The following is a 239,743-nucleotide window of genomic DNA, read 5'->3' as shown; positions in this document are numbered from 1 at the left end:
TATGGAAAAAAATGAGCATCTGGTTCTATTTCACATTAAAAATAAATGAGCCATAGTGTGGAGCATAAAGCCAGTAGAAAACAGAAAAGTAGATCTATAACAAGATAGGTCAAGGCTTTGTTGGACAGAAAACTAATAAGGACATGATTAGAAGAAAATTCAAATCTAGAAGATCATGCCATTCATATATAAGGCTATGAAGATGTACAAAAAAAAGACCCAGGAAGACTAAAGTTGTCATTACCTATCCCAAAATTACCTTGAAATCTTTCTGCCTCGGCCTCCTGAGTGCTGGCATTACGGGTATGCGGCACGGTGCTCAGCTAAGTAAATTTTACTATATTCCCATATTTAAAGATAAAAAGAAAAGCTCACACCAAAGCAGTTTATTCCCACTAACCAATTGAAAAATCATGTAGTGTGTCATTTAAGTACATAGGATTATATCACCAAATAAGGTTGTAAATGGTCTTCATATATCCGAATTAGATCAGGAAGAAAAATCATTTTGACCAGACTGAAGAATAATATTACAAGTTGACAAATAGGAATAACTACACTGTGGTCTTTATTGAGTTGTTTGTACCAAAGTACCAAGTATACTTTTATGAAGTATAAATAAATGTGTCAAAACAAGTGAAAGACCACAGAGAAAAAGTCTAAGTCAAGGTACTGAGACCACATTTTCCAAATCAGAGGGAAAAATTGATGTTTAGATTCTGAAAGATCAGAAAGTCTCCATTCGGATTCAAATCAAACATGACTATTAATATAATCGAGTTGGGTGCCGATGGCTCACACCTGAGGCTGAGATCTGAGGATTATGGTTCAGAGCTAGCCCAGGCATAAAAGTCTGTGAGACTCTTATCTCTAATTAACCACCAGAAAACCAGAAGTATTGCTGTGGCTCCAGGTAGTAGAGTACTAGCCTTGAGCAATAAAAGCTCAGGGACAGCACCCAGGCCCTGAGTTCAAGGCCCACAACCACCAAAAACAAAAATTATATTTATAGATAGATAGATCCAAACTTTCAAACATCAGTGACAGAGAAGATCCTGAAAGCACCAAAAGAAAGCAAATCACATAGACGGTAATGTCAATAAGGCTAGCATTGCATTTCTCAGCAGAAATCTTACAAACCTTGAAAGAATGAGTTGAAGCAGTCAACATAAAAAAAAAAAAAAACCTCAACCAAAACAGTGTATCCACCATGGTGTCCTGAAATGAAAGAGGAAACACCAAAATTAAGGAAGGTCACCAACACCTGGCCTGAAATGCTGAAGACAGTTCTTTGTGCTTAAAGGAAAGGTCACTAATTTATAGCACACACACACACACACACACACACACACACACACACACACACACACGTATAAAAATCACAGCAGCTGTAAGTAAATTGTAAAAGTCAAAATGTAATGGTTATATGTAAATTACATACTTTCAGTATTAGACTAAAGTAGTTTGTTAGGGGAGTCACAATATAAAAAGATGAAATTGTAACAGCAAAAATAGGAGATGGGCCAGCTGCCCGTGATTCTGTACCTGTAAACCTACATTCTCAACAGGCTGAGACCTGAGGATCAAGATTCCAAATCAATCTGGACAAAAAAGTCCTTGACACTCCGTCTCCAGTTAACCAGCAAAATGACAAACCGGGGGTATAGCTCAAGTGGTAGGATGCTCACTATGAACAAGGAAGAAGACAGTGTGAGATGATGAGTTAAAGCAGCAGTGCTGGCACAGACAGACAGACACACACATACACACACACACACACACACACACACACACACACACACCATGGGACATAGAGCAAAAGCATTGTGTATTTATTTAATTGAAGTTAATTTAGTCCTGAAAATAGTCCTAAAAGCATATATTTATGGACAATTAATTTTCAACAAAGGTGCCAAGGACACACACTAGGGAAAGGATAGTTCAATAAATGACATTGGAAAATTGGACATCTACCTGTGCAAGAATGAAATGAGGTGTGTATCTTGCATGAAATAGAAATCTGAACCAAAAAAAATGAAGTTTTAAATGAATCACCTGAAACTGTAAAGCTACTAAAGGAAACATAGAGCAACATCATTGCTCATGACATTGATCTGAGCAAAGACTTTTTTTGACATGACCTTAAAGGCACAAGGCCATCAAAGTGCAAGCAGACAAATGGGATTATACAAAATGAAACCGCTTCTGGGAAGAAGCAACAGAAACATTCACCAGAGTGATGGACCAGCTAATGGTCTGAATGATGTCAGCAAGGTGATGATATGAAGAGATAATGCCTTTGAGAGGTAATTGGTCATGAGGGTTTTAAGTCCTATTAGAAATGGGATTAGTGCCCTTGTCAAGGGGTTTGGGCAGCCCATTTGCCACTTATTCCATGTGAAGACACAGTAATGAGGTGCTGGCTTTGAGGTAGACAGCCCTCCCCAGATACTGATATATGCTGGTACCTCAAAAATTGTGAGCAGTGCATTTCTCGTGTATGAATTTCCCAGCCTGTGTAGTTTTGGAGCAGTTGAAATGGACTAAGACAATATATATGCAAACCATGCGTCTGAGAAGGGATTCTTATCCAAAATATATAAGGAATTCCAAAACTCAAGAGCAAGAAATCAAATAATCAAAATTGAGCAAAGAACCTGAATACATATTTCTCAAAGACATACAAAGAGCCAAAATGTTTAATATCAATAATTATCCAGGTCAATACAAATTAAAACCACAAACAAACTTTCAAACTTTGTTAATAGCTAGAATAGCTATAAACAAATAAATGTTGGTGAGGGGATTGTAGGTGTTGGTCAGGTAATAGAGCACCAGCCAATGCGTAAAAGCATCAGATACCAAGTCTGAGTCCCAGTCTAGGAAATAATAATAACATGTTGGTAAGAATGTGTACAAAAGGGGACACAGTAAAATATCCCCCCCAATAAAAAATAGAGCCATTATATGATCTATCAAACTTACTCTGGTATGTAGTTAAAGGAAATGAACTAGGTATGTTTGAGAAGCATCTTCACTCTCATTATGCATGCCAATATTTATTATTAATAGCAAAGCTACTGAATCAATCTACTTAAGTGGATGAAAGTATGATTATATACACATACCTGCGCACACATACATGTGTGTCACTCAGCCTTTAGAAGAAAGTAGGAGTTGGGCGCTGGTGGCTCCTAGCTACTCAGAAGTCTGAGATCTGAGGATCTCAGTTCAAAGCCAGCCCAGATAGAAAAGTTTAGGACATTATATCTCTAATTAATCAGCAAAAAGCCAGATGTGGAGGTGTGGCTTAAGTGGTAGAGCATTAGTGTTGAATGCGAAAGCCAAGTGGCAGCACAAAGCCTGGAGTTCAAGCCCCAATTTCAACACACACACACACACATACACTCTCTCTCTCTCTCACACACACACACACACACACACACACACACACACACAGAGGAAATACTTCACTAGAAATAACTATAAATTTGGAAGACTTTAAGAGAAATAAGCCAGGCACAAAAAGACAAATGCCACATGACCTTCCCTTAGACGTGGAATCCAAAATCTTGAAGAAACAAACTGGTTATCAGAGCTGGAATAGGGATGGGGGCAGAATTTGGGAAATATTTTAAGGAGGAATAAGTTAGAAAGATGGATTTTACAACATGAAGGCTATAATTCAGAGCAATGTATTATGTTGCTGAAGATTGGTGAACGTGGCTTTTAGTTCTTTCTATAGAAAGAGTTCAATCTGTTTGGTGAGGCATATTCTAAACAGCTGTCTTTAGCCATTTCATAATGTGCACAACCCTCCATATCTAGGAGTTGGACTCAGTCACTGGGGATTGAAAATTTAGAAAAAAAATTGCTCCTGTAAAGAACAGATACAGATTGTTTTGCCACTATGCCCTTAGCAATGCAGCCCTACGTATTCTTTACATTGACTGGGAATTAAAAGTCAGGATAAAGCTGGGTGTTGGTGGCCCACACCTGTAATCCTAGCTACTCCGGGGGCTGAGATCTGAGAAATACAGTTCAAAGCCAGTCTGAGCAGAAAAGTTCATGAGACTGAGACTTATCTCCAATAAGTCATCAGAAAACTGGCTCAAAGTGGAGCTATGGCTCAAAGTGATAGAGCCTTAAAGAAAAATGTTCACATGCGCGCGTGCGCACACACACACATACACACACACACACACATACACAAGGAGGAGGAGGAGGAGGAGGAGGAGGAGGAGGAGAAATGCTTATATACATAATTAAATTACATAGGAGGGTACACATAGGTTACTTGCAAATACTGTTCATTTTGTATAAAGGAGCACCCTTGGATTTGGACATCGGCAAGAAGTCCTGGAACTAGTCTTTCATGGATATATATTTCACAGTATCATTGCCAGGCATGGATGGCCCATGCCTGCAATCCCAGCTACTCAAGAGATTGAGTTCTGAGAACTGTGGTTTGAAGCCAGTCTGGACAGGAAAGTCTGTGCAACGTTTAGTTTGAATTCATTATCAAAAAGCCAGAGGTGGAGCTGTGGTTCAAGTGGTAGAGCACCACCTTGAGCAAAAAGTGTAGGGACAGCATCCTGGCCCTGAATTCAAGCCCCAGTTAGTTGTACATGGTAAGTACATATAATTTTTGTCAATTAAAAATAAATTAATTTCAGCCAAGTGTTGGTGGTTCACACCTGTAATCCTAACAACGAAGAAGGCTGAGATCTGAGGATTGTGGTTCAAAGCCAGCTTGAGCAAGAAAGTTCATGAGACTCTTATCTCCAATTAAGCACCAAAAAATCTGAATATGGAGCTGTGGCTCAAATGGAAGAGCTCTATCCTTGTACAAAGAAGCTCAATTAACTAATTAATTAATTATTTTAAAGAAATACATGGGTTGGTAACAAAGCAACCAACTGCTTCTCTGAATTCACAAAGAAAGCCTGCAGCTGCCAATTCGCAACTTAACCCCTGGCTAAGTGTGTGATAAGTTCCTTGATGACAGATTATAGAAAGATCAATGAACAAATATTGACATGTGGTGTATTACTTTTAATCAATAGTTGATAGGTGTAGGTAGATGTGATTGTGTAGTAGACTGAAATTTTTATATCAAATGTGAAATTTTATCTTTCCTGAATAAAGTTGAAATTGGCAACATTGACAAATGAGTCACAAGTATTTTCATGTGACTTTTTTATTTGGTTTATTTGACCACATTGTCTTAATTTGAATTAGACTGGACATATAGGTAATATAGAAAGATACAGACATCTTATTTTATCTGGAGTGCTTATTGTTTTACATTAAATCAAGTGTGATATCTAATTTTGTTTGATTCTAGAAATAATACAATATTTAGAACTTTTTAAAAATATTTAGAACTTTTAAAAACAAAAGTAAAAATCAGGTGAGCTACTATAATCCTAAAACTATTGTCATTTTTGAATACTGGCATTCTTTTTAAGCTTGTCTAAATAGCTGGGTGCCCTTAGCTCATGCCTGTAATCCTTGCTATTCAGAAGGCTGAGATCTGAGGATCATAGTTTGAAGCCAGCCCAGGCAGGAAAGTCCCTGAGACTCTTATCTCCAAGAAATCACAGAAAAAGCTGTACCTCGGGTAATAGAGAGCTAGCCTTGAGCAAAAGTTGCTTAGGGACAGCGCCCAGTCTCAGAGTTGAAGATCTAGGGTTTGTTTTTTTTTAAAAAAAGATTGACTAAATAAAAATACATTATACAAAATACAAATAAGAACAAAATCTTGGATACTCTCAATTACTATTACATTACATGAATTGTTCATCTACTGTAATCTTCATAAATAGTAGCAATGTTGGATTTCAAAGACAGGCTGTGGAATACTGAAAAATCAATCAAAAATCAAGTTTTTTAATTCTTTTTCAAAATTTTAAATTCCTTTCAGATTAACTAAGTGAATTTTTCATGTGGAAGTGAGATAAGGATGTTTTCTGACCTTTCAAAAATTTTTTCTTTGCTAATACACTTGGCAAAGTGTCACATAATGGGTCAGAAAAATCAGAGAGAATGCATTTATTTCACTAGAGTTGATGTTTAAATTTACTTATCAAACCTAACCAGCTTTGCACATATTTTAAATCTGGCAGACAGTTGCGGAGATCAAAATGGTATATTTCTTTCTTTCAGGAGATATCCTTCAAAACTGTAAATCTGGCTTTCTCGGGCAGAGATTGATAGTCTTCATAAGTAGCAGATAGCTCAGGGATGACTATTGTACCAGGAATCTCCATTTCGCTGCTCACTGCTAGAAGGAGAATTCTCAGGAGATGTCACTGGGCGGTGAAGCTGATTTCTGTCGCTGGGTTATGATTGTGCAGATGGAATCATTCCGGGCCACAACCTGCACACGGCCCATCTCCACTGAAGAACCTCCCCTCTGCTTGCCTCCACCCAAACAGCCAAACATGGAAGATGACAGATAGCTGCTGCTACTGCTGCTTTTCTTAAACAACTAAGAAAGGACGGCTTTTAGCCGGCTTGGAAATGAGTCTGCCACCTAAGGATAGCTGAATGTAAAAGAGAACATTTTTAAGACCTTTTTTTTTTAGTGGCTTTCTTGGGGTTTGAATCTCCTGGTCTGAGGCTTGCTAAGCAGGCATGTTGCCAATTTGTGGTCATCCCCACCAAAAATTCAAGGTATCAGAGTTACTATTCACTGGCAGGAAGTTCCCCCTGTTGTCTGGCCTCAGTTCCTCCTGCTGTGGGAAATTTACTCTCTCCCCTGAGCCCCTTTCCCTTGGAAAAGAAGGATATCTATGAGAACAAAAATGTGAAATCAGAAAACAGAACAAAATGATTGATAAAGGACAAAAACTTTGGGTAAAGAAAAACTCCAGACTGAGGCTGACCAGCAAACAGCTGGCTTTGAACTTTGATCCTCAGAGTTTAGGCTTCAAGAGTAGCTAGGATTAGAGTCATGAGCCAAGGAACCCGGCTGAAAGTCATTCTTTTATGTACAGATGCCATCATTTTGTTGTCTCAAACCCTAAAGGTTTTAAAAACAACTGATCCTGCTCCCTGATTATTGAGACAACAGATGAGTTATTCCAGCCCAAATAAGAATAACGAAACAGAGATAACAATGCTTGATAGGAAATGTACTCATTACCTTACTTATGTAACTGTAACCCCTCTGTGAGGTATCTTTACAACAAGAAATATATTTTTAAAATAATTATGAAACACTTTCTTGATACTTATAAACATTTTAAATGATACCATAAAATTAACTGAATGCTGTACAACATTAGACAAATGCTTTACCTTGCACAGCACTCCCAGGATTACGATGCAGAGCTTAAAGTTGGTTGTGGTCTCTGTTTCCTTCCCTCCCTCCCTCCCTCCCTCCCTCCCTCCTTCCCTCCCTATCTTCTTTGTTGCTTCCTTCCTTCTTTCTTTCCTTCTTCCTTCCTTCCTTTCTTGCCTCCCTTTCTCCTTCTCTCCTTCTCTCTTTCTTTTTGTGCTGGTAAATATAAAAGTAAATTCTAACACTTAAAATAAAGATTATGACCACAAGCAACCTTTCCAAGAAATGCCACTGATGAAAAATGATCATTTACTTTATATTCTACTTCTGATTCTTCTGGAATTTTTACTTTTTTTCAAAATTTTAAATTTTGAAAAGGAAAGAAAAGTAGTTAACAGACATGGAAGAAAATCGCTGGAGCAAAGGAGTATGAATTAAAAACAAGACTTCAGTTTACAGCTCTCAAATTAGCAAAAGTTTATGGTTTTGTTCTTACTGATAATAGCGAGCTGAGAGCCTTTCTTATTTACTGATAATAGTGTAAATTACAATAAGAAAATCAGCTATCTGTATCAAGGGTTTTGTCATCTTTGAATAGTAATTCCTTTTTTAGGAACCACGCAAAGGGGAAACTAAACACAAAACAAAAAAGCTTTATGCGCCAAAATGTTAACTAAACATTGTTATATTAATGACAATATTGAAACAAATACTGAGCTCTACTGAAGGTTATTAAAGTAGACATTAAAATGTTGTTTACAGAGAAGTTAATACAATAATGTGGGAAAATATGCTAAACGAATAAAGCAAGATGTTAATTGTTTGAGTGGCAGAACTAAGTGTAATTTTCTCCTTTCCCCCCTTTTGTGCTTACCAAGTTTTCTATAAGAAGAGTTACTACTAGACTACATATTTTATAATTTTATACGGTCACCATATATTGTAATTCTTTTCTCATTGGAGATGAAGACAGAGGGACCCTGAGCAGTAGCAGGTTTATTGATATAAAGCAAAAGCAAAGAGAGAAGGCAAACACCAGAGAGTCCCAAAACCTCAAGCTTTGGCGGGGGGGGGGGGGGGGGGGGGGGGGGGGGGGGGGGGGGGCCGCGCGGTTATGAACATGAAGGTGTTCAGTCCTGGAAAACTGGATTTATGTCTCAATAACTTCCAGAGACTGGGTTCAGCAGCGTCGACTTCTTACACATGTCCACTGGTCAGACGAGGACTCTCAAGTCCACCCTGCTCCATGTCCCAAGTCATTCCATTAAGGTCTGCAGACCCAGAGTATGATTCTTACCAACATCCAAGCCATAGTTCTCAGCCATTAGGTTTCCTGACTCCCTGCCTGTCTCCTATATGAAGATGACTCATTAGCAATTGCAACTGTGCGCAGAGCAGCAGAAAAATCGAATGATATTTGGCATGTAGAAATCTAATAGAATTTGCTCATCACAGTTTCTGACTCCAGTTAAGGAACTCCATATGAATGTTTTAAGGCAGGGGTGCTCGGTTTCCCTGCAGGGAGAAAGGTTACATAGACGAAGGAGTCCAGAGCTCAGATTCTCTTACCAGGTGCTCAGCACAGGAAAAAAATGCAACGCTTGGTTGGGCCTGAGGAACAAAAGCCATCTTTTTGGAAAAATAGGATTACACTGAAATTGTTTAATGGGAACTCTTGGGTTTTCTATTTCAATGACTTTTCTTAAATCTAAGAAGAATAAATGTTTGTCATGAAAGTTTCCGTTGTTACAGGTATTTAAAAGGGTAGTTTGGTATTTATTACTCCCAGTTTAGGAGTTGTGTGTAAATAACATTATTATAAAAATCATAGGATCAGTCTCAATAGTCTGTTTGGGAACTTGAGTTTTCAATTAACAGTATTTTATTGGTAACTTTCCTTCAGAGTACATGAGACTGCATCTGCTTTAATGAGTTATAATATTCTATTGTTGGCATCCTATAGTTTAACTATTGATAGTCATTTTGGTGCTCAGCTCATTGTCAACTAAGGCTACATTGAATATTTGCTTATGTCTTTGAGTACGTGTGCAACAGAAATGCCTAAAATGTTTCTCTCTATATATTTTGTTGTATGTTTGTTTGGTCGCTCATGGGGCCTGAACTCTGGGCCTGGGCGCTGTCCCTCAGCTCTTTAGCTCAAGGCGAGCACTCTACCACTTGAGCCACAGCGCCACTTCCCGGTTTTCTAGTGATTTATTGAAGAGTCTCACAAACTTTCCTGCCTGGGCTGGCTTTGAACCATGATCCTCAGATCTCAGCCTCCTGAGTAGCTAGGATTACAGGCATGAGTCACCAGTGCCAACTGGTGCTGGGCTAAAATTTTTCAATATTTTTGCAACAAACTTGCATCTCTCTTTCTTATCCTTGTATGACAGTTCCTAGAAATGGAATTATCATATTGTTTAAGCAGATACTGACAACTACCTTAAAATGAGAGTTCCTATTTCCTGCCCATCTCAGCAGTGTGCTATGTTATCAGATTTGGTTTGGTTTGGGACCAATCTAAGAGGTAAACAAAATACCTTTTAATATTTGTTTGGTGTGTGTATTTCTTTTTTTTTTAATTGTGAAAATACTGTACAGAGGGGTTACACTTACATGGGCATGGTATGTGTATTTCTTTAGTGGTCAGGTAGAACATCTTTTCTTCCATTGGTTGACTTTTTTATTTGTTCCTCTTTTTTTTTTTTTTTTTTGTCTTTTCAGAGAATTGGCTTTTGTTGCTCTCTGCCTGTATTCCTTTATGCTCCTCCCACTCCTTGGTTGATTAAAAACAAAAACAAAAAAAATTATATAGAAAAAGTATCCTTCTTAATATATCCTTTTTTGCTTTCAGAAAACATTTATTCATTGTTTTCTATTTTATTGTCAAGTGATATACAGAGGGATTGCAGTTACATAGGTAAGGTCATGAGCACATTTCTTTTTGAATGATGTTATTTCCATCCTCCCCCTTCCTTCCCCTACACATTGTAAAGTTCATTTCCAACATTGCTTCGCCCTTTATCCCACCGATTCCCTTTCCCTTCCCCAAATCACATAAACTTATATACAAGACAAAGAATACAGAAATAAAAAACAATAACAACAGAGAATAAACCAAAGGAACAAGAAAAAAGAAATCGCTGCAAATAGTACACAAAAAAAGAAAAGAAAAAAAACTCTTGTTTTCATTTCTAGGAGTTCATTTTGATAAGCATCATTTTATATGGTTATAGCTATTGAGCTATTGGGATCTTCTGTTAAGAATATACTATACATATTCTAGTCAAATGAGGGAACTCATTTGTATATTCTATACAAATGAGGGAAAATTTGTATGTTCTATACAAATGAGGGAAAACATGCAGTCTGTGTTTCTTTGGGTCTGGCTTGCTTCACGTAATATGATTTTTTCCAAGTCTTTCCATTTCCTTATGAATAGGATGATGTCATTCTTTCCAATGGAAGCATAGAATTCTAATATAGATAGATAGATAGATAGATAGATAGATAGATAGATAGATAGATAGATAGATAGATAGATAGATAGAAAGATAGATAGATAGATAGATAGATAGATAGATAGATAGATAGATAGATAGATAGATAGATAGATAGATAGATAGATAGATAGATGTATACACCACATTTTCTTGATCCATTCATCTACTGAGGGACATCTGGATTGATTCCATATCTTAGCTGCAATGACCATGGTTGAGCTGGTAGCTTTAGTGTGGCCTTGTTTGTGATCTTTTGGGTAAATATCCAGGAGTGGGATTGCTGGGTCATAGGGGAACTCTTCTGAGGAACCTCCATACTGCTTTCCAGAGTTTAGTGCATCGTGTATGAGTAAATTTCTAAGGTTTTTCTTTTGACCATTTGTATTTTTCATGAAAAATTCTTTCATTTCAATATCGTTTTGTTTATCCTGTATTTTCTTTATCTGGATTTGTGTGATGCTAAGAAAGGCTTCTTTCTACTCCAAGACTGTAAATAGTAATTATGGGTTTTTTTCAAACATATTTATGATTTCCTTATTTTCTCTCTCTATTTTGGGAGGCAAGGTCCAGGCTGGCTTGTATAACACAGGCTGGCCTTCAGCCCTTGCCTCTTCCTCTCAGGTGCTGAGGCTACCGGCATCCACCGCCAGAGCTAGCTTAGACGTTGATGTTTTAAAGTCCAGGGAACTTCCTTTTTGTGGAAGGAGTGATATGGAAAGCCAGCTAGCCTTTTCACACATGGCTAGTCTGGGCTTAACGCCACTTGGCAAACAACCCATCAGTTCCCAACGAAGTTGAAACGCTATGTTTATGACGCACTAAATTCTGGTGCCTATCTGATCTGTCTCTGGGACTTATTTACCTCTGTTCCTGAAGCAGAGAGCAGGAGTTTCTTTTTGAGTAATCGTACTCTCGTTAGAGAGGCAAAATACTCCTCTTCTGGAGTGCGATGTCCCTGGAGTATGTACACACTTCCTTTTTGTGACTTTGTTTATTGAGATCAATTATTCATCTCTGAAAAGTCCTTCACTTCATTTACAGCTAAAGGGCCTTGTCCAAGTCAGGTTGGGCATTACTTCTAGTTCTTTCCTCCACCTTTATTTGTCCAAGCAAATGAACAATAGGGTTAATCATGCTCCTGTCTCAATCTCCAGTGAGTTCACTTGAACAGAATACCAGAACAATGATCTAAAGAAGGCCTCTTGTATAACCCAGATTGGTGATATGGTTGTAAGCTATGGCACTCTTCTTTTTGGAGATGCTCTGAATATGAAGAGATGTTCAGATTCATGCTTAGAAGGGAGCAGCCAGTATGCTTAACCCTGTACAGATTTACATTGAAAAGTCTTGTGATTTAAAGCAAAATTCTGAATGGCTTAAGTTCATAGAAGAATCACCACAGAGACAGTCTTGTGCACAGTCTACTTTCTTTAGTCGCTTTGACATGAAGGAAAAGAAGGACTCAGGATCTCTGGTGTGCCTGTATTGTGCTCCAGTTATTAACTCCTTTTTATGGGTTTCTGTAAGTGGCTGATTTTGCACATTTTGGGCACAGGACTGACTAAGCTATTAGAATTAAGTTCAAAGCTGAGGATCCACAATACTTTTAGGAATTCAGAAAAAAAATTGATTGCTTTTAAAATCTGAAGCAGAAGCTGAGTGCTGATGGTTCGCACCTGTAATCCTAGCTACTCAGAAGGCTGAGCTCTGAGGATCATGATTCCAAGCCAGCTCAGGCAGAAGAGTCTAAGAGACTCTTATCTCCAGTAAACTACTCAGAAAAACCTGGAAGTAGTACTCACATGGTAGAGCACTAGCTTTGAGCACAAAGATACTCAGGGACAGCACCCAGGCCCTGAGTTCAAACACCAGGACTGTCAAAAAAAATGAAACAGAAAGAAGACAAACTTTGATTCCATTTATATTAAGGTATTTATGCCAGTGCCTTATAATGTGACGTTAATATATTCAGTATGACACTAACACAAGTACACAATATAATCTTTAATATTTGTTCATAGAGGAAGGAGTCCACGAGAGTCGTAACACAGCCTTGTCTGTCCCTCAAAACACTTGTTGCCTGGAGTTGGGTAGATCAAAGCAGATGCTGGTGCTTTGTACCTATACTATTAGCCACCTGGGAAGCTGAGAACAGGAGGAATTCAGTTCAAGGTTAGCCCAGGCAGATTAAAAACCCCTTCCCCATCCATAGCTGGGCAGGGTGATCCATGCCTGTCACCCTAGCTTTGCGAGCTGAGATTGGGAGTATTGGAGTATTGGAAGTATTTGCAGTCAGCCCTGGGCAGAAAAACCTATGCGATTCTCCTTCAGTAAAAAGCACTTAGCATGATAATGCCCAACTATCATCCCAGTGATGAGAGAAAGCAGCAGAAGCATCTAGCCACCTTACCTGTGCTGAAAGTGAGACCCTAATTCAAACATACCAAGTGTGAAAAGGGGCTGGAGGTATGCTCTTTGTGGTAGAACGCCTGCCTAGCAAATAAGAGGCCTTGGGTTCAAACTCATACCACACACACACACACAAAGACTCAACCCAGGAGCTTCTCAGAGTCTTTCATAGATGAAATCTCTTAAGAGCTTTTTCTTAAAGCTCATTATACTGATGTGTAAGGGATTATTCTTGGTTCTGTGCACATAGAATTAAAATGCATACTTGAAGTTCTTTGAGAAGCCTGCTAACGACACAACCCCACCTATCTACCTGGCAAGAAAATGTCATTGTTGCACAAGCCTCAGATTGAGACTGCACAACTCAGCCAGACCCATTTCAATTCTATTTTCTTGATACATTTATGGCAGGATGAGGATGAGAATAATTCCCACATGGCACGAGAAGGTGGAAAACTGCATTCTCAAATCCCACAACGTGTTATTCCTTGACTTATCAGACCTTATTAAGAGTGGCTTAAACTCTGTCAGTGCTCAAAAGCTTTCTCCAGTAACAGATTTCTTGGTTCCAACTCAGTTACTGCTGCTCCCATAACCATAGCCTGTTCAATTTAGCTGCAGTCAGCTGCATGAATGCTGCAATTAAAATGCGCTTCCAAAATTCAACCCATACCCAAACTGACCTAACTCAGGGGCATCTCCACAATCAGATTTAATAATAATAGAAAAAGATATGACTTTGAGGTAGGAGGCAAAAGGAAGGTACATTTCTCTGAGGAATAAAATAAGAGTGAAAAGTTTAAAAAGTCCCTAAGTCCTTTCTTTCAACTTTTAGAAGGCTCATCCATTAGGAAAACCATCTTTATTCCTTTTCTGAAAACAGACACATTTATTTGCCCATTAGTGTTTTCAAAATACATAGATTTCTCACCTGGGAGAAATTCACATGCCTTCTGGTTAAATGGAAAGTATCAAATCTAGCTGATCATAATATTTTTTTTTACAATTAGGAAACAAAATTCCCTTTAAAGTGGGGGGCCCACACCTGCTCATTTAACTAGGCACTTGACTTCTAGAAGATAATTTAATTCCCAGAACACATGCATTGAGCAAAACAAACAAATGACAACAATGAAGACACCATGTGGCTAGTCTCTCCTTTGCATATCTCTTGTATTGCAGCCAGTACACATCGCTTCAGTTGTTTACAGATCTGTCTGGCTTTCTTAGAGGGTAGGATCTGTGATATTTGGCTCTCAACTACCTACCACAGCAGCTAGCATCCTGTAGGGATGAACGACGATTGTGCAATGGAGATCTCAACCTTTGGTGGATTGTTTCTAGTATAACCTACTGGGAATATTCAGTATGGTCCAGATTGTTAATTCAATTGTTATGGAATATCTGGAGTATTGACACCATGCAAATGGATCACAGGAACTGCCAAGAAGTAGCTTATAAAATAAAATTCCATGGGATCTCAATGAGAGAGAAATGGGAGGAAGGAGGGAGAGAGAGAGGAAGGGGGGGGGAGAAACTCAAAACAGTGTAATTCCTTAGAAAGGGTAAGTCAAAGTTCAACAAAATAAACACCAGGTACTTAACAAGGGTCAGGTTTCAAGGGGAGTGGGTGGGTTAGATGAATGAAGAGAAGTGGGGAGAAGGCGGTCAAATTTAATATATATTCTACAGGTGGGTGGGGTGGGGTGGGTGAGAAGCTTGAAAGGGGTGACATTGATCAAGGTGCAACTGTTTTGCTGAATGGTAACTCCTTTGTACAACTACCTAAAGATAATAATATATCTTAACATGTAAAGGGAAAAATGCTAACTTTTGTTAGCTATCAAAGCATAACCTGAGCTCCTTATTTTTCTTGTTTTGGTTGTTCTAGGGTTTGAACTTAGGGCCTCATACTTTCTAAGCAGTTGCTCTATTGCTAAACAACACCTACAACTCAGAACTTTTTTTTTCTGTTTTTTTTTTCTTATGTGGTGCTGAGGAATCGAACTCAGGGCCTCATGCATGCAAGGCAAGCACTCTACCACTGAGCCACCTTCCCAGCCCCTCAGAACTCTTTGTGTTTGGATGAATGGGATAGATCTGCAATGTGTTGCAGGTACTACTAACTCCTAATAAAATAGTATAAAATGAAAGGAAATAATTTTTAAAGGCAAACACTTTTGGTAAGTCTAATGACCTAAATCGATAATTGGAAAGGTTATAAATGTATAAATCAATGTCTGATGAGAGCTTCCTGGATGTTCCTTCACATGCTGGACATCTGGTAGAGTGAACACTTAGGCTACAGACTAGGCCTTGGGTCATTTATCTCTCAGGGCTCTAGAACTGCTTGGGGGAATGATATCAATATGTCTGAAACAAATACTTAGTAGAAAATAGGAATCAAAGCATGATTTTAAATCTTGCTTCCATATACTTGTGCTATTCTACAAAGAAACTAAAGTGGTCTTCAGCCAAAAATGAATAATAGTGTCCTTTTTGGTGTATTTTTGATTAAAGGAAAAAAGATTATCTGAGTTTATACATTATAAATATATTTTTATATTATATATTATATAAAAATTATGTATTATAAAGATTATCTGAATTTTCTCAACTTGTCTTTTTATCCTAGACATCTTCCTTGTTTACTATTGACAAGATAGCACATATATATATATATATACTATGCTATGAAATTAAGTATATATAGTGTATCTATATAGTATCTCTATAGTATATCTATATACTATAATAGATAATACTTTATATTTATACTATATACTATAGTATATAGATATACTATAATATATAATACCTTATATATTATAGTAAAACTATAATATATAATACTTTATTATATATAATACTTTATTATATATTATAGCATATATAATAAAGTATATATTATAGTTTTACATATAGTATATATAGATACACTATATATAGAATATACATACACTATATATACTTAATTTCATAGCTTTGTATTTTGAAGAAAGTACATTTCAGATTGTAATGTTATTACACACACACACACACAAAGCCATATTTTCTCCAGGTAAAGTTGTGCTGGTTTCTAAGACAAATTAAATATCCCAGTATTTTTGTGTTCCAACTAGAAGTTAATAATATTTGGGTACTTTATTAATGAAAAACGTTTGGAAACAACTGACTATGTAAGCAACTGTTAAGCAGAGTGAGCAACTGATTTAATTAATTTTTATTTTATTTTTCTATTTGTAGCATAATATCGCACAGAGGCTGCGAGGCTACTAAAGCTACAAACTAACACTTGGCAATGAAGTGTGCCATGTCTCCGCACTAGTGTTATGCTGATATGTTTTCTTGAAGTATGTGGCTTTTGAAATAAGCCTTGAGAGACCAATCAAATTTTTGGAGCTGCTTTAGAACTGCAGAGTCCCAATAGTTTATTTTTATGGCTTCTGGTGATAATGTCATTAATTTTTACAGCCACTTTTCAAATAAATTTTTTCAATTTAAAGTCGCTCTCTCTCACACACACTGTTAAGACATTTTAAAATTACTAAGATATACAAAGAGGAAAATAACCCTACTACTTTGGTGAATTACTACTATATTAACATTTTGATATGTTCTGTGCATTTATTAAAAGTTGTGCTAGGAATGTAGCTTAATGGTAGAGTGCTTGCTGAGCATCATGAAGCCCTGGGTTCGAATAAGACCAAAAGTAGGGAAAGTCATAGGTACCAATACCATATGGGTCCTCTCCTTTCCTACATTAGGGTTCAAGCTTTGTGCTGGTCACACACAAAGAGAAACAGGTACACCTAAGATATTAACCAGAACGAATGAGGATATCTGCATTTTTGTTGGGAGGGAGGAGATTTTTCATATAAATACAAATATTTGATAGCTAATTGTCAATATAGTACTATTATCAAAGTGAATTTGCACTTCTTTTAATCAGCAAAAAGCCAAAAATCTCTATGATAGTAGATCTGAGAATAAAGCAATAATATATCTCCCACCCATGTAGTCTAGTAAGCCAGAGTTCCTGGCTTTGGGGGAATACAACACAGCAATCAGGAAGTGGGCAAAGCAGATATCAAATAAAACAGGACAAGTCTATGTAGAGATGTGAGCTTCTCACCCAGGACCTATATCCTCTTTTAATCTATACTGAGAATATATATATATGTGTATATATATGTATATATATATGTGTGTGTGTGTGTGTATATATATATATATATATATATATATATATATATATATATATATTCCCAAACCTAAGATAGTGGCCACAGACATGCAAGGAGGATTAAGGCTCAGAGTGTTCTCATCCTGAATTCTGACCCTCAATTAAACCCCTGTCACACACTTGGCAGGGACATAAAAGTGATCTTGCTAGGCCACTTCCAACTCTCCAATCCTTGCAGTGCTTTAGCCTCTTGAGATTTTTTTTTTTTAATCCATATTGAAATGACACACAAGGGTTCCAGCCGGACCCTGCTTAGAGGCTTCCTCTCCCTTCCCCCCCCTCCCCCAGCTGCTTGGGCTCACTCACTAGTGCCTTCTGAGCAACCAGAAATTCATGTCCTTAGGAAGCCACGCTTCGTCTTGGAGTGCAATTAGATCTCCGCGTGGACATTACATTTGGAACGTGTGACTCTTAGTCTGATTGCTTAATGATATTTCCTCCCGCGTGCTGTTGAGGTCGAGTAGAACAAGGACCTTATCTGTCTCCTTTTATGTGATGAATATTTACTGGAGGAAAAAATGAATAAGTAATGTCACAGGGAAACGAATGGCACGTCTTTCTGGTATGAAATATTGCTATTTTACCAAAAGATGCTTTGGGTAGGAAGACGCTGTCGACTTCTTTATTAAAGCAACGAAAATTCAGCTGGCGTAAGATGCAAAAATTCATATGAGTTTGTTTTTCTTAACTAAACAAGACCTGCTACACCCCCAGATTTATGCTTAAAATAATATGGAAACAGGGTGGCAAAGGATCCACTGGCCGAGCGATTGGGATAACCAAGGCTTCCGTTCATTTTACCAGAGGAGAATACGTGGGGACAGAGAGGCTTTGCAAATCAGCAGGCTCCGAGGGAAACACTGTCCTTGTCATTGTTCGCTTAGGGTCTGCGTCGCCAATGACAGCTGACTGGTGCCAGAAGCCAGGCGAGGGTCCCCAGCTCACGAGCTAGAACAGGTGTCAAAGACACCCGCAGCTCCGATCAACCGGCGCCCAGAAGCAGGGCGGCCCAGCCAAGCTGGACGCTTCCAGGGCTCCACCGGGCAGAGGCGCCCGCTGTCCCCGGCGAGCCGCGGCGGGCAGTGGCCGGGAGGGCTGCGCGCGGGCCGGCGCTCCCGGGGCCGGCGCTCCCGGGGCCCGCGTTCCCCGGGGCCTCAGCCCGCGCGCGCGCGCTCCCCCTGGCGGCGCAAACGCGGCACTGCAGCGCGTTGGCGAGCCGGGGATCTTCTTTGGGAAGCGCAGGGAGATTTCCTAAGCGGGAAAGCTGTGGTCGTTCCGGGGGACGCGCCGAGCTCGGCCACGGGTTAGAAACGTGGGGCGGGGGGACCCCTCGGGCTGCCGCCGAGGTGGGTGGAGGTCCCCGTCGGACCTGTCGGCGATTGCCACCGTGGTTCCCCACGCCCCGAGCGCAGGCGCGGGCTGCCGCGGTGCTTCCCTGAGCTCCGGCGCCGCGACACCGTCCCGCAGGGCCATCCCCCGCCCGGGCCGCCGCGCCAGGCCCCCGGGACCGCGCGTTACGCACGCGCACGCGCGGGGGACGGGCGTGGGAAGCCCGGGCGCTGCTAGTATTGGGGGCGTGCACGCGCGCGCGTGCGCACACCCCCACCCCGCCCCGCGCGCTCCCGCCCTCACTCGCAGGCGCGCGTCACGAGGGGCGGGAGGAGGAGAGGAGGGCGGGGAGAAGGGGGTGGGGCCGCAGCACCGGAGGGGCCGGAGCGGGCGGCTGCGGAGCCGGAGCTGGGCGAGGGCGGCTGCGGTCCCGGCGGCGGCGGCGGCGGCGGGAGAAGATGGTGGCGCTGGCGGTGGGAGCGGCCGCGGCGGAGCGATCCTCCCGGGCCGGGCGCCGCGGCTGTCATTAGCGCCGCCCGCTCCCGCGGGCCCCGCGGACCCAGCTGTCAGGCAGAGGTACCCGGCGGGCGGGGCGGGCCGGGCGCGGGGTCGGGGTGCGGGGGCGCCCGGGCGCGGATGCCAACCCCGCGCGGGGCGCGCGCGTCCCGGGCCAGGGGCGTCCGGGGCGCCGCGTGGAACAATAGTGTGGGCGCCCGCGGGGGCGCGGCGGGCGGCGTCCGGGACCGGGCGCGGTGCGGGGGGCGCCCTGCCCTTCGTCGGCGGGGCGGGGAAGGACGGATGCCCGGTGCCGGTGCGCGCGCGGAGATGCCGGGCGCGGGGGAGAGGGGGGGCGCGATGACAGGCATGGCAGGAGTGTGTGTGTGAGTGCGTGTGTGACCGCGCGTGTAAGCGGCGCGGCCGAGGGCTGGGGGTGGCGTCGGGGGCGGCCGAGGGGGGGTGACACATCCCCCGGAACCCCCGCGCCACGATCCGTCCCGCCCGGGCCGATGGGCTCTCCGGGAGGAGCACGGTGGCGGAGGGGAGGCCGAGGTGGGCAGGGTGCCCCGCCGTGGTGCGCGTGAGTGTGTGCGCGCGTGTGCGTGCGTGTGTGTGTGTGTGTGTGTGTGTGTGTGTGTGTGCAAAGTGGGGACCGACAGAGGCAACGGCGTGGCGGAGCCGCGTGTGTAAAAATCACCAACAAAATTAGCCAACAGCCACCCGGTCCGAGGGTGCGCACGGGGCGGGGGGGGTGGCATCCCCGCTCCCCAAACTGCGCCCCCCATCCCCAGCCCCAGCCCCGGCCGCGGCGGGACCCTGCAACTCTCCGAGGACCGGCTCTGTTCCGGCTCCTGCGTGCGGGTGGGCCGGGGACAAGGGGGTGTGTGTATGGGGAGGGGGGATCCTCGCTGCCCTGTTCTCGGGGTTCGGGACTGGGGTGGCGGGGCGGGGTACAGGGAGGGGGGCAGGGACAAGGGAACGTGTCGCCTCCAGACACATGGCAGGGAGAGAGGAGAAGAGTTACACCTTCCCGCAGCTTCCCACCCTGACACTTGCGTGAGGAGCCCCCGGACCCCCGTCCGTCCGTCGGTCCGTCTGACGCTGCAGTTTCTATTGTGTATCTGCGGAGAAGGATCCTTCGCGCTCCCCGTCCTCTCCCCTTCCCCACAACTTTGCACCCTTGATCCCCTCTAGACACACCGAAACCCTCCGGCTGAAGGGTGAGCAGTCGTTGTGCTGGCTCTTTGAGAATGAACTCTGGAGGGTGTGTATGTTGATAGGGTGATGATGGATGAGGAGGAGGGAAGGGGCCCACAAAAGAAAAAACAACCCAAAAACAAACAACAAAAAAGATCGCATGGGGAAAGGTTTGTCACGGATCCCCAGTGCTTTCCGGAGGGAACGGGAGACTTGGTTTCTACAGCTAGTGGCAGCCGCGCTCCCAGTTTCACAATGGCTGTAGGGGGTACCCCCCGCCCCCCCCATCATCATCGGAGAACTGAAGCCTCCCATGACAGTGGAGAAGAGCCCTGGGGCCAGGGCAGTCCCTGGGTGCCCACCTCCTGTAGCCCACCGGTAGGAAATGTCACACATGTCCGCTCCCCAGGCCGGGTCTGGGAATCAGGACACAGGAAAGCATCCACAGGCTCGAGCTGCTTAATTGTCTCTGCGTGCTAAAGATAGGCGTGCATCGGGGTGGGTAGAGAGAGCTAGGAAGTGAGATGGTGTATTCTACGGGTGTTCGCTGCAGTTTGACTCCCTTTGGTGTCGGCATTTCTCCTGCAGTATTGGTTAGGAATGAGCATGCCTTTACCCTTCATATCATCCTGCTTCTCTGGGTAAAAGGTTGTGCGACTAGATAAACCTGCTGAGGACACATTTTCATCATAACACCTTATATTCTGCTGCATTGCTGTCAGAACCCGAACTGGCTGCTCCAGTCCTCTTAGAAAAGCCTACAGCAGTCATGTTGTACAAGTTAAATGGGCAACGTATTGGCATCAACGGTTTGTTCCCTTTTTCTTTAAAATTTCTTTTTTTTTTTTTTTGCAAAGATGATATGATGTCATTGTTATACTGAAAAATAACACGACTGGAAAGATTCACACATGCTCTTTTTTTCTTCCCATTTATCTTCCCTTAATTAATGACGAAATATAGACCAGGGTCTCTAGGAGCCGCCAACATATAGTAAATTGCCTCGTGTCCTTCAAGTCAAGCCTGCTAAAATCTTCATGTGAGGTTGCTGGATCTCATCCAAGACTTAAGAATAGATTTAGGGAAATGAATTTCAAATCTTAGTTCTTTTCTTCCTTATTGGTTCTGCCAAAATTCTTTCTGAGAAAAGTAATTAGGGAATTTAAAAGCCATTCTAAAAGGATTTTTTTTAATATATAAAAGGAAGTCATCTTCTTTGTGTTTGCAAGTTTAAAGTGGAGATACAAATTTCTTACCAGAAAGTTTAATAAGAGTATTAAGAATTAACCAAGGTAAATACACCAGTATTTACCAAGGTAAATACATACTGAAAGCAGTATGATACAGCAGCACAGCTAATGACTGGGACTAGTAATTTCCTTTGTAAAGTAAATGGAATAATTTTTAATATGCCTTTCTAACCATGGCTCTGGTAAGGTGAATGATACAACTGGAATCTGCACTTCAGTCTGGTAATTGGTTGTATCTTTTACTTCTCCCTCCAGGAGCTGTTCATTTTGCTTCACTTAAAGTAACATTAATGCTTATTGTTTTCCATTACTGGGCCTCTTAAAACAAAAGGTTTTTTTTTGTTTATCTGTTTGTTTCAGAAGACTTGAAAGGACATTGGAAAAAATGATGTGAGGGGTCAAAAAGAATAAACTATGGCACCATAGGGAAGCAGGGCTTTTAATCCTACAAGGAATGCATAAAGGAGAAAATAGCAAGCAGGGCGAGAAGACTGCTTTTTCCATAAGTTGGGTGGTTCAGGAGCAGAGAGTGATCTATCAAAAGCATAGCTCATTGGAGGAGAAGCAATGAGCAATGTGTTCGGAATAGGAAGGCTAGAGCCTACTTTATAATAAGCTGAGGATAGAAACCCATGGAGAAGGCTGGAGATTGAAAACGTAAGGGGGAGGCTGAATTCCTGAAGCCTTCTGGAAGATGGGAAGATACAAAACTACTGGGTGGAGGCAGAACTCTCTTGGGACCCAAGCATAGGACTTTAGAGGTAGAAAGAAAGGAATTTGTCACTGTCTTTTTAAGTAAAGTTAGGGAAGGTGTGGGCAAGTTGAGACTAATGGTAGAATGACCAAAGCTTGTGTGAATTGTGGAACGAAGCAGGGAGTCCACTGGCCAAGTAAAAGATTATCACCTAACATGAGGTCCTCTTGTGTTGGAAAGACACCAGTTTGTAGCAGACCAATGAGACCTAGCTACTCGGGGTATGGCAGCTATAGAGATAGGTTTGTAATACAGAGCTTTGAATGCTACCAGGTTTAGTGTTTCATTCGCCTCTTAAACTTAAAAAAACAAACAGCAATATTTATCTTTAAAAGAGCCAGAAGAAAAGACTCCACCTGAAGGTTCTCTTATGAGTAATCTCTCCCAGGGATTTCTGAGTTAATAAGTCTTAGAGACAAAAATAATGTGAAATAACATAAAGGTTTTCAAGACATGAGTTTATCTATAATAGAGAAATATGTCTTACAGTAAAGTCAAGTCAGGCACCAGTGGCTCACACCTATAATCTTAGCTACTTAGGAGGCTAAGATCTGAGGATTGCTGTAAAAAGCCATCCCAGGCAGGAAACCCTGTGAGACTTTTATCTCCAATTAACTGCAAAAAAGCCAGAAGTATAGCTGTGGCACAAATGGTAGAGTGCCAGCCTTGAGCAAAGAAGCTCAGGGACAGCACCCCGACCCTGAGTTCAAGCCACACACACACACACACACACATGAATCAAGTCAAATTTTCAAAAGTAAAGTCAAATATAGCACTTCAGCAAATACCACACCTATCATAAGTACTTTATATTTGCAACATGAATATATGAATACATTATTTTAGCAAGCTCAAGGTATAGTACCTGAGCTTTAAAATTTCAGGATTTCTTATTTATAGAACGGACATTTGCATTCTGTGTGCCTGTACAGTGTTATAATATCAAAGCTATTTTATATATTGCTGTTTGAACAATAGCCACAGCAACAGTTCAAAGCACTTTTTCTTTCTCCACAATAATTATGTGTCCATTAGATTCCTGAGTTATGAGATTGTGTCATGATTCTAAGTTTATGGAACTTCAACTGTGATGAGATGATTTTGAGGAAAATATATCAATAAGAAAAAGACATGACATATCTAGAGGTAAGTGCTGTGAAGAACAAAATGGCCAGGTGGGCATAGCCCTGGGCTATAATCCTAGCTACTCAGGAGGGTGAGATCTTAGGGTATTGGTTCAAAGCCAATCCTGGTAACAAATCCAAGAGACTGTTATCCCCAGTCAACTAAGCAGAACTGGAGGTGTGGCTCAAGTAGAAGAATGACAGCTATAAGGGAAAAAGCAGATCAGGAGCTTGGGTCTTCCTGAGTTTAAGCCCCCAATATCCGCATGCACCTGTGCATGCTCACACACACACACACACACACACACACACACACACACACACACACACACACACACACAGAATAAACTGGAAGGCAAAAGAGCAGAGCCATGTGAGGGAGTGTTATTATTTTGTATGGAGTTGTCAGGGAAGACCTTGAGCAGTGAGTGCTTAAGGCTGTAAAGGAGTGCACTGTGCAGATATCGAGGGAAGGGTTTTGTAGACCGAGGTGGGAACATGCTTGATATAGTGAAGGTACATCAGGGAAGCATTCTTGGGCTGCTTGGCTCACTTGGATATGTACATGTTATTTACTTTTACATTACCATGACCCAAATACTTATGAAAAACAACTGCAAGGTGAGAACTATTTATTTTAGTCAGAGGTTTCAGTCTATGGTTGTTTGACTCCCTGCCTCCACCCCCCCAAGCTTGATCAACACACCACAGTGGAAGGATCAGGTAGAGGAGGAGGTAGTTGACCTCATGGCAGACAGGAAACAGAAGGAATACAGGAAGGGGCCAGGGCATACAGCCTCCATAGACACAGCCCAATGAATGGCTTCCTCCAGCTAAGCCCCCATCTCCCATTTTCACCATTTCCCAGTGGTACCCTTGTGTAACGAACATATCGACGAGCTAATGTATTCATTAGGCCAGAGCCCTCTTGATCCAATTGTCTCCGAAAATGTCTTCAGCAACACCCTCAGAGACACGCTTTATGGATATCTCGAATGCTTCCCAATCCAGTCAAGCTGACGAGATAAACGATCACAATGTGACATCACCCTGGTAGTTGGAGCAGTCACTTAGGCAGTCTGGTACAATGCTTTGCCTTTCAGTATTGAGTCTGAATCACCACACACTGATTCACTGCATGTCATTTGGGCCAACCTGTGAAGCAATGTTGACTTTAGGAAAAGGTCGATGTTCTCACTAAGCCTATTACAGTGAGAAAACTTGAAGAGTGGCTCTGATGGAAGTCTTCTCCTTGGACGTGTCACATCATTCTGTGGTCTGGATTATCTTTAAATATAGGTTCCTTTTCTTTCTTCATGTTTCATATCCTGTTCTCCAGAATAAGATCCATGAGTCCATAACTCTGTTTTGTTCTTCTGGATATACCTTAGAACACACGGGCATTAGTAAGAGATCATTGAGTACTGAAAGGAATACATGATATATTTCCAAAGACCTTGAACCTTGAACCTCTGCAAGCAGCTAGCTGTGTCCCAAAGAGGAACAAAATCAGCATGTGACACCAAGGTGGTTTTTGCATGCAGACACTGTAGCAGGAACTTGGGTTCAGTTAGTTTACTGGGGAAGCAAGGCTAAGAAGTGCAAATAAAGAAAGTGAGACAGGGAGAGGAAGCAAGCCAGGAAGTGGTGGCTCACAACAAGCAGGTCTCCACTGTGACAAATTGCAGCTTGGCTCTGCTTCTGTTCTGTACACCTTAGAATTGTCCATCAAGCCACGGGTAAACTAAGGTATTTTCCCACCATTTATCCTGGGGAATGTTAAATCCTCAGCTTTTTTGAGCTGAAGTGTTAGCTTAAGCAAGCTCTAGAAGTACCAGAGAAAGCCCACAGCAGAAAGGGAGGGCTGGAAATGTGGGAAGCTCTCAGCATGTGTGGGGAAACTGTCCATCAAAGCTGTAGGTGAATGCAGAAGTGGGCTGGGCACCTGGGACCTCTGTGCTACATGGCAGAGAGGCATCAAAAGAAGTTTTTGACAGATATGAGTTGACTTGACAGCCATTATTGGTATGTTAATCTAGGAATTTTAATGTACTACGACAGCCTGCAGTCCCGTTTCACTCACAAGCTAGCTACTGACAATGCTCGCTTATCTGAGGTGCAGCTGAACCTGTGTGCTCGTGAATAAGGTATCCCTGAAAATATAAAAATGTCTATGTGAATAGGCACGTTCTAGGAATACAGGGAAAGTGTGAAATGCCTACTTACTTCTAATTGATCGATTCGCTGGATTATAATAAAAAGGCATTCATCCTGTGTGTTACTGAAATGTTCCCCATGCTTCTCTCACTCCAGAGTTCATCATCCTAGCCACTCTTGGTATAGCCATTTCCTTCTGGCCTTTGAGATAGAATGCTGCTTGCATTTGTGTAAGATGCAGCCTCTGGGAACTTTATTTCTAACCCTGTGTGCCTATTCACAAAGCAGAGAAAGAACATTTGTTTTTGTTTGTTTATCTTTTTTCCTATTGGGTGTGTATTCATGGTATATTCATGATATCCCTGTCTGTTTTAAATATAGATGTTCTCTGAGGACATCCATTATAACCATTTACAAAGCTGGTCCCTTAGCCTTCTCTACTCATTCATTTGATCATCGGAGGTATTTCAGTCACATGACCTCCATCGGTATCTCTGTTTTATGGTTGAGATTGTTCCAAACAGTTCTTAAGCACCCTCTGCAACACATACCCTTTTTATGTAATCTGCGGTCTTCCCAGCTAATCTGTTTCCGACATGGATTCTCTCTTTAAGATCAGTCACTATCACACCAGCATTCATGAATGGCTTGATTTTCAATTCCAGTTATCTTGCAGGTAATAGGCTTTTTGCTCTTTGCTTTGAGAAGAAAGTAATTAAGGGAATGCCTTATGAAATGGGAAACGGTAAGCATTCAAACATGAAGCAGCTTTCTGTTTCTGAAATGTACTGCTTTGGGCTGGGGGTGGGGTGGGGAGGAGAACAGCAATCTCATCTTTGTTTTGAATATGTGATTGAGGGAAGGTGTCCAGTTGGCAAAACTATCCCTGCCTCTCCTCCTCTTCCCCTGGTGAGTGAATTAGCATACAGTTTGGGTGAAAAATAGCAACAGGTATTTTTTCATGTAGGAATTGAGTGGCCATCCTTCCAAATACGGTAATGATGTATTTATGTTTCTGTCTTTTTATAACGTTTGTATCTCAAGATCAGTTCTGTGTTTACTACGGAGTGCATGTTATACATGAGAAGGTATGTTTAAATCTCTTTCTTCTTCAAGACAGGGTCTCACGAAGCTGCCCAGGCTGATCTTGAAGGAATAATCCTCCTGCCTCAGCTTCCCCAGTAGCTGGGATTAACTGGCACACCAGGCAAGCCTTATTGTAACATATTTAAATTCAACAGCACCGCTTGTCACTTAAAAGAAATTCTGCGTAACAGGAATAATTACCTCTTCACTATTGAATGAATTAGAATTTTTATCCCAGACTTTTACTAAAATGGATTATACTCTATTGCAATGGATCTTGCACATTTTTTGACCATGATGCTTAGAATATAATTTATATCACAGCCTGGCACTATAGAGGAGTAGATGTAAGTGAACACGCATGCGCCCACACACACACATCACTGAAATAAGTTTCATGCAACAGTATTTGCTCTTTATTATGTGTAGTATACTCTGATAGTTCCTGTCTTGTTCTAGACTTTTTTCCATGTGTGCCAACCCCCTAAACTGATTTATTTCAGCACTAATGGGTTCTGACATGCAGTGTGAAGCGTGAGGAACACTGCTCCTTTGTACAGCAGCTATCAGAAGGGGGGTTATTTCTTACAGTATGAAATAATTCCATGTCAGAGGAGGGGGTTTTCCTCCATTTGTTTAAAATCAGCAGCATATTTAGAGATGTGATGGCATGAATATATGGTGTCACACTATTCATAAAAGCAAACTTTATTTTTGAGTTCGCATTTTATTTCTAAAAAGAAGCACATCTAAGTGTGGGAAATGGCCAGTGATGTGATATGAATGGACTGGTTCCTTTGATTTATTGACTTATTTATTGGTTGATGGTGGGGCTTGAACTCCTGGCCTGGACTCTATCCCTGAGCTCCTTTGTTCAAGGCTAGTGTTCTACCACTCTGAGCCACAGCACCCCTTGTGGTTTTCTGGAGGTTAATTGGAGATATGAGTCTTACACACTTTCCTGCCTGAGCTGGCTTTGAACGGAGATCCACAGATCTCAGCCTCCTGAGTAGCTAGGATTACAGGCGTGAGCCACCGGTGCCTGGCTGGCACTGGTTCTTTAATCTGATAGTGTTCCTGGGCTGTATGAATCCTGTGAATGTGGCCCCGTCCTCCTTGATGGCTGCTTTCTCTCAGGCTCATCTTTTCTCTCCAGGTTGTTTCCTATCCTCCTCTCTTTTGGTCAGTCTTCCCTAGCTACATTGTGTGTGTGTGTGTGTGTGTGTGTGTGTGTGTGTGTGTGTGTGTCTGTGTGTGTGTGTGTGTGTGTGTGTGTCTGTGTGTGTGTGTCTGTGTGTGTGTGTGTGTGTTGGACTTGGGGCTTGAACTCAGAGTCTGGGAGCTGTCCCTGAGCTTTTGTGCTCAAGGCTAGTACTCTATCACTTGAGCCAGAGCTCCACTTCTGGCTTTTAGGTGGTTAATTGGAGATGACTCTAACAGACTTTCCTATTTGGGATGGTTTTGAACCATAATCTTCAGATCTCTGCCTCCTGAGTTTTAGATAGGATTATAAGTATGAGAGCCACTGATTTACCCCTGGCTACATCCTTGTTGCACCGGAGGTCTGGATGCTTGGTTAAGTTACTTAATGATAAATTCCAACCTAATGTATTTTTCCCAGATGTGGAAATTGCTTTTATACCCACTTTTCTTCCAAATAACTTGGAAATAGGAGAATAACTTTTCCCTGAGCTAACACTTGGGAGAGTTTTGTCCTGAAGAAACTACAAGTTTTTCCATAGCATTGGGCTGCATGAAAGCAATGGAATCTTGTGCTCAGATATATCTGTACCCTTCATAGTTCTAATACAAGAAGGAATCAATTCCTTCTAAAAGCTCAGCAGGTTCCCTATCCAGGGACCCCCTCCCAAATATCAAATTGCCATTACAAAATACCAGGCATGCAGTTAAGTCTTATGTACTATCCATGGGACTAACTCATACACTTCTCATGGTGATCTTAGTCTTCATAACTACCTCAAGAGGAAACTTGTGTCTCATACAAAACTTAGGGGACCATCAGAGGGTCTCTAAGTGGCTAAAGGACAAAGCAAAAGGAATTGCTTGTGTCCGGTCCAGGGAAGGGAATCGGTGCACCCATCTACCCACCATAAAGTCTATCTTGGAGCAGCCTTACTTGTCCCAGGTGAATTCTTATTGTTGATGCCCTCATCCATATAGGGGTGTGTGTGTGTGTGTGTGTGTGTGTGTGTGTGTGTGTGTGTGTGTGTGTGTGTGTGTGTGTGTGTGTGTGTGTGTGTGTGATTGCATAAACATCCTTCCTGTCTGGGAATCATAAATTGGACAGGATTAAGAGGTCTGGAATATGGTACCTCTGTAAGCTGCCAACATGCATCCAGATGGTACTAGGCTTGGTTTTCCCAACCTGTTAAAGGGCAATGGTGAAATTTGGCCTTCACATCTTTCTCCAAGGGCCAATGGAGAGTTAAATGAGATATACAGGGTTAATGAGGTAGATATGCTACCTTTGCCATGATGACATTCAGCATCAATGACTTCCCTGATCCCAGACCCTAGCTTTGCCTTCCTCTACACCAGGACTCAGCAACCTTTTTCTGTATAGCCCCAGATAGCAAATAGATTTTTGTGTGTTTGTTTGTTTATACCAGGGATTAAATTCAGGGCCTTCCCCTCTTGCTTGATATTTTTGCTCAAGTCTAGTGCTCTACCACCTGAGCCATACCTCTACTTCTGGCTTTTTCCCCCAATTAATTGGAGATAAGAGTCTCAAGGATTTTTCTGCCCAATCTGGCTTTGAACCATAATCCTCAGATTTCAGGCTAACATTATAAGCAAGAGCCACAGGCTCCTGGCAGGAAGTAGGTTTCATGGCCCAGGTGGTCCATATACAACTTCTCAATTCTGTGGCTGCAGTATAAAAGTAACCCTAGACAATGTGGAAGCCCATAAATATGGCTATATCCCAGGAAATGTTTATCTGTGGACATTGGGATTCTAAGTTCATACATTTTCACAAATCAGAAACCTTTGACTACTCTTACTTTTTTTCCAAACCAGCTAAACACCATAAACCCAATCATGGTGGCAATAGCAGAGAGTAGGTTGGGTTTGTCCCACAGGCCCTTGATCTAAATTCTCCTAGTGCTTTGCTCCACTCTGGTGCCCCAAACTCGTGTTTGCCTTCCCAACCACATCTATATCTTCAGTAGCAACCCCACACACAGATCCCGTGTACCAAATAGGTCAATATCAAATCATTGAACCGCTGGGAATTAAGGTAATCTGTTGTTGTTTTTATATATCAGGCTTCTTCACCTATTTTCTAGCAACTCTTTGAGAGTGATGGAGTTAACCTATTGTGATTAAATGTAAAGGTTTTGAGATTCTGACCAGTAAATTTCCTCTCCCTCTCCTCCCTGCTCTTCACTATAAAAAGATAATAAGGTCCAGGAAGAAATAAAGGAAAATAAGTGGATAAAACAAAACCAACATTTCAGTCCAAAGGCTTGGGCTGTGGTCCTTTGGGCCTCTGCCTCTGTAGGATGCTCTGCCACAGACAGCTTCCACCAGCCCTGCCTTTGGGTGTGCCTTCCTCAGAATGTAGTAGATGTGACTATACTCTGTGTACATGGCTTTCAATAATGCAGACGAGTAGGCTGAAGGGGTCCTTTGATCCATATTTCCATGATGTGTCAACAAGGCACACGTGTCTCTGAAGAGCAAGGACTGGACCACAGCTCACGTCTTCACTGTTAATAAATCGATAAGAAATATATACGTTAATGTGATTGTAACCCCTCTGTACCGTATTTTCACAACAAAAACTTATTAAAAATAATAAATAATCATAAAAAGAAATATATACATTAAATTTTTCAGAAAGAGTAGATAAAAAGTGGTGGAGGTATTATAACAGGGTATATGTGTGTGAGGGGTTTCAAATATCTTAAGGTGAAATCAAATACTCTTCAGATTATGATTAATTATATCCTAATAAACCCAGTATAAATGGAAAATTCTGTTTAGCTTGAAATGCATTCAATCAGCATACCCTACTGAACACCAGGCACAGCACAGAATAGAGTGTCCATTGTTTCTCCTCTGTATTTTGTGTCTGACTTCAGCTTCTTGATGCCTCTGCCCAGCATCCTGAGAGAGGGCTATACCCAGATATTGCTGAATTCCCCCTGAAAGACCAAAATCCGCAGGGTGGAAAGTAGAGTTTCTACTGAATGCATAATACTTTTGTACCATTGTAAAACTGGAAATTGTAAATCTAACACTGCAATTCAGAGACCATCTGTATTTTACTCTATAATAAGAAAAATGCACATGGTGTGTGTGTGTGTGTGTGTGTGTGTGTGTGTGTTACACTTAAGGAGCTTGAAAAGAAGAACTCTACTAGATATCAGCACCAAAATCATCAATAGTATACATTCCTCATTAAAAATTATTCAGGAAGTGAACAATTACATCAGCTTTCAAGTAAGTTCTTAAGTATGTCAGCCTGTGCCAGGTGTCAGTGGCTCATGCTTGCAATCTTAGCTACTCAGAAAACGTCCTGGGCAAGAAAGTCATGAGACTCTTATGTCCAATTAACCACACACACAAAAAAACAGAAGTGTGGCTCAAGTGTTAGAGCACCAGCCTTGAGCACAAAAGCTAAGGGACAGTACCTAGGCACCAGTACTGGGACACATAAATACACACATGCACACACACACTCAAAAACACACAAAATAGTATTTTAGCCTGTTAAAATATATATGAATTTACTACAAGGTGGAACAAAAGATCCAGGGTGTATGCCAATTGTAAAGTGTACTTCTGACCTGACATAGATTGGTTTTATTATTCTACAGGATGTCTTGAAGTCACAATGTTAAGCCAGTGTTTTTTAAACAACAACAACAACAACAACACATGTTCATTTATCAGGAGAGGTATTTGGAGCCTGTGTGGGGAAGAGCCCGGGATGAGAGACATGGGGTTTGTTACCTATTATGTCTAAGCTGCTGCATGGGAGACCACATCGTGCTGACGGGTGATGCAAAGACAGCGCATAGTGAGTGGATGCAGCTGGGCGGGCCAATGGGGAGAAGGCCTACTTTGAACTCACTGTGTGGTGACAGGTAGGTGATTATCCATCTGTCTCCAGTGGCTTCTGTGGCATGAGGCTTCCCTTGTAGAAATACAGAGAGCTTGCTTACAAAGGTAGAGGTTCAGGTTTCATGGACAATGTTACCTGCACATACTATTCACATAAGCAAATCTTCCCTTGTCTTCTCTCTGAGTCTTATTTCCTCCTATCATTTTTACCTCCCTCCCCCCTTCTCTTCCTTCCTTCCACTTGGCTTGTTTCCATCTCATTGTTTCTTTTGATGGCTCCCTTTTAGGCTGGAGGCCTTCAGCAAATGTCTGGTCATCACTGATTATCCAGTCACAGGGCTGTGACACTGAAGCTGGCCAGCAGGTCTGAATCAATTGCTGAGGTTGTAGGTGTCTTAGGTCACACTCTGCAGAAGCAGGCACAGAGAAAAGAGTTCATGCACGTAGGAGCTGCTTTATTAAGCAGATGCTCTCAGGGGAAACTGGGAAGGGAAAGGGAAGAAGTCAAGACAGGGTGTGATCTCAGTCAAAATGCCCCAGAGGGTGACTTCTGCCTGATCTCAGGGGAGCACTGCAGTGTAAGTCAGCTTCAGCGTGTATCTGCCTGGTTCACTGCAGATTGATCCTTCCATACCAGTTAGCCATTTGTTAAGAGCTCCTAGGAATGGGGGAGGCTATAGGAGTTCTCTGGTATTTCCAGCTCTTCACATGAAAGAGTAAAGCTAGTGCCAGGCATGGCGGTGCATAATTATAATCCCAGTGAATCAGAAGTAGAGATCTGGAGGATTATGCTTTGAGATTAGCCAGGGCAAATAAATAAATAAATTGGATCCCATCTCAACAAAATAGCTGGGCATCATGGTTACAGGAAGAGGCTAAGTAGGAAGATTACAGTCTAGGTTGGCCTGGGCAAAAACATGAGCTCCTGTCTCATAAATGACCAAAATGAAAAGGACTAGAGGTCTGGTTCAAGTGGTAGAGTGCCTTCTTAGCAAGCACTGAGGACCTGAGGTCAATTCTCAGTGTCTGAACCCCTCCACACAAAAGGATTAGGTATGTAGCTCAGTGGTAGTGTGCTTATCTAGCATGTTCAAGTCTTCCTTTCACACTCACCCAATTTCCTTAGAGAGAGAGATAGAGAGAGAGACACAGAGACAGAGACAGAGAGACAAACAAAGCTAGTGTTGGATGGGAAAATGAATTGAAAATGAGGACCTAAGGGTGACTCCAACATTTCTACCAGCAGACCCTTGCTTCTTGTTATAAGATGATCCATCAGGCAGGGAGCCATTGAGTTGCTTCCTTGGAAATTTCCAAATTCGAATCTATTTCCTGAGAAAACTATATTGTAATGCCTGGAGCAGAAGGCTAGAGATCCAACAGATCTGGGCCAGTGAATCTTTTCTTTCCAGAGTTTTCTCCATGCCATTCTTGGTGAGGCGTAAGCCACTGGGGCTTTAACATAGTTTAATCATTTCAAAGAAATGAATCAGAATCTCTTGTCTGTGAATATCTCTCTTCCATTCTCTTTGTGTATCTCATTAAAGTGGAATTTGGAGAGGAAAGGGGTGCGCGTGCGCGCGCACACACACACACACACACATTTGTGTGTCTATTTGCTACCTGTAATCAGGAGTCACCCAAAACAAAAGCTAAAGGAGACTCTAAGATAAAACTGAGTTAGAAAGTCAAAGCAGTAATACTTGTGTGTTTTAGCACACATGTACATGTGTGCTGAAGCTTTTATATTCCTGCTGTTTCATGGGAAAGACCAATGATTGGTAATTAAAAAATTTAAGTGCTACCTAGCAAAGTACTGTACTAGTTTAAAAAAAAACAATTATAATGTGCTGTCACTGCCAGCTGGAGAATGTAGGGCAAGGGCAACTGTCAGTATCTTTGGATCAAGCCAAGCTGCTCCGTCTTCCCCCACATTTTCAGATGGTAACACCAGACAAAGGTCAGTAAGCTGCTGGTGAAAGCTGGCACCGTACTGTGGCACCACTTAATCGGGGGAATTAAAACAAAAGCCCAAGCAATAACTGGCAGCTTGGGAAAGTACTCTCTCATTCAGGGATCCCATGTGTGAGCAATTGTCCTCTCTCTAGAACAGGTTATCAAATGGACTAGACTTGCTAGGATGCTGCTTCTTTTCTCACAGCCTCTTTCTACCCATTTCATTGGCTTGCCTTCTGACCTCCATTGGAGTGAAATCTTGGCACAGGTCCCTCAGAGTTCCCAGTTATTCTCAGTACAAAAGATCATCCAGCTAGTGGCTCATGCCTGTAATCCTAGCTACTCAGGAGGCTGAGATCTAAGGATCGAGGTTCAAAGCCAGCCTGGGCAGGAAACTCCCTGAGACTCTATAATCTCCAATAAACCACTCAGAAAACTACAAGTGGTGCTGTGGCTCAAGTGGTAGAGTGCTCACCTTGAGCTGCAGAGCTGAGGGACAACGCCCAGGCCCAGAGTTCAAGCCCCACAACCAAAAAAAAAAAAAAAAAAATCATCCAGTTTATAATCACATCATGCTATCTAGTGTGATAGTTAAAATCCTAAGCAGCCATCTACCTTTTTACTTTTTAAATTTTCCACATAATTTAACTACAGTGGGAAATGTGTCACATGTCTGAAAACCTATATAACTAACACTTGGATCAAATAGAGTTCATGTCCCTTCTAGTCAACCAGCACCCCGCCTCCATCACCGTCAGGCAGATTCTTGCTTGCTTTTCACTTCCTATAAATGTAATCATGATTTATCACACTTGAGTCTGATCACTTTGCTTAATATTATTGCAGAGATTTACCACATTTTGTATGTATCCATAGGTCATTCCTTTTCATTGCTCTCCAGTAACTCCTGCGTGAATATTCTGAGTTTACTCTTCTTTAAAGGACATTTGTGTTATTGCACTATGCACAGTCTCATACATTTACTTCTTGCACAAACACACTGATTTTCGTAGAGCATATGCTGAGGAGTGGAATTTCTGGGTCATGGAAAAGGTGTATGTTTAGCTTTAGAAATGTTGCCAACCAGAGTTCCAAACTGGTTGCCCCAGCTGACATCCCCAGGTACTCCTGGGAAGGAGCGATGCCTTCATCAGAGTTCATGAGAGATGCTATCATCCCACATCTGCAGTAGCTCCCAGTAGCCTACCGGTTGCTTAACCGTTCTGTAAAGTGTGGAGAAGCGCCATGGTTTAAACAACCAGTTTACTTTCTCCCAGTTCTGGTGACTAGAAATCCAAGCTCAAAGATGTCAACAGGTCTGTTTTCTCCCAAAGCCTTTCCCCAGGGCTTGTAGATGGCCACATTTTTGCTCTGTCCTCACATTGTTTTTCCTTTGTGAGTTTATGGTTTCTCTTCTTTTTTTTCCTTTTGTGTGGGTGGCTGGGGGGTCGTGGGGCTTGAACTCTGGGCCTGGGCGCTGTCCCTTTAGCTCTGCAGCTCAAGGTGAGCACTCTACCACCTGAGCCACACCTCAAGTTTTCTGGTGGTTTATTGGAGATAAGAGTTTCAAGGACTTTCCTGCCCGGGTGGCTTTGAACCGCCATCCTCAGATCTCAGCCTCCTAAGTAGCTAGGATTACAGGCGTGAGCCACCAGCACCTGACCTCTCTTCTTTTAAGGACATTAGTCTATTACTTTATTTAACCTTAATTTCCTCTTGTAGACCCTGTCTTTAAATATGATCACACTAGGAGTTCCTGCTTCAGCATATGAATTCTGTGGGTGACACAGTTTCACCCCATGAACATGGCTTCAAGTGTTCATGGGTTGAATCATGCTGCTATCTCCCCAATAATATGATATAAGCAAAGGCAGTCAATTTTGTTAAATCAAAGTACAATTAGTAATGATTTCAATGACTACTTGGGAAGATTTTTATCATATAAGTAAAGTATGTTATAAAATATATAAAGCTATCTTAAATATTCATGACTAGTGTATTTTATGTATATATAACCCCATATAACCACTGTTCAAAGATAAATAAAATATAGAATATTATCAGCACCCAAGAAGATTTTCCTTTACTACTTCCAGTCCTTCTCTTCCTTCTCTACTTCTCCTTCTCCTCCTCTTCTTACTTCACCTTCTCCTTTTCCTTTTTTTCCTCAAAGCTAGAGCTTTACCACTTGAGCCACAGCCCATTTCTGGATTTTTGGTGGTTAATTTGAGATACAAGTCTCACATACTTTCCTGTAGGGGCTGGCTTTGAACTGCCATCTATCCACAGATCTCAGCCTCCTGAGTAGCAAAGATTACAGATTAAGCCAGACACCTGGTTCAGCATTGGTGATTCTTCTTTTGTTTGTTTGTGTTTTTGTTGTTAGTGGTTGTTGTTGTTGAACTCAGGGCCTGGGCACTGTCCCTGAGTTTCTTTTGATCAAGACTAGCACTCTACCACTTGAGCCACAGCACTACTTCTGGCCTTTTCTGTGTATGTGGTAGTGAGGAATCAAAACCAGGTCTTCTTGCGTGCTAGGCAAGCACTCTACCACTAAGCCACCTTCCCAGCCCTGCACTGGTGATTCTTAAATGTAATATAAAAACAACCAATGGATCAATCAATCTTCTACTTTATAAAAATACCTGAGATTATCAACTCAAAAGGAACAAAGGCTTATTCTGGCTGATGGCTTTACAGGCTTCAGTCTGTGGTCAGTGAGTTCTTTTGCTTGGGCCTGTGGCTCTACTGTGGTGGTGTGGAACACGTGGTGGAGGAAAACTATTCATTTTACGGTCAGAAGTAAAACGGAGCAAGGAGTGGGATGGGCTCCCACAATCCCCTTTGAGAGTACACCGCAAATGCCCTGAAGACCTCATGCTGGGCTCAACCTCCTCCACTGCCTCCCACCACCTCCACCTGGGAGCCAGACCTTTAACTGATGGGCCTTTGGGAGTGCAACATATTCATGCTTTTACTTGACAGATTTCTTATGCAATGTGGCTATCTTATTACACGTGTAAGTAGTTCCTTCTCATTGACGTGTGACATTCAATTGTACAAACACACAATAATGTGTTTCTTCATTTTTCAATCGATAGATATCTGTGTCTTTTTTTATTTTGGTTATCAAGAACAAAACTAAAGTGAACACACATACACACTTAATATGCATTTACATTTCTTTTCACATTCTTGTTTCTTGGATGTATACTTTGGAGTGTAATTCCATCTCCCACCACCACCCTGGGGAGCAACCCAGGGTCTCATGGTAGGCAAGTTTTCTACCTCTGAGCTCCACCCCCTGCCCTTTACTATGTATTCTGTATACTCAAGGATAGATGCAGGTTGTAGTGCAGTGATTAATTTTTGTTGATTTGTTGATTTTATCATCTGTCTCAGTTAACTGGATGTGATTTTGTTGCCTTATATATCAAAAGTAAATGAGGCAGAGGCTTGTGGATGCACTGGACACTGTCAGGTTATTAATGCATGTTGAAGGAATGGTTTCATCACAATCTGTTAAGAATCCAGCAACCGTCCAGTAACATTTTATTTGTTTCATCTGAATCAACAAGTTCCTGCATTCAGGATGCTTTCATTAAAAATAGTTTTCATGTATAGCAAATGGGCCACGGAATATCTTAATTTCAACATTATAGTTTGAAACATTGAGTTCTATTATAACCAGAACAGAACACTTTTAACTGAAATCCCATAAAGAATCTTTTGAAAGCACACCTAATAACAATGAAATGGCCAATGTTGCTGCATTGTTTACTTGAAGCAGCTTTTGACAGTCCACACCTGTAATCCTAGTTACTCAGAAGATCTGACGATCACAGTTCGAAGGCAGCCTGGGAAGCAAAGTCTGTGAGATTCTAATATCCAGTTAACCCTCAAAAAGCCAGAAGTAGGACCTGGGAATGTGGCTTAGTGGTAGCGTGCTTGACTAGCATGCATAAAACTCTGGGTTCGAGTCCTCAGTACCACATAAACAGAAAAAAGCTGGAAGTTTGCTGTGGCTCAAATAGTAGAGTGCTGGCCTTGAACACAGAGAGGCTCAGGGACAGTACCCAGGCCCTGAGTTCAACCCCAGGACTGGCAAAAAAAATAAGCCAGAGGTAGAGCTATGGTTCATTTGGCAGTGTTATCCTTGATTTAAAAAGTTCAGGGATAATGCCCAGGCCTTGCGTTCAAGCCCTAGAACTGTCATTGAAAAGAATAGAACAGAACAAAACAAAAGAACAATACTGCCATGCCCTTAAAAAAAAAAGCTGGAGTTAATTCTGGAGAAATCTGTTAGGAAGAGAGAGAGTGTTCCTCCTAGCCCTTCACCTGACCTAAACATTTGCCCCCAGTAGATTTCTTCCATCCCATTTGATTTGCAGTCACAGAGTGCCAACCCCAGGCAAGGTCCTGGAGTGGCAGAGGAGAAGCAGCGAAGAACCTTTCCTTGGGAGCTTTAGAACTGAGCACTTTCCATGTCTCCAGATGAGCCTGGACAGGCTCAGCCAGGAAGAGCCTCTCACAAATGGCATCACTCAGAAAGGGGGATCTTTGGAGGGCCCAGCGGGGTCACCTCGCTGCAGATGAGGACCTGGTCAGGCTGAAACTGTAGCTGCGATGTAAGGATTTTGCTTTTTAGTCTGAAAGCAATAGGAAGTCATTTTAGCATTTCAGATAAAGCAAAGACATGATCAGGTTTGTATGTCTTTATTATGCTCCTAGACTGGAAAGGGGTAAAAGTGAAAACACATTTAAGACCCATTTTACTAAATGGAAGTGGTTCTCATTAAGAAGCCATTACAACGCTCCACAGGGGAGGTGGTGTAGAGGGCTCCTAGCAGAAGTGCTGGAGAGAGGGCGCGGACAAGAGGGCACAGCTCAGGTTGTGGTAGTGGAGTAGGTGCTGGAGGTCAGGGAGGATGCCCAGGTTCTGATCTGAGCTGCTCAAGGGTGCGGATGCCAGACATTGCAGGGTGGGAAGGAGCTAGAAGATGCCCAGTTAGTACAGTGGACAGCAAGCCAAGAAGATGTTGAGTCTAAGATTAATGAGACTCAGAAGAGTGGTAGGTGGGTCTGTGGTCGTAGGATCTAAAACCCTAAGGGGTGTTTTGGACCAGAGGTTATGCCAATTAAGCATCACAGATTTAAAAATTGGTGTTGCTAACCCATATAGCTGCTTTGGGCTTTGGTAGGCAAGTGCTTTCGAAGAGATGCATGGAAGCAGGTGTGTTGGTGCATTCTATAATCTCAGTACTAAGGAGGTCGAGGTAGGATCTCCAGTTCAAGGCCATCCAGGGCTACAAAAAAAGGAAAGAAAGAAATAGAAAAGAAAAAAGCGGTGTGAATGAGAACTAAAGCAGACAACCGAGAGAGCAAGTAACTGGAGTCAGCCTTGTTCAAGCTCCAGACTCTCTACATCAAGGTTAAAAGCTATAGAACTCCACAATAGCTAGGTGGTCTGTGCCCTTAACTTGAAAACCACTTTAGGTTTTAAAAATAGCTTTTGCCCATTGTGAAAGGTACGGATAGGTTACAAAGAGAACTGGCTGAGCAGATATGGTCTGCTAATTTGGAAAGTATTCAGTCCATTTTTATCTTTAACACAGGTGAGTGTCATAGGTAAAATGTTTATAACTGTGTTTCCATGGAAACATGGTTACTAGGAAAGGAAGGCATCAAGTGCTAACTCTGCATTGCAGGACTTCTGCTGTGCCAGGGCAGCTTGCTCAAGAGTTCCTCATCGCTTTGGGTATAAAGTAAAACCCATTCGTGTATTTTAACCTGGCCTTGGGGTACTTTCATGCCTAACCCATTTCTCAACTCCCTTTTGATTTCCACCAAGGCTGATGCTCTTGATGAGAACCAGGGAAGCCAAAACTCCAGTGGCTGGTGACTGAGAGCCAGAATAGGGGGCTGAGCTCTGTGGCTCAGCTCCTCAGGGGACAGCCCTTCAGCTGTCTAAACACTATGAATAGAATACCTCAAAGTCTTGCTACTCTGGGCTGCCATGGCCAAAATTCTCCAGCCACATAATTCTGCCCTTAGAGACCTGCCTGTATCAATTTCATGTCCCTACCCCCCAACAATTCACGCATCTGATTAAGGAAGACTAATTACAGCTTCCTTCAGCATCTTTTGCTTGGTTCCCTGGAAAATGATGCTGTCAGAAACATGTTAAATGAAGGTTTTTAGAGACTTCATCATATGATTCCATTGTTGTGTGCTTGGATCTTTACATTCCTATAGCATACACTTTGGGGCATTATAGAAGCAACTTTTAAATGTCAGCTTTGCTCTTCTGTTTAATGGTGTGTACATCTTAAACTATTGCTTCTATGACCTTGAATAAATTTGAGGAAACTGTAGTCAGGAAAACCGAGAAAGAAGTAATTGACTTCAGTTATAGTCTGTCCTGAAAGCTGCCAGATAAAGATTATGTACAATATCTGGAATCTGGCTGGCTATTGTAGTGTGGTTTTTAAAGCAGATACTTGCAAAATTCTGGATAAACTCTTGGAAAGATGGGTCTGTTTTATGGCTTAATTTTAAGAGAACTGATTTATAACACTTACTTTGAGGGAGACAGGGAATAATAGCAGAGGTAGAGCTGCAGGTTTGAAATCCAAGGGTTTGCTTTCTTCTCATATTCTTTGTGAAGAAGTTTAAGATCAATAGATAAGCTTTCTAGGCTTGAGCACAGTCTGCTCTCTGAAATCCAGGAAAAGAGCTATAATCCCATTAAAATATCTTGCTGCTAATGAAACCTCAGGGTTGGGCTTCAGATATTTTATTTGATGACTGAGACTTCATACTGCTGTTATAAGACACTGAATCCTATTAGGTGCTTCTGAATGTTAATTCACGGATGCAGTGAAAAGCGAGACTGAAGGCAGAGTTGGCGTCACAATAGTGACATGTATGTCTTTTTCCCAGAGTTATAGACTCTGCCAGTCTGGGTTCCTGTGTCCCAGAGGGCACTGAGAAGCTGCCAGGGTGTCTGGAGTCAGAAAATTACCACCTGCTGTACCTTTCCTGCCCCTCCAAAACTCATCTTGGAACAATCCTCATATCATTCGAGGAAGGATTTTGAGAGACTATTGGGATTAGATAGAGTCATTAAGGAAGTGTGTGAATCATGGGACTGATGGCTTTATAAGGAAAGCTTGTTCAGGGGAACAGCCTTCACCAGATACTGACACCATGCTCGTGAATCTCCTAGCATCCAGAACCACAACCTACACAAACCTTTGTAAATCACCCCACCTCAGGTGTTTTGTTCTAGCAACTAAATACAGATTAAGAAACCTCTCAGCTCTGGAACCAGATAAGAAGGAACTTTCAGGACGAATATGGAGCTCTGCTAATGTAGTTAATATCGCCCATTTTCCCTTCAGCCCTGGCCACCACGGGTTTGTTTCCTGTCCTTACAGAATTGCTGTTTTGGGAATATTATATAGGTAAAATCATACAGTATATATAGTCTTTTGCACCTTACTTCTTTTTCTTTAACTCAGCATAATACTTAGAGATTGAATCCCTGATACCGCATGGATCCATTGTTGGTTCATTTTTATCGCTGTAGATGTTCCATGACCAATATATTGAACCATTCACCACTTGATGTGCAGTTTGATTGTTTCCCAATTATACTACTGTGAATTAAGCCCCTTAGGATATTGATAGAAAGTCGTTGTGTAATACATTTCAGTTTTGGGTAATAAGAAAAATGAATGAGCATGAGACATGAGGGAAAACGAAATCAGAGCAATCTAAATCTTTAGGAATAGGATTGCTGGATCATGTGTTAAATCCCTGTATCATTTGATAAGAATCTGCCTGTATGAGTGGAAACCACAACAAACAGAATGTGCAGTGTATACATGTGAGTGAAAGTGCCTTTAGTTTAAGGAATTGGCTAACATGGTAGGAGAGACTTGGTAAATACAAAACTCTGAGAATTGGTTGTCAGTCTGGAGATCCAGGGAAGAGTTCAAGCATGGCCTTAGTGGCATTCTACTGATAATATTATTTCTTGTTCATGAGAGGCCAGTCTTTGTTTTATGAAGGCCTTCAACTGATTGAGTGAAGGCCACCTATGCTTTAAAGGGTAATCTACTTCATTCAGCATCTACCATTTCATATTAATTGCATTCAAAAATCCCTTCTCAGATATGTTCAGAATAAAGTTTTAACAAATGTCCAGGGAAGTTAAGCCTACAAATTTGATACATAACATTAATGACCACATTCTTTTTCACCAATATAGTAGAGTCCTGGTTCCTTTGCATGGTTGCCAACGCTTGGAATTTTGAGTGTTTTAGATTTTACTCAGTCTAGTTAGGTTGTAGACCTAGTATATTGCATTTCCTAATAATGTAGACAATCTTTTTATGTGCTGATTAGCCAATCATATGTTTTTAATAACGTGTTTATTAAGATACTGTGCTTACATTTTAGTAGCGTGTCTTGCCTCCTCCTAGTAGCTGTTTAAATACTAGGGGTACCTGTTACCCATAGTATTGAGTTTGTAAGTATTATTTCAAGTTTTGCAAATATTATTTCCCAGTGTTTAACTCATATTTTTCTTAATGGTCTTTAGAAGGATAGAAGTTTTTAAGTTTTGATAAAGTTCAAGTGATCATTATTATAGTTTGTACATTTTTGTAGTATTTAAGCAAAGCCCAAATTAAAAAAGATTTTCTCCTATGTTTTAAGATGTTTATAACTGTAGTTCTTATGAACATGTCTCTATCACTTTTCAATTTAATTTTTACTGAGAAAGAAGGGTCCAGAGTCCTTTTTCCCATATATAAATATCTAGTTGTTCCAAGACCATTTTTTAAAACATTCCATTTCCCCATGGAATTTCCTAAGTATTTTTTATGTAAATCAATGTACATTATTGGTGGATCTGTTTTTAAGCCCTTTTTATTCTGTCCTCTCTCTCTCTGTCTCTGTCTCTGTCTCTGTCTCTGTCTCTGTCTCTGTCTCTGTCTCTGTCTGTCTCTGTCTCTGTCTCTGTCTCTGTCTCTGTCTCTCTGTCTCTCTCTCTCTCTCTCTCTCTCTCTCTACCTACCTACCTGCCTGCCTGCCTGTCTACCTATCTATCTGTCTATCATGTGTCAATAGGACCCTATCTTGATTCTGTATATTTTTTCCTAAGCCCTGAATTTGAGGAGTATCCATCCTCAAACTATGGGTTTCCATATATGCTTTAAAATGGGTCTTTGGCATTTTCATATAACTTTTAGAATCGAGTTATTTATTTCTATATAAAAGTCTGCTGAGATTTGAATGGTATTGTAGTCAATCTATAAATTGTTACAGTCAATCTATAATTAACTGACATGAAATACTATTGAGTCTTCCAATCCACAAGCATGGGGGTATGTTCCCATTTATTTAGTTTACTTTTGGTTTTTCTTATCAATATCTTAAATAGTTTTATTTATGTTTATTTTTTTTTGGGGGGGGTCCGGTCATGAGACCTGAACTCTGGGCCTGGGCGCTTTCTCTCAGCTCTTCAGCTCAAGGCTAGCACTCTACCACTGGAGCCACAGCACCACTTCCAGCTTTTTTCTTTTTGCTTATGTGGTGCTGAGGAATCAAACCCAGGGCCTCATGCATGCAAGGCAAGCACTCTACCACTGAGCCACCTTCCCAGCCTTTAAATAGTTTTAAGTAGGCATATCTTAAACTTATCTATAAATATGTCATTCTTAACACACACATACACACACACACACACACACACACACACACACACACACACACACACACACACACACACAGAGTAATTTTTTTTTTGCCGTTCCTGGGGTTTGAACTCAGAATTGAGGTGCTGTTCCTGAGCTGCTTTGTGCTCAAGGTTAATGCTCTACCACTTGAGCCAGAGCACCACTAATGGCTTTTTCTGAGTAGTTTATTGGAGATAAGATTCTCACAGGCTTTCCTGTCCAGGCTGGCTTTGAACTGTGATCCTCAGATCTCTGCCTCCTGAGTTAGCTGCTCAGGAGAATTATAAGCATGAGCCATCAGTGCCTGGCTCATTCTTTCATATTTTTGTTTTGATTTCCACTTCAAGTTGTTCATTCACTGCTGCATAAAATGCAATTAACATCTATTTATCGGCCGTATATGTTGGGGCATTGCTAAACTCAATTATTAGTTTTATAAATGTGGCATATTTGGGGGATTTTCTACACAGATGATTAAGTGGCAGCAAACACAAAAATTTTGCTTCCTTTTTTCTTGTCTTTTTGCACTGGCTAAGACCATCAGTATTGAAGTAGTGGAAAAAGTGTTCATTCACTATTAAGTATGATGTTTGTTCATTTTTTTGGTAGCTGCCTTTATCAAGACCATTCGATTTCTAGTTTACTGAGAGTTTTTATTGTGAATAAGACCTGAATTTTTTAAATGCTTTTTCTGCATGTATTGAGATGGTTATGTATGGCTTTCCTTTTACTTGCTCATAGCCTTAGGCAAATTACTTCCTATCCCCCATGAAAAGGGTAATAATACTTCTATGGTTAGGTAATAGAGATAATATTCAGCAGAGAACCTGATATTTGGTTAGAAAATTTTTAAATGTTAGCTCTTCATAATAGTATTGTATACATTCAATACTTGTTAAAGTTTTTTAAAATATAAACTGTATCACTGATCATTCTTTATAAAAATTAAATGACTCAACAACTCAAAATTTCTCCCAAGAAGTCTCAGGGTCCCAGGTCGGATTTACAGCCCTAAATTTTCCAGATTTGCTTCATTGTCCAAATATAAGAGCTCATATTGCTTTATGATTTCTCAATCAAAACCTCTGTATTATAAAATTGTACTTACTTCCTAGTAGATTTTAAAGCAAGCTTTTTGTTTATACATGCACATAAAATGTTCACAAGTATACATGCAATCCTTTTAGGATATATTAGATTAGCCTTAAATTTGGTTAAAGTTTCTTTTCTTAAATATGGGCTTGAACTAAGGGCCTCCAGCTTTTTCTTGGCTTTTTCACTCACAGATGAAGCTTTACCACTTGAGCCATGCCTCCAATTCCTCATATTTTCTCTGATCTCTCTTTTCCCCTCAAATTTAATTCTTAGAAAAAAAGATTGATTTTCCTTTGATGTCCCATAGTCTGAACTTTATTGATTTGCTCCTATGGTGTCATTTAATACACCTTGTTTCTCTGCACTGTATATAAATAGGTAGATACGTCGAGATGCTTCATCTGTTTCTATTTTTATTATTTTTGATGAGATAATTTTGGAAATAATTTCTAAATCTATTAATTTGTTGGGGACTTTAAGATGATGACATTCTAATTTTTCTATTCTCTCACTTACTAGACTACTTCCATTTTAAAAAATTGCTTCTTGTCAACTAGTTACTCCAAAGTATCATTCATACTGGCAAAGCAGAACAAATACCTGATCTCTCTTTCTCTTTGTTTACTAGCTTTCAAAACAAGGAGTGAGTTTGTTCACATACTCCAGAGATAACCAGTGATGAGGGGAAGTTTCTGTCATGATCATTGACTTCAGTGCCTAGAGTTTAAACTTGATGTGCTTTTAGTCCATTTCAGCTTGGTCAGCAGGAGCCTATTAAAGTGGGTGCCTAAGTCTTTTCGACATACTCATAGCCCCCTGCCTAGATAAGACATCCAGGTTCATCTTTTATATTTCCAAATTCAGATCTAGAATCAGCCACTTCCCCTGACTACTCTGATATCTTCAGTCAGAATGAGTATTTAAAACCCATTTCATATTTAAGCATATTTAAGAAATATGTATTTTTTAAGATAAAATACATCACCAGGTCATTCTGAACTTTCCCATTCAAATCCAATGTGACAGTTACAACTCTTTGAAAAGTTTACAACCTCCATGAGTTTCAGACCTCAGTTGAGGATAGATAGATTAAAATAGGGCTATAAAAATGTCTTTCAATTCCAAACTCTCCCTGTAAAATAAGAAGTTTTCTATTTAGAACCAATAAAAAAATTGAGAGTCAGTAATGGCAACTAAGAATTGTATTATCCTAGCAACTCGAATCTCAACATGTTTCCTTCAGTTCTAAGGGCTCTAGAGGGTCACGGCCTGCCTCAGTCCATAGCGCCATGTTATGACTTCATTAAACTTCTTGTTGTTTTTTGTTTTTGTCAGTTGTGGGGTTTGAACTCTGGGCCTGGGTACTGTCCCTGAGGTCTTCAGCTCAAGGCAAGCACTCTACCACTTGAGCCATAGCACCACTTATGGTTAATTAGAGATAAGAGTCTCACAAACTTTCTTGCCCAGGCTGGCTTTGAGCAGTGATCCTCAGATCTCAGCCTCCTGAGTAGCTAGGATTACAGGTGTGAGCCACTGGCGCTGGCTTCTTCTTGTATTTTTTTTCCCATTAACCTTCTGAATGGGCACCCAGATATGTGAAATTAAGATTTTTTTTCATAGCTTTGCTTAGAAAGACACCAAATTTACCTTTCTTAGTAATTATTTTATTTGGCTTTTAATCTTTTCTGAGTCCATTACTGAGTCCATTGATGCTCTAAATAATGTATGCACACACATACATGTGCATACACACCAACTAACTGATCATCTCATATACATGAAAAAAAGGGCCAGTCAAAGTAGCAGGGTATAAAATTAACCCTCAAAAATCAATGGCTTTTCTGTATGCCAACAATGAGAAGAGCATGGCTGAAATCAGGAAAGCAACTCCATTCCTAATAGCTCCACAAAAAAATAAAATACCTAGGAATTAACTTAACCAAAGAAGTGAAGAACTTCTATGATGAAAACTTTAAAAACCTGAAAAAGGAAATCAAAACAGAACTTAGAAAGTGGAAAAACCTCCCATGCTCCTGGATTGGAAAGATCAACATCATGAAAATGGCAATACTTCCCAAGGCTATCTACAAATTCAATGCAATATTTATCAATATTCCAGCCTCATTCTTCAAGGAAATAGAAGAGGGAGTCCAAAAATTCATATGGAACAATAAAAGACCCCGAATAGCAAAAACAATCCTCAACAGAAGGAACAGTGCTGGAGGAATATTAATACCAAATTTCAAACTCTACTACAAAGCCATAGTAATCAAAACAGCTTGGTAATGGCATAAGAACAGACCTCAGGACCAATGGAATAGACTTGAAAACCCAGAAATGAACCCACAGACCTATAACCACCTAATCTTCAATAAGGGAGCTAAAAAAATAGAATGGAAGAAAGACAGCCTCTTCAGTAAATGGTGCTGGAAAAAATGATTAATCACTTGCAGAAAACTAAAGCTAGATCCTTATATATCACCCTGTACCAGAATCAACTCCAAATGGATCAAAGACCTCAGAGTCAAAGCAGACACTCTGAAAACATTACAGGACAGAATAGAAGAAACCCTAGGTCTCCTTGGCACAGGCCAAAATCTTCTTAATAGAGACCTAGAAACACAACAAATCAAAGAAAGGTTGGACAAATGGGATTGTATGAAATTGCAGAGCTTCTGCATGGCAAAGGACATAGCTAGCAAAATCAATAGAAAGCCCACTGATAGAAAGCCCACTGATTAGGAGAAGGTCTTCACTAGCCATACAACAGACAAGGGTCTCATATCTAAAATATACCTGGAACTCAAAAAATTAAATCCCCCAACAACAAATCCTCAAAGAAACAACTGCCCAATAAGTAAGTGGGCTAAAGACTTACAGAGAAACTTCTCTGAAGAGGAAAGAAGGATGGCCAATAGACACATGAAGAAATGCTCAACCTCCCTAGCCATAAAAGAAATGCAAATCAAAACAACATTGAGATTCCACCTCACCCCAGTTAGAATGGCTATAATCAAGAACTCTAATAACAACAGATGCTGGAGGGGAGGTGGACAGAAGGGAACGTTACTGCATTGTTGGTGGGAGTGTAAACTTGTTCAACCACTTTGGAAAGTAGTATGGAGGTTCCTCAAAAGACTCCACATAGAGCTCCTATGACCCAGCAATCCCACTTCTGGGCATTTATCCAAACGATCACAAACAAGACCACACTAAAGCTCCCAGCACAACTATGTTTATCACAGCATTATTTACCATAGCTAAGATATGGAACCAATCTAGATGCCCCTCAGTAGATGAATGGATCAAGAAAATGTGGTATATATACACAATGGAATTCTATGCCTCCATCAGAAAGAATGACATTGCCCCATTTGTTAGGAAATGGAAAGACTTGGAAAAAATTATATTAAGTGAAGTAAGCCAGGCCAAAGAAACATAGGTCCCATGGTTTCCCTTATTTGCAATAACTAGTATATGCCTGCAACAAGCAGAAACGGTCAGATAAGTTGAAGTTAGGTGAAATGAACCCCAAGATAAAGACTCAAATGTTTTTTTCTTTCTTGCTATTGTTTCTAACTTATATTTATAAGATATTTCTTTGTTGCTTTTTATGTCCCTCCCCAACGGTATAACTCCTGTTCTCACTGTATTTGATGTGGGTATAATTTGTGGAGGGGAAGGTGGACCCATTGCAACAATGAGATGTACAAGACATTATGTCAAAAAATGAACTTTACAACTCTGGTGTGGGGGTGGGGGGGAGGGAGGAGGAGGTGGGAAGGGATGGGAATGGGAAACAATGGAGGAGGCAACAATGCTTGATAAGAAATGTATTCATTACCTTGCCCATGTAATTGTAACCCCTCTGTATGGTATTTTCACAAATATATATATATATATATACATATATATATGTATATGTACAATTAAAAAAGAGAGAGAGAGAGCGCCAGTGGCCAAGCCTTCATTATTCATGCTATGAAGTATTCACTGATAGGGCTCATCCACCAAGCAAGGTCCCCTAGTGTATTTGAAATGTGATTGTACCAAAACCTGATTTGTATATAGCAATTCAGCAACCTATCTCTTGAGTAAACAAAATTAGGGCTCATCAGTTGTGTTTTGGAAGAAGCACTACCATTTTGAAGGCTGCTAGCACTGCTCAGTACAGACTCTGCAGGAAGGCATGTGTGGCAATGGTAGCAGCCATGCATTATGTACCCCAGTTGGAACAAAGTTGCATGGTTTTGCTGATTTTTCTTCTTTTCTCTAACTCATATGTCCTGCTTCTTTTTCTTTTGTTGAATCTCCACTGTCTAGCCCTATGTTTAGACATTACCTATTTTTACTAGAATGTAGCTTCAGCACTTATTCTTCTTTTCTGTGATGTTTTGAAACTGTCATCATCGGTCTGAAGGTCTTATGTTTAATACTCTGCCATTATGTGTTTTGAATCCATATGACATTGACAGAAAGAAATTTACCAGACAGTTTCTGTTTGCTGGAACTTACTAGAATGGCTTCTTAGCCTGGGTTTGTTGTGCCTGGGTATTAAACATGCGTTGCTCATTTTATTTACTTGGGCTGATGACTTGTCTCTAAAGCATCCCATGAACATTTCTTGAATAATTGTCTCATATAGATTATGACCTACAGATGTAATTAATGATTAATTCATGTTGTGAAGCCAAAAGCTGATGCTGTCACCTTCTAAAATTAAGCTTCTGGTTATAATTAAGAGCTGCAGCCACAGGGCATTCAGTATTACTGAGGGCTTGCTCTCTAACGGGATGTACTTTTTAACTCCAATTTCACTAGGCCTGCTTGGGAAAGGGGAGGTAACACTAAGGAAAATTGGGGGGAAATTCACCCTTTCTTAGACCTAACAGGTGCAGGAGCAGGAGCAGTCCCTAAACCCTGCAGAGAGTAACTATTGCTGTAAAGAGGCAGCCTGGCAGGAGCAATGGCCTCTGGGAGAAGTCAGCCAACCATGGTGTCCCAGTGGGGGAGGAGGGAGACTCAATTTCCTTCCCCTCTCCTCTCTCCTGACAATATCTCCATTGGCTGAGGATAAGGTAATCTATTGATACAGAAGGTCAGCCTCTGGAACACAGGACAGTGGGATAGCAGTTGATGCAAACAGGCCAAGGGGAATATCCAACTGCATCTGCTTCCGGCAATGTATATACAAGAAGAGTCTTTCTACACAGGACAAAGGCAAGTCTGAGCATGTAATTCCCATATGTGATTTGAATCACCACAAGGGTTTGGAGGGGGAACTCGAGTGATCGTTGGACTCATGATTGCAGTAGTGGTTATCATTGGTGTCATCTTCATGTTTATTGAGAGATGGCTTTTTGCCAGGTGCTGTTCTAAATATTTCATCTGTATTTACTCTTTTAATTTTCAAAGCAATCTCAGGAGAGGAATTATAATTAGCTCTGTATTCTAGCTGAGGATGCTGAGACACTGGGATCTGAAGTCATCTACATGAACACCCAGGTGCCAGGCTGGGAAGGAAGCCTTGAAATCTAGGCTCCTCCCCTTCCTGTGCCTCTCCAGGAAGAGGGGAAATGCATTTAAGGGGCAATGTTGGGGAAGTTCAGGAATGTATTGTCTACTTTCAGTTGATAATTAGAAAAGGTTAATGTATTTGAAATCTTTTATCCTACTCAAGAATTGGAGGTCTAGAAGGCAAAGGAAGTTAATTTTATTGTGGGTCATTAACAATGACTCCACCAAGAACAGTTTTAAAATAGCTTTTCCTCTCCCTCCCCATTCATGTTATTTTTTTCACCTCTGTTATTCAGACATAGGAACTTTGTTCACAGATGTATTTCAGGGCCCAGAACACTCACTCAAAATGTTCTTTTCAATTGGCATAACTCAGCTTTTTGAAATTACCACCATCACTTGTTTGAATCCTTGGTAATTAATTATCTGCTCCCCGCCCCCCAGTACACCAACTTTACTTCTAACCTAGAACTAGATCTGCACTAGTATATAGCTGTGTTCCATGACTCTACATTGTATGATTGATCATTCTGTCTTCTTACCAAACTCCCAAGCTTTGGACCTTTGGTTTAACTTAAGCATAGATTATTCAAATTTTAGGACCTGAACTATCAATTTTCAGTACTCTGCTATGGCTTGTTCCTCTAGAAATATCTAAAACATTAATATCTACCATAATATAAAATGCAGGTTCTGTCTCTGTTTCATGCAATTTGTTACTGTTATTATACATATGACATTATGACTGGTTTAATTTCATACAAACTTTGTTATTTTATTTGTTTGTCTGGAGACAGGGTCTCCATATATAGCCAGGCATGCCTTGAGCTGTGATCCTCCAGCCTGTACCTCCAGAGTGTTAAGATTATAGGTATGTGACACCATGGGAACTCTTAATACTTCTACGTGCTTAATATTGTTTTAATATTGCTTTAACAATATTGTTTTAATAAATTAAGCGTAATCAGGAACAATCATCAATAGGAAGAAATCCACAGGCTATTTACGTATAGTATGTTTTAGGAGCAGGCTAACAAACATCTCAGGTGTTAAGCATTGTAAAAAATGAAGCTTCCGCTATGAACCTGCTGCTCTACCTATTAGCTAGGTAATCTAGTTACTGAGCATACTTGATCACTGGATGAGTAACAAGTAGGTTGATGGAATTTTGATCATACTTTGAATGTATTTAAAAGTTATAATTGGCTATGTTGAATTGACCCTTTTCGTACAACTACATAAAGATAATTTTTTAAAAGTTATAACTTGAGCGCTTGCTCATGCATAAACCCTTGAGTTGAATCTTTGTACTGTCAAAAAAAAAAAAAAGCAAAACAGGCTTTAATTAAGAGTTAAGCGTCCCTTATGTAGCGGTCACATGTTCCAAAGTTATCTTTTCTATAATTAATTTGTGAGATTGTCATCCTACTTAAAAAAGCAGTGAAAAAAGTATCCAAGTCTAAGAAGCATAATTAAGAATTAACAGAGGCTGGGCGCCAGTGGATCATGCCATAATAGTAGCTACTCAGGAGGCTGAGATCTGAGGATCGTGGTTCAAAACCAGCCTGGACAGGAAAGTCCATGAGACTCTTATCTCCAGTTAACCACCAGAAAACCAGAAGTGGTGCTGTGGCTCAAGTGGTAGAGTGCTTGCCATGAACTGAAGAGCTCAGGGACAGCTCCCAGGCCCAGAGTTGAAGTCCTGCAACCAACCCAAAAAAAAAAAAAAAATTAACAGAGAAGCTGAATGCTGGTGGCTCACACCTGTAATCCTAGCTACTCAGGAGGCTGAGATCTGAGGAACACAATTTGAAGCCAGCCCAGACAGAAGAGTCCATGTGAGACTCTTTTTTAAAAAAATTATTATAAAGATGCTGTACAGAAGGGTTACAGTTACAAGAGTAAAGTAATGAGTACATTTCTTGTCAAGCATTGTTACCCTTTGTTTTTTTTCTACTATCCCTTCCCTCCCTTCTTCCCCCCAACACCCCCCCCCTCGCCCCTTGCCTGATGTTGTAAAGTTCGTTTCCAACATAGTGTCTTGTGGATATGATTGCTGCAGTGGGTCATCCTGTGACTTTGTTTCAGCATTTTGTTATTCCCCTTCCCCTCCCCAAATTAGATAAATGTATATACAAGATGCAGGGTACCAAAATCAAATACAGTGACAACAGGGGATATACCATAGGGGGAAGAACATACAAAAGAAACAAAAAAATCACATAGGACATTAAAAACAACAAGAACAAAGTAAAACCTCTTGTGTTTATCAGCTGAGCAGAAAGGCTCAAAAGCTATGTACATATGACAATGTAAGTCCATGCTTAGCAAAATGAACCCCATGAGACTCTTATCTCCAATTAACCACTCAAACACCAGAATTCGAGCTGTGGTTCAAAATGGTAGAGTGCTAGACTTGAACAAAAGAGCTAAGGGACAGTGCTCAGGCCCTGGGTTTAAGTCCCACAACTGACAAAAAAAAAAAAAAAAGAACAAAGCAGTAGATTGGCACACACACAGCATCACAGACCTTCTAGAAGGTCACAGGCAATCTTTTTTCTTTTTCTTCACTTCATTCAATAACTGTGATATGGGCTCACAGAGATCTAATGAGACATTATTTGGAGGGAAAAGAAATCATCAGCTAGAGACAGATGAAGGCAAATTGGCTCTCACTATTCTTCATTTCCAGTCATTTAAAGTAAAGCTACTTAGATACTTCCTGTATACTGTAATAAGATTTTGAACATGTCACTATGACTATTATTTTTCATTATCCACTTAATAACTTTCTCTGGTTAATAAGCTTTCCATCATTGAAGTCAGAACATCCAAAGAGCAAACCTTAAAAAAGCACTCAGCAAGTTCTGTCCATTGCTCTATGTTTGTCCCCGTAACTAATTACAGAAAAGAGGGTTTAGGACTAGCAAAAGAATTCTCCAGCCAGGCTGAAGATGACTCTGACTCACTTTAAGGATGTGCAGCGAAGGACCTTCATTTCTTCTCTCGGTATCATAGTTTCCTGTCTCTGCACAGCAAGTTAGTGCAATTTGTTTTTGTTTTGTTGTTCATGGGGCCTGAACTCTGGGCCTGGGCACTGTCGCTCAGCTCTTCAGCTCAAGGCTAGGGCTCTACCAATTGAGCCACAGCACTACTTCCAGCTTCTTCTGCTTATGTGGTGCTGAGGAGTCGAACCCAGAGCCTCATGCATGCAAGGCAAGCACTCTACCACTGAGCCACTTCCCAGCCCCAAGTTAGCACAAATTGGAACAATGCACATTGCTTATTGCACAGTGGCTGTGCAGCAGAAGTCTGGGCATGGAGCAGGGTTTCACAAGGCTACAGCCAAGGCACCCATCAGACTGCATTCTGATTTTCAGGCTTGAACTGGGGGAAAAAAATCTGCTTCCATGTTCATTCAGATGGTTGGGAGAATTTATTTTCCCCTGACCGAGGATTCAGCTTTTTGTTAGTTGTAGATTATGTTCCACCTGCAGCTCTCCTCAACATGACTGCTTATATTACTGAGCCAGCCAGAAGACTCTCACTCCAACCCATCAAAACAGAGTCTGATATAATGGTTATGAGAATGATGTCTAAACACATTTGCCTTATTCTGTTGATGAGAAACGAGTTACGGGTCTCACTCAAAGGGCAGGGATTATACAACAGCATAAGGCTGAGGAGAATGTGGATTCTGGAGTTACCTCGGGGGCCTTTCCCTTTGCTTAGGTATGCTCTCCCCCAGTGCTTTTGCTAATTTTAGACATCACACCCTATCTTTTGCCTAAAGTAAGTGATGACAAAAGATGGGGGATAGTGGGCCTCATTTTTTTCTACATTATGGGACTGATTTGAGTTCCATTCTCAAGCTTCTTTCTGTGTTCTGGGATCCCTCGCAGTTACTCTGGGTGTGGGAAAGAAGCCCTGCAGATAATGGGAGGGAAACTGACTTTGCTCTTGAGGAAGGGGAAATCTGGTTCCAGATTTGAGGATAGCGGCCGTCTCTGCTTCCTGGGGCATTAACAACATTCGTGCTTGGCTTCTCATTATGTCACCCTGGCAAGTCATTTGGTTTCTAACAACAAAGTGATACACAGACAATATACACACTGCTGACAGAATCCTACGGGTCAGGATGGGAGCTGATCCAGATGAACTCTGTGAGCGTGTCCCACCCACAAATGATCTGCTATTGCTAGAAAATGAGAGCAGCTGCCCTCCACTGCAGGCTGGTTAAAGAAGCACTTACCCCTAGAGATCTAGTTAATGGGAAGAACTGTTTTTCAGAGTCTGACTGGGAGAGAGAGAGAAGGAAAAATACAAACCCTAGGGTGAATCTAACTGTCTTGAACTATAATTAACCTAACCGCAATGTTATTTGATCATCTCAATGAAAAGAAGAAAAGAAAGATGGCAATTCTTCACGGTTTTGAAGAGTGATAATTTTTGAGATATTTAAATTTTTTCTTGCTCCGTTCAGACTACTTATAATTTTTTTTATAATTACTGTGTAGTGTGTTTCTGTTTAGGTTCTTACTAATCACTCGCTTTCAAAGTGCCTTAGGACAGGCCCACAGAGTGCATTCATTTTATTCAGAATAAAGAGTAGGTCAGCAATTTGTGGCTTTGTGTACAGGGTTTTGAATAGTGTCTGGAAGGCAGTTTTAAGCATTGACAACCAGAATTACTGAGGTAGAAATTTACAAAAGTGGAGGCATTATTTAGAATAATCATTCTGAGTTTATCCAAGTTTTTTCCCCCCATAAGTGCTGTTTTTCTCCCATTGGCCTCAGGATTATAAGTTTTTGGAACATACTGGCTGGCATTAGTAGGTAAATAAATGTGAAGAGGGAAGCCATCAGCTTTTATGGATGTTCATGTGCCTTAGGACATGAGCATAAAAATCACTCTATTTCTTTCTTTTCTGAGATTTGGAAAGCTCATGTTCCATTCTCTCCAGGAGTTTGCCCAAGTCTTAATGAGTGGGTAATAAAATAAACAGGCAGAAAGGCAGGTGCTCCACAGAAATCGGCTGTTGGATAAGTGACACTTCATTTCTCCAAATCTGTATTTTTTCTGGAGATGTTTATGCACTTTAGTGCACTTAGTTTATGTGAGTTTTTACTCCCTTGTCTGTTAAAAATTAAAATTTGTGACTCCTCATCCTAAATTGGATGCATATAAAAATGGAGACACATGCTGGGTGTCGGTGGCTCACGCCTGTAATCCTAGCTACTCAGGAGGCTGAGATCTGAGGATCATGGTTCGAAGCCAGCCCACTCAGAAAAGTTCCTGTGAGACTCTGATCTCCAAGTAACCACACACACGTAAAAAAGCAGAAGTGGCACTGTGACTCAAGTAATAGAGTTCAAGCCTTGAGCACAAACAGGCCCTGAGTTCAAGCTGACAAAAAAATAAAATAAAATGGGGAAACACTGGTTTAACTTTATTTACTGTTTCCCCATTGTTAGCTTTTCTGTCATTGTCTACTAGCACTAAATACTTCCATTGTAATTTTCCCAGAAAGCTATTTATTCCTATGCAATATAAAAAAAAAAAACAACCTTCATGACCTGAGCCAGTGCAGTTGCTCTTACCTTTTGGTGAATGCTTATGATTGAATCTTCATTTGTCTCTAACACAGCTATATACACCACCAACATTCATGCTATAGACACCACCAACATGCATGATATATACACCTCCAACATGCATGCTATATACAACACCAACATGCATGCTACCCTTTGTTGACCTTATTAGCTTGTGAACTCTACATAGTTAGAATGTCCTGATTATTCTAGAAAAATATTCACCTCCTATGAATGTTTAAATAAAATTTTCATGTGACCTGTACTTGACAAAATGACTTTCCCTAGACCTAGACTAACATCTAAATGGATAATGTTTGAGTGTCTTTCAGGATCCAAATTAAACTCTTTATTACAACCTACATAAAATCTTTTCAGATGACCAGGGGAGCCGTGATAAGCTATCTCCATAATGGTACTCAAGAATTCATCCACCTAGAGGGTAATTTAGGTTACAATCTTGCATATTTAAATTAACAATATACCTTAAGTCAAAACCACTCATCATTATTGGGATCGATTTTTAGACTTCCATAGCCCTTCTCTAATAACAGGGTCAATATTAAATTTTTACCAAAAACAAATGAAAAGTTTGAGTTCCATTTTAAGTGAGACCCAGCACAGGAAAATGATTTAAAGCAACTGGGTCTGTGAGTAGTACATCTGTGAGGCCAATTAATGCTTGAGCCCTACGATTTCACTTATTGTACAACATCAGTGTGTCTCACAGTCAGGGGTCCTACAAATACCTGTGGGCAATCTATTTGTAATTACCTGCAGTGGTCAGCAAAGACAAGATCCCTGCTCTTGTGGAACTCACATTCCATCTGAAGAAGAAGGTAATAAACCAAAACCTGCTGTCAGCTGGAGCTCAATTGTATGGATGGTCTCACAGAAAAATACAGGCTTTGAACAGAGATTCCAGAGTCAGAAAGGAATAGGCCTGGGAAAACTTGAGAGGAAAAGATATCCAAAAATCACCAGGAGTGCACACCTGGTGTGTTAAAGGATAGTTGAAAGGCCTTTGTAGCCAAGATATAGTAGGAAAGCGAAAGTGGTCTAAGGTGAAGCAGATTATGCACAATCTTACATGCCAGCGGTAAGAATTTGAGTTTATTTGAAGCACAGATAGAATGATCCCTAGAATGTTGACTCCTGCTGAAGGCAGTGTAGAAGCCAGAACACGGAAGAGGACATGCTCATGGTGGTGAATGTGTGTGGCTGTGGGTGTGTTTGCAGATCCTCTCCTTTAACAAAGGCTAGCATGACCTATTTTCTCCCTTTCCAAGAGGAAGAAAAACCTGGAAAAGTCTGTTCTAATATGACACAAGAGATGGAAAACTGGATGGACTTTGGCTTCATTGCCGATGTCTCTCTAAACTCAGCTTTGCCACTGCATCTCCACTTCAACTCTAAATCATGCTTCGCTTTTTAAAACCTTTGTTCAAGAGTCAAGTTGTGGTCAGGCTATTGTCCCTCTGCGTTGGAGACGGATGTAATTTCTTGGAACTTTGACTTCAGTGGATTGCTTCGTTCAGAATAGATTTAGTCTTCAGATGGGACAGGTCTTCCTCAGGTCAGAGCATGAGTCTCGTCCTTCTGACCTGCCGGGTGTCTCAGAGGGACAGCAGTAGGACGGAGCAGAAAAATGTTCTTTGTGGCCACTTTGAAAATGATTTCCAAGAGTTGAAGTCAGTATCGAATTATAAAATCTTTCAAGAAGCTGGATGAATTTTTCCACTTGGGATCTTGGTTTGGCCTGAGCGAATTGTTTGGCAAGTTGGACAAGTGAAGACGTTCTTTGTAAGGGTGCAGTGTATGGACATCTTAAATATATCCCAGCCCACTCTTTTGGCGATCTGATGACCCACTGGCCACTCACTCAAAATCCTCAATATTATGAGTTCGTGCTATTCTTATTAAGTTTAGAGAATGTTGACTGTCTCTGAAAACTAGATTATTCTTTAATTTGGGCCTCTGGGAACTTTTTATTTTATATCCAGAATTCCTCATAAGCAGTTTTCCGACATCTCCTAAATATAGGTGATAAAGGAATGAAAATTTTTTAAATGGATTTCAGATTATTTATGTTTTACATTTTCTGTTGTTTAACATTTCTAAAAATGTATTCATCTATATTCTTATACATATCCATCTGCAAAAAATATTACAAGAGATTTGAAGATAATGCATGCAAGGGTTGGAGGCAAGGGTCAAGTAGTAAACACCAATCCAGGGAGCAAGCTTGAGGCTTGGAGTTCAAATTCCAGTCCCTGAAAAAAACTCCCATATTAGAGATATTTACAGGTACAGTGGCCAGGTTTAGTGTGTGTTAAAGCAATCTCTCCCCAGCTGAATTATTTTGTGTGCGTGTGTGCCAGTCCTGGGGCTTGAACTCAGGGCCTGAGTTGCTCAAGACTAATACTCTACCACTTGAGTCACACCACCACTTCTGGCTTTTTTCTGTGTATGTGTTACTGAGGAATCGAACGTAGGTCTTCATGCACGCTAGGCAAACACTCTACCACTAAGCCACATTCCCAGCCCAGCCAGCCAATTTTAATATGGATTTCAATCGAGAACATGTGGTATAAAGAATAACTCAATCTAGACAAAAAAATCAGCTCTTGGCAAAGCTATGAGGTCAGGGAAGATTTCTGTGATGCTTCTTACTGCCTGATCTGAACTGCATTCCTCCCCTTATGACTTCATGTTTGTTCCCTGCTGTCATTTCTCAAACCTCTTCTGAGAAGCGGGTATCCAAAAACCAAAGCACCTCTCTCCCCCATAGGACTTGGCTTTTCAAGAGATAGATACTTAAGGAAAGCAAGAAAATAGAAAGAAGCATCTGCAGAAGTGGAGGAGGCATTTGGGAATAAGGGAGGTGAAGTCCTCCATGAGGCCCGCAGTCTCCCTCTACATCATGTATCTATAGCAGCCGCAGGGCAGTTCGTGGTATAGAAAACCAGAGCAAATGGAAGCCCAGCAGAGGCCAAGCAGTCCTTTACACACGGCTCAATTGAAAACAACTGTAGCTTGGTAACACCAGGGCTTTTTGTTTTTGTTTTGGGGGTGGGGGGCGGTTGGAGTCCCTGGGAGCTATTCTTTCTTGAGCTTGCTATTTTCCAGACTTTTCAAGTACAATTTGGTCATTTGAGCCAAAGATCAGGTCATTCACTGGCCTATACTGATAAAGCTAAGGCCTTATCTTTCCTAGTGGGACCTATGGCTGTGCCAAGGGAGTGGACATTTGAGTCATGAGGTCATTGTTGCAGATCCTGTTGCTGCCTGCACTAATCACAAAGACCACACATGCCGTTTCTATGGGATGTGATTGCCAAAACCACAGCTGACAGTGAGCCGTTTTCCAAACACTAGAAGGTTTGGAAATTGAGGAATCAAACTTTTTATTCCTACTGAAATTTCTATGGAGAAATCTCCTGCTTGGCAGGAATTTAAGATAGCTTGTCCTTGTACATATAGGAAAACAAGAAGAAGCCTGCTCAGATTAAAAAGGAAAAGATACAAAACTAGGCTTTGGTTTGTTTTTTTTTATTTACACAGACCTTAGATGCTCTTGCTACTGAATGACCTCACAGGTCAGTAACATCTTTCAGTAGCATTTATCTCTGCAAATGGAAGAATCCATGAACTTTATCTGCTTTTGGAAAGAACTAGGTAAGAGACGTGCTCACATTTCATCACCCTGAGACCTTAAACCCTTGGAGAAAGATTTGTTCCTTCATTTCATTTTCTGAAGATGATTTTGGTTTTGGAAACATATGTAACACATATGGGCTTTGCTCTGTCTCTCCTGCTGCCACGTGGGACAAGGGGGCTAATCCTGCCGGGTCTTATATTCATCATCTTTGACAGGAAAGGAATGGGTTGAGTCAGTGGCTTCAAAACACACATGTCATCCCAGATTCTTGGGACTCAACCCAGACCTACTAAGACACAGTCTTTTGAGCATGAGCCCTGGAGATATGTGTTGATTTATTAAGCCTCCTGGATGATTCAGATGCTACTCAGGATTAGTGCCACACCATCAAGTGACCTTTAAGACCTCCCCCGCCATCTGATGCTGATGGACTAGAAGGCAGTATCTTTCTCTAGTATTTAGCAAGTTGCCCTGTGGGACAGTAGAGCATAGCTAGTTGCTAATCATAGCCCAACATCCAATTAAGTACTTTACTTCTGCCAAATACCATGGTTTATTCACTAGTTAGAGAGCAGATTAATGATCATAAAACATTTGCCCAGGAAGCCTGCTGAGTCTGATTCACTGACATTTTTCCTATTCGATTCATGAAGAAAAGCGGTCATGGCATTTAATGCCATGAGCCAGGTATTTGATCTTATATATCAACTCATCTAATCTCCACAAGCGCAGCTTTGTTTTGAGTTTGTCCTCCAGAGTTCTAGGCTGGTTGACCAAAAGAATGATTGGAATTGCTCCAGATAGGTGTGTTGAAGAATAATATATTTTGTAAATGGAGTTGGAGATCGATTATGAGTAGGGAGTGGGGTACCAGGTGCCAAGAAATTCAATGGGAAAAGCCGAGGGAGTCACCTCGATCCTAGACCATCTCCTTTCTAGAGCCAGGTAAGGTAAAGGGAGAGAAAGGAAAGAGGGGAGCCAGGAGGGTACAGTTTCAGGAATCTAAGAAAACCTAGGGATTTCTTCCATTTAATGAGCAAGGGTCAGTATCAAATAGGTGGACAGCTGGAGAGAGAATCTGAACAACTATGACGTTGTCTGTAGCTTTCAGAAAGGAAAATTTCAATCAACAGTGTTGAGGAGGGCAAGATAATAAGATGAGGCGAATGCTCACCGTTTGATTTTATTCATGAAATTTTACATGGGGTGGTACCTGTGGTTTTAACATTTTCATAAAACCCTTTCTGGCTTCAACTCACTTTTTTGGTGATGGTAATACATACCAGTTGCAAAAAAAAATGTTTGGTTCCACTCAGTAACCTTGATTTACCACATCTCCTATCCGTCTCCATTGTACAGATCAAGAAACTGAAACACTGAGTTTCTATGTAACTCACCAAACACCCCAGGGTTGAGGACAGAGCCTTTGGATTCTGTCCCTGCACAGCACGGTCTGGCATGGCCACTGCTACCTGCAGTAGGTTCACGCTTGTTTCTAACGCTAGGTCACTACCATTCTCCTACGCCATGCCTCTGTGTGGCCAGATTGCCCGAATCTGGACATGCCAATTCCCTTCCTCTAGCATTTCCATACAGGGATGGAGTGGACTTAAATGAGTGGGGGTGGGACCCTGCAGCTGCTTTCAGATCCAGATGTTGCCAGCTGCAGGGAGAAGAGGCATGCTAGCTAGCTTACATTCCCTAGGGACCAGCTCCTAGCTGATAGCCATGCTGGGTACCACCCACTTTCTAATCATGTACCTTCCATCCTCTCATTATCTGGTGGAAGACTGCTAATGCCGATCTGCAGGGGAATGGGGGCAGCGCTCAAGTCAGACTTTGCCCTGGATCAGAAAGTTATTTTCAGAAAACTTACTAGATCCTTAAGAGAAATTGGAAGCCCCAACCCTGGCTGCCGATCCTAATTTGGGGAGAGAAGAAGAGTCAATGCTGGTAACTAGGACCTAGTTTTCCAGAAAACAGACAGGGCTTTGAGACCAAGATGTCAAGGGAAGACTGTTTCTATTTCCACTTCAACATTTAATTGCTTGTTTTGGAGTGTGGGGAATCATTGTTTCTTAATGTTCTGGGAGACTTCAAGTAACTTTTCACACAGAAATGCAGATTTTTTTTTTTTTTTTTACTTTTCACAAGGAAATTTTGCAGCCAGCACGAGCATGCAGGGCAAAATTTTCTGTTAATGTCATTGAGTACAACATCGTACATGTGTGTCTATGTGTTCTGTGTGTCTATGCACCTGTGTGCTACTGCCAAATGAGTAGGTCTGGCACATCCATTAATATCCAGAATTTAAGAGATTACTATGGAACTGGTGTGTAAGAGGCAAAATTTATTGTGTAAGAGACAAAATTTTGTCTTGACTCTTCTGTTTTTCCCAATCTATATACCCAAGTATGGGGGAAGGAGCCTGTGTTTGAATAACTCAGATTTCTCTTGTGTCTTTGAGGTAATCGTTGCCTTTGAATGGCTCCTGGTAGTTGGCAAAGCCCATCCACATATTTGTGTCCTAACAGCCATGTGAAAAAAGCAGAGAAATAAGGGAGATTAGCCTGCTTTTTGTGTCTGAGAGGACAGAGCTTCAGACAGTTTAAACAATGTTCAGAAGGTTACACAGCAAGTAAAGAAAGATTAGCATTGATTTATTAAATGGATTTATCAATCTCATATTTTCTAATATAGAGATCTGCAATAATTCTCTCTACCACTGTATAATCCCTCAAAGAATGTATGTGTCTAAGTAATGTGCATGCTCTGGACCTTTTCATGAATGTAATTTATTTTTATAGCATATGTATGTATGTATGTATGTGTGTTTGTGTGTATATATGTGTGTGTATTTGTGCATGCCTATGATCCTAGCTACTCAGGAAGCTGATATTTGGATTCTGGTTTGAAGCCAGACAAGGCAGGAAAGTCCATGAGGCTCTTATCTACAATAAACTACCAAAAAACAAAACCCCCAAAACAAAACCAGCCAGGAGTAGAGCTGTGGCTCTAGTGGTAGAGTGCTAGTCTTGAGCAAAAAGAATCTCCGAGACAATTCCCAGGCCCTGAGTTCGGGCCTCAGGACCAGCACAAATGTATAAATACACATACATACATACACATCTATGTATATGTGTATATATGCATATGTGTGCATATGTACATATGCATATGTCCATATGTATATGTGTATTGTATATATATATATATATATATATATATATGTATACATTTCCCTCTCTTCAATCAATGAATTCCTTGAGAGTGGGAACTAAGGTTTAAATTTCCTTTGAATTCCCTCAAAATAGCTAATACTGTGTTTAGTATGAGTTGGCTGGTATAGGGTAGTAGCCCATTATCTCATTTCAAACCTCCTTAGATACAAGAACCAAGAGCTCTTAGGTACCTGCCAAATTCTGCATATTGTATTAGCTGCACTGTAAGGGCATCTTTGGCTTTCCTGCAGCCCATGAGTGAACACTGGCATCTCCATGGTGGAGAGAGGAAGTGTCGAGAGATTGAGACTTACTTCAGGTACTGTGTTCATTGTTCCCAGAGTTAAGATGAGAACCTAGTTCTTCTGACTCCAATACACTGATGCATTATTTTTTCTATCTGATATCTCTTAAAGGCTGAAAATATTTCACTGAGAGATTTTTGCAGCAGATCATGTGCCTCAGCCTCCCTATGTCAGAAAACCTGCTGTGCGTCAAGGGCTTGTGACCTAAGCCATAACTCCCGCGTCTCCCCTACCTGCCCTGCCCTGATCCCATGGCCTGATTCTATCAGGTTGTTACCACCCTCTTGTTTCTGCATAGCCCAAATGAGCTTCGGTTGCATAAACTGGTGATCTTGGCTTCCATTTCATGTATCATTTTCCACAGAGGAGCCCCTCCCAGGGAAGCCCTGCTGCAGTTTTGAATACCTTAACTTCCACTGGGCAGGTAGCATTTAGTCACTACAGCACCTAGCCCAGGTTCCGGCACACACTAAATGAAAAAGGAGCTGGTAGTGCATGGTTCCAAGCCAGATAGTGAGTGCCAACCTGGCAACTAGCATCATCAGCTCTTGAAGTGTCCGCGAAGTCTCAGGATGCGTCACAAAGCCAGCATCTTTGGCTGTGTGCTTGTTGAAGAGACGGAAATTCCATTTCTATGACCCTATGTCCATTTCTAGGACTAGGCCAAGGATGTATGGCAGCATGTGTGCGCTATCACCCTAACTCACACCCGAGGTTCTTCAGTCATGGTACGTCCTGTTTCCACATAGCATTCCAGATGGATAGCACAATCACTGCTGGCCTTTGTGAAGATGTGTTTGCTCGTCCTGTGATGCTCTATGTATGTGATGTGTGTGCGCACGCATGTGCTTGTCACAGTGCTAGCCATAAGTATATTAGCAAACACTCAGACTTGATCTTTTTGATTTTTTATTTATTGTATTTATGATCTTTAGTTGTACAGAAGGGTTTCAATTCGACATGCCACTTTATGACTGTACTGCATCTAGACCAATCTGATGGACAAAAAAAGCAAGGTTTTAGTGGAAGCCTAGTGATGCCATTATGAATATTCTCAATGCCAGTGAATTTTGTAGCTAAAAATGGCTGTGATGGTAAGTTTTCTATTTTGTGAGTTTTACGCTTTTGTTTTTAAAGGGGGTTCTAAATCTTAACTATTTGCTGCTACAGTTGCATGACCAAGAAACGGGTGTGGTGAAGGTTCAGAGGAGAGTAGAAATATAAGCCAGTTCCCACATGGAGGTAATAAGAATATCTCAGCATTTTCCCATGATTCCAGAAAATATGTATCATTATCTGGGTGGGTTTACTTATTATTTATTGGGTTTACTTATTATTTATCCCTTGCTGTGCAGGGAACAGTCTATCCTTATTTGTTTATGATGGCAAGGACCAAAACTAGACTGGATTCATGCATACTCAATTAGCCACTGTCCTAGTCGGTTTAGTGAAACTATAGCAAGCATACTTCTGACTTGAAACCTTATAAAGACAATTTCTTCTTCTCAGTCCTGGAGTCAAAGGTCAGAGTGCTGGCGTCTGCTGGGCGGCGGGGAGGCAGCAAAGGGGGAGACTCCTTCCTGAACCCCTTTTATAAGGGCAGCGAATCCTGATCACGAGGGAGGAGTTTTCATGGCCCAACGATCTCCTAAAGCGTCTACCTTTGAGTACTGCCACACTGGAAACATTTGAATTCAGGAGGAGACATGTTATTAATTTTCCAGAATAGATATAATTGACAGATTCTACCTCATTGTACAGCCATGCCATCTCAAAGGTGTGTGAATCTTCTCTTTCATTCTTTTTGCTTATCTAACTCAACGAGTTAGACTATAAAACTTTTCATTTTTTTGGCAGTGCTGGAAATTGCACCCAGGACTTCATGTATGCTAAACCAATACCCTACAGCTGAACTACATTCATGACCCTTTTTAAAAAGTTTTTATTTTGAGGCTGGAGGCATGGCTCAAGTAATAGAGAGCCTGCCTGGAAAGCATAAGAACTTAACATCAAACCTCAGCACTATCAAAAAGGAATTATTTTGAGACAGGGTCTTGCTAAATTGCCTGGAACTCATAAAACTCCATCTCAACTTTATTGGTATCTGAGATCGGAGGACTGCATCACTATGCGCAGTTGTAAGTGGTATTACAGACGTGTACCACCATAGCCAGCTGAATTATGATTCTTAGGCTTCTTTTTATTTTACTTTATTTTATTCCTTGTTTTCAGTGCTGGAGATTGAACTCAGGGCCTGGTGCACACTAAGGAGGTGCTGTACCACTGAGCTACATTCCTGGTCCCTATGCTTCTTTTATTCAGAATCATCTTCACACCCTACTCCCTAGTATAATGGACATCAGGAATAATTTTTTAAATTGTTGAATGAACAAATAAAGTTGACATGTGATTTATTTTCATATTCATCACAGCACTTACGCAGTCTCTCACATAGCCAGCACATGGCTAAGGTGCCTTAGATTAAGAGTAAATCTAGGAACTAGAGCTATTGCTCAAGTGGTAGAGCCAAGCCAAGTGAGCGTGCAAGACCCTGAGATCAAGGCTCTGTACTGGCACACAAAAAAATAAAAAGCAAGTCTATACCATGTAAAACATTACCCACCTTCCCACTTACACAAGGTAAGGGATCATTAAATGCTAGTAATCATTGTATCTAGAGAAAAATAAAGGTAAAAAGATGATTTTTAAAAGCCACATCTATGGAAGAGTAGCAGGAAGAGAAGGAAACCTCATAAAATTGGGACTCAAAGTTGAGAAAGTGTACATGATGGGACTTTGACCAAAGCTTAAATTCTTGTTCTGGGTGCTCTTTAATTCAGTTTGCTTTTGGTAATTGCACATAATTACTTTCTATGTCTTTATGGGCACTCCTAAGGAGGACAAGAGGACCCAACGGGGGTCTGCGTAAGGTAACAGCGTTTATAAATGTTCCTTTGTGTCTCTTTTTCTGCACATGTAGAAGCTGCATGTCAGAATACTGTCTTTAAAGGGGCCAGTATCTTAAATATATGACTTGTCCAAGAAGCAGTCCCTTCCCCAATCTGTCGTCATCCTTCATCTCTCCATTGTCATTTTTAACTCTCTTGGGACCTGCGTCATCGTAGCAAGTACTGGTTATAATTCTGCTCTGCTCTCTTTCCTTGTCCCCCTCCCTTTTGAGTAACTTAATGTTGGCACAGATTAAAAATTGTCCTTGCAAAAAATAAAAGTATGCCAGATGGGTTGAGATGTGTCTAATCTGGTGTGGGCATATTAATTTATCACTGTAGCAGTTTCCACCTTGGTAAACACTTCTATTTTTTACTACTGAGTTTGCAGCCAACAGTGTTCATTATTTTAATTAAAAAGGTTCTGTGATTTCTTTTCCAAATATGGTACTAAGTATCCTTGGGGGAATACTGCTGCTTATAAAAAAAGGATGAGTTGTAGGGTAGTTTATAATATTATGCACTTCCAATTAAGTAAACATGATAATCAGTTATGATCAAAGTGATCTAAAAATAGGAGACATGCCCTGTTTCTACCGGATGCCACTTTGTTAGCTCTAATATTTTCTCAGCACAATCTAATAAGAATCACTAATGTTAATTTAATTTATTATACAACAAATGATAAGTGTTTTATAGGCACAACTTCACAAAGACCCTATCTGTGAGACAGTGGTTGATAATACTCCCATTTTATAGATAAGCAAACCTAAGGCTTCCCATGTTAAGAAACTGGTGCAGTTAAACAGCCAGTAAGAGACAACCCCAAGACTGCAGTCAACAGTGGCTTTGAAGCCCCAGCTGGCTCCGATCCTGGTTACTCTACCTTCCCATGAGCCATTGGTTGGCACAGACCAGTCTTTGTCCCATTAACGTTCTACTGGGAATGTCAAAACTTGGCACAAAGCTCTTAGCAATAAGAAGGAAGTCTGATGGTTTATTTAGGGCTAGGTACTACATAGTGTGTAATTCGGTACGCAGGGTAAAACTGAGCTTTGAAAAACAGGAGCTTGAATCAGGAGATATGTATATATAAGTCCTTAGAGTAACTATGAAAGTTTCTGCCTCTGGAAAGATCAACTTCTCTTGTGTATAAAGCAAACTACTGGCTGGGAATTTGGAGGTTTCTGTAAAATTCTGCTGTGTTTCTTAGGAATATGTGGGATGGTATAATTTTCATCCTTTTACCTCTGAGACCAGAAATCACTTCATCCTCTGCTTACTAGCACTTGCTTTCCTGTCCTCTTCATTTCCATGTGTCACTTCTTTTAGGGAGCAGCAGTTGATGCAATAAAGCTCACATCCTAGGGATTTGGGGAAATTCAGTCTGAGTAGCAGATGTCAAGTTCATACACCAATGGCACTGGTCTGTGGCACGTGTTAAGATAATACATTCTATTTCCTTCCTCTCTCCTTGTCTCTTGAACCAGCTTGACCATGTTAGGATTAGCTACTCAAATGCAATCCTTTGCTGATGGACAAGAAGCCCGCTTTGTTGATGCTGATGTCCTTGAGGATGACCAATGCATGTGCTTGTACACCAATGCTTGTTTTCAGGGTGATGTGCATATAAAATTAGTGAGTAGAAAAGTAAATTCCTTTGTATATCCATAGGTACAGTTTTCAGACCTATTGGCAGCGCTGTTGGCCTGTGGTCTTGCTTTAAATTTCAGGAGACTGTGTATATATTTCTTGTGGTCACTAGAATCCTCTTTGAGAACTTTTCATCTGTTCCCTCAACCTTTGATTCACTGAGTATGTGAGTGACTGGCAGGGGGAGGGGTATGGGCATCAGCCTTACAGATTTACTATGTACCGGGTACTCTGCTAATTACTGAGGACACCAGTCAGCACCATAAGCCCACATCCCTGACCTCATGGAGCTTACAATTCTAGTGACATTCAGCTTGATGATGAATTGAAAAACAAATTGAAAGTGATCACTAAAAGTTGAAGCTCCATGTTGCTGAGAGAGTTTACAACAATGACATGTGGCGATTAGTGCTGTGGAATCAAAGAGCTTTTCTATCACAGTTAGCAGCTCCAAGGACAGAAATGAACATAATTGTAAATGATGTCCTCCAGTCAAAGCAAGGCCAAATGACCATATGGGACTGGTGTTTGTGATGGTAAATGCTGTATATAGAACCTGAGCAGGCAAGAGCAATTGGAGAATTGAGTCATCATTATGACATTCAATAGAATAGGGAGGCCATGCTACAGTACTGGAATTTAATTTCAACAATGTATGTGCCTAACACATTAATTAATATGGTGATTCATTTGGATTTTAGTGGCTTTGTGAGTTTGTTTATATTATCAGTTGTAAATTTCCACTGATTTTATAGCTGTGTAAGAGCTTGAAACCTAAAGTATTTATAGCCCTATAATAATAATTTTTTTAGCTAGCCCTGGGGAAGCTGGGATACATTTTTCACAGGAAAGGAGGTCAGTAGCATTGTTCACGTACAGAAGCCTACTTTCAGAGAAATGCTCCCTGTGGCTCAAATTCTTTTTGCACATGTGAACAGTGTCACAGAAACGAGTAATATCTTTGATTTATCAGAAAAGAAATGTTTTTGATCTATCAGGGGAAAGGATAGTTATTGTTTTCTCCTCCAAAAATCAGTCGGTGTTATGTTCTTTACTTATGAGCTAGGCATTTTTTCTTTACTTGTGTCTGAATTATTGTGTGTCTGAGCATTTCTTACTCATTCTCTGAAGGAAAGAAGCTCTGCCAGCCCCTTTCTTCTTGACCATAACTGCCCACTTACTCAGGTGTGTGTACATACCCTACACCCTGCGGCCTTTCCTAACGCTTTTGGAGCCATCCTCACTTTGTGCTACTCTGTATCATGTTGGGACTGGTTTTACAAAAGCTTTTGATTTAGATAACTAAGTACTTTCCATAGAATACTAAGAAGCAATTCTAAAGCTTCTGTTGGCATTGGTGGTGGTCATTGTGGGGCTTGAATTTAGGGCCTGGGCATTGTCCCTGAGCTTTTTACTCATGGCTAGCACTCTACCACTTTGAGCCACGGCTCCTCTTTTGGTTTTCTGGTGGTTACTTGGAGATAAGAGTCTCATGAACTTTCCTGCCCAAGCTGACTTCAAACCACTATCCTTAAACCTCCTGAGTAGCTAGGATTACAGGTGTGAGCCACCAGCATCTAGCTCCAAGACTTAAAAAAATATAGTAACTATAATTCTGCAATGTAATTTAGCAATATCTCATCTTTACTTGAGTCTCTAGGCTCTGGGGCCACTCTGAAGACTGAATCTCTGCAAGAAGCCAGCTTCCTGCCACTCATAGATGACCACACATCTTGTCTATCACTATCAAGACCATGTCTTCTGTCACACCTAAATTGTAAATGAAGTCCCCTTCCCTCTCATTGTGGTGACAAACTATAAAGGTGCTTTAATTATATGAAACACATAGCCTTATGACCCTTACTGATCAAAACAAGGCTATTTTGTGGAGTTTACTTCCATCACTAATTCTATTTATGGAGGCCTATGTTCAAATGTATACAAGGAGAAAAGTAGATGTCTAAAGAGACAGTGACATTTGTATAGTGTGTGTAATGTCTCTCTTGAGATCACAGGGAGCTTGAAAGAGAAGTAATTGACCCAACTTCAGTGAAACTTTTTGCAATGTGAGCTGCTCACATCCAGCTTGCAAATCCTGCTACAGTAACACCTAGGATTGGCACATTTTCATTCTTCAAAAAATAATTAAGGGCAAAATTCCATTATTGCATTCTGCCTGAAACAATACATTGTTGATCAACTGGGGCTCAGAAAGTTTGGGTGTAACCTGATATGTTGAATAATAACTTCACTTTTGTCAGCCACCCGTGATCAGGCTCAGATGGTGTTCTGTGGAGGGAGGAATGTAGGGAAGGTGAGATGTGTTCTGAAACCAATTGTCCAGCTTGCCCATAGGCCAGGCCTTGCTTCCCCTCTGACCTCTTGTCCTTAGCTACTTTGCTTTGATTTTTACAACTTCCCCTGAGAACTAGGAAGAGAGAAGAGGAAAATGAGAGCACATTATCTGTTACTGGTGATTGAATCTGTTTTGCACATTTGCATGGATCTTGTGTGTTTGCCTGACTAAACGTACTCAATCCTTCTTTATCTACAGGAATATGTCTTGAGAACCCCAGTGGATCTCTGCAACCACTAGCACTGTATAGTCTGCATGGGTTTTTCCCCTATAGATGCATATCTATGATCAAGTTTAATTTATAGATTCGGTACAATCAAAGTTTAACAGCGAAGATTAATCATAAAATGGAATCGTTGTAACAATACACTGTGACCAAGGTTTTACAGCTGTTGTATGGCACTTTCTGCAGGCAAAAACTGTAACCATTCCTCCAGCTGTGGTGTGGGACACACAAGGTCTGCATTCCCAGGTGCTGAGACCTATAACTACTGGGGTTTACAAAATACCAGCCAAACGAGTACTAATTCCTTTCTCCTTCTTTACAATTTTCCAGGGAGACTATTCATTCTCACATAGGTCTCAGCAACCTCTGCATACAACTTTTGACTTTCCTTATGTGCACATTTCACCTTTCCACTTCAAAGAAGCCTTTTACAAGTCTCCTTGGCTCATCTGAGTTGCCAGCATCACTGCCCTTACACGTTGGCACCATTATTTTAGTGAAATTCAGGGTTATTTGAACAGAAGCACTGTGATGTTTGATCTGATTGTTGACTGACCAGGGTGAGGGCAGCATATATATTGTGGATATACAGGGCCAAAGAGTGATTCGTGCCCTGAGCAAGACAGTGTGAGATTTTCATATTGCACACAATAGCAGGGTATGTAAATCTTTGGAGCTGTGTATTCCTGGAAACTTGAGTTTCATATTTTCAGACTTCCATTGGCCATGAGTAACGGTAACCATTGAAAGCAAAACCACATATAAGGGGTCTCGTACTCTGTTCTGGGGTTTTGTATGTATCACTGTACCACTAAAAATGTGATACTTTTACATTTTGTGAGATGCATGCAAACACTAGAATGCAAACTCTGCTAAGGGAAACTTAAAGCCTGTTTTGTCCATCAGTCCGTCCCTACGTGCCTTATGCAATGCTCGGTGCCAAGCAGGTGCTCAAAAAATCATGAAGTTGTAGGCTAATTTCTTCTGAGAGCAAGAAGAAGGAGGATGGCTGCTAGTGCGTACCTTTGTTTGTGCTGGTGATTAGAATGGCTGGAAAGCGATAGTGGCGACGGTGGCATAACTTTGATCATATTCTCCTTCCTTACGCCTGCCTACTTCTCCTTGTCTCTACCCTTCCCTCCGGACTCCTTCTTCTGACCCAAGCAGTGCATATTTGACCTTTAGTCCGTTGAAAAGGTTAATTTTATGGGGCATTAATTATCTTCATCTCCCAACTGCAGAGAGGAAGAAGGAATCTTCACCGTCATGGTCGGTGCCTGATAAATAAATGATTGAATTAATGAACACTTGTCCCTCTACGCCATAATTGCTTAAGCACGTGTTCCTTTCAAAGCATGGTGTTATATGACTTGCCTGTCATGTGAGGCAAAGCACTTGAGTGTAGGACAGCAGAGATTGGGTAGAGATAGCTGGAACAGAATCTCGAAGATGTATTCCATTCTCTCGCTGCAAGAGTAGTGTTGTCTGTGAGTGAGAGAGTAGTCACTGCTTGTCTGTTTGGACTGTTTGATTCCTGTATTGCCAAAGGATAGTGATGCCTTTTGAATCTGTTAGTATTGGAGACAAGAGACCCCCATCAGAGGTTGTCTCCGCTCACATCTTCCCAACCCCTTTATTCTTCTGCGCTCTGGTTAAATCAGTTCAAAGTCCGTATGAATCTGTTACTCTTCAGAGACCACATCTGTCAAAAGAGATGAATGCCATCACCCGGAACATTTAACTATTCTTTGACAACTAATCCAGAAGGATTTATCCAAATTCATGTAATTTAGCCGCTTAATAACTGCCAACCGGTGGTTATATGTAGGCTTCAAGTCAGCAGCGGAAGGCTGTAGGGTGTTTTCCACATTCCTCGGGTACAAGGTCAAATAGAATTCCTCTATTGCTGTTGATTTTCTTGTCTGATCTTTTCTTACAAGTGATAGACACAAAATCAGTTTGAAAAGAGTGCTTACTCTTATGTGAATATGAAGTGTCATCCTTATTGAATCTGAAGAACTGTGTTGATAGGAATAAGAAAACTGAATTTTGATCAGAAAAGGAGTTTGGGAGTCTTTGGGGGTTTGTGAGTGTGCAAACTTTCTGTGTTTGAAACTTTTTGTTCTGGAAGATGAATATTACATCTTGCTCACATTACATGAATAGCTCAATAACTAGTAACCTTTTTTGCTGTTCTTAAAATATATGACTCTTCTCTACATACTATCAAATTACCAAGTCTTCTTTTTGTCTCTAAGATTATCATAAGGTTATCTGGTATACACACAGCCATAAGCTTTAGAATACTGTTTGTATTAAACATTTGGGATTTTTTTCTACCACATATTAGGAAGTATACTGATCATATTATTTAATCTCCTTTGTCGCAACAACTCTCTAAGAGAGATAGGGGTGATAGTCCTCTTTTAAAGTTGCACAAACTTGTCCCGAAGGGACATATCCTGATAGTGGTTCCATCACACTCTGACCACTAGGACACGTTCTTTTGCATCTTCCCACAAGAACCCCTCTGTCCCCATCTTACAGAAGAAGAAGTAAAGGTTAAGGATCACATGCTTAGTAGGAGGCAGCAGCAGGATTTGAACTGGGGGTTTTCTGCCTGTAGCACCGAGTTTATTTCTGCAGAGTTATGTTAATTAGTTGGGAAGGAAATGCTGGTGGTCAAGGCTTGTACTCTTCCTGCTCTTGTTTGTGCTTCCCTTGAAGGTAGAAGAGGGGGAGCTGACCAGAGTCCTGACTTTTTTAGTAATCACAGTTGTGCCTGATCACTCCCAGGGAGACAACAAATCACACAAGTAGGGACAGGAGAGCAGCTGCTGGCTAGATTCTCTGGTCAATGGGGGAAATTAGGCTTGTTTTCTGGGAGGTAACATAAGTCTGTAATCAGTCGAGACGTTTTCAGGAAGCTACCAGGCTAGGTAAGCCTTTGGCCATCTGGGTTTAGTCACACACACACACACACACACACACACACACACACACACACACACACACACACACACACACACACACACACACACACACACACACACACCACACACACACACACGAAGCCCCAGAAAGGAAATTCACATTGGACTTTTTTTTCCAGTCCTGGGGCTTGAACTCAGGGCCTGAGCACTGTATTTGAGCTTCTTTTTGCTCAAGGCTAGCACTCTACTGTTTATGTGGTACTGAGGAATCGAACCCTGGGCTTCATGCATGCTAGACAAGCACTCTACCACTGAGCCACATTCCCAGCCCCACATTCACCTTTTGACTGTCCTTCATCTAGGGACTGTGCTGGTGTTGGGCCCCTGAGAGTGGTGGTCTTTACCCTTGCATTCATGAGAACCTCCTGAAGTGCTGGGTCCTCTGAGACTGTGGTTCACAGGACAGTTGAGCACTTGAGAATCTTTTTCTAAAACACTCCTGGTTGATGCTGGCCCTGGGAACATACCTGGAGAAACACTTTTTGTAAGGGAATTTTATTGAAAGTTCCTTACCATTTCCTTGGGTGGACACCAGCGTGAGAGTACAAATTCTCAAATTACCAAACTCTGGTGAGTGGGTTTGAGAGCCCTGGTGAGTGGTTTTGCTTTGGAGAGCATCAGTGAGAGGTAGGTCACTGAGCAATTTGAAGCTGATTTGTTGAATAAGATAGGAACAGCACCTGGAGGCTGGGAAGACCTCTAAGAACCCAGGGCATGACAGGGGACACTGGCTATTATGAGTCAGCTGTAAGAAAAGCCTTAAAGCTGTGGTTAGTGCTGGGCGCCAGTGGCTCATGCCTATATTCCTAGCTACTCAGGAGGCTGAAATCTGAGGATTGCAGTTTAAAGGCCCTTAAAGCAGGAAAGTCTGTGAGACTCTTCTCTCTAAGGAGCTACCATTAAAAAGTATGAAGTAGAGCTCTGCCTCAAGTGGTAGAGTGCTATCCTTCAAGTAAGAAAAGCTCAGGGATTGTTCCCAGGACCTGAGTTTAAGCCCCAGGACTGGCATGTATGTACATGCATTTACACACACACACACACACACACACACACACACACACACACACACACACAGTTGCTCATACTTGTAAAGTTGTGATGAGCTATGGTTAACACTTTAGAAAATATTGACAGTTGTAATGAGATGCAGTTTTCTAATATGTACTAAATATATACAAGTATGTAATACATATATAACACAGGCTCTTTTTTATTCTAAAATAGATAACAAAAGCCAATTGCCAGTGACTCACACTTATACTTCTAGCTATTTAGGAAGCTGTGGTCTGGAGGACTGTGGTTTCAGGGAAACACAAGTGGAAAAGGCTGACAGATTCCCGTTCCAAAATAACCAGCGAAAGGCAAGGCTGGAGGGATATAGCTACAGTGGTAGCAAGCAGGACAAGTGTGAAGTCCTGAGTTCAAATCTCAGAGTTAGCAAGAAGGAAAAAGTATATAACATAAAGCTTATCATTTTAGGTCCGTAACTTATTGGAATTAAGTGTATTTCCACATTGTTGTGCAGCTCTCCTAACCTTTGAGCTTCATAGCTCTTTCATTTTGCTGAATTGAATGACTTAACCAATGCCCCCTTCTCTCCCTCTCTCCTTCTCTCTCCTCTGAGCCTCTGGCAGCCACTCTGGTAGAAGAACTTTCTGTCTGTGAGTTTGATTTCTCTCAGGACCTCACATACAGACTAGTTTAGACTAATTATTTGACTAGACTTTGATACAGATCTGAAATGCAGAAAATGCACTAGTAATAACCTTATGGAGTACAAACTAAAACAGAGCTTGAAAAAAGTCAAGTTAGCTTGTTTCTGAGCTTTAGAGTCTTCTGTTGTTCACTCTGGGCTCAAGGCTCCTCTGGGCATATGGACTTCCTTTGTCTCTCCCAACAGGAAAACTATGTTCCCAATTCTTCCAAAATCTCTGTTCTTGTGAAGCCTCAAGGCAGAGATACATCTCCAACCACTGGTTCCATCCACTCAAGTCTTCATTGGCCCATACGCATTCAACACACACCAGGTGCAAGCTCGTTCAAGACACAGAGACTCAGAGTATCTCCTCAGAAGCCATATTACCTCTGCTTCCCAAAGCCTCCCTTCATTCAGATCATCCGTCAAAGGTCCAGAAGAACTGGGCCAGGAGTCACATCTCTAACGTACCTGCACATGCAAAGGGAGACGTGCCGCGTCAAGTACAGTTTCCTGATGGCAAAACTTATTACCTTAAATATCTTTTAACTAAGTCAGTGGGAATCGTTCTGCAATGTGTCTGTCCCCTCATGCCTTCAGCAGAATGTGCTAAATGCATTCACTCTTTTCTCTATAGCCAGGATCCAAGTTACACTGTAAATACTTATTTGTTCTCCCACCAAATGGCTTGCAACCGCTGTGAGTAATTTGGAAGCCACTATTATCCCTTCTCCAGGTGTCCCCACATCCCTTCCACATCTACTAGCTCTAGGAAGATAGAAAGAGAAAACCAGATGTTCCAAACTTTGGGCTAGCTCACTGAAGATAGATTATGGCAGAACGATTATTTGTGTCTTTCGGTATCTGCTCTTCACTTCTATACAGGTGACGCTTTGACTTGCGATTATTCAACTTCACAAGTGGTAGAGATCAGACTTCCAAGTTTGAATTTTGATCTTTTCCTGGGCTAAGGCATTGGTACAATGTTGGACAGCACCAATGAGCCTCCTGTCCCAATGCCCAGCCCTGTCAGTTTCATAATCACGAGGGTGAGCAACTGACACTCTACTGCTAAGCTAGGATGGTTGATAAGGCATAGCAAACACATTTTGGAATTACAGTATGTGTAAATCCATCCTAAGTTGAGAAGCATCTATGTTAAGTTGCATAGGTAAAATCAGGATAGAGAAGACTGTTTCGCAGTCTTATAGGTATGTCATATCTCCTACCATGACAGAGCACAGCTAGTCAATAAGATGCAAGCAACCCACAGCTTCTGGGAGAGGAGGTAGTCTTCTTAAAAGGTGTTGTGTGCCCTTCTAACATGCTTAGACAAGGGAGGTGACGGATGGAGTATCATCTTGGACCTAGAGGCTAAGAAGAACTCATTTGGAGGAAATGGAGCAGAAAGCATGAAGCTGTCTCACCCCACTAACTCATGCTTTCACACCAGGCACAATCTGGAATTTTCTGTCAAGGAGAAACAAACTCCTATCATATTCGGTAGCTGTGAGTTTGTGTCTTGGTTACTTGCAGGAAAATAGTAAGGAATCACATCCGTAAATAATAAGGACTGCACAGATAATTCTGATGCATAGAAATGAGGGGGTTCCACATCAGTGGTTAAAAACAGCAGTCAGCAGAAACCCAGCATCTAAGAAGAAAAGGGAAATGGCCTTGATTGGTGAGAGGTGCCGCGTGCCCCACTGGCTCAGTCTTTTCTCCTTCCCACAGGGATTTTGAGGTATCTGCGGTCGTGAATCGCTGCAGCACCAGTTTAAAGACGTGCATGTGTGAAGGGGTACACAGAAACCTTTCGGACCCTTCTGATGGTTGTACTCTCTTTAAGCATCCTGCTGTTACCATCCCCCCACCGCTGGCCACCTCAGTGTGGATACAGCTACTTTGAACCATATTTTAGAGAGCACTTAGTGACTTTACCCACCTGGAAAGCACCTGTGAACCCAGAAATTAGCAAAATGCTTTTGAATACAAATGGAAACAGCAGTTACCAAGCTCCTAGCCTTTCTTGCATAGGACACAGACTTCTCAATGAGCAAATCAGACTTCTGCCAATGAGCAAAGAATGGTATATGAATTGATAGTTAACTAATGCTTCTCCCTTCCTTCCTTCCTTCCTCCCTTCCTTCTTTTCTTCCTTCCTTCCTTTCTCTCTCTCTCTCTCTCTCTTTCTTTCTTTCTCTCTTTCTTTCTTTCTTTCTTTCTCTCTCACTCTCTCACTCTTTCTCTCTTCCTTTCTCTCTTTCTCTCTTTCTTTTATTCTTTCTTTTGTGTGGGGGAGATAGGGGTGCTGATCCTAGAGCTTGAACTCAAAGCCTGGGCACTGTCCCTGAACTTCCACGCTCAAGGCTAAGGGTCTGTCACTCGAGCCACAGCTCTACTTCTGGCTTTTTTAGTAGTTAATTATGGATAAGAGTGTCACAGACTTTCCTGCCAGGATGGCTTTGAATGGTGAGCCTCAGATCTCAGCTTCCTGAGTAGCTAGGATTACAGGTATGAGCCACTATGGCCCAGTGCTTTACTAAAGCATTTCCTAAAAGGGTGACACATCCCTTGACTTGCCACAGGGCTGGACAAGTCAATCACAGAGGCTTCTGCCATTTTGACTATGGATCTGAGAATAAGCAGGAAGGTGGAAAGCAGGGCCTACGTAGGTTTCATCAGTCTGCTTTGACATTCCCAGTAAGTACAAATTTCCTTAGAACCCAAACTAGAAGAGAAAAGAAAGGAGATTAAAAATGTTCAATATATATTCCTTTGATTTACTGACAGTGTGGTGTTTTGTATTAGACCCCAGGCCCAAATGCAAGCTTACCCAGATACCCAATGGCAGCTTTGGTAGAAAGACTATCTGAGTATTGGGTTTTGTTTTTTGTTTTTTTTAACCATATCAGTGTGACGGTTATCATCTCAAAAATGAAAAAAGTAGCTGGGTGCCAGTGGCTCACACCTGTAATCCTAGCTGCTCAGGAGGCTGAGATCTGAGGATTGCGGTTCAAAGCCAGCCCGGGAAGGAAAGTCCATGAGACTCTCATCTCCAATAAACTACTCAGAAAAAGCCGGATGTGGCACTGTGGCTCAAGTGGTAGAGCATTAGCCATGAGTACAGAGATGCTCAGGACTAGAGTCCAGGCCCTGAGTTCAAGCCCTAGGACTGGCAAAAATAAAATGAAAAAGTAACAATATGTGTATGTATAACATATTTTATTGTGAACAGCAGTTGTAATATTTGTCATGAATCAAGTGTTTGCTTTATGCCAGCCTGTAGATTAAGAATTTCATTTTATATTTCTCATTTAATTCATGTGACTAAATTGCAACTGTTGATATTGCATTTGACGGGTGAGGAAATTTACATCCAAAGAGATTAAGTAACTTGCCTAACACCAGTAACCAGGAATCATGATTCCTACTTCTTGCCGGCCTTCAGAGCAGTATGTGTACCCAGTGCTTCCTATCAAAAAAAGTTTACAAGAAAGTTTGCTTCTTTCAGCAGAAAGAAGCTGGTTACAGTACTGTGTGCCTGTCATCTCAGGAGTCTGGGTATACCTGCCTATCAGAAAATACCTGGAAATGTTGGGAAGAAGCCATTTCAGAACTCTGAGCTGTCACAGGGGTGCAGTAGTTTTCTACTAATATTTTTCTCATCTGATCACCAGGATTCTCAATTATGTTATACTATGATACTTATTTGTTGATAAGCCAGAGTCACACATAATCATGTGACCATATCATGCCCAATGACTTATTTTCACCTAATCCACTCTTCCTTTTTTATCTCAGCCAGTGATGTGGCGGCATTCTTTCCTCTCATTCCCTGGTTCTCTCACATTTCTTAGTTTACCCTTCTAACCACCTTCTCTGCAGAAGGGAATCCAGATAGATAAGGAGTTTGTTCAGTCTAAGGGCTACTTTGGCATCTTGGCTATCCGAGGAGAGGGGCCCTAGGGTTGATTTTACACCCCAGCCCCTTGTGACTCAGTGTGAGGGCAGTAGCACTGACATCGCTTTAGAGCTTAATAGAGACACTGGTCCTTGTCAAAGCCTACAGGAACAGAATGGGCTTTATAAAGACCATCAAGTGATCATTGGCACATTTACGTTTGAGCAGCACATGCTATGGCCACAATGTGCCATAGGAAGTCTCTTCCAGAGCCTGGTTCAAGGGAAGAAATGGACAGAATCAGCAGGAAGAAGACTTAGAGCCTATGGACCAGTCTAAAAGCATGGTAAACCAAGGAGAAGAGTCAAGACTTCTCAACATAAGTGAAGAACATCTATGGACTTGAATGCCAGAAGAGAGATCCAACTCCTCCATTCCTGGAAAGTGTGATAAGAAGGCATTCAGACAAGTTGGCTACCACTGGCTCATTCTGTAATCCTAGCTGCTTGGAAGGCTGAAATCAAGAGAAATGCAGTTTGAAGGCAGCCTGGACATACACCGAGACCCTCCTCAATCAATAGCTAGGTGTCCTGATGTATATCTGTCATGCCAGAGGCTGAGATTGGGAGGATCATGCTTCCAGGTCAGCCTGGGCAGAGAAGGTTACAAGAAAGTTTGGTTCTTTCAACAGAAAGAATCTGGGTATAGTACTGTGTACCTGTCATCTCAGCTATGATAAGAAGAATAAGACAGATCAAAGTGTGGGTGTACCTAGACAGGAAATGAGGGTGTGTGTGTGTGTGTGTGTGTGTGTGTGTGTGTGTGTGTGTATGTGTGTGTGTGTGTGAGAAAGAGAGAGAGGGAGAGAGAGAGAAATAATTCTGATTGAAGAATGGTATATACATGTCTGAGACACCAGGATGAAACCCCTTGAATAATTAACATGTACTTTAATAAAAATTTATATAGATAGATAGATAGATAGATAGATAGATAGATAGATAGATAGATAGATAGATAGATAGATAGATAAGGAAGTTAAATGTGCCTGGTCTGGGGTGTATGCCTTACTGGTAACAGGGAGAGAGGGGGAGGAGAAGAGAGGAAGAATAAAAACAAAATATTTTGTATATATGCGTGGAAATGGAACACAGCAACCTGAGTGGGGGAGGGGAGGTAGAGTGGCAGAAGGGTGATTATGATCAAGAAGCAAGGTACGTATAAATGGATTCATTACAAAACTCCCTATCGCTGAAGATGTGGCTCAGTGGTAGAGAGTACTTGCCTAGCAAGCATGAGGCCCTAAGTTCAAATCTTACTACTACAAAAAAAGCCATTCAGTTCAACTTGGAAACTATAGAAAGTTAGAAAAGAGAAAGGTAATTAAAGTCATTTAAGAGAGCTTTACTGGACTAATCTTATTCGTAATGTGCTCTTTAGGGGTGAGAAAAAGCTGATAAAACAAAAGATTTCCTTTGTGAAAAGTGATTTTGTTTATTTTGCTTAATTAAAAAAAAATCCTAACCCTCTTATCTACTTTGGTTTTCATTGGAGCCAATAGGAGTGTGAAAAAATTGACCTCATTCGAAATTTCCTTTCAGCAAATGGTCAAACCTTTGTTTTCTGCTCCATTGTTTTCTAAAGTGGTACATAAAAATAACACTGTGCTTCAGGCATATGCTGGCAACTTTAACCTCCTGTACTTTCCCCATCTGAATATTACATCTGTTCTCTGTTCACATCAGCTTCAGTTCTGCCTACACCAAGGCCCTGGTCATGTCCCTGGCTTCTTGTTGATAGCTGTCTGGTAATTCTTTTTTTTTTTTTTTTGGTTGGTCGTGGGGCTTGAACTCAGGGCTTGGGCGCTATCCCTCAGCTCTTCAGCTCAAGGCCAGCGCTCTACCACGTGAGCCACAGCGCCACTTCTGGTTTTCTAGTGGTTGATTAGAGATAAGAGTCTCACAGACTTTCCTTGCCTGGGCTGGCTTTGAACCAGAGAGAGTGAGCAGCTGGCATCTCTCCTGGTGCCCTGACTCGTGGTTCTCCACCAAGAAGCAGTAGGGTCTTCACCTTTAACACAGTGCCTCATTTCTCCTCAAATTACAGGGGCAGGATGTAGTGACTGTTTCCTGAATTGTTCTTTTTCTATTTCATCAAGTGGAAGATTGGCCTAAAACGTTTAGGCCAGAGCAAAGCAAAATAATAGCCTCCAGTTTGAATTGCTAGAATCTGATTCCAGCCGGATTTCAGATGCTCAGGCTCATGATTGCCGCTCTTTATGGAAACTACCTGAATTGAAAGGAAAGGAGGTTGCCCAAGATGAGGTTTTTCGCTTTAATATATTTAAGAATAGCCCAGGATCCTGGAAGGCCCACTTGAAAACCATGGATCAAATGAGACACCAAATAGAAACTGTGAATCAAGAATCACACCTCTCCTTGTTTCTGGTAAACGTTGTGCTCCATCATTGTAATGGCATGTCTGAATGTGCCGCTCTACGTGACTGTGAGCAAGGAAGGGGACCCAGTGGGTTCAGAAGCCCTTGCAACACACAGCTGGGGAAAAGGAAGAGAAACAGTAGAAACAAGCAAACTGAGTGGAAGCCTGGCTTCTTACTGGTGAGTCTCCTTCCATACGCAATGTTAATTAAACAGCAAGGACTGAATACCTTCTCAGTAAAAAGCCATGTTCTTTGAGGATGCAAAAGAGGAAAATATACTCTTTCCTGTCCTTCTCCTCAAGTACCTTATATATTACAAAGTCTCAAGGCATGTAAGAGAAACTCCACCATGTTGCTAAATATTACCATATTCAGTAACTATATTGCTTTTGACAAGGCATCTGATCCTGTTTCCTCATCTGTAAACCAGAGGTGCTAGGTCATAGCTATATCATGAGATAATCTATGAACAGCACCTCCGTGGTACCTGATCTATTCATTCAGCTGTCACTGTCATCACTGTGGCTCAGCTCTGACTTATAACCTTTGAGGTTTGCACTGACATATCCACACAGATCTTTGACGGGCAGATCGTACTTAACATGTCCAAAAGTAGAAGTCCTAATTTTCCCCCTCCCCAAACATATGCTTTTCTCATCTTACCATCTAATTAAATGGTAATTTCCATCTAGGTCGCTCAGACCAAATACTTAGGAGACTCTACTCATTTCTTCCCTTTTCTAATCATTCTTGGTTTCTAACCAATCAACGAGTTTTTCCCCATGCTATTTCCAAAATTCCATCATATTTTTTCTTTGCTTTGCTATGCTTATGGTTCATATCTTATCTATCATCCTGTCTTATCTAGATCATTTGCCCTGGTCTACCTAGACCACTGAATCTTTCTTTCTCTTGCTGTTACTAAACTCCACTGACATTGGACCCTTGACTATTCTTCAATGTATCAAGTCCCCTTTTCCCCCCAAGGCCCATGCACTGGATATTTTATCTACTGGGAATGTTCTTGCTTTTTCTGCTCTCCTTGTTAGCTTCCTTGCTTTCTTGATTTTTGCAAGTCAAGTCTATATTCAAATGTCATTTACACCAAGAGGTCTTCCCTAACACTTCTCTAACACATCATTTCCACTTCACTTCTCAGCCCTCATCCAATTTCCTTCACCTAAGATCTTCTATAATATGAAGTGGGGGAGTCCTTAGGGTCTTATGCGATGATTGTAGGAGAGGGTTTGGAAATGGCCTACATCACCTCACTTCTGCTCATATTTCTGTAGCCCCAGTTTAGTTGTATAGACCTAACCTGTCTGTAGTGGAATTTAGAAAATGCTTTTCTTGTTCAGAAAGAAGGGAAAGTGTGGTAAACATGTCGCTGACTTCCACTGCAAGCATAGCTGAGGGCCCCCTTACGTGGCTTCATCTTGTCTTCTATTGTCTTTTATTTCTGCCACATTCTCAGACAGGTTCTCTTTACACTGACACAAGATAGATGCAAAAACCTCATGTGTTGTCACAGACAGTGCTAAACAGGAAAATCTCCTGGAAGCCACATCAGGACACATCAGGTTTGGGTCCCGTTTCCATCACAGAATTAATGATTACCTCAGGCCATTTTTTTAATACCCACCCTTGGATTTAGGGCGTGATCTAGGAGCCAACTGAACCATAGTAGATGAAGATAGGAGAAAGAAGGAATGGATGTTGAAAGGCTTCTCAAGAAAAAAAATCAAATATCTGCCATAATAATTAACACAGTTTATCAACCATCAGTTCCAAATACTCTCAAAGTTAGTTAATCTCAGGATCAGTAGATCATTTACTTCTGTCAGCTGTAGCTTCTACCGGAAGCATATTGTACAGCCCTATTTTTTCCAGTACATAAGAAGTCTTAATTTTTTGTTTTTTTCTCCTTTAGCCTGAATATTTTGTTCACTAAGTAGAAACCTAACTGGCTCCATTCTAGTAAGAAATTAGTACTTTGAGTTTCTAGCTGTAACAGACAGCCACAACTTCTATTATATGAACTCAGCCCACCTCTGCTAAGTTCCTAAGAATGCAGTGACAGCTCATAACAAGGTTAAGGGTAAGCCAGAGTGGCCAAAATAATAAACTTTGTGGAGAATTCAAGAAATCTTAGGGTCACAGAGTTAGTAAGACCAATACCTATATACTTACATTACCCACCCAGTACTGACAACTAGAAGGAATCAAGAGCCCAAGGAATGAAGCTAAGGTTCTTGGATCCTAAAGGGGATCTCATGAAGCAAGGAAAGAATGATTTGATAACCATATTTAGAAGAAAAGAAGTCAGCAACTACTCCTCCTGGACCAGGAAAACCAGGGTTGTGGAAATAAGTCCATCTCCATTTTGAAAATCTTACAAAGGAAACAGTGCCTGGCTGAGAGCACCAATTTGTTGCTAGAGAAAGAAAAATACTCTGTAAAGAGGTTTTCTTCCACATGGTCTCACAGGAGCCAGTTTATTGTGATTTGAGCACAGATATAGACCTCAATCAAGGAAGGTCTTTATATCAATCAACCAGAAGTCACAATCTATTCCATCACTCAACAAATCTATGTTGAGACTGATGAACTGTCAGCCCTCAATTTAGAATATCCACAATGAGCAAAGCAGACACCATCTTGTGCTTATAGAGTTTACAGTCAAATGGAGGAAGCTAGGGTTTGGATCTAGAATGTCCCTCAAAGGCCCTTGTGCGGAAAACATGAGGTCCAGGATATATCAGGGAGGAAAAGGCCAGTAGGAGGTTTTTGGTCACAGGGGCATCTCTTTAGATGGAATTATTGAACCAAATTATCTTCCTTTCTCTCTTCTACTTCCTACATTAGTAAGCAGTTATGTTCCTACACACTCTGCAATGCAACAGGCCCTGAAGAACTGAACCAATTGGCCATGGACTGAAACTGATAAAACTGAGAACCAATTTTTTTTTTGGTAATTGGGTTGTCTTGTGTATTTGCTCCAATAATGGGAAGCTGACTAACTAACACAAGGAGATAGACAAATAACTAACCATCAGAGTAGAATCTGATGATAAGAAATGTGCAAGCATTTGGAGCATGAGGTCTGGTTCTACCTAATTCTGTGTGAGAGGAGAGAAAGACTCAAGTTGTTAAACTGGGATTCAACATGTGGTCATTGGAATTATTATAATGATCAAGCCCTAAAAATATACTGACCCGTATTTTTAGGGGTTATGGTGTGGAAGTGAGGTATTATGTGGTAGCTCTACCTATTTTCCCCAGAAGGAAAACAAAAAACAAAAAACAGACTCGAGCAGCCACAATGAGGGTCTAGGAACTCCCTGACAACAGAGAAACTGTTCTGTGCCATGTGATTGGCAACCAAGAAACAAGCCTGATTTGAAAAACTCCAGATAAAGTTGCTAGCAGACCCACTCCTGGGCCCTGTGAGGGATTGGATTTCGGTCTCTGGATAAGATGAGTAGGAGGAGGCAAACAGTCCCCAAATTGTAGAAGGACAGAAAGGCTCAGTGGGAGACCTAAATGGATTCTGGTACAGAAATGAAGCAGAAATCTCATCACTGTAAGTAAGTTATTGATTGATATCCAAGTCCCATGAAGAGGGAGGGGGAAGCTAACTTTTCATAGCAATGAGTACAAGTCAGAAATAGTCAAGAGGCTCTCGAAACGGGGCTCCAAATGCCAAATTATATGTTACTTTTCATGTCACTGTAACAAAATACCTGACAGAAACAACTTACAAGGAGGAAGAATATATATTGTAACTCACAGTTTCAGAGAGTTCAATCTATAAGCATTTGGTCCTGTAATTTTTGAGTGAGTGAGTGAGTCAGAAGATTATGGCACCAGAGTATGTGCTGGGGAGATTCTTCACCTCATGGCAGACAGGAAGCAGAGAGGAGGGAATACCAGAAAAGGCCAAGGCAAAATACAGCCTCCAAAGACATACTTCCGGTAATCAACTTCCTTAGTCTACTTCCTAACGTTTCTACAAACAGCGCCATCCGCTGGGGACCGAGTGTTCAGCACATTTCATATCCAAACCCTGGTAAAGACCAAAGCTCCATAAATCCCCCAGCAGCAGGGAAGTACTGAGCTGTGGAGACCTGGCTGAGAGGCATTTATATCTAGGATGTGATGACATTACCAGGGGAAATGTGCTGAAGCTGGGGTCCAAAATTAGGGCTGGCTCAGTCTCTGAAAGGCTTCCCCATTCTCCAAGGTGCTTTGACCTAGGCCTGTCTACGTGCACCCATCCTTTCTCTATGCCCCATACTCTACATCTCTTCTGCCTTTTCAAAAGATCCTGGGAAAAGTTTGGAGTCCGTTAACTGACCTGACTGATTATTATAGTGCAGCAACTCTTTTATTACCTAAGTCTTTCAACTCTGCTTTTATCATTTTAAGGAACAGATAGATAATTTGGAAATGAAGATTTCCCTATAGGTAGGATTATCACTAATTGACATGTGTATATTTGTTTACCGTCTGTCTCCCTAAACAAAATAACCACTCCACAAAGCGCAAGGGCTTTTGGTTTGGCCAGCTCTGTTCTGTCCAAGGGAGATAATTCATGGATAAGGGAGATAATTCATGGATTTATGTTAAGCTATCAAAAGTTTCCTCTGGATATTGTAGGTAAATGATGACTAAATCATCCTGGATACCAAATGACCACTCCTTTGTTTTCTTGGCTACTGCATGAGTAATTCAGATTTTTTAAATAGCAATTTGCTTTAAACTTCTCTTTTTAGCCTTTGTGTCAGAAAAGAAAAATTAGCTTTGTTTTCCTTTATAGTAAATGAGATGGATTTTATTTTGTGGAAAGTATATTGTTTCTCCTTTAAAATAGACCTTTGGTAAAATGTTAAAAATTTACAGAGTGCTAACTGTATTCTAGTGTTATTCTAGCCTTTTCCCATATGTTTTTCTCATCTTCATAATAATTATGACTAATAATTATGATTTTTATTCTTTTCATCTCACCCATAGATAACTTGGAGGGCAAAAAGTTTAATTTACCAAAGGTCAAACTATTATGCATCATATACACTATACACCCTATAGTGGTGCATAAATAAACATCACAGAATCCTGCATTTACTGAGTGAGTGAGGTATATAGAAGGAATATCAACTGTTGATAAGCTTCTTGTAAGGATCCAATGATTTGATACATGCAAAGCACTTAAAACAGGGTCTGTCCCTTAGTAAGCACTCAATAATTGTTAGCCTTTCTTCTCTTCCCCTGCCCCCATAGAAACTCACAGTCTGGTACAGAAGATAAGCAGGATATACCTGTTTTATAGACATGTGCCTGTATGAATATGGAGCTATATTATATGGATAGATATATGTATTTTTTGGTTAGATCTTTATTTGGGACTGGTCAACATTTTCTTTCACTGGCAGAAGTTGAGAGAGAAACCGGAAGCAATGGCATTAAATGAAGTTTATTTTGCAAACACAAGTGGGCAGTATGACTCACTTCCAGAGGGATTGCAAATTGCAGCCATTTTTCAGTTGACCTGATGGAAGATCATGATACAAGGAGAGATGGTGGCGAGCATTTATTCAGTGCTTACTGTGTGCTAGATGATGCCCTTCATGCCGGTATTGTCCCCACATTTGGAAGATGGAGAGAGAAGCCTGGGGGCTGAGTGCTTTCCTGGAGTCTCCCAGCTGACCAGTGCATTACAGGGGTAGAGCTGTGTGTGTGTGTGTGTGTGTGAGAGAGAGAGAGAGAGAGAGAGAGAGAGAGAGAGAGACAGAGACAGAGACAGAGACAGAGACAGAGACAGAGACAGAGACAGAGACAGAGAGACAGAGAGACAGAGAGACAGAGAGTCAGAGAGACAGAGAGACGAGACAGAGAGAGATTCTGCAAAACCACACCCTTACAATGAGCCCATTTATTGGATAAGAGGTAACTGGTCATGAAAACTGATGCCAGTTAAGGCTCTTCATGAAATTTGGGGCATAGTCAGGACAGAAACCCTGGTAATTTTTTTTTAACTATGTAATTAGAAATCTCTTTTTAAGATGATTTTTTTCCTTTTAAATCCCATTCATTTACCGGATAATTTTCTTGAGCTAGCTCTAATAACACCATTTTAGTATAATTACTTGAGATATAGGAGCCTAAGATAGAATTCTTAAGAACAGAGTCTGATTGATGAAGGGTAATTTTGTGGCACAGTAATAGGTTTAAAATAAATCCCAGTTGTCATATCCATTTAAGGCTCAGGGTTTCAGGAAGGTTGCTCTGTCTTTTTTTCACTCACTTTCTTCACTCATTCATTCATTCATTCATTCAAATATTTATTGTGCGCCAACCCAGGGATTTGTTCGAAATGAATGTGACGGCTTCCAGCTTGCGTGGGTCTTTACTTTCACAGCTGAAGGAGCTGGGAAAGAAAGTTAAGGTAGGAAATTAGGTGAATGAGGGGAAAAGCAAAGTCTATTACAGAAAGGAGGCATCTGTAGGGGGTGGGGCTGGTGAAGAGAAAACTGGGACCACCGCTAATTGGGAAGAAAAAGCCAGTAGGGCAGAAGCAAAGAATTCCAAAAGGAGAAGGCAGGACAAACCAGTGTTCTTTTCCCCCATTACACCAGGGAGGAAATTGGGATTAGGGAGGCCAGGAAAGTGGAGCAGGAAGCAACATGGAGCCACATGGAGTAGGAGGTTGGCCTAAAATCTGCAAATACACCCAGTTTTCGTGTTTATTTGCTCCCAGGCCTGGGATTTTCATTTGAGAGGCTGTTGTATGAACATCTCATTGTCTAATCCTCAAGTGGAGCACAGCTAGGCCTGAGGGCGGAGAAGAGAGGTCTGAGGCAATGGGGCACACTTCACTTCTTTACTTGGATCCCGGTTGTACCTAAAAGGAGAGTTGAGCTATGAAAGAGCTCACTATGGTTTTGTCTCTCTCTATATAGGTAGGTAGGTAAGCAGACAGACAGACAGACAGACAGACAGACAGACAGACAGACAGATAGATAGATAGATAGATAGATAGATAGATAGATAGATAGATAGATAGATAGATAGATAGATAGATATGATTTTTTTAATCTGAAAAACAACTGGGGCTCTCCTATCTTCTGAATGTATGAGAGAGGATCATAAACTCTTAAGTCTGCCTAAGACCTAAGAAGTGGAAAATCCACTTCTTCTTCCCCTCTCCTGCACGTTCCCCTTTAAATAATCACAAGAGACCTAGGACTTTTTGTAAGAGTCGCTTGAATAACAGCACAGTTCACCTGTCCCTGAAAGACTATTATAGTACTGTGAGGATATCTGACACATGGCCCTCAATCCAGGACTCTTCTCAGCCAACTAGACCGTCCTGAGCTGTGGTTCCCCCTTTACAAATTACCCTCCTTCTGCCCGAAGGGCCTTTGTATTCTTCCTGAGGGGGAAGCCGCACCCTCGTTCTTGTCTTCAAATCACCTTGCAAAACACGAAGGTCCCATCAGTGAGCTGACTTGTTTCACACAGCTTGGAAGCAACTCAGATAGAAAGTCCTGTCTCTATGCCTCTTTTTTTTCCTCTCTAGCACATGTCAGGAAGAAATATGCTTGCTGCAGAGGCCATCCTCCACTACTCAGCCTTTTTACCTCAGATCTCAGTCTTGGACTGAGATCCTCCTATCTCTACCTCTTGAGTATCTCGGATCACAATCATGTGTTAAGACACTCAACTTACTTTATGTTTCATTTTATTTTATATGTCAGTTATGGGGCTTAAACTCAGCCTCTGAGCTTTTACTCAAGGCTAGCACTCTATCACTTTGAGTCACAGCTCAACTCCCAGTTTTTAGGTGGTTAATTGGAGATAAGAGACTTATGGTCTTTCCTGCCCAGGCTGGATTTGAACTCTGATCCTCAGAGCTCAGCCTCCTGAGTAGCTAGGATTACAGGCATGAGCCACCAACACACAAAACTCAGCTTATTTTTTAGATACAGTTGCTGTTGTCCAGGCCACCTATCACCATTTCCCAAGTAGCTGAAGTTACAGGCATGCACCACTATACCCTTCCTTCCATTCACTAAGAATTTAGTGACTGCCTACTATTTGCTACTGGGTCAACATGGCTTTGCCTTCTTTTATTGAAATTAGATTCCAAAAGACAAAATATAACTGTCCTCAAAGAGTAGAAATTACATGCAGCCAACCCTTACCCCCAACATACGAGAACACGATATATTTTCCTAGCAGAATAAATTGTCCCTTTGTACTATGTAGCTTTTCTGAAGGAGACAGGATTCTTCTTCCCTCCCCTCACCCCTCATTCTGGGAGAAGTACAGTGAGCTACCCTTTCAGGCTGCACTAAGGTAAATGTCATGGATGTTTTCTCATTGAATCTCAATGGCCAGTCTTACTTTACTTGCAACAGAAATAACAGTGGTGGTTATTTTATGCTAACATATAATCCCCAGGTGGGGAAATTGCAGGGCAGGATGAAGAGAAATGCATTTTGACACTCTTGCCATTTAAATGACCTGTCGTGAGCCTGAATTTAATTTAGCTCAGATGCACCAGTAAATTACAAAGGCCAGAAAAGGATGGCTGGAGATGATGCTGGGCTATTCTCGGGGCTTATCTTTGGTCTTACTGATTGAAACCATCTTTGATCTCTATCACCTGCTGCTAGGGCAATGAGTCCCTATCAATCATTGAAGCTATCAGAAGCTCTTAGGCATGTCGAAGATGGATCCAGATCAGAATACACTTCAGGAATTTGCAAAAACAATTCAAGCTCTTCAGTGTGGGGATAACTATTCAGCTCCCAATGGGTCACCATTTTATTCAACTGCTTGGAAATAGCTTCTTCGTGAAGCTGCCAGGGTAACACAGAGGGATCCTCGGAGCGTCTGTAGTGAGGAAGTGAAGGTACTTTCCACAAGCCTGCAGGGTTCTGTGGGCTCAATCAGGATGTCATGTGGAACCCCATTCATTGGAGTGAATAGCATTTCACGCTTTCCGTTTTTCAAAGGATGCTTGTCAGAAAAAAAAATCCTGTGCCATAACCAAACTTCACTCAGAGCCCTGTCCCATCAGATAATGTCAGACTACTGTGGGGAGGAATTCAGGGCTTTGCTAGTATAATAGGCTGCTAATCATTACCAATAAGGCTTATTTATTTATTGCTTTCTGTGCTACTAAGGATCGAATGCAGGGCCTCACACATGCTAGGCAAGCACTCTGTCACTCCAGCTTCAGCCTGCCAACATAATTTTATTCATAGAAACCAGGAGGATGGCCCATGATCTTCACAGTTTGGGCCATTCTGACTTCTTCAGTCTGCCTGTTTTCTGTCCTGAATTCAAGCTAAATGAGAAAAAAAGGAGATGCTCTGATCAATGTGCGGGTTACTAAGGCTTAATTTGAAATAAGGAAGTTAGTATTTAAATATGTACTAAGTGTTACGATGTCAAAATGCATCTACAGTAGGTTCCCTTGACAGACATTGCTAATCACACACAGAAGCCCCACATTAAACCTATATTGGAGCTAGGGATTCTCTATCAGGGGTTCCTGGCAATGTCTATCGGTCAGCAGGGTTTGATAACAAGCATACCCATGTGCCATCCAGGTATTTATCCTGAGACAGAAATCACAGCTTCTGACTCTGCCATATGCCCTACTGTCTTTGTTGTCCATTCAAAAGCTGGTATCCCACAAGCTTGTGGTATCCCACAAGCAGATTCTTACCGGGCTAATTAATATAAGCACAGTGTGGGTCAAAGGCTGACTGATACAGTTAAGCAGTTAGGTGTGTTCTCAGCTACGAAAACCACTCTTGTACTTAATTGACTTTTGAGAAAAGGATAAAATGGGCACGCATCAAATTAAATCCACTCCCAAATTGGCTTTTCTGTTTTTTCTCCTCTCTTTTTCTGCCTCCCTCTTTTTCCTCTTCCTTTCAATCTCATTTCAGTGTTGACATTTATAGGAAATTAGGCAGCATGCATAATTGATGGACCACTGAGAGTTCACTATGGTAGCTTTGATGTTATGCATAAGAGAATTGACTGGGAAGTCAGTCCATTGCGTTTGTCTCTTCCACTCTTCCATATGAGACTTGGGCCAAATTCCTTAGTTCCTCAAAACTTCAGAATACTTAACACTAAAGCAGGGTGAATGCCAGCACTGAGTTATTATGAGAGTGAAAAAATAATACTATTAAATAGATAAATATAAAAGATAGTTCCTGCTCATGCTTTGTGGAACTCAGTTGAAGAGGAAACAAAAGGAAACAGAAAACTATAGACATTCCTCTTATAGTTGAACTCCATAAAATATGGAGAGACAAGTGATCAATTTGAGAAAATGCTGTTTTGTGATCGTTTGGAGCTGATGTATTGCCCAAAAGCCGTGTACGAAATGTTTGATTGCCAGTCGATGGCACCATTGGGAAATGGTGACACTTTTTGGAAATGCAGTGAGCGGAAAGAAGTTCGATCTTTGGGGGGCGGATAGCCTTGGGGGGTAATATTGTAATCATGGCCCCTCCTTTTTCTCTCCCTCTTTCCTGTTTGACTGCCATGAAGCTAGCTGTCTTGTACCACCATACATGGTCCAAAGCAACAAAGCTAAGCAACCATAGACTGAAATCATTAAACTGGAAGCCAAAAGGGGTCTTCTCTCTTTTTAACCTTGGATATTATTTCAAAGCAACCTAAAACTTGACTAGCATACAGAACATCCTTTTTTGTAGTCTTCGTTGTTAATGACCTAGTCTTGCTCAAGCATTAGTACCATGCTGTGCTAATGAAGCCCAATGGCTTTCTCCCTGTGAGTGTATATACTGTTACCTGAGTAGGGGTGCTGCAGTATGAAGTTTGGGCTGATACCTGTGCCAGGCATGATGGTTGGTATTAGGGGACACCCTTACTAGAAAGGGCCATGTTAATGAATACTGAGCCTTCTTAGTGATCTTGGGGATTTTTTTAACCTGTACCCTGTTTTAAATTCTTATTGCCTGTTTGCTTTGAGACCAGGTTGACCTCAAACTCTTGATCCTCTTGCTTCAGCCTCCTGAGTGCTGAGATTACAGACAAAGCATCACCTCTGCAGGTACATAGTAGTACCCTCTCAACTATAAGACTCTCATTGAAATTTCTGTAGGATATAGAACTATTACTGTTGGAACGCCATTCCTAATCCTCTTTTACATATTGAAAGAATGAATTTCTCTAAAGCTAGTCTTGATAGCTGAGATTTTCTTATTCACCCATCCATCCATTCACCCATCCATTCAACAAGTACCTAGTGCCTCTCATGTACTAACATGATACTCAGTGCTGAGTGCCATGAATCTATGTCCTTGTAGAGCTCTACCCTTATAGGCTATGAAGTTCTGATAGGATTGCTTTTGTTCACATGCAGCAATTCTATTACAGCAGACAGACGACTTCAGCAAGCTGGATCATAACGAGCAAAAGGGGAAGAGCAGAGATGATACCAGTAATGGCTGGGGGAGGAGGCTCCCTGCTCCCCAAATCTATCTCATCTTCCCACTCTTCTACATACTATTGCCAGGGAGAGATGCTTGATTTCTCAATCATAAAGGCCGAATAAAAACATTTTTAGGAACTATGAGCGTTTCTATTTAAAGCAGATAAGCAAGTAGTGTGCTTGCTTTGAATGAGATTGCAGCTCAAAATCCCTTCTTTTTCAGAAATTTCGGAGTCGAATTTAAAGGGGAAATCAGCGAAGGGAAAAATGTTAGAAAGCCGCTAACTTTCTCAAAACATGAGTAAAACGTTGACCCTGGATGCCTTAGGTTTCCTGAAACAAGGTGGCACGTGGTCACAAAGAAAACACCATGTGACTGGTCATGTGAGGGCCTAGGAAGCTTCCATGGGTGAACGGGCCAGAGTGACAGGCCGGCTGCCCAGCACGCACAGAAGAGATGCTGGGCTGGACCTTGCCAGAGACCACTTGCCACCCAGCAGGGATGCTCTGATTTTGCCTGGTTGATTTAATTTCTCACTGTAGAGGGGGAAATCACCATCCATGTTGGCTAATTTGCCTCTAGACTCCATTACTACTTACCTCCTGCACAGCAAATCTACTTTAGATTAGCTAACAGGGACAGAAGAGAGTGTTTGCAGCGTCTCGTGGGACACAAGGATTTCTTCCACGTCCAGGCATCATATGCATCACTGCCATACCAGCATTTTTGTGAATTCCAAGCAACCATGTTGCACTAGCCAAGTTTGTTAGCCTCTCTGGACCCATTATTAATCACCCAAACTATGAAGAGCTTAAGTAAAAAAAAAAATCTCAGACTGGTTAGCTTGATGATGTTAAATAACTAAATGATAAGCTTTCTTGAGTCCCTAGACCATGTTCATTTTTCATTGTCATATTCCATTTATGGTAAGTGGCACTCTATCTTATATGAATGCTATAGAAATTGCAATTTAGAATAAGCCAAGCATGGTGGTGCATACTTGTAACCCATGAGGAGACTGAAGCAGGAAGAGAGAGAGTTCAAGGCTAGCGTAGGCTATATAAAGCAAGACCCTGTCTCAAATAATAATAAATAATCATGGTAATCGTAGTAGTAATTGTATTTGAGTAACATTTTTCTCTTATGATTTCTTTCCTTCTAAGATAACTATAATTACTTATGTGCCTTGTCCTGCTGGTCCTATTCTATCCTATTCTAAATCCTCTCTAGTCTCTTTCTTTTTTTTTTGTCAGCCTTGGGGCCTAAACTCTGGGCCTGGGCTCTGTCCCTCAGCTCTTCAGCTCAAGGCTAGTGCTCTACCACTTGAGCCACAGCACCACTTCCAGCTTTTCTGAATAGTTCATTGGAGATAAGAGTCTCATGACCTTTCCTGCCTGGGCTGGCTTCAAACCATGATCATCAGATCTCAGCCTCCTGAGTAGCTAGGATTACAGATGTGAGCCACTGATGCCTGGCTTGATTTAGTGATTTTTCCCCAGTAGACAGTTTATTTTTTACACATAAAATTTTGTACAATTCTTGAAAATGTATTGCAATGACCCTAAAACAAAACTAAACCCAACACACCAACTACAAAGAATTATAATGACCTTTTTCCTGTTTAAACCTTTGTTCATCAGAAACCTTACAAGACCGTTTACCCAAGTTTCAGTCAGAGATCTAGAAATGCATTTTCTCCATTGCAAGTTATCTCTACAAGTATAGGCTTAAAATGGATCTCACAAGGTAGCTAAGGCTAGCCTGAACTCTCAATGTTCCTGTCCCAGACTCCTGAGATGCTGGTATTACAGGTGTGTATCATCATACTTGGCCCTAATACAGGATTTTTCAAATGTTAATTTATTAACCTGGGTCTATCATACTCACCCAAAATTTCAACTTACAGTGGAACAAGTACAGCTATTAGTGGAGAAAATGTACATAGGAGCAAAAATGTTCCTTTAAGGTGGAAGGAAAGGGCAAATCAGCGTTTAGGGAAGCCATCACAGTGGTACATGTAGAACAAAATTATACTCTAGAATAATGGCTTAGACATCTTAGAGCTTTTTCAAACCATCAGGCACTGTGCTCACTCATCAAGTAAGTATAAACAAAAGTGATTGGTACCCAGGCCCAGGAAATGAGCTACATTTGAAAGTTTTCCTTCCTAGGTGAAAGGTTGCCATCTTTCAGATATTTGTTGGGTTCAGATTCTTGCTTTATCAAGAAGACACTTATTTGTAGATGGAGAAATATATGTACACGTGTGTGTACCTATTATACACAGAAACACAAAAGAATTACTATTTTCTGTAGCACAAAAGCATTTGGCTGTCACCAATTTTATATTATCTACTAAGACAAAGTTTGAAGCACAGAAGAACAGCATGATAAACAGAGGTGGGTAGAGGGCACTCCACGGAGCAACGACGTCAACGTGGTTTTTACATCGCCATGCTGAGTGCCAGGAGTCCTGTGATTCATGTCCCTTCTTCCCTGTAGGAGTCATATGTATGTGTCATCCTATCCAGGGCTCTGCAGTGGAAAAATCATCCAAAACTGCTGTCTCTTCAACAGTCGGTGGATATGCAGGGAAGAACTTTAACCCTAGCCACTTCATTGATTCATTTGTATTGCTTCAGTAGGATGGAGGTTGGACTCTAGCAATAGAAAATCAAAGTCTTTAGATATCAAAGCCAACAATTCTACCCTGCATGCTTTATTCTTTAAAAAAAATAAAATAAAATGCTGAGTGTCAGTGGCTCAGACTTGTAATCCTAGCTACTCAGAATGCTGGGATCTAAGGACGACATTTCAAAGCCAGCCTGGGCAGTAAAATCCATAAGACTCTCATCTCTTATTAACCCACCAAAAAGCCAGAAGTGGAGCTGTGGCTCGAGTGGTAGAGTGCTAGCTTTGAACAAAAACCTAAAGGACAGAACTCATACCCCATATTCGCTGAGCTCCAGAACTGACACAAAAACAAAAGAAACAAATAAGCAAAAATTTAAAAAGTAACAACCTTCCATGGGTCCCTGTAGTATGTGGACACTGGGATACTCTGTAAATTATCTCTAATCTCTTCCTCTGCTTACAACAAGAAGCTGTAATAGGAAGAAAAAACAAAAATAAATCATAGAATCTATAACCCAATGGAATATTATGTGACTACTGAAAGTCTTGTTTTTGCAAATGAGTGACACGCAAAAAAAAAAAAAACCATTCATTTAATCAATGAACATCTTGAGTATCTACAATTGATCAAATCTGAACCAAGCTCAAGGGAGAAATCATAGCTTTGACCTGGAGGGGTTTTCAGTCTCATGAAAAAGAGAATGAAATAAACAAGCACACTTTAAAGCTACCAGCACAACTATCTTTACTGCAGCATTATTTACCATAGCTAAGATATGGAACCAACCCAGATACCCCTCAGTAGATGAATGGATCAAGAAAATGTGGTATTCTATGCCTCCATCAGAAAGAATGACATTGCCCCATTTGTTAGGAAATGGAAAGACTTGGAAAAAATCATATTAAGTGAAGTAAGCCAGGCCCAAAGAAACATAGGTCCCATGGTTTCCCTCATTGTAACAATTGGTATATGCCTAGGACCAGCCTAGCAGAGGATCACAACAGCCCAATAACTATGTATAATATGCCCACGTGAAACGATGCTAATTGAAATGACCTCCACAATATGGAAATGAGGAAGGTTTGGTGGTTGTTTTGTTTTTCTGTTTTTTTTTCTTTCTTTTATTTTTAGGGTTTGCAGTTATTTCTTTTTCTTTTTTTTTCCTCCTCTGGTTTATGTCCCATGATCACTGTTTCTGACTTTGGTACCCTTTTGTCTTGTATATAAGTTTATCTGATTTGGGGAAAGGAAGGGGAAATCACAGAAATGGTGGGACAAAGGATGAACCAATGCAACAGCGATACTCACTAGACACTATGTTGGAAATGAACTTTACAGCTTGCGGGGGAGGGGAGTCACGGGGAGGGAAAGTGGGAGAAAACGAGGGAGGGGGTAACATTGTTCGAAAAGAAATGTACTCATTACCTTCCTGATGTAACTGTGAACCCTCTGGACCTCACCTTTTCAATAAAATTAAAAATTTTAAAGTGCAGCAAATGCTTGGATGGAGACACTTATAAAGAATTCCCTCTCCCCCTAAAGAAGGGCACCCAACCTAGATAAAAGGCCCCCAAAAAAGCACATGACAATAAGTATGTAAGTGAGTATCATGCGCTGGCCTCAGTGTAGAAGAGCTTTCTAGTGGAGGATGGTGGGCAAAGGCAGTGGAAACAGCAAGGGAGGGTGGACCATTCAGTCAACGGCAGCCGTCCCTTCTGGCTGGGGCATCACATGACTGGACATGGTGGAGCTCAGGTGACAACCTACTTCCTGTACTATCCCTGTGCAGGAACTCTGTGTGCAGCTATTGTATTCAACACACCTTGTTCTGTCCTGGGACATGTGCTTCATTATTTTTGTTTTGGTTTGGTTTTAAATTTCTCTATGATCTTTAAGTAGTTGTTCAAAGGGGCATCGAGTCAATATGTCAGTTTATGAGTACAATGCATCTTGATCAATGCTATGCTTTCTATCATTCTCCCCTGTCTCTCCCAACCCACCATTGTCATAAGTTAGCATGGCTCCATTTTCACAATTGAGTATCAACTTGATGCTCTATAAAGTGTCAGATTTAGAAGCATTCTAGATTATTTCAATTATGGATCTTCAACCGGTCGTCTATACAACATTCCACAAGCTGAAAAACTTTGAAAATTGAAATACTCATGATCCTAAGTGTATCTATCAGATAAGGAATATTCCAACTATCATAATCAAAAGTGGATACTGGTCCCCTATTCCCCATGAAAATACTCAGAAAAGAAATTTAAGCCTACTTAATAGACTAACATGGGAGCACCAAAATAATAGTTTTCAGCACTCGAAGCATAGAAAAATCATTATGAGTATGTAGATATTTCCTCTTGTACTATGATAATGGTTCATAACAGCAACTTCCAAAATACAGAGAAGTAACCATAAAAAAGTAATTCTACCATCCTGAAGCCACCATTAATGTTTTGGTATACTTCTTCCTATCTGCATGCATGTATGTGTGGGTGTGTACATATGTAAGTACACATTGCTGTACCACATGGATGCACATATAAAACTTAGGACACTAATATGTACTTTTGTAATGTATATCCATTATTTAGCATTACAGTGAAAACACTTTACTGTGCATGTCACTGAGTCTTTTCAGAAAAGATATTTTAAAAAAACAGTGGGGATTCATTAACAGTACTAGAGGTTTCATGGGAAAAACCTCATAGATGCACTAGTGAATGTATGATACTTCCTAACCTTCCTCTCTGCTCCCTCCCTTATTAAGATGATCCTGGGTGGACTTCTTTGTGCAGTTTCCATACCTTGATCCTCTTCACTTCCCCAACCCCATGCATTCCTCATGCCCTCTCTTCCCATTGACTGTCCCATTTTCCCCCCATTGTTATTGATTCTTTTATTTTTATCATTTAAGACCTACAATCTACATAGGACCAAAAATGTGATATCTGGCTTTTTGAGTGTGGTTTATTTCCATCCATTTTCATACAAACAGCATCATTTTATTCTTCTTTACTCCATGATGTGTATATAGCACATTTTCTTTATCCATTCATCGGTGGTTAGGCTGCATTCACCAGTTGGTGTTCACCAGTGAGCAGAGCTATGTCCAAATATATGCCTCTCCTATGTTGATATACTCATTCAGATATACACCCAAGGGTGATATAGCAAAGTCCTTTTTTTTTTTAGCTTTTTGATGAATCTCCATACTGATTTCCATTGTGGTTGTACTCGTTTACATTTCCACCAACAGTATACGAGGGTTTTTTAGAAAACATATCCTTTAACATTTATATAATATTCCATGCTATGGAGAAATAATTATTTAAATGGATTTAAAAACAAGGATTAAAAAAACTGTATGGACTTTATGATAAGAGCTATGGAAAGTTGGTATAGGAAACAGATGAACAACTCTGATAGCGATTTCCCCTTTTATTTCTTTAATGGGATTATGTTCAAATTGTAATGATTTCTCCACCCTTGAAGTTCATTCACCCAACAGTAACGTTTTTAAGTCCTCTTGCCGTTTTCGCAGTTACTCGTTAATGATGAGTTGTGCTTCAGTTTCCCATCCCACCTGGGCTTGGGTTTGGAGAATGAGGTGCACACTGGAGAGAAGGGAAGGAGAGGGCGGAGCATCTGCACAGGCCTTTCAATGCCACCGATTCTGAAAGCACTGGGACATGCACCGTGTGCCCGCAGAAGACGGAGACTAGGAAGCCCTGAGCTCTGGCTGCTCCTGAGCAGAAACTCCGAATGCTGTGAAGATGATGGCCTTACGCCTCTTGCACCACCCACCCAGCCCCACTCCAGAGCAAGAGAATTACTTCATCGATGGAATGAGTCATAAAAGCCAGAAGAGATTTGTTTTATTACACTTATAGTGTGTCTTGATTTATTAACTCAATAATAATAGGGTTTTTTTTTCTTCAGAACAAGAACCAAGAGGGACAACTGAAATTCTCCCCATAAGCTTTAGCAATCAATGGTTCTGGGAGCGGAATGTGATTGAACTTCCAGTCCTGTGTTGGTCTCTGGCACCTGTCATGTTCTACAGGGAGAGATGCAGCAGTAGGTTGTGGGGGGCATGGATACAATTGGTTATTTGGTAAAAGATGATACAAAGGGTAAAGGTCCCCTATAGTAAAACAGCCCCCTAAGTCTTTGAACCAGTAGCAAAGCTGGCTGGAAGGGAAGGCTTCCCCACTGCAAAAGTGTTTCATTCTGTCATATCTGTTTATAAATCTAGTTAGAAAAACAGAGATGCTCAAAGTAGTTAAAACTATTGGGGGAGAGTCACTTTAAGGTTAAGATAAAGGATAAGTTATAATACCAACTGTCTAAGAAACATTCCTGTAGGATGAAGAGAAGCCCTCAGTTTTTGCACTACAAGAACTCTGTCTGTGTGTCTCTAACCCACATTTCTCGTAATACCCCTCCATATCTAGGCTGCTCACACAAGTATGATCATCTCAGTTCCCCAAACCCAATGCAGCTCCTCCTAAACATGCCCCACCTTCTCCTTCCTCAGTGATCTAGCACCTTATCCCCCACTGAAAATGTGGCTGGCAAACCTTTCTGCATCTTTCAAAACTCAAGAGAGCTAGGTATGATGGCTTATGTCTGGAAACCCAGCTAATCAGGAGACAGAGATCAGGAAAAGTGTGCTTTGAAGCCAGCAAGGTCTCATCTCTACCCATAAGCCAGACACGATAACACATACCTGTGATCTCAGCAATGCAGGAGGCCACAGGTAGGATCGTAAAGCAGGTTTTGGGGGGGAGGGGGCACAGAATAAGACCCTACCTGAAAAGCTTAAAGCATAAAATGGGGAGAGGGGAACTAGGGGCATTGCTCAAGTTGTAGAGTATTGGCTTAGAAAGTGCAAGGCCCTGAGCAGGAAAGAAGGAAGGAGAGAAAGGAAGGGAAGAGAAGGGAAGGAGGAGAGGAGAGACAAAAGAGAAGAGGAAAGAGAAAAGAGTAGAGAAACATCCCCTTTCAAAGACACCTTCAACTAGGCAGATTAGGACTTTGCTGAGCTTCTCTGTGGTTCTGTGTGCATTGTTCTTCCTTGTTGTGCATAAGTTTATCCTGAGCCAGGAGAGGCCACCCTGTCTGCAATGGAGAAGACATTCGGCACACTTGATATTACACACGTCCCTCACCCTGAGCAGATGACGCTTATTACAATAGAGTAAGCAACTTTTGGGACTGAGCCTGCCCCGCCTTCTTTTTAGAAGGAAAGGTGATGGCGTCCATGCCTTCTCAAGCTTCCCTTGATTAATATGTCCTCATTCACCATCTTGAAATATATTTCAGCTTCTCCCTCAATGTGGACCTCCCTGGCAGGGGAGCAGTAACTTACAGTGATTCTCACAATGAACACCGCATGCCTGGCAACTTGATTTAGTTATTTCTGGAGTTTGATTCAAGCTGTTCTTACCTGCCTAAGAAGACAGGTGCTTTTTTTGGCCACTTTTGAATGTGCTCAGAAAGAAGATCTGATTTTTCTTCCATTCTGAAGCTTGGGATACACCCCTATAGTAGAGCTTTTACTTTCATGAACTTCTTTGTTTTTTTTTTTTAAATATTACAGGCTGGGTGCCAGAAGCACACACCTGCAGCCCTAACTACTCTGGAGGCTGAGATCAGAAAGACAGCAGAACTTGGAGGCCAGCTTGAGCGTGGTGGCAGGTGTCTGTGAGCCCAGCTGTGCAGGAAGCTGAGATTGGAAGGACTGTGGTTTATTAGAGCTCATCCCACCACAAAAATCTGGGCATGCGCATAGATCATACCCGGCTAGGAAACACAAATAGGAGGATCTCGGTCCAGGCAAGCCCAGGCCTAAAGTGAGACCATGTCTTGAAAATGCAACAAAAGGACTGAGAGAGTAAGTAGTAGAGGAACTGTTTGGCAAGCTCAGAGTTTAAACCCCAGTACTACCACACACACACACACACACACACACACACACACACACACACACACACACACACACACACACACACACACACACACACAAAAGTCCCCAGACATTGGAAAATGTTGTGAGGTGGAGAGCAGTCTTCACTGATACACACTTTGAAATACATAGAAATATGTCCCTCTAACATATACCCTCCATTCATCTAGCCCTAGTAAATCCCACTTTGCTCTCATTTATGACATGAAAATCCCATACTTGCTTGGGATTGCTTGGGATTGGCATGGTACCATATGGGAGGGGAAGGTAGACTCCAAGAGATATGCCAGTGAGCCTTATAGAGAAGCAGGGGTTCAGAGAGATCCTTCTTCTGCCTTTTTAGGCCATGAATATCTTTTCCTTTTCCAGATGTTGAGGACAGATCACATGGTAATGATCCACTGATCCAGTGAATATTCTGGAAACCCAGGCTCTTACCACTCAGGTTCATGTACGCCTCTGCCGGGTGTTGTAAGAAGCATCTGCCACGGATGGAGAGTGCTTACTATCTGCCAGACACTATCCTAAACCCTTGATCCATCTCACGTCTTTCAATCCTTACAATAATTCCACCAGGTAAAAACAGTGACCGCTTCTGCGTGGAGGTGGTTCACAGTTGTAGGCCTAGCTACTCAGCATCAAAGCCAGCCAGGGGAAAGAAAGCCTGTGAGCTTTTTATCTCCAACTAATGACCAAAAAAGCCAGAAGTGGAGCAGTGGCTCAGATGGTAGAGTGCTAGCCTTGAGCAAAAGAGCTCAGAGACAGTGCCCAAGCCCTGAGTTCAAGCCCCAGGACTGGGCACATACACACACACACATACACACACACACTCAGAGTTACAGTTAATGTCACAGCTTGACACCCAGGGATCAGCAAGTACACACAGCTGTTAAAGAGCAGTGCTCACTCTTCATCACGCCGCTCTGTCACCCACCAGACAACACGTAGAGCGACTTCTCGAGAGCCTCACGTGACTATGTGACAAGCCACTGATACAGATGGTGTTTCCACTTTTGACATGATCGCGCTAGAGGCTTTCTGGCTCTCATTCTGCTGGCGCATTTGATGGGATTGAATGCATACATTCTGGCTGTATTTTTACAACAATTGAGGAAAAGATGTAATGAGCTCTATTTCAAATAACAGATTCCGCTGTAAAATACAGAGCATGTGGCTAGATTCTTTCTCCCCACATCTAAATGGTACGAGGAAGGAATGGCTCATCCTAGCTTCCTAAAGTCTTCCCCTTGAGCTGCTATTGAAGTGTGGTCCTGAGCTGGCTTTAGAGAGGAAAACCGCCCTACAGGGTAGCGAGACCTGTTTGGGACGTCCCAATGGCTTCCTGTTGCTGCTCCCTAAACAGAACATTTACCTGAATCTTCCACCAAGGCATTTGAGCAGCTGCTCTGCCCGGTCATGTGACATTTCCCTTACTTGAGAGGGTTATTAATGAGGCATCTGAGGCCAAAGGTGTAACTGCTTTTTTGTGAGATGATGAGCAGAGTTTTCTGGGAAGTCTACAAAGGAAAAGCAGGTATGGCCAGTGCAGGCCAACCCTCCCCCCAGGATTCATGACACCATGTCATGGGTCTCCATTATCTCTCCCCCTCCTCCTGCCTGCGAGACACAGCAGTGTCTTCCGGCTCAGGGAGTCCAGGTGGAGATGGACAGTCAGAGAAGGGCATTCCCCCCATGGGACTTCTAGAACCTTCATGCCATCTGAAGAAGCCCTAGAGGTCCTGACAAGCCTGGGCTCTGGCTGAAGCTACCACTGTCATCAGACAGACATGATGACGAGGTTCAAACCTGGATCTCAAGGCTGATGAGAAATGTAGAAAATCAAGAGATCAACCTAGGCAAGCCAAGAACGTTCCACATCCCTGGCCTTCTTTGTGAGTGTCACTGTCACCTTGGGAAACCCTCCCTAGGAGGCCTAGGTCATCACATCATTCAGGAGACCTCTTCGGTAGGCTTTCTCTGCCTAGACATGATTAGTTCCCTCTCTGTGTTCTATAGAATGCAATAAACATTCGTTGGATAAAGGGATTATTCTATGCTAGGATCCACACCATATTATTATAACCAATGATTGCTGTTTAAAAATTCAAGCTGGGTCCCATTCCTCATTCATCCAGCAAATAGCTCTAATGTCACCTAATGAAGCACTTTGAGGAAAGTTAGAGCTGGGAAAGAGGGTCATGAGGGATGGGGGCCAATGAGGGGCATGGTGCTACTCAATCAAGACTGGGCAGGGAACATCGCAAAGGAATCATAGACGTTTCTGGGGAGTCAGCCATGAAGGTGTTTGGGGGAGGGGGCCCAGCCAGTGGGCCCAGCAGGAGCAAAGGCCCTGGTATGAGCATGAGCAGGAGGTGCTTGAGAAATGGAAAAGGTATCATTAGACAGCTTGATTGACCATGAGAAGGAACATGTATTATGCTCAGTGAGAAGCCATTGGCAGGACAAGATATGACCAGATTTCTGTTTGTAGTATTTCCTTTCACCACCCTTTATTGAAGGAATAACGGCTGTGTGCTGGTGTAGATGCATTGGTCAACAGGCCAAGTACGGAGGTCTCCAAGCCACAGTCAAGGCTGAAGTCATTTCTCTGAGAGCACTGGCAGCTCCAAAAGCATTAGAAACACGCGAGGGATCTGACCGGCTCTGCATTGTAGGAAGGTGGCTCTGGTGGCACATTCGGGGAGTGTTGGGGAAGAGGGTGAGGAATGGAGAAGGAGAACAATGGGGACTTAAGCTGAGGCCCAGAGCAGAGTGGACATGGTAGAATCCATGAAGCAGAGTGGTGTGGTTAGACCACATCCTGGAGGGGGAGCAAGAGGACTGGGGGCCCTGATTAGCCCTGGAGTGATGGAGGTGCCGGGCTGGTGATGGAGATAGTGACATACACCATAACGTAAGGGGGGGAAAGATGCGATGGGAGTGAAGGGAGATGCGCTGTATGCAGGCAGCAGGAAATGCTGCAAGTGGGTAGCTGGATGGTTGATAACAAAACTCCGCGGAGATGTGAACTAGGGAGTCACAGGCGCATGAGTGTTGGCAAATCAGCCTGGTAATGGCAGTGGAGGGAATTACTGAAGACCTTAGGTTCTTGGAGACTGCCTGAGGTTGCTCCCTAGCTCACCTTTACAGGCCAGGTCCCTCCCAGTGTGGATGTGGACCATGGAGCATCGGGGCACACTAGGAGGCTGCCGGAGCAAGGCAGGCAGGAAGAGCTTTGGACAGCTGGCCTCAAGATGATGAATGAGCTTCGAACACGGCCTGCCCAGGGCTTCCCCTCACCTTCTTCACGTTTCATTGTTTGGCAGCGTTTAAAGATGAATCATCATCTTGTTTTTCCTATTTCTTCCTTCAGGATTTGGATGAGTTTTTTCTGTATGTTTCCCCGTCTTGGCTTTATGATGCCTGCGTTGTAGGAGAAGCCATGAAAGAAGAATAAGAAGAATTGCCTTTTGTTTCCCCTTGCCCCCCTTTTGGGGGGACAGCTTTACTTTAGAAACATGCATTTGACTTTAAAAAGGTTACTACTACTCGAAAGGTATTTTTCCCCACTAGAATAGTGTCTGCGTTGTTTCTGGTTTTAGCTATTGTGCATAATGCTGCTATGAACACTGGACTGAAAGTCTCTATTTGAGTGACTGCCTTCATTTCTTTCCAGAACATACCTAGAAGTGTGTTTGCCAAATTGACAAGCCTAGGGTCAGTCTCCATTTAATCAAAGCCTGCTGTTTTCTGGCTATTAATCACCACTCTAATGTATGTGAAAGGATGTCTCTACCTCTGACTTCCAGAAATCTTAGCCCTTAGTGGCTGATTATTTACTTTTGTGTGTGTGTGTGTATGTGTGTGTGTGTGTGTGTGTGTGTGTGTGTGAGAGAGAGAGAAAGAGAGAGAGAGAGAGAGAGAGAGAGAGAGAGAGAGAGAGAGAGAGAGAGAACTAGGGCCTGAATTCCAGACTTCGTGTTCTCATTTCGCTTTTTCACTCAAAGCTAGCAACCTGAGCCACAGATCTACTTCCTGCTTTTTGCTGGTTAATTGGAGGGAAGAGTCTCACAGATATTTCTGCCCAGATTGGCTTTGAACTGCAATCCTCACATCTCACCTTCCTGAGTAGCTAGGATTACAGGCTTGAGCCGCAGGTGTCTGGCTTTATTTACTTACATTTATTAGAAACGGCCAGGCCGAAATCATGACTTTTACATTTGTCAGCTGAGCAAGAACATAATGAGGCCACATTGTGGTTTTGACCTTCCAGCCCAGCCCAAATAGCCGTGGCCAGCCTAGTTTATTGGAATGCACATGTTACCCTAGGGGAATAATGGGGGTAAATGGGCCTTTGATAATTCAGAGATGTTGCAGCAGACAGCAAAGACATACCCTTTGTTTTTAAATATCGCTGGGTGATCACCATATTAATATTCATAAAGCTCTTGAAAGGAGATTGTCATTTGGTATTAAGGCCATTATGGTTGTCACTGGGCTGCGGAGATTAAATTGCCCCTGCTCTTGGGTGCTCTGCAGATTGACTGTGTTGGGGTATGAGTAGCATCACTCATTTGCAAGCCTATGCTCTGGAAACTGAGATGTGCTTATTAGAAGCGCAGAAGTCAGAGGGAATGCTTCTGTCATGAGCTTCTGAAATGCGGAGTTTAGGGAGGTGTATTTTCTGTGCACTTCCTGGAGATAAGGTCTCTGGGAATCAAACACCAGCAGCAGCTGGCTCTCTCTTGCTGACAGTGAATGCCACTAAACACAGAAGACTGAGGTATGGCATTGAGGAGAGGCTGTGCCATTTACTTCCAAAGTGGGTAGCTGGTGTTCCTTAACTCTCTGTCCCAGTGACTTTCACCTTAACAAAAGCCAATGGGTACTTTGGAAATAGTCTCTGGCAAGGCTAACGGTGGCCTGCTCCCCAGCCATCTTGAAGAGAGCTGCCCATCCACATGGCAAGAGCCACAGCATCTCAGGCTGCTGGTCCAGACGGGGCTGGCTTCTTTAGAGGGGCCTGCATCTGGATGGACAGACAAGTCACTCCAGCAACAATTTAAGGAACATTCATATCGAGACATCAGTAAGCGGAAATGATCTAAACCAATTAGGAGTCCATTGTAGAAAAGGTTACTATATGAAGGATGTACCAGGCAAACCACAAGGTCACCTTCTCTACTTCGAATCCAAAGAAATGATGTGTATATGTTTCAAAGACTAAAAAGAAAATCTTACATTGGAATTTTAACAGTGGGACAGCTTTATACTTGTGTTGTCTTAGAAGAAAAGTTTTTTATGTTTGTTGTTTGTTGTCGGTGGTGGTAGGGTTTGAACTCAGGCCCTGGGCACTGCCCCTGAGCTCGCTTGCTCAATACTAGCACTCTACAACTTTGAGCCACCCTGTGCTTCTAGTCTTCTGGTGATTAATTGGAGCTAAGAGTCTCTCAGGGACTTTCCAGTCCGGGCTGTCTTTGAACCCTGATCCTCAGATTTCAGCCTCCTGAGTAGCTAGGATTATAGTCATGCGTCACCGGTGTCTGGTTAGAAGAGAAATTTTTATGGCTTCTCTTTTGTTGTTAGGAAGAGAGGAGAAATTTAGTAGCAATATTTTTTTAATTTTTGTTGATGGGAAAAACTACGTAGTTTTTAACTGAAAAATGTCAGATTGAATGTGGATGTCGCATTTTTTTCCCTTAAGTTTATTAAGAACAATATAACCAAAAATACAAGAGTATGTAGGTCAGGTTTTAAAGACTCTTGTCAAATTTAGGTCACTTAATGATTATAGAATAACATAGACTTGAGGCTTGTGTGTGGAAAGCATTTAATTTAAATGGACTTGGTCCAGCCTCAGGCTGCCAAAGTCCAGAGTAAAGATTAGTTGAAGGCTGTCAAATATCATGAGGTTACTTAGCTTCTCTTCATGATGTAGAAAATAGTCATCTCTCCCACCCCTCCCCCCCAAAAAAGCTAAATTTGAATCGGCAGCAATAGTAAATGCTAAAAGAATTGTTTTCTAGAGTATTCAAGTGTACCATACTGTCTTATCATATCTTTTTAAGCTTCCTTATTTTTAAATTAATAATAAAAAGCAACAATACACACACTTTCATATATGTGAGAGTCATGAGGCTTTAACTCTATGTGCTGTCTCTGAGCTCTTCTTTTTACTCAATACTAGCACTCTACCACTTGGAGTTCTACTTCTGGTTTTCTGGTGGCTTGTCGGAGATAAGAATCTCATGGACTTTCCTGCCTGGGCTGGCTTGGAACTGCAATCCTCAGATCTCAGCCTACAGAGTAGCTAGGATGACAGGTATGAACCACTGGCACCTGACTAAACCCGATTGTCCCTTATTACCTACCATTTTGCTTTCTTGATTCAGTTACACAGTCAGCCATGGTCTAAAACTATGACTGTAGCCAAGTGTCAGTGGCTCACCCCTGTTATCCTAGTAACCCAGATTAAATTTTAGAAGCACAATATAAAGCCGTCCCATGCAGAAAGCCTATGAGACTCTTATCCCCAATTAAACAGCAAACAGCAAGAAGTAAATCTGTGGCTCAAGTGGTAGAGCTCCAACCTTGAGCACAAAAGCTAAGGGAGAGTGCCCAGGCCCTGAATTCAAGCCCCACTACCAAGGCACACATGCAAGTGAGCGTACACACACATACACACACACAAGGCTAGTGCAATAAGAAATTAAGATATTCAGGGAGAAGAGAGAGACAGAAGAGACAGAGTGAGATAGAGAGATGGAGAGATTGGTAGAGAGAATATATTCACATAAATTATTATACAATATTATTGTGATAGTTCTCTTATTATTATTGTTTATTTTTGCTGTGCCTAACACAAATTAAACTTTATCACAAACATGCACATATAGGAAATACATATTTTGGTTTGAAACATCCACTAGGAGTCTGATAATGTATCCCCTACCCATAAAGTGTGGCCACTGTGTCTCATATATACAAAGTCTGTGTTATTATATTAAGTTATTTCACTGACTTTTTCATGAAATGTATTTTTCCATTCCTATATGACATCAACTTGAACATAATTTGCCTAGGTAGGCAAATGAATAAATTGAATACTACTATTGTTGTGCCTTATTTAATAATATTGCTCTTGATGAGTGCTTACTCAGTATCAACTATTGTATATGCATTTGCATATTTTATCTTTACAATAAAGCTCTGAAGTGATCCTTCTTTTAGAGAAGGGGTTAAATAACCAACCCTGTATCAAATAGCCAGTCAGTAGTGCAGCAATGACTCTAATCTAGGTCTCTACCTGCAGGACTCTAGCATTTAGCCACTCAGAAACCTGTAGGGGGTCATAAAAGGGAAGGAAATTGACTTAGATTCTAGCAACAAGGTGGGCAAAGTCCCTGCAGAGCCTCCTGCAATCAGAAACAAATAGAAAAATTGATTAAAATATACTTTCTTTTAAATGTCTTAATAATTGAGATAAAAGAATCTAAAGGAAATCACCAAGTGGGAGAAAAGAAGGGGATCTGAAGAGCCAGAACAAAACAAAAAAAACCAACAAAATTAGTTCTGGCCCTGAAAGCAAGTCCTCTGGAAATAGACACTGGTGTTAGCAAGGGGCAGTCGCTGGCACTGGACCTGTGCAGACAGGGGAGCTTCCCAAGGGCTGCCCCTTTCTCAAGAAGGGAGCTTGGAAACTCCATCCATCAAAGTAGTACCTACTGGCAGATGTTTTCCACATGTGCACTAGGGATGCAGATGCCTGAGGAGGATGTCTATACACAAGGAACCCAAGGTCCACACAGACTCCCATCAGTTCTTCTAGTATTACCCAAAGCAAAGCCATACCAGCATATATGGAACTCTTAGACTCTCAAAGATGAAGAGAAATCATTTGAAGCTTATCCAGAAGTAGGGAAAGTAAATAACCACAGGAAACAAACTGCCATCAGTTAACTGGCAGTGTAGAATTTCTTGAACACTAAAATGAAGATACTGAAAAAAAGAAATTGGAGTCACATCCTTAAAAATCTCAGGAAAATGATCAAGCCATGTTCTTCATTCTGTTGAACTATTTCAGAGTTATAAGCACGTGAAATGCACAGTAAGCAAAAAGAAAAAATACCAATAAAAACAGTAAGCTCACAAATATTTTGTTGGGCAAAAGAAGCCAGACAAAAAAGAATACTTACTGAAGGATCCATATATATATAATTTTTTCTATTATATAATGTTATTAAAAGGCTAAATTAATGGATAGTGAATTAATGGGGTGAATATCAGCCAATAAGTGGTAGGAGAAGACACTGGTGGGAAGAAGACATTCTCAATTCATCTGTGTGGTCTTTTTGTGAGTGTCTACATATGCAAAATTCATTGAGCTAAACTCTTTTCTATGCATGCATGCCTGCGAGTTTCGTAAAACTTTTCCTACAAGGGGCTGGGAAGGTGGTTCAGTGGTAGAACGCTTGCCTTGCATACCTGAGGCCCTGGGTTCGATTCCTCAGCACCACATTAGAAAAAAGCTAGAAGTGGCGCTGTGGCTCAAGTGGTAGAGCGCTAGCCTTGAGCTGAAGAGCTGAGGGACAGCGCCCAGGCCCAGAGTTCAGGCCCCAGGACTGGACCCCCCCCCAAAAAAAACTTTTCCTACAAAAGAATATGTATTTTTTTTAATGAGATTTCAATCAAGACATTTGAAGTTTGTATTTTAGCTCACTGAAGAATTGCCCACGATAAATTTCTGGGAGAATGAGGCAGAACTTAACAGATTGGAGTGGGTTTAACAATGAATAGTGGAGGCGATAACACGTGGTACCTAACTAGTTCTATTGAAACAAACATTAGCTAACAACAATAATAATGATTCTAGGGCGGGGGGTGGTGGTGGTGGAGGGGAGCAGGTGAGAGGCGGTTACCAAAGCTGAAGTTTTCTGAGATTCCTGTTGTATTCTGGTGGACAATGTTGAGTAACTTTCATTTTAAATCTATGTTTAAAAAGAAGTTAATCATCAAAATAGAAACAGAATTCCTGATTTGCATATCAATCAATTAGGAAATAAGAATGAAGTTTTTCAATCTAGTAGAAGGCAGGAAAGAAGTAAAAGAAGCTCACAGAAAAGAGATGGACAGTCAGAGAAAAAAAATGAAAGAAAACCTAGCTAGATTGGCAATCATAATATAACTGTAATTTACTATCACTATCAGATGAGCATTTAACATCTGTTATGTTAGGTATCCTGTCATGCAATTTATAAAACTTACAAAACAAAATTATAGCAGGTTAGAGCAAGCCACTGTGGTGGTTCATGCCTGTAATCCTTACAACTGAAGAGACTGAGAACTGAGGATTAGAAGCCATCCAGGCAGGAAAGACCATGAGACTCTTATCTCCAGTAACAAACAAAATCTAAAAGTGGAGCTGTGACTCAAGTGGTACAGTGCTAGCCCTAGCAGAAAAAGCTAAGAGACAACACCCAAGCTCTGAGTTCAAGCCCCAGTACACACACACACACACACACACACACACACACACACACACACACACACACACACACACACGCGCACTAAAGTTGCAGAAAACTTGAGCAACACTACGTGTGAACTTGATATTCTCACTGTACAAAGACCCCTGCCTTTACACAGAGGCACCATATCTTAAGTACCATGTACATCAATAACAAAAACTAAGTAGGTAATGGACCTCAAAAGAAGTATCCAAAAAACCATGTGCCTACACTTCCTCCTAGCTGCAGCAGCTAGGACATAGCTGTTCTTGGTTGAATAAAGTGAGCACAGACACAATCATGGTGAGTCCAGGCATTTTGCTTTGACTTTCCTTTGTCTCACCAACCTTTCTCAGGGTGTGACACTGATACTACTCATTACGGTGGTTAGAATACTCTAGATTTCATATGTTGCCCCTTTACTTACAAACCTTTCACATTCTTAACCCTTGTTCAATAGCTCAAGCTAGCCTCTCTCCCTCGGTGAGGTTTCAACATCGCTCCTGCATCTTTGGTTGACCTAGAAATTCTACAGCTCCATTTTCAGGCTGATGAAACACAGTGAACCCGAAGCAATCCAGCAGGTTCCCACAGGTAACCTCCTTCATGCTCAAAATGATGCTGCTTATTACAGTGGCTCCCTGCCCTAAGGAGCTTTATAGTTGAATGTTTGTTAATTTTCGTCGCTGCTCCGTGGTACACATTGGATATCAATCTGTCTCCTAAAAATCTTCCTTAGCTTTCCTAAATGACGGCTTTGATCACCAAATTATGTATCCCGTGGGTGTTTTGGGGTTGACACAAAAGGAATAAAACAACCTGTCACAGTTAATTTTACAGTATAATTGAAGAGCTAAAGCAACTATGGAGGGCGGGCCTCATCCATCTCTAAGGAATGAATACAGTGCACAGATTTGTGCTTTTCAAACCAAGAAAGGTGCGATGGGTCTCATTCGGAGTAATAAGCTACAAATGTATACAGCCACACATTCACCTGGGACATCAGAAGTCTTCACCTGCTGAAAGCTGTCTTTGGCTGTACTTGTGTGAACTGGGATGTGCTGTTCAGCATTCCTCTGGCTTCCTGTATCTGCCCCAGGACTTTTATCTTTAATGTGTGGACTGAACAAAGATGCCAATGGCTGTGATTTATCTTGCTGACCAAAGGAAAGTGACTTTTATTTTAGATCCAGCTCCAGTTGAATTAATTTGGTATGTTCCACTGGAATATCAAATAGGGAGACCTGACAAATAATGATGGCGAGAGACCTCACAGTTAACTTTGTGTAATTGCTGGGCTTTGCAGTTCCTTGCGAACTGCCATTCACTGCGTGTGAAGCCTTCGTTGGAACTTAGCTAACGCTTTTCTGATTTAGAATCCAATAACAATTCATGTGGAGGTGGAAACATGAAAGTGGCCTTGTTTTTGCCCCATTTGGGGTTCATCCATTTTAAGATGAGATTAAAACAGGCACCCCAATCATAAGCAAAATTTTACAGCTGAATAAATAGCAACCACAATACAATTAGCTGATATAATTTTTATGAGTAACACTAAGACTGCCATAGATAAATAGGCAGGTGATCTGACAGTTCCCTGAAGAGAAAATCAGATATCCAGTTTCTGTCAAGAGAAATAAAGATGGACCAGCTCACTAGCCATCATGGAAATGGGACTTAAAACAGGCTTAGCCAGGGGACGGGGGAGAGGATGGGAAGGGATGGGAAGGGGAAGCAAAGGAGGAGGCTACAATGCTTGATAAGAAGTGTATTCATTATCTTGCCCATGTAATTGTAACCCCTCTGTACAGTATTTTCACAATAAAAAAAAAAAAAAACAGGCTTAGCCAGGAAAAGTGGTTTCTGCCTATAGTCTGAGCTAAGTAGAGATACAAAAGTCTTGGTTCATGGGTAGCCTGAGAAACCAAAAAGCTAGAGAGACTCTCTGGAAGAATAAGCCAGAGGGAATGGTAAATGCCTGCAATCACAGCTATTCGGGAGGCACAAATAGGAGAATCACAGTTTGAGGCTGGCCCAGAGGAAAGAAAGCACAAGTCCCCATCAGGAAAAAAAAAGCTCCTGCAAAAGGGGTTGGGACTGTGGCTCAGATAGTAGAGAACTTTCCCCCCTCCCGCTTCGAAAGACCTTCAGTCTAAACCTTAGTACTACCAAAAAGAAAGAGAAGAAGAAAAAACCAATTTCTCTTCTTTAATATTCTACTTTAGTAAGTTATCTCTAGAAATTCTAATTATAGACACTAAAGATCTTTATGTATCTTGTTAAGTGAATAGATTTGGATTCATGTTGTCAAAGTGTTTGCTAACCTGCTGTGCCATATTTATTCCCAAATATGTCAGAAATGCCAAGAGAGATGCCTGTCTCACTACAGCCTTGTTTACACTGAGTCTGTGTTTTAAAAGTGTTGCTAAGGAGTGAGCCAATTACCGTACAACCAAGTACAAGCCTTTAAGGCATTAAATATATACTTATGGAGATGTTATATACACAGGAAAACAAGAAAAGGAAAAATGAGGCCAAGTATGATGGCACTCCTCCTTACCCCTTCCCCCCCCCCACTCCCCGCCATGGGATATGCTAAGATTTGAAAGATCTTAGTCCAGGGAAGACGAGGGGATGAGGGGAGGGGGGATGAAAAGTTTGAGAGATCCTCATCTTAACAGAAAAAGCTAGGTAAGGTGGCATCCACCTGTCATCCAAGAGCATTAAAGGGAGAACAGTGACTTTTTACCAGTCTGACCCAGGTAAAGAGTAAGAACCTATCTCAAAAATAATCGGAGTGCCAGTGGCTCGCACCTGTAATCCTAGCTACTCAGAAGGCAAAGAGGATCTCAGTTCAAAGCCAGCCCGGGCAGGAAAGTCCATGAGACTCTTACCTCCAATTAACCACCAGAAAACCAGAAATGGTGCAGTGACTCAAGTGGTAGAGCACTAGCTTTGAGCTGAAGAGCTCAAGGACATTGCCCAGGCCCAAGTTCAAGCCCCACAACTGACAAAAAAATAATAATAATCAGAGTAAGCTGGGCATTGGTGACCCATGCTGCATACTTAGGAGCCTGAGTCCTGAAAGATCACAGTTCAAAGCCAGCCTGAGCAGAAATCTCTACAAGGTTCTATCTCCAATTAACCAACAAAATGTTAGGGTGGAGGAGTGGTTCAAGTGGTAGAGTACCAGTCATGAGCAAGCAAGCCAAGTGAGCATGAATCTCTGGAGTTCAAGCCCTAATTCAGGCAACAAAGAAAAGAAAGAAGATAGGAAAGAAAGAAAGAAGGAAAGAAGAAGGAAGGAAGGAAGGAAGGAAGGAAGGAAGGAAGGAAGGAAGGAAGGAAGGAAGGAAGGAAGGAAGGAAGGAAGTTAGGGAGGGAAGTTGGGAGGGAGGGAGGGAGGGAGGGAGGGACGGAGGGACGGAGGGACGGAGGGAGGGAGGGGAGAGCCACTGGCCCTCATTCACATAGTCAGTAGGCTCTGAGGAGGGTGAAGGTATGTGCTCAGCAGCACCAGGTCCATACTGTTGGTTCTCTGCCCTCTCCGTAGTATAAAGAATATGAAAATGAAGTATGGGAGGTTTGCTATGCACTGGCAAACATTGTTCAAATGTTATTAACGCTGTGTCCATGGTTCAATCATCTCCTACTCTTTGGAAGAAACCTGGATTGTCTCCAAGCGAAATGGCTTTCTGACGGTGGAGCATCCTTGTCTGCTCCCTCTCACTAGTTCTGAATACTTAAATGAAGAGATGCCATCTTTTCAGGAATCATGAGCCTCAGTAGTTGCTCAGCTCTCCCTGCTCCTTCTTTGTGCTATCCCATCAGCACGAGTTCTGAAGACACATGCTTTATCCCCACAAGTGTCTGCATTGCAGGACCAAGTTACATGGAAGAGGTGGTGCTGTGGCTTAAAATGGTAGCGCACTGCCAGGCACCAGTGGCTCACGCCTATAATCCTAGTACTCAGGAGGCTGCCAGCCCAGGCAGGAAGGCCCATGAGACTCTTATCTCCAATTAACTGGAAGTGGTGCTGTGGCTCAAGTAGTAGAGCACTAGCCTTGACCTGAAGAGCTGAGGGACAGCGCCCAGGCCCAGAGTTCAAGCCCAAAAACTGACCCCCAAAAAAATGGTAGAGCACCATCCTTGAGCTTTTCTGCTTGAACTCAGGACCTGGACACTGTCCTTGAGCTTTTCTGCTCAAGGACAGTGTCCAGGTCCTGAGTTCAAGCACCACAATAGACCAAAAAAAAAAAAAAAAAGATACATAGGAGAAGCTTACATAGCAATATTCATCTTTGCAATCTGAGGACATCACTATGTGTGTTATTTTAAACCTAAAACTATCTGCCGTTCTTTTTCTATTTTTAACGCATGTGCCTTATTTGAGAGGCAGTAGCAAAAAAAATCTTACAATCAAAATAATTTTCATTTGAAGGGAGGAAAAATTGGAAGTGATGAACTGTTTTGACCGGCGTAGCAAGAAGGCGCGGGTGGGGGCCTGTTTCTCCCTAGCTCTTCGGCTACGGCCCTTGTATATTAATGCGCTCTGAAAGTACAACAGGCCAAAGGAGACTTCTGGAGTCCATGTGTGGGCTGATGGTTCAGAATGGGCTCATCTTTAGCAAGCTTCGCTTCCTCAAGTATGGGCTATTTTATAGGGTTGTCTAAAGAGTCTTAGGGTACGAGAGTGGGTTTTGGACCATGAAAACCTAGGATCTAAACTCTGGTTGTACTGGATACATGTGGGACCTAGTTCCTGAGTGCCCACGCTTGGTTTCTTCGCATGAACTGTGGGAATGACAGCACTCACTTGCAGCATTGTGTGGATTAAAGGTAGTACGTGTGAAATGTGAGAATCAAAATGTGGTTTCTTATGAGGGTATCAGTACATGCGCCTTACAGGATTTAAAATAATACATGTGACCAGATGCCAGTGGCCCACACCAGATGAGATCTGAGGACCATGGTTCAAAGCCAGCCTAGGCAGAGAAGCCAGTGAGATTCTACTAAGCTACTCAGAAAAAGCCAGAAGCGGTGCTGTGGCTCAAGTGGTAGAGTGCTAAGCCTTGAATGCAAAGAGGCTCAGGGATAGCGTCCAGGCCCTGAGTTTAAGCCCCAGGACCATCATCATCATCATCATCATCATCATCATCATCATCACCATCATCATCCATGTGATACAGAAGAGTCAACAAATAGTAATTACCAGTGATATTCCTTAACATTTTAATTAATCATGTATTCAGTAGGGATTTGTATATGTTGATTTTTAGAATTCTGTATTATCTTTAAGTAGCTGTTCAGGAAAGGTGCCATTTAACAAAGCAGTTTATGGATACAATGCATCTTGATCAGTGTCACCTCCTTCAGCATTCCCATCTCCCTTCCACCCCCCTTCCTTCCTTTTCTCAATTCTTGACTACATTCTCCCCATTTCTTCCCTCATTTGCCTACCCCTCCCCCCTTGGGCTCACCCTCCCCCTTGCATGTACCCATTTCTTGGTGCTGATTTTCTTGGGCTCTGACCTCGTCTTTCTAAAAGATGATACTATTTTGAGCTCTCCATAGAGTATACTGAACTTGTTAATTCATTTGTAACCACTTGCGTACTACCCAATGCGTTTATGTTTGTCGATTTATATGTACATTCTATCTACCACAAATGAGGGGAACCACACAACTTTTGTTTGTCTGGGTCAGGCTTTCATTGAATATAATTTTTCCAGTCTTTCCATTTCCTTAACAAATGGATGAGTAAAATTCCTTTCTAATGGATGAGTAAAATTCCTTTGTGTATATACACTACATGGTTTTGATTCATTTGTCCATTGAGGGGCTTCTAAGCTGATCCCTTTAGTTGGTTGGTCTTTGAATGAGTTTACAACCCACCAAAATGCACAATGTATTTGGGGTTAAATTTTTAGCCTAGATAAGGAGTTTGGGCAGGGGATATACCCCTTATTCACTCACCACAAAGTACTTTGTGTTAAATTTCTAGCCCGGATGAGGAGTCTGCCTTGTTCTGCCCCAGTGAGATGGTAGCTTGATGTCCCTGCTGCCTTCTGAAAGCTGGAAATGGAGGTCTTTGCATCAAAAACTCTACTAGCCTTTAAAGTATTCAATCGACTCCTGAATACTCATTAGCACTGCACTGGACCAAATAGATTTAATTGGATGCTTAATACTTCTTATTCAGACACCTTATAGAGTGTGAGATATATTCTATTTCTGCAAGGAACTTGCAATGAAGCATCAGAACAATCTGTATACACACACACACACACACACACACACACACACACAGAGAGAGAGAGAGAGAGGGGGGGGGGAGGGACGGAGAGGGAGAGAGAGAGAGAGAGAGAGAGCTGATAACTTAAAATTCTCATTTGAGTTCTTATTCCTATCAAGGCTAACCTTATACTCCATGATGATCTGTCAAAAACAAGTCTCCACAATGGAAAGAACCTAAACATTCATTAGTAAGAAAGTGCATGAGCAAACTTCAGGGTAATAATGTAACAGATATTAGCCAATGGTAAGAAAATTCAATGTCACTGAAAAGTGGAACAACATGAGCATTGAGCCAATGAATGTAGCTAGACACAGGCAGACACTCGCTAAGAAGGGGCAAAAGGGAATTTTCTTCATGCCAGGACATGAACATGTGTGGGCATGCACATGCATGTGCACCCACGCACACGCATGTGTGCACTCACACACACATACACACAAGCATCAAAATGCATTATTAAAATTTGTAGGGACTGGGGATTTAGCTCAGTGGAAGAGCACTTGCTTGGTAAGTACAAGGCCCTGAGTTTGGTTCTCAGCTCTGTGGAAAAAAACAAATAACAAACAATTTGTGCATATATAGTATATAAGTAGAAGTTCTACCCCCCTCTTAAAATAGTGCTTAGAAAATGGAACTGGTTTGTTCATGAATAAGATGAAGGTAAAAAGAGATTAACTGCACCAGGCAGTGGTGGCTCACACCTAAAATCCTAGCCATGCAGGAAGCTGAGATCTGAGGATTGCAATTCAAAGCCAGCCCATGCAGGAAAGTCTGTGAGACTCTTATTTCCAGTTAGTAGCCACCAGAAAACTGGAAGTATAACTGTAGCTCAAAGTGGTAGAGCACTAGCCTTGAGCAGAGTAGCTCAGTTCCCAAGCCCAACAACCAACTGAAAAGAAAGAGGGAGATCAACTCAAAATATCCTCAGGGTTTTATATTTTTGTAAGCTCTTTTTCTTCAAAAAACAAAAACAAATGTACCATTGAATTCTGATTATGAAAGCTGCAAAAGTAGCTCCCTGTACCTGAATAATTGGATCCCATAGTGGAAAGTTTCTGCCTCCAACCACACCAAGCAGTGTAAATGGTGCTCACATTAGCAGCTACTTCTAGCCCTGGAATGCTAGGAGGCAGATCTATTTTGAATTTAGAAGTGACATTGATTTTTCAATGTGTCTCTGAATGCATTGAAATTTCCATTCAGAGAAAAGAACAAGTTGTTTTGTAAATTCATCTTCCCAGCTTGGGTTTGTTAAATTCCTATGTGGGAAGAAGAGGAGGATAAATTGCTCAGAGTGAAAGGCAAGTGTGTATTTGAACTCAATATAAAAGTGATTTTCATGCAGGACATCTGCATCATATGCATAAGGATGAGCCACTAGCTGATTACTCTCCATTGCTGTGTAGTCTACATTTACTAAGACTTCAAGAGGAAAAGCTACTGAGGTGAAGCAAGGCAGAAAGGCAGCTAGGCTCCATGGAGACATAAAAGCAACCACCTGGGAGGCAAATTGGGTGCCAGGGGCTTGAACTTTCTCTGAAAAACCTACATGATGGTGGGGGAAAAAATCTATAGATTCTCTGTTGAGGCATATTCATAGCCTTTCTTGTAAATTTTGTTCCTCCATCTTCTTAGCCGTAGTCTGTACTCTTCTATAAGAATCCCCAACCTTGCCGGGTGCTAGTGGTACATGCCTATAATCCTAGCTACTTAGGAGGCTGAGATCTGAGGATCACAGTTCAAAGCCAGCCCAGGCAGAAAAGTCCATGAGACTCTTATCTCCAATTAACCACCAGAAAACCGGAAGTGATGCTGTGGCTAACTGGTAGAGTGCTCGCCTTGAGCTGAAGAGCTCAGGGATAGCACCCAGGCCCAGAGTTCAAGCCCCATGACTGACAAAAAAAAAAAAAAAAGAATCCCCAACCTCAACTTTGTATCTATCTTCAATTCCGGGACTCTTCTTCAGACCCTTGGAACAAGTCATTCTTGTCTTTTGACTGTCATCAGTCATCCTCTCCTCCTCCCGCACCTCCTCCCACGCCATGTCTCTTAGCCACAAACCCAATTCCATGCAAGGCAAGTGCAGTCTCTGAAGAGAAGAGGAAAAGAAGAGCACCTGCTTCTATCTGTGTGACAGAGTTTTTGTTTTTGCTTTTAGAAGGAAGGGTTTCAGATTTACCGTCCCATGGTACGTAGGTTTTTGCACGAATAAAGAGTGCATGGAAATCCTTCAACAGCCTTATGGTTTCTCTGCCTCAAAACTTGGTAACACGAAGTAATTAGGATTTTTTTTGTTCCAGCAACAGAAAAGTTTTATGCAGAGTTCATTTTCTAACAAAATTAACAGTTTGCAGGAGATGGTGGAGTGGGGGGGGAATCTTCATAAGATGAAATCGAAAGGCAAGAGAGATTAGATGGTTATTTTAGTTTTAAATCTACACGTTAGTCTGTGCTGTGAGCCATGGTGGGTGGTAGCACCGATGAGCAGCCTGACCTTGTCACCTGAAATCTGTTCACCAAGAGCTGATCACAGCCTCAAAAGGCATTGAATGGCTTTCTTAACCAAAATGTGTATCTGGTGAACATTATTTGGAGGTATAGTATGTCTAATTTCCTCATAGCGGAGGTTTGAACATTACTCCTGATAAGGTTCTAAGAGGTATAGTATTTTAAACATACTTACGTATAGTATATACGACACATCTTTACATTCATAGGTATAGGCATATCAATAAAGCGTACCAGAGGTCTATCACCAGCTCTGTGTGCAAGTCATCCGGGCCAATACACCAACTATGTTACCAGACAGTTTAGGGCAAAAGAACCTCAGTCCCCACATCTGGCAAGAGAACAATTCGGGCAAGACTCAAACATAGTAAAAGTGATCAGAACGGTTATCCTAAGGAAATGTGACCAAGAAATAGAGCAGGTGGTGTCGCTATGCCGTGGGAAGATAGAACTTCGGCCCCGTCAGCCATCTTTCCTCAGAGTTACAGAGATTGGCTTTGGGTTAAACAGTAACAACTGGTGTCCTTGAAGATAGCTTTCTAATTGGTGGGTCTCTTTGCTGTTTCCTGTAAGGTTGTGGTGCCAAATATTTATTGCTGGCTTTGTCTATTTATGTGGTGCTGAGGAATCGAACCCAGGGCCTCATGCTTGCAAGGCATGCACTCTACCGCTGAGCCACCTTCCCAGCCCCATGGTGCCAAATATTTAGTGCCCCATCTCCCTTGTTTCTTATAGACCCTTCCCCCCATGTCTTTGTCCGGCAAGTTTGGGGTTAACCAGTTTTTCCTACTATCTGCAAGTGCTATGGGACACAATTCCTTGATGGACTGTTTTCCTACCAACTCATATCATATCTGTGAGATATCTAGTAGACTATTTGTACATAGTAAAGGCTCATATACTGCTCCTCTGTGCTCCTACCTCAGGACCTTTGAACTCAAGTTTCCTGTGTCTGGAATGACTTTCTCCCAGTCACTGCATGCTCATTCTCTCCTCTCTGATGTCTTCAGCCTTGTTCTCTTCCTACTTGCTTATTTGTATGTGAACATCCCAATACAAGCTATATGAGAGCAAAGGCTTCATATATCAAAGGGTTGGATTCACTTTCTCTCCCTAGTGCTGATCACACAGACATGCACATCACAGGAGCTTAGTGAATATTTGAGGATGAGTGGAAGGATGACTGACATAAGGCCGTCAGATCTGGCCCGCTACTGCGCCAGGACTTTCTGTGCTTTGTCGCCAATAGGAAATTAATTTATGACAGGCACTGACTGGCACAACAAAACTATCCAGGAGCAAATGGCGCACCAAAGAGGTTAAAAATGCAATAAAAATGATGGTCCAAGTTGAGCTGAGGAAAAGGAGGACATTTTCAGAAAACCCTGAAAAAGAAGGGAGGAAGAGGAACTCAGTTACACCCATATTTATATTATTAGTATTATGGAAGGATGGCTGGTAGACAAAATCTATGTCATTACTACGTAGTTTGTCATTTTCATCCCAGGATCCCTGGGAAATTAGTGTCTGTGGAGCACTTTATCGTTACAATTATCCCTTTTGTTTTCTTTTGTTCTAAGACAAGGTATCACTCCAGCCCAAGCAGGTCTTCAACTCACTCGATTCTCCTTTCTCCCTGGGATTTCAAGTGTGTGCCACCATGCCCATTTAAAATTTCAGTTTTTGATATTTAGAAATAAGTAATTGGGGGCTGAGAAGGTGACTCAGTGGTAGAGTGCTTGCCTTGCATGCATGAGGCCCTGAGCTCAATTCCTCAGCACCACGTAAGCAGAAAAAGCCAGAAGTGGTGCTGTGGCTCAAGTGGTAGAGCACTAGCCTTGAGCTGAAGAGCTGAGGGACAGTGCCTAGCCCCAGAGTTCAAGCCCCACGATCGACCAAAGAAAAAAAGAAGTAAGTAATTGGCTAATCAAATAAAACAGGGCTACAAAAGGACTAATGATGAGAATGTATCGTGGATAAAGATCTTGGACCTCCTGACAGCAGCAAGCTAAGTGGAGTGGGTGTAATGGTCCTCATTTTTTTCAGATGCAGACACTGGGTCTCAGAGACTTGAAATGAGGTGCCAAAGTGCCTGTGTCTCATGTACATCCACCAGGTTCCGAATCTGATGCCGCAAATCTGATACATAGGATGGAAAACTTCATCTCCACTGTTTGCAGTGGGCCTGAAAAGTTTTTTTACGTTAGATCATTCTGTCTTCTCTGCCTTAATGTAACCCTCACCCCCCATGTCGCTATCCACATCAAAGAATTCCATTTTTTAATTGCAAGCTCATTTTAGACATCTCATTGTCTCTGCTTTCTCACTGATTAGAGCGTGATGATTCCACTTGTACAGTTACTCATTTGCCCACAAGAGGTCACTAATAGGCCAATGAGGGCAAAACCTGTCAGGGTTTTAGAAAGAGTTCAGGAATTAAAATATATGGACCATCCATTCCATGACTCCTCACAGGATGGGAAGTAATAAAAACACAGATTAAGGTGGCAGGAAGTGATATATATTGTGGGTTTGGAGTAACTTTGAACCCAAGTGGAGGTGGGGGTGAATAACAGAGCTCGAAACTCTTTGCTCCCCATAGAACTGCATTTTTACCCAGATTCCCAGGACAGCAAGGCCAGTCCCCTCATCTAGCAGGGGGACGGATAGCCTAGGTCCACCTAAACTGCCTTAAGCTTTGCAATGAGAGTGTAAACAGAGCCAGCTAGACTACAGCTGGATTTCTTTACCGTCCACAGACATGCTGCTCCTTAGGCATCGTTTTGGCTTTCTACCTGCCCAGACCTTTGTGTTTGTCGCCGCGATTCTCCTTGAGCTTCCTTTCACCAGCCCATCGTGAAGACCAGCCTCCTCTGCACTGAGTCTCGTCTATGCCATGCCTCTCTTTGGCATCCACCCCCCCCCCTACACATTTCAGGGCTTCCACCGTCTTCTGGCATGAGCAGCTGCTTCTGTGACAAAGGAGATGCCAGCTCCTTCTCCTCCGGATAGGATCTGAAGTCAACTGACCCTGTGTGCCAGGAAACTAGAGGGCTTTGTGGGGAGACGCAGAGCCAGACAATCAGCAGGATGTGCTAACTAGGGCGTCAGCTTGTGGCGAGCCCTGAGGACACCTGCAGCCAAGTGTCACTGGAACAAGGCAGCCTCCAACAGCCACAGCTGTGTCCTCTCTCGTCTAGGGTTTTATGTCTTCTTCATCATTTCCTCTCACATGGTCCCTACCTACCTCATTTTAGGTTGTCTTCCGCTTGCTTCCTGCTCCCTCCTAGCAGGATGGGTGGGTGATCGTGGGGCTTTATTTGGCCTTTTCTTGAGGCTTGCTTATCTAGCGCCATATTTGAACTCCAGTTGCTCTTGGAAGTCTGTGGCCTCACATGCACTGTTCCTGACATGCGAGCTGGAGTCCTCACATCAAGAAGAGCTCTTACTGGAGTTCACATTAAGACTCAGCTCACCACTTATCACGACTAAGATTCCTGAGCACCTTGTTCCCTTTCACTATTGTGGGGGTGGGGGGCAGGGAGGAACACTAAGGTTTGAACTCAGGGCTTTGTGCTTCCTAAGCAAGCATTCAACCCCTTGAGCTATATACCTTCAGCCATCTTTTTCTTGGTAATTCAGGTGTGGTCTTATGTTTATGCCGAGGCTGACCTGGACCACAATTCTCCTTCCTATGACTCACAAGTATCTGAGATGGCAGGTGCATGCTGCCACACCCAGTTTTCGGCTGAGATGGTGTCTCCTTTGCTTATGTATTGGCCCAATTGGTCTTGGATTGTGTTCTTTGGATCTCTGCCTCCTGAGTAGTGGAGAATTATAGGCATAAGCCACACACCTGGTTCTTCTTCTCTACCTTTAATAGACTCCACCCCATTAATTTGTCAGAAGTTGTCTCAGAGAAGGCAAGGAGACATTTCATTCATCAGCTTGCTTAAAAATATTTTAAAAACCCAGCTAGGCACCAGTGGCTCACATCTGTCATCTTAGCTACTCAGGAAGCTAAAATCTCAGTGCACAGCTGTCCTGGGCAGGAAAGTCCATGATACTCTTGTCTCCAATTAACCACCAAAAGAAGCTGAACACAGAGCTGTGGCTCAAGTGATAGAGCGCTAGCCTTGAGCACAAAAGCTCAGGGGCAGCGCCCAGGCCCTGAGTTCAAGCCCCAAGACTGACAATACTGTATATGTGTGTATGTATATGTGTGTATGTATATGTGTGCATATACATATATAATGCATATGTATATAGATGTATATACACACTATACATCTATCTATATATATATGCCTTTCAGAAGAGCTTCCATTTCTGCCAAATCCATGTGATAGTTCCCGACTAATGCTGTAACAAATTGCCACAAATTTAAAATAATTATCTTGCAATTGTGTAGAGCAGAGATTGACATGGCTCCGGAACAGACAGTTCTGTTTCTTGCTGGCAGCTTGGGAAGAAGATGCATTTTGCTGATCATTCAGGTGGTGGCAGAATTCAGTTCCTTGAGGTTGTCCTACTGGCTGCCCTCTGAGGGCTATTCCAAACTGCTTGCGTGTCATCTTACTTCCTGTCTCCCCTCACTTCCTGTCTCCCTTCCGCCCTCTTCAAAGCCAAGGTGAAGCCCTCTCCATCCTTCCCCGCCTGCTCTTTCTTTGGTCTCTGCACTGACACAGCTGCCATGACGTCACCTTTAAGGACTCCTGATTAGGCCAGGCCAGTCAGATAATCCAGGATGATCTCCTCATCTCAGGATCCATCCTCTTAATCACAGCTACAAAATTCACTTCATGATGGAAGCAAACATCTGTAGGTTTGGGGGGATTAGGAAGTGGACATCTTTGGGTGGGAGGGTGAAGGGCATCATTTTGCCCAGCATGGAGCCTAGCTGTTTAGTAAGTAGGAGACACATGTGGTTATAACTGAGGGCAGAGCCAGGTTGATTTGCTGAATGCATCCCTGACTGGTCATGGCAAAACTGATTTCTTCTTCTAGCCCTCAAGTTCTGAATGTGACTTAAATCGAGGATTTGGAGTTTAATATTATGGTTTTACTTTTCATTTCATTTCTTCTTCCTTTTTTAATCATGTCACTATATCTAGCTTTTAAACTGAAAAGTAAAACTGATTCTTATTTTAGTAACCATCATTTCTATTGCTGACTTACTCAACATCCATTCTTTGGGGTTTCTTGAGTTATTAAGAAAAACCATTTGGAATAGCACGATATCTCATGAAAGACAACAGTAAGAACTGTTGCTTTTTGTGTGTGTACCAGTATGGGGTTGGAACTCGGGGCCCAGCCACTGGTGCTTAGATTTTTCACTCAAAGCCACACCTACATTCCTAGGTTTTATTGTTGTTGGTGGCGGTGGTGATGGTGGTGGTTAACTACAGAGTCTCTTAGCTATATCTGCCTGCACTGGCTTTGAACTGAGGTCCTCAGTCTCAGCCTCCTGAATAGCTAGGATTATAAGCGTGAACTACTAGTGCCTGGCTAGCAACTGTTTTGTTTCTAAGCTTTCCTTACAGCTTGTGCTGGTTTATGTGACACATTTCTGGGTGAGTAGATAAATTGGAAGCTGCTGGGTAAGGATCAAGGCAAACTCCCCGAAAGGGGCTGATTCAGCTGCTTCACACCTTTCTTGTCTATGCCTTGCCCATCTGCTTGCCTGGAATACAGATGTGCAGCAGGCCCTCGGGCAGCCTTCTCACAATGTAAGAGTCAAACGCTAAGGCTATCAGACTGGAAAACTGGGAGGATTCGACTTCCCCACAGGATTGCAAAACCCCAACCCAATCCTGGCTTTCCTTTACGTGAGAGAAAAAGGCACAGGATGGAGGGTTCACTTTGTTCTTCAGCTGCTGGATTTCGATCCACGCTGGTCTCTGGGTTCTCACAATTGATTCTCACAGTCAAGGCTTACAAGAGTCAAGAGTGTCTTTTAGCAAGAGGAAAGGACCTTGTCTTAATAACAAATTGAACTCTAGTGAGTGATTTCAAGACACAAGTACTTACGAATGTCCACTTAACATTTTCACCTATATTACCTGCCTCGGGTCTCAGAATAACTATACAACAGGTAAGAGGGACATGATGTCACTTTATCAACAGCTTAGGAAACTGAGGTACTGAGAGCTTTAGCAGTCTCTTAAAGACCACAAATCCTATTTACATCTTTTGACTCCCACCCATTTGATCTCTCCTGCCCTTCTCTTTACATGTATTCCTAAATGCTCTGTTTTAAAAGAGAAACACTGGCTTATGATGGCCACAACTTAGAAACTCCTTTCTCGTGTCCACCTGGCATCTTGAACATGGAAAAGCTGTAAGATGGCTTCTCTCTAGAGTTCATCCCACCGATCCTCTCCCAACACACACACCAGGAATTGCAAAGTGAATCAGTGGACAGGAGACAGCCATATTCAGGAAGACCCCTCCTAGACTGGCCAGGCCCAGGTAGCAGGAAGATAGTAGGCTCCCTTCTAATGAAACCAGGGCAGCCCAGAAGAGCCCCAGGATGGCACAGCTCCTAAATGCAGATCAACAGGACTAAGGCAAGGAGCTGCACCAGTGATTTCACAGCTCCAAAAAGGTTTTTTGTTTTGGTTTGGTTTTTTTGCTGGCCATGGGGCTTGAACTCTGGGCCTGGGTGCTGTCCCTCAGCTCTTCAGCTCAAGGCTAGCACTCTACCACTTGAGCCACAGCGCCACTTCCAGTTTTCTGGTGGTTAATTGGAGATCAGAGTCTCATGGACTTTCCTATCTGGGCTGGCTTTGAACTGTGAGCCTCAGATCTCAGACTCCTGAGGAGCTAGGATTACAGGCGTGAGCCACCAGTGCCCGGCTAACAAAAAGGTCTTGACTGCTACTGTGGATGCTTGGCTCAGAAAGATTTTGGATTTGCTAAGATTCGAGGGTTTACCTGAAAAGCAAAATACTGATTTTTTTATTGATGATGTATGAATGATCAAAAAGTACAAAGACGAGGTTGGAGGTATGGCTCAAGCGGTGCCTGTCCACCGAGCTTATGGCCCTGAAAAGCCCAATACCTCCAACCAAGAAACAAAAAGCACAAAGAACATGCCAATGCAGGTGGAACCCTCTTTCTTATTTTGCTTCTTCCTTTGAAGGACTGAAGAATTCTTAGCCTACATTGTGAGCTTTTTCAAAAACAGTACTAGGGATGGAACTTAGGGCCTCACTCAACCCCTTAAGCTACTCCCCAGCCATTATGATTGCACCTCGTGTTTGAGGCAGTGTCTCACTATCTTTGCCGTGGCTAGCCTTAAGTTCCTGATCAGCCCATCTCCAACCTCTGAGTTGATAGGATTACAGGTAGGTGCCACTGTGGCCAGCTCTAAAATCGTGAACTTTCAAAAGTAAGCTTATCTTGTATAAAGTACATAATATTTGTGAGAAATTATCAACTGAGAGGCAGGAATAAAGAAAAAAAGCATTCTCACTGGCCAGAGCAAATGGTAAACTTTACCTGGATTTCCATGCATTCCATAACATCGAAGGGCCTTTATTGGTAAGTTAATGGAGTTCAACATTCCTGTTTGGAGAGTCTTTTACCAGCTAAAATCATTTCAGAGTCAAAATGATAAGATCTACATGACTGTAGAATCACCATGAATACAAATTTAGGAAGGACTGCTACTATATACATTTTAAAAGTTGTCTAGAGCATTACAAATTAGACCAGAGGCTGGATGTCTGCCATCAATGTATTCAGAATCTAAAGGAAAGATAGATTACACGTGTAATAAGCAATACGATCAAAAAGGTAGAAAGCTTTGTGCCCGGATGCAAACATCTTCTGTGAATAGCAGAGGCCTGCCCACCTAACAAGCTCCTGCGTCTTGTAAATATTGGTTTAGAATTATGGGTTTCAAACAGTAGTAACCAAGTCAAGATAACCCTAAGGTGGGAAGAGAGTGGGGAGAAGATGTATTTTGGAATATGTAAATGTCTCTGTCCCAAGGCCATCCAGGCAGTTTGAGTTTGGGTTTGGGCTTTATTATTTTTTTCTTTACTACCTCTCCTAAACTAAGTTCCAGCTTATGGTAGTTTTTTTTTTCTTGTATTTATGAGACCAGTGCAGATGAGAATTGAAATCTCTTCATCCATTTCTAAGTTTTTACCAAGAGAACTATGAGCTGCATATGACAGGGACTCACCAATGACCAGTTGGCTAGGACCAGGTAGAATCAACAAGACTAACAAAGGTAAACCCTTAGCATCCTTCAGATAATGGGAAAGCAATGTTGGGAGATTGAATTGTGGTCAGCCACATAGAGACCCCAAGAGTATCTTTTAGTCTGATTCAAGAACCAGACACTGGAACATTGAAAGAAATAACACTGATCAAAATGCACTGTATTCAAAAACTGCCTTGGTGAATGGCAACTCCTTTGTGAAACTACATACAAATAATTTTTTAAAAAATTCTTTAAAAGAACCATACCAGACCCCCCCCCCCGCAAAAAAAGAACCATGCACTGGTTTCTAACCTGGGGGCCAAGGCCTGGATGGAAAACGCTAAGGGAGAAGATGGAGACTCTGAATAAAACCATGTACCCAGGTACTAAACCATCCCTGTAAACCAAATAAATTGTGTATTCTGAGCATCTATGGGCTGCTGTTTTCCTGATAGAGAAAAATGCTCTTAAAACTCATGCAGTTTAAATTCCTTTCATGTGTTATTGAATTTACTAGATCTTGTAGTCATCGAATTTTTTTTTACTCACTGGGCATTGAGAGTGAAGCTATTCTTATATGGGAGTTCCTGCTAGCCAAAATAATTAGGGCTCCTGGGTAAGGTTAGAAATGGAGAGAGGGTCGAGGGGCGGTGAATGCTGGCTGGGATGTTCTACAGGAAGGTTGGCACATGAATTTTACCTTATTAGTCTCCTTTCTTGAATGATCATGAACTTATCTAATGAGTGCCTACTCAGATGGAAGTATGTTATATGCATATATCTAATACATTATATATTATATTTATATGTATCATATATTATATATAATACATTGGTAAAATGTCCCTTGTGAATATTAGAGACTATTTAGAAGGTGAAAGATTTATACACATCTGAAGAGACACCAGAGTATAGAGAGAACATTTAAATTAACTGTCTCGGTGTTACTTTCAGCTACCTTCAGTAGCAGGAGCTCAGCCAACAAAAGGTTGATAAGGAAAGGCCCTTTGTGAAGTGCCATAAGGAATGTTTAAGCATGACTTGTAATTTGCATGGTGGTTGTTGAAACGTGAGCAAATGCTCCCAAAGTTCCCTTAAAGGAAACTTCAGCACTTGAAAGTGCTGTGTGCTTTACGAGCTCTCTTATAGATACTGCAAAAGGAAAGCTCCATTTTCAGCTTAAAAATACAAATAATAAAATAATAGCAGCAGAAGCAAGTATTACCATACAGGTGCTTGATACAAAGCCTTGCACAAACATCTTTTTTTACTTTATTCATGCAACAGACACGGATACTGTATATCTGCCATTGTTTTTAACGCAGAAGGAAATTGCGTTTGAGAGGCCTGTAATTTATGTCAAATTATTTGGATCTAAATTAATGTTCTTTTACCACGGCTTGTAAAATACTTCCTTGCATGGATGCTATGATAACAGAGAGATCTAATTAGCCCATTAGGTCAAGTAGGAAAGATCAGATGCTGTAGGCACAAAAGCGATACATAGCTTAATTATTAAGAGTGGATGCTAGCACTAATCAGACTATGCAAGTTCAAATCCTAGTCCCACCACTTCCCTGCTGTGTGATGCTAGGAGAGTTAGTACACCAATCTATTCCCTGTTTACCTCCTGTGGTTCTTAGTCTTCTTTGCTCTGTCTGCCCATGAGTGAGGAATCCCCCCAGTGATGAAAAGCCAAGGGGTGCGGGCAGTAGAGGTCAGGTAAGTCCACCAACTGGCTGCCCAGACACCATCCGGGGCTCCTTCCAATTACTATCTCTGGATACCAAGTTCTGCTTTAAAGCCAGGCGGTGACATTTCTTAGAAAGAAACTAAGGAAACCTAACTAATTGGACACTAAAAGAAGATCGGGGACTTGCGATGCACAGCACAGAGTTCACCATGATTTTGATTGCGCCCCATTTCCGAGGCTGGCTGGCTGGCATTCTGCAGAAGCCTCTTCATCCTGTGTGGATTTTGTTTTCCTTAAGGAAAGCAAGGAAACCACAATCCCACCTTCCCCTCCTCCCCACCCGTCCTCAGAAGACTAAGAGCTCTCTGTGATTCATTTTGATTGGGGTCAAAGAAAGTACCCAATTTTCAGCAATTCAAAAGAGATTATCTGCATCAATACAGTGAGTAATGTATTAGCCAAATCTGGACCATTCTAAGAATAAAAGGAGCCACTACACCTAACTAAAATGATATAATTTTTTTTTCTTGGAAGTGGTTTGGCCATTTCGTAACAAATCCAAAAATAGTTCTCACGTAATATGATTCCACAACTTCCTTCCTTAGTATTTGCCCAAATGATTTGAAAATATGTCCATAAAAATCTTACACAGGAGTGTTTATAGCAGCATTATTCATAATCATCAAAATAGGGACACAATCAAGCAATCCTTCAATAGTTAAGTGCATTTTAAATAAACTGAATTGCAAACATGAAATAAATAGCATTCAGCACTAAAAGGAAATGAGCACAAAGGACATAGAAGAACTGAGAACGTATATTACTAAGTAAAAGAAGCCAATCAAAAGGCCTGACATATTACCCAACTACAGTGTTCCCAGACAACTTGGCATTAAGTCCTTATAAAGTCATTATTAGCTAGAAATGTCACTAAGTTTAAAATGCAGTTAAAGCTGAATACTGGTGGCTCACACCTGTAATCCTAGATACTCAGGAGGCTGAGATCTGAGTATTACAGTTTGAAGCCAGCCCAGACAGGAAAGTCAGAGAGACTCTTATTTCCTAATAACCACCAGAAAACTGGCAGTGGAGCTATGGCTCAAAGTGGTAGAGCAGAGTGCTAGCCTTGAGCAAAAATGCTCAGGGACTGCACCCAGGCCCTGAGTCCAAGCCTACAACCCATAAAAAAAAGAAAAAAATGCAGTTAATGCACCTAACTTACTTACTAACTTAATGAGGCAGCTTATTGGTTGTTTCCCTTGGAGATCTCATTGGCACTGCCCAGAGTCTCACAAGATTTATTTCACACTGCTAGACTGCGACTGGATCAAAAATGAGAACTGTTTCTTCTGAGTGTGTGTAATTTTCACACCATTGTGAAATCAAAAAATTACAAGTGTAGCCATCATAAGTCAGAGACTGTCTATATATGATACACTGGGAAAGACAAACTATTGTGAAAGCAAAAGAAAGAACAGGAGAAAGAAAGGAGGGAGAGAGAGGAAGGAATGGAAGGAAGGGAAGAAAGGAAGGAAGGGAGAAAGGAAGGAAGGAAGGAAGGAAGGGAGAAAGGAAGGAAGGAAGGAAGGAAGGAAGGAAGGAAGGAAGGAAGGAAGGAAGGAAGGAAGGAAGGAAGGAAGAAAGGCAGGCAGGCAGGGAGGGAGGGAGGGAGGGAGGGAGAGAGGGAGGGAGGGAGGGAGTGGGGGAGAGAAGGAAGGAGGGAGTAAAGGGGGAGAAAAGGACATATTTATGTTATATTACAAATAATTATGTTTTAAAATAATTTTCAAAGTTTTTTATAAAAATGAAATGGCTTTTTAAAAATGATAACTAGAGCCAGGCACTGGTGGCTCACGCCTATAATCCTAGCTACTCAGGAGGCTGAGCTCTGAGGATCATGGTTCAAAGCCAGACCAAACAGAAAGTCCATGAGACTCTTATCTCCAATAAACCACCAGAAAACCAAAGGTGGCTCAGGTGGTAGAGTGCTAGCCTAGAGCTGAAGAACTGAGGGACAGCACCCAGGCCCAGAGTTCAGGCCCCACGACTGACAAAAAAAAAAAAAAAAAAAAAAAAAAAAAAAAAAAAAAAAGATGACTAGAATGGTCCTAAGGATTCAGTGATATAAGTTCAGAACTTTAGTCCCAACCAACATACTCTGAATTGAAACTAAAAAAAAAAAAAAAAAGTAAAAGCAGTTCACTAAATTCAAGCAGGACTAAATTGCTTCTCTATACATAATTATCTCCTTTTTTGTCAGCCCTGGGGCTTGAACTGGGGGCCTGGGCACTGTTCCTGAGCTCTTTTCACTCAAGACTAGTATTTTCCCACGTGAGCCACAGCACCATAACTGTTTTTTGGTGGTTAATTGAAGATAAGAGTCTCACAGACTTTCCTGTCTAGGCTGGCTTCAAACTGTGATCCTCAGAGCTCAGCCTCCTGAATAGCTTGGATTAATAGACATGAGCGACTAGCACCAGGCTCAGTACTTAACTCTTTATATTAAAACCTGTTTTTCCTTTCTTGGTTTCTGTTACTGCTTCATGTGTAGTACACACTGCATCAAATGTTGTGTTTGATGCTTAATTTAGCTCTCACACGAGACTTAACTTGTTCATTCACTCAAAAATACTTAAGCAGTATTAAGTTCAAAAGGTGTGGAGGATAGACACAGATAGCTCAGGTTTATTGGGGAGAAAAATCAGCAGAGAGGAGCCTCCAGCAAAGGCTAAGAGCCTATCTCTTACTAACAGGCTGGGGCATTTTATAAAACAATGTGTAAAATGGGTAGGAGCAAGAGAAAGAGAGTGAAGGGGAAATAAAGCAGGTATCACGTCAAAGCCCTGTTCTGTCCAAAGGCCTGGTATGTTAAATGGGTTTCAGTCAGTCAAGGAGAGAGAGACAGACATGGTCATAAGTGAAGACACTGTTCTGGAACCTCAAGATAAAGACACCTGGCTATTCAAACCAAGCAGAAAATACCTGAAAATTGCGGGGGGGGGGGGCTTGAATAGCTATTTCTCTAAAGAAGAGGTATAGATGGCCAGTGGGTATATTTTTTAAATGCTCAAAAATAGCAACCATGAGGGAAATGCAAATTGAAATCAAACAAGCAATTTAACAGCAAAAAAGCCAGACTGGAAGTATGCCACAAGTGGTAGAGACAAGCTATAAGTAGAAAAATAAATCCAAGCCAAGAATGTGAGGCCCTGAAGATCAAGCTCTGGTACAAGCACAAAAAAAAGGGGTGGGACTGGGAGGTTGGCTCAGTGGTAGAGTATGTGTATGCAGTCCTGGGTTCGATTCCTCAGTACCACAAAAGCAGAAAAAGCCGGAAGTGGTGCTGTGGCTCAAGTGGTAGAGTGTTAGCCTTGAGCTGAAGAGCTGAGGGACAGTGCCCAGGCCCAGAGTTCAGACCCCATGACTGACCCAAAAAGAAAAAAAAAAAAAGGGTAATCTTGCCTATTTCTAGTAACATGGATGAACCTGGAGGACATTATGTTAAGTGTAATAAGCCAGCCACAGGAAAAGAAATGCTACAATATTGCACTCAAATGCAGAATCTAAACCAATCCAACTTATAGAAGCAGAGAGTTGAAGAAATGATAGTAGCCAGAGAGCTGGGAAGGGGAAAGCAAGAAGTTACTGCTTGACAGGTTTGAAGTTTCAGTTCTAGAAGATGACCAATTTCTAGAGATCTGTTGTACATTTTATCAACAGTCAACAATACTGTATTATGTTGTTCACTGATTTGTTCAGAAGTTCTATTTATGTCAAGGGTTCTTTCTGCAATAATTTAAAAATATACAGGGAGAGCACTTGTTCAGTAGATACTTTTCCAGATGCCAGGGTTGCGGCAGTAATAGGAGAGGGAGAAAAACAATAAGTAACCATGTAAAATGTCAGGGCGAAAAACACAGTGAAGAAAAAATAAAGCAGCTGACAGTGATCGAGACTGCTATTTTAGACAAGGTGTCAGGAGCTTCTCATATAAATTGACATCTGAATAGAAACATGACAAATATCAACTACGTGACTGATCTGTGGATGCCACTCCAGGCCTGGAGAATAGAGGCGCACAAAGCAGGTACTAACAATTTACTAAATTGTAAGGATGTCCATGTTTCAGATGCAGAAGAATAACAAAGATCTCCCAACCTTAACCATGGCTAAGAAAGGTGGACAGCTCAGCTAAGGGCTGCTCCTAGTCGGAGGTGGACCAGCTTTGTTTTCTGTTCTCATTCCTTAGACAAATGGAGAAATTGGAACAAGAAAGCTTTAAGGGACTTCCTTATCTTTCAGTTCCATGGATTTGGAAACTGAGAAGATCCTCTCACCTGCAGGTGGGAAGGGAAGAGAGACCCAGGTTTTTCATCCCCTCCACCCACCTTTCACCAGGGTGTTTTAAAGATGCTAATGCTTAATTAGAATTTTTAATTGGGAGCAAGTGTGCTCAGGCACTTTAGGGGCAATTAGTGGCATAGATTAAAATCATTTTAAAGTGACCTTATTTACTTCCCAAACTGTTTAAATTGATTTTATAATTTTCTGCCATGGAAATGACCAGATGACCTATAAACACCCAGAGAGCTGCTAGTAGATTTTAATAAGGTTACTCTTGTCAACAAAGGGAGAAAAGGTGAAAACAATTATAGCACGTCTTTTTTTTTTTTTTTTACTACATTGAGGGGAAAGCTTCAGCCATTTTCAATGAGCTTTTCAGAGTATTTTCAGTAAACGTGGGTGCCCAAGGTTCTGTTATTTTTTTATTCCCCCAAAGCAGTCCTTTATATAGTGATGCTACATGACATTACTAAAGGAAAGTTTTAAGATTTTCTGTGGAAAGAGAAACTAGAAAGCTGGTCAAAATTAAAATGGTGCTTGGGCGAGATAAAAGGGGGGATAATTGCAATAATGTGATATAAAAATGTAATAGTCCTAATAGTAAAAAGTATGGGCTAGTGTTCTACCACTTAGCCACAGCTTCATGGTGGTTGGGGGTAGGAGGGGGGCCTAGTTGGAGGTAAGAGTCTCAAGAGCTTTCCTGTCCAGGCAAAACATGATCATCAGACCTCGGCCTCCTGAACAGCTAAGATTACTAGTGTGAGCCTGTGAGCCATCCATACCTAGCTTAAGATAAATCTTGACACCGTCTATGAGGAGCACTGCACTTGCTGGTGTTATGATGCATTGCAAAATGGCATTTCTGGCCTCTCCCCTGCTCTCATTCCTTTCTCTTCCGAAGGAGGGAGGTTTGGAAGTGAGTTTGGGGAGGAAGTTACTTGGTTGTCGCCATCTGACTCTCCTTTTGGTGAGAGGATGCAGCATTATCCCTGCAAGAAGCTTCACTAGGCGGACTCTGCATTTGCACAGGACACCTGTGACTGACCAGTGTTTGAGGATGACATCAGTGAGACCATGAGACCACAAAGCTAAAGACACAGCATCCTGCCCATTGGCTACATGACATTTTTAAATGTTATGTTGGTGGTTGGCTCCTATATGTTCCGAGTGTGTGTGTGTGTGTGTGTGTGTGTGTGTGTGTGTGTGTGTGTGTGTGTGTGTGTGTGTGTGTGTGTGTGTGTACACACGTGCGCCAGTCCTGGAGCTTACTCAGCGCTTGGGCACTGTCCTGGAGCTTTTTTTACTCAAGGCTAGTGCTCCACCACTTGAACCACAGATCCACTTCCTGGCTTTTTGCTGGTTAAGTGGAGATAACAGTCTCTGATTTGTCTGCTTAGGTTGGCTTCAAACAGTGAGTGATCCTCAGATCTCAGCCTCTTGAGTAGCTAGGCTGAGATGCGTGAGCCACTGGGGCCTGGCAGTCATTATGTTTTAATGTACTTGGCCAGTGCTTTCACTTTTAGGAACTTATTTTGTAGGAATAACCATGCCCTTTCTCCCACTCTCAAAGGTGTGAATACATACACACACATACATATGTACATACATGCATATGCATGTATACGTATACACATATACAGATTTGCATACATGTATGGACATGTATGAAGTATACATATATAAGGACATATATACATGTGTATATATATTTATATGTACACATATATAAGGACATATATACACATGTAAGGACATTTATTGAAACTGTATAGGAAAATCATGGAAATAGCTTAATAATCACTAACAAAGGAATGGTTACATAAACCGCAGTAGGATGTTATTAGACAGAATCAATTAGGAAAAACACTCATACTGATGGAACTGGAACATCAAGGAAAACACCCATCAACTACCTAATTATTTATTTTTAAGCATAAACAACAAGAATCACCAAGTACTTGAGAAGAAATCTCAGCACCAAAGAGAAAGTCTGGGATAAAAAGAAATTCCAGAAGAAGGAAAACAAAGTAGGACACTTGAAGCCAAACAAGATTTCTCATTAGTAGGTTCAGAAAGCTCCAAGAACTTGCAGCATTTATGAAGGAAGGATATAAAACAGGCAATAGAGAAAGCAGGAGCTCTTAAAGAGAACATGATTAAACACAGATACTCCAAAATTTCAATAGAAGAGCGTGAGGAAAACAAGATGAGAAACTCTAACAAACATAGAGAAAAAGCTAAAAATAGAGAAAAGAACAGAATTAGAGAACCAGTCCAGAGACTCTGACATCTCACCAAAGAAGAGAGAAAAGAAATGGCCAAAAATCTAATAGACGCTTCCGCAAAGCAGTCTATCAACCATAGAGAACAATGCTTAATTCCTAAGCTGATTCCTCTGTAATTCTAAACACCAAGAACAACAAAAATATTCAGAAGATACCACTGAAAAATTACCAAGAGATATGAGTAAGTCTAGTACTGGACTTCTTGTTCGTATCATCACCCTTAAATGTGATCCTCAGATCAACAGCAACATCTGGGAATGCTATGGTTTGAATATAAAATGCTCTCCTCAACCGGACACTGGTGGCTCACACCTGTAATCCTAGCTACTCAGGAGGCTGAAATTTAAGGATCACAGTTCAAAGCTACCCCATGCAGGGAAGTCCATAAGACTCTTGTCTAATAAACTACTCAGAAAAAGCTGGAAGTAGTACTGTGGCTCAAGTGGTAGAGTACACAGGGACAGCACCCAGGACTCAAGGTCAAGCCCCAGAACCAGAAAAAAAAAAAAATGTTCCCCTCAGGCTCATGTGGTGAATGCGTGGTCCTCCAATGGTAGTGTGGTTTTTGTTTCTTGAATTTTGGAGATGGTGAAAGCCTGGGGAGTCAGGACCTATTGCAACACTGGGTGCATGGGATTGAAGGTCATACCGGGTCTCTTCCCCTTTCTCTGATTTTGGTCTGCCATGAGGTGAGTAAACTCCCCCCTCCCCCTGCGCCCCGAAGTCATCATGATGTTCTGCTCAAATGTGTGGACCAAGCAGCCTTGGGCCAAACGCTCTGAGACCCCAGTCAAAAGAACCATTCTTCTCTTACATTCTCTCACATATCTCGATCAATACAGTAGAGCTTATAAGAAACATAGACTCTTGGGCTGGGAAGGTGGCTCAGTGGTAGAGTGCTTGCCTTGCATGCATGAGGGCCTGGGTTCGATTCCTCAGCACCACATAAGCAGAAAAAAGCCGGAAGTGGTGCTGTGGCTCATGTGGTAGGAGCTAGCCTTGAGCTGAAGAGCTGAGGGACAGTGCCCAGGCCCTGAATTCAGCCCTCATGACCAACAAAAAGAAAGAAAGAAATGTAGAATCTCAAGCCTCATCCCAGACCCACCCATTACAATCTGCACAAGGACATTTAGAACAAAACAAAACGATGACTTTATGGTGTGAGGAAAACATTATTATGAACTTGGAATTGTTTGACCAATGATCAGTTGGGTCTAAAGGCAAAATGAAAGCACTTTAAAGCATCCAAGGACTAACAACATTAATAGGAAGCTTTTGAGGATGTATTCCAGAAAAGAAAGGAAAATTCAAGGTATCCAGAGGCAGTGTGTGAAAAGACCATTAAAGAGAAATTCATCATGGATAGCTGAGAAGCAGTTCAGTCCACACAGAAGAACTTAGCGACCTTTATGTAGTAAAGCCAAATAGTGCTGTTGGATAATGGGGGATCTATTTCCACTTAATTTGATGGAAATAATGGAAACCTTGCAATCATGAGGAAAGCATATTTTCCTTTTCCATGAGTACATATATGTATGTGTATGTGTACATGTACATATATTCATGTATTTCTATATGCATATATGGATGTTTATGATATATACATATATATTGCTATGGACATGTGATATATACATACATGTATTATGCATATGTATATATATGTATATGTGTATGTATAGATGTGTATGTATCATACATGCATATATATGATATATATGTATATGTGTATAATATATAATTACATATACATATATGTATTCATATTATATAATGCATAAGTAGATATATTTTATAGATAAGAATATGTTTTATATGTTTTATATATATGTACATTTTATATGTGATATATACATCTATACATATATATGATATATGTATATGTGTGAATGATATGTATATATACATGTATTGTATATATATTACAGATGTGTATATATTATATTATCATACATATATCAAATATACATATAGATATATAGAGAGAAAAATATATGTCACAAAAACCACTTTCTTTGGCGTTTATATTATCTTTTCTATTCCATTATCAATTTCCTAACTGTGGACATATTTCAAGTCATTTCTGGTCTTTTGTGAAACTAAATATCAATAACCTTGTACCTAAGTTATCTCATGCTGTTGTGAGTATATACGTGATTTCCCCTGGATGGTGTTTTAATAAATCCTTTGAGTTGCTACTCATACTTGACTTGTTTTACAAATGGGGAAAGGGAAGAATGAATGGTTTGCACATCCAGAGCTGGAAATGGCTGTGTGATTTTCCTGAGCGGAACATGCACAAGTGTGAGCAGCACAAAGCCAGAGAGTTCAGGCAGACAACCGAGCCACTCACTGGAGCACAAGCTGAGGGAATGAGGCCATGGTTGCAGTGCGCTGGGAAGTCACAGCTGGGAACTGAGTGTCACCAGCCGATGAGCTCAAACTGTGTGAGCCAGAAGCCAGCCTGTGGAAACAGAGTTGGCAGAAGCTTCCAGAAATAGCAGTCACACACACACACACACACACACACACACACACACACACACACACACACACTGCCACCACACCTGCACCATCAGATCTTAGGACTGGGACAAAGACAAAACAGTGGCAGGGTTGTGACCCATGTGCACGCCACTGAAGCTTCAGTGTGGGGTAGTTCTGTTTCATACGCACATCGTATGCACATACTTGAAGGCATGCATGTGCACATATGGGCTAGACTTTCTTAGGTTCACAGCAAATTTTAATGGAAAATACAGTGGATTTCCATATTACTCCTCTCCCCCACCATACACCTCTGTCACTAATAAGATCCCATACCACAATGGTACATGTGTGAAAATGAGATAAGAGTCTCACAGACTTTCCTGCCTGGCTTGGCTTCAAACCTGGAGCCTCAGATGTCAGCCTTCTGCGTGGCTAGGATCGCAGCCGTGAGCCACTGGTGCCCAGCTTCTGCACTATTGTTTAACAGAATCAAATTCAAAATAATTTCCTTCAGAAGCTTACGTCTTCTCTAAGATGATAGAAATTCTGTAGGTCTAGAAAACCACATTTGTATTTCACTGCTCTTCTGTTCTTTGCAGCCTAAAAGAAATTAGTGTAAGAACTTAGGGAGAAAATAAAAAGAGTAGCTGCAGATACTCGAGCTGTTTACATTCTAATCACCACAGCTAATAAACTCTTAATTTCCAAATTACCTATGAATCCTGTTGAAGGGCTCCTTCTCCATATTATGTTTCTTTCCCTGTTAACTCTTTCCTAAGATGACTGAACAGAGAGGGTGGACTAGTTCTGGAGGCTTTGACTCCATGGGATCTCTGGCTCAGCAAATTTACATTGAACTCATCTCCATTGTTGTCATTTCATAGTTGCATAATGGATTTTCTTCATTGGGACTTGTGAAAATGGATGGTGAGAGAGAAAACCTTTTGGGATACAGTTGTTTTTACTCATGGGTAGCCTTTGGATAGCAGATTTGAGGCCTAAGCATGGGAAAAAATGTCTAAGGATAATGGCCAGCAAACCCTGTGCCGCTGTCCTGATCTTCAGTAAAAAGAAGCCCAGCAACCCAGAATTGAATGTAAAGCTTTGTGATGAGGATAGTGGCTGGTATTCTGGTGTACATTTAGGAAAAGAAAATGCATAGAAAACCTGAGGGAATATAGAGGAGCAAGTTAACTGACTTTCTAATGAGCCAAATAACTTGTCAAAGAAACAATAGCAGTAAATTTAAAGTGGTGTGGTCTCAAAGGGAAGACTGCATTTTAATGAATTACTGCTCAGTTCAGCCTTAGCCTGAGATTGCTGTCTCCTTTCTCAGTATGAATTAATGAAGCCTCTGAAAACTTACATAGCTGAACTGATTTTAGCGTCTTAGCTATGTGTGTGTATGGGTGTGTGTGTCTGTGTCTGAGTCTGTGTATTGTGATATGTATGTGTCTGTGTGTGTATTGAGAAAATGGCTTAGATTGATTTTAATATTTTATTATTTGATACCCCAGAACTGAGTGAAATGTAGCCACTGATTATAAATGTTATGGGGATAAAAAAAGGAAGTCGTTTAGGGACATAAAAAAGAAACTATAAAAGGAAAAAAACTCACCTTCAAAACACTTCTGTAAATTATGGATCATGAAGAAAAGTTTGGTTTTGTACTGGGGAGGGAGGTTTACAATAATTCAGAGACTTTAACTCTGTTTTGATTTCCAAAGGACATCTCTTGAGATTTCTGTAAAATTTGCAAGATTTCCCTTCTGACTTTCTGTGATTACCATAAGCTTATTTTATGTATTTCATTGGAATCAAAAAGATAAATGAATGATTTCATCATTAAAGTGCTAGACAAAGAGCTTGACAATAAGGAAATCTGCATAAATTTAGAAATTTCTCTTTAATCAAAGGCTAGCTTATGATTAAAGCTTTGTGGTTGGCACTGCTAAATTATTCTAATTGGGTGAATAGTGTTCTTCCCTTATTAGTGTTAGCCACAGATTTCAAGGTGAGATGAAAGTAATAAATCTGCATTTGCAGTAATCACACGAGTCCATTCATTCAATTGGCCTCTGCTCTGCTTTTCCTCTGTAAGGATAAGAACTCATGTTAGAGACACCGCCATTGACCAGAACAATTCTTAAAGCCATCCTTTGGAATTAACTTCAAGACTTGAAAGGTGTCTTTAGTCATCTTGGCTGTTATATAACTTCGTCTTTTGAGGATCTTTTTGCAAATATCAAAAAGAATTCACACTGAATTTTTAAAGGGATAAGATAAAGCATCAATAGCCAAATCTTATAAATAAGGTGGGTGAGAAATCTGGATGATACTCTTGGGGCACAAGATCAGATGCCACTATATATGACTATAGAATATTGAAAAGGATTTGCTGGTAGCTTCAAGGCCCTTAAATTAACTTCGCAATCAATTCCAATCTAGGAGTGCCCAAAGTGTTTTGAGCAAAGGCAGTGCCCTTGGAACACAGAAGTACAGAGCCTGTCAAGGTGACTATTCTAAAAGTGATTACACCAATTTAGGTGTTTGTTTGTTTGTTTTTTAAAGAAATCAATTGAATTGCTTTCTGGGCTGAGTGTCATGTAATAGGAAGAACACGAACAGTGAAAGCCAGCATCTCTGTCTTCACCCTTCCCAACCCCCAGCGACCTTGGACAATTTCTTTAAGCTGTATGAGCTTTTGCTTCATAATCAGCAATTGGAGATGATAATTCCCTTGGAAGCTATTGTGAGGATTCGAAATTTGGTATATAAAATACCACATATATACTATGCTGTGTATGCTTTAGTGTTTCTGATGATTATGTTGATGGATTTATGAATACCCAGCCTTATTTCAAGGTGAATTAAAAGTACCTTAATTGCTTAATATCATGTTCCCCTATTTAGGGAATGGTAGTATGAATGAGTGTGTTATATGCTCCAAACATTCATTTATTTTTACCTTTTAAAAAGTATCTTCTCAGCCAGGTGCCAATGGCTCAATGCCTGTAATTCTAGCTACTCAGGAGGCTGACATCTGAGGATTGAGGCTCAAAGCCTGCCCAGACAGGAATGTCCCTGAGACATCTCTAATTAACCACCAGAAAACTGGAAGTGGCACTGTGGCTCAGAGTGGTAGAATGCTAGCTTTGAGCAGAAGAGCTCAGGGACAGTGTCCAGGCCCCTGAGTTCAAGACCCAGGACTGACAAAAATTAAAAGAAAAAAGTATCTTATCAAATGGAGAAGCAAAGGGTGAACAAATGCAGCAGTGTTACTCACTAGACGCTAGTGTTGAAATGAACCATACAACTTGTGGGTGGTGTTAGGAGGGGAAAACTTGGAGAGAGCAAGGGAAGGATTGACACTGTCCAAAACAAAATGTACTTTTGAGCTCAGATCCTGCTGAGATCTGAGGATCAAGGTTTGAAGCCAGGCCAGGCAGGAAAGTCCTTGAGGGTCTTATCTCTAATTAAACACCAGAAAACCAGAAGTGGCACTGTGGCTCAAAGTGGTAGAGTACTAGTCCTGAGCAAAAAACAAAACAAAAAAAAACCTCAGGGACAGCATCTAGGTTCCTGAGTTCAAGACCAATGATGAACAACAACAGAAATGTACTCTTCACCTGACTTATGTAACTGGACCCCTTTATACATCACCTTTATAATAACAATTAAAATTTTTTAAGATCTTGGGCTGGGAAGGTGGCTCAGTGGTAGAGCGCTTGCCTTGCATGCATGAGGCCCTGGGTTCGATTCCTCAGCACCACATCAGCAGAAAAAAAAAGCCGGACGTGGTGCTGTGGCTCAAGTGGTAGAGCACTAGCCTTGAGCTGAAAAGCTGAGGGACAGCGCCCAAGCCCAGAGTTCAGGCCCCATGACCGAGCCAAAAATAAAAAATAAATAAAAAAAATTTTAAGATCTTATCAATCTGTTAAATACTAATTACGGTGTGAGCAGAAAATGCCCTGATAAAATGCTAAACACTACCCTCACTGTATCAGATACCATTCTAAATACAAATTAACTGTCATCCAATCAATAACTTGTCCTGTTCACACTATTATTATCCCCATTATAGGAATGATAAAAATGGCATTTGCTATGTTATCCAAAGAGCTAGTAAGACAGGTGCCAGTGGCTCATGCCTATCGACCTGGCTGCTCAGGAGACTGATACCTCAGGACTGCAGTTCAAAGCCAGTATAGGAAGAAAAGTCCAGGAGAAGCTCATCTCCAATTAACCACCAAAAAGCCCAAAGTAGGGCTTGGTTCAAGTGGTAAAGCTCCAACCATTAGTGAAAAAGTTAAGCAAGAACTCAAGACCCTGAATTCAGGCCTCAATACCAGTCTCCCCCCAACACACAATATTCAAATAGTGCTTCATATTTATATTCAACACTGATACATAAGGTCAAAGTAAGGTCAAAAATCAAATATGACTATTACAATAGAATATTGGCAACCATTTTTGGCTAATTACCTTCAAATCCCATAAATTAACTTCCAAAAAATGAAAATGAAATGGCCAAAGTCTTTCACCCAAAGCAATGCCCTAGAGATGTATGAGTCTAGAATCTAGCAAGACTTGTTGAGAAGGGCCAGAACACAAACACACACACACACACACACACACACACACACACACACACACACACACACACACACACACACACACACACACACACACACACACACACACACACACACCCTGTACTGCGCAGATTCTCAAAGACCAGCTCAGCTACAGCTGTGAATAGAATTTCAGTCCAGCAAGCAGCAAGCAACCTTAGGACTATGGCACTCATCAAGTGTCCACTTGGACAAGCCACTGGCACTCTTGATCCAGAAAATGGGACATGAGAGGTAATGTGGAGGCCAACATTGAGCAGTCCCCCTACAAGGGTAAGACCCTGATCAAGGGCCAGATCCCGATCCTACAGTAAAGAGCAAAGCTAGGGCTAATGCTAGGAGTGAACAGGCTGTGAACAAGCTGGGCCTGAGAGGGTAGAATAGGGCAGCAAAAGAGGATTGAACGACCTCTGCTGTTGTGAAGCAGAGATAGGGAAGGTGAGATCCAGGCAGGCATTTTACAATCCTTTTGGCTTCCTGAGTGGATTCCCTGTCAATTCTTAGAATGTCAGCAGCCTTTATAGAAGTAGCACTGTGGAAGCAGTGGAGACCAGTCAATACTTCCTATTATGGTACCACTGTCATGATGCTTGCTGTAGCTGTACTATGTAGGGTTTTACATCTGTCTTGAAATGCATTGTTTATTTTTCACCACCTATTAATGTTAGTATCATATCCTAGCAATCAGTTTAGTTCCAGTAGGTAATAGATGAGCATTCAAATCAAGTGTTGTGCAGACAGGCAATGCATTTAACAGGGACTATACAAAGGTAAGGTCTCTATGGGACACCCCATCCTTATGACCCACAAGCCTGAAGAAAGTAGAGGGAGTTATCGTGTGACGTCATGCACCTGTGCCCTCGATAGCAGAGCTGTCACTTTCCTGGATGAACTTACTGAGAGGGACTGGAGAACCATCCCAGCCTCAGACCCTTCCTGCTCTGATATCTCCCCAGGGCCCAAATTCAAACAGATGCCAGGGAATCCAATAGCTGTTGATGGAAAGAGTCCAGTCTTGCAGACGCAGAGCAGAAAGAGAGCATAGAATGGATCTGGAGGGGAAACTGAGCATGTGCAGCCATGTGCTCTCATCTAAGCTAGACAAGAGTGACCACGGAGATCTTACTGAAGCGGATGTATCATCTAGGAACTCTTTTTGAGTTTAGATATTCACCTTCCGCAGAATCCTATTGCCAGTACTGCCTTCTAGACCATGTTTCATGATTTCAGGTACAAGGATATCAAGAGGGAACCAAAAATATTTGTTTCCTGTGTCAGATTTTTCCTGACCATCTGAGCTATGTAACTGGAACCGATTTTAGAAAGCAATGTATTTTGTCCATTGTTGACTCCATTATTACTACTAAATGTAATTCCCAAGTGAATCAAAGGAAATTAAGCTTAAATGAATTCTAGTCATCTTCATGTCTGTCTTTTATGTGACTCTCATAAAGCATTATATTTAAAAGGGTGAGGATTTAAGTGGGTGTTCTTGATATCATGTGGACTTCTTAGTGGATAGTTCACAATTGATGTAATGATGCAACTCATATAAGAAAAAAAAAACACCTTTGTGTGTGTGTGCCAGTCCTGGGGTTTGAACTCAGACCTGGTTGCTGCCCTGAGCTTTCTTTGCTCAAGGCTAGAGGCTCGACCACTTGAGCTACTGCTCAACATCTGGCTTTTTTTTTTTTTTTTTTTTTTTTTTTTGCTAATGAATTGGAGATAAAAGAGTCTCACTGGCTTTTTTGCTCAGGCTGGCTGAGTAGCTAAGATTACAATGTGAGCCACTGGCACCAGGTGAAAAAAATCTTTGGGGGGGGTGTGGGGGGAGGTCAGAGAATATCTAGGTATTAACAAGAACCACTAATCTCCCTGTGTGCGTGCATGCGTGCGTGTGTGTGTGTGTGTGTGTGTGTGTGTGTGTGTGTGTGTGTGTGTGTGTCATTCAGGGCATAATCTTGCTTAGCAACCACAACTGTTTATTTCTATGAACATGAAGATTTCATCATAGTCTCAGAGTCATAGGCTGCTCCCCTGTGGCTACCGGTGCAGTGCATGTACAAGTGAGAAGAACAGCTGTAGTCCTAAGAATTGGGACTTTACTTCCAACTCCACTGGAGAAAGACAAGCAGTTCTTTTCAGACTATACAGGTGATTGTGAAAGTATAGAGTCTACCAAGGCTTGTTGAGAAGGGCCAAGACCCACCCATCAGTGCTGGACAGGTGCTCTAAGGCAAGTGTAGCTATGGGGCTGGGCAGAAGTTCAGCCCAGCAGGCAGTCTACCACTGCAAATATACAACACAGATATGAAGGCTTAAATATACAAAAATATTAAAAATTTATATAAATGGAATTATATTGTTTATTTTAGCTCTTATCAGGGAGAAAATGGCTATTAGTCTTTTCTTATTTTTTTTTTATTTTGGTCGGTCGTGGGGCTTGAACTCTGGGCCTGGGCGCTGTCCCTCAGCTCTTCAGCTCAAGGTGAGCGCTCTACCACTTGAGCCACAGCACCACTTCCAGTTTTCTGGTGGTTTATTGGAGATCAGAGTCTCATGGACTTTCCTGCCTGGGCTGGCTTTGAACCATGATCTTCAGATTTCAGCCTCCTGAGTAGCTAGGATTACAGGCATGAGCCACCAGCACCGGGCTGCTATTAGTCTTTTCTTCCCACTTCTCCACCCCTCTCCCCCATCTTCATGTATTTTCTTTACATCCGTATTACTAACACCTCGCCCTGACAACCCAGGACTGTGCACACAGATACTCTCTGTGTTAACAATTCTATAACTCCTTTCGTTCCTTTTTACATTCTACTTTGCCTTCAGTCCAATGTTTCTTATAAAACTGCTTCCAAGTGTGCTGAAAGGGGACAGCCTATTGGAAATTCTCATCAACAACTAAAGATCAGGGGAAGTGATTCACAGCTTCCCCTTCGATCAATCTCAAATTAACGTGAACCTCAGCTAACATTCTGAGATACCTGGGTGCAACTGCTGAATCCTGAAATGCTTTAGTCTAAATGGTGCCAGGTGCCTGTATTCCCTCCTTTTGTTCAATTTTTCCAGCCAGGCTGTGGAACATTCCAGAATGTTCTGGCATTCTGGAGGATCTTAGTCTGACAGCATCCCCACCCCTACCCCCCAAACACACTCTCCTCTCCCGCTTCATGCTGTTTCCCTGAGGAGGGGGACTCTTGCAAGGAGACTTTTCAGATAGAGAGGGAGGGGTTTTTCTTCAACGAACTGTTCCTCATCCCATTTTTCCAGCCTCCAGAAGCAATTGGGTCATATGAAGGACATGAGTAAATGGTGAGACTTCACTCCAGGGCCTGAGCTCCCAGGATGCTGCTGGGCTCATGAAATCCACAGCCCACAGGAACGGCAGCATGTAATTGGATTCACAAGGTGATACCACTGTTGTCATTGCTTTCACTCTGGGTTCCTTCTGTGTCTTGAGCCCAGCGCTAGTTTGCATTTATCTCCAGGTATTGTGATCTTCCCTGTGATCTTCCCTGGGAGGCTAAGACCATGATTTAGAAACTTTGGAAACCCTTTTTGTCCTGAAGTATGGTATATATCCAATAAAGGCCAATTGTCTCAACACACTCAGATGCAGAAGAATGTTGAGCCACTAGCTTTCTGTGAGCCTTTGGACATCAGAAGATGAAGGAGGTTGCAAGGATGGATGAGGGTAGCAAAGAATGACAGGAGAGAGGAGATGAGTGAGTACACTGGTGAGAAAAAGGAGGGAGTACTCAAGCCTTATCACCCCCCCCTTAAACACCCAGTAGTGCTTAAACACACTTCCATACTTAACTTTGGGGTGCCCAGCCCTGCCCATATCCCCATCCTCGTTTCCATAATTTCCCATAGTCACTCCATAGCTGCAATCAGACTTTATTTCGGACTTTCTCCACCTCAACCTCTTTCTTTACCTTTCAAACATCTGCTAACGACTACTGCTCTGGGCAAATGTTGTCTTAATACCCTCTCCACAGTCACTTTCTTTGCCGCCCTGCTGTGTATATCCTTGAAAGAATGTTCCTTGCCCAGTTATCATGTTTACTTCCTATGGAATTATTGTCTGTCTCTTGTACCTGAGAAGAGAGGAGCTCTTGTTTGGTCTGGTTTTGTTTTCTTTAGCTAGTGCTAGGGCTTGAACACAGAGCCTAGGTACTGTCTTTGAGGGTTTTTTTTTTTTTTTTAACTCAAGACTAGCACTCTACCATGAGTCAGAGCTCCACTTGTGGTATTTTGCTGGTTAACTAGAAATAAGAGTCTCATGGACTTTGCTTCCCTGGATGGCTTTGAACCTCCACCTTCAGATCCCAGAAGAGGGCTTCTTGAGAGCCAGTCCCAGTACCCAGGACATGACTTGGAGGCTGGCACTTGTAGATGATCATCAAATATGAACTTACTCCTGGAAGACAAAGATTTGCCCCTCAAACATACATACACACACACACACACACACACACACACACACACACACACACACACACACACACACACACACACACACACACACACACGTAAAAGGTATCCTACAAAACAGAGAAGGCCCTTTGTGGCAATGCCAGGACTTTAGGCTGTTGGGGCTTGAGAAGGGAAAAGTCTAGAGTCAACAGACTCCAAAGCTAGAAAGCCGCATCCAACTCCAAATGTATGACCTGACAATGATCTAATCTCCCTGTGCTTCTGTTTCCTCACTTGCAAAACAGCAAGTCCTGACAGCATTGTTTAGCAGGCTAGTGTGAGGACTGAGTTGTTATGCAGCACACGTCTAAAAGTGCACCTGTATATACATCGAAGTGTTTGTATTCAGGAAGTATACAAAGCTTTTTAAGTATACAAAGCCAAGTATTTGTTCTGTGCACAAAAGAGGACTCATTGAAGGCCTACAGACCGTGGTGATGGTTCGGATTCGTGTTACAGAAAGATCCTCAGGCTAGCAGTGGGGAGACGGGGCAGAAGGGGCAGAGAAATGAGTGAGGGTAATGGCTTGTGTGGGCCAGATAGGTCCAGATGAAGGAGGGCAGTGAGAATGCGCTGAGGGTTATCAAGGGAGTGGCTTGCTCATCGGTTTGGGGGAAGAGATGAGGGAACGTGATGATTCCTTGGACGGCTGGTGGCTCCATTGGACTATACAGCAGGAGGGCAGGTTCGGTTCCTGGGTGTGCAGGGAGAGTCGTGTGGTGTGATGGGTCCAGTTGTGCCTGGTTGGGTTCCAGTGCGGTCAGAACTCGGGGGTGGAAGCGGGGGGCGCTGGTGGCTCACACCTGTAATCCTAGCTACTCGGGAGGCTGAGACCTGAGGATCCTGGTTCAAAGCCAGCCAGGGCAGGAAAGTCTGTGAGTGTCTTATCTCCAAACACCTAAACACCAGAAGTGGTTCTGTAGCCCAAAGTGGTAGAGCGCTAGCCTTGCGCAAAAGAGCTCAGGGACAGTGCCTGGGCCTTGAGTTCAAGCCCCGAGACAGACCAAAAACAAACAAAATGCTCACCAGGCTTTCTGGGGGGGACTGGGGGAGGGGCTGGAGGATGCAATAAGCAATTAATTAGAGATGCAATGGCAAATTACAATGCACACAACCATCTTTATCTTCCACGGCAGCAATAGCCCCTTTCTCTGTGTGTGTGTGTGTGTTTATGTGGATGTTTCTTTTCTTCTTCCAGCCCATCCGAGCGCCATGAGCGCGCAGTGAGGCGGCCGCAGCCCCTCTCCTACAGCCTTCCCCGACGCCCACCATGAACCACTTGGAGGGCTCCGTGGAGGTGGAGGTGCCCGACGAGGCGGCCGGCGGGGAGGTGAACGAGTCGGTGGAGGCCGACCTGGAGCGGCCGGAGGCGGAGGGGGAGCCGCCGCGGCCTCCGCCGCCGCCGCAGGCGCCGCGCCCGGGCCGGCCTCATCCCCGCGGGCGGCGCGCCGTCCAGGACCCCCACGCGGCGCAGCAGCAGCAGCAGCAGCGGCAGCTCGGGTCCCAGCAGGAAGAGGAGGAGCGCGGCGAGTGTCTGGCGCGATCCGCCAGCACCGAGAGCGGCTTCCACAACCACACCGACACCGCCGAGGGCGACGTGATCGCCGCGGGCCGCGACGACGGCGACGACGAGGAGGCGGAGCGCGCGCAGGACCCCGCGCACGACCCCGAGGACGAGAGCGCCTACGCCGTGCAGTACCGGCCCGAGGCCGAGGAGTACACGGAGCAGGCGGAGGCCGAGCACGCGGAGGCCGCGCACCGCCGCGCGCTGCCCAACCACCTGCACTTCCACTCGCTGGAGCACGAGGAGGCCATGAACGCGGCCTACTCCGGCTACGTCTACACGCACCGGCTGTTCCACCGCGGCGAGGACGAGCCCTACGCCGAGCCCTACGCCGACTACGGCGGCCTCCAGGAGCACGTGTACGAGGAGATCGGGGACGCGCCCGAGCTGGAGGCGCGCGACCCCGACGGCCTGCGGCTCTACGAGGAGCGCGAGCGCGACGAGGCGGCGGCCGCCTACCGCCAGGAGGCCCTGGGCGCGCGGCTGCACCACTACGACGAGCGCTCCGACGGCGAGTCCGACAGCCCCGAGAAGGAGGCCGAGTTCGCGCCCTACCCGCGCATGGACAGTTACGAGCAGGAGGAGGACATCGACCAGATCGTCGCCGAGGTCAAGCAGAGCATGAGCTCGCAGAGCCTCGACAAGGCGGCCGAGGACATGCCCGAGGCCGAGCAGGACTTGGAGCGCGCCCCTACCCCGGCCGGGGGTCGCCCCGACAGCCCCGGGCTGCAGGTGCCGCCGGCCGGGCAGCAGCAGCCGCAGCAGCGGGCGGCGGGCCCCGCAGGCGACACCGGGCAGCGCTACAGCAAGGAGAAGAGGGATGCCATCTCGCTGGCCATCAAGGATATCAAAGAGGCCATCGAGGAGGTGAAAACCAGGACCATCCGTTCGCCTTACACCCCCGACGAGCCCAAAGAACCCATCTGGGTCATGCGCCAGGACATCAGCCCCACCAGGGACTGTGACGACCAGAGGCCGGTGGATGGAGATGTAAGTCCGGGCTCGGCCCCACACTCTCAGGGGAGGGGAGGTGGGTGTTTCTGAGGCCTGGTGCATCCTTGGAAGGAAACGATCTTGTGGGATAAATGGTAGGGATGGGACGAGGAGGGGAAGGGGGGGGAACGTTTCTTCCCATGGTTAGCCTTCAGAAACAGGCCTGCGCTCATCTGGGCTGAGTGAATGAAGCAGCACACGGGAGCCAGATCCAAAGCTGCAAATCACTGGAGATCGGGGTCTCTCCAACCGTTGCTGGACAGTTTTATGAGACTTAGATCCCCCTCCCCCTCCCCCCTCATACACACCCCTGCTGAATCAGAAGGTCTGGAGCGGGGGGAGGGGGAAATCCAAGAATTTGTATCTATAAGGACAAAAACGCCAGGGTTGAGGAAGGAGACGCCATATTGGAAACTGCGAGAAAGGTGCTGTTTCGTCAGGGGGCGACGGAGAACCTCTGACCATCATCTCTACAAGAATTCCTTGGGTTTGGGCACAAGGCTGTTCTTTCCAGGGAGGAGTAGCCCAAGTTCAGAAACACAAGCTTGCAGCCCTGGCGGGGTGGAAGGGTGGCTTGATGCCGTGTAGAGCAGAAAGCAGAATTTTCACCCGAGCCCTATCCTGTTCCACAGGGGCTCTGGGATGCCCAAAGTTTAGGCACCCAGGGGAAAGAAGTTTGACCAAAAGTCAGATTAGTGGGTATTTTGTTCAAATGAGTTTGGCATGATGGCCAGTTATTTGTAAGACAAAGAATGGGGGACTTTGTGTCTGGCCTTGTCCTGTGTGCAAATAGGAAGCATACTCAGTTCTTAAATAAGACATCTGAGGAAGGATTTCTTTGCAGTAAGCAGTTTCCCAGTGCACGTGGGTATGTGGGATTTATCTTCTAGGAAGGCAGATCTCGGGTCCTGGTACACTGCTTTTAAACCACTCCCTAAAGAAGATCGTCTCTTCGGAGGAAATCAGGGGAATCCTGCTGAGCCCCACAGAATTCTGCCGTTCATTTGCCCATGGTGTGTTTCAATAAGCCCTTACTTGTCACCTCTGCTGCTACCACGACATATTTTTTCCTAATATAAATTTATTGTGGTTATTAAGGTGTACAGAGAGATCGGCATTTCATTAAGTCAGGTCAGGAGTGCAGTGCTTTTCGGACAATGCCCACCCCTTCCTTCAGGGTCTCCCATTTCCCTCTCCCGCAGGGCATCTTTTTAAATTAGACTGAACTTCATTGTGAAGAAGCACACAAAGCTGTTCCTGCCTCATTCAACCTTTTATTTTCCATCTTTGAAATACCTACGCAATTTGGTAACATGGCCAACTTGGGTATCACAGGCCATTCGAAATAAATCAAGAAAAGTAACCTTTGCTCTGCCACCTCGCTATAAATATTGTTTCTGCTTTCTCACTTTTCCATTCTGTTGAGTAATTTTTAAGCAATTTCATTTAAAAATGGAGCTTGGATAAGAGAAGGGTGAAGAGGTTAAATTCAGTTTCATTTAATTCTGCATTTTATGATTGTACCAGGCTGTTTCCCAGCGGATCTTTTGGAATGAAGATCCATTATTAGAAGCAGCTTGTTCATTTTCCTAATATGCAAAGGTCTGTGCAGGTCAAAGTGGTATCCTTCATCTCGTGTTTTAGTAGTAGTCAATATTGGCTGCTCCTTGATTAAATTGCTAACACCTTTTAAGGAGCCGTTGGCAAGGGTTAGGGAGGCAGCTGCGCCCTCCTCAGCCAGGGGGCAGCATTGGGTCAGTTATTTCAGACAGGCTTCCCAACTCTACAGGTTTGGGTAAAAACAAGTGAGCTCAACAAACCAACCATTCCCTTTCACCTCCAGCCGGCTCCAGGTTTCTCAGAGAGAGAAGGGATTGCAGTAAGCGCTTTGCAAATGAGATGGAAATGCAGCAGATTTTCAGTAGGGAGCCGGCAGGAGGCAAGGCTGCGCATCCTGTGAGAAGCCGGGAAACCCATCAGTACTTTCTACATCAGCAACTTTCTAACAGCTGTGGAAACATTTTCCTAGGTGGGGTTCTCTTCTGTGAACCTCCTCCGTTGTACCAGCTCCTTGAGATGACTTGTTTCAGCAAGGGGCTTTGGGGGCTTCATATTGAGCCCCAGAATAGACAACAGTAAGGCCAAGCATGGCTTTTATTCATTTGAACTTGACTGCCAACCCTCTTCCATGTTTCATTCCAGCCATTGTTTAATTGTAGAATGTTGACCAATGCTTTAGGAACCCATACTGTTAGAAATCAAACTTAATGCTAGGAAATTGGGGAGCAGGGTTTACTAGCTTATGATGAATTAGTAGAAAACAAACCTCAAACCTGTGCTGTAAAATCTTCCCTCAGTCATTTTGAAGCCCTTTGAATCTGTGGGTTGTATCTCCTTTGCTAAGCTATGATTATAGGAAGTATCTTTTTGTGGCCCCAGAAACAAATAGATATTTACTGAATGCTCATTTCATGCATGTTGCTGTAGGAAACAGAAAGACATTGTTATATGTAATATATGTGTGTATATATATATACACATATGTATATATATATATACATGTATATATGTATAGGGTATGGATGTATGTGTAGATAGATAGATAGATAGATAGTGCTGTATGCAGTTTGGGGATCCAGATTGGTGGGGTGGGGGTACAGTTGTTAAAAGTGAAAATTATTGCCCTCCCTTTTCAAACTTGAATACCTGAGGTAGAGCTCAGTGATGGGGGAGGGTAGTTTCTTTTGTTTTTATGCAGGTACTGGGGCTTGAACTCAGGGACTGGGGGGCTGTCCCTTAGCTTTTCCACTCAAGGCTGGTGCTCAACCACTTCAGCCATAGCTCCATTTTCAGCTTTTTGGTGGTTAACTAGAATTAAGAGACTCAGACTTCTTTCCTGTGCTGGCTTTGAATTGTGATCCTCACATCTCAATCTCTTGAGTAGCTAGGATTACAGCTGTAAGCCACTGATACCCAGCTTTTTGTTTTGTTTTATACATGCTCCTTGAGTTTCTTAAGTAGATGAAAGGCTGAGAAACACTGACTTAAAGAGGGGGAAAAAAGTATTATCTGGGCAGCTTCCCCATATAAGAGCTGCCAACTTGAGGCTGAACTAAATCCTTCTTAGCACAGATTTAGTTACAACAATCAGGGCTATCCCACTGTGATAATGGCCTGCAGACATGAAGCCCCAGCCCTGGAAGTCCTAATACAAAAGCAGCACATTTGCAGACCAGAAAACACAATGGGCAAACAGAAAGAAATCAAGAATGCCTGCAGTACCCATCACTAGAGATAATTGCTAATCAGGAACTATGTTTTTAACACCACTCATTTTTCTCAGGTAAAGAGTACATTTCTTTTTGGACAATGTCACCTTTTCCCTCGCTCTCTCCCAGCACTTTTTTTTTTTTTTTAAAGCAAACTGGTGTTTATTGGCTGGAATAGGGTGGGAAGACAGAATAAAATTATTCATGGGCTGGGAATATGGCTTAGTGGTGGAGTGCTTGCCTAGCATGCATGAAGCCCTGGGTTCGATTTCTCAGTACCACATACAAAGAAAAAGCCCAAAGTGGAGCTATGGTTCAAGTGGTAGTGTTAGCCTTGAGCAAAAGAAGCTCAGGGATGGTGCCCAGGCCTTGAGTTCAAGCCCCAGATCTGACTGGCAAATATATATATATATATATATTATATATATATATATATATAAACATCGGATGCTCAGTGCTGATTTGCTTGTAGTAAGGAATTTCTATTTTTCAGATGTATGTTTGAGACCTTCCTTCCAAAAAAAATTGAAAAATATTGACAGTGAAGGCCCATTCTGGAAAATGCCCCCCCCACCCAATCTTCCTCAGGCATCAGCATCATTCAGAGAACAGTCATGGTGTAGTCACAGATGGATTCTACAAGGTGTTGCACACATAGTGCTGCCGTGTGCATTAGCAAGCACTCAGTGCCTGTTGACAGGTCCGGGCTGCTCTGGGTTCTGTGGCCTGCAGCTCTGACATGGTGTTTACCTCTGCTCTCTCCTAAAAGTCCACTAAAATGAGAGCAAAGTACTTTTTTTAAAAGCAGAAAGAAGACCTAGTAGAAAATGGAAACAGTGAACTATTGCTCCAGTTTTTGGTAACTGGCTGTGCTAGACACATGAGTATTCCCTGATGTTTCTAGTTCTCTTGCTAATACAGAGGATTGCCCTTCCTGGTCTCCTAGACACATGAAGGCTGAGGTGTGTTGCTTCCAGGCAGGAATGGCAAAGACTGTGTTTTCTTCTCCAGAGGCAACCAACCTGGAGGCCTCTTGGTGAGAAGGTAATGGCATGAAACGGTGGCGTGCATTCTGTGAGCACAGCCTGGGTGTGGGGTTCTCTGCTGGCCCAGTGGAATATGGAACAGAATAAAATAACCTGGGTTATTTTCAGCCCTAGAGATTTGGGGCAGGGGGGAGGGGTGTCTCATCACAACATCATTCCTGGTGAATCCTGCTGAATACACAAGTGGAGTTTCTGTCTCCTCTTTTCTACCAAATCGTTGAGGGGATTTGTACTGTCAACTTCCTCGGGCACTTGAGACATCAGATACCTCAAGTGGCAGGAGCCCCAGGAGATAGGAGACTTCCTGATGTCTCTCCAGCCTGTGCAGACAGGTGATTCCTCTCCACTGACAATGGAAGGAAAGGATGAGCAGGAGAAGCATGGCTGTGGCGACACCAGGCCATAGCATAGAGTAGGAATGGGGTACCTTGGGGAACACAGGACCTAATAAGCAAGGAGTCTGTGAGAATGCTTTAGAATTCCTAAGTATTAGGCTTAGCACCCACATAGCTAAGCAGATTATAGTATTCCTCTTTGAGAAAATGGAACGGCCAGGAGGAAGGAGCCTGCAGGAACTGATGCTTGGAGATTTCCCCACACATCTGGGTCCCTAGCTGATCACCCTACATTGAAGGTTCCGGAAACACACTCTGAAATATGAATGGATAGCCAGACTTTTGGAGAGATTTTCTAACATAAAAGACAAAAACCCAAAATGAGCAAAAAGGACAAGACAACTTGGAGAAATATAGACAGTGCTCAAAGACGTTAACAGTTCTTTCAGAGGGTTAGGAGAAGACAAGGAGCTCTGAAGGTAGAGTCAGCTGCATTTCAAAAAACCATTCGAAGAAAAAGAAAACTCCTAAGCTAAAAAATAGTACCACAGAAATTTGAACTTACAAAGAGAATATTTCAGTACGAAGGATAGAAGACAAAGTTGAAATCTTCAACTCGGAAGACGGAAAAGATGGAAAGTAAGGTGCATAAAAACCTGTCAATACTGGGTACTTTTCTAGTACTTATCTAGAATAATGAAGTAAGAAAGACTCGTGGGAGTATTAGAGTCATATTTCCCTGAAAGCTACTACTACTCTGAGAGCATAAAGCAAGAAAAGAGATACATGACTCAGGAAACAAAGGATCTAATACAGAGACCATACGAAGAGAATGAACAGAAGATGAAGGCGTGGAGAGCCAGTATAAAACTTGTATAGAAGGCCAAGGAAGCATCTACTTCAGAGCTTGGCGGCTCCAGTGAGGAGGTTTCTAGAAAAAAGTGGAGCAGAGAGACTTCCGGATTTGTTTGAACTGACGAGATATAGATGGCTTAAAAAAAAAAAGTTTGGTGCTGGTGGCCAACACCTGTAATCCTAGCTACTCAGGAGGCTAAGATCTGAGGATCATGGTTCAAAGCCAACCCGGGCAGAAAAGTCCATGATACTCTGATCTCCAATAAACCACTAGAAAACTGGAAGTGGCGCTGTGGCTCAAGAGGTAGATTGTTCGCCTTGAGCCGAAGAGCACAGGGACAGCAGCCAGGCCCAGAGTTCAAGCCCCACAACTAAAAAAAAAAAAGTTTGGCATAATATTGGTCAGCACATAGAAGATGAGCAAATGAGGGAACATTCCCCCCAAACAACTGTTGAACACAAGGAAGGTATGCAATCATTGGATGCTGTGTCCAATCCAGGATGAGCATATGCACAGTCTTCAGAGTACAGAAATTATGATATTGAGAGGATGAGGGAATGGATGTTATAAAGGAAGCCGGTCTTGATCATTGACTATGGGAGCCAAGAAATAAATGTCTGAAGTTGAAAAATGAAGGTCAGTCATGTGCCTTGTGAATATGGAAGTTAAATACCTGAAGAAAGGGCTAAATGATTCTAGGTTGGGCATGGAACCGTGAAGTAGAAAGGAGTAGGGAAAAAACAATTCTGTGATGATTTGCTATTCATTCTATGGTTTGATTCTCAGAACTATATATTTGTGGCCTCTGTTTCTTAAATTAAAAAGATAATATTTGGAATCACACCATTAGAGCAGTCATTACACCAAGGGACTCTCCATCTTTTACTGTTGTCTTGAAAAATCAGAGAAAGGTAAAAAGTTCTGTACGTTGAGCACATAATTTATAAGAAAGGTCTCCTTTATCAGCCATGTCATGGTACAGGTGTGCTGAGTTCTTTCTCTGTAATTCCTTGCAACGTTTGCATTAGCATGAACACTTTAATTTGGCTTACATCATGCACATAAAGAGTAAAGCAGTTAAAAAAAAAAAAAGGATCAGGGCAAGGTTGTGCTACCTAAGGTGTGAAGAGCATTACTTGCCAAGTAGATTAGCACCATACTCACAGTATTCAGAAGCCCTGGGCTGTGGGGTGAGCTTAGAGCCTGGCAACCATGAACACTGAAGGGAAGGAAAGCAGAAAGAGCAGCCATTGCAGCAGGAGGATTTCACGGGAGGTCAAGTGTGATGCATTGATTTCTCCTCGGCCTTGAATAACTATGTAGGTCAATGGACTTTGCTTTAACAATGAAATGCTTTGGGGGAGTCATCTTTTACCAGGGAGTATTTTAACAGCCCATGCTGCAAAGTAGGATACCCAGTGAAAGTCCCTGCCAGTACTTGCTTGCTCATAGCAACAACAAAAGTGAGCCATTTTTCTAGGAACGCCGAGTTGCTGATGTTCCTGGAATAAGTTGGTTTGCAGTTGCAGTGGTCTTTCTGGTACATCTTTAAAATGAAAAGACTTGACCTTGAAATTTCCATTCGGAGAACCAATGATTCATTCAGTTGTGAACAGAACAGGACACAGAGAGAGTGCTTGCAAGCTTCTTGCCCTCTCCTAGTGGATTTGAAGTATTTCAGGACCTCCAATCATTTTAACTCACCTGGAGAGTTTCACCTGGACGCTCCGGCAGCCCAGCCCTGTGCCCAACAGGGAGCTCCGTGGGCTGACTTCAGACCCTTGCCACCTTCAAATCACTGGAGTGAAACTTGTCTGATGATCTACACACCAGAAAGCAAGTCTCCAATTACTTTGTGCTCCGAGGAATAAAAAGAAGTGATGGGAAAAATTGATTTTTTTTGTAACCTCCAGGCCTCAATTTTTTTTCTCTTTACCTGACCCCACTCACAAGCAGAATCTTTCTTAGCTTTTTAATGGATTGTTTCACCAGGCAACATACAGGTGAAACCATACCAAAAAATGATAGGATGAGTAACAGAGAGGGAAGTGGACAATTTCACCAGAAAGAATTTGGTCACTTTCCAGTTAGAATGCTTGTGCAGGGGGCCATTGTTTTGTGTCTGACATGCTCACTAAGTAAATGGAGGCTCAAGAAGCTGCCCAGGAGGGTGTAGACTTTCCCAGCTAGCCTTCCCCAACTGTGAATCCTTGACATTTCCTTAATAAGAGGGCTGGGGCTCTGTGATGGAGAAAAGTCAGGAGCAGAGAGAGCAAACATTTAATGCCAGGTGTTTGCCAGTCCCAGGCCATTTTGAAACAGGACTTATCTATAAATGCCATCATCTCTAATATGAAAAATTACTCCCATTGTAAGTATAGTTGGCAACATGTTCTTAATACTGCAATGTGGTTTGTCAATTTTATTTTATTTTATTTTATTTTTTGGTGGTGATGGTGATAGCACTGTGCTTGAAGTCAGGATTTTGCACTTGCTAATAAAGCAGGTGCTCTTCAACTTGTGCCACTCCACTGGCCTCTTTTTGCATTGGTTGTTCTTAAGATAGCCTCTTGTTTTCTGGGTAGGGCTATTCTGGACTGCAGTCCTCTGTCTGGGAAGCCAGGTGTGGGCTACTGTACCTAACCATTGTGCTTCAACCATAGCTGTGATGCCCACCATATGCCTACCCATTCACTGAAATGGAGCCTCCTAAATTGTTGGTCTTGGCTGACCTTGAAAACGATGTCCCCCTCCCCACCCAATTTCTGCTTCCTGAGTAGCTAGCATTACAAACTAGGATTGCAAGTAGCTAGGATTACCATGCCTGGCTCAGCCCATATCTCTGGAAACTGTTTTGACTACTTTACTGCAAGAAGCCATCGGAGAGCATATTTTCTGACCTAAACAAGGGCCACTTCACTTTTTCCTGAGACCTGTGGACAATTTTTCCCCTGCTGTTTCCCAAATTGAGACAACAGGCCCTCAGCTCCACTTGGTGTCTGATGTGCTTTGACAACTTCATCAAAAAGTACATAAAGTGGGGATGGACCAAGGGAGGTCTGACGAAAGGCTGGGCATTTCGGACTAAGTTTCCCCAAGTAGAATAGCTGAGAGTACACTTCCCTTGAAACAAGGTAGTTGTGAAATGCGGCTTGTTCTATAAATTGAAACATCCACTCTGGCTGTCCAGAGTGGCCTCAATCCACCCCAGTTTTCCTCTGTCCACGTCAGATTCCCAGTTAATGAAGCCAGGGTTTCCCTCTTTATACACCTTCATCTCAGGATTCTAGACTTTCTGGTCTGAGTCTCTGGAGCTGGTCTTACACAGCTATCTCTGCAACTACCACCTTAAACTATGAACTACATAACACTTAATCCTTTTTCTCTTCCTTTCAGGCTGAACTCCTTTCAGATTGAATTCAGTTACACTTGCTAGTCAAGTGCTCTATCACTTGAGCCAAATATCATCCTTTCGCTTTTCACTTTGTTTTACAGATTGGGCCTCATACTTTTGCCTTAGGGTTGACCTCTGACCTAGAGCCTCCTATCTCTGCCTCTCATTGTCTGGGATTACAAGTGTGCTCCACTACACCCTGGACCCTAACACTTAATTCTTTAGTATCTTGCTTTCCACTTTTCACATGCATCAACCTACTGCCTTTGTGAATCACAGGTGGTCCTCCGAGAACAGTCTCCCTATCCAACTCTTACACTTCACTCAGAGTGAGTCACACAAATGTAACACTCAGTGTCATCCTGTAGACATCTTTATGGTTGGCCTACTGCGACCATCTCAAAAAAGTCATCTACCTTCCTTGGTTTGGGTAAAACACATGGTCTCGTTTCTTTCTCAGGGTGAACATAAGAGACACTGGCTTTGCAGTTGTTGGGTCCTCCCTGGACATGTGAAATAAGAATCACTGGCTCCAGGTGTTCACTATTTGAAGAAGCCAAAGCTCACTTGCCATTCCGGATGGACACTGGCGAATGAATGAAGGTCATTGATCTTGGGGCCCTTCCTTCCTGGTCTCAGATGTCATGCTGCTATCCCCAGCACTCCAGTCCTCAGTGTACATTTAATCCTGTCCTGCTCTCGGGTGACTTCTGCCTTAAGCAGCTCTTTTATCAAGCACTTGGTCTGGTTAGGCAGTGAAAATGGCAGCATGTACCGGCCCCTATTCCTGCTCCAGAGACCAACGGTAAAAGTGTATGAGACAGGAAACCATTCAGCACTAGCAGTGCTTTGTGAGAAGTGAGCTCCCGTCTTTCTGAGGGGTCTGTAGCTTCGGCATCCGGGAACTAAACACTTGTGTTAACACTTCTTCCACCACGTACACTTTTTTTAACTTTAAAAAAGATGATGTACAGAGGTAGAGGAATATCTCGGCTTGACTGAGGCCCTCAGTCAAGGTCCTTGAGGTCCCCACACTCCCTGCCTTGAATTCAGCATGCAGCCATTATGGATGCTTTTTCTTCACTGTTGCTAAGAGACTGTTGACCAAGACTGTTGATCAGGTGCACCTGCTAATTCATTAAGTCTTATTAGTAGCATCTTATTCTCTTGACCTTGTGGTTGTGTTTGCCAGACTTATAAGACTAAGAAAAAATAACCTGTCTTGCTGTCAAGAATCCCATTTTTTTCCTGTTTTGCCTTTATTTCGTTTTTGTGCCATAGCTAGGGTTTGAACTCAGGGCCTCATGTTTGTTAGGAGAGTGCTCTATTACTTGTGCCGTGCCTAAATCCTTTCTTGCTTTCGTTATTCTTCTAATGGGGGCAATGCTTTTTGCCGAAGCTAGTCTCAACCTGTTATCCTTCTACCTGTCTGTGCCTCATCTGTACATGGGATTTCAGATCAGAATCATCATGCCCCACTTGTTTATTAAGCTGGGCCTTGCTAGCTTATTTTTTTATTGTCCCAGCTGGCCTCACATTTTATCCTTCGATCTCCACCCAGTATTTGGTAGTATAGACATGCCTCTCAGGGGTGTGATCAAGTTTTCCTAGTCAAGCTTTCTTCCCTAGGTGAGCTCAAGGTATAGGACTGAGCCTCAGCTTTCATTGTTGGTTGGTCAGGGGCATCCTGGGTCTTTCACACAGGGCCCTGTCTCATACTTAAAGTGTACAAGATGAGCAGGCTGTTTAATCAATGGCAAGGTGGATGTACCAGCCTGGGAAGCCTAAGCCTAGAGTGACATCTCATCACTGTTGCTGTATTTTATTGCTTAGATTAGTAACTCATGCTTGCTCCCCAGGGAGGGTGACAGAAGGGTCTGAATGGGAGGTGGAGATCCTTGGGGGCCATCTTATTACTTTTCATCCAGGAACTACTAGTCTTAAAAAACCTAATGGTATATATATAGCAACTGCTGGCCATGTCTTTGCCCTGGCCTTTTTTCTAAATACATTTTTATTGTTATTATAAAGGTGATGTACAGAGGGGGGTTACAGTTATATAAGTCAGATAAAGAGTACATTTCTTTTTTTTTAAACAATGTCATCCCCCTTTCCTAATTCTCTCCCAGTTTTTCTCACCCACAAATTGTATACAGTAGTTAATTTTCAGCATAGTTTCTAGTGAGTACCCCCATTTCTGTGCCCCCTCTTGCCCTCTCAAAAGATAGATAAGCGAACAAACAAGAAACAAGGAAATGTGAAAACAGCAACAAAAGGGGGAAAAAAACTCTTGTTTCCTTTATTGGAGTTCATTGATAAACACTGCTTTATGGGATCAGATGCACACAGACATGACACCTTTGTGTTCTTCTCCTCAGAACATCCTCCTTTAGTCCTACTGTGCGTGAATGCCTAGAGATTCAGTGTATATTTTTACCATCCAGTGTGTTTACTTGTGGATTTATAGGCACATTCTAGCTACCACAAAATAAATGAGGGAAACCATGCAACCTATGTTTCTTCTTGTCTGGCTGTACTTCACTTAATATAATTTTTTTCCAAGTCTTTCCATTTCCTTACAAATGGTACAACATCATTCTTTCTGATGGCTCAGTAGAATTGCGTTATGTATATAGACCACATTGTCTTGATCCATCGTCTACTGAGGGGCATCTGTTCTGCCCTGTCCTGTCATCTGGCTGAGAGTAAGCAACTCTGCAGGTCCCACAGTGTCCAAGGGAGAACAAAGCCAGCATGGTGGGTAGAGCCAGTGACTGTGCTGGAGAAATCTGGGAGTCCCAGTGGCTGAGGAAATGAATGGTGAGGCGCTAGCCCAGAGGACCAAGCATGTCCATGGTAGGAGTTCAACTTTATTCTCAATGGACTGTCAGTGTCTGTCGCACTCATAAATTCTGGCAGAGCCAGTATGCCAATGAGCCCCCAAACTGAGGGGCTGGGAGCTGACCTGGGCCACTGTGCTTGTTGCTTGCAAACCTGCACAGCCTGACCTAGGGCTACTACCATTGCTCTATGGGTCAAGATGCACACGGAGTTGGAAGCCAGGAAGCCAAGGGTCTTGTTGGCGCTGGGGGAACCGAGGCCCTGCGGCTGGCTATTATCTCCATGCCGGCATCTCTCCCTCGGATGGGGTGTGTGGATCATGTTCTCAGTGCCCTCATCCCAGCCTCCATGTTGCTGTTGGGAAGGCTTCCCATCACAGACATTATCCATTATTGATGATCCTGGAGAAGGCGCTGGTGAATAATTGAGTAGGTTTCAGGTGCAGCGTGAACCATAAAGGAAGAAGGAATGGAAAAATAAAAAAAAAGAACAAGCCAGGGAAAGAATTTCAAGTTCTGTCATGCCCAAAGGACATTGCACGTATGTTTTCTAGCACTTTCCAGAAGGCCTAGCAGTGTGGCTTTTGCTTTTGTTTATCTTGTAGTCCCTCTGTGATTTAGGGCTTGTGTGAGCTGGCCATCCCTGGCTAATAACTTTTTAAAAAACACCAATGCTTTTTTCAGTAGCAGTGTGGACTCATTCCATTGGCTTCAGAGACCAAGCAAGTCCCTCTGCAACTCGAACAAGAGCGATTTTTTAACAGTGATGGAAGGGCCAGGTGCTGGTAGCTCACACCTATAATCCTAGATACTCAGGAGGCTGAGATTTGAGTTTCACAGTTCAAAGCCAGCCCAGACAGGAAAGTCCGTGAGACTCTTAGCTCCATTTAACCACCAGAAAATCGGAAGTGGAGCTTTGGCACAAAGTGGTAGAGTACCAGCCTTGAGTGAAAGAGCTCAGGGATAGCACCCAAGCCCTGAGCCCCACAACCAACAACAACAAAAGACAAAAAAGAGAAAGCAATAAAAGCCAGCCTTCACTGGGAGCTATGGAGAGCTAAATGGTAGGGACTGTTTAGTCTGGACACTTGAGAAACAGCAGGAGTGATTTTCTTCCTTTTATATACCTAATGGCATAGAATTCCATTGTATATATATATACCACATTTTCTTGATCCATTCATCTGAGGGGCATCTGGGTTGGTTCCATATCTTAGCTATGGTAAATAATGCTGCAGTTGTGCTGGGAGCTTTAGTATGGTCTTTTTTTTGTGGTCATTTGGGTAAATGCCCAAAAGTGGGATTGCTGGGTCATAGGGGAGCTCTATGTGGAATCATTTGAGGAACTTCCATACTACTTTCCAAAGTTGTTGAACAAGATTACACTCCCATCAACAATGCAGTAGGGTTCCCTTCTGTCCACATCCCCTCCAGCATCTGTTGTTGTTAGAGTTCTTGATTTTTGCTGTTCTAACTGGGGTGAGGTGGTATCTCAATGTTGTTTTGATTTGCATTTCTTTTATGGCTAGGGAGGTTGAACATTTCTTCATGTGTCTATTGGCCATCTTTCTTTCTTCTTCAGAGAAGTTTCTCTTTAAGTCTTTAGCCCACTTATTTATTGGGCAGTTGTTTCTTTGAGGATTTGTTGTTGGGGGATTTAATTTTTCGAGTTCCAGGAATATTTTAGATCTGAGACCCTTGTCCGTTGTATGGCTAGTGAAGATCTTCTCCCAGTCCGTGGGCTTTCTATTGATCTTGCTAGCTATGTCCTTTGCCATGCAGAAGCTCTGCAATTTCATGCAATCCCATTTATCCAACCTTTCTTTGATTTGTTGAGTTTCTGGGTCTCTATTAAGAAAATTTTGGCCTGTGCCAAGGAAACCTAGGGTTTCTCCTCTAGGACAAGCAGAAAAGCTCAAAGGCTATGTACATATATGATCATATAAGATGATGTTAAGTGAAATGAACCCCAAGATAGAGACTCAAGTGATTTTTTATCTTTCTTGCTGTTGTTTTTAATGTATTTATAATGTACCATGTGTTTTGTTTTGTTTCTTTTGTATGGTCTTCCCCCATGGTATAACCCCTATTTTCAATGTATTTAATTCTGGTGTACATACAAGATGTATCTACATCTTGTATATTCATTTTTCTAATTTGGGGGGGGGAAGGGAAATAACAAAATGCTGAAATAAGGATACAGGTTGACCGATTGTAACATTGAGATGTACAAGACACTATGTTGAAAGCAAACTTTACAACTTGGGGGGGGGGTAGTTGTGGAGGTGGAAGGGAAGGGATAGTAGTGGAAAAACAAAGGAGGGGATAACAATGCTCGATAGGAAATGTACTCATTACCTTACTCATGTAACTGTAACCCCTCTGTACAGTATTTTTACAATAAAAATATCTACAAAAAAAGAAAAAAATACCTAACAGGAAGAAAGAAGTATTAGGGATTTCCCAGTGTCATCAGCCAGGAAAGATGCTCACGGTTTAAAAAGGGCTTTCTCAGAGAGTGCTGTAGAAATTGCAATCAGGTGGACTCAAGATGTAGTAGGTGCAATCTGGCAGCCAGCAGAAGCAATGGTGAGCGAGATGGGAGCCGCAAAGAGCTTGTCCACAGCACACAGTAGGGGACAGATTTGCCACCTCTGGGTTGGTTTAGATCTCTGAATCTCTTTTCTATCACAGAACAAAACTAACGACGCAGACTTGAAGGTAAACCTGACTGCGTGTTTGGTGAGGAAGGCTGCAGCCTTTGGTTAAGATGCACGCAGCCCTGCCTCCTGCCTTCACAGCCACCTCCTGCCTTATTCCCTCATCTCCTGGGGTGTTGTCTTGTTCTTCCTCTTATCTATTCTTCCTTATTTTCTCTATGGAACCAGTAGGTACAGTTCATCTCTGGAGCCTGGTGTGGAATTATCTGTTGACTTCCTTGAACCCATGCTGGTTCTAGGACGGCTCTTTTCCTGAATTTATGTAGCAAACTTGTCACATGGCTCTTACAGCAGAGCGCAGGGCCGTCAGTGGTGCATGGTGATCATGGAGAGGGGCAAGGGTTTACTTCTAGCATCCTGCGCCCCCAGAGGTCTAGCCACTCGCTGGCCAGAGTCTGTAAGCTCGGCCCCCTCCCCCCTGCCCAGATGTGTTCTAATACAAAGCCCAAGAGAACATTTCTCCTAACCCCAGCCTCTTCCTTCCACCTGAGCCGGATGCTTCTTCACAGCTTCTATAAACATAGCAGAGTTTGGGGCGTGTGAAAGTTTGTGGTGGCACCTCAGAGCCAAGTTTATTTTCCCCAGAAATAGTAGGTGCAGTTGCCAGCTTGGATGGGTATCAGAAACATCAGCTGACGGCGCTCCACCCATGACGCATGACACAAGGCTACTCAGGCACCAATGGGTTAATGCAAGGGCGGGGGGGGGGGCGGGGGGAAGGTCAGACACTCCCGGAGATGATCATGTCTCCTATTACCCATTGCATCATTGACTGGGCACCTAATACCACTGGAAACAGTCCCCCCAAGCAGCTCTGAGGTCGGGAGTCTGCCCAGGTCACCAGCAGCTGCCCCAGAGCTGGCCGGGCTGCCCAGACAGCACCTGCGAACATGGAGAACTTTTGGATGTACCAGTTTGAGAGTCAGGAAGAAGAGGAGGTAGGTGCAGCCTCAGGCATCAAGTTCATTGTTTTGCTGTGGCTCTCTTCTCATCCTGTGAGACGGTTAAGTTGTCCCCTTTCCCTTGTCAGGAGAAATTGAGTGAGTAAAGAGGAGTAGGTGGGCAAAGGGTGGGGGGGGGGGGACATCCCCTCCAATGGAGGAAACGCCCTTAGCTTTGTTTGCCTGGAGCTTGTGAGTCTCCCAAGCTTGGAAGGCAGCGGCTGTCATCTTTCCGCTATTTCCCCATCAGCACTGCATCCTGGTTCTTACATTGTGATTTTTCACTCGCTCCTGTTCTGTGCTATCTCTGTTGTGGCTTCTGTCTCCGTGCTCTTATGAAGCTGACGGTGGCTAATGCCTTGTGCAGGAGGAACTGCCTTGCTAGTAAATGAAGGGATACGTGCGGCGTGTCCTGGTACCATGCTTGGCACAGAGTAAAAGCCTTTTGAAAATGAGTAGCTGTTGGCCCTTTTTCGAAGGTATTTGTTATAGCAAACCCAGTGTTCTTAGATGCATCTCGTTTGTTGTTTGGTTGGCTGTTTGGTTTTGGTCTTCTCTGTAGACCAGGCTGCCTTCAAATTTGCAATCTTCCTATCTCAGACTTCCAAGTGCTGGGATTATTGGCATGCACCACCATGCCCAGCTTAGTGATGTCTCTTAATATAAGTTTAAAGTGGCTTCTTTTTTTCCCACTGAACCTATAGCCAGTGGGCTAGAAATGAGAGTCTTGATGAGATTTCAAGAAATGAATGGACTGAGCTGGGCATCAGTGTTTCATGCCTATAATCCTCGCTACCCAGGAACTTAAATCTGAGGATTGTGGTTTGAAGCCAGCCCAGGTAGGAAAGTCCATGAGACTCTTATCTCCAGTTAACCACCAAAAAGGGAGAAATGGAGCTGTGACTCTAGTGGTAGAGCCCTAGTCTTAAGAGAAAACAAACAAACAAACAAAAAACCTCAGGAATAGCACCCAGGCTCTGAGTCCAAGAGGAGACAGAGAGAGAGAGAGAGAGAGAGAAATGAGAGAGAGAGAGAAATGAGAGAGTAAAAGACTCCCTCATTTGACCAAGTTGTGCTGTTTCAGATAACTTCCATGAGTCGGTTTCAATGTGGAAAGACCAGCCTCTACTTACAGATCAGCTTTATCAGATGTTTCACTGGTTCACTCTGACACCAGTGACTCTGGCTTATAGTTAACTGGTTAGCTTTCTTTCCCCAGAGAACACAGCTTCAGGAACTTAGAACCCTTCTGATGGGGGTAAAATGAGCCCTTTGGGGTCTCCATGATGATACCACCTTGGAGGAGATTTCTGCCAGGCAGTACTTCCTGAGGTCCAGTGAGGAGGCAGTCAGCGCTCACAGATTGGGGCTGGGAGGAAGAGGGCTTCACCTATGGGGAAAGGAACAGACAGGGTAAGAATTGTTTCACCAACAGTTAGCTCAAAACGTTCCATTGGTATTAATTGAACCCATTGTGATTGTATATATAAAACACATCATTAAGCTCAGGCTGTTATCATTTTAATGGCATAATTATGCCCCTCAATGCCTATACTAACTTCCCTGCTTCACCACATTAAGGAAATACAAATGTGCATTGATAAGATAGCTTGAATTGAAAGTGAATAATGGTGGATTTGTCGTCAGTTTTGCTCTTCAGAAGCACACACATATTTTGGAGTAAGAAAAATGCCCAATCATATATTTGGGATTTTAAAAATAGTTCTAACGAGGAAAAAGGTTCATTTAGATCAGTAAAGGCAACTAGGTACATGCATTTCAGAAAAGAGGTAAGCTGATACGCAAAAGTGGAAAGACTGAAACCCAAAACCCCCACGTATAGTCTCAAAACAAAGTTGATCAGAAGGCCTAGAGCTGACCTACATCTGACCTAAGTGACTACACCTTTGAAATCCCTGGTAGAAAAGAGCAAAACCTGAATATTCCACAGGAAAGGCCTTGAATGATCATGTGCTCCATTACAAATGCCACTTTTTTTTTGCCAGTCGTGAGGCTTGAACTCAGCCTGGGCACTGTCCCTGAGCTTCTTTTGCTCATGGTTAGCACTCTATCACTTGAGCCAACAGCACCATTTCCAGCTTTTTCTGTTTATGTGGTACTAAGGAATCGAACCCAGGGCTTCATGTATGTTAGGCAAGCACTCTACCAGTAAGCCACATTCCCAGACACTACCTTGTTGTTGTTGTTGTTGTTTGACAGTCATAGGGCTTAAACTCAGGTCCTGGGCACTGTCCCTCAGCTCTTCAGCTCTACCACTTAAACCACATTGCCACTTCCAGTTTTCTGGTGGTTAATTAGAGATAAGAGTCTCACAGACTTTCCTGCCTGGGCTGGCTTTGAACTGCAGTCCTCAGATCTCAACCTCCTAAGTAGCTAGGATTACAGACATGAGCCACCGGCATCTGGCCAGCTTTTTTTTTTTTTTTTTTTTTTTTGTCGGTCGTGAGGCTTGAACTCTGGCCTGGGCGCTGTCCCTCAGCTCTTCAGCTCAAGGCGAGCGCTCTACCACTTGAGCTACAGCGCCACTTCCTAGCTTTTTTTTTTTTTTAATTTACTTTTGTTATTATAGAGGTGATGTACAGAGCGGTTACATTTGCATGACTCAGTACGTTTCCTTTCCTACAGTGTCATATGGTTCTTCATTTTCTCCCATACTCTTCCTCCCTTCTCCACCCGTGAGTTGTATAGTTCAGGTGGCACAAATACCCTTTGTGAACACTTGTCCCCACTCTTGTGTCTGCCACACTTCCCTCAGGAAGTGGGGGTACACAAGTCATGTGGGAGAGAGGCTGATGATGGCCAAGAACCCAAGCAGGAGAGCCTGTGGAAACATGTGGTTCCAGAAACCATGAGAACATGTAAGTTCAGTGCTGTGCATCCAGAGCCCACTCTGAACAGAGTGGGTTTTCATTTCATTTCATCCTGGTTTTCATTTCCTTTCTCTTTGTTACAAGATAAGCATCTACGTATCTTCCCATTCAGTACCTGTATTGAGCTGTTGGATATTTTATGAGGAGCTCTGTATTAGGCACTCAAGAGAGGAAACTTGTAAACTGATTATACATCCTGCCTTTGTGGTGCTTATTAAAGCATTGTACTGAAAGTACGATTGTCCTATAATGCTGTGTTTTTATAAAAGATAGGGAGAGTGAGATGAGCTTTGTGAATGGCACAAATAAGAATACAGGCAAATAGTTCTTTCTGGAAGGGGGTATTCTGTCACTTAAGAATTAGGGAGATTGCGTGAAAGAGGTGATCATTGGAATGGATCTTTGGAAGCTTGTGGATGTACAGTCTGGACAGGAGTGGAAACAAAGGAACTAAGCAGAAAGATGCCAAGGTTAGGCTGGGAGGAGGAGGTAGTGAAGTCTGGCTTTGGTGATAAAAGGTTAAGAACAAGAAAGGGAGCAGAAACCAATAAGGAAATTAAGGCCAAACCTTGGAGCGTCTCAAGTGTCGAAATCCACAGTCTAGAATGTATTCCATAAACAAAGAGGAAGGATAGAGGGTTTCCAAATTGAGGATGCTGTACTCACAGTTTTTTTTTTAAAGCTATTCAAAATGAGAATAAGTAGGCAGGCACGCAGCAAAAGTCTGGCAGAAAAGTACATGAACACATCCATGTTAGTCTTACGAAAAAGAAAAAGCCATACACCTTGTTCTCAGGTTTTGTGAAGTGTTCCACATAGGTAAAATTAGTAAATAGCTCAGTCACTGAGTTCCCTTGGATGATAGGGACCAATTCACTGGAAACCATCCAACTCGGCTAGAGTTGCCTGTGGTTTTTCACTGAATATCCTACGCTTCACAAGCTGTGCTGTGGATCGACACTGGCCTAGGGCGGGTACATGCAAGTGTCTTCTGTAAATTAATCATCATGATGATCTCATCCTCAACTCTATTTTCCCAAAATGCTTCCTTGTATAGGAGACAGTGGACAGGCCCAAAGTTGCACACAACAGTTGTAGGTTCCTCCCTCTCCCCGCCCCTAACCTCTGCCACTCATGAACTGTTCTCCCTAATATGCTATAATGAGGGTGGGGATTTAGGAATTAGGGTAAAAGCTTTGTGCCTTCTGTTTGCTTTTTCACTTTATCTGTGAATGAAATTTTAATGAGAAAGAGAACCAGATGAAGATGAAAAGAAATACCTCCAGGAATGTGTTCTGGCCTTGTTAATGTTCTCCCAGAGAGACAAAATAATATTTGTAATGGTTGGGATTGTGAAAGATGGGCTAATGGTTGAGCATTTTGTACCTGTCTGGGCACTGTTGCTCCTTCTATGAAACCCATTGCTCTAAGAGGATGGACTCTGAGCCCAGTGTCAGAGTTGTAAGTGGTAGAAAAAGAATTCACATGCCAATCTGCCCCATGCCTGGGGTTCTTGAGCGTGTAACCACTTCATTCTTCCGAAACTTAAGATACGACTGTACCTATCCAACAGCCATCATTTTCAAGGGAGAAATGTCATCTTCCCTGTAATCATATTATGCATTTGAAAATGGATCCTCATGTTGGAAAGTCAAATCATAGTGGCTATGAAGACTCCATGGAGTTGATTAATGTTTACTTCACCCAATCAGCAGACTTTGTTCTGGGGCCTTTCAAGTCCTGGGCCCTGTGACAGGAAAAGATTCGGTGTGTTCTCCACTGGAGAAATTCTAAAAACACCTTAGCTTAGCTTTTGATGAATAACAGCTAGGTTCAAATTCTAACCATATGAACATTTTTAGAACAAAATATTATTATTTAAACAAAGTCATAATGACTTGGGAGGTATTATACTTTTTTTTTTTTTGCATGTCCTGGGGCTTGAACTTAGGACCTGGGCACTATCCTGAGCTGATTTTGGTCAAGGCTAGCACTCTACCACTTGAGCCACAGCGCTATTTCCGGCTTTTTCTGCTTATGTGGTGCTGAGGAATCGAACTCAGGGCCTCATGCATGCAAGGCAAGCACTCCACCACCGAGCCACCTTCCCAGCCCTATACTTTTTTATATATAACCATTTCATTAGCTGCTCATGAGAATGAGATCTGAGGATTAGGGCTCAAAGCCAGCCTGGGAAGGGAAAAAAAAAACAACAACTCCTCAAGACACACTTTTTTAATGAAGGTGTTTCATAGTCCTGAAACTAAGTAGTTAAAGAAAATCCAATTACACTAGCTCCCCCAGGGACTAGACCCTTAAAATCTTTGTGACAGAGAAAATTACGTGAAGGAAAGAAACGAGCCATAAATATCAAAGGAAGCTCTTTAAATCTGAAACAGAAAAAAAAGCTGGGGAAATGTAAAGACATTAAATTCTCATACTTTCCTACATTAATTTTGAGTAAGCCAAACAGTGCTAAATCAGTAAGTACCCACCAACTCTCCTGGGTGCTGAGGGAAAAATCCCGTGTGCTGCTTTTTAAAGGCAGCCATGGCTGCTTTATGGTGGCCAGGGGCCGGGGGGGTCAGGGTTCTTTATGTCTTCTGCTTCCCTGTGTATGCCCTCTGGCTCAACTTCAAAGCATCAGTTTCTGCCTGTGACTATTTAAAGGGCTATTCTTCACCTCCCTGCCTTGAATCAGGTAATCATATGGCCAGAGGCTGGAATCCTACAGTTTCTTGGTCTGAATAATAATCATGCATTTCCCATCATTTGATTCATTTGGTGCCTCCTATATTCCTTATAATTCACAATTGGGGAGAAAGGTTTTTTTGGGGGGGGTTCTTTTTTATTAACATAATGTTTTCTGGGGTCCTTTTTGTCTGGTACCATGCCTGCTTCCCCCAGCACCCCTGCTGTGTGAAACATTCTCCCTTGCCATGTCCCAAGATTTTACTACTAGACATAGATAGATTCAAGCAAAGGCTGGTGGTGTTTGGGGAATTCACCTCCCTCACATCCCCACAGTTCCCAAGAGAATATTTCCTGTGTGTTTTCTGCCTGCCGTGGGACATCACTCACAGAGAGCATCTTGCTCTCTAGAGTGCCGCCTTCCTGACCTTCCCTGTGGCTCCCTTGAAGATGCCCTTTATACCTCCCAAGATGTTCTCAAATATGTGGGCGTGTTCTTGTATCATCCGGGGGATATTCAGGGAGCCTGTATCGATCCCAGCGCTGTAGTGGCTGGCTTACTTGGCCATTCACCTAGCAGGCATGAACAGTGTGCCTGACGGGGGTCAGTCACTTCCGGCAGGGTCAGCCTGTGCTCGGCTGTACCTGAGATATCCCCACACCCAGCAGGGACCCTGCACCCAAAGCTAGGTGTCCAAGCCTGGTTTTCAAACATATCATTTTACAAAGGATCTCCAAACCATTCGACAAATCACCCAAGGTTATGTGTCTTGTGCAGAAACACTGACATTTCTCTAAATTTTTAGTGGCCTGTGGATCAAATCACGCAACATATGTGACTTCGGAGCCAGCCAGGAAAGTACAGGTGGAGAGGTTTCCAGTCATCCAAATCAGGCCCAGCTGCTTCTTTAAAAAGACATGCTGCTGGGCTGGGAAGGTGGCTCAGTGGTAGAGTGCTTGCCTTGCATGCATGAGGCCCGGGGTTCGATTCCTCAGCACCACATAAGCAGAAAAAGCCAGAAGTGGCACTGTGGCTCAAGTGGTAGGGCACTAATCTTGAGCTGAAGAGCTGAGGGACAGCACCCAGATTCAGAGCTCGGGCCCCACAACTGACTAAAGGAAAAAAAAAAAAAAAAGACATTCTGCACTAGGGAAAAGCAAAAGAAGGGGTGACATTGACCAAAAGAGAAATGTACATATTACCTAAATTGTGAAATGGTAACCTCTCTGTACACCTTAATAAACTATTAAAAAAAAAAAAAAGACCTGCTTCAGTTTTTACTTTTTTATAACCATCATCTTGAGCAGGCGATTTTACAAGACAATTTGGTATCCTAATCTTTAGTAAAGAAAAAAAATTAGTCTGTGTATTTAGGCCCTGAAGTTTGGCAGATAACTCTTTCTCTGCTTTCTCTCAGCAGTGAGCCTGAGGGAGAAAATGACCCCCAGCTCTTAACTTCCTTTAAAGGAATGGCAGAAGTTCAAAAGTAAAGCTTCAGTGCCCCAGGCCCATCCTGGACAGCTGGCGACTCCTTTCCAAAGGGCTTTCCCCACCTGGAGTGAACTTCAGCAGAGTTCTGCTTTACCCCCCTCGTCCCCCGGCCCAGCATGCTGAGTCCTTCCAGTTCTCACTGTTGTCTGTGCTGTTGTTGTGTTTCAGTCTCCGTCTCCCGGCAGCTCCTCGCCCCTGGGTGCAGAGTCATCGAGCACACCCCTTCACCCCAGCGACCCCGCGGAAGCCTCCACAAATAAAGAGGTAGGGTGTCCTGGCCACCGGCCTGTCTTGATTCATTCTAACACCGCTGTGTGATTCCTCCAGCCCCTTACAGAACTCCTGACCCAGATTACCCTGGGGAGGAAGAGTCCGAACTCCCCAGTGTGTGGTCCGTCTCCTAAAGCCATGACGTCCAGCCTGGTAGCTACAAACCACAGGTGTCTATTTTAATGCCTGAACAAAATGAAAATGCCATATCCTTAGGCACACAACAGCCACTGTGACTAGTGTCCCCTACAGTGGACAGGCTACTACAGGGCAGGACAGAACCCTGGGATCATTGCACAGAGTTCTGTTGGACAGCATTGGCTGTTGAATACCAAACACTTCAAATACCAGCATCCTTCCACATGGCAATAGGAGCCTTCTGCTACCATGGATTGGCAGTTGTGGTTCCAGTTCACATCATTTGTCCACACAGTATACCTGAAAAGCCCACCCCCATGCTCTCTCTCATGTAAGTTCCAGTTAGGTGACCCTAGCACACCCCTACTCCTGCTCTGTCTACAGCTGTCCCGGATGACTTTCTCGGACATCGTGGTGGGATGCTGTCTTTCTGTACAGTCTTATTAGTACACTCACCAGCCTCATCCACCTGCCAGGCACTTGAAATGTGGCCAGAAGGACAGAGGAACGCAAATGAACTTAACTAGATGCATATGGCTAGAAGCTCTTTGGATAGAGTAGTGCTTTGAAGGCGTCCTTTTGGGACAAGCTGTGTATTCATCCTGCTTATGGTGAACTCTGACAGAGGCGTTTTCAGTGAGATGCTACTTGTTCTTCCTACGGTTTCTGGGGCTACAGAAGGGCAGATGTTTTTCCCTGAAGGGGATCCACTGCCTTCTTTAGGACCCAGTATCCTTTTACATCGGGTGGCAGCCATCCTACCTGTTTGTGCACCAGCATCATGTAAATATTGGCCCACACAATCACTCTAAATATAGATGCTCCCTCACCAACACTAAGGATGTGTGTTAAAGAGGTAAACCATGCAGGGGGTGGAGAACCTTGTTTCTCTTTTAGATATTTAGAACATCATTTATAGGCCAAATAAAATGATCGATGCAGGCAGCCAGGCCCCTTGGGAAGCCAATGTGAGAAGTATATGTGTCTGTCTTATTACCCATCAAATGGTTTGTCAGACCTTACCCAACGTTCCCCACCCCAGATTAAAGAGTAATTGTGTCATGGTTGTACATATTAATAGAAGAAAACAATCCGATTTAACCTGGGTGAGATTGCTTGTCAAGTTTAACCCAGACTATTGAAGTATTACCTACCATTGATGTGAGGGAGACGTAGATATTTTCTTACTCTGTTAAACAGAGAATCGTTGAAGTGGCACCAATGTTAGATGTAGACTGGCGATACTTTCTTTTCTGGTCCATCCTCAGCCCCTAGGCCACTAGAACACAAGCGACAGAGTCATTGTTTCGGCTATACACCACATTCTATTTGCTTCAGCCTTCACTCATAACACACACAGAAGACAAGAAGAGTCATAGCTGCAATGGTGACAGAATTGGGTATTTTTCAGTTGCTGAGCATCACGGTGCCCTGAGCACGCCAGACTGAGCAAATGCTAGGTTATACCTTATTTGATCCTGAGGACAATTCTTAAGGTAGATATCATCGCCCTCATTTGTTAGTGGAGACAGCCAAAGGGTCAGGTGATTGACCTGAGGTCACAGCTCATAAGTGGCCAGCCAGGATTAGAATCCAGGCCCTTAACTCTCAGGATTTGCTACCCAAGAGTGGAAAGTGTTTACAGGTCACAGACTGTGGAGAAACAGCTGGTGCGTCATTCGAATTGTCAGCCTTCCAGACTCTGCAAGTGGTTCATGGGGCACTCCCCTTCTTGCCCCGCCCCCAAGCACCTGGAGATTCTCAGCCTTTTTCTTTTTAAATGCAACTTTATTGGTTGTTGAATGGCTACGGGTCCACTGGTGTTGATCTGGGGTCATGTATGAGAAAACAAAAGGACTGGCCAAACGTCTGTACATCCAGCCTTTGATTATGTGGGAGAGAGAATAAGCAAGGCACATTTGTTAGTTTCTCTGTTCCTGCAAGACTTGCTGCGTGTTTCTGCATAGCCTCAGAAATAATGCTGAACATCCTCTTTGTGTGCAATAATTACAGATACTTGCACAAAATTCCCTTAAAAAAATTTATTCTCCCAGAGACTGAAGCAGAGCTAGTCATGAACGCATGAATAGCGAAGACGTGAATGTACCCAATGCTCACCATCACAGCTCTAAACAAAACAGCTTTTATAACTCGAGATAAAATAACTCTTCAGTAGCTTCTGACAAAAGCTGGACAACAGTTTTAAAATTAACATTCAGAAAAGTATTCCAGTAGCCCAAGAAAATCTGAATTGCTTTCTTTGATGTACCCAAAGGTCTATACTATTGTGTGTGTGTGTGTGTGTGTGTGTGTGTGTGTGTGTGTATATACACATACACACAGACACTATTTTTTAATTATGGAAATCCTCCTTACCCCAGAGCTCTGGCTGCATGTCAAAGGGAAATAATAATTTTAGAATATTTGTTCCTTATGAAGCAGCTGACTTCCATCTGCCTATCATGATTCACCTGTGAATTTTTTTTTCTTCAAGCAGAGATAGGATTAAGGGTGTGGCTCAAGTCATAGAGCCCCAACCAATGAATGAAAGCCAGCATCAGATACTAAGATCAAGTTCCAGCCTTGGTGGTGGGGGGCGTGGGGAAGCAAAGATAGTTACTGTAAAGTAAATGTACAACTTGGTTGAAGTTGGAATTCCTTTCCTCTTGCTCACATACTCTGGCCTGTACTCGGTATGCACTTTTCCACAAATGCATTAGCTGGTAGTCTTTTGCTCCTATTTCCAAGAGACTCAGCTTCATTAGTGCAAAGAGCCATTTTATATCTCATGATCAAGTCTGCAGGACTTGCTCCTGTGTGATTAGTGTGGAATTCTTGTTACTTTCCTGAGTTTAAGTTAGTTTTAAGACAAGATTCCTTTACATGCCCCCAATTTTCCACACAGCATTAGAAAATGGCTGTGTTTGAATATTAGGCAAGTATTAACTAATTAATCATCCCTTTGAATTCTCTTATATTTTCTTTCCAGTAAAGAGCACTGTGTACAATGCTAGCATAGGGGGTGGCTTCCTCTCCACCATCACCCCCTCATCTAGCCCACCGGCTTCCCCAGGGCAGGTTCTATCCAGGTCATGCTATTGAGTGGCAATGCTGGGCTAGCTGCCCCGTCTGTAGAAGGCATATGTTTTGTCCATCACATTGCTTCTCAGCCAGTGGAAACTTTGACTCTGCATTGAGGGACCTCATCTTCAACAAGAGCTTTCCCCTAGTGCTTGCCACTGCTCTACTCGAGACATTCCAGCTACTCATCCTGTGAGTTTGAAGCAAAAATGCATTTCCTTCTCCTTGTGTTCAAATAGAGTTTTAGCTAGCACATTTGTTCTGAAAGAAGCCACTAGCAAGTTCTGCCCCTCTGAGTGCTTGCATTTAAACTGCCATCCGGTTGCATTGGACAAGATACTTAGCTTACCAGACCACTGCCAACAAGACTGGCTTCTAAAAGTTCCAGACTTTTTAATGTATTCTCTTTTTGTGTGATCTCATTTTAAGGGAACACACACTAATGATTTATATAATGGAATTCTTCAAATCAATCAGTAAGAGATGAAAGGAAGAGGAAAAAACAAAACTAGTACACATTTTTAAAACAGGGGTGCTTTGCAGCAAAGACCTAAAACAAAGCTCTCCAAGGGGATCCTTAATTTAGGTATTCAATCATACTGTTGGTGTTTTTACTAATCAACTGTTCTTCACATGGAACAGATTCTCAAGAATGCAAATCGTGTCCTTCTTGCTATTGCTGATTATAGATTTTGGTCTGTGGGACATTGTCAAGCTGACACATACCTTTCTCTGAAATGTAGGGGCTTGTTAAAATGTGAATGGACTGTTCTGGGTTATAAGTGACCTTTAATAATAAATGCATGTTTATCCACAATTTACTTTCTCTAATGAAAAATGGTCGATCACTGGTTAACAAATGCCAATGGTGATGTATTTCTTTTCCATGTTTCATGCATAGTTGTGTTAATGCATATTTCATCGTGCCCTTTTTGAAACCTCTTTGTCTTAATTACAGTCAAGAAAAAGCTTGGCTTCATTCCCCACCTACGTTGAAGGTAAGATCTGAAAAGCAAATATCAGGCACAGAGTCATTCATTAATCTTTTATCAGTTGAGGCATTAGAAACAGCAGATTTTTTTTAAAAAAAGGTAGAGCCATGTGTTGGAGGTTCATGTCTATAATCCTGACTATTCAAGAGCCTTAGATCTGAGGGTTCATGGTTTGGAGCCAGCCTGGGGGGGGGGGGGGGAGAGGAGAGGGAAGGCCTAGAGATTCTTATCTCCAAATAACCACCAAAATGATGGGCTGGACACATGGCCCAAGTGGAAGGGTGCCAGCTGTGAGCAACACAAAGCTGAGTTGAGAATATGAGGCCCTTAGTTCAAGCCCCAATACTAACATACATACATACATACATACATACATACATACATGGAAGAAAGGAAGGAGAAGGAGGCAGGGAAGAAAGGAAGGGAGGCAGGCAGGCAGACAGGCCACAAATTGGTAGTAAAAGTGCAATTGCTGTAAGCCTCTTATAATGAGATCATGAGGTGAAAGTCTCCTTATGTCTATCCCAGTGTGTCTCTTACGTGCTTTGAGGACAGTCCAAGTTGAAACAAACTAGAAGGAAGAAGTCTAGAAAGACATTCCCAATAATTCTCAGCTCTTGCATGGATGAGCTATTAGTAGTAACATTTGTCAGCACTTAACTCTCTGCCATATACAGTTCTAAGCACCTCGCATGTAGTAACTAATTGGATTTTCACATCAGTCTTGTAAAGTGGGTTTGGTGTTTATTCTCATGTTATACATGAGAATATCAAGGCACCAGGACATTGCAAAACCAGGCTATCAGTGATGGGCTTACTCCAGGATTCTCTCTGGAACTGTGTTCTTTGTACGCTTCAACAACTAGTTATGCAAGAGGTCTGGGGGAGGGGGCAGCAAAACTCAGCTCAGTCTCTGCACCCCAGCAGATTATACCCAGATAGGGTGCTTCTCATGTACATCAAAGTACTCTGTGGCTACAAGTGCCACAGATGCTCTACCCGGGAAATGGCAGAAGCTTTTTCAGAAGGCCACGGCCAGCCTTTGGCTCCTGTGTGTGAACAGTTGGGGTGGTTTGGAATAAGTTAACAGGATTCATAAAATTTCGTAAATCTCACTCACACTTGAGGTCCAGAACAAACTTAGTTCCAGTTTAACAAGTTGAGGTTTTTAACAGAGTACCCTGGAAATTATCTACATCTTTTGAGTGTGTGTGTATGTGTGTGTGTGTGTGTGTGTGTGTGTGTCTGTGTCTGTGTCTGTGTCTGTGTCTGTGTCTGTGTGTGTGATTGAAATTCCATGAGCATACCTTAAAAAAACTTGCTTCTGTGAAATTCTGTTTTGAGATGGCTTTTTAGTGTGTTCTCAGGGCTGGCTTGAGTTGAGATCCTTCTGTCTCAACTTCCTAAGATCCTGGGGTTAGCGACATGCAACATTATAACCAGCTCTATCTATAGTCTTTTTTGAAATTGATCAACATCAAATCTACAGAGAAATTATAAAAATAGTTTTTTATTTCCTGTCATGATACAGTGACATTCAGTCATAGTCAATTTCCCTGAACGATAAATGGTTTCTAAGATCATAATCCCAAACTTAAAATATCTCTGCCCCTTATCTGTGTCCAGGATCTGTGTAGTGTTTGCATCTTTATATAGTTATTTAAATATTTAGGGGATTGTTTTTACATATGCCTGTGTGTGCACACTTTTTCTTTTGGTTGAAAAGTGACCCTTTTCAGTTCAGTCAGACATGAATATATGATATTCCATAGAAAATGTGGGTTAATTTTGTTTTTCTTTTTAACATTGTAAAAACTTACCCTTGAGGGGATCTTTTTCTTGCTATTTAGTTGACAAAAAATTATCAAGTACCATTGTAAATCCATCAGTAGGTACTTTTTATAGGACACTGAAATCTTTTACAGAGGATAGAGTGTGTGTAGCCAAAACCCATCCATATGTCTAATGGATCAGTGTTTTGCTGTGGTACAACCAAAATTGTACATTGTAAACAACTGGATCCCTTCCTCCACTCATAACAGTTTCAAGGCGGGAACCACCTTGAAACTAGCCTGTGGCTGGAGCAGGGTAGTCTGGACACCACAGCAGTGTTTGCCAAGTCTTCCTTGTTAAAACAAAATAACACAAATAACAGGTTCCTTGCCCACAGTTGGGGATTTACCACTTGAGCCACGCTTCTAGTCCAGCATTTGGCTCATTAATGGGGGATGGAACTTCAAGGACTTTTCTGCCCAAACTGACTTTGAACCTCCATTCCCCCAGACCCATCCTCCTGAATAGCTAAGATTGTAGGTATGAGCCACCAGTGCCTGGCTCTAAAACACCTCTAAGTTCTGTGTTTTGACTGCCAACTTCAGTTTAGAAAAATGAATGTCTGTGCCCTGGTGACTTGCTTACAGTGGGAGGTAGCTGTGTAATTGTGTCTCCTGTGTAATCTCAAGATGAACCAAATGGTAAAAATAAAGATAATAAACATTTCAAGTTAGTCCTGCAAAGGGGAAAGCCAAGTATTTCCATTTCCAGTTACTGAATATAAGACCCTAAGGCTTCAACAGTGGGTAAAAATGTGTATTTAGTTTCCCCAGATCTAGTACTCAAGTCCAAGAGAGTGCGTGTGTGTGTGTGTGTGTGTGTGTGTGTGCGCGCGCACGCGTGCGTGTGTGCGTGCGCATGCGGGTTCTGGGGTTTGAACTGATTGATATTTTTTTCTCAAGGCTAGTGTTCTACCACTTGAGCCACAGCTCCTAACATTTTTGGTAGTTAATTGGAAATGAGTCTCACTGACTTTCCTGCCTAGGCCGGCTTCTAACCACAATCCTCAGATCTCAGCCTCCAGAGTAGCTAGGATCACAGACATGAGCCACTGTTGCCCAGCTGAAAGTACAGACTACAAATTAAAATACCTTTCTTAAGTTAACTATTATAAAGTTATACAATCGCCTCAGACATGTTTGAATCTGGAGTGCAGTTTATAAGTGATTGTGGTCAGACTCATATGCCTCCATTGTAAATATTTAAAACTGAGATGAGGCTGTTGAATGAGAACAGAGACTTCCCATTTTCCTTGATCTGTGTGTGAGGCCAGTAACATTATGGTCTGTAAATCAGCAAAGTCGGCTGCCTGGAGCCATGACTTTGGAATTTGACCTGTCTTACAGAATTGAAGTCAGAAGCCATTATAAAAATCCATATACTCTAATAAAACAAATATCTCACCTTTCTGATGAATAAAAATTTCTTTCCTCTATTATAAACCAAACAGAGAAGGAATACAGGAATTGGTGGCCAAAAAAAGAAAATAGGAAGTGCCATACAATGATGCTTTCCTAAAAGATATCTTCCATTCACCGAAGCATCTCTAGCTGATAGCCTCACGATGAAAGACACTAAGTCACAAAAGTCAGGAGATGAATATGACATGGTCTTTGTCCCCAAAGACACTGGAGTCTGAATGGGAGAAACTGCATTCTTTATCACTGGACTTTGTTTCCTATTTAAGTAACTGCTTGCATCAATACTCACAGTAAACAGCATGGGTAAAATAAGTGATTCTGAGGCTCTGTACCTTCCATTTGAACAGGAGGGGTGAGTACCAGCAGACACCGATACCTTAGGTCAGCAAGGTAACCAGGCCAGCAGTGCATGAGGGGAAGGCAGTTCACCATCGCGGGTAGAGTGGTCTCCACTCAGAGTGGCTGCGCTCACCACTGCGGTTCTTACTGTTCCAGTCCCTGGACCTTGCGACCCTGAAGACTTGATCGATGGAATCATTTTTGCCGCCAATTACCTTGGCTCTACCCAGCTGCTTTCAGACAAAACTCCCTCCAAAAACGTGCGCATGATGCAGGCGCAGGAAGCAGTGAGCAGGATCAAGGTAAGGAGGTCTCTGTGGTCCAGGGTGGGGGCGGAGGTTATGCAGCTGATGGCACCTGAGCAGTCCATCATGTCAGCCCACATCTCTGTGTCTAGCCCATGCTTAGAAAGTGCAGTGAGGGCTGGGAAGGTGGCTCAGTGGTAGAGTGCTTGCCTCGCATGTATGAGGCCCTGGGTTCTATCCCTTAGTACCACATAAACAGAAAAGGCCAGAAGTGGTGCTTTGGCTCAAGTGATAGAGTGCTAGCCTTGAGCTGAAGAGCTGAAGGACAGCGCCCAGGCCCAGAGTTCAAGCCCCACGACCGATCAAAAGAAAAGAGAAAAGGAAAAAAAAAAGTGGACTGAGATAACACCACAGGCAGAGGCACATCCGTGACCCTTCTTGTGATCTAAACAAGATTTCCATTGTCTAGTTGACGAACACGAATTAGGTTGTTCTTAAGAAAAAGTCCATATGATCATCGTCTTTGAAAAATAGATATGAGGAAGGATATCATTCTGAGTATTTTGCCCTGGATGTGAGGTATAACAATGTATTTCCATGGACAACTAGAGGCGAGGGACTTGAACATTCCTATTAGTGTTGGGTCGCACCAGGTGGCACTGTTTTTGAACTGGCTGGCTTCAAGTAAAATGAACAATTTGGTCAAATCCAACCTGCATACTCAGAACAAGCCAATGCAAAGCTAACCCAGTTTTAAACTAGTCATAGCTGTTTTCAGTCTGTTTCATCATTAATTAAACGGAGCAAGCCTGTTGGATCCAGCAAGGGCCAGTTTATACCTGGCATAAATCATTCACAACTAATTTGAACCAATCCCAAACCAGTCCAATACTGTGGAAATGCAGAGCTCTAGGATGCCAGAATGACCTAGAATTATAGATACACCAGGACACTACATGGCATTTATACCATCCAAATGCCATTGTGCCCCAGCACAGAGACACACACCTTTCCAGCACTGTGAAGGAGGTTAGATCTCACCAAAATGGCTTTCATCCAGATTCAACTGGTCAAAATTGGTTCCTACCACAAGAAGCTCTTCCCCTTTTCATTCCTTCTTTCATATATTCCCAAAACATGGTAAAATGAGAAAGAAGGACACATAGAAGACAGTGACACCAGGTGCCTGTGGCTCATGCCTGTAATCCTAGCTACTCAGGAGGCTGAGATCTGAGAATCACAGTTCAAAGCCAGCCTGGGCAGGAAAGTCCATGAGACTCTTATCTCCAATAAACCACCAGAAAATCGGAAGTGGCCCTGTGGCTCAAGTGATAGAGTGCTAGCTTTGAGCCAAAGGGCTGAGGGACAGCGCCCAGGCCCAGAATTCCAGCCCCAGGATGACAAAAAAACAAAAACAAATACCAGTGAGTGAGAGCTTTGAATCTGTTCATTAGAGAAGAAATATCCCTTGAGCTCTTCCGTGTGCATGATGATGGGAGATGACGGGTGGAAAAATAGCAGTGGATGAGGTGAGGTCCTTTCCCTTGAGCTCGGCCGTACAGATGCGATGAAGTTGTACAGTGAGTACAGAGGAGGTGTTCAAGTAAGTGCAGGTGAGTCCTCAAGAGAAAACATCACCAGAGAGACAGGCAAGGGAGTGAACAGTGAACGTCTGTTTCCACGGCTACCATAATTATGACGACTTTGAGCCCTGTGTTAGGGTGCCGTCATTGTGACAAATACCTGGGAGAAAGGGTTTCAAAGGAGGAAAGATTTACACTGGCGCACCGTTTCAGTAGTGTCTGTCCACGGTCAGTTGTTTCTGAGCTGTGGTGAGTCAGAACATCATGGTGGGAAATGAGAGTTGTTCACCTCATGGCAGACAGGAAGCAAAGAAGGAGCATGTCTGCAGGGGTGGGCTTTTCCTTCTTCCACTCTGTTCCATCTGGACACATTCATGGCTGGACTTAACCCTTCTGTTGCTGTCCTATCCAGATCCTTTCTGGAAACTTTTACAGATGCACCGTGGTGTGCTTTGTTCATCTCCTAGATGTCTCTTCATCACGTCAAGTTGACAAGATTCACTATCACAAATTCACCCTTGTCAACGTGACAGTCAAATGCATCATCTTATACTGTATTTGATCTCAATGACAGCAACAAGTTCATAATCACATCTAACATGATGTAACTATCCTTAGACACCTGAAAAATCACACTGATTCCTTTCCCAAAATCTCAACAGCCTTGGTATTGCCCAAAAGTTTAAGCCTAGGCTGAGGATTATGAGTCAGTGGTAGAGTGCTTACCCAGAATGTGTAAAGCCATAATTTTGATCTCCAGTTCCAAGAAAAAATAGTAATAAAAAAGTTCAATCCCCAAAGTCTTCGCTGAGACTCAAGGAAAACACTTAGCTATGAGCACCTGTAAAAATGAACAAACAACTTACATATTTCCAACATAAAATGGTATAGGGTCCACATTCCAGTTCCAAAATGGAATCAGAGAAAAGTAGAAAGAAATTAAATTGAAACCAGCAGGGTAAACGTTAAATCTCACAGGCCCATGTCCAGCGTCCATGATGTGATCATATGACATGAGCTCAGAACAGCTTGAGCATGACTTGGCCCACATGGCTTCTTGAGTTAGCTCTGCTCATGGCCCGCAATTGTCCTCAGCTGACAGTCCACATTCCTGGCACCTCTAATTTCCTGGGGTCTCCATTGCATGTTTGCCTTCACGCTCACAACTTTATATTACACATCACCCTCTCGGGCTGCTCCCACAGGGAATCTGTCCCTGCTAAGCACTACCTGGCCTCCTGGGCTTTTCTTTGAAATTTAGGTGGAATCCTTTTTGCCCCTGTAACCTTAGAATTTTGTATCTCTAAAACACCCATCATGTAGATGAAACCATTGTCTGGCACCAGCTTGAGTAGTAGCCTAGCCCACTTGGATTGCAGCAATCTCTAAGCTCCTGTGCCTGATGAAATGAATCCTGGGAACTGACTTGCTGAATGGCTCTATGTGCTGGGCAGCAGTAGAAGTCTTTCTGTTGAGTTTACACTTTGACATTCCTGAGTTGCCCTCCTGTAAAGTACTTGGCTATTTTTCACTGATGCTAATCTCTTTGGAAACCATGTATATATTAATGATTTTACATGCTTTCCTTTCCAACCAAATTGGGAGATTTTTAAATCTTTCCCTCTGCATTTCACTATTTACTTGACTAGAAAAGCTAGCCATGACCAGGCAATAAACATAATGAAGTTTCTTCTGTCACAGTTAGTCCATCACCTTTAAACTGAGCCTCAAAGTCTTAGAGCCCAGACAAAATATAAACCAATTCTTCACTAGGACGAAACATATATTGTCTCTAGTCCAGTTTCCAATAAGAATCCTCCTTCCCACATTTATCTCCTTTACTGTCCATGTTGCTATCTGTACTCTAGTCTTCTGAGCCACTGGCACCTTGTTTATTCACCTCCTGATAGCTTGGACTCCTACAAAGGAGTGTCTTTGTCTTCATGCTCTCTTTATGGCCTGGATGAAGGGCTCAGATGGTCATAAAGGGATAGGGCAAGCACACAGCACACCTCTGAGACATGATGCAGCTCCGTGGTAAACTGTAGCATCCGAGTACAGATCCCCTCCATGACAGATGTATCCCAGTGGATACTTCCATTTTTCACAGTCGTGTCTGGCAGTGTCATCTTTCCTTTGAAGTCCAGCTCCCTTATGAGAAGTCAGAAATTATATTCTAAAGCTTTCAAGGGATTGGTACCCAGAAGTTCCACAGTTCATTTGCACCTAAAATTAGATGGCTCTGTTCATCAGTCAGCCAGGCAGAGGCTGACTGCGTGTAAGTGCCTTCTAGACCTGCCTAGAGCAGAGCCAGCAATTGGGAAAACATGTATTTATTTTTACAAGGAAATTACTGTAGTGTGTGGAATTCATTATAGGGTGGTAAAATTAAATGGTTCCATTTCATTTTTTAACTTATAAGTATCATTTTAAAATGTCTTTCTATGCATTGGAAGGAACTGTTGCCTGTCATTAAATATTTTCTGCTTCATGTTCCTTTTACATCCATTTAAATGCTTGTCAGATTGTTTGACATTAACACACAGCCAGAAGCCTTTTTCAACTGTAAGTGGAGATGGCTGTTTATTCTAGCACCCAGAAAATGGCCATGTCAGGGAGTGGGTAGATACATTTTCCCCCAGGGAGCTAGTCCATAGTCCCCCGTGGTGATCTCCAGAGAAGATAATGCTGTGCCACTCTCTAAAGAGACCTGATCTTTCGAGAACCAGTTACTTGAGTCTACCTCAACAGAGCAGAAGGCAAAGCTTCAGAGATTTATTTTGCCGTCCATTTAGCACTATCCTTAATCTTAGGATGATTGTAAGTTTCCAATTAGATTCTTTGACCTACATAAAGGTGAAATCATTTTCTCCTTTGTTTTCTGGGTCCTGTCCCTCCCTCCCTCCCCCACAGAAACCCCCATTTCACCCCTTCTTCTTGTGACCAAGGGATGCGGACACATCCTGGTATCTGTGCTGCTTTATCTGAGCAGATGCCAGATAAAGTTTGTCCGTCACATGCTATCTGTCACCCACATGCTGTACACTAGGATGCAGCATCACTCATTAGATTTATACTTGTAATTTTTTAAGGTTACCATTTTCTTAATTTTAAAAAAAATCATAAATTTGCCCGATGAAGAGAAAATTTAGAGCTATAGCTTGATCAGACATTTCGACTTAATGGGAAATAAAATAAATCAGCCTCAAAAGCAAAACTGTCCCTCTTAAAACTTCTGCAAGCTGAGCACTGATGGTTCATGCCTATAGTCCTAGCTACTCAGCTGGCTGAGATCTGAGGATCGCCAGCCTGGGCAAGAAAGTCCATGAGAATCTTAATCTCTAGTTAGCAAACAAAACCTCAAGTGGTGCTGTGAGTCAAAGTGGTAGAGTGCTAGCCTTGAGCAAAAGAGCTGAGAGACAGCACCAGGCCCAGAGTTCAAGCTCCACGACCAACCAAAAACAAAAAAACAAATAAATAAATAAACTTCTGCAATAGGCACTTTGGGAGTAAAAATTGTCTACCAGCTGATCCTTGGCCTTGAGAAACTTGCAGTCTAATAAAGAAACCAAAAAGATGATTTAGTTAACATTACTACAAAGCAAACAAGAATGTGACACACCTTTTGCTTCTACTAATATATAAGGAATGTCTTTTAAGTCCTTAGCTGAAGGTACACACCTGTAATCCCAGGCAAAGGCAGGAAGTTCATGAGTTAGAGGCTAGCTGGGACTATAAAATAAGTTTAAAGCAAGCCTAGCCTTCTTAAAATCCTGAGAGAAAGAGAAGAGAAGGGAAAGGGAGGAAAAAAGTAAAAAAACTATATGTCAGAATACAATAAAAGGAGTAGAAAGCACCTGGTGTTGCTCATCATTATCTAGGAGAATACTGTTCTTCTAGAATCTTCTAAGTGAAATACTCTTCTTCCAGGAAGACCCATACCAGCTCCACACCTCCCTATACCTTAGAAATTCATCTGAACAGTGGGTCTTAACACGTAGTAGTTGTAGCAGCAGCAGCACAGCGTTGGGCCTAACCCCAGATCTACAGAGTCAAAAGTTCTAAGCGAGGCCCAGGAGATGCTGGTATGCACTGCAGCTTGAGAGTGAGTACCCCAGCATGGTGAAGCATGTTTTCCCAGACTGTGCTCTCCAGTGGTTCTAGTCAAGCCGAGTGCCTGTCACTAATTGGCTTCCATTGGCAAATACAGTCAAGAAACACTGCAAAATAGACGTCCTTCTGCTATAGTTGCTACACATGTTTTCCTATGAAGGGCTCTGAGAAGGGATGTTTCAAGACACCTCTCACCTCCTCCTCCACCAAGGAGAATCAAAGTCATAGGTGTGTGGCTGCATTTTGGGGTGGTGACCATGGGAAAATGTTGGAAATCAGCAAGAGACAGACAGTGGACCCTCCTAAGATTCAGAGGCCTGAGAAGACTGTATAGAAAGACATAAAGCAACGTATCTCACTCAGCATTGGCTGTCTGGGCTGTGGCTTGGGAACAGGGAATCTCCCCTCGGCAGGGGTAAGGGTGAGCGTCCTAGCAAACTGTCCTATCGGTGAGGATGCTGACATGCTAGCTAGTAGGAAAGCTACCCGGGCCTTGAGGGCTTGTGGCCCATGAAGGTACCCGAAATCTTCACAACATCCTTCTTCGGAAAAGAATCTCACCTCATCTCCCGGTGAACACTTGGGGTACTGTAGCCAAGAGCCATCTTGACAAGAACCCTGTGTAGTCCCAGTGAGTAGCTGCCTTGACAATCCATTGTAGCCCTAGAGTGACGGGCTGAAGCCCCACTGGTGCTCTGCATTATAGAGGATGGCTGCAGGGACACAAAAAGAACCAAGCCATCACGGCATATGACTGTGAGACTCGGCATGGCCACCTACGTATGGTCTTGTCCCAGGGCCAGGACTACAGGTAGGCACCCATACTGCCTGATTCATGCTGCCTCAAGTGTGTGCTCCTCACAGGGTGGAGAAGGACATGGTGGTTCCCCTGTGGCCTAGCCCACGGGGGGTTATACGCTAACGGCCACCTCCGGGGTGTGCACAATCAAAGGAGGCCCCTTGGAGAAACTGTGGCCTGCTCTGACACAGTCGTGGTCCTATCCACGCTTAACTGTGCGAGTGAGGGGTGGCAAAAGGCAGGAAACCCAAGCTGTCGCCTCCCTGGGCATGCAGGACTAGGAAGCACTGAGGCCCTGCATGGAAGCACCAGAGACCATGGTAGTTCCTGCGGCCCCCACCCCCTGTCTGACACGCCCTGCTATAAACTGGGTGTGAGCACCACAGGTCTGGGGCTGTGGTTCCCGCCACTCTCTCCCCCCATGCCGTGCCTAGCCTAGAATCACTGTCTGTTCAGAGGAGGAGTGCTTCAGCCCCTTTACCACTATGGGGTCACCCAGTGACCTTGCTGGTCGGGTTGAAGTAGAAGTTCTCTTTTACTGGTTAGAAATGCTCACCTCAAGAGTTTCTGCTGACCCCCACTGCCCAGTAAGGACACTACCCTGCCACGGTAGGCCTATCTACACAGTGAGCACACACACACACACACACACACACTCACTCTCTCTCTCTCTCTCTCTTTCTCTCTCTCTCTCTCTCTCTCTCTCTCTCTCTCTCTCTCTCTCTCTCTCTCTCTCTCTCTCTCTCTCTCTCTCTCTCTCTCTCTCTCTCTCTCTTCACCACACCGGGCTGAATTAGTCCCACTCCTGTGTGTCCCACTAAGACAGTCATCCCCCCTCTGACATGGCACATGCTATACCCAACATCATCAGCCACAGCCAAAACTACAGGGAGACTCCATCATGGTTCCCAGGTGAAAGTAAAGCCAGCAATGTGTAGCTAACTCACACCCCAAGACATCTTTAGGAGGAAGCCCACCTCCTAAGAAGACCATCTCGTCAAAGTAGCAGGATTCCCAACCACCAGACACACGAATCTCAGTGGACCATGGAAAGTGTGAAGGAGAAGGGTAATAGGATTCTCCAAAAGAGCGTAACTCCGTAGCAAGCAGCAGACTCCACAAAGAAATCAACATTGATGAGGATGTGGAGCTGTGGCTCAAAGTGGTAGAGCACTGGCCTTGAGCAAAATAGCTCAGGGACAGAGTCCAGGCCCTGAGTTCAAGCCCCACATTGACCAAAAATATGCATGATAAAAAACAGGAATACATAGTTACAAAAAGTCTTGGGAATGTGGCTTAGCAGTAGAGTGCTTGCCTAGCCTGCATGAAGCCTGGGTTCGATTCCTCAGTACCACATAAACAAAAAAGGCTGGAAGTAGTGTCATGGCTCAAATGGTACAGTGTTAGTCTTGAGCAAAAGAAGCTCAAGGACAGTGCCCAGGCCCTGAATTCAAGCCCCAGGACTGGCAAAAAAAAAAGTCTTAAGAGCCAAGTGAATGTCAAAATACACATTAACTTAGAGGAACACAACACAGAATATGAATGACAGATTTATCCCAAAAAATTGAAAAACAGAAACCTTAAAAATTAATAGCTCAACCAGTTGTAGAAATAGTACAGTTGAAAGCCTCTACAACAGACTAGGTCATATGAAAAATATCTGAATTTGAAAACAGATCTTTTGAAATACACTATTCAATCAAGGAAAGGAAGCAAAGTGTGTGCAAAATCATTGGGAGATGGGTATAGTGACTCATGCCTATAATTCAAAAGGTTTTATGTGAAAACATTAAATGAATAGCATCAACATGTTTGGAATACTTGAATGTCAACAGATAAAGGTTAAGAGCACAGAAAACCTGTTCAATGAAGTAATAGCACAAAGGGTCACTAGTGTTGGCAGATTTATGTATAAAGATGATGACATCCTTGTGGCTTCACTGCTGAGATTACTGAACTTTAAAAGAATTAATGTCAAAAATTTCTCAAACCGCTCTTCAGAAATGATACTCCAAATTCATCCTGTGAAGCCAGCTTGATCTTGTTACCAACCCTGTAGGGAAACAACAACAACAAAATAGAATATCAGTAGAGACCAAGATTTCTGAAAGGCACAGGTGCAAAAATCTACAACTAAATACTAACAAATTTAATTCAACAACACATCATAAAGAGCATCCTCTGTGCCAGGCACCTATAATCCTTGCTACTGGAGGCTGAGATCAGGAGGATTATAGTTCAAAGGCAGTTGGCTTTTTTGCAGAAAAGTCCAAAGACCAATAGACAAATACTGCATCCTATCTCAGGTGTGGAAGCTAGAAAAATAGAACCATGATGGCTAGAGATCAAGAGGGGTGGGAGGAAGGGCCTGAGACTTGTATGTGATGAGCACATGTCCAGCTCCATGAATAGGAAAGGAAGGAAGGAAGGAAGGAAGGAAGGAAGGAAGGAAGGAAGGAAGGAAGGAAGGAGGAAGGAAAAGGGAAGAAAGAAAAGGGACTCCTTGCTTTTGCTTTGTCCTGCCAGTAGCTCCCATAATTACTTGGGCACAGAACACATTGTCTCTGTGTTCAACTGCTCATGTCTTGTTACTCTCTGGAGAGAGCTTTGTCTGCTTCCTGTGAGCCTCTCAGGCACCCTAGGATGGAAATCTACCCTCTCTGCACAGTGGGCGTGGTGCCTGCCCCACCTGAGTGTGCCAGACTGAAGGCAGTGCTGCTGGCTCCTGTGTCATCATCCTTTCTCCCCTCTGCCTCTCCACTGAGGCCAGCGGAGTGCGGCCGCAGCATCTCCATGCTGGTCTGTGAGGCCCCTGGGTCCGCCTTGCAGCCGGGGTGGCAGGTGTTCACGGTGCATGCGTTTCCGTAAGGAACATTCATAATCAAACACGCCTGTCAGTCTTTTCTAGCCTGTCCCACGGTTCATCTTTTTTTCCATTCTTTTTATGATTTCCTTTGAATGTCAAGAGTTATGGTTTCATTGTAGAATTAAATGTTCTATCATGGCAGCTTTGTTTAAGTCATGTCATTGCTCATCTTGCTTGAAGACGTCTGAGGTCAGTAAAGAGGAGACAGGGACATGCCCATCAGGCCCCCCACACACATTGGCCTCCACACCTCCTGCTGCTCAGAATGCAGGGAGTCCTGGGAGGTGGGAACATGAGTTGATTTTGCAGGCAGATCGGGGGTGTTCACAAAGAAGCTCAACAAGGCCACCTGCCCGGTGCTCCAGGGTGAAGTGTGACTCTCTGCTCACACCGGCTTGGAATCTCCAATCTGTTACGTCACGGCTCTGTGACCCTGGCAAAGTAACCCGTCTCTCTGTGCTTCCATTCCCTCTTGTGAAAAGTACAGATAATGTAGGCCCTGCCTGACAGGGTTGTTGTAAATTGACACACAGAGGGCTTAGCAGGACCTTGGCATGTCATAAGTGCTCAGTAGATGTCTACAGGAGAAAGACAGGACCCCCACCAGAGATACACGCCTTCCCCCCTCCTCCCCTGCAAGAGTGATAGTGTCAGTCATGAGTGACTGTTAAAACAGCACACACAGTACACTGGGCCAGGTGGGAGGAGGGGGCCTGCTCCTCATCATACCCTGTGGTGCAGAAGCGTGAGGAACACCACAGAGCTGGAGGGTCTGGGTGTTCTTGCTTGTGATAGTGTTGCCAGACCTCTCTGACCTCTCCCAGCTCCTCACCCTGGCTTGGACGCCCTCATTTTTTTCTTCAGTAGTCCACCTGAAAATTTCTTTTTCTTAATTTTCATTTGCTGAGGATACTTGGCTAACATAATTGACTGACTTAAAGATGCTATTGCATGCATAGAAGTGTTTGAACCGTGCAGATCACTTCAGAACACCTGTCATGAAGCAGTTTGCCTTTTGGATCTTCTAATGCCAGGAAAACACAGAATTTTGGGTCTTCTGTGGGTGGCGGATAGATTTCCCCTTCGCAAGGGCTTTTTAGGAGCCCAGGTCCTTAGCATTTTGACCCATGCTGCCAGGCTTTGGTATGGGAAGTAATCAAGGTTCTGCAGTCATTGTCATCCAGAACACACAAGCATCCAGATGGTACCACGGCCGTTAACCAAGCCTCTTAGGACGACACACATCATGACACAGGGACCCCACAGGAGTGTGGTGTGGCATCTGTAGGCAATATTCATACCACTGGCGTGCGCAGCCACGAGTGACTCACAGGGAGCTGCCTTCAGACCTCTTCATCGTGAACATGATCATAGCCACCAGTAACAGCAGGAAGGAGGCTGGGGGGAGGCAGGGCTGCTCTGCTTCCCCCGGGTTCCTGGACCCCTGGAGGCTGGGAGACGTTTCTGTGAGGCGTGCGCATGGCTGACTCACCCAGTGCCCGTACAGTGCGGCGGCTCCAGCCGCACACTTCAGTCCCTCGAGAAACAGGTGCGCTGCGGAGGACTTTTCTTGCAGGCGGAATTCTAAGAGTGTGAGACCAGCTCTCCCCACCCCATCCCTGCAGCCTCCGCGCTGTGACCCCTGCCTGGCCCACCATTATTGGTGCAAGATGGGTGTGAATAGCAAGTCTTCCCAAAAGCCAGAAAACCGTGACCTGACAGAGGGAATTAGAATCGTGTACACAAAGATGGTCTTTACAGTACTGCTCAGGGAGCTTCGCATACATTGTTTATGCTCACAACAAACCCAGGAAGCGGATACTCTCTAATCCCCATTTTTTCCAACTAGAGAAACTGAGGCCCAGACACATTTATGTGGTCTCTCCAACACTTAACTAGTAGGTAGCAGGACTTTATTTTAGGCAATCCAGCCCCAGCTTTTCTCAACTATGTTACCACTAAGAGCAAAGCCAGGCCTGGTAATGTATGCCCATAATCCTAGCTACTAGAGAGGCAGAAATCGGAAGGAAGATGGTGCAGGACCAACTTGAACAAAACTCCCCAAGACTCCATCTCCATCAACAAATGCTCAGCACAGTGCTGTACACCTGTCATCCCAGCGATATAGGAAGCATAAAAGGTAGGATCGCAGTCCAGGCTAGCCCAAGCATAAACTCAGAACCTTACTTGAAATTAATCTAAAACACACAGGATGGTTAGAATCTGTATTTACCTCCTAGCTCAACTGGTTAGAGCACCTTCCTGGCAAGTGCAAGGCCCTGAGTTCAAACCTCACTACAGCCGGAAACAACCTTTTAATTAAGAGCAGAATGAAGTTATTAATTCTTAATTTAGTTACATAGTATATTAGTATTACACAAATATAAGGAGAAAGTATTGCTAGAGAGAACAATAAAATGACCACCGCAACAGGAAGACATGAAGTATCATAGCTATAAGACAGATAATGGGGAAAAAAATAGTGGGCAGAAATAAAGATCTAGTGTGAAATAAATAGAAAATCAGGCATGTGATAAAGACAGAACCAAGAGAAGCAGAAGGGGATTACAGAGCAGTTAGCCTCAAAAGCACATCAGTACATTTCCTTCATCCCATTCTCCATCACTACCTACTCAATTCTGAGTTAGGAACTCGGCTTCCTTCGCAGTGGGATGTTTAAGCTAGTCGACTTCCCACAGAAATGCTGTGCACCACTGTGGATTCATCGGGCAGCCCCCTCTGTGGCATTGAGTCTCCGCAAGTTCTTTTCTAACTACTATTCTCCTGTCTCTGTTTGTTCCATGCTAAGCAGATGGCCCAGAAATTAGCCAAAAGCAGGAAGAAGGTGCAGTACAAACAACTTCATCAGCTTGGTTGTTATGCCTGTCCTTTCCATTTGTTTATGTTTTGCCTCTTCTTTTTTGTTTTAATTTCGTGTTTTTGTTTTCTGCATCCAGCAAACTTTTCGTTCCGATTTCTTTTTTGAACCGCCCCCATAAGCCAGCCTTTCTCAAAACTCAGTTGCCTAAAATGGCCGTTTTTCTGTTGCTCATAAGTCATTTCACTTGAGCGGAAGGACAGGGAGCAGATTGGAGATGCTAAATGAACCGTGATGGGTAGTGTGGCAGGAACGACCAGGTGGCAGGGACATTGGGTCTGATCAATTACCGATTTGGGGATTTGTCAGATTGCTGGATGCAAAAAAGAAAACTCGCTAATAACCACACATGTGCCGAGTTCAGCCCTGAACGAACCAGACTGCGCTTTGTGTGGGCTGTGGAGCTTCTGGGTGCTTATGAGCCAGCTGTTTCTTGGATGTGAGGCTTTGGGGCTCCTTGCTAATGGGGTGGCCAAGGTGGTGGTGGTGGTGGTGTGTGACTGTGAAGACCCTCTCACCAGAGCTGCAGCCAGGGCTTCGCTGGTACCTCCTGTAAGCACTTCATCAGCTCAAGTGGGGCAGGACTGGGCGTGGCTGGCCCAGGGCCTTGGCCTTGCCTTTCCCCATCAGTCTCCCAGCCTCACAGAAGAAGGCCCGTCGCCATCTTGGTTCAGAGTCACTACCCTAATGTGCTGGGTCCACAGGGGAGGACGCAGGGGCCTCTGTGTCTGTGACTCGAGATGCTAACTCTCGTCCACATGTCCGTCCTCTGTATGGTTCCTTTCCCCTGGCCAGTTGAACCCGAGTCTGCGTTGCCGTTCTGGTGGCTGCGTCTTGGTTGTGTGTGTGTGTGTGTGTGTGTGTGTGTGTGTGTGTGTGTGTGTGTGCGTGCGCGTGCGTGTGTGCGTGGTGCGTGCATGTGCGTGCTAACCTTTGGGTCAGGATACCATGGTGAACGCTCTCTTTCTTCCTCAGGCTCCTGAAGGGGAATCTCAGCCTATGACCGAGGTCGACCTCTTCATTTCCACCCAGAGAATAAAAGTGTTGAACGCCGACACCCAGGTACTAGCTGGTTACTCCCCCTTTCCTGGGTTATCTCATTCTGTGGCACTGGGCGATGTCTGTGCCCTGTGCCTGTGCCTATCCCTAGATGCTGGGCAGCACAAGCCAGAAGACTTGGACTGCAGTGCCTGCTAGAAGTAAGGGCTACAAGTGTTTCCTTAATAAAGCTCAGAGGAGAAGAGAAAATGTGGATGTTGTTTCTTCTTCCCTGTAGAGAGGATGACTTTAAGAAAGGTTGTTTCAGATCAACACACACACACACACACACACACACACACACACACACACACACACACACACACACACACACACACGCACGCACACACACGCACGCACACACACACACACAAAGCAACTGTACTATTGAGATACTTACCCCTCCTTTTAACTTTACCACCAGAGATGCTACTGATTGGAAAATGTTTCCGATTTTCTTATTTTGTTTCGACTGCCACAGATGATTTCTTGCTCTCAGTTAACCAAGGAGAGGCCTGTGGGCCCTAGTGGGTGTCATGAATCTGCCAACGAGGTATGAGCCCACTCTGACTGTGGGGCATACTTGGCTAGGCTGGGTGGGGGGGGCCTCTCCTGGGTCATCCGGCCATGGGCCAGGCTGATCTGCCCCTCCCACTCCAGGAGACCATGATGGACCACCCTTTAAGGACCATCTCCTACATCGCCGACATTGGAAACATCGTGGTGCTCATGGCCCGCCGGAGGATGCCCCGCTCCAACTCTCAGGAGAACGTGGAAGCCTCCCACCCAGCGCAGGATGGGAAAAGGCAGTACAAGATGATCTGCCACGTCTTTGAGTCTGAGGACGTAAGCGTAGACCCCGCGATCTCATCTTGCTTGGGTGACCTGAGTAGCCGTGGGGTAGCCAGATGCCCTTGATTTCTTAGCACCTGAGTTAAATGAGTTAAACTGTTCACTCATGCCACATTAAGCATCTACTCATTGAGTAATTGATGGAGTCTCATACTACGCGTCAGACACTATTGGAGGACTAGGGATAGAGGGCTCATGAAACATACGAGGCGCTCATTATGTGAGTCGAAGGGAGCTGCAGATAGATAAATACATTCACTGTGAAGCTAGACGTGGGGAATGGTTTACTGGAAAGTAAAACAGGGTCAAGTAGATGATCAACACAGGCCTCTTTTATAAGCTAGCATGTGAAGAGAGGCCTGAAGGGAAAATGAGAACAAGTGCCAAGGCCCCGAGGCCGGAGCCTGCCGCATTTGTTTGAGAAGGGCAGAAATGAAGGGCTACCCTGCTATGAAGCTTGAACAAGAATACCAACAATTCAGTCACACCGGAACTGTAGAACTGACTGCCCAAGCAGCTCTCGCCTGAGCACTCAGGTGCTTGGACAGGACAGATCTTGCCCCTATAAAGCTGCCCTGCGGAGCCTCTCTGCCTCAAACAGCCAGAGTACCAAAAGGCAGGTGCACTGCCCACCCAACCCCAATCCTCTAACACCTGTCCCTTGCCGGCCCTGAGCTTCGTAGTCTACCTTGTCCCCAGAGGGCTACCCCAGGGCCATGCTCCGTGCTCATTTCTCATGAGAGCAGAGAGCCCTATGCGCCTAGGAGAAGCAAACAGAATTCATTCTTGTCCAATCCAGAATTCCCCGAGCTGGGGTCAGTTGCCTTCCTCCAGGAAATGGAGGACAAAGGCAGTCCTTCCCTAGGAATCCACACTGTCACAGCTGCAGCCACAGCCAAGAAAGACAATGACAACTGACACAATTCTTACTGGCCTGGACCTCTAGAAAGCAGTCCCCTGTGCCCACGGCCTTCGGTGCCTCTCCCTGCCATTCTCCATGCTGTGCTTTCAGAGGAAGCCAGACATGCTAACCAGATGAACGGAGCTCTGGAAGGCGCTCAGGAAGCCCCTCGGTTGCATTGTAGAATGCGAAGGCCATAGAAAAAGTGGCCGTGGCTCTGATCGCGGGCTGTGACGCTCTCTGCAGGACTCTCTCTTTCTCTCCTCCACCAGCCCAGGAGCCCAGAACAGTTTACTCCCTGGAGTTTTTTGTGCTTGCTGTTTGCTCCACTAGGGAAGAGTGGAAAGAATAGAGAAGCAGGATGAGAGTGACCTAGACTAACACCTTTCCTCTCCACCTATACAATGGCAGGGACATTTGAAATGGTACAGGATGACTTCACTGTGAAGGATTGGCTTTTATGTGGCAGGAGATCCAGCATCTCTGCCCACTGAATGCCACTGGCCACTGAGTGGACAGGAGCTTCCTTATGATCATTTACATAAGCAAATGACTGCCAGGAACTTCCTTATGATCATTTGCATAAGCAGAAAGGTCTCCTGGGAAGCAAGCACTGGTACCCCTTATATAACACCACCAGCCTACCCGATATCAAGGGCCCCTCCAGCTCCAGGAGGAAGTGTCTGATGGGACACCAAGTGTCCGTCCATACCACTACCTGTTGACCACCCTCTTCTCTTCTGGCTGCTTTCCCAGGCCCAGCTGATCGCACAATCTATAGGGCAGGCGTTCAGCGTGGCATACCAGGAATTCCTCAGGGCCAACGGGATAAACCCCGAAGACCTCAGCCAGAAGGAGTACAGTGACCTGCTCAACACCCAGGACATGTACAATGATGACCTGATCCACTTCTCCAAGTCGGAAAACTGCAAAGATGTAAGGACTTCCCTCGTTTCTCCACCCCCCTCCACCCCCAGGCTGGGCTGTCCGGGTGCGGGACTGACCACCTAATGTGAAGAGTGAGGTGCTGGCAGGACATTGTATGGAGGCCTGTTATAAGGTGCCCCCAGTGTAGGTCAGTTCTACCGAAGAGGCAGCAGCTTCTCTGCCCCCCAGGAATGCGAAGCTGTCCTTTCAGTGAGGTCTAAGGGTGGGGAGACCTGACCTCTGCCCTGGGGAAGCCCACAGACCAGGTGAGGGCGCTGAGACAGTGACAGTGCCGGTTCAAGCACTACTCACCGCTCCACAGACCAGATCCTGCGCTGAGATGATAGGGCGAGCTTCCCTCATGCGGGCCAAGCTCTCCGGGGCTTCGTCCAAGGAGGTCATGTGGCATGTGCGGGAGCCAGCAGAGCACCAAAGCGAAGTCACAGTAGGGAAGTCTGATGGTCAGAAAGCTCTAGATGCATCAGGGAGTCGGGAAGGAAATGGCCTGGCTGGAGCAGAGGGCGGGCACAGGAAAAGAGATGGAGAGACCAACACAACATCCAGGTGAGACGTGGAGCACCTGCAGGTCCAGCCAAAGGGTCAGGGCTTCGCCCCAGAGATGGAAAAGAAGCTTTCATGAGAAAGGAAGCTTACTGGCTATCCATGCATGTGCAGTAAAGGCTCTCGGAGCCACAGATTAGGATTCTCATTGAGGCTGATTCAGAACGAAGGGGAGCATGGGAGCACGGAGATGTCTTACTGGGCATGAGCCGCCTTCTGATCCAACGCAAGCACTGGGCATTGATTGTCTCCTCGGGACAAAGGTGCAGGCAGTCTTCGTACCCTGTGTCTCTCCTTGGTCAAGGATGGGCAGGGGCCAGGTTAGTTTGCACCGTAGGCCAGCTGGCTCCCACAACAGATGGGAATCGGTGCTGGAGGCCGCCAGGGCAAGATGGAGGCCATCGTAGTCAGCACCATCTAGAGGCCATGAGGGAGGTGTCGAAGTGTCTGTTCTGAGCTCTCCCCGGCCCCCTGACTTGGCTTACAAATAGCTCTTCTCCCTGTGTCTTCAATCTTCCTCCTATCATGTCTCTCTGTTCTGATTTCCTCTTATCAGGACACCATTATGCTGGCCAGACCCCAGTCTCACTTTACCTCTGTAAGGGCCCTGGAGATGCCTCTGTAAAGGAACTGGTAATACCAGTACCAAGTGAGGGTACCAAGTGAAGTTCAACACCCTACCCTGAGGCTAGGGGCACAGGCTGCAGAGGGACTGTGTCAAGCCCCTGTGGATATGCACATGCACTCTGCCAGACGCTTCCCAGAAGGGTCTCGCCCTTTGGCCGCATCTGTGCAAACCTCCCCGTCCTACAGGTGTCCACCATTTTCTTTTCCTGAATTTTCTCCTTAATTGAGACGTGACTCCGTGAATTATTTTGGACTTGAGAATCTTAAATCTTGGAGACAGTATATAAAGTTCTGTAGAATGGAGAAATCTGTGCACAGAATAATGGCAAAGGCCATTACTGGAAGCCCTCATGGGCCACCTGACTCACCGACAGATCCTATTTCTCCTGCTGTTGGGATGACAAACTTGAATAATAACAACCCAGTGATATGTAATATAATCATAGTAATAATAATAAAAAACCTGATGCCCTTGTGGTTGTACATGTACCCGGATTGTGAACAGAATAGCAGGGCAGATTACAGAACCTAGTGTGAAGTTGTAGGCCTGTGTGACATGCTTCCCCTCAGACCCCAGAGGTCCTGCAATGCAGAGAAGGTAGGAACTCCCCTGGGCTGGAACCATTGGGGAAATGTCTTTGATTTCTCTCTCGGCCTCGCAGGGTTGCTGATCCCGGGCTTTCTAAGTGGTTTTTCTTCTTTCAGGTTTTCATAGAGAAGCAGAAAGGAGAAATCCTAGGAGTTGTGATTGTGGAGTCTGGCTGGGGCTCCATCTTGCCAACCGTGATCATAGCCAACATGATGCACGGAGGCCCTGCAGAGAAGTCAGGAAAGCTGAACATCGGGGACCAGATTATGTCCCTCAATGGCACCAGCCTGGTAGGCCTGCCTCTGTCCACATGCCAGAGCATTATTAAGGTACCTGGACCTAAGCAAAATGTACTTCTGTTGTAAACCTGAAATGATGTGAACCAGTTCATATGTGAATGCATTTTATGTTCAGGCACCCAAGAAAATACACGTACAAAAGGCACAGCCTTTTCTGGGTACTGATGGCTCATGCCTGTAATCCTAGCTACCCAGGAGGCTGAGATCGGAGGATTGAAACCAGCCCAGGCAGCAAAGTCTATGACACTCTTATTTCCAATTAACTAGCAAAAAGACTGAAGTAGAGCTCTGGCTCAAATGGTAGAGTGCTAGCCTTGATCAAACATTTAAAAAAAAACAAAACTCAAGGATAGTACCTAGAAGGCCCTGAGTTCAAACTCCTGGACTAGCACTATAAAAAAAAAAAAAAAGGACAGACTTGGTCTTAAGACAGTGTACATTCAAGTTACTATTACAAATTCTTCCAGAACTTGTTTTTAGATCAGAGATAGTATACTTGACTCAGCGAACACCACTGTCTAAAACCAAACCCATTGCAAGTGTAACTAACCAATCACACTAAACCTAGCTCAGCCTCAGCAGAATTTTCTCCAGCTCAATAATCCAAACAGTCTTTTATAACAGCCAGGTGGGCATGAGATAATTTGTCAGGCTCAAGCCTATAATTCTAGCTACTTGGGAGGCTGAGATCTGAGGATTGCAATTGGAAGCCAACCCAGTTAGGAAAATCTGTGAGACTCTTATCACCAAAAATCTGGAAATGGAACTGTGGCTTAAGTAGTAGAGGGTGCTAGCTTTGAGCAGAAAAACTCAGAGATAACACCCAGACCCTGAGTTTAAGAGCCCGAGGACTGGCGCACACATGTGCAGAAGGTCATGGGAATGCTTCAAATCTGAGAACACTGTGATGCAGGTGAGTTCTTCCTTCTCCCAAAGCCTGGTGGCTGCTTGTCATGAGAAGAAACCTCTGTTAGAGTCCATGCGTTCTTTTTTTTTCTTTTGTCGGTCATGGGGCTTGAACTCTGGGCCTGGGCACTGTCCCTGAACTCTTCAGCTCAAGGCGAGCGCTCTACCGCTTGAGCTACAGCGCCACTTCCAGTTTTCAAGTGATTTATTGGAGATAAGAGGCTCACGGACTTTCCTGACCAGGCTGGCTTTGAACCATGATCCTCACGTCTCATCCTCCAGAGTAGCTAGGATTACAGGCGTGAGCCACCGGCGCCCAGCTCCATGCATTCTTTTTCATACAATTACTCCTTATTCAACCTGAACTGATGCTATTATATAGACCAAGAAGAGGTATTTAAAAGGAAATTAAGTGTGGATGTTCGAGAGGAAGAAATTCAATTTTCTTCTTAACAATAAGGCACCTGTGTGCTCTCTTTTCAGCACACAAGTGCTTGTCAGTTGCATGGCCAGTCGGGCTGTAGTATCTGTAGCCATGAGCTCAATACCCAGACTGTGGTACTGTGAGCAAACTGATGCACAGCCCCAGTAACCAGGACTCAGTACCCAGGACTGGGGAATGAACCAAAGAATCATACCATCATCTGGGCTAAGCAAACAAGAATCACAAAAGCCAATGTCCTTATTTGAGGGGGGAGCAGAGAGGGCAGGGGGCAGGCAAGAGTACAGGACTCATGATCAAGCACTGCTTCACCTTTCACAAATACATTCTACCTCTGGCTTATTATGCACTCAAGTGTCACTTAATTACAGAGCAATGTATTCCAAGAAGTACATTGTTAAGTGGTTCTGTCATTTCTGCAAACAACATTGTGTTCTTCCACGAATCTCAGTCGGTTGTTGAAGTGGCCTTTGATGCAACCAAGAGCCACGTTAACCATCTCTATGGGCCTGTCAGTGTCACATGCATACTGTCAGATAGTAAACCCTGGTTTCTTTTTTAATAACTAGGAATACATTGTAAAATAGCAACGAAAGTATAACACAACTAATACATAAAACAGTAACAGTCGAGTATTACATACTGTCAGGGAATGTCTATTCCCTTATGCAGCAGCACAGTAGATACATTCACACTGCCATCACCACAAAAGGAAGGGCTGTACTACAGTCAGGGATGGTTACAGTTCCACTGTTGCCGTAAGGGACCCTGTCATGTAGACTGCTTGCCATAGCGTCCTGCCTTATGCAGTATGTGACACCAATTAATGATAAGATCACAGACTTTTCAAAACTAGGCGTTCAGACATGAGTCACTGGGCATTTTTTAGGGGCTGAGCTGAAACGTGCAGAACTGGAATGCCCAGATACTTGGGGATGAGAATTAGATCACTGGATGGGTTCGGTCGGGCCGGCCTGATCGTGAACTAGAGGCAAAAGGCTGCAAGAGTGAGCTGAAGGAACTTCTTGTAGGACGGTGTTGATGTTCACCTTGAAAGAGAAAAACCTGCATTGGTAGCCGGAAGGACAGTAGTGTTCCAGACCATCTGCTGGAACTGATGGACAGCAGGGCTGGCACTGAGTTCCAGGGTTGGGCTCTGAGCCCGACCTGAGAGGGCTGGTCCATGTTGCTGCGGTGATGTGGTGAAGGGAGGGGTAGTCCAGGGTTAAGGAAGCAGGGCTACCCCAGATGGGCAGCTCTCGGTCCCCAGTGAACAAGTTAGTCATTAAACATGCAGTATGTATACACAAGAGCCACAGGGAGCTGTGTCATCCAGAGAGACAGCAGCTGTCATCCTTGGGCTCCATCTATGAAGAGGGATAACCAGATAGCCACATCAGCAGAGGGCTGTGTACCTCCCGAGCGTGCACATGGATTGGCTTACTAAACTCTCACAACAACCCTCTGGGACTGGTACTAGTGTATCACCTATTGTACAAGTTAGGCACAGTCATTGGTAGTGCCAGATCACTCAGCCAGTGAACAGCTTGACTCTAATACGGAGATGTCCAGGAGCATGCTGGCCACGTGCTAATTCCCAAGCCAGCCCACCTCAACCAGGGGTGATCTCACATACACCAGAAGGCCTGGAGACAATCTTAGTGGCCTCCCCAACCTTTGAAGAGAAGGTACTGCCGGCATCTAAGGTGTGGAGTCGGGATGCTGTCAAACATCCTGCATCTCCACCCACCCACAGCACAGACTTGCCCCACTCCAGATGCCCATAGTGCTGAGGCTGCAGGGATTGGAGTTCAGATGCCAGAGAGAGAAATCAGGGAGAGGGACATGGGTGAGTGGATTTGTGAGGAGTCTGGGAAGACTTACAGGGTGGAGAGGAATATGTTAGACTGAATGGGCCCCTTCCGCATAGATCTGGGGATATTAGGAGACAGAGTTAGAGCCTTGGGAGGTGGTGAGACCACAGGATGGAGTACTTACAGATGGCATTTTTGTCCAAGGGAATCCAGGCTTCAAAACTGTAACATTTGTTGATGATAAGGCACCTGGTCTGCAGTGCGTTGTTAGAGTAGCCGAGCTGACACAGAGGAAAGGTGGAGATGAGGAGGAAGCAGGAATTTTCCAAGGACTGGCCAGCTCCACATCAGTGCCTGGTTGTCTCACCAGCCATTCCAGGACAGCCCACGGGGGAGGAGGTGTGGGGGGCGGCTGGCCATAGCCAGGTTCACACATCTGAGTCATGGATGCTCGCTCAGGGCCCCCAGCTGGCCGTGAGCCCTGACCCTCCCTTCTACCCCCTCCCTCACTCTCCACAGGACACACACCAGGTGAGGGGGCTGGGCAGCCTGACCACCTCATCTGCCACATGGAAACTTAGCTTTGTCTGATGGAACTTCCTAAGCAGAAAGGTTTGTTTGAGCCAGGCATCCCCGTAATCCACTCAGGAGCCAAGATCTGAGGATCACGATTCAAAGCCAGCCTGGTCAGGAAAGTCCATGAAGACTCTTTATCTCCAATAAACAACTCCAAAAAAGCCAGAAATGGCACTGTGGTTCAAGTGGTAGAATGCTAGCTTCGAGAAAAAGAATCTCAGGGACAGTGCCCAGGTCCTGAGTTCAAGTCCCAGGACAGGCAAAAAAAAAAAAAAGAAAAAGAAAAAGAAAGACTTGAGTAACTGAAGTTTGAGGTGGATAAATGGAGTGTCTATGGAGTCAGATGATTAAAAGGCCATTCGATGCAAGATAGAGCATAAGAAAACCGCTGCTTTCTTGGATGCCTTCTTCACTAACTTACACAGCTGATGGGCCCCAGTGAGAAGCCTCTGAGCATGCTCAGTGCCTGGGGTTCTGCAGCTTTGTTGATTCCCATCTGTGGGGAGCGCTAGCTGCTAGGATCACCAGTACCAAAGGGAGATGACCATTCAGTGGGCGTAGTGCTATTTCTTTTTTAATTCTCTAGATAACACTCCCCTGTTTTGCCTGCACCGAGACAGAGAATTGTGCTGCCCCCACACTACGGGGGAACATGTAGGCTTCAAAGCCTTGGGATCCTGTTTGTTTCCTCACTAGCCACCAGCTCACATTCTGATAAAGCAGTGCTGAGGCTCATGTGAGTCATCCAGGGCTCGTGTTTAAGCGCAGCGTGGATTTGACAAGTCTCGAGTGGGCTCTGCAGTGGCAGCCAACTCCCACAAGGATGCCTTCATGATTCCTCAGGCCATGCTCGGGGAACAGGACTCTAAAGCCATGTGTATGGCTGTTTCAATGCACGTTGACTCCTTTCTTTCCCGGCCATAGGAAGTAAAGTATTCTTTCTACTGTTATAGAAATCGAATGATCTTCCTCGCCAGCTCTTCATTTTTCTCGTTATGATTTAGTCCTAAAGCCTCTTTACTGATAGGTGAAATGTTAGCCTCTGCGTCTTCTCACGTGGTTCTCTCCAAACTCCCGCCCTGTGGATTTTGGGGTGGTTTGTTTGTTTTTAATTTGAGCTCAGTTTCCCTTTCCTTCCCAGATCATCATGGGTGGGCTTCTCCTGTTGCTATGGAGACCGCTCTGGCTTCTTCCCTTCCCGCTGTATTCTTTCATTCACGATGCCATTCCACAGTTGTCATGGGGATGGGAACGTTTATTTAATTGGCACCTCCAATAAAATGGCAGCTAAGAAATCTAAGTTAATGAGACCCAACTTAACAACACTGATTAGGAGCAGCAGAGAAAATACATGGTCCGGTGATTTTAAATTGCTATTTCTTTAAGCCTCATCTTGCAGCACATTTTCCCCAGTCTTGACATTCTTCTGCTGAGGAACCGATCAGGCATCTTAATTCACAGGAAAAGAGGAAAGAGTCCACTGAAGCAATGTGAGCACATTGGGTAGCACAGAAAATGGGGTCCTTCTCCTGCTCTTCGGTATGCGCTGAACTGCACAGGTTTACGGGAACCATCTTGATAGTGGATAGGGGTGAATGTTCAAAGCAAGTGGCTTTCTCTGAAGGATTCATTCTAGCAGGATCCTGCCTTTAGCTCTCTCTTAGCTTTGGTTTCCCACAGATCCCTCACCTCATGGTATGTAATTGGGGTGGAGGGATTGTAAAGAGATTCACGCGCTCTGGGGCTACCGCTGTTTCCTGAAACCCCATCTTGGTTGTGACACTGTCTTTTGTTCATCCCTCCCCCAAGCTCCATGAGGCCCACAGACAACTTGTTCCACCCATCTCCAGGGCCTGACACTTTTTTTTAATTTATTTTTTTGGTAGTACTGAAGCTTGAGTTCAGGGATTCTTGCTTGCTAGGCAGGTGCTTTACTGCTGAACTATACCTCCAGCCCTTTCATTGTACTTTGGTTTTATTGACAGCATGCCTCACGTATTTGCCTACACTACAATGCACCAACTTTACACCTCTTACATCACAGTGATGACAAGAATGTATCACCTGTCTTCTTTCGTGGAGATAAAATATTATGGACTTTTCTGCTTGGGCTGTCTTGGAAACACTCCTCATACACACACACACACACACACACACTCTCTGATACACATACATGTGTCTGTATGTGTATAGTAGAAAGTACTGTGATTTTGCAGACAGACATGGGATTGAAGCTGGCTGTGTATGAGCTTGAGTAGAAGTAGGTAGTGCTGAGCCTTAGCTTTCCCTCCTGTAAGATGCGTTGATTGTAGCCGTCAATTTGCCAGATGCACCAATGAGAGAGCTCCTGTGAATGCCCAGGTGGTGTCTTGGAGAGGTCAGGGTTCACTGGTCAGTGGTTATTATTGGAGTTCGGCTGCAAAGGCCATTTCCAGGGGCGCCCACTCATTGTGGGTTGCCCTCCCTCTCCAGCTTTGCTAGACTGCTATAAGGGAGACATGAGGGTTAACTGGCCGTTTGCAGCTCTGATCACCTCTTAAAGGGTTTAGACACGTGGGAGGGAGGGTGGCGGGCAGGGAATATAATGTCTGCAGTCCTTGCCTCCATCTTTTTCTCTCTTGGATACCCATCTTCCAGCCCTCTCTGTCCTAAGGAAGCCGACACCAGTTGGAATCTCCAGAGGAGCACGCGAGAGCAGAGCGAGCAGGCCTGGTCTGCTGTCAACCAATTCCCTGTCTTTTGTTGGGAGTCACTGCCAGAGTCCCGCTTTCCTCGGGTCTCTCCTGGCCCAGAGATAGCATTGTGCATTCCTCAGCTTTCAAACCTCCTAAGCCTTCCCCACAAAAAACAAACACACACACACACACACACACACACACACACACACACACACACACACACACACACACACACACACACACACACCACACTCTGGTCCCGTGAACACAGTCCATTTCCCCACATGAAGGTGTTACCTGCAACAAACAGCAATCCGTGCATAGACTGAAAGAGCACCATCTTAACCTTGCTGTTTTCTTCCCCAGACTGAGGAGGCCTGGAAGAGGGGCGTGAGGGGCGGGGCTAAGGTGCTGCCAGCTCTTCCCTAAGACTCATGGGAGTTCTTCTGCCATGGGGATCTTTACTTCTTGTCGGCCTCCCTGGTCATGTCCGCTGTGCTTTGTTCTTGCGGCAGGGCTTGAAGAATCAATCCCGAGTAAAGCTGAACATCGTCCGCTGTCCCCCGGTGACCACGGTGTTAATCAGAAGGCCCGACCTCCGCTACCAGCTGGGTTTCAGCGTCCAGAATGGAATTGTAAGGACGGCTCACTTCCCACCTTCTTCCTGATGGCCACGAATGAACATGTAGCACCGTCAGGTTTCTTTAAGTTCTCTGCATCCCCACCCCTGGACCCTTGCTTGTAGCTCAGATGGAGACAGCGGCCCCAGGTGTACCTAGGAGCTTGAAGGGCCCTCACTGTGCAGAAGTTTTAAGTCTTGTCGTAAGTCTTGCCTGCCCCTGCTGGTGCATGAAGATGCACAGTGTGGAATGTAAATGCAGCTTGGTCTCGAATGTTCTCCAGGTGGAATGTAAGCTGCTTCCGTGGGAGACTGGGCACCTCCACCCTGCAGGGCTCCTTTGCAAGTGGCCTCCCAGCCACTGGCTCTCTGCGGTGCCCGGATGCACTGCACCAAAAGCCGCCCTTGCCCAGGGGCTGGTGGCTCCTGCTTATAATCCTAACTACTCAAAAGCCTGAGACATGAGGATCAAGGTTCAAAGCCAGCCTGGGTAGGGAAGTCCCTGAGACTCTTATCTCTAATTAGCCACCCAGAGAAGCTAGAAGTGGAACTGTGATTCAAGTGGTAGAGTGGTAGCTCTGAGAAAAAAAAAAAATGTCCCTACAGCACCCAGGTCCTGAGTTCAAGCCCCAGGACTGGTACACACACACATTATATATATATATATATATATATATATATATATATATATATATATATCTGAGAATTGAGGTTCAGAAACCTGCCTGGGAAGGAAACTCCATGAGCGTTACCTCCAATAACTTACCAAAAAGCTGGAAGTGGAGCTGTGGCTCAAGTGGTAGATGGCTAGCCTTCAGCAGAAACAGAAAAATTAAACATTAAACTTTAAAAAATTAAACAGCCCAGGGCCAGTGCCCAGGCCCTAGTGTGTGCCCCAGAACAGACACACGTGTGTGTGCATGCATACACACACTCAAACCAGCCTTTGGTCATTTCTTTAAAACGAGTCAAGTGAGTTGGATTAAGGACCAACAATTGTCTCTTTGCTCCAGCCTGCACCGCCCAGGCTGATGGCCTGGAACTCTGCCACCCAGGTGACAGGCCCCCGGGGGAGATGGGACGTCATCAGAGTGCAGCCTTGAAACCTAGCAGTGCAAAGTGCGCGGGAATGAAACGGCCACGTGGGCCTCCTGCAGGGCCTGGCACTTGGGAAAGCGCCAGAGAAATCATCTTCACAGAGATGCGTGTTCTGGGAGCCGCCGGGGCCCCAGGGAGACAGCCAGCCCTCCCCCTGCGGCTCTGAGATGACATCCCGTCTGCCGTCAGTAACCTAGTGTTTGATCCTGGCAGATCTGTAGCCTCATGCGAGGAGGCATAGCGGAGAGGGGAGGCGTCCGCGTGGGACACCGGATCATCGAGATCAACGGCCAGAGCGTCGTGGCCACCCCGCACGAGAAGATCGTCCACGTCCTCTCCAACGCTGTGGGGGAGGTAGGTGGGAGGTCTGGGGCAGGGCAGGGACCAAGTATGCTGCCCCTCACGTGGGTGGCACCCGCCCCTGGCAGACCTGGCAGGAACCTCCCAGAAGCTCAAAATCCAGAAGCATCTATTTGGATCCAGTGTGAACCCCGTTAGCAGGTGGTTTGTCCAACAGCCCTTCAGTAGTGTGAAGTTGGGTCACCTTTGACCTTCTCTCCCAGGATTGTTATTTTCTCACCTTAATACTCAAGAGTTGTGTTGTTTGGCCCTGGGGCTCCTCAAGTTTTCTGCATTTTTCTCTGTTCTTCTCACCCAAATGTGCTTGGAAGACTTAAATCTCAGACTCGGGTCTTGTAACTCAGTGGTCTTCAGAGACATCTCCTTGACTCAGCCTTGCCTGAAATCCACCCTGCAGGGCTAGGGCTGCTAGGCTGTCATTCATTCCCATAATTGCCAAGAGAGTGGAGGGGGTGGGGTGGGGGAGGGGCTGGGGGGCAGGAACAAAGTCCAGAGTCATCTTCCACTGGCAGAATTCTCTGTCTCTCAAAGGACTGCATTTGGATGAGAGCTCAGTCTTCCCTGGCTTTCCTTGTCACCTCAGATGGATTGGGAAAGCCTGCAGCTTCCATTCCTAGAGGCCACCCTGGAAGCCTGGGGGGGGTGATCATGGAAGTCCCCTGCTTGGGGTCCCCCCAGCCAGGGCCTCCTGCTAACCCAGCCGTCTGCCCCCGCTCAGATCCACATGAAGACGATGCCAGCGGCCATGTACAGACTGCTGACGGCCCAGGAGCAGCCCGTGTACATCTGAGCGGCCCTGGCGATGCGTGCATGGAGGACTGGCCTCACTGTGGTTGTGTTTCTCGTGCTGCATCCGTGTGTCCACTGAGACATTTCCCTCTCACTCCCAGCGTCCGGTCGTAACACAGGAAGAGAAGAATCCACAAGGACCTCTTGGCTCTCTGTCTCGCTCCGTTTTGTTCTCCCTCCTCCCCCCCTCTTTCCCCCCAGGGAAGTCGGCGATGTGCTCCAAACCAGCATCCACCCGCTCTGTCCAGGCGTGTTGTGGAAGTCCTTCGGGAGCCCCAAGGTGGCTGTCACCGAGGGGAAAGGCAGGACTCTCAGACACTGCCCCTCCAGAAGGAACTCCCGGTGGCCACGCTCCCCCCTGGTTCGATGGGACGCAGTGGCGAGGGCTCTGTCTGCGCTTCCCACCGTGGAGTTGGGATGCTTTGAGTTTCTGAGCCAGCCTCTTCCGTAGCTGGCATTCACATCCAGGCCTTCCCACCAAGGATCAAGGGGGAAGTGACAGCTGCGGGCAGGGCAGGTCACCTGGCCTCAGATCCGCTCTGCCCAGTTGCTCCACGGCTACCAGTCAGGAGATAACCACGGCAGCCTCTGCTTGCCTCTGTAGGACGTCTGAGGGTTCCCTTCACCCCTCCCCCACCACCAGTGAGGTCAACTGAGTTCACAGCACCTCTCTGGGAGCCCCCTTTCCCTGATGGAAGATCAGGCATGCTGGACGAAGCCTCATCCCGAGAAAGAGGCCCTCTCTAGCCGGAGCCTGCCTCTCCCCCGTGTCTCCTTGACTTCAGAGTGTCCTGTGAACCTCCCCTGGGTCCCCACCCACCCCACGCGGGCACAGACCGGGGACTCTCAGGTGGCTGAACCCATTTTCTAGAAAACAGCGATGGGAGAGTCTTGTGTGAAGGTTCCTGGCCCACAAGAAGCCAATTTCATGCTCAGTCAGGGTCAAAGGGCAGGATGTGTGGTATCTGACAGGCCAGATCAGTTCTTAAGTCACAACCTTAGGGGGACTGTAGCGTCCTCGGGTTATGCCTACGAATCCCCATGTGTGTTGTGGAAGCGTCATCTTCCGGGTCTTGTCAGCTGACGTGCAGCGTCTTCTGTTTATGGATGGTGATGTCTCCGTCCAGCGCCGATGTTTTAGGAATACTGTTCCCAGCCCGTCTTTACTTATTCTTGGTCCAAAGAGCATTTTGTTTCTATGTGAGGTCTGGTTTGGTTGTTGTTTTGCTTGGTTTTGTTTCATTGACGACCTCAGTAGGGACAGGGGAAGAAAAAAAAAACAAATATATTTTGTAATATTAATATAAATCCCTGTTTTCTACATCTGGGATGTTTATGTTGCATTTGGGGAACTAGGAGTTGAGTGAGCAAAAGTTTAGGATGGAGAGAGAGAAAGAGAGAGAGCGTGGAGAGACTAGGGGAGGGAGAAAAGTGACTATGATACACTCAGGCCCTGCCCTGGGGGCCTCCACGCCCCACCCCTTCCTCCGGAAGTGGAGCCAGCCAGATGCTCGAACCAACGGCTGAACTCTCTGTTTCACTGTAAGCCAGAAAGCTCCTGTGAACAGAGAGGCTGTTGCTATCTGCCCACGTGTCCTTTCTGGCAAGGGACTGAGAGTTACGTGGGGCGAGGGCAGAAGGGGGCTGTGATGGGTGGGATGGAACCCCCCGGTCTGCTTGAAAGATGCTGCACACAAAACTGTGGCTGCTCACCCCAAGACCAACCAAGCACAAATGTGAGGGCCAGGAGCTCTGGGGGAGGCCATGTTCACCCTGGCTATTCAGACGGCTGGGGCTCCTGCCATCTGCTCACACGTGGCACTTGGACAGGAGTTTAGGCTAGACAGCAGAGGGACCCCAGTTGGCCAGGAGAGAGGAGTTCCACATGCAAACCCTTAATTTATCCCCCAAATTCTTCATGAAGTAGCTTTACCCCCCCGCCCCCAGAAGGAAGGAGAGAGAAAGCGCATTCTCTTCCTATTGTGCAAATTCCTGGAAAACTCTTTCAAAAGGTGCTGAAAAGCCAACTTGGTGAGCTCTGGAGGGCCTGGCATGTTCACGGACAAGTACCATTTTACACGAGTCCTTTGGGGTTTGATCCTCAGCTCGCTGGGCCTGAGAGTTGGGACTGTCCATTGATGTCAGTCACTCCTTGTCTGAAAGTCCCCAGAGACCTGGTCCTACTACCCCTGTCCTCTGCCCCCCCCCCCCAGCCCCTCTGTATAGTCCTATATGTAAATACCTCCACACCGATGTACAGAACAGCCTTTTCCCCAGACCACCCGGCACGGAGCCCACACTGGCTGCCCAGCTTGGGGGACGGGCTTTTCCCAGTCCATCCACGTGACACCAGAACCCAGCCTCCCCTCTGCCTCCTCCAGGGGGAGCACTTCAGGGAGCCGTAGTCCTCGGGTTCACCAAAGGAGCCCCGTCCCCTCCCTCCAAAGACCAGTGCCCGGAGCCCACCGCACAAGAACACCTTCCCTCTGCAGATCAGCCTCCTGGACGTGCAGCACAACACGGGGCCATGCACACGGGTTCATTTTCTGAATCTCGCCCATCAACACAGGCCTTCAGGGAGTCTAGAGTAACCTACTACCTCCCCCATTGTGCCCCATTCTGCACCCCCATGACACACCCACCCAGCAAGCCCTCCTTCCGTCTCCGGTCTCCACCCAGCGGTGTAGCCACGATCAATGTTTACAAGCCAGGGCCAGCCTCCTTGCTGATGCGTTAACTCGCCTTCACCAGGCCCCCTGTGGGTTTTGAGTTTCACCTCTGTCTGCTCCTTCCCTGGCTGGTGGGGGGGTGGGGGGGGCGGGGGGGAGAGGAGACTTCTGTCCACCTGAGCACACCACTCTTTGGTTTTTTCTTTCTCCCCCCCACCCTCAAGGCAGCGTGTGAGGACCGTGTGGAAATGAAATCTCTTGTACATAACTTAGCACAGCACCTAGAGTCTGAACTTGTTCGAAGCCTTCTGTAAAGCGCTAGAGCTTCTTGTAAAAGCGTCGGGAGAAGTTAGAGTATTGTATTTGTAACAATATCGTTCTTTGTATACACAGAACTCGAGGATCTCTATTCTATAAATATAAATAAAATATATAAATAAAAATATATCTACACGTGAGCCTGCAGTGTGGACACCGCACACACCCACTGAATGTAACCCTCTGACCACAGTCTGGTCACCGGTCCTGACCCTCCCTCCCTCCCTCCCCTCCCCCCAGCTCCCCACCATGGCCCCTGTCGTCTGGAGTGGGGTTGTGATGTATTTCATGTGCTAGCTCCTTATTTAACGGAACGCTAATGTCTGTATAAGAGTTGCTGCAACAATAAACGAGAACTTCACTTCTTGGCCCTGGCTGAGCGGTGTTATTGTCTCAGGACCCCCTGAGACACAGGACCCCCCCCCATGTGGTTGGCTCTTTCTCCTCGGGAACCGTCCTTGGGAACCGGGTATTTCTTTTGGGACCCTGACTTGGTTTTGGACCCACAAGCTCTGCTCTCCTGTTCGTCGCTGATAGTCCAATCGTGCCCTGGGAGAAGGAACCTTCTGGAGTCTGTGTTGTGTATCTTCAGTAGTGGAATTCATTCTCATCCTCCAGAAAGTTCTAAAGGGGAAATGGCCTTTAAAAAAGGGGGGGCTAAGTAGGAGGCTAGTAGGAAACATTGCCCAGGGGGACCTATCTGAAGGTTCTATAAGAAAGTTCTGGAAGGCTTTCACCTGGTGCTCTTCACAATTATACTTCTGCTCCCAGAAGCATGCTTGGGGTTGGGGGGCAGGGAGAGGAACACCTTGTTTCTAAAGCAAAATGTGGATGCTTCCACTTGGTGGGAAATGGAATTCACTGCAGGCCTTAGACTTGGAACATAGTGCCAGAAAGGGCTCCATGACCCCGACCGCCCTTCCTCGTCCATGGCCCTTAGCCTGGTGGCTAAGGGAATACCTCTCCATCAGTCTTGCAACCTCGGGCATAGCACGGAGCAAGAAGGAAGCACAGGACTTCGCCTTGGACTTGAAGGCTGGGCAGCTGAACTTTAACCCTGTGGATGCCCGCCACCCTTGTCCCCAGGCCAAGGCCCTCAGGTAGAGGCCCTGGGCCCACCCCCATGCCAGGCAGAGCCCTGCCACCCCGCTGGGACAGCCTGGAGGTCCAGCTTCACCTCCTCCAGCTCTGGGTAGCAGTCTCAGGCGGCTGGTGTACCACGTCACAGGCATTTGGATTTGGTCCTGCTACTACTTTGCGTTGGTCTTGATGGGCTCCGGGTATGACCCAACATAGTGACACTGGTGACCACAGTGCTTCCCACCTGCCCCTCCCTCAGTCCCAAGCAGCCCCTGTGGAAAGAGTCATTGTCTGCTAGGGAGAAAGGAGTGTTCGACATAAATCATGACCTAGGGGACTAGGGCTGGATCCCAGAACGGGGCAGAATCCTGAAGCACCTGGCCCTAGACTGCTAACTGGGCCTGGCCAAGAACAAAGCAGAGGATGGTGGGGATAGAGCACTCTTTCCAGGCACTTCCCTCATCCATCCTGAACAACACATGCTTGGGGCGCCATCTAGTGCTAAAATAGCGATATCACACCACAACGCAGACTCAGTGAACCTAGGTTTAGAGTGCCATCTATTGCTGAAATAATGTCAGTGACATTCCCTCCCTCCCACCTCCCCCCAAGTCCCAGAAGAGAGCAGCCTGTTTATTTTCCATTAAGGAATATAATAATAATAATTATAATGATGATGATGATGATGATGATGATGATGATGATGGGAGTTTGTCAAACTGAAAGATATGAAGGAGTAAGAAGGAAACAAAAAATACATATCTTCACTGTTAAGAAGCCAGGTGCAGGTGACTCATGCCTGTAATCCTAGCTACTCAGGAGGCTGAGATCTGAGGATTACAGTTTGAAGCAAGCCCAGGCAGGAAAGTTCATGAGACTCTTATTTCCAATTTATCACAGAAAAAGCTGGAAGTGGTGCTGTAGCTCAAGTAATAGAGTGCTAACCTTGAGCAAAAGGAGCTTAGGGACAATACCCAAGCCCAGAGTTCCAGGCCTAGGACCAGAAGAAGAAGGAGAAGAAGAAGGAGGAGGAGGAGGAGGAGGAGGAGGAGGAGGAGGAGGAGGAGGAAGAGGAGGAGGGGGAGGAGGAGGAGGAAGAGGAGGAGGGGGAGGAGGAGGAGGGGGAGGGGGAGGAGGAGGAGGAGGGAAAGAAAAAGAAAGAAAGAAAGAAAGAAAGAAGGAGGAGGAAGGAGGAAGAGGAAGGAGGAGGAGGAGGAGGAGGAGGAGGAGGAGGAGGAGGAGGAGGAGGAGGAGGAAGAAGAAGAAGAAGAAGAAGAAGAAGAAGAAGAAGAAGAAGAAGAAGAAGAAGAAGAAGAAGAAGAAGAACCACATATATTTTTAGTTGGAAGGCCAAAAACTATTATAAATATTGACTAATGTGTTTAGAGATAGACAATGTATGAAGATTTTAAACGGAACATCAGAAATTCAGAATGTGTGGAGAGACAGAGTACACACACAGAGGCGTTATCAACCTTGTTCCTTTTTCCTCCCTTTTCCTCCCTTTGCAGTCAATGTCAAGGTGCCACCATTTCAAAATAGCTTGTTATCCTCAACAGATGCTTTTTCTAAGCCTCCTGGTAAATACAAAGCTTCCTGTTGGTCAGTCCTTGTCAACCTGGAGGTCGGTCGGCTAAGGCCACTAATGGTGGGCCAATCCTCTTTTGTCGCCGGTCTTTATGAAGAACAAACACCTAATAGCAAAGGTCCCTGCTGCATGCCACCCCCTCCTCCAGGCTGGAGGCCTGTGGGTACCATGGCAGTCAGACCCAGACACCCCCTCCCCAGAGACCAGAGGCCACGCCCATGCTGCTCCAGACAGCACAGTTATTAATGTACCTGAGCTGCCTCTTTCCCCTCTTCTGATAGTCTGAGGACTTCTGGTTCATTATTGGGTTCAAACAAGGGCTTTGCTACCTGTTCTGGCTGTGTGATGTGAGCCAGTTACCCAACCAGGCCAAACCGGTATTCCTTTATCTCCAAAGCAGAGCGCTGTGGTTCTGACCATTGGGGCCCGCCCTGGCAGAACTCTGCACTTCCTTGTGCATACCATGCGATAAGGCAACAGAACTGGTCCCAGAAGAGAGGCATTATGGGATCCTCCGAGGAAGGGAGATCTTGGTGGAATCCCACACAGGTGTTGGGGCCTGGGCTGCGAGGGGACCTGGTGGGGGGATCCACCAGCATCTGGTGGGAACGTCCCTGAGTCAGTGTAAACGCAAGAAGATTCTTTCCTGCAGTTCCCTCCCTGCTCCAGCTCAAAGGAGGGCTGGCCACAGAGAAGGAGTGACACTTAAGAGGCATGGAGCATTGGCCTCCATGCACTGTGGGTCTCTGTTCACCTAGATGAATATGGGGGTTCCTGCTCTGCCCGGAAGTCAGCAACTCTACCAGAACTTCTTTGGGCTCTCCAGTCTTCAGCCAGGTTGTGAGGCCAGCCAGCCCCTCCCGTCACTGTGAGGCAGAGGGGGTGACAGATCCCCCCCACCCTTCTCTCCCCCCCTCCCGCTCTGTCCTCACACCTCAGGCCTTCCCTCTCAAGAAAGTCAGAGCCTGGGCCTCATCCTCAGCGCCAGCCTCCGCGACCGCGGACACTTCCTTCATCCCAGGTAGAGTGCTCACACCCAGACGCCCGGGAAGGGGCACAGTGAGCAGACAGCTCAGCCTGGCCTTGCACCTGCGCAGGTCCTCAGAGCAACTGACTCCATCCTGCTCACCTCACGGACAAGCAGAGACTTGATCCAAGGAAGCGAGATGACTGAGTCAAATCCAGATGCCTCTGCTCCTCAGGGTTGAGGACTGGACTCTCAGCCTCCAGAGGAAGTGTCAAAGTCACTCCACAGTGAAAAGACAAAGGGAAAGAGACTGATCTCTCTAGGAATCAGACCCTGAGTTCTCCACCGATCACAACTCGAACTTGGGGTGACACTGCCTCCTCCATGGATGACTCCAGGACTCCTGAAGGCCACGGAGCTTGAGCTAATCATCACAGCTCTTGATGGTGGCCTGGGGGCCAGCCTGGGCCCTGGTGTGGGATATCTCTAGCCCAGGTGGGCCAGAGCAAGCTCTAAGTCACCGACAAGAACCCACGATTATATTTTCAGGAGTTTTCTTGTAGAACATGACCATTGATTAAACCCTACATGGTGACTCACGCCTGTAATCCTAACTACTCAGGAGGCTGAGATCTGAGGATCACCGTTCAAAGCCATCCTGGGGTAGAAAGTCCATGAGACTCTTATTTTCAATTAAGCAACCCCCTCTGTCCCCCAAAAAGCCAGAAGTGGAGCTGTGGCCCAAGTGGTAGATGCTAGCCTGGGGGGGGGAACAAAATGCTCACAGACAGTACCAGGACCCTGAGTTCAAGCACCAGAACCGGAACAAACCGAACAAAGGAAGGTAGGACATTATCCACAAAGGAAATGTACTCAGGACCCAACCTGGTGCTGACAATGAACCATGTACGTCAGGAAAGGGTTAAATCCCACCTGCCCAGGCCTCTCCCGTCCCCGCCCCGACCGCGGGGGCCGACGTGGCGCTCTACCGCCACCTGGTGGCCATCCGCAGGCTGCAGCGCCGCCGTCTTAAGAGAAACTCGGAGGCCTGCGATGGTTCGGGGTCTCCATCGTCCTCATCCCCCTTGGCAAACCCAGAGTCGCCTGCTGTTCCCTTGGCTTATCATCTACAGAGGGTGAGGATGGAGCCTGGAATCAAGCCTTGGAAGCCTCGCCGTCTCCATTCACCTCCTTGATCCAGGGCTGGGTCCTAGGGGAGGGGTGCGGGTCCGATTCTGGGCATGCGCAGAGTCCCCGAGCTCCAGGGTCCGGGCAGGAGCCAGGCCATGGGTGAGAGGGAAGGGGAGACGATCCGCCTTGTGGCTGGGTCTAAGGTGGGATCCGGGGCCCACACCACGATTGCCCTTCCCCCGCCCCCCCAGTCCCACCCTGCAGAGCCAAGCCCATGAGAGCCTAAGGCCTCCAGCCCGCGCCCTGGGGGGACAGTGCTCATCCACACAGCGTCCAGCCCGGGGAGGACAATCTCAGGAGAGACCCTTAGCCAAAGACCCGCAGCAGAGCTGGTCCCGGACGCCTGGATCACTTTAGGTCAGGGATCGATGGGACTGCAGGCATTGTCTGGTCCCCCACAGTTGGTGCCATCTTTCCAGGTGGCTTCAACTCAGTGACCGCCCAGAGAGATGTGGGAAGCACCAGGCTGGGCCTGTCCGCAGGGTGAGAAGCACAGGGCCTTCCTGTTTAGAGTAGGCCGGATGTAAGCTGTCTCTTCCTTGCTATAACCAAATGCCACCGAAGGAGTTATTTATAAAGAATAAAGGTTTGTGCCTGGTGTCAATGGCTCACACCTGTAATCTGAGCTACTCAGGAGGCTGAGATCTGAGGATCACGGTTTAAAGCCAACCCAGGCAGCAAAGTCTGGGAGACTCTGATCTCCAATAAACCACCAGAAAACCAGAAGTGGTGCTGTGGCTCAAGTGGTAGAGCACTCGCCTTGAGCTGAAGAGCTGAGGGATAGTGAGTTTAAGTCCCAGGACTGGCAGAAAAAATAAAATAAAGGTTTAGTTCGTGCCTGGGTCTGAAGTTCAAGGTTGAGAAACCACATTTGGTGAGGATCATGGCGCTGGGGGGGCCCCCGCAGCACAGGGCATTACTGCTGGTTCAGGACTTTCTCTCTCTTCTTCCAAAGCTACAACTGCAGCCTGGAGGCCCCACACTCATTTCAAACATCAGAGATTTGAGTCTCCAACCTCATACACCGCCCTGCCGAGTTTGGGTGTGGACACTCAAATCAGAGACTGCACCATCTCTGTGATCTGAAGTATATTACTTCCAAAACATCTTTTAATCATTTCCAAAGACTAATTCATCGATCATACAACAGCAAGGTCTGTGGTGAAGATCACTGAGGTAAGTTCTGCTAGTTGTCTGGCACAAGGTTTGTACATCATTGTAGTTTGTTCTCTTTCTTGCTCCTAGCATTGCGGGGGGCGGGGGGTCTTCCTCACTGCTGTCTCTCTCAACAATCCCCAAATTCTGGTGTCCTTGCACAGAGGCGGATGTGAGCAGGAACTGAGCACTTGAATCACTTGAATTGCACTGGTTTTACCATAGTAAGAAACGTGTCTCCCTTTCAGAGCCCTGTGGCTAATTCCATATTTCTGACTTTATATTCTTTTTCTCCAAAAAGGGGTCTCTTATCATAATGAAGATACCTCAGGGTCTGTAGAAGACAATTCAAGCAATGGTAAGAAAAACCATACACCAAATACTTCCCTCGGTGAAAAGAAAGTGAGATGAAATGGGTTATATGTAATAGTCTACATTACAAGGAGGGGGAATCATGATTATCTCCATACATGTTGAGAAGGGTATTAATTTAATGCCTATTTCAATTTGAAAAACAAAAAACAAAAAAACAAGAGCCATCTGGGCACTGGTTCCTCACACTTATAATCCTAGCTACTCAGGAGGCTGAGACATGTGGATCATAGTTTAAACCCAGCCCAGGCAGACAAATTCAAGAGACTCTTAATCTCCAATTAAGCACCAAAAAAGGAAAAAAGCCGGAAGTGGCTCAAGAGGCAGAATACCAGCCTTAGGTGAAAAAGCCAAGAAAAGCTCATGGTATAAGCCCTAAAGTTGACAGAGAAGACAGACAGACAGACAGAGAGGGAGGAGAGAGGAAGGTGAGGGAAGGAGGGAGAGGGAGGAAGAGAGAGAGGAAGGGAGAGAGAGAGCACATAGGAACTGAAGACAGTATCTTTGCACGATAAAGTAACTATACCATTGATTTAAAGCTAATATTTTTATTGAGTGGGGGGGGTCAAGAAAAGGTAATGACATCCTCTACCTCTACTACTCTTCTACATTGCACTAGAGATGTCAGCCAATGTAATAAGACAAAAGAAAGCAAACAGAGTCATAAGAACTGACGAAACAATTGTCCAGAGGACTGGGAAGATGACTTGGCCTAAGTTCACAGATAGCCCTTGAAGCACTCACCATAAACACTAGTCATTATGGCTCTGAGTCCTGACATGATACAACTCCTTTAATTCCTTATGAATGTCTGCAATGTGCCTCTTTCACCTTCCCATAGTCAGAATCCACAGGAGAATGAAGAGTCGGCTGTGACAGAAGTAGAAGATGCACACTAAGCTGCTGCTCTTTGCAGGTCACGGGACCTTCAGCCAACCAGGGCTCCCTGTCCGATTCTGTGTGTCTGATGACTGGTGGACACCTGCTTGCTTCTCCACGCGGCCATGCATAGAGACAGAGAGAGCAGCAGCTTCGTGACAGAGCAGAATAATTCCAGCAGGTTTCCTCGCTGGGAATTCCCTTCTTCCATACGTCTCCCTGCCTCTGCACAGTACTCCTTTTGGATCCGAATTTACTCATTGTCTTTAAAAGACACCAGAAAAAAACTCCCACAGAGCCAAGAGCTCCAGCCACTTGGCAAGCGAGGAGCAATGATTCATCCAGAATTTTGGCTCTTAGAATTTTTTTTTGGTCAAGGTTCAATACCAGAAAGCTTGCCAAGCTGCTGGAATAAGAAGAGCATATTTCTGGGAAGTGACAAGCCCAAGGCAAGAGAAAATGTACTCAGAAAGTGACCAGGTCAGAGATCACAAGGTTCCTGGTCTCATCAGAGAAATCATTCAATTGAGAGACACACAGGATACCTCAGCAGGCCCAGGTGTATTAACACAAAGCTAAGGGAAAATACACTCTCAGTGGTTCACACCTGTCATCCTACCTGCTCAGGAGGCTGGAATCTAAGGCTCTCAGGTGGAAGCCATCCTGAGCAGGAAGTCTGTGAGACTCTTCTCTCCAATTAACAACCAGAAAACCAGAAGTGGAGCTGTGGCTCAAAGTGGTAGAGTAATCGCCTTGAGCAAAACAAAAGCCCAGTGCCCAGGCCCTTAGTTGACACCCCCCCTTCACACACACACACACACACACAGCACCCTTAAGTGGGGCCAGTGGGCAGGCTCAAGAATGAGAGCTGAGGGTCCCAAGACCTCAGGTTTTTACTGGGGTTTGTGGACATGGAGGTGGGCATTGCTGGAAACTAGATTATGGGTCATTCATTAACTTCTGAAGACAGTTCTGGTCACAGTACTGCGTTGTTCACTCCTTCCACACGGTGGGTGGGGGAGTTTTGGGTCAGGTGCAGGCTTTCCATTTTCCAAGGGGTCCAAACCATCACAACACTACTCTTTGTCACAAATCCTTCTTCCCATTCCAGGGGGACAAGATGGCTTTTCCTTAAGAGTTCCTGGGAGTGGGCTGCATGCTGCCCCAAGCCCGGGTCTCTAGCCCAGGACCTTTCTCATCAACTCGGGGATGAGGGATCTCATCCCCTTGGATGGATGGCCTTCGGCTGAGTCAGGACTAGCCTCTGGTCTCCAGCTTCTCCAGCATTAGGCCTGGGAGCTGTTCAGCAGCCACCAAGAGGAAGACGGGCTTTGCGTTTATTACTTGCTCGGGTGTTTTGAGTATGTCTCCTTCTGGCTCAGTGTTCTCTCTCTCCAGCACCCGGCCCACTGCCCAGAATTCCTTGGCTCCATAAATACCTGTTGAGTGAACTCGTGAGGGGTATGGAAGAAGTGGAGTGTGTGTTTGGGCCCCGGGGCCTGGCTGCCTTGCAGAGGCTCCGGGAAGGCCTGCCTGTACACAAAGATGGTCTTGTTGGAGATGGGCTTCCTGGATTCCTGACCATCGGAGACTGCCAGTTCCCCCAGATCCTGTGGGATTCTGGGAAGAGCAGCCTCCTGGCCAGGTTCCAGAGGGGAGCCCCCCTGCCCACCCGCTCCCTCCCAGGCCTCATCACTGTCCTGGGCCCTGACTCAGAGGAAACTGAGAGACTGGGTCCCAAACCAGTGGGCCAGAGCCTAGATAAGCTTAGGGGGAAATGAGGAAAAGAAGTCAACCTCAGCAGAGTACTTGTATAAGTAATGAATCAAGTCATTTTCCAAAGGGATTGAATGATTTCATAAGAGTTATCAAAAGAGGAAGAGGAGGAGGAGCTATTAAAAGAGGAAGAACTTTTTCTTTCTCTTCTTGTCCAAGACTGGGCCACGAATTCAGTATTTGACTCTTTTGATCACTGGCCGGTGCCCTACCGACTGAGCCGCGCCTCCAGCCCCCAAGGAGGAACTTGAAATACATACATACATTCAGAGATGGCAAAGAATCAATGGTTTCCAAGAACGTCTGAGAGGGAGAGACATACAGTGGCCACTAAGAGGGACTGATTGATTTGCTTGCTTGTTTGTTTAGCTTTTTTTGTTTAGAGATAGGATCTTACTATATAATCCAAGCTGGGCCTTACATTTAAAAGCCGTACACTAAAAAGCTCATGCCTGTCATTCTAACTACTCAGGAGGCTGAGATCTGAAGATCAGTGTTCAAAACCATCCTGGGCAGGAAAGTCCATGAGACTCTTATCTCCAACTAACCACCAAAAAGCCAGAAGTAGAGCTGTGGCTCAAGAGGAAGAGTACTAGCCTTGAACACAAAAGCTCAGAGACAGCAAGTGCCCTGGCCTTAAGTTCAAGCCCCAGGACCAGCACAAGGAAAAAAACAAGCTTCTTGTATCTACCTCCTGAGTGCTGGGATTACAGGCATGCTCTAGAGGGGTTTGTTTTTTTGTCGGTCATGGGGTTTGAACTCTGGGCCTGGGCGTTGTCCCTAGCTCAACACTAGCACTCAACCACTTAAGCCACAGCGCCACTTCCAGTTTTCTGGTGGATTATTGGAGAGTCTCACAGACTTTCCTCCCAGGCTGGCTTTGAACCATGATCCTCAGATCTCAGCCTCCTGAGTAGCTAGGATTACAGGCATGAGCCACTGGAACCCAGCATATACAGAGACAGTTTTGAGGACAAGGAATCTAGCTTGTGTGACATGATCATGGTAAATAGATGTTATTATACACTCATCCACACCCACAGCACACACCAGGGTAAATGTTAACACGTACCATGGGGTGTATCAAGGGGTCCATGTAGGTGTAGCAATGGTGACAAATGTCCCACTGTCCTGGGGAATGCTGTTATAGAGTCTAAACGTGTAGACAGCAGAAGACACCCTGGGAAATCTCTGTACCTTCCTCTCCATTTTCCTATAAACCTAAAACTGCCCTAAAAAAGAAAATCTATTTTTACAAAGAAGGAGGCTGCATTGAATGGTAGCACTTTGTGATTCTTCATTATTTTTCTGCTCAGGGAATGTATTATACTTTACAATAGGTTTCGGTCAATGACAGATGGAGGTCAAAGACCTATTTCTGTATCCCAAACATCCTGTGACGCTTTGACCCGGGTGTGTGGCCCCGGGCTGGGTGTGATGGGGCTGGAGCCGCTGCTCGGCTCTTTGTGCGGGTTGAGTTTCAGCAGACGCCTGGTCCTTCTGGTAAGCATGCGCAGTTGGGCACCGCCTCCTCCCTGCCAACCTCACACCTGAGGGGACATTACAAGGAAAGCAGGCCCCAGGGCCACTCTGCCAGGCCCGTTCGCAGGGGACAGGACGCAAAGCCACGAGCTTGGGAACGTTCTGCTGTCTGGTTTTGGAGAACTTGGGACACGCAGCTGCCTGGACGGACGGCATGAGGCAGAGGTGACCACAGTCTCCAGCAGCAGCCCCTGTGCTGGCCAGTCTGAGACCAGGTGAAGTGAGGATCCAGCTTTTCCTCATGGGAACAGAAGCCGCAATGGTAGCAGCGCCCCCTTCAGGCAGCCACAGACCTTGGAAGAAGTTGGAAACCGCAAACTGACCACTAATGACCCATGAGCAGATGTGGATGTGCCAGGTAGGAGAAGGGCTTGGTTTCACCATTCTTTTCCTGTCGCTGACCTGCCTCACGGCCTGAACCCAACCAGGTTCTACACACCAGGGGAGGTCTTCTCGAAAATACAATGGAACCTGGCATCCATCCGTCGGAAACTTCTGTATCTCCCCCATGAGCTCACAACGCAGCTCACTCACGCGGCTCCCACCCACTCCTCTCCCCTGACTCAGATCTGTGGCTACCTCTTGTAAGTCTTGGCTCTTCCTCTACCTGGGATGCTCTTTCCCAAGCCTCCAAGTCCAGCCCCTAGCTCAAATGTCATTTCTTCAAAGAAGCCCTGCCCTAACCACCCCCTTCCTTCTTGGCACTAAGCCCAAGAGACTGTAATGGCTTAATTGATCCATTCATGGGGCGTGGCCCTATTAGAAGCCAGCTCCATGGAGCCTCTCAGCCCAGAGCTGGCTGCATGCGTGAAGACACATTGCTATTCTTGGGGTTCAGCGGCTTTGGTGATGAACTGGTTCAGCCACCTGCCCGGAAAACCAGACCACAGCCTTTATGCAGACTCCAAACTCTCCCCGAAAGGTCCATTCTGGCCATGGAGCCCACACACAAATACTGCCTGCACACAAATACTGCCAAAATAAACATTTTATTCCCCCCTTCTCCCCCCTCCTGCCTTAGGTGTTCTAGTTTGCAAGCACACATAAATGCAATCGACAAGAGTCCTCTCCATAAATACCTTTCGTTTCAAGTTGCCGCCTGTCTTTGTTCCTAAAGAGAGTGGATCGGAGGGGAACCGGAGAGAAAGCTTGGGGATTGTGTAGCCAGTGACAGCTAATCGGCCTCTGCCTCCTGCCAGTCCCTCTCTGAGCAAAGGCGGCCGGAGGCTAGGAATAACAACCTCCTTCCAGTGAGGGCCAGGCGTGGAGATCCACAAGGGGTCAGGCAGTGTCTCCTCAATGCAGTTTCTGCATATCCCAGAGCAGGTGGGCCTCAGGAAGGTTCCAGAGACCCAGCAAAGCAAGAGGAGCTCCTGCCTCTAACCTCCCCCCCAATCGGTGCACCCCAAGCCCAAAGGGGTTGGAAGAACCACCCTTCAGGGAAAGAGTCCAAGAGTAGGAATTGGCTGCTTTCCTGCCATGTCCCCTTTTTGGAGGCATCCCCACAGGGGACCCCCCAACTCCACAGCAGAAAGAGGGGGACCCTTCAACCCTTCCCTCCCTTCCTCGGGTCACAGCACGGTCTCTCTGATGACGCCGATGAGGCTGTGCGGCCGCTCAGCCTCCACCCGCCGGGGCCTCCTCTCAGCTCTCAGCCTCCCGGGTGGGGCGAAGGTGCTCAGGTCCCCACAGCTCTGCAGGTGCAGCAGGCCGGGCCATCTCTGCCAAGGCAGCGCATAGGCCCAGGCAGCGCCGGGCCGCGAAGGCGCCATTATCTACGAGAGAATAAGGAGGGAAGAGGTGAAGCTTTTCCAGATGTGGCCTTTAGGACCTGTTTCCTGTATCTGTCCATGTGTTTAAAGGATGTTCGCCCAAAGGAAAACTTATTTGGATTGTGAAGATTGTATTTTTTTTTTTTTAAGCATACTGCCTGTTCTCAAAGTCCCGGTGAAATTCTGCAAATTTTCTATGTAGACCTGCCATACCTAATTGGTGACTTGTCATTTCTTGTTTATATTTAACATTGTTCTTAATGGTTTCCCTCCCATGTCTCTGTCTTCTAATTAAGCCAGGGGTTCCCATTACTGGACAAGATGGGGACAGAACTTGTTAGAAAAAAGAATTCATATCTACTACCAATTTTGACAGTCTGGAAGGGAGCTTGAACATCAACAGCATTTGTGGGGGGGAGGGGGATTCTGGGGTTTGAACTCAGGGCCTGGGCATTGTTCCTGAGCTTCTTTTGCTCAAGGCTAGCACTCTACCACTTAAGCCACAGCTCCACCTCACCTTTTGGGGTGAACTGGAGATAAGAGTCTCATGGATTTTCCTGCCCAGGCTGGGTTTGAACAGCTATCTTCAGATCTCAGCCTCCTGAGTAGCTAGGATTACATGCATGAGCCACCAGCACCCAGCTTATTAGGAGAGAGAGAGAGAGAGAGAGAGAGAGAGAGAGAGAGAGAGAGAGAGAGAGAGAGAGAGAGAGAGAGAATATCCAGGTGGTATTTATGCTCTTGAAAATTTGAGAACCATTGGTCTGGCCAGGTAGTGATTTTATAAAAATGTCAACAAAGATCATTGGTGCTTCCAATGGATTGAATAAAACTTCGATAAACAACATATAAAGTAGGATAATCTGTTTGTGAAAACTTTTTTGTGTGTGCAAGACCAGGACTCAAACTCTGTACCTGAAGCTTTCCCTCATTGGCTGGTGCTCTACCAACTGATCTATGCCTCCAAGCCCCATTTGTAAAAACTTTTTAGAATGGTTCTACTGCTTTGGCTGGGCCTGGTGACTTATGCCTATAGTTACAGTTATTTAGGAGGTTGAGATCAACACCATCACAAGCCAAGGACAGCCTAGGCAAAAAAGTTCACAAGATCTCATTTTATCCAATAAAAAAAAGCCAGACAAGGTGGTACAGACTTGCCACGCCAGCTTTGCCAGCAGCATAAATACGAGAATCATGGACCAGGCCATTCCAGGCAAAAAAACAATCAAGTGAGACCCTATTTGAAAATCAACAATAGCAAAAGGCTGGGAGCATGAATCAAGTGACTGCCTAGCAGGCATGGAGCCTGAATTCAAACTCCAGTACCACTACCACAAAAATAAATAAATAAACAGCAGAGAGCCAGTGGCTCACGCCTATAATCCTAGCTACTCAGGAGGCTGAGATCTGAGAACCACAGTTCAAAGCCAGCCCAGCCAGAGAAGTCCCCACGAGACTCTTATCTCCAATTAACCACTCAAAAGCCAGAAGTGGCTTTGTGGCTCAAGTGGTAGAATGCTAGCCTTGAGCAAGAGAGGCTCAGGGACAATGCCCAGGCCCTGAATTCAAGCCTCACAACCGACAAAATAAAATAAAATAAACAGATAAATAAAATACTTCTGCTGATGAATCTGTTTTGAAATATGTCATAAATTAGAAAAGGAAGTAGATAATATCACTACTTATTCTGTAAGATTGGGGAAAGGTTGAGAAATTCCTTCTCCACGGGGATTGATGGGAGACCTGTCCAATCAATGCAAGGTTAGACAATTGCACAGCTACCTAGTATTGGAGTTTTATTGCCACCAAGCATCACAGAATAGCATTCTGATGACTCTCAACATGTTGCATTTGTACCTTCTGCGCTTGTAAGGTCATGAAGAGTTGAATCTCCCCAAAAGATGGGATATCAAATTTTGCTAACATTCCCTTCCTTCTATTTGTCTTTAGGATGTGGCCTTGTCTCCTGATGAAGAAGAAATTTTTCAATGCTCACTGAGTTGCAAGGTAAGTTGGCACACGTGGGTTTTTGTTTTGGTTTGCTGTTGGGGAAAATTGAAGTGGCTCTAAAACCTCATTCTGGTTTGCTGCGAAAGGTGGTGGAGTCAGGAACAAAAGGTCCCTTGCCATAATCCTTGCTTCCTTGTGTCTGGGGCAGGGGTGTGGCATTGTGACAACTCATGTGTGACTTAGTACTAGAAGGCCCAGCACAGCATAGCCAGTCCCAAGCATCTCAGCAATTAACCGTTAACCTGGGGGGGGGGGGGGGGGCGTGTGTGTGTGTGTGTGTGTGTGTGTGTGTGTGTGTGTGTGTGTGTGTGTGTGTGTGTGTGTGTGTGTGTGTGTGTGTGTGTGTCTAGCAAACACTGATTGAAGAGCTAGCAAGCACTGATGATGTTAACATCTATTGGGCTGTTGGGCTGTAAGGGTCGGGTCATTTCCAAAGACCCTGAGAAGTTATGGACTGTTTCTTTCCTTGCCAGAGTTTGCAGGACCTTGAGAAATGACTCCAAATGCTTGTTCCTTGTTTGCTCGGCTATTGGAGCTATAGCGCAGGAAGGGAACAGGGAAATAGCAACTGAAGGAGGTCAGAGACACCAGGAAATAAATGTCTCCCCTACACAGGCTACTTCCTGGAATCTGTCCAGGACCACTGACTGATCATTCTTCTAGAGAGCCAATCAGAGATAGGTCTGTTGTTCAAGTGCCTCTTTCCACAAGGAGTCAGATCTCTCTTCTCCCCTGGAACCCCTGAAGAAGTGGGAGAAGGGTTGGCTTCTGGCTTCAGTAAGAGGCCAGCAGGTAGAAAGTAGGACCAGAAAGGAAACGTGAAGAGACGGTTTAATTGAGATACCTTTACAGTTACCTAGGATCCTGGAGCACAAATCTGAGAATCAGCCTGATGCAACTCAAGAAGTATTTACTAGGCACCTAGCATAATACAGGCAGGCAGCCAGGTAACACCCTCTGCCACACCACCAGGCTCTCTACCATGGCCAGCCCACTAACCGACAGTACTGGGGCTTGAACTCGGGGCCTTGAACTCTCACTTGGCTTTTATTTCCCCCAAGGCTGCTGGCACTCCCTCACTTGAGCTATGGGTTCACTTCCAGCTTTTTGCTGGTTAACTGTCTATAGGAGTCCCATGGATTTGTCTACCCGGGCTGGCTTTGAACCTTGATCCTCAGATCTCAACCTCCTGAGCAGGAAGGATTACAGGCGTGAGCCACCAGCACCCAGCAGGTAACCATCTTAAAGGGGTGCAGAGAAGGTTCTTAGCAGAAGGAAACTCACTCATTCAGAGACACAGGGCTAGACTGACCCTTCACTTTAAAGAAGAGAATCCCGAGACCCAAGCAGATGCTGTGTGGGCCCAATTTCATTTTCTATCTGGATGGCTTCAATCCAGGAGTCCTGCCTTTGACTTTTCTATCTATGGGGAAGAATCGGTGCTTATTCTGCTAAGTCTTACTGGCTTATCTCTCTTACTAGGCAATTCATGGAAATGTGAACAGCTCCCAGAGTCTTGCCAATATCATTTTTTCAAAGGGCAGAGAAAGCAAACAGGATCATCAAGGGGCATCTTCAATTCAGGAAATCAAATCTTGGATGAGTTCCTCACACTACCCATATCCTCTGCTTTTCTCTAGGCATGCTTCAGTGTTCCAGAAAACTAAGGTTTCCCCTCCCTCCCCACCCCCCCCCATCATCCTCCTTGGTCATCCCCCTTGGGCTGAGAGCACTGTAGAAAATACTAGAGCATACCTAGGAGGCAAGCTCTAGAGCTTCTTCTTCCCTCCCTCATTTGACGTAACCCTATAACCATAAACTGGGGACAGGAAATGGGAGAAGCCGACTGAGGCTACAGGGGAAACAGATGTGAGAGTCAGGCCAGATAGCAATAACACGATTACCTGTTCTAGAAAACTGGCACTTGTGATGGCTTCCTCCATGTGCTCCTCATCGGATTTCAACACAGATTTAATGTTTTCTACAAGTTCATGGATGTCTGGGGTCATGCTGCAAGAAGACTGCTCCAAGAACCTTGCCACCAGGAGCTTGGTGTCTATGTAAGACCTATAATCGATGAGAGAGCGGGGCCTGCATCTCAGCGCTCTTGGTCTGCTGCTTCTCCTTAGCGTCACCAGGGCCAGATCCAGTCTCCTTTCAGTCTGAGTGGCCGCTTCGCAGCTGAGCACTGGAGTGGCTGTGGACAGAGACAAAGCATAGAACCCATTGGCTGAGGCCCTCTGGACAGAAGGCACAAACTCAGTGAAAGATGACCATGACCACACATGCTTTCCATCTTACAGAATGAAAAGGGGGAAAAAATAAACAAATGATAGCACAAGCCTACTTCCTGCAGTACATTGCCAACAGATTAAGTCCCAAGACATTAATCTACATCGCATAAAGCACAGCCCCCAAGGTGCAGACAGATGGCCAAGTACAGAACTCAGAAGGCAAACCCTGGTGGAATATATTTTGTGGTGTATGGCAGATCAATGAGAATGGATGGACCAAACAAGAAAAAGAAAACATGGCCGACCAGTGGAAGATTGTGTCAATGGAGGAGGAGAGGAAGGACTATAGAGACACGTGATTTGGGGATGAATATAATGCTGTACCTTTGTCCTTAAATCCTCAAGGACATTGTACTGACTTCTATGAACGATGCTCATATCGTGGCCATGAGGTAGGTCTATGGCTGACTATTACAGAAAACAGGTGCGGAACAAAAATCACATCATTCCAGAAGGCAAGAGAGAGCGAGCCTGGGAAATCCATGGCAGGCTCTGATTTCCACGGTGACCTCCAGCAGCAAAGCCCAGCTGGCTGCCGCCATTGCACCGTGAAGCAGTCTGGCTTCTGTGTGTCCATTCTTACCAGCACACTTCCATGTACGGACACTAGGGAGTTAGGCCTGTGAGGTCTGATAAGTGGACATTTACGAAGACAGGAAGCGCAGGGTGGGAGCGGGGAGAGGAAAGGGAGGCTCATTTTCCTGTGGTGAGTGATAGGCATGAAGAACTCTGAACCACAGTTAAGAGATTGTCCCAGGCTGCCACGTGTATGTGACAGTCAGCAAGAGTCTTCCAGAAACATGTGCCAAACAACACTCCCCGGGTAAGGACAGAATGGGCGGGGAGAGGGGCAGTCACACGCACTCACTGCCGGCAACCTGTGCCTTCCACCGGTGAAGCCAGTCAGTGGGTAAATGCGTGTTGTTCTTGCCCCTGCGGGGCTGCAGAATGGAAAGGGTTTCCAGAAAGATCTCCCTTGGGTGTGCAGAAAGCTAAGCTCTCCTGGGAGGTGGCAGTTGGGCCCTCAAGTCCTCAGCTTGCCCGTGGGAATGGGAGACCCACAAGATGGAGATGCACCCCAAGTCAGAGGCCCGGTGCCCAGCCTGAAGAGAAGCAGCAGTGCGGAGCTCAGAAGCCACTGCAGAGACCCGAGGAATGCGCTCTGTGGTTCCCACGTGGTTATTCTGGCGGACACCACACATGGTTGGAGGGACAGAACAGAGCGGAAGGGCTCAGACAGGACTTGAGAGAGGCCAGGATATCCCAAAGCTTAATATGCCCACAAGCCCAGAAGAGCAGAAGCCACAACTGCTAGATTCAGTCCCCTGTTGCTGGCATTAAGGCAACTTTTTAACTTTATTCCTTTGCTTCCTTTATTTTTCACAGTATTCTAGAATGAAGAGATATTGGGAGATATTCAGGTACTCATATACACAGAGGGGCAAATAAAAGACTCAACTTACTCAAAAACTGTTAACGTACAGGCAAAACCCAAATTAAATGAAGAGGGAAGGAGAGAAAGTGTGTATGTGCATGTGTATGAGCATCGTGTTGGGAGTGTGTTTGTGTGAGTGGGTGTGTGCAAGTGTGTGTGTGCACTAGTGTATCTGAGCATGGTGCTGCATGCATGTGAGATTGTGGGTGTGCCCGTGTTACCTGGTGTTAGTATGAGTGTGTGTGAGGGTGCACACACATGAATATGCGTGTGTGAAGGTGCATGTGTGTGCTTCATTCTACACAATTTTCTTAAAACCGGATCCATTTCTCAATAATTCCATCTACTCACACATTGTGAAAGGGATGGTAATAAGTAGTAAGTTGCAAAGCCAGGGATCACAAACACACCCCTTTTACCTCTTCCCACCGGCTACAAGCCATCAGAACTCAGACCTAGGGTCTATGTAATTTCCTTCCTGCAGCATCTCACACACTATATCATGTGCACGCAACCCAATGCTTTTGAAGGCAATAAGGTAAAAAGAAGAAAAACCATCTGCCAGGCATAATAACTCAAGCCTATAATCCTAGCTACCTGGGAGGCAAAGATTGGGAGCTTATGGACCAAGGCCAGTGCCGGCATAAAAGTTCAAGATACATCATCTCATCTAATGACTGAGCATGGTGGAGCATCGTATTATTCCAGCTACGTGGGAAGCACAATTCTAGGCACAACGGCACATGCTTGTGATCCCTCGCTACACAAGAAAGCACAAGGAGGAGGATCACAGCCCAGCTGTCCGAGGCATACAGCAAGACCATCTAAAAAAAAAAAATCACCAATGAAAGCATGATGCTAGTCGCTCACACCTGCAATCCTAGCTACTCAGGAGGCTGAGATTTAAGGATCATGGTTCAAAGCCAGCCTGGCAGGAATATGAGACTCTTATCTCCAATTAATCAGCATAAAGCTGAAGTAGAGCCATGGCTCAAGTGATACAGGACCAACTTTAAGCAAAAAAAAAGCTAAAAAGACAGAGTATAGGCCCTGAGTTCGAGCCCCAGTATCAGCACACACACACACACACACACACACACACACACACACACACACAAAAAGGGTTGGACTCATGGCTCAAGTGGTATAGCACCTGCTCAGCATGCACAAGGCCCTTGGTCAATCTCCAGTACCTCAGGGGAAAATAGTAATTCTGCTGTCTTAAAGGGAATGGCAGCTGTGTATTCCTAATGTGCGTGTCAATTTTTATTCCCCCCCCAAAATTAATCTCTTAGCCTCTTTCGGAATACCACTTCATCTTATAGGGCCCTCGGCTAGCTAGAGCCACCTGCTTTCCCATTCGACAAACAAACCCAGTGCTCTGCAGGGCGCTGGGGAAGGGCATCACCTCTCTCCTCGCAGTGGTGGAGCACAGGATCACTCTTGGATCTTGTCCTGAGGGGCGGGAAAGCTCGGCAGCTCCTGGCTGGATGCACCAGGCTTGCGGGGGGATTCAATACAGATGTGCCTTCTTCACCGGCTGTGGGAGGAACAGCCCCACCTGATTTTTTTTTAAACAGGAGACACATAAGTTATTATTATTTTTAACCAGCTGCAACCTTCCAAATGTTGGGCAGGAAACACCTGTGTACGCAAAGCTGCCAGGGAACAAAGAATGGAGTTAATAGCATTTACTTAGGCTGCTGGCCCCGAGTGTTTTTATTTCCCAGCACTGTGGGAAAACCTGCCTACCTTCAAACTACCCCCCTTGTCTCCTCAAACAAACAAACAAACAGCCCCAAGGGCATAGTAAAACAGCTGTGCCAGAACATCAGGTTTTTCCTGAAGGTGCTTAGAACCTTCTCCCAACCATCCTAGGCATTTCAGGGTTTCTGGGTCTTTCTTTCTTGGAAGGAGCCACCTACTCCATAGGTGAAGGAGGCGCTCTGTGAGCAGAGAACCAGGCTGGGAAACTCCCAGTTGGTCCCATTATGAACCAGAGGCCACTAAATGGAACGTCTCAATGAATGTGGAAATTGGTTTCCAGATTTTCCCAGTCCAAGAAAGTAAAACCCAACAGATGCCCGTGGCTCACATCTGTAATCCTAACAACTCAGGAGGCTGAGATCTGAGGATTATGGGTCAAAGCCAGCCTGGGCTGGAAAAATCTTTGAGATTCTTATCTCCCATTAACCAGCAAAAAGAGCTGGAACTGGAACTGTGACTCAGTGGTACTACACTAGCCTTGAGCATAAAAGCTCAGGGACAAGACCCAGACCCTAACAAAGTTCAAGCCCCAGGACTGGCATAAAAAAGGAAGGAAAGAAAAAATAGAAAGAATAGAAATGAAAGAAAAGGACAAGGAAGGAAGGTAGAAGGGAAGGAAGGAAGGTAGAAGGGAAGGAAGGTAGAAGGGAGAAAAGGAAGGAAGGAAGGAATGGAAGGAGGGAGGGAGAGAGGGAGGGAGGGAGGGAGAGAGGAGGGAAGGAGGGAGGAAGGGAGGGAGGGAGGAAGGGAGGGAGGGAGGAAAGAAAGAAAGAAAGAAAGAAAGAAAGAAAGAAAGAAAGAAAGAAAGAAAGAAAGAAGAAAGAAAGAAAGAAAGAAAGAAAGAAAGAAAGAAAGAAAGAAAGAAAGAAAGAAAGAAGAAAGAAAGAAAGAGAAGGAAGGAAGGAAAGAGAATGAAAGAGAAAGAAAGATCCATCATTTGGGAGCTTGAATTGTGGCTTAGAAAACTCTCGGTTAACAGAAGAATTACAAACATAGTGAGGATAATTCAATATAGCTTCTGAATTTTACTTAAAGATATATAATGGGGCTGGAAGAATAGCTCAGTGGTAGGCAAAAAAAATATATTTTTAAGATGGAAGGTGAACAGAACGCATTCGGAATGACTGCTGAAAAATTACCTCCATCTAAAATAGCTAAAAGTTGATCCATTATTTATTACCATTAGCAATTTTGTCCTAGTGCACAATTCTTTGGGCCACTTAAAATGTCCCCAAAGAGAGAAAGCTGTAACAATGATATCCTTAAATTACAAGGATAAACGTAAATCGACTCTAGTATTTGCTATAGCACTGAAAAATCAGAATTCCCTGGACATTCAGGCAGCAAGACTGGAGCCAGAGGTTCTAAATGACAGCATGATCCCACAGCAAACCACTCTTCATTAAATGAAAACTAACTCTTCTTCAAAGGACCCCAGTTTGTTTTAATCAGACAGAGAAAAACTATAGATTGGAAAACACAGGAATGACAAATTGGACTTTATTTCACAGGATCCTGAAAATAGTCTTGGTTATTCACAGAAGATTCTACTTCGTGTTACTGATATGGTAATACCTCTCACTTTTCAGTGCTGGTCATATTTTTGCATCTGGTAAGAAGGATGTAGTTGAATGATTTGCTCCAAAAATATCTGACTTCAAACAGAACACCAGATGGGCCGTTGATTCCACCATGTTTCAATCTATTAAGTCATGGCTTTGGCCCGTGGAAATACGTCGGTTACCTTGAGTGGTGTGTGTGTCCGTTAGTTCCAGTGGACTCACAGCAGCCTCGGATCCTTCTGGAATCTGGAATGAAGACCCCTGCATCACAGGAGATGGGTGGGGAAAAAGAAGGCTGTCTTGTGATGGTCAACTTAACTGCTCTTGGGACCCCCATGAGCTTGAAATGATGTATGAGGTACAACCTCCCTGGCTGGTCTCCAAGATGTACCATAGTTCCTGCCTGTGGTCAATGGATTAAAAGAGAAGCCTTAGGCCAGGCGGTCACACACCTATAATCCTAACTACTCAGGAGGCTGAGAGCTGAGGATCACGCGGGCAGGAAAGTCCACGAGACTCTTATCTCTGATGAACCATCAGAAAACTGGAAGTGGAGCAAAAGAGCTCAGGGACAGTGGCCAGGTCCTAAGTTCAAGCCCCATGACACAGAGAGAGTGGGGGGGGAGGGGGAAGGGGAGAGAGGAAAGAGAGAGGAAGGGAAAGAGGGAGGGAGACACAGAAGAAGAGGGAGAGGGGGAGAGGGGGAGGCTTCGACATACCTGTTCCTGGTCCATTTGGCTCACCACGGCTTCATAGGGAGGAGGGGGGTCCAGAGGACAGAACACTTCCACACCTTTGCTTCTAGCTCCATAGATGTGCGGCAGCGGAATGAGGTCGGGACCCGCCATCCTAGACAGAACATGCTGGCATGAGGAAGCAGGTCTGCACACGAGCCCTCAGGCTGCCCTGGACATACTACCTTAGCCTCTAGTCCAGGGAAACCGCTCAGCCCCACACACAACAGTTCAAGAGAGGGAGACCAATCCAGGCTGCCCTCTAACCACATGGCTCCTTACACAAGTGACAATGTATAAAACGTGACGCCGTCATTTTCATGTGTTTTCACTCTAATGGTACTAGGTTGAATCCAAGACTTCAGCCTTGCTAAGCAGGGCTCGATCACTTGAGTCACATGGCCAGCTCTTTGTCACTCTAGTTATTTTTGAAATAGGGTCTCCCTTTTTACCCAGGTCTAGACCTTGATCTTTCTATTAATACTTTCTACTGTAGCTGGGATGGCAGGGATAAGCTACCACACTCAGCTTTTGAAATAGTTCTTGAAAACTGCTTGTTTGTTTTGGGGTTTTGTCTTTGTTTTCATTGTTTTTGTTGTTATTGTTGTTGTTGTCAAAGCGGGCTTGGAGCCACGATCCTCCTGCCTACAGCCTCCCATATAGCTGGGTGACAAGTGTGTACCACCACACTTAGATATTGGTTGCCATGGGGTCTCGAGAATGTTTTGCCTGACCTCCAATTAAAATTCTTCCAGCCCCCACCTTATCAGGTAACTAGGATTATATATGTGAACCACCAGTGCCTGGCTGTCATAAATACTAATGCTAATACTAATAACATGGTGCCAGTGCGTATAATCCTAGTTACTCAGGAGGTAGAAATCTGAGGATTGCAGTTGAAACCATGAAGAGTCTTTATCTCCAATCAACCATCAAAAAAGCCAGGAGTGGAGCTGTGGCTCAAGTAGTAGAAGACCAGATTTAAATGAAAAGGCTAAAGGGTAGCACCAGGCCCTGAGTTCAAGGCCCATACTGGCATGTGTGTGTGTGTGCATGCACACACATGCACACACACACACACACACACACACACACACACACACACACACACACAAACACACACATACACAGAGCAAATAGTAATCCACAGGGATGGAAAGCAGATGAAGGTGGCTGGTATCTGGAGGAAGCAAAGCATTTCTAAGGCATTTCCGGGTCGGTCTTGTGTGTGAACTGTACGCTGCAACTTCAAACACCAATTAAAGCAACTAAGGACTCCAGGAAACTTGATCACCTAGTCCTTTAGCAGGGCAGAGAGGAGGCGCAGGAATGGAGGGGGGAAGGGTGAGAAAATGCAGTCATTACATTTAATCCATACTATGTAAAAAAAAAAAAAATGGACTGCTAAACGTGTGGGTAGGGATGGGAGGGGGAAGCAGAGGGGAAGGGGGGCACCGTCAAGAAGGTTGTATTCACCACCGGACTTATGGAACTGTAACCCCTTTAGACAACTACTTAATAAGAACAACAGCTTTTTAAAGGAGTGATTTTAGAACCCCCTGCCTGAGAGAATTGAGAAGTCATTGTTTCTTCATGAGCATGACATAGGCCAAGAATACTTTAAAAGGACAACTAAAACCAGTAGCACACGGCTGCTATGGTATGACAGTGTCCCCAAATTCATGTGTTAGGAACTCAGGCAGAGGTGCAGGGGGGGGGACGGTGGGAGGAGCCTCAGGCAGAGGTGCACCACAGCGGGAGGGGGGCGGGGGGAGGAGCCTCAGGCAGAGCCCTCACACATGCATCCGTGCTCCCCCAGGAGGCCTGTAGGAGCAGGTCTTTCTCTTCCACTCTTCTGCCTCCTGAGCATGCACCTTGCCTCCTCACCAGAGAACAACACTTTGTCATCTTGGAGCCAGAGACCAAACCTAGCAATGCCTCTAGCCCGTAGCTGACCCAGCCTCCAGACCTCTAAGAACTAAATACCTATTCCTTATGAACAGCTCGGTGTAAAGTATTCTGCAATAGCAGCATGAAAGGACTAATAGTCCAAGCTTATTATATATATATACATATATATATATATACACACACACATGTGCATATACATGTATGTACATACATGTATATATACACCTGTGTAGCATATGTGTATGTGGTATGTACATGTGCATATACTTGAATGGTTATGTATGGGCATATATTCATACATGTGTGTACATGTCTATGTGTGTATAGTCATGTGTGCATATATGCATTTATATATACATATGTCTATGTGACTCTATATATTTATATGTATAGACTAGACATACGTGTGTGTGTGTGTGTGTGTGTGTGTGTGTGTGTGTGTGTGTGTGTGTATGCTGATAATGAGGCTTGAACTCAGGGCCTGCACCCTATCTTTTTTTGTTTCTTTGGTTGGTCGTGGGGCTTGCACTCAGGGCCTAGGTGCTGTCCCTAAGCTCTTTTGCTCAAAGCTAGAGCTCTACTACTTTGAGCCACCATACCACTTCTGGTTTTTGAGTGGTTAATCAGAGATAAGAGTCTCACAGGGACTTCTCTGCCCAGGCTGGCTTCAAATGTGAACCTCAGATCTCAGCTTCCTTAGATGCTAGGATTACAAGTGTAAGCCACTGGCGCCCAGCTATGTTAGCTTTTTGTGCTCAGTGCTGAGGCCACTTAGGCCAGAGCTCTATTTCTGGCTTTCTGGTAGTTAGTAAAGATAAGAGTCTCACAGACTTCCTGCCCAGACCGGCTTGGAACTGTGATCCTCTGATCTCAGCCTTCTGAGTAGCCAGGATTATAGGCATGAGCCACTGGCACCTGAAGATCTTAAAAATATTTTTTGTTGCTTATCTCATAATAATCCTCTCAGGGGCCACATGACAACACAGCTGCAGGAGGAAATGGAGTCTCAGATATGGTAAGAAATCAATCCAAGGAGCCTTGAAGAGATTCCAGCAAACCTTCAATGGTTCATACTAATGAGCCTCAAGATGAAGAGGAAACACAAACAGAAATGCAAAATGTGTTCTGCTTTGATGCTATAAATAGGCCTTGAAAACTCATCTGAGGGTAATGCTACAACTCATGTGCCTTTGACCAAAGAATGACCTCCCGCTGTCCACTGGACAGCCAGCCGCTCCTTATCACTGGGTCCGGAGTGACAGAATTGCTGCCTTTTTGATTTCTGGCTTGGGCCAATTTATGCGAATGCCTGGAGTTGGGGTGCACTCCTCCTCCTATATTCACAAATCAGTTCACAAAGAAGATAACCCGTCTTTGGACAAAAGCCCTGACTGCAATCAGACTTCTATTTATGACAGTAACTAGAGAAGGCCTTTCTCAAAAGGCTACCGGAGCACAAAGTGGTTGTATTTATAGAAGTTAAATAAACAGACCTCTTCTGAGAGCATGCAATGCCTTACAGGAAACAGTCAACTTCTACAGCGTGAAAAGTCCCGTACAAAATATTCAGGCATGTTCTTGCCTGTTTTATCATAGAAAGAATTACGAAGGAGGGCTGAACAATCAGGTCGATTAAGTTGATTGATTCAGCAAATGCAACCAAATTTTTAAAATATCATTAACAGCCTATGAATCTAAACAGGAAGACATTCAGCCACTTTAAAGTGGAAAAAAAAATGGACTGCACTCTAAGCCTAGTAGAACTGCAGGAGAGCGGTATTTGCCCACGAGTGATTTAATATACAATTTGAGCATTCTGCTTCAGCTTTCTCTTCCCACCTTCTTGGAAACATTCTGCATGGCAAAGATATTGGTGGTTTTCTCACCACCCAGTTTTCATGAGGGGCAATCTCAGGGCTCAGGGGGACAGTTCTCAAAGGGTAGAAATCCCCACGTTGACAGGCCATGTCCTTCTGGAGCAGGGGAGGAGGCAGAGACTACAGAACCCGTGGCTGGACAGCAGAATCCTGCATCCACATGAGTCACTCTCCCTAATTTATGCCACTGCAGGAAATTGAATCTGTCTGCTGCCTCCTCTTAGTTCCACCCAGTGCTCACCCACAACCTTGGAGAGCCAGCATTCTTCATGAAGAGGGCAATTCTCTTTCCAGCCATGAAATAAAGTCATTTGAATGTCCTCCAACGTACCCTCCACAGTCAAGGGAGATGGTGTTTCAGCTTTAGCACATGTGCACCAGGGAACACAGAGAATATGTATCTTGTTGCTGTAACTCCTCAGCATCTGTAATTCTTGGCTCATTTCCCAGCAGGCTAGGAAATCATCCTAGCCTCTAATGTTTGAAATGCCAGTAGACTGTTCCCTGACCAATGCAGGGCAGAGCTGTCCCAAAGCCTGCCTGGGGCCATCTGTCCCTCACATGATGCTCCACTCTGCCTTCCTGATCCTATCTGCCTCTGTCTCAGCAGGTGGAGAGGGAAGGGCAGGGCAGGGAGGCGGTTCCGTTGCAAACTCAAAGCACATTAACTATATCTGGGATTTGCCTCATTTGGTCACACACAGTTGGACATTAGAAAATGTTTTCCCCCAACCCCAAACCTGCCACCAAATTTGTTTGATAATGCCACACATACTATAGATATTCCAAAATACAAACGGCCTCAGAATAGAAAGCTAAAGTCTCCAATCTTTCTATGGAATCAGAGATGATAGGGAGGGAAGGATATTTAGATACAGGCTTGTTATCTTTTGGCATGAGTTTTTTTTTTCTTTTAATCTTTTTTTCTGGTCTTTTTGCCTTCCTTTCTTCCTTCCTTCTTTCTTTCCTTCTTTCTTTCTTTCTTTCTTTCTTTCTTTCTTTCTTTCTTTCTTTCTTTCTTTCTTTCTTTCTTTCTTTTCTCTTTCTTATTTTGTAGAACTGAGGACTGAATTCAGGACCTTGTACTTGCCAGGCAACTGTTCTACTGAGCTAAATCCCCAACCTATTATCTTTTTTAAAAGATAATAGTGGCTCACACCTGTAATCCTAGCTACTCAGGAGGCTGAGATCTGAGGGTCGCAGTTCAAAGCCAGTACAGGTAGGAAAGCCTGTGAGACTCATCTCCAATTAACCACCAGAAAACCAGAAGTGGTGCTGTGGTTCAAGTGGTAGAGCACTAGCTAAAGAGCTAAAGTGCTAAAGAGCTCCGGGACAGCACTCAGGCCCAGAGTTCAAGCCCTACAACCAACAACAACAACCAAAAAATTAAATTATTATAAAGTTGATATGCAGAGAGGTTACTGTTTCGTAAGTCAAGCAGTTAGTACATTCCTTTTTGGACAATGTCACTCCTTCCTTTGTTTTCTCCCATTTTTTCTCTCTTGTCCCCACGCACATGTCTTAGAGTTCATTTTAACATAGTTTCCTGAAGTCTATTTCAATAAATATTATTTTATATGATGAGAGGTATAAAGGTATTGCACCTTTGTGTTCCTCTCCTAAGAGTATCCTTCTTTGGGCTCACTGTGAGAATGTTCATCTTTTAATGTCCATGGTCTTCAGGTTACTTTCCCAGGGAGCCATCCTGACTGGCAGCCCCACCCCAAACCCCTCTTTAGAGAACTATTACATCCACCTAACACTCATTTTAATAAGCTCCACTGAGCCCCTGGATTGGAGGGGAGAAAGTATTTCCACTTCATTTTGAATTTTAGTAACCCAGCAGCAGTGAGCAAGCAGCCTGGGAGACAGCCTATGTGTGTTAAATGAGTCAGTCAGGTCATTCTTGAAAGAGACTCAATTCTAGAGTCCCTAACAAACACACGTGTGGCCTTTCCTTCTACAAAGAGCAAGGCCTAAGATCTGAGAAACAGTCACATGTTGAGCAAGAATTTGAAAAGAGCAATCAATGTGATGACTAGTTCTTCTAAACCAGGGAGCTGTAATGAATAATTAATATTTCTTAACGGCTGGGAAGAATTTCATGATTGCTGGTGTTAGAATGACACATCCATTTGACCTAACCAGGGACTGTTTCCAGGGCAACGGCAACTCTCAATCATGTCAAATTACAGCCAGCCCTTATCTCCCGGGGTATCTGCTTTCCCTGGAAAAGCTCATTGAGATTGAAAAGGAATATCTTTAGGTCAGCATTTGACTTCTCTGGGGATTCCTCTGGCTTAGCAGACAAGAAAGAGAGACGTGGAGAGACAAGGAGAGAAAGAAATAGAACAAACTGAAACCCTGATGTGTGTGTTTGGT

The 239,743-nt window shown here is 43.9% G+C and overlaps 2 protein-coding genes and 3 long non-coding RNA genes across 8 annotated transcripts in view; 3 read left to right on the top strand and 2 right to left on the bottom strand.

The window, feature by feature from the left end:
• The first annotated feature begins 19,217 nt into the window (after positions 1–19,217).
• Positions 19,218–209,746, top strand: Apba1 (amyloid beta precursor protein binding family A member 1). 4 transcript variants are annotated; one of them, XM_070035705.1, is made up of 14 exons: positions 19,219–19,354; positions 148,995–150,350; positions 172,997–173,092; positions 177,276–177,315; positions 181,059–181,204; positions 193,321–193,353; positions 194,362–194,448; positions 194,906–194,977; positions 195,085–195,270; positions 196,934–197,113; positions 198,998–199,210; positions 206,112–206,231; positions 207,527–207,667; positions 208,392–209,746. In XM_070035705.1, the coding sequence occupies exons 2-14, from the start codon at positions 149,067–149,069 to the stop codon at positions 208,461–208,463; spliced, it is 2,670 nt and encodes an 889-aa protein (XP_069891806.1). In that variant the 5' UTR covers positions 19,219–19,354; positions 148,995–149,066; the 3' UTR covers positions 208,464–209,746. The 4 variants fall into 4 exon arrangements, with proteins under 4 accessions (XP_069891808.1, XP_069891806.1, XP_069891809.1 ...); XM_070035707.1 differs by lacking the exon at positions 193,321–193,353 and having other exon boundaries at positions 19,218–19,354; XM_070035708.1 differs by lacking the exon at positions 194,906–194,977.
• On the bottom strand, positions 166,892–182,800 carry LOC138836985 (uncharacterized). Its single transcript, XR_011375137.1, has 3 exons — positions 182,570–182,800; positions 174,391–174,515; positions 166,892–167,144 (listed from the first exon to the last, which is right to left on the bottom strand). It is a non-coding gene; the product is annotated as an uncharacterized lncRNA (long non-coding RNA).
• Positions 209,747–217,317: 7,571 nt separating the features above from the next.
• LOC138836841 (uncharacterized) lies at positions 217,318–218,963 on the top strand. Its single transcript, XR_011375081.1, has 3 exons — positions 217,318–217,451; positions 217,732–217,788; positions 218,719–218,963. It is a non-coding gene; the product is annotated as an uncharacterized lncRNA (long non-coding RNA).
• Positions 218,964–222,094: 3,131 nt separating this feature from the next.
• On the top strand, positions 222,095–237,192 carry LOC138836983 (uncharacterized). The gene is made up of 3 exons (XR_011375136.1): positions 222,095–222,357; positions 225,722–225,778; positions 236,452–237,192. It is a non-coding gene; the product is annotated as an uncharacterized lncRNA (long non-coding RNA).
• Entrep1 (endosomal transmembrane epsin interactor 1) overlaps positions 222,973–239,743 on the bottom strand; it is a 58,976-nt gene continuing 42,205 nt past the window's right edge. The window contains exons 7-11 of the mRNA XM_070035704.1: positions 233,559–233,688; positions 233,022–233,100; positions 230,919–231,071; positions 227,686–227,978; positions 222,973–223,774 (exon numbers count right to left, since the gene is read on the bottom strand). Coding sequence (XP_069891805.1) covers positions 223,571–223,774; positions 227,686–227,978; positions 230,919–231,071; positions 233,022–233,100; positions 233,559–233,688 — 859 coding nt within the window. The 3' untranslated portion in view covers positions 222,973–223,570. The remainder of the gene's footprint in view (positions 223,775–227,685; positions 227,979–230,918; positions 231,072–233,021; positions 233,101–233,558; positions 233,689–239,743) is intronic.

Source organism: Dipodomys merriami, unplaced genomic scaffold (genome assembly GCF_024711535.1).
Source record: "Dipodomys merriami isolate MVZ:Mamm:240054 unplaced genomic scaffold, mDipMer1.0.p SCAF_26, whole genome shotgun sequence".
NCBI classification, from domain to species: domain Eukaryota; kingdom Metazoa; phylum Chordata; class Mammalia; order Rodentia; family Heteromyidae; genus Dipodomys; species Dipodomys merriami.
Note: the sequence above shows the minus strand (reverse complement) of the source record. Positions and strands in the feature narration are given on the sequence as shown.

What these genes read in the sequence shown, in the direction of transcription:
- Apba1 (XM_070035705.1), top strand. Translation starts at nt 149,067, where the DNA reads ATGAACCACTTGGAGGGCTCCGTGGAGGTGGAGGTGCCCGACGAGGCG. An exon ending in ATTCCCCACCTACGTTGAAG is followed by an intron (nt 177,316 to 181,058) that starts GTAAGATCTGAA and finishes TTACTGTTCCAG; the next exon opens with TCCCTGGACCTTGCGACCCT. An exon ending in TCTCCAACGCTGTGGGGGAG is followed by an intron (nt 207,668 to 208,391) that starts GTAGGTGGGAGG and finishes GCCCCCGCTCAG; the next exon opens with ATCCACATGAAGACGATGCC.